Genomic DNA, 288,358 nt, shown 5'->3' on the forward strand with positions numbered 1-288,358 from the left:
TTATATGTGTGTGTGTGTGTTTCAGGGACGGGAATGGAGACGCGGTGTGAAGGGATGTGGAGAGGAGATTTGTTTACTTGAGAACAAACATTTAATAGCACTATTTTAACAGCTTGATGTTCAGATAAGGTCAGCATTGTTCTCTAGATAATGAGAATAAATGTGTAAAACTGTCAGATTTAAATGGTTGCTATGCTTCAAATTAAAAGATGTGTCAGCTAGATGCTTAACTGGGTTTAGTCGCACACACTACTGCAGATTAAATTTAGTTTAAAACAGGGAGTCTGCAGGTTTAGTTTAGTTTAGTAACAACAATTTGAACTTATAATAGTGGGAGAGTTTTTTGGTTTGGTTTAGTTTAATTCAGCTCAATTTAGTTTAGTTGTAACAATTCAGGCATAAATAAGTGGGTTAAAATATTTTTTAGTTTAGTTAAATTTAATTATTTTTAGTTTAGTTTAGTTAGGTTGAATCCTGTTTAGTTTGGTTTAATTATTTTTAGTTTAGTTTAGTTTAGTAGCAACAATTTTGACTCAATACACAGAGTTAAGTTTAATCCAGTTTAGTTTAGTTTAACTCTTTTTAGTGTAGTTTAGTTAAGTTTAATCCTGTTTAGTTTAATTTAATTATTTTTAGTTTAGTTTAGTTAAGTTCAGTTCAGTTCAGTTTAGTTCAGTTTAGTTTAGTTCTCTTAGTTTAGTTAAGTTTAATAGCAACAATTTGGGCTGATAATATGTTAATGGATTAGTTTGGTCTTACAGAAGTGAGTAAAGTGAATTTTGTTTTGTTTCTTTCAGTTTAGTTTAGTAGCAGACAATGTTTCAAGCTTACTGTGGGGGTTTAATGATTTTAGTTTTGATTATATATATTTTTTTTGTTTAATAGCATGCAATTAGTTAGTTATTTGAATGTATAATACATGGTAAAAGGGGCTGACTTGATTTGTGTTGAGTTGGGTTTTAGTTTAATACCACACACATTTATAATAATACCTTTAATTATAATTATAATAAAAAATGATAATATATGCAACTCTCTGGAACAGACATTAGAAAAACAATCCTATCATTAAATGTGCGTGAAATAAAATGAAATGTAGAAGAAAAGCAACACCCCCCACCCACCCACCCACCCATTACATGTTGGGGGTAATGGGAGCAAGCAATGGGAGAGCTCATTATCTGGCAGACCATCTGCTATTGGGAGGGAGGAACTGTCTGTCTGTCCCAGACACAGACACCCTGAATAGGCCCGGAGTTAGTGAGTGAACATGTTCCTCTAACTTACATCTGGTAGATTTGGTCACCTGTGATCTATAAGCACATGAGAATGTGTGTGTGTATATTAGCGTTGGGTATAGATTAGGTTAGAGACTGAAAGAATAACAAAAAGAAGTATTACTGCACAGCTCAACATCTCTATAATATCCCATGTGGTCTGTGAGTTTATGGTGGACTTCTTGTGATATATTGTGTAGTATATTCTGCATCATAGGATACATCCTTTGCCATGGTTCTTTTTTTTATATACTTTATTTTTTCCCTTTTTTCAAGGCTGTTTTCATATATGCAATCCACTGTTTGTAATTACAACAGTCTATAAACCAACTTTTAAGTAGATGAGCTTACAGACAAACCCATCAAGTACACTATAGAGAAAACAACCTCAACATTCAAAACCAAAACAAAACCAGGGAAAGAAATAACAATAATAATAATGACAAAAAGAAAGAGTAGAGTTAAAAAAAACAACAACAAAGCAAACAAAAATTAAAATAAAAAAAAGGTTATTTTTGGAGTTTGTCTTCATATATATCATAATCAGGTTTTAGGTCAATGAGTCCAGATCCAGAAATAGTGCACATGATACATGAATAAGCTGTGTGTGAGATGGTGGACAGAGTTGTGGTGTTTCTATAGTTGAAATCAGATTGCTGGGGGGAGCTTAGTGTGAGAAGTTGCCGGACGCAGCAGATGCTCTTTGTTGCTGTTCACTTCTATTGTTGTTGAAAGCTGAGACTGGGGAGACTGGGATTGGGTCCAGGTCCCCGGCAGCAGGAGGGACAGAGTCTCTTCCTATTGGCTCCCAGGGAGGATCAGTCATGAGGCATTATGTCCCGCCCAGCAGCAGCCCTCCCATCCTCTAACCCGGGCTGGAAGTTGAGCTAAAGTTTGGGCAACTTTGTTCGGCACAATTAAACTTGCCAGCAGCACTTTGGCGTGTCGGTCGCTGCGAGGACTGAAAGACAAGACAGAAGAGGAAGAGGAGGAAGAAGACCGCAGACATGAAGCTGTGTCGCGCTTTTCTAGGTTCGTATCACTTTTGACTTTAACTTAAAGAATGAGCGTCTCTGTTTACAATCGTACTCTGCCTCCAAAGTCCGTGAATTAGACACAAACATTACGCAGAACTAAGAAACAAACGTGCGCTTTTGCAGGAGTCGGCAGCTCTGTTTATATTCTGTTTGTATAAATAAAAGACACTGTGTAGGATTAAAAGAGGCTTATATAGTTCTGTCTGATCACACCAGCTGTGACGTTTTACAACTTGTGCGTAGAGGACTCCACAACCACTATAGCTGCAAGGTTTAATTCATCAGACACCAACATATCCAAATAAAAGTTGTGAACTTCTCCAGATAGCTTGGACTAAACTTCGACCCCCAGCAGTAAAAACCTGGACAGACAAAGGACAGTTGGTCCCCTAGGGGCCCGTGTGGCCCCGGTACCTTGGGGACAATGCCAAGCTGCGGGCTTATTAAAAACTTTTTTTTGTTGTGTTAGTCTGTCGGCTTGTTCCATCTGTCGAGGGACTATAGGGGCCTCAGCTCGCTCAGTCAGCTGCTGCCCCCATCATCTAATATTTATACTGGCTGCTCTGCACAATATAGCCACCATACAACTGCTCCAGTCTGGACCGACTGAGCGTTAAAGCGCTGGAGGCCTCTTGTGCCATCTGCATCTGCAGACACACTTTGTTACACACAGAGGGGGGAAAGTTTCTCACAGCTGATGTCGCATCCCTTTAAAATGAAATTTATCAAAAAGTATTCAGATAGTTTTTTTTTAAGTTGAGTTTATTTAGTTCAGTAGTGACAACTCCAAATTAAAAGGAGATTTTTGTTCCATTTCTCTCAGTTTAGTTTAGTAGAAAACATTAAGTTATTCAAACTTATAGTTAAGTTTAATCCTGTTTAGTTTAATTTAATTATTTTTAGTTTAGTTAAGTTTAATAGCAACAGTTTGGGCTGATAATATGTTAATGGATTAGTTTGGTCTTACAGAAGTGAGAAGTTTAAAAGAGGATTTTGTTCTATTTCTTTCAGTTTAGTTTAGTAGCAAACATTAAGTTATTCAAACTTATAAGGATTTTTTTTAGTTTGGTTTCAATAAGTTTAGTTAAGTTCGTGGTAATAGTTGAACACTTAGTTATTAAAACTTAGAGCAAATAAGGCTCAAGGGAGAAGAGTTGGTTTGATTTGACTTTAGTTTAGTGCCACATAATACACACTTTGTGACAACAGAGGGGGGAAAGTTTTCACAGCTGATGTCTCATCCTTCAAAATGAAATATATCAAAAAGTGTTGTTTTTTAGTTTAGTTTATTTAGTTCAGTAGTGACAACTCCAAATTAAAAGATCTGTTCCATTTCTTTCAGTTTAGTTTAGTTTAGTAGCAAACTTTAAGTTGTTCAAACTTATAATGAGGATTAGTTTTTTTCAGTTTGGTTTCAATAAGTTTAGGTCATGGTAATAGTTGAACACTTAGTTATTAAAACCAAGGGAGAAGAGTTGGTTTTATTTGACTTTAGTGCCACATAAAATACACACTTTTGTTACAACAGAGGGGGGAAAGTTTTCACAGTTGATGTCTCATCCTACAAAATGAAACATATATCAAAAAGTATTCAGATTGTTTTTTTAAGTTGAGTTTATTCAGTTCAGTAGTGACAACTCCAAATTAAAAAGGGAATTTTGTTCCATTTCTTTCAGTTTAGTTTAGTTTAGTAGCAAACATTAAGTTATTCCAACTCGTAATAAGGATTAGTTTCGATTTTTTTTGTTTGGTTTCAATAAGTTTAGTTAAGTTCGTGGTAATAGTTGAACACTTAGTTATTAAAACTTAGAGCAAAGGCTCAAGGGAGAAAAGTTGGTTTGATTTGACTTTAGTTTAATACACACTTTGTGACAACAGAGGAAAAAGAAACTCACAGCTGATCTACCAGCTCAGTTTGAGTCCAATAATCAAGTATTCAATTTGTGACAATTCGGGCTTCTAAAAAAAAGTGAATGCTCATATGTTTATTTGTATATGTTAATTACTATATTATAGGCTATATGTTCTTTTTGAATCTTCAAAGAAAATAAACAACTTGACATACAGTAATATAATATTAAGATAAGTGGGGGGGATTATAGAAAAAAAAATACATGAAATAAAATAACTTTCAAAAAAAGTTCAGACAAAAGTCTTTGTTACCTCAACAACAGTGAGGTGTATTCTGCAGACTGAGAGCCTCTGGAGCTATCCAGAGTCCTGAACACACACACATACACACAGGCGCACTTTGGCACTTTGGAGCTGTCCATAGTCCTGAAATCTCACCACATGACAAATAATAGTAATTTTCAGTGTATATATTACGCTTTTTGTGTCCAAACAATTCCTTTTATATCTCCTCTATAATCAGAATATGTTCAGGCTCAGGCCTCCTCTGAGCTCCGACCTGTAGACCAACTCCCCTCATGGTCCTCTCTGCTGGATCAGGACCCACCAGGCTTTCTCTCATATTTTATCCCCTTTTGTTTATTCGATTGTTGATGCTGTTGTTGAGTGAATCCTCTCTCTCTCTCTCTCTCTCTCTCTCTCTCTCTCTCTCTCTCTCTCTCTCTCTCTCTCTCTCTCTCTCTCTCTCTCTCTCTCCGCGCCCACAGTCTGAAATCATACTGATGCGGCGTGCACGGCCCGGTGATTGATTTCAGCTCCAATGCATAACAATGGGATTGCACAAAAAGAGCCTGCTGCAAAGAGATAAGAATTTAATAGAATTTCTGAAAGCTGAAGGTTGGGCTTTTTGAATATTCCCTGCGTGCGCGGCGTGGAGACAGCAGATAAAGGATGGCATTTGTGGGGACTATTCTCAAATGGCTTGTAATGAATGGTTGTCATTTCCACTAATGGTTTCAAAACAGCAAAGCAAAAACCACGGTGTGAGCAACATTTGGGAGTGACTCCAAGTTGCACTATTAAGACGGACTGTTGTGTTGCTTATAGAGCTGCAGCTGACAGTTGGCATTACTCTCAATGAGAATAAAAAACAACAACATATCAACCAATCTGTAACTGACAGTGATCACTCTTCTTAAAACTCTTGCAGGCGTCAAAACAATTTCTCCATGGCATATTATTTCTCAGCGATAATCCAAATTGATATCGCACCTCACCTCCCCAGAGCATAAATACATTTTTCCTAAAGCTCCCTTTGGAGACTTGCCTCTCTCTGCCTATATATATATGTCGTTAAAACCCGGAGGAATGATCAGATGCTGTCAGTGCACCGAGCATATAACTCTGCATACAACTACTACATCAATTCCCAGTCCTCTAAAAGAAAAAAAAAATATCCCTTGAATGAATTATTGGACGGTACCATTCTCCAGGATGTGTGGGGGTGTGTTGGGTGAATGATTACAGTATAGCTATAAGCTCCATAATGCATTTATGAAACATCAAGAAGTGGAAGAAAATGTATAAAACATGAGCTGATTCTGGGAGATGCTGTCTCACTGACTGTGTTTATGATGTTAGACATGTTTGGAGGAGTGAGGCAGCATGCAAGGGAGCTTATTTCATATCTGGAAAATCATGCAAATGCAAAAATCTGGTGTCTATAGTTTTGAAGTTGTCAGTCTTTAGTGGTCCAGAAGATGTATGCGTTGGAGAGGAGAGAGAGGGATGAAGGGAGAAAGTGAGAGAAAAGGGGGAGTGTGTGTGTGTGTGCGCGTGCGTGTGCATCCATATGCCCATTGAGTTAGTGTATATAGTAAAGGGGGGACCTCAAGCCCTGCCCATCTGATGCTGGAGGTTTTACTACAGCCTCCGTGATGTCATGGCAAAGGGCGGAGGGAGGAGATGGGGGTGTGGAGAGGGGATGGATGGAGAGGGGGTGGAGGGGGGTGGGGGGGTGTACAATGGCTCATGAGGGAAAGGTAAGTCAATATTACGTTTTTTTCTCGCTGACAAAGGCAAATGAAGCCATGTTTTTTTGCTTACAAACAAGTAACATCTTAACGCCTTGATCCGGAGCCGTGCACCGGTGCGCTGAGTGAGGAGAGGCCGCTCTGCTCTGCTCTGCTCTGCTCTGATCTGATCTGCTCTGCTCTTATTATCTAGCAGATGTGGATGTTTGTATAACGGGATAGATGATCGTTTTTTTTTAGAAACCTTTTTACTCGGGATATCTTTTTTTTTTTTTAAGCAAACTACTTGACAGCGACCACTACAACTCTCAAAAAACACAGCAAGGACGCAGCGCCAAAAGCCCCAAAGGAAATATTGTTGAATTACAGGTAATCAGATGTTTATGTTTTGACGACACATATATATTTATATATATATATATAATTATAAAAATATCGGCACCTTTTTTCATAACTTTGATATTTCTCCTTTCATCCTTGTATAGTATTTTAAAGCAGCGTGATTTTATGGCGATTTTTTTTTTTTACATTCTCATTATTTTTACGATTCCTCGAATATGAATTGAAACTTAACTCACAGCTGCGGGCTCTTCACAGCTTTTTGTTGTTGTTGTTTATCTTTAAAGTGTATATTTGTTTGATTTATTTACATTTTTACAAAAAGCATCGCTGATGATTGGTAACGTGTGAGAAATAGAGAAGATGTTGTTTTTGTACCCTCAGATGTTGGCCGTTGCATTGATGCCTCATAATAATAATAATAATAATAATAAGTGGGAATAAACCAACTATGGCGCTTTCTCACAACCTCGGTGCGTGTTTTTACCCACTTCTCTGTCTTACTCTGGCTGTTTGGATATAGTTCATCAGTGTGTGTATTATATTCCTCTGAATGCTCTGAGTCATACCTGAAGTGTATTCTCTACTCTGTCCTCTAGTTTCACCTTCTATATCTCCAGGAATAAATTAGCTCGTTTACTGTACTCGTCACACCGCCTGCATGGTCTGACTATATCAGCTAATACTCTGTCGAGCTATATATAAATACGAGCTGTGTTTTCTCTGTTTCTGGGCTCTTCCAGTAGTAAAGTGTGATATCTATCTTTGAGTTCCAAAATTGTGTTATTGGGATATTACAGTGGGCGTTGAGCCGGACTGGTGTGTGTGTGGATGCACGGACAGATGGATGGATGGATGGATGGAAGGATGGAGAGAGTGTGTGTTTGAGAGAGAGAGAGAGAGAGAGAGAGAGAGAGGGAGGGGTTTGCCATTTGATCCTCTGCAGCAAAAAACAGAGATGCTCTCTTCAAATGTCAGCCGCCTTCAGTGGTGCGCAGATAAAACAAAGTGGTCAAGAAGAAGCGCGCTAGAAATAAAACCCACCGTGCGTCAGGGAGGCAGAGCTGCACATTTTTACGCCGGATTTTTGAAGTGCTCATCTCGTCGGATTCACCTCCGAGACTGTGCTGCGGTGCAATATGAATATGTGAGCTTGTGTGTGTTGTGTTTTTTTCATTACTACCCCCCCCCTCTTCTTGCTTTGCTTAGATGGCCACGTAATGTGCTGTGTGTGCGCCTCACGGTCTGTCAAAGCACCTGCGTCCTAAGATGGAGGAAAGAGATGAGGGATGATGATACAGAGAGTGTGTTATGTCACCCGGCTCTTTAAGTTGCTCTCCATCCCTGTAGCTGTAGTATAGTAGCCTATATAAGCCTGATCACTGAGCAGAGCTGCTCAGTGAACTTCTTCAGCTGCTTTAGTTTAGATGTTAGAAAAGATTTCAGGGTTTGGAAGCAGGGAGAAGGTTTTAAAGGTAAACTTTACTTCCCCATGTGTTACTCTTTGAAAAGATCTTTAGAGACCAATGTGAGTTTTTGTTTGAAGTAAAAATGTCTTTTAATTGATAAATAGTTTTCTGGAATGATATTTTGGCTTTTGATCATGATAGAATATAGGATGATGTTTCACTCTCTGTTTTTAGCTGTGGAGCTTCAAATAGAGTTTTTTGTTTTTTTTAATCTGCAGTTGTGGTTGTGTTTAAAGCTTATAGGCTATGAAAATACACATAAGGAATCTTTAAGTCTATTTCTAGGCTGAATGTATAGGATGAACTTCTTCAGCTGCTATAGTTTAAAGATGTTAGAAAAGATTTCAGGGTTGGAAGCAGGGAGAAGGTTTTAAAGGTAAAAACCGTCTAAACTTTACTTCCCCATGTGTTACTCTTTGAAAAGGTCTTTAGAGACCAATGTGAGTTTTTGTTTGAAGTAAAAATGTCTTTTAATTGATAAATAGTTTTCTGGAATGATATTTGGCTTTTGATCATGATAGAATATAGGATGATGTTTCACTCTCTGTTGTAGGCTGTGGAGCTTCAAATAGAGGTTTTGTTTTTTAAAAATCTGCAGTTGAAGTTGTTTGTAAAGCTTATAGGCTATGAAAATGCACATAAGGAATCTTTAAGTCTATTGTTAGGCTGAATGTATAGGATGAACACGATTTAACGCATCATAGGCAGAACTGATGAAACACCTATTGTTTTTCTTCTGTTTACTTTTCCTGTACAAAAAATGTAGCCTAGTTTCAGGGGATTACAGAATTAGGTTATTGGTGCCTTATGCTGTCAGAGAAGGCTATTACAGCAGAGTATACGGAGCTGCATGCAGCAGCACATGCAGGCCCTGCTAGGAAGTTGCTTCTGTGTTTTGTTAGTTACCGTGATAGGAGAGAACCTCTCTATTTATGAAGGGTTGAATAGCCCGTGGTGAGGACAGCAGGTGCCGGAGGAGGGAGCGCAATAAACATGTTGGAGGAGCAGCTGGGGCCAAATTGCACCCTCGTCATTCAAAGCCTATCAGAAATCTAAGCAATACAAGCAAAGGTCAGGGTTGGCCAGGCTTTCAATGGAGAGGAGGCATTTAAAATGAAAGCCTGGAAATAATGAATTTCATGCCACGCGTTAAAAGGGAAATAAATAAATAAGAATGAGAATTAATTAAAAAGTATAAGCCAAATGTGCACAAATTCTCAGATGGGCAGAGAGAGAGAAAAAACAGCATACGACATGCAAAAACTGTTTAGAACATCACAAACTGCTGCCTTAGGCTGCATGGAGGACTTTCAGGTGCACAGATCCCTACAGTTAGCGTTCTGTTTTATACATTCCTGTTGTTTCTCAGATGCTGAGGTCAGGGTGGCCCTCAGGGGAGCTCCTCCAAAAGCTGGTTACCATGGCGCTGCCTTTCCCTTCCACACCCCCGCCCCTAAACTCCCATCCCATCACTGATAAAACCACCTCACACACACACACTCTGACAAAACACTGGCCTTATAGTTCACTCTGTTTTATTTCACCCTCAGGCTGGGAAATTCAAATGAGGATCTTGACAGAATTTTCCTGGTTACCTTTACATCACCCCCCAAAAAAGATAATCTGGTTACTCAGTTTCTTTTTTCGTCCTGTGACACAAAGAAAGCAGCGAGTAATATGAGACCATCCCATCCCACAACTTTTGATTTCTCTGTCTCTTCTGGCCGGCTCACTGTAATCACACTAAGTTGTCTCTAAATCCTGCTTAACAGGACCAGGGGTGTACAGCTGGCCCCGGCCCTGTATGTACACTAATACTGTTACAGACAGTTCACCCTGGTATTTAATCTAACTATGGATTTAGGCCTCTTTGCTCCATTGTCCCAGTACAGTAAGCCGCCTTCATATAATGGTATTACTCAAGCCTATAAACTTTGTTTGCTTGTCAAAGGTTTTTTTTTGTACCAATTTATAGACTACATGTGTTGATTTATTGTTTTATTTTTTTTTTCTCGATGAAAACAGGAACAATTTCCTAAACTTTGCCTCCCAGAAAAAGCTTTGATAAAAGCACGCAATCCTGGCAGTGAAATAGGATATTTTAATCCATTCATTCTGTATTCATCTTTCTCCCCCTGGCTCCCCCCTCACTTCTGATTAACCAAACCTCCCCGGTGAACGGCTAATTGTCTCGTACTCCTCCAATTTTCGCTGCGAAATAACGAGCTGCGAGTCTTTTAGGTGGGAATGAGCAGAATCTGATCAAAGAATAAGAGAGTACACATCCTGAGCAGACAAGTCAAATTAGTTTTTATGTTTTTTTCATCATGCCAAAGATCCAGATGTTCAGGTTTTCACATGAAAGTAAAGAAAGGTCTACTTAGCCACCTTTTTTCTGTGATTAATTGCCTGATTCTATAAACCTCAGATATCTCAACGCATGCAGGTTCAAAATATCCAGATGTATTTTTCTCTGTCTGTAGCAAGAAACAGTGGCTCAGGACTGAACGAAGTGAGCAGGGATGTTAACACATGGCCTGAGGCGATGTGTCCTAATAGAGCGCTGTTATATATTTGGCATTTAGGAAGGGCTCTCAGCTCCTTGGCCTCCAAACTAACAATACAGGACGGATGCTCACTTCCCTTCACTTTAAAAAGAAGGAGAGAAAAGAGAGAGGAGAAAAAAAAGAAAGAAGAAGTGAGTTTTGGGTGCTTGTGTGCTTGGAGACAGAGACAAGCTGAGACAGAGATAGAGATGCAGACGAACAGTATTGCTGTTGCAATCACTTTTTTCCTGAGGGCGGAGTGAAAGTTGATAAACAAGCATTTTGCAAAGAGTGCTGGCTGGGCTTTGCCAAGGTTTGCATGTAATGGGCAAAGTAGGGATGGGCGTGGAGAGGTGGGGGGGGGGAGTGGGGAGAGTGATGGAAGGGTGTGTGTGTGTGTGTGTGTGTGGGTGGGGGGGGGCTGGTCTGCGTGGGGACCCCTCGGATACGGACATGCAGCCTTTTGTTGTCTCACTGACTGTTTGCTTTCAGTGTGCACTCTGCATGCACTGTGGGTTCACATACAGGACAGTATGAAAATAACTCACTGTATCTTTGAAAGCGAACAAGAAGACAGATGAAAAGGCAGAGATAATAGAAAAATGAGATGGACAGATCTCATCTTGCACTCTACAAAGGCCAAGGATTTACACCCAAGAGGTTTATGTTTTGTTGCCTCTCTCAAGACCGCTGCAGGTTATTTGAAAGAGCTATATGAATGCAATCATTTTAAATTTGAAACACACTCGCATTCAGTTTTAAAATCAAATTAGTAATAGTTTTGCCATGAATTTCCACTGTATTAATGGTGATTTGTGTTGTGATTACTCTTCCACAATATTGCTGCTTCAATTCACATGTTCAATGGAGAGGATTCAGAGTGTGCTGACCCCAAAACCTTGGTCTGTTTGAGTGTTATTTGCTCTAAGATGTTGTTGAGGACAGACAGTTGGATAGTTTGGCCCCCCACACAAAAGAGAAGTTGCTACAAACTCAAGGACACTTCCTCTTTCACAACGTTGCCGCCTGCTGCAAAGACGCACAATCCATACAAAGGTGAAAGCTAAAGGGTATGTGTATGTACATCTGAAAAAGAATCGGATTTCACTGCACCAGCTCCGGCGGTGCATAAAAACAGAGAGCCAGAGAGAGGAAGCGACATCCGCTTGTTTGGGAGTCTCGCAGCTAAAGAGTCTTACAGCTACACTAGTTTAAAAGTTCAGCCTTGGGCATTCATAGAAAAAAATACCGTGCACTCTTCCTGAACTTGAAACTGGGGGGTGGTGGAGGGGGTGAAACAACCACCCCGACTGTTAGGACAACTCTCTGTTTTGTATCGAACACCTCCAGCATCAGCACCAGCACCAGCCTTCTCTGAGAGGAGGAAGAATGGAAAATAGATTTGTGATAGATTTAGTATGTTTTTCCTGGAAGATGAAGTGAAGAGCTATTACCTTGATGAAAAAAAAGGGGCGAGAGGGGGAGAGAAAAGAGTGCTTGATTTATGTATGATTCATTATTTACTGACCATTCTTCACCCCCCTCTCATCTCGCATTGCCCATCCCCCTGTTCGCTTATATATGCACCCCTGAAAAGCTCGATAAAAATGCGCAAATTTGATTGATTCTAATAGCAGACTGACAGGGACCCCAGCTGGGGCACTTAACCATGCCTATGTGTGTGTGTGTGTGTGTGTGTGTGTGTGTGTGTGTGTGTGTGTGTAAAGCATGCACACTGTTCCTTTAGTTAATAAAGGAGTGTCTGCAGCATGCTCGAGTGCCCTGACCTTCCCTCAAAGTAGCGCCCCCCTTCTCCTTCCTTTATCCAAACTGCTGCCCCATCCATTGGTGCTGATGCTGTTTTCTGATTTCATATGACAACTCTCTTTTTTTTCTCTCTTCTCCCTTTCCTTTCCCCTCCCGTCCCACCTCCGTGTTCGTTCTCTTTCTAGAAAATGAGTTCCGGGGCGAGCTGGTGAACCAGCGGTGGACACGAGGCGAGAGGACCAGCAGCCGCTACCAGGCCTCCCAGAGACTGCAGAGCCGTCGACCAATCATGGTGAGTGACAAGGCCCTGCAGCCCCTCCCCCTCACCATCACCACTCACCGACCCCCCAGCCCCCACCCCTTCCAACCTGATTCTGCTTCCTGGGCATTTCCCCAATCCCTAACTCAGCGGGGAAAGTAAAAAGGGTGGAGGCAGAGGGAGGGGAGGATGGAGAAAAGAGGCAGACTGTGGGGGGGTGGGGGTTTGATGGCCGCACTGGACAGAAAAACATGAATCAAACAGCACATCAAATGTCCCGCTTGGCCCTGCCCATCCTTTGCCTCAGCCCCGCTCAGCTTAGTTCAGTTTAGTTAAGCTCAGCATGGCACAGCTCAGCGTTTTCCCGCTGCTGAGTTCACTTCACAGGATTTTTCTTTTTTTTGTATTGAAACACAATCACAAAAAGAAACTCAAAAGGATGTCCTTGAGCTGCTCATACTTTTTTTGTCCATGATATTCCTCCTTATCAGCAGAGTAGAGAAATACTCTCTCCTCTCTTTAACCCTCTCTGTCATCCTGAATCTGCATCGTACTTCTAAAACTTCTTCTGCCACCATTTCGAGGTTATTTCTCCATTCTGAAAACATCTGGTCCCTTTTTTTTACCCTGTGCATCACAACTGTGTGGAGTGTGACACTCAACAAAGAGATGTAGGGATTGAGGGAGAGATTGAAAGAGAGAGGAGTGGGGGTGGGGGTTGTTTTCCCCTGGGCCCAGTAAAAGTAGTTTTGCTTCCCCGTGATGGCTCGGGTTCATCTGAAGAGATGACTTTTATTGATTTGGTTTGATTTCTGCTGCTGAGGGAGCCGAGGAGAGAGAGAGAGAGAGAGAGAGAGAGAGGCGTTGGTTTCAAACTCTACATCGTATGAAGCGACCCCCGTCTGTTTGGCCTGACGCTTATGATACCCGGCTGTCACGCAACCTTCTTATTATCTTTTTTAAGACTTGTAGCAAACTGAGATGAATGAATTTAGGATTAGAGATGAAAAGATGTTTAGTCTTGAACACTGAAATCACATCAGGATGAGTCACACTGTAAATGGCAAACCTCTGACATCTGACCCATTATGCAGTCACACATGCTCAGTCTTTTCCGCATATGAAGTGAGAAACACGCCGTCTTCCCTCCTCCCTCCTCGCTGCTCCGCCCTGCCTCATGTGAATTATTAAAGTGAAACTGTGGAAGGGCTCGCCGCGCGGTGATCCAACATGGAGGCTGCGCAGCGTGGTCCGCCTGTCGAGGGAGCCGGGTAGCGTGCCTCTAATTGGCAGCTGCTGTCCGCAGGTAATTTTTGGAGATGTCAGTCTCCGTCGGCAGTTGTGAACGCTCCTCTCTCAGTGCCTCCACCCCACCTTAACCCCCTCCTTTCCTCATCTACTCTTGTAAACCTGAAAATGAATAAAAGAGTCATTTATGTGCACCAGGGGACGAAGGGTGACCTTCTCTCTGAAGTCATTGCCCCCAGCCAGCCATTTACATAGAGCTGTCAGAATGCAGAGCAGAGCCGGGGCCCTCCTGCACCGGCCGTCGCACACAAAGAAGTACATAATTGATAATGTACAACACAGCCTGTAGGGATGAGCCACGTCTTCCTCCTCCTCTTCCTCTTCCTCCTCCCCCTTCTATTCCTTCTTCTTCTGCTGCTGCTCCACACCACATTTCACACTAGTTAAACCAAGAGACACACACACATATATGCACATGCTGCTGTGCACACAGCGGGCCTACACAGGCACACACACCTGGACCTCCTTCTCTCATCTCTCTCTCTTTCTCTCTCTCTCTCTTTCTGTCTTTCTCTGTTCTGCATAAGACATTGCTGGTTCTGTGTAGGCCCACCGACATTCACTGTTCAAGGAGTCTAATTAAAAGACAACAAGGTAAAGGACAAGTTTTGAACATACATTAAAAAGGGCCCTTTGAAAGAGATTATGAAAATGGGGTGAATGGCTGCCTGGCTGCATCTAGATTCACTCGCCGTGACTTTGTGTTCATACAAATTTAATGAGCTGGAATTGAGAAAAGGGACAGGAAAAATAGGAGAAACTCAGATGTGCTTACCTATTTAAATGTGCGTAACTATGGTTACGCAAACATGAAAGCAATAGGGGCCCTCCTTTTCAGTCCAGGTTTTGATTCATCTGATGACTATCAATATAAGGAGGAGGCAAAGGAAGGAATGAAAGAGGGATGAAAAAGTACAAGAGTAACAGAATAGTATATGATCTTTTCATGAAGGAATCTAATGCACACACACACACACACACACACAGAAACACACACACACCCCTCTCTCACACACTTACATTCATAACCCCCCCCTTGCTCTTCTTCCCTATCTAGATACGTTCAGTCATGTATATATATATATATTGTATATCCACAAATCTACTTATATTAGCATTTGATTCATCAGCCTTCACTACCTCTCTTAATCACATTTACAAATCAGTGTGCAATTCATGAGCGTTCAGAATTGTGACTGCAGTTTGTCACCGCTGTGTTTTGTGCTTTTACAGAAGGAAGGATGCAGATGAAAACCCCTTTCTAGTCATAGCATAGCGATTTAAATCCTCTGCACTGCTTGTCCACACTCCTCACTAGTGGTGGAAGAAGTAAGCAGATCATTTTACTAAAGTAAAAGTATCAATTAGAGTTTTAAATAATGAATTGTTTAATCAATTGATTGACTATTGGCTATTTTGATGATCTATTCATCAGTCAGTCAATTTTTTAAGCTACAATTCCAAACATCCCCTGGTGGTAGCTTCTCACAAGGGACTATTTGCTTTTCTTTGTCATATGATAGTAAACTGGGTTTTAAACTATAAAAAAAAAGAAAAAGAAGCTATTTGAATATGTCAACATTTCATAAAAAAAAAATTCATGGACAAAACATTAATCCAGCAAATAGTCGGCAGATTCATCAGTAATGAAAATAATTGTTAGTTGCAGCTCAAGTAACAAAACCTGAATGTAAAAATGCTCCATTAGAAGTAAAACGCCTGCTCTCAAAATGTTACTTAAAGTTATGAGGAACTTTTGAGTGGTTATAATCGGTCAGTGACCAGCCCGCGGCGGTCAGACCCAGATCTGGCTTCGCTGCTGCCTTCGACCTTCAGTCGGAGCTCCGGCGGGAGGTGTAGAGCTCTGCTCCCAGCAGCAGCGGCTCCTCCTCCTCCGGCCAGGAGCAGCAGAGCTTCGCCTCGCTGCTCCGCCGGTCCCCGCTGGGAGCCACCACCGGCACCACGCTGCTGGAGGCCATGGCCGTATTGCTGGGCCCGCTGGAGGGGAAGGGAGGCACAGGAGAACCAGAACCAGTGCTGTGCGGGACAGACTGTCAGACCCTGCTGCAGTAAAATGAAAGCTTTTCTAAAGGGACTCTGGTGCTCGGAAACACTACCACTTTTGTCCACGTGGACCGTCAAATATCAACACAAAATGAAAGTTCCTGGTAGAAGCTATGCAGCAAAACGTGGTTCCCAACCCTTTTTCGTCAGATGTACCCCCACCGCCCTATCAGATGAACTCAATCCGCTTCATCAACACCCCCCTCAATTTATTTCAACCAATCACTTCCAGCCAACTGTTTGAACGCCAACTGCTTGTTAATTAGTTTTCACGCATTCTCAACACGTGGTGTTCAGATATTACAGCTGACTCAATATGTGGATTTTTTTTTTCTATTCAAATCATAATTTCTCCTTTTATTTTTTCAAATTACATTAGCTACTCTACAATCTTTCCACATACCCCCAAGCAACTGCTGAATTAACCCCCGGGGTACTTGAGTACTTGTTAAGCAGAACCACTGTCCTTTTTTTTTTCTCATGTATCATATTATTTGATCATTACTGCGCTTACCATAATGTCTGAGCAGCATTTTAATGGAGCTGAAGCAAATTGGGGGGTTTAATCTCCAAAATAATGCATAATAATCTATAAAGTGTTTGTAAAGTTGTAATCTGTAATGTAACAAGAAGGTATAGTTATAAAAAAATACAATATTTCCCTCTGAAATGTAGTGGAGTAGAAGTATAAATTAGCATTAAATGGAAACATGTACGCAAGTTAAGTACAGGCACCTCAAAATTGTACTGAATCGCAATACTTACTGTATTTTCCACCACGGCATCTTTCGTACATGAATACAAACAAGTGCAGACAGTCGAGTGTAGGGAAATGGACTTTGAACTATACACAGGCACTTGTGTAAAGGGGAGCGCACACACACTGACAGAAAAAACCCTTCACTGTGCACTCATCTGCTCCTCTTCCCACATAGCACTGTGAGTGGAGCACAGAAGGAGTCAACTACTCCCTTCAGGCGGGGCACAACGCTGCTGCTTGTTGCACCGACTTCTACATTAACAGCGCTTGATCAAAAGAGTTGAGGCGGGAGTGGCGAGAGAGAGAGAGGAGCAGGCAAAGGCGGTGGAGACCCACACAGGAAGGGAGGGGCTTGTCCCTGCACCTGTACCTCCGGCCAAACACCAGACACTAATGAATGAAGCGCACCCTCCTCGGGGGGGGAAAAAAAGCCCTTAACAACAACAACAACAGCGTGCTTCATCTTCCTCTCATCCCTCTTTCCCTCCTTCTTTTCATAAGTAGTCTATTAGCAGGAAAGGGGCATTGCCAAATAGAGAGAGGGAGAGGAAAAAGAAGAAGAAGAGAAACAGGGCCCCCGTGTTTGAATCCCACTGTGGCGGTGCCAACTTGACTATAGAGAGGCAACAAAGCAGCTAAGTGCCTGGGCAAGGAGAGGGGAGGTGTAGGCAACTGGGGGGGTTGGATGGAGGGGGAGTTTGGGGGGAAGGTGGGGAGTGTACAGGAGGGAGGAAGTGTGAGACAGAAAGAGAGAAAGAGGGGAAACCTGAAATATTAAAAAAAACAGTCCAGTAATCAAAGCTAATGGCTCCATTGTGTCTAAAAAGCATCTGATAGCTTTAGAGTGCACTGAGAGCAGCGCCGAGCGTGGAGAGGTAGTGCTGAGGAGGTGTGGCCGAGGGTCAATATGTGTGTGCGTATGTGTGTGTGTGTGTTCGAGGCAGGGTTAACACCTGCTCCTTTGTGGCTTAAAAGCCGAGCCAGGAGTAAGCAGCGGGCACGACACACACACACAAACACACACACACACACACACACACACACACACACACTCCTCTTCTTAAAAGGGTTATTACGGTGGCTTTTTAGCAGCCCGTGTGTTTTTGCTTTATTATTATATTCAGCGTAGTTAGGATTGTCAGGGCCGTGGCCCCTGTAAGCAGAGGCACTGCCTGTTGCCTCTGCACAGTGTACAATCATGTGTACCATTCAGGTGCAGGAAATTACAGGGAGAGTGATGGGAGGCGTGTGTGGGGTTAGGGGTGGGGAGGGGATTTTAAAAGTAGCTCGAACAACAGGGTTTGTTTTCCTTTCCATACCGCGTATAGCGTTTATTTCTGCCTCTCTTTTGATGAAGCGAGCAGGACGGAAGCCTCAGTATGTTTCCTTTTTCTTTTGGTGGTGAGAGATTACGACGGGTGAGGGAGCAATGTTTTGGCGAGAATTAAAGATATGATCGTCTCTTTGTGTCAGCGTTACCTTTGGTGTGTTTCAATGGGAACGTTCAGAGTGAGGGTTATTATAGCAGCTCTTGTGAAACAGAGGAAGGACAATTACCTGTGGATGTGTGAGAAATTACCGCTGATGGTCTCTTTTCTCTCTTCCCTTCTTTTCTCCTCCACACCGTCTTTTCTGTTTCCTCCTTTACTCTCATTGTTCTCTCTCTTCCTCTCTCGCTTTCTCTTTTTCCTCTTCCAGATGAGTGTAGAGGGTGACGACAAGCGGACTCGCACTCGGTCCAAGGGAATCAGAGGTGAGTGTTTGTCATACCTCTCCGTCATGTCTGCTAAAGGTGCTTCCTTGCAACTGTTGAAACACGCACGCACACACACACACACACACACACACACACACACACACACACACACACACACGCACACACACACACACACACACACACACACACACTCTAACTTTGTGAGGACACTCATTGACATAATGCATTTCCTAGCCCTTACTGTAACCTTAACTGTCACAAATGCCTAACCTTAACCTAAACCTAATTCTATCCTGAACCTTAAAACCAAGTCTAAAGCCTCAAGCAGGCCTTTGAAGAAGTGAGGACCGGCCAAAGTGTCCTCACTCTGTTGGTTAAAAACTTGTTTCGGTCCTCACTATGTAGCAAGTACAAGAACACACATACACACACACACACACACACACACACACACACACACACACACACACACACACACATGAATGCAAACCTAAAGTCTAAAGTTTAATACACATTCACTCACACTTCTTCACACGCTAACATCAGTTCCCCTGTATGTGTATATGAGCAATAATGTGTGTGTCTGTGTACATGCTTATGTTTATGTATATATGGATGTGTGTGCATATACTGTAAATGAAGTGTCTGCCAGTGTGTTTGTGTGTATGTGCATGTGCGAATGTGAAGAGACAGGATGTAAACGAATACATTATTTGAATATGAACATCAACTTAAAACATGCAAAGTGCATGAAAAAAGGCCAAGACAGCAGTACAGATTTTTATTAATAATGTTCTCTCAACTTTATTTACATATGGACCTCCTACCATTTATTTTAGATTATGGCAAAATGACATATTATTATTGTTATTAATATTATTATGAGTTCTCAATCATATACACTTCAGACCAACTTTATTTTAATCTTGGCCTCCTTGCATTACATACACAACCTTCAGTTTTTAAAGAAAAATCATGCAGTATGGACCAACGAGCTGCTCTGACTTGTATTATTATCTCGTTCTATTTCTACCTGAATCTTATTAAAGGGAAGATTAGCCATCTTTTATGTGGATGTCCAATCCGAGTTGATGGTAAATGTAGTTGATTGAAGCAATAAATTCCTCAGTGCTGCTATATTGACAGAGAAAGCTGAGTTCTCCTGCTAGCTGAGGCGTGCCAGCAGTGAACTACATGTACCAGGATGCATTACGTGCAAGCTTCTGACGCCCGGAGGGTCCCCACCGGCAATATCCTCTTGCACTGCTAATGTAGCCTCGGCCTCTCTCTGCTGCATTTCTGCAGCCGTATAATCTGGCTCCGATAAATATAGCTGAACATCTGAGTCAGCTAAAACACTGTAAAATGTTTCCTCATCCATAACATCCTCTGCACTCATACGTTTCTCTGTTGGAAACATAGCTAGTTTGCAATACAAGTGAAGAGAACAAGGAAGTTCTGTTGTTGTTGTTTTTTTTACTTTATTTACACAATGGACCTACAACAGGTTTAGGAATTCTGTTTTTGAGCGACATCTGGAGCACGGCGCCTCCAGGCTACCCAGAGGCAGAGACTAGAAATCTAAGCTGAAATAGCAGCCTGTAGTTCTTCCTGCCTCTGACTACGTCATCGTCACGTCAAATGGTTGGATGCAGGAAGAACTTTTTTGCAGCAGGAGAAAAAGCTTTCTTGGTCAATATAGGATCAACTGAGGAATTTATTGCTTCAATCAACGACATTTACCATCAACACTAATTAGACATCCACATAAAAGGTGGCGGATTTTCCCCTTTTTTCCCCCACAGATTTTAGACTTAGTACAAATTATGCTTTATTATTTGAATAGTTTAGGTACATAGTTTAAAGCTGAAGTAGGCGAGATTGGAGCAAGATCTGAGGTCTGCTGTCTATGAGAGCCGGCTGTCAATCACTCGCGAACTACGACCAAACATTCAAACTAGGCAGCGCTGATCAAATATGAATCAAAATTATGTTACGTTAATGCCTATTTCTCTCTTCAAATGTTTTCAGAATCATCTTGTAATGCACGGTTTAGCTATAAAATGAGAAAGTTGGTGACCCGGGAGCCATGTTGAGATCAGGTTGAGATGGCTTGAAGGAACGCCAAATACCGGTCACATGACCGGAGCACAGCCAATAGGAACGTTCTCTCTCTGAAATGACCTGTGATTGGTCAAAGTCTCCCATCACGGGCTAGATTTTCTAAAGCCTGAAAACAGAGCCATGAGGAGGTGCAGAAGTCTAGTTTTCTCTCAGAGCACTTGAATTATAATATGCTGAAAGGTTATTATGGAATTTTTGCCCAATGATGCCAAAAATATACTGCCTACTGCCACTTTAAGTATTACTTACTATTACACTTATACTATACACATAAAGAGAAAAAAATGGTAGTAGAAAGCAATAATTTAATACAGAAAATGAAGAAGTCTAGAAGATTTTCTAACCATTTCAGACACCACCAACGTCTGGTATAATCCAAATACACATCTTTTTGTGGAATAAACATAGAATGCCTGTTTGCGTCTGTGTGTATGCTTATGCTTGTGTACATGCATGTGTGAATGTTAATAGCCTACATATGCATTTTAATGTGTTTTCCTTGATAACATGTGTTTGTGTATATATACATATTGACACATGTGCCTTTATAAATGTGTTTGTTCGTGTACGAGTGTGTGTTTGTGTGTTTAGAAGCGAGACAGCTGAGAAACAGTTCGCAGGGCGTTCAGAGCGCAGGAAGGCGTCCAGTCTTTCCAACTGCATGATGAAAGATGGAGAAACTGAGACGCTGCACACACACACGTATCAACATTGCGTTTTTTAGTATGTGTATTTTTCCTACACTCTTGGTGTATCTCGACACCCGCGGTCTTACTGACATGTGATTAATGCACGTGATATCGGAGCCCAAACTGAATTCTCTAGGATCATATTGTTTTCCCGTTTGCTCCAAATGAAAATAGGATATATTTCTCCAAACTCATTCTATCGCTCAACTCCCGATCGATGCCTATAAGCCAGCTGAGAGAGCGATGTGTGTGTGTTGTTTGTGAGCGGAGCTTGATTTATGTTTTCAAGGCAATTACTGTAAGTTGTGCCTGAAAGAAGTGCTGTTTTCTACTGATGAAGGCAGTTTTCTTTTTAATTTCATTTTGCCAATTATGATAACTAAAGTGCAACAATTAATCTTGTTTTATTGCTGAAGTCTGCATATAATTGTCACTTTTTTTCTGAATAGCGCCATGCAATTTGGCTGATCGAGCTTTTCTCCTCTGTGTGCTGGCCTGTTGTGTTGGCCTGTGTGTGTTATTCATACAGTGTGCGTTTGCGCAGGCCAGCGCTTACACTCCTGTTTGTTTTCTGCTCACCTTTGTGAACATGTGTTTGTATGTGTGTATGCTTGCATGTAGATATGTGTGTGTGAGTGAGCTCATAAGTGTGTGGGTGTTTTTTTCTCCTGATCATGCAGTCAGCAGTGTGTAAGCCTCTATGAGGAAGCCTCGTGGGATTCGTATGCATTTGTGATTTATTGATCTGAGTTTCTTTTAGCAGCGCAGCTTTCTGAGCAGTCGTTCACCTTTGTTCCCCCTCCCTGTGTCTTTCTTCTCCTCCCCCCCTCTTTCTCTCCCCTCTTTCCCTCAGTTCCTATTGAGCTCGTAGGACAAGAGCTGAGGTAAGGAAACACCTTCATCTTTGAGCAAATCCCTTTCATAAAGTTCTTTTATGTGCACCGTTGAGCACCCCCCGGCACTTGTAGACTCACTATCAGTGCTTCTTTAGATGATGTAGTACATATATATATATATATATATATTTTTTTTTTTTATTTCTCATCATCAGCACTTCTCAGCTCGTGGTCAGTGCCTCCAACAGGCTGCTATTGATTTCTCACAGCCTTTTGCTATTTCCTGCTACGAACACATACAGTATAGATGCAATGAAAGGGGCGTAAGATCTTTTTGCAATCCGATTGAAGGATGGTGAAGGGCGATGATTTCGTTTTTCTGTTGCCCTACCTTCCTAGTTCTTCTCTTCCCCTTTTCCTGCCCAGGCGGCGGCTTTCAGGGCCTCACCGGTCATGAAACCCATTGTCCTCCTTCCTCTCCCCCTTCTAAATGATTTTTTCATCCTCTCTCATTTTGTCACACTTCACCTCCGAGCATCGATCTGAGCTCAGCACTCCAAAAGAAAAGCCTTTTGATTTCTGGATTAAGAAAAAAAAAAAAGCGGTAGGGAGGCCAGAGAGTGCCTCATTTAAAATGCAAATGCAGCATTTTTTAATAAGTGAAATTAATAATAAGGATAATTGGAGTAATAAAGGGCAATTGCTGGGGGAAGTTAATGAGAATTGAAATGAGCCGTCCTGAGGGGTCATAGCAACCTGAATCAGAGGAGAGAGAGAGAGAGACCTGATGATGATGGCTTGGTGAGGAGAGCAGAGCAGGGGAAATTACAGCAGGTCTCGGCTGATCCTTATCGCTCATAGTAACAGGATATAGGCCAAGGTTGATGTACGACATACAATATTATGTTCTCCCCGGCTTGTTGCCACCTGCATTCATGCATTATGTGGACGGATGGTGGGAGGGGGATACATATCTTTGTGCATGTGCATTTGTGTGACATGTGTGCTCAGTTTGCATGTCTTTGCTTGGCTTTGTTTTGTTTATCTTAATTTACTTTGTTTATTGCCTGTGGTTATCATTGCTTCTTGCATAGGGACTAAAATGCACCGTGTCTTAAACATATCTCTAACCTCCATCCATCCCATCCAGCTGCCCCACCCCTGGATGCAATGGCACTGGCCATATCAGTGGGAGATACTCACGACACAGAAGGTAGGGCGGATTAAAAACCCACCCTCTGTCTGTCCTTCTTCTCTGTCTGTCTGTCCTCCTCGTCCTCTCTGCCCCACAGCATCCACTTTGTGGAAAATACCACACGATGCCTTGATTTTCTTTTTTAAAGGAATACTTCGACATTATGGGAAACACACTTTTTTGCTTTTGTGCCGAGCGTTAGGTGATAAAAATCAATACCGCTCTCATGTCTATACGCTAATTATGAAGCTACAGTTAGCATAGCTTAGCATAAAGATTGACTCTCTGGCTCTGTCCAAAGGTAACGCCTACCAGCACCTCTAAACCTCACTTTATATCTCAATTGTTTAATCCAACCAAAAACAAAAGTGTAAAAATTTTTACAGGGAGTTTTGTTGAGGACTATTTCTTGTCCAGGCTCAGAGGCTTTAACCTGACCCTGTCATGGAATAAATCTGAGAAGCCGTCATTGGAAACTGTTTGGAAAAGGGCAGGCACTTTCAAAAAATACTTGGCAGGTGATTGGAGGAACCATCTGTCAATCAAACTAATGAAAGCGAAACTAACTGAAGGAAAATCCTAAGAAATACATTGCGAGAATCCAGTTCGTCACGTCACTCACAGTTACAACAAGACTCCAGGAAGTCACTGCCATGGCTAGCTGTTTCACTCGGTTTCTAGTCTTGATGCTAAGATAAGCAAAGCTGCTGCTGGCTGTAGCTTCATATTTACCATACAAACATGAGAGCGGTACTACTCATATCTTTTCTCCTTATTCTTAGCTTGATTAAATATGAAAATATCACTGCCGTCATGTAAATAAAAACCTTTTAACATCAAGGATGTAGTAGAGCGCAAGTTAGTTGAATACAAGTAAAGACTTAGAACAAAGTAAAGCAGAGTCTGAGTCAGAAAACAAATGTTAAGATTCCTTTGTTTAGCTATCAAATTCCCAAATAAGAAAAAAAAAATCTGTAATTTACAAGAAACAGGGCAAAAATGTTGGGAAATCTAAAATAAATAAGCATATCTTTGTGTAGCAGAAATAGTTTTTTCTGCTTATATTCTAAAGATTATCTTGTGGCCGGACCCCAGAATGGGGACTACTGATTTAGATGAGCATTACAATACCTTAATTTAAATTCCGTCGTTTCTTGAGCAGGAAATAAACCAGACATAAAGTTAAATCAACACTTTTAAAGCTTGAGATTAGTCTATTAGAGAATAGCTGTTTTTGAGATTACACAAAAACTCCCAGAGCCTCTAAATCTAAACCTAAGTAATACAGTTTGCAGCGGACAGCAGTGAGATGTGATTTCTTCAAGTTTTATTCAAGCTTAATTCCCTCTCCCTCCTCGTCTGTGTCGCTCGCCCTCAGAGACCTTGCGCGACTCGGGGCGGCTCACTGGCTTGTGACTGCTCTTTATTGAGGGGCAGATATTAGCTATCTGTTTACATGTGTATTCGTTCAGCGGGCAATTTCAGATGCACTTTGTTTATAGATCGGCCCTCAATCTCCCTCGGCATCTCCCAGGTGAGAGTAAGAGGGAGTTTATTGGATTTCACCCTCCGCTGCCTCGCCCGCCCGCCTCTCCATAGAAGTTGTTCATTAAACGTTCCAGTCAATTGGTTGAGATTGGTTGTGATTTCTGAGTGAGCCAGCATGGCGCCCCCCCCAGGCCACATGTGTTGACTCATACTCTCTGCCGTAAGAACCGCTCCATCCTTCCTCATGTCAAAACACACAAACGCCCTCCATCGTGCTGCTTAAAGTCACTCATGGACATGATGAGGTGCATGAAGTTTTATTAGAGTGTTTGTGATTTCCGATTACAACCCTGCTTGTTATTCATGTTCCTTGTCTCTCTTCTTTCTCCCTCTCTGTCTTTCTTTCCCTCCATTAGCATTCTGGGTTGCCCCATAGCCAGAAAGCGCCGTCTAGAGGAAGCAGGCGCCGAGCAGGACACAGAGCAGGACACAGAGCAGCCTGCCTCCAAGAAGAAGCCCCACCCCCTGAAAATGGCCCTGGACGAGGGCTTCAGCGCAGAAAGCGACGCCAGCAGCGAGGCTGAGGGCGAAGCAGAGAAGGATGGAGAGAAAGCTGTAGAGACCAAGGAGGTGGAGGAGGAGGAGGAGGAGGAGGAAGAGGAAGAGAGGGAGGCAGCTGTAGAGGAGGAGAGAGAGGAGATGACAGAAGACCTGACACAGGATGGACAGACAAATGGACAGGAGGAGGAGGAGACACCGATAGAGGAGGAAGAGGAGAGGGAAGAAGAAGAAGAGACATATCAGAAGGAGGAGAACACGTTTGCAGCTGAAGAAGGTGAGCTTTTTTCTCTCCTTGAGGCAAACCAGCTGATATTAACCACAGTCATCTTTGCCTCTTCTTCACTGGAGAGGAAAAGTCTACTACAACTACACTCAGGAGTATTTGAAGCAATACTCTAAATGTCTCTGAATCATGCAACTTTATTCAACAAGCAAAAAATGGCAAACATACACACACTGGTTCCAGCTTCTCACATGTGAATATTTGCTGTTTTTCTCCATTCTATATCAATATCTTTGGGTTCTGGACTGTTAATCGGACAAAACAAGACATTCAAAGTCATCACCTTGGGCTCCTGGTAACAATGGTGTTTTCTGACATTTCATAGATTAAATGATTAAATGATTGATCAAACAATTAATCGAGAGATTAAAGGTGTGCTCAAGTGATTTAGTATTGTACTTCCATAAAGTTGAGACACACATGAGACAGATACAAAAATAGATTAGGTCCAAAATCGAAGCAGCAGAGGCTGAGATATCCTGGTTTTAAGTCCCTTGTATGGTTCAAGCTCCAAACATGCTGGATAACTACACTTCCCATAATGCAACTCGATACCGTCTCTCATTAGATCCTCCCTGCTTCTGAAATGCCCACTTCTTTCAAACTCCTCAGACTTCCTGTTTAAACATTCTCAAGCCGAAGCCAAGATAACCCCGGTAGCATCACTATGACATCATCAGGGTGCAGTTAGCATCTAGCGAGTGTGCAGTAAAATAGCAAAGTGCTTGCTAGATGTGGGGGCAAAAAAATATATTAACTCATGGAGAAGTGCAGCTGTCTGTTAATCCACCTGACAGATAGACGACAAAACAGAAAAGTTACAAAAAGTCCCTCTACTAATACACTATATTCAGTTTCAAATATATTTATTAGGAAGCATGTGCATATCAGTAGTACAGATTTCTGCCAAGAGTGTATCATGCCTCATTTCTGTTATGTAGCAACAAAAACAGACAATACTAGGAACTAAAGGCAAAACAAGCAAACATAAATATTAATAAAAAAAACATAAAATGCCCTAAGGCACACAAATCAGGAAAACATTAGCAACATATATTCCAAACCTTCCTATCCCTGAGCAGTGCTACCTCAGGTGATAAAGACCATGTGTGCATTGCGTCTTAATTGTCCGTCCCTTCTATAGAGGAGATCATCAGTCTCCAAATCTTTTCAAATACTGTACCTCCAGTCTGTCATTGAGGATATGTCGGATTCTTTCTAGGTGGAGGGGATCAGTCAGTGTTGCTATCCAGGATTTAAATGTCGGCACTTCTTTCTTTTTCCAGAACGAGAGAATCAGTTTCTTTGCACAAAGGAGAGCTATAGGACAGGAGATGATACCGTGTGCTCTGTAGGTTTTCAGAGCTTTCGGTGACTCCCAGTATAACCAAGAGTGGATCTGGTCTTATTTGGACTTTAAAAATCTTTCTATTGGTGACATTTCTGGGAAGATTTTATGTAGCTTTACTTTAGAGTAATGTAACCCGTGTAGAATTTTAAACTCTATCAAACAGTGTCTGGCATTCAAAGAGCAGATATGAATGTAATTCAAGACCTTGTCCCAGATGTCCTCAGCTATTTCCCTCCCTAGGTCTTTATCCCAGTCCTTTTTTATACAGCTCGTATCTACTTGCTCATGGTCTCTTGCAATGTATTGTATATAAATGAAATTGGATGTTTTTCTACAATGTAGTCTCTCAGACACTGGTCCATCTTGTCAGGTGTTGCACTCTCAAAATTGTTTTCACAAAGTGTCTAATCTGGAGATATCGAAAAAAAGTCTGTCTTTGACAGCCCATATTTCTCCTGAAGCTGCCGAAAGGATGCAAACATACCCTGAATGTACAAATCCCCAACACTACTCAGTCCTGATTCTTTCCATTGATCGAAGACTCCACCCATAGTTGAAGGAGTAAAAGACGGGTTGTCCGTTTGTTTAGTAAATATGAAGGCTCTTGAGACAGAAAGTATTTGATTGAGCTTGTATTTGAGGGCAGCAGTGGACGGTTGAGCGGCGTTTTCTGCATCTAATTTTCGTATTTTATCTTCTCCTCTACTACTATACTACTAATGTTACTAATATTACAGGAAGTGAGTTGCCATTCCTCCTAATGACCACTAGGGGACTTCTGCAAGCTGCTTTACATATACACACTCTGTCACAGCAGGTGTTCTTATTTCACAGTGACTTAGCAGGCAGGAAGCTGATGCCAGTGATGATACAGATATTGCTGACAATAGCTTTAGCTCACTATATGACTCACTTTTTCCTCTGTGTCACAGCTCTGACCTCTTCATCTGTTTCCACAGAGGAGGAGTGTGTGATCATCGAGCATGAGCTTGGAGCAGCGCCACCTGCAACCGAGGAGTGTCAGTCTCCCTCTCAGAGCGCAGAAGAGGTGGCCAACTCTCTCCTCCACCTCGGCCGAGTCTCCGACAACAATGCTCTGACCGTGGCCATTCAGCAGCCCGTTGCTGTGGAGACTGAGGAGGATGTCACCGCGGCAGCCGAACGGGGTGAACAAGTAAAGGACGAGCAGAAGGGGGACATGAATGAGCGGGAAGAGGAAGAGGAGGAGGTGGCACACAGAGTTCAAGTATTGGAAGAGTCATCTGTTCTGCAGAAGGAGGCAGCTGAAGTGGAGGAAGAGGAGTTGGAGGAGGAGGCAGAGGATGAGAAAGGAGAGTGCCCAGACGGGAGCAACCACGTGAGCCAGGACAACCACCAATATCTAACCGAAGACGTCCACCATGAACGTCTCCTCCAAAATGAAGAGGAGGAGGAGGAGGAGGAGGAGGAAGAGATGGCAGCGCCAGCACAGCAAAGGCAGGGCACTCCAGCAGAAGAGGAGGAGGATGAGGAGAAAGATGAAGAGGACCACAGGGAGGTGAACCACATTCTGCCCATTTCTGATGTGCCAACTGCCATCCGCACCATCACCAGCACCTCAGCAGCTCAGGGAACGCACATCACGACTGAAGACCACAGGGCCAGTCCTCTACAGGACTACAACTCACACAGGGCGAGTCCCCTTGAAAACTACAACGCCAACAGAGCCAGTCCACTCGACAAATATGACTCTCATAAACCTAGCCCGCTTCAGAACTACAAGGCCAGCCCTCCTTTAGGCTACAGCTCTCACAGGGCCAGTCCAATGGAGGACTACTTCCCCAACCTTAGAGGTGAAAACTATAAAATCCACAAAGCCACGTCCTCTGCCTCTCCAGACGTCATCGAGGTGCGTTCAGATAGGTCAGAGGAGAGAGACTTTGACGACGCGGACGGGGACGACGAGCGCGACGACGAAGACAGCCTGTCGCAGCGTTCCACGGTGACGGACGAGTCGGAGATGTTCGACATAACCCGAGGGAACCTGGGCCTGCTGGAGCAAGCCATCGCCCTGAAGGCGGAGCAGGTGAAGCCGGTCGGGCCCAGAGAGCTGCTCCGCGCCCCAGATATCCACCACCAGCGATACTTCACCATGGATGACAGGCCAAAGCACCTGGACGTCCTCCGCAAGAGCTACTTCAGCAAAGGTAGGGCAGAGTGAAGAAGCTAAGAGGGGAGGGCAGAGCTACAATATGTACTGAGACATGAAAGTTGCTTGAGGTAGGCAATACATCAGGAACATTTAGTCTTAGTCACTTTATTTATGTCTTTATGTTAGCATCATATGGTACTGCTGCGACAAGCAGGGTCGTGACCTTTGACGATGATTTCAAGGACTCTCCAACATCTGGCACTTGATATTCCCCTCCTGATAGTAGGAAGAAAGTAGCCAAAACATACAAAACCACAACCTGTATGGTTCACAGAAGTGATTGGGCCATACATTTGGTCACACATACCTGTAGATAGGGTCCAGATTTATGAGCAGTTGTCCCGAATCCTGTCCTGTTTGTTTCCAAAAATTGGACGAAACCTGAGTTTTGATTAGTTATAGCCTAATAAAACATTAAATGCTGATCGTTATTTTGGTGTTGCCCAAAGACGGTGCACTGTTATGTGAAGTAAATCAAACCATCCATCACTGACATGGAGCCCGGTGTCCCTAGTCCTGGTGAACATCCAGCCAAAAAGCAAAAACTTTACTGCGGGTACCGGCAGGTCTGGGGGAGGAAATACCCATAGATCATTTCTGCAAAGTCTGCAGGAAATAATATGACTATTATTACCTCCGCCAAGGCTGAAGGCCTAGGAAGGAGGTTATGTTTTCACCGACATTGGTTTGTTGGTTTGTTTGTCTGTCTGTTAGCAGGATTACTCCAAAAGTTCATTATGGATTTGAATGCAATCTTTTTGAGCGGTGGGGTGTGGCACATTGAACAATCCATTAGATTTTGGTGATGATCCGGATCATGATCCGGATTCAGGAATTTTTTTAAGAATTCCGATCAGCCTGAGCATTATGACCAAAGGGTATAACACATGCGCAGTGTAACTGATGACGCGTTGATGACGCATGACCCCGCCTTCTTCCTTCTTCGAGCAGAGAGATACGTGTGTGGACTGTCCGAGGTGAGAAAGAAAAAAGCGGTAGATGACGGGATGACAGACAACGTAGTGTAACGTTATACAGACATAACAAGGTTGCTGAATGAGAGAGGCATCCGCTGATATGTTACACGGAAACACACCGTATTAATAATAAGCCGACCACCTCACGGTACCGCCAGCTGTGAGGTGTGATCTGTTTTTAAAGTCACGCACCTTGGCGAAGGTCTGCGCTCTCCGAGTGCCATTCTAGTTATTACTGCTGTTAGCTGACACTGAATGTAATGTACTGGAGGCCACGCCCATCTTGGTCACGTGACCACGCTCACCCCCAACTCCTCTTCCCCGAAATTCACTCATTCTTCACGTGGGGATGAGTGTTCCGAAAATTAGTTTCTAAACCAGCACAAGGTGTCATCATGTGCTGAACTTAATGTCGGGAGCAGAGCATACAAATAAACACGGTGTACCGAATAAACAGCGCTGATGAGTCACAGAGCTCTGCTTAGATCCTCCCTTCTCCATTGTGACACGGATGAAGTGGTTCCAGCTGAATAGACTTCCATGAAGAGCGGAGAGGAAGTGCTTGAAGAGAGGGTGAGAACTGACAACAGCGAGAGAGAGAGATGACAACATGTTAGAGAGGACGAGAAGGAAGAGAGGAAAAGGTTGTTCCACAGTCAGTGTTTGTTTACATGCTGCATGTGTTCGGGCCTTGTATTTCACAGTTGGCACGGTGCCCACTTGTCATGCTCCTCACAGTATAGCGGTAGTGTGATTACATGCCTGCTAGTGCTGCCCTCTCCTTGGCCTCAACTCCCTCCTGTGGTGACGTTCCTGTTCTGCTCAACGCTAATTAGGAGATGCATGTCTCGTTAACATTCAATTTGAAGGCCAATAGAGCATCGCACCATCCTCTTGCTCCTTTTTTCCTCTCTCCGGTGCCACCGATACTGGCTTCGCTACCTCCAGTAGCAGCAGGGAGGAGTAGGCATCTTTAGTTATGCAAAAATCACAGTGGCATGATTTCAGGTGTTGTTGTGTCCGACATTCCAAATGTCAGACACAGACACAATGTCAGACAAATGTAGCGAGGGGTGGGAAATCATCAAAGCGTACGGGGATAAGTAGGTCGACTTTATTCGGGTTAAAAAAAGCTGTTATATTTCATTCATTTGATAGTATTTCATCCTTGAAAGCATTTGGAAAAACACACAGATGACATTTAGACAAATGCACAAAACACCCTTTGCACTCACAGAGATACATACGACACGAGGAGAAGATACAGATGGTGTCGCTTTTCTACAGTTGTCTGAAATATGTCTAGATTTCATGCTCAGCCAAGCAGACTGTCTGATGACATTAACCACTTGCTTTTGTCCTCCTTATTCATCCTCCCCTTCCTCTCTCCTCTTATCTCTCCTTCCTCTCGTCACCCCGTTCCTCTCCTCTCCTCTCCTCTCCTCCTATCTTCCTCTATCCAGAGAGCAGTAGGCCAGAGAAGAGGGAGATCAAGTGTCCCACCCCGGGGTGTGATGGGACGGGTCACGTGACCGGTCTTTACCCCCACCACCGCAGCCTGTCAGGCTGTCCGCACAAGGACAGGATCCCCCCGGAGAGTGAGTGTTTTTCAGCTTCTTGGAAAGATGAAAATAAGCACGGAGAGAAGAAAAGTGACAACAAAGGGCAGAGTGACAGTGATAGAAACATGCCACCTCTCCTCCTTACTGTGGAGTTAGACATCAAGTAACTGTAATACCAGTTTAATCATGATTTCAGGAGGTTTTTCCAGGGTTCATGTTTCCTGATCTGATCAGCTGCTAAATATCTCACTTTGAGGCTTTTTAGTTTTACCAAGCTATTCACTCTTCACCGCTTTACATACTGCTGCTAGAGGAAACAGACAACCATGTAAAAGTTGACAGGTAATAAAGGTTAACAGGCTTCAACAGAATTCAAAATAGGTGTTTGGATTTCACTGACTTGGTTGTGTGAACTTATGCAGATAGGAATCTGCAGTGGTACTGTGTTTTTTTCCTCATCTCTACATGTGATTGTAAAGATGCATCTTACATACATGTCAGAGGCCATATTACTGTAGCCATGACTACAGGTCCATTAGATGCCCAGTTCCCTGCTATTCTCTGACTAAGGTTCACATAATTTTCCTGCTGGTATTATATATATATATATTATATATATACAGTATGTACACGCTATACACACTTATTTTATATAGTTTTCATACAACACTTACGAGGGGCACGGGAGGTCAGAAAAGGTCAGAATGGTCTTGATATATATTTTATAGTATTTAATTTTTTTTGGGTGTGGCACTAACAACTGTTTTTTAGCAGCTCTTCATTCAAAAATAGACAGGCGCTGGAATATTCAACATTTTGCCATCGTCGAGAGGAGGGGGAAATATTTATAATGCTGGGGTGTGTCTTAATAATTAGATTCAACCCTTCTCCCAACCCAGATGCTTTTCATACAGTCCCTTACGTGAAAAGAGTGTTTTAAATAGTTTGGATTAGATTGTGGATTTTCTCTGACCCTGTGATTGTGTGTGTGAACGTTGTCTTCTCCTCAGTTCTGGCCATGCATGAGAATGTGCTGAAGTGTCCAACACCCGGCTGCACCGGTCAGGGCCACGTTAACAGCAACCGTAACACACATCGCAGGTATTCATGCATACATTACAGTGCAGTATCTGTATTTGTGTTTGTTTATTTCTGCACATGAGAGTTATATGCACGGGGCCTGCATTTTCCCTTTTTGTATTTGCAAGCTCATATATTCATATTTATGCAGGACAGCAAATGTGTCAGTCCACATCAGTGTGATGCAGATTTACACGGTCAGCAACATGCTCTCCTTTTGATATTCATCTTTTGTCTTCTCCTCCTCCGTCCCTCCAGTCTCTCTGGATGCCCCATCGCTGCTGCAGACAAGCTGACCAAAGGCCACGATAAGCCGCATCTCTCTCACCCAGGCAGCGAGCACCTCAAAGGAAGTCCCAACGACAGAGTGCTAAGGTGGGTGATCGAAAAAAAAAAAAAGTATCCAGTCATCTACTTTGAGCATTTTAAATAGTTCTCTTTTTACATAATACATTATGTATGGAGTAAGTATGGAGCCCCGATGCTAACAAAAGGTAGCAAAAGGTTATCGGACGAGTCAAAAACAGAATACATTAAATAATATTACTGCTAATAGATAATTAAAATGGAGTGTAAAAAGAAATATAAAGCTTTCTACTTGACCTTTAACCTTTACCTCCAATCAGTAGATAAAAAAAGAGAAAGGCTTTTAAAATGATCTCAACTGTACCTCCTCCTATGCTTATTAGCCATTTTATCAATTTCAGGGCTAAAACAGTTATAATGAAACTTTGATTGGAACCATTGGTACAATAGAAGGTGTTTCCTTTTCAGGGCATGGATGGAAATACGTCCTGGACTACAGTGAGTTGTCCTTCAACCCTGTGTCCTACAAAATTACGTTCCTATACAACTAAACTGCATTTTCAATCCCCTTTCGAGGGAAATTTATTTTCTCCCCGGATTACGGTCACAGTTTTTAAACTTGTGGTTAACATTGTAAATGGAAACAAAACAAAAATGCAACAAAGCTGCTTTGTTAGGTTTATCAAAAACATCATGGTTTGGCTTAAAATATGTATGTCTGCTACATTATTTTAAGTTACGGACATAAATAAATTGAAATAAATGAAAGTTGACTTTTAGTTTCACACAGGACACAAACAGCGGCCTCCTGGGTGAAAGTCCTGTGTTGACCATCCATCCACCCGACCTCCTCCCCACGCAGACTTCCACAGACTATGATTAGAAACTTCATAAAACAAACGTAATCCGGGGGAAAAACATTTCCCTCAAAACGTAATTGTTAATGCAGTTCCGTTGTATGGGAACGTGATGGGACCAGACTGTGTCCATAAACTAACAACTTCTAATTAGTCTTTTGTCAGTTTTCGGGACTCCATAGATAAATACGGTGAAAGAACCGTCGTATCTTTACCCAGACCGGGAATAGTGAACCTTTCGCCTAAATAAAAGCTGTCTCCTTCAGTCGAGTCCCTCTCAAGGTTACTAACGAGCCACAGAGAAAGCACAGAGACAACCCTGACCTTGGTTAGCGTGCCCCTCACGACGAGAGGAAAAGCCGGCCTTTGAACGGCTCAATACGGCGAGGAAGTCTTGAAGCATTCAGTGCGACGGTCCGATCATTACTGTCACCTCAAAACACTGAGATCTCTTTATCTCCATTCATCTCCCCAACTGGTCAGGCACCGTGATCACGGCTAGAAGAATGATAATTAACACAAACCAGACACTGGTATTATGCTAAATCCACGCTCTTCCTCGTTGGTATTTTAATTAATAATGCTGCCGATAAGCTAATTATGCAAGTTACAGGGGCATTGCGAGGGGGATAGGAAAAATAATTGCTTTCCTTGAGGAAAACCTCATCAGTGGTCAGACAAAGCATAGAGGATTAAAATATAATAAGGCCTGCTTTGTTTTTCCTCCTCAGATTGTTATTAAAATGAGCTCGGTTGTCTGTTATGTATGGGGCTGAAGAATTCCTCATGCGATCCATGTTCTAATGGAATCCATGTTGAATAAATAAAAATGAAAAATCATCCTCTGTGATCAGTGTTTTTCTACTGTCATGAAAATCCTCCTTTGGACCGCCTCAGATGTGAGCATGTACTGTATAATTGGTGTGCCCCAGTAGAGGCCAGGTCATGTCCTGTAGCTTATTAAGTGGCATATGGTTGGAAGCCGGTGATTGTGATATGGGCTTCAGTGATACCGGATGCAGAGGAGGGGGAAAAAAAGGGCTGGGCCAAAAAAGGGTGGAGGGCTTGGAGCCTCCCCTCTGTCACCACTCCTCCTTTCTTTCCCACTTTCCTCTCTTCTGTCTCTCTTCCCCCGCCCGTCTGCCTCTCCCTGGTCTATCAGTGGATTTACGCCAACAGGTCTGACAAAAGCCCAGGCTCTACAGGAAAACGAGAGGGCTTAAAGCTCATAAATTCCATGCTGTACAACATGCAAATGTGCCCTCTGCTGATAAGAGAGCTTTTAATCCTGCAGCACTCCTGCTAAGTACACCGTTGCCCCTATCTTTACTCTCTCTATGTCTCTCTGCCTCCCCCCCTCTCATTCTCCCCTTCTCTTATTCTTTTTTCTCCTCTCTTCATTTGTTTTTTGTTCCCATCTCTCTTTGTGTATTCTTTTCTATTCTACTTTCTGCTTTATTTCGTGTTAATCCCCCCCTCTTAACACCCAAACCAGCCCCACCCTGACATCCTCTCGCTCTCCCTTTCCCCCCCACAGGCCCATGTGCTTTGTGAAGCAGCTGGAGGTGCCCCAATACGGCAACTACAGGCCCAACATGGCACCGGCCACGCCTCGCGCTAACCTGGCCAGGGAGCTGGAGAAGTACTCCAAGGTGTCCTTCGATTATGCAAGCTTCGACGCGCAAGTGTTTGGGAAGCGCATGCTTGCTCCAAAGATGCTCACCAGCGAAATGTCACCCAAAGCCTTCAAAAGTAGGAGACGACCACCGGTTGTTTTTCACTTCCACTTTTTAGTCTTTTATCTGGTATTATTATTACTTTACCACACCGAGCGTTTAAGGTTGTAGTCCCATCAAGAAAATATATGTACACCTTTTGTCTGTTTTGTCCTACTTTTATGATCCCCTGATCTAAAGTTAACCTCTTGTCCTCCTGCAGCTAAGCCCTCATTCGCCAAGTCGCCGTCACCCAGCCTCAGTCTCCACGGCTACGGGAAGAGCTGCTCCTCCTTGGCCTACGACTACTCCCAAGATGCCGAAGCCGCTCACATGGCTGCCACTGCCATCCTGAACCTGTCTACACGCTGCTGGGAGAAACCTGAGAACCTCAGCACCAAACCCCCAAATAAGGTAAAAAGACCGAAATAATTCATAGATATTTTCTATGTTAATTATCACTTATTAAGGATTGTAATTAAAGACTGACAGTATGGGAAATAAATCCTTCATCTCCGACTTCTTTGGTGATCCTGGAATAACTTACAAATATGAGATGAAGCACACCAGTGGGTCTCTCCTCTCCTCTCCTCTCCTCTCCTCTCCTCTCCTCTCCTCTCCTCTCCTCTCCTCTCCTCTCCTCTCCTCTCCTCTCCTCTGCTCTCCTCTCCTCTCCTCTGCTCTCCTCTCCTCTCCTCTCCTCTCCTCTCCTCTCCTCTCCTCTCCTCTCCTCTCCTCTCCTCTCCTCTGCTCTCCTCTCCTCTCCTCTCCTCTCCTCTCCTCTCCTCTCCTCTCCTCTCCTCTCCTCTCTTTTGCTCATTTCTTTTCTCTCCCCATCAACTCTGCATGAATATATCATCAGGAGGCATTGGCTTACAGGATGGTGTTGAGATGCAGTTGCATCACCTCTTCTATCCTTTCATCCCTCCATCCCACACACTTTTCATGTTGTTATTGAATTTGGCTGACTGCCAGTTCCCTGGATTACTTTGCCACCAGGTAGCCTTTTTTCATTATCTGCCGGACGGATCTTCCACTCTCTTTCTCCACCCCCGCCACTCTTTCTCCCATTTTCTTTTCACATCTCTTTTTTACTCTCTTTTATCTCCCTCTCTTCCTCTCCGTCTCTCTGTGTTTCTCTCTCTTCTGGTCTCTGTCTATACCGCTCTGTCTCTCACTCACTCCCTCTTTCCCCTCTCTGTGCACAGGAGGTGTAATTGGAGCACCACTTCCCCCATATTGTGATTTTTAAAAGCCTTTTTGCCTCACAGAGGAGAGAAAGTGACTGCTTCATCATTTTTCGATTTCCTGACGTATTTTAGAAAGATAAAAAGTGAAGATTAATGTCTCTGGCAGCACAGCAGAGCAAGGTGGTGTTCAGCACAAGGCACCGATCCAAGAGCGGGCCTTAGCTGCGCAGTATTACAGCGCAGAGCAACCAGGGACTGATCTGGAATCAGAGTCAGAGCCAGTTGAAATCCAATATTGAAACATTGGAACACTGAGCTCATCAACCAGGGACATTTCTGGGAACTGTTCCCGTTTTCTCTCTTCTCCTAACCCTTTGATTTTTCTGGCCCTTGACCAGCCCATATGAGCGCCATTTTAGATGAATACTGAAAACATGGCTCCTCTCACCCGTCTGTTTCTGTTCACCTGCCAGCACTATAATAGAGCACGGAGAGATGAACTGCGGTGTTGGTGCTGTTGGCACACAAGTATTACCGGAGTGCATTAGATGTCATTACTAGCATGCTTAGGCGATGAAGGCGGTGTTCTGAACTCCATCATGTAGCACTCACACTGCTGCGTGGCTGTATGGATGGAACGGGAAACAGGAAAACAATCATTTCACCATGAAAGTTTAATCTGAATCTAAATCCCTCCCTGAATGCAACTGCGGATTATATGAAGTTATGATTCAGGAGATTGTAGATATGTTAATGTATGTGTAGCGCTGCAAACTGAATCTGCTCAAGAGGGTAATTAAATTAATCACATTCATCATCATGCAGGACTACCTCTCACACTGAAGAGCACCAGAGGAGACTGCATTAGTCATTTATATATGAGAATACTTAATTAGTGTATTAGTTAGCTAAATTTCTCTATTGATTTTCTCCAAGTTACCAACTATGTATGTATGGACGGAGCCCCAAAGTTTTCAGTATTAAATAAAAGAAAAGTAAATACAATGTATAGACACAACGACTTCCCTCCGCTTTTATTTAGCTTAAACAAGGCGGGCGGCATTAAAGTGTTAACGGCAGCAGTAATTCAGAGTCACTTTGGCAGTGTTGTGGTTCTAAAGGAGTTCTTTCACTGAAAGACACACAAAGAGAGACAGACTTTATCTTTGGTTCTCAACCTTTTGTAACTTTAGGCCCTCTTCTGATTGTTAATAAATGTTTTGAGGACCACCTTCTCAAATAAATGAGAAAGAAGAAAAAAATAAACTGGGCTGTAAATATGAGTTAAGCCACTATTTTTTGTTTCAAAAAACAATCCATATTGTGTCACTGCATCCGAGGGAACATCAGCTATAGCTAACAGAGGCAAAACACATCTGTCTCTACCTGATGATGACGTGTCGTGATTGGCGTGGTGGTGATATTCAAACTTCACTGGTCAATTATTATGCTTTGTTTGAATTAATATGTGAATTCTTGACTTCATTTAGATATAAAAAATGACTAGCTTTGTAAATTCCCTTATAAATATTTTTTTGATTTAATCTTACCATTTGGCAGTGCACCTGCGTGGCCCACTAGATGGTGCTCTGAGGCCCACCAGTGGGCCCCGGCCAATAAAAGCGAGCTTCCTAGCTAGCTGTTGTTGAGTCTGCTAAGAGAGGGGTTAAGGATGCCATTATGAAACAAAACTGATTTAATTTCCAAAATGAAATTAAAAAGGAAGTTTCATAATAATGTGTTGTCATATTTTATGGAATGATTTCATAATTTATTGTTTCGTTTATATATTTAATTGTATATATTCATACAGTTATTTATTTCATTGTGTCTTATTTATTTGTTTACTGTTGAACACTTTGGTACTCCATAACTGTGGAGTTCAAAAAAGCATTTAGAAGTAACTTGTAAGTAACTAGTAAGCTGATGATGTTTGCGATACGGCCTCAGTCCTGAGCATCTTGTGTGTTCTCCAGGAAACGGACATAGAGGTGGATGAGAACGGCACCCTGGACCTGAGTATGAAGAAGCCCATTAAACGAGAGGGCAGTCTGTCCGGCACCAGCCCCGGCGTTCGGTCCCCAGACCCTTCCTCCTCCTCCTCCTCCTCCTCGCTCCATCACAGTGGAAGCAGCGGGATGACATCGCCGAACCTGCACGCCTACAAGCAGGAGGAATGGGAGGGACCTCTGGATTACACCAAACCCAACCGCCAGAGGGAGGAGGATATGGACGAGGTCAGTACAATTAGACTGAGCAAAAAGTACAAGCTCCGAACACGCAGTAGTTCCTGTGATATTAGCCACAGAGGAAGTATTGCAACATAAATAACAACAGACAAAATTCCCCCCTAAGCTTTTTGAATAAGAAACTCATGCTTGTTTACATCACTTTGTCTTTCTCTAATCCCTCTGCCTTATTTCCTGTCCCCTTTTCCTCTTTCTATTATTAATTTATTTCACTGAAATGTGAGAGTTACTGTACAGTTAAAACATTGCACTGGGTAACAGAGGTGGTGTGTCAGGTGCATTGCACCATCCTGACTGTGGCATATGCTAATTTTTACTCCTTTGAACTTTTTCAAAAGAAATATAAAGGGCTTTGAGTGTAAATTTTTTATGAGGACACTGCATTTGGAAACATCATTTGTCTACAAAAAAAAAAATGGGATCAGAGTAGAGACTTGTGTGCACATGGTGGTTTGCAAAGTTTCTTTGCTTGTATACAAATAAATGTAAATTATTGCAAGAAAGCCATCACTCAAAAATGGTCTTAAAAAAGTCAATACAATCCACACAACAACACATTAGTACAATTTCAATGATGAAAGGATCACATAGGAATTTCTTTTTTTACTAATTTTTCAGATGGAGCACACGGGCCAGTCGTTTGTCTCGTCTGACGGAGAGGACTGTGACATGCAGGACTGTATGGAGGAGAGGAAGTACCCAGGAGAGGTTACGACCCCAAGCTTCAAGGTCAAGTTCCAGCCCAAGGATAGCAAGAAAGAGCTGCTCGCGTAAGTAACAGGCCAAAAGGAGTCCTCAGCCACACTAGTGACTCTAGTGTGTTAGTGTGCAATTATAATGTTTAGCTTGTTCATCATCTTAATTTAGCATGTTAGCATACTAGCATTCTTTCACTAATTGACTAATGAAATGTGTTTATCCACCGTTTTAGAGCCGCTTCTTTGACCATGAAATATATCCAATCACTATCCTATCGGGCAGGTCGCATTTAAATATTAAGTGTGGACACACATGCGGACACAGCTGAGTTCCAATCTGGCGCATCCGATCACAAAAGTCACACGTTAAAGATGAGTGTAACCACGGCCAAAGTCATTTCGAATTCATCCTCTGGGGACCGAGAACATCTCTACACAATTTCACGGCAATCCATTTAATAGTTGAGATATTATAGTCTGGAGCAAACGCTCGACATTTCCATCCACACAGCCGCACCGCTAGCATGTAGGGCTGACCCGAATGCTTCAAAGCTTCATCTGTTGCCATGGTAATAATCATCCTCCAAGTCTGTATTCGAATGCTTGGTTTTTTTGTTTTATTTTTAAATATAAGTATGTAAAGTATAAATCCTAAAATAGCCCAGGAAATAAGGAATAATCCAACAGCATTATTCATATTCAACATGAATTATTATTCGTTACTCTCAGATGGATATCGCTGTTTGTTGTGTGTAGAGTTGTGTGTGCGCAGTCGTGCTGCAGCGGCACTGAAACGGGGGAGATGGAGACAGTCCGAAGAACATTGTCAGCCTGCTGCGCTGCGCTGCGCCGCGAAGCTTCGAATACCTTCGAATATTTCTGATCGAAGCTTCGAAGCCCAAAAAAACGTTTTCGGGAGTCAGGACAGCCCTACTAAGCACGTCTGAAAACAGTCCCTCTGTTCTTTCTAACATCTCTGTTTCTCTTCCCCTCTCTCCAGGTGCCCTACACCCGGTTGTGACGGCAGCGGTCACATCACTGGAAACTATGCGTCCCATCGCAGGTATGCACCATTGCAGACTTATTTGGGTGATACAGCATGCTAGTGCTCTCTATATATAAAGTCTTATACATGAAATGTTAGCTCTGCTGAGGCTCTTCTGCCGCCCACTCTGCACCTGAGTCCAAAGTGGGCGCACCGCGACTAATTCAAATATTGTATTTGATCCTGACATGCCAGAGGCAATAATGTAGCGTGAGCCCGGGAAGCAAAGACGGTCATTGACTTTGATATGCATCAGTAATTTACTTCTTGCCGTCTGTCCTCTTCTTCCTAAATGACCTTGGTATGCCTTGCATTCTTGATTTCCCTTTTGCTCACGTCTTTCTCCTCTCTCCTTTCAATCCCCTCACACCCGCTTTCCTCGTCCCCCTTTTTTTTCGTCCTTCTCTCCTTCTGCCTGTCCTTCGCTCTCCTTTCTCTCTCAGTCTGTCTGGGTGTCCTCTCGCTGATAAGAGCCTTCGGTCCCTCATGGCGGCCCACACCCCTGAACTCAAGTATGTCTGCTCTACACCTTCACTGCCTTTTTCACTGCCACTTCAATGCACTGCTACTGACACCGTCCAACGCCACCGTGCTTTATTCTGCTGACGTTAACTTATCTTTTGTTGCCTGCCGCTGCCTCTTCTGCTGCCGCTGCTGCTGCTGCTGCATCAGTCATGGCGTTTTTTTTTCTGGCTTGGACTACGCTTGTTTTCACTTCAATCAGTTCATGTAAATGGGAAATGTAATAGTAATACCGTAGTCTACATAGCTCTTTTAGGCTTTTCACAACCCGCTATAGACAGATACAAGACGTGTTTGAATGGCACAAAGCCTGAAAAGACTGAATTTAAAACAGACATTGCTCACAAGAGCGAATAAGAAAAAGAGCAAAATGAATAAGCAGACCATTTCTCTCATCTGCATAATGCCATTTTCACTCTGAAACATCTACACTGTTGTTGTTTTTTCTGCTAACCTTGTATTAAATTTGAAACATTGCTCTTCCCTCCCCCAGATGCCCCACCCCAGGATGTGACGGCTCAGGTCACATCACAGGAAACTACGCCTCCCACAGAAGGTAACAAACAAAAAACACAAATGCACACACAAAAAACGCATACACACACATGGACACACCTACACAAACACACACACACACACACACACACACACACACACACATACAGTCAGTCAGAGAGGCCTAGTGACAGTTCATGGTAGAATTAGACAGGGATCACATACTCACACATTTCCACACCTATTTTCGGCCATATTGGGCGTTTTGAGTTGATTTGGTTTGTAATTTGGTTGATCAACCTCTGTAAAATTATTCTTCCGTATAATGTGCTCTCCCTTTAACAAGCAATCACTTCACCAGACCTTTTTTCAACCCTATGTTATCAACTCCATACTTTCTGTTTTCAGTATCTCTGGGTGCCCGCGTGCCAAGAAAAGTGGAATTAAAACTCCTACCAAGGACAACCAGGAGGACTCCGAGCTTTTAAAGTTCGTACCGCTCAGAAAGCCATAATGTCTGCTTTTAGTGAGACTGACGGTAAAAGTAAAATGCAATAAAAAGAGAGAGAGAGAGAGAGAAAGAGAGAGAGAAAGAGAGAGAGAGAGAGAGAGGAAAGTCACTGTGAATCATATGCAGAGGTAGTGACCTGCCCCCAAAATTGAATCAAACAATCAGGCCCTTACTGATGGGAAAATACACTTACTGCAGATACTGACTCTGAATGTAGTTCATGGTAGAGTATCGTAGAGTAGATTGTCAATACATAAGAAATACATCGGCTTCATATTGCATTTGCACACAAAACAGTTAATTTAACAGCATGTTGACTGAACCTTAATAGCTTTTGCATCAATATTATTATTCATTGCATAAATAATATGTCAAACCCAGATGTAAGAATGAATGAATTTGGCCCAGTAGAGAAAGTATATGACTGAAATCTTTATTGTAATATTCTCAACTTTCTCTACAGTTTATATGTTTGCATTCTCCTCGTCTAACCCTTGTGCCTTCTCGCTCTCTTTATCTCTTTCCCTGCTGCCTCGCTTCTTCTTCTTCTTCTTCTTCTTCCTCTCCTGCTGCACAACTCTCCTCGTTTTTTCCTTCTTCTTGTTTCCGTCCTTTCCTCTGCTCCCTGCAGATGCCCAGTGCCGGGCTGCGACAGTTTGGGTCACATCAGTGGGAAGTACGCCACACACCGTAGCGCCTACGGGTGTCCGCTGGCGGCCCGCAGACAGAAGGAGGGTCTCCTGAATGGCACGCCCTTCAACTGGAAGGCCTTCAAGACAGAGGGGCCTACTTGTCCCACCCAAGGTTGTGACGGCTCCGGACATGCCAACGGAAGCTTCCTCACACACCGCAGGTGAGCTGCAGGCAGACTAACTATAAGTGTCTGTTGTTGGCCTTTGTTTTTGGTTCTCCAGATGAGATGGTAGTAGTGTGAATTTAGACTTGGTTTGACAGGGAGACAAGTTGATGCAAAGAAAGTAATGTTCTGGTTTTAAACATGTTTACTTAAAGGAACAGTGTGTAGCATTTAGGGGGGGATCTATTGGCGGAAATGGAATATAATATTAATAAGTATGTTTTCTTTGGTGTATAATCACCTGAAAATAAGAATTGTTGTGTTTTCGTTAGCTTAGAATGAGCCGTTTATATCTCCATAGGGAGCGGGTCCTCTTGACAGAGCCAGCCTCCATGTTTCTACAGTAGCCCAGAACGGGAAAACTAAACACTGGCTCTAGAGAGGGACAATCACGTTTTGGTATTTTCGGGTTTTCGAGTCGGCACACCGAAGTTCTCCTACACACTTGGCACACTGGAGAAGCTTCAGTTGGTTGCAATCTGCAACCTCACAGCTAAATCCTACACACTGCGCCTTTTAAAGAAGTACTTCAACATTTTGGGAATTCACTTTGTTGCAGAGTGTTCGATGAGATATCAATACCAACCTAAAGCTCAATAATAAACATGTTGTATCTAGTTTCTCCCTTTTCATTTGGCAGAAACAGAAAATAAAAATAACAACCCAGGGTTTTACGTTACAACGAGACTCCAGGAAGTCACTGCATCCATCCAAGAACATGTTAATGACTGAGCTTTAGAGGTGTCTTTAAGTGTATTTTTGAACTATGGATAGAGCCAGGCTAGCTGTTTCCAGTCATTATGCTAAGCTAAGCTAACTGCCTACTGGCTCTAGTGTCATAGTCAATGTACAAATATGACAGTGTTATCAATCAATTCTAAGTGTATTTCCCAACAACATTCTTTCTGTTTCCTTAATTTGACATATTTCTGGTTGAAAGTGGATGTTGAGCTTGAACATATATCTCTCTGTCACTTGTGTCTCCAGCCTCTCAGGATGCCCCAGAGCCTTGTTTGCCAAGAAGAAGGGCCAAGTTCCCGACTACCTGAGCACCAAGTTCAGAGCCAGTGATGGTAAGATGAAAAAAAAAATATATATCTATGAATTAATTTGTATGCGGGCCTGTGTCTATACATGTGTGTGTGTGTAAGGGTATATCTGTGTGTGCAAAAACCATACCCATTGTTTTCTAGAGTTCCTAACTACACAGTGAGTGCATGTGTCTTGACAAAAAAAGGAAAATTATGTCAAAAGTAAAACTAAAAATGTGTCTTACATGTGGCCAGTCAATACAGGAACACATTCTTTAGTTATAGCATGAAAATGTTTAGTTGGCTATGGAAGTCCAGGCACATGTTAGGAAACTCACAACATCATTTTAAACTGATATACTCTTTATCCCAAAATAGCAAAGATAGATATATAACATGGCAAAAATGCATAGGGTAACTGAAACATATACAGACCAGACATTATTCTTCATATTCTAACACATCTGGCTTCTCCTTTAGTTTTGGACAACGATGAGGACATCCAGCAGCTTAACAAAGAGATTAACGACCTCAACGAATCCAACAATGAAATGGAGGCTGACATGGTCAACCTGCAGACTCAGGTGTGTGTTTCTATTTTGGTTTCATTTTAACCTATAAATCACTGAACCGGTGATGAGTTCTTACAGGACAGAAGTGCTCATGTGTTTTGACAAATAGGGAGTTTGGAGAAACAGACAGCAGGAGTAGCAGCACAGGAGCAAAGCAATGTACTGCTGTGGACGGGGGCAGCAGCTAAATGCATTTTAGCCACCTAAAATAATCAATATCAGTTTAAGCTATATTTAGAATATTTTCACCACTTTACCTCGCTGTCAGACAGCCCTTTCCCGACAGGGAACTGAAGCTGTTATGTATTTCTCTGTACAAAAAGCTAACAGACTCCTTTGAGAAAAACAGTAATTTCACCTCACAGAACACAGGAGTTGTTGGTCTACCGCTGCCTCCATCGGTTAGGTTGTTTGAGTTATAGTGTGACTTTGGTGAATCTGAATTATCCAAAGTCACACAGTACCACATTTGTGCTTTTGCCAGGGACTATTTTCGGTGGCGGATTAATCCACACTTGTTGCTCTTGTAAGTATTTACAGCAGCAGGACTGTGTATGTGATTTAGTCAAAACAAACAAGAGTGGGACATGTCAGCCAGAGTAACAGTAGTATGATCAATTCATTGTTGGTTTTGGGGATTTTCATAGAAGTAGTTGACAATAGGAATCATATAGAATATCACCAGACTCCCTCTTTAAATTCCTTCAAATATTATTATAGATAGATAAAAGACATATTATGACTTTATGCCTAAAGTAATAGTGTTGTAAATCCCGCTGCTGTTTATTGCAGATCTCCTCCATGGAGATGAACCTGAAGAGCATCGAGCACGAGAACAAGATGATCGAGGAGCAGAACGAGGCTCTGTTCATGGAGCTGTCTGGTCTCAGCCGCGCCCTCATCCGCAGCCTGGCTAATATACGCCTGCCACACATGGTGAGTTGTTGTCCAGGGTTGTTGACCCGTTCTCACACACACACATTTAGATTGATTCAATGTTTTTTTTGTTTCGAGGTGAATCTCGTGTGTGTATAGCCGTCCGTTTCCCTGCTCTTCTCAGTTGCGATTGGTTGTTGTTTGTACCACAGCAGGAGCCAATCACCGAGCAGAACTTCGACAGCTACGTGAGCACCCTGACCGACATGTACACCAACAAGGACTGCTTCCAGAGCCCCGAGAACAAAGCTCTGCTGGAGAGCATCAACAAAGCTGTGAAAGGCATCAAAGTCTGAGGCTCGACACACATACACACACACACACACACACACGCGCAGAATGCAAACTGTCCTGAAGCGCAGGAGCGTGACGGAGGTGGAGATGAAGGAGAGATGTTGAAATACTCTACAATATATTGAAATATGATTCAAAAACAAAAAGGGAATTCAGGTTATTTAAATAAACGGCAACTTAAAAAAAAAAATCAACCCAGGGAGCACTCTGTTAGAAGTGAAGTGACGCGGACCAAAATCCACACCATGCTGCTGCTGGGATTAGGAGGAAACGGATCCTTCAGTCAGAATGGATGGAAAAGAAGACTACTGTTACTAGAAACTGTATCTGGGGGTTTAATACGCTGTATGTTTACCTGTTGTCTCTTTTGTGTCCTTAACTGTTTTTGGAGAGGGGTTTCACTGTTGATCAGTTTTTCCACGTTTATCAACTGAAACATGGAGGAACACGGGATTGCTTTTGGCGACATGAAGAGGAGGACACAAATGATTTGAACGTGAAGCCCCTCAGTGGCGTCCCGTATACACACACGCTGCGGCGAGTGTGTGCGTTGGCCGGCTCCAGATGCCGTCTGATTCATGACCACGCAGACCCCGGCAATATGAAGCATGCACTACACTGAATTTGTGTTTGCTCTGTGGTATTACTGCGGCAAAGATGTCAACAGTGCAATGTTGACTCAGTTTAGCGGAGGAAAAGAAATCTTCAAGCAAAGGTCATGAGACAGATCCAGGAACAGTGTAGGTTGTTTTTTCATGGGACAGCTGATATCATGATTTTAAAAAGCAGCAGATAAATCCTTTTATTCCTTTTTTTTTTTTTTTTTAACTGAAATGATAATAGTAATAGTGTGCACACATCTCAAATTCAGTTAGTCATATCAATAGTATTTATCAACATAGGAATTGCACTTCATTTCAATGAATAGTTTTGTGGTACAATAATTATTGTTATATATGAATTATTTAAACTTGTGAACTTTTAAATTGTAACTTATTGCCATTTATGTTATTGAGGTTTATTTATTTGAAGCAATCTATTTATTAACTTTGTTTTGTAACACACAACAAAAGCATCCTTACTGATTATCATGGTCAAAGCGATTTGCAGATGTCTCACGTCAATATTTTAAGAATCTATATAGATAACTGACGAGGCATATTTTGTTTTGAGTACTTTTTAAAAAAAATCTTTTTAAGTGCAGATGTTTTATAACTGACAAAATCTTTTGATAATTTTACAAAAAAAAAAAGTTATCTTTTGGGATTGTTGTTGTTTTTCTCCTTTTTTGTTTTATGTTCTTTCTGTTACTGCTACATTCAGAAACCCACTGCTGAGAAAAGAAAGAAAGTATGTATTTATTATTTATTTAATATGAAAGAAATTGACTGATATGGCTGTATATTTATTTTGTTATTTATTTGCGTGATGTGACCGTTGAGTCTGAGTAGTCTTAAAGATCCACTGCTAATATTTAAATAAAGAAACAACATCAATACAAATACTGTTTGATTACTTAGGCTTATACCTAGACATACCAGCAGCTGATTGTAAAGACAAAAAAAGAACCCAACAAAAGCGACCGCTGTTCTGTTGCTATCTGGTGTCTGTGTGTTTGCGTTTGTCAGGTTAAAGAAAACCAGGAAAAGTTATTTTTAAAAATGTTACCTCTCCCAAGCGCTTTGTAGCGGCCAGCACTGGCTCACCCAAAACCTCTCTGTAATGTACCATAGATGCTTAAGTAATGCTTTTGATTATTTTTTCTTATGTATTATTTTCATCAGCACAATGGTACATGTATAGAGCTCTATTCCAGCAGTGGTTCAGGCTGGATGTATGGGTCTAAAACACACACACACATACACACACACACACAGCAACATATCCAACCGTCGAGGATACTGTAGGATGGCCTCCTTTGACAAACTTCTATCAGATAAACATACACACCCTTGTAGCCTTACTCTAGATTTTAATTTTTTGATGCACAAAGTGCCACTAAAAAAAAAAAAAAAAAAGAACTCACTTTCTTTCCTGATTCTTCGCATTTCTGCAATGTAACGTAATGTCTGGTCCCGGGAAGACCACGGCATCAAGAGAGTGGTGATTGTTTCAGATGCCTTTATTTCTCTGCCAAGATGGCCATTAGTACACTATATATACATTCTGTATAAATAGATTTTAAAGATGCTATATATATGAATATAAACATACATATATTTTTCCAGTGTAATTGTTGACTTGCTCTTCTTCTTCTCTTGTATTACCTTAACAAAGGATCACTCGCTGTCTAGAGGAGAATGTGAGGGGGGCGTTATCAATAGGAGGCAGTTACACCTTATTTAATATCACTAAGACCTGCTCAACTGTGGCTTTAAACATACCATTCGCTCAAACTGAAGGCAAAGTAGGCATTGTTGATGATACAGTACAATGAAGTGTTTTCATAGGTTTCCTTTTTTTCTCCCCATTTCCTGTATTTGTCTGTCCTTGATCCAGAAATGTCTGAAACATCTACTGTATGTTGTACTACTGAATCTGAGAAATAACTGTCAATTTGAAACTAGATGGTTGGCTCTTTGTTCCTAAGTGTCATGTGAGTTCATGTATAGTTAAAAAAAAAAAAAAAGAAGAAGATGATGCCTCTGAATAATGTTCTGCACATAGTGTTTGGCAACATTGTGCAGTTATTGTATTGTTACTAGTAAGGCCTGCTTGCTATGAGCCCATTCTCTCTGATGTTGAAACAAGCAAGTAGGAGACTTTAGTGTAACCTGCCTTTGAGTGACCTGTTGCAGCTACTGTGGTGTAACAGTATGATACCCTTGTGTAACTCTGATGTCAAAGGCATGTTGTAAATGTGCTCTTAGCCAATGTAGAATGAAAACTCCTTTGTGCACTTTCTGAATAACCGTTGAAAATGCCAGCATTTGAGTCTCGACTTGTAAGAACCCCAATAGGTCACGAGCAATAGCAAGTATTCACCCCTACTGGGGGACGCATTGCAAAGCATTGTCACACCCGTTTGTTGCTGTTTCCCATAGAAAACGACCTGTACGATATGTCGGATAGACACGTGACTTTGATTCCAGTGGGGGGGGGGGTTCAGCCCGTGCCGTCAAAGCTCGGAAATGTATAAAAAAGGAAGCTGTGCTTTCTTTTCCAAACAAAAAAACCAAAAGAGATTGACAGGAAGCAGAGTTTGGTTCTCAGGTGACCCGGGAAAGAGCTGCTAAAGCAGAACAGAGCAATGCCATAGGTCAGCCAGTCAGCTGAGGCTAGAGGCGATGGCAGCGGCTGGATCAAGGCCTCCTGTGAAATGAGATGAGTGTGTGGGAGTGGGAAATTGATTTGCCAGGCTACACAATCTCCCCCTTGTTTTAGGAGGAGGCGTTTGTTGCATAAATATGTGTCCATCACTCAAAAGAATGTCGAAGCGTTTTATGACTTTTAAACTCCCCCCCGCCCCACCCGACCCCCCCTCTCCTCATGTCTTGCGTAACCTTTCCTCAGGAAAGATCATTTTGATGCATTTGGTTAACAAAGTAGTATATTCTTCCTCTCTTGAAATGCACGAGAATACTACCCAAGAGTGTTAAAGACTGTGAATATTCTCCTAACTTATTTGATATGGCATGACCCCTTTTAAACTGCTTGATGAAATTGTCTGCAGAGGTATGTAAATGAATAACACTGAGGCCATGAAAGCATTGCATTTTTTCAACAAAAAAAATTGAAGCAAATGCAGCCTTCGGATGGTTCTGCGCCCACGCACTGTATGTTTTCTTATTTACAGAAGAGTACTGAGTGATGGAGTTTTATTATTCTAAATAGCAGATAAATAATACAAAAAAACAAAAACTGGTCAGGGTCCAATTTCCCTAAAGCACCTGGAATGAAAACGAATTTAACATGATGACACTTTCAGGAAAACCAGCCCAGACCAAAATCCAGCTGTGTTTAAGAGGGGGAGGGATAGGTGAGGAGGGGGGCACACCTTTGCATCCTGGTTTCGTGTTAGGTACAGATAGACGTGAGCTTGTCGAGAGCAAAGTGGTCACACTTTGACGCACACGCTACGTAGAAAATGACTCATAAGATAGAGATGTCTAGTTGAGTGGCACTTTTCATCAAGCTGAGCAAAACCAAAAGCCCCCCCCCCTCCATCCCCTCCCGTTCCCCATCCCCCCATCCCTCCCCTGCTGTAGTTACAAGCCGTGCGGTCTTATCATGTGTGCCTTTCTCACTCCACTCATTTCAAGATATGGTATGTTTACACTTGGCAAACCTGGTTCAAATAGTGCTGAAAACATTCTGTCTGGATCTAGATCTCTTACCCAATGCTGTCGGGGAACTGGGGAACTGGGGCGGGGGGGTTACTATGTATAGGGAAATAAAATAAATGTGTCTTTTACATGCAGGTAGAGGCCATTTCGTGACAGAGATTCAAAAGAACAAGCTTCTGTTAGGCTAAAGAAACTGTGATCTCATTCTGTCGATTCAGGTACCAAACTGCATGGACAGTTTCTGTGAAGGAATCTGAAGATCATCATCATCATCATCATCATCATCGTCATCATCATCCCTAGATAATGCATCAGTGTGCAGGGCGTTATTTTGAAACAAGTGGAAGTCTCTGTACATATTTGTATTAAGAAGAAACAGTGTTATTGTTGTTGTATTGAAGACGAAGTTTAAAAATGGCAAAAAAAAAAAAAAAAAGTTTGTGACAAAGAAGAAAAAAAACACCACAGCCAAGGGTTGTCCTGCTAGCACATTTTTACAGAGATGAGCTATTTTTACTGGTGATTTTCTAGGCATTGATATTGATATCCTTTTAAAAAAGTACAAAACTTCCAAAATTACAAGCACTTCCACAACGATAGATTGTATGGTCATTTTTGTTACTTTTGTAGATGTGGTCGTTCCTTTACTACTGGACCATTTTGTAAAGTGGGACAGGCCTTGGCTGTGTGTCCTCGGGGTCTCATGATGTTTTTTGTTTTTTGTTTTTTTTGTTTTTGGGAAGTAAAACACTGTAGATGGGCCGAATTTGTGACTGTGTGTTTGTGTACTTGTGTACATGTTCCCCTGTTCCTGTGTCAGTGTTATAAACCAGAGAAGTGATGTCAGTTATTGTGGGGGTATGAACCATTTTAAATGTTCTCTATGAAAAACACAAATAAAGAATCATAGACAAGTATGACTCTTGTCGTCTTTCTTTGTGACGACCAATTTGACCTTGGGAGTGTGAGGACGTTTTGGCCAGTCAGTCCTTACTTTGAGAAGGGCTGTTTGAGGATTAAGACTTGGTTTTAAAGTTAGAATTAGGCATAGGTTAAAGGACCAGTGTGTAGGATTTAGCGGGATTTATTGACAGAAATGGAATATAGTATTCATAACTGTGTTTTCATTAGTGTATAATCACCTGAAACTAAGAATTGTTGTGTCTTCGTTAGCTTCATATCTACACGGGGAGCGGGTCCCCTTCAGGGAGTCCTCCATGCATGGATGTATAAATTCATATGAACGGAGGAAGGGAAATAACTCTGGATTTGGCTGTTAGTGCATTTTACAACTTTGAGGACCTAATGATTTAAATCATTAGGGAAGTTGATTTACCTAAAAATAAAAAATATCCATTGATTTACAGACGTTTCTTTCCCAATGTAAGTCTATGGGAAAACATATTTTCTGGCCCAATGGCATCACTTGACGGACACTGAAGTTGTTACAGCGTTTGTCCACTACAAAAATTTGCTTCAAAGCCCGGCGCTCTTCCTGGGGGCTTGCCGCCATGTTGCACCGCCATGTTTCTACAGTAGCCCAGAACAGACAAACCAAAGGCCCAATCCCAATGTCCCCACTCACAGACTTTAAGGCGCGTTTCGGGCTGTCCCACTGTCAAATCATCAAGGTCTGAGGGCTCTCTCGAAGACATTTCAAGCCCCTTTTTGAACACTTTCCGTAAGTCCCCATATCTGCAGACTTTGCCTGAGGGAATTACTCACAATTGTGACAGTAAACACAGGGTTACCGCGGTTACCAGGGGAAGCCTGGAGGCGTAAAAAAAGAAACAATAAACAAGAAGGATGGCACATGAGTGTTCAGCCAGGCATATTTAAATCTGAGGAATGCATGCATTAGACTATATTACTCTCCTGGTTTATTCATCAATCAGTTCTTTTAATTTTGTAAATAAAATAGAGTAAATAGATTTTTTGACGGTTACCTCTCGTGTCAAGAGCCTGGAAGACGTTCAAATAGGCAGTGAAATACAGTAAAATAAAAACGGTAATGTGATATGTTGCCGCAAAGTGCTGTCCCATTCATATTTATATCATTTGAAGACCTTGCAGCCTCTCCCTCTCAACCATCTACCAGGTGACATCATTCAAGTCCTTGAGGGTTCAGGGCTTGAGGCCTTAGGGGGGGACATTGGGATTGGGCAAAACACTAGCTCTAGAGAGAGAGCCATTCACGCTTTTACTTTGAAGTGGCAGCTTGAATTTAGTGGCGCGAATGCACCTGAAGGCCACCGTATAGGTTCTTCTACACGCTTGGAAAGGGAAGGGTGAGCAGAGGGGTATTTAGCTGTTTTAATCTGCAACCTCGCAGCTATGATGCCACGGAATCCTACACGCTGGTCCTTTAAGGGGCTGTGAAATGCACTTGTCATTATTATCCATTATGACGGTCCTCACAAATATAACAAAACGTGTGTATATTTTTTGTATAAGACAGAAACTATTCATCTTGCATTGCAATAACATAAGGGCTTGTGAATAAGTAACTGAAGTATGCTGTATGTTTTATGTATTGACACACAGTGTACGTGGCCAGGCACTCACATAACACACACTACCTTCCTGACTGGTGAACAAAATGGGGGACTTCAGTGTGCTGTTAATATGCAGTTACATGTAGTTTGTATGTTGAACAGCACTGACATCTGCTGGACCATTTAGTGAATCAGCATGTTGTGCAGACTCACTAACAATGAGTGTTTATCAAAGAACTTTGTGACTCTCTGCAGCTCTTTATATTTTTGCCGCTTGTTACTTTGGCACAATCCTTGCATGATAATCTCAAAACACTGTGTGAAATGATCAAATACGTAGTTCTTTTTCTCACAGCAGTACATACATTTCTTGTTGCTTTCACATAAAATCCAAATGTTTCAGTACATATATCTTCCACTGATCCACTGATGCATCCTTTACACCAATCTTCTATTGAATTGTACATCTCAGACATGTTCATCAACATAAACATGTAGCACAATCATTGTGTAGCTGACTTTTTGAAGGCGGGGTACACCCTGGACAGGTCTCCAGACTATCACAGGGCTGACACACAGAGTCAGACAACCATTCACGCTTACATTCACACCTACGGGCAGTTTAGAGTCAACAATTAACCTAACCTGCATGTCTTTGGACTGTGGGAGGAAACCGGAGAAAACCCACGCTAACAAGGGGAGAACATGGAAAGTCCACACAGATTGTCCTTCAAACCTGCGACCCTCTTCCTGTGAAGCAACAGTGCTAACCACTGCACCACCGTGCAGCCCATTTCATAACCATTCAAACAGAAATGTTACATAGGTGTTATTTAATTAGGTGTTAAGGTGTTATTAACTAACTGAGCATGTGCAGTATGAGTGTCATCACTGTAGTATGATTCTGTTTGGAGGAATAAGACTTGTTGCAACCGTCCCCAGTCTACCCTACTTAGTTACTTTTTTTTAATATTAAATTATTTTTTTATTAACAAAATATAAGTACAATAACAATATGTACATTCAAAACTGTTCATGCCTGGGGTACAATAAAAAAAGTAGAAACAAATAAAATACATAAGTAAATAAAAAAGATATAATAAACAGTAGAGAGATATACATCTATATAGAGACAAAAAATACAAAATCAAAATAAATTCTCATCTGTCCATAAGAAATTTATCAAACACATAGCTGGTTCTGGTTGCCTTCTTATTCTTAATGTTATTAATTGTGGTGCCATAATGCCTCAGATCTTGATAAAAATGTTCAAAATTGGGTTTGGAGTCCGACCATCACCAGCCGGAGCAAAGCCAATAGGAACGCTCTCTCTCTTAAATGACCTGTGATTGGCCAAAGTCTCCTGAACAGGGCTAGATTTTCTAAAGCCTGCAAAACAGAGCCATGTGGAGGTGCGGAAGTCTAGTTTTCTCTCAGAACACTTGAATTACAATATGCTGAAAGGTTATTATGGAATTTTTGCCCAATGATGCCAAAAATATACTGACTACTGAAGCTTTAAAACATCCATGGTATATGTGTCTCCTGTCTTCTTGGTGGGGGGGAGGGTCTAACTGAGCATGTGCAGTATGAGTGTCATCACTGTAGCATGGTTCTGATTGGAGGAATAAGACTTGTTGCAACCGTCCCCAGTCTCCCCTACTTAATTATACTTTCCACAATTGACAGAAGGCCATTGACGTAACATTAGTGCAGGTAACAGGCCTACTCACCTAGTGAAGGCCCATTTGAACAATACACAGTGACAACCAAAGCTTATTCAATTCAATTAATTAATTTAAAGGTCCCATATCATGCTCATTTTCAGGTTCATACTTGTATTTTGTGTTTCTAATAGAACATGTTTACATGCTTTAATGTTAAAAAAAAACCTTTATTTTCCTCATACTGTCGGCATGAATATGCCTGTATTTATCATCTGTCCGAAACGCTCCGTTTTAGCGCATTTTGACAGAATTGCAACAGAATTGCAACAGAATTGCGTTGCTAGGCAACAGCTTGGGTCCATGTTTACTTCCTGTCAGCTGATGACATTCACATACACTGCAACCTGGAAATAAACTGGGACACATTTAGAATGTTTACGTTTAAAACTGTGTCAAGGGTCTAAATATTGTATATTCGTGACATCACGAATGGGCAGAAATCCTGACAGCTTGTTTCAAATGCAGAGTTTCTGAATACGGGCTGTGTGTATTTCCCTGTGGATTGAGTGTTTAGATACTTTCACAATATTTATATAGGACTTAAGCCTGCTTTATAATAAGAAAAAAACATGAAAATCTCACTTTTTTATAATATGGGACCTTTAATAGAGACAAATCCATGCAGATTGTTGAAAGTTTGATTAAACTGTAAATTAATATCTCCACTGTTTGGTAGAGACTTATATTTGAAAACAGTATTTCCTCTGTTTATAAACCAAGATGTAAGACATTATTTCTAAGGCACTAATACTGTGAAAGGCACCCGCTGTCTTAGCTAATCAAATTATTTAACAGTTTCTGAATACAGGCTGTGTGTAATTCCCTGTGGATTGAGTGTTTCGATACTTTCACAGTATTTATATAGGACTTAAGCCTGCTTTATAAGAAAAAAATGTGAAAATCTCACTTTTTTATAATATGGGACCTTTAAGACCAAATGACACTTAGTTTCTCAAGCTAATTAGAGCTCAGGACAGACATACAGAGACAGGGGCTGAGTCACACAAACCTGCCGTTGTGATATAGATAGATAGATAGATAGATAGATAGTAACTTTATTGATCCCGAGGGGAAATTCAAGTTTCCAGCATCACAGTTCCATAGTGCAAAACATGTTAGTAAAAAGGCAGTAAAAAAGTTAGTAGTACAAAGTACAAAGAAATATACCAGATATAAAAATACAAGGAGATGAAGAAAACTGTTAAAACCGAATATAGTGCAGGGTAACAGCTGTGAAACAGGACTATTAAAAAAGTGAATATAGTGCAGAAGAGACTGTTAAAAATGAGTATAGTGCAGGGTAACTCCAGTGGCTTAGTCTAAAGTGCACTGTGTGCATTAGTATCTGTCCTGCAGACCGTCCTCCTCTGTCCCCCCAACTCCCTAGAGAGGTGTTGTTGTTGTAAACAGGCCTACCGTTGCTCAGTAGTTAATAGTTTTAAATATGTGTGCTCCTCTGAGCCTCTCTGAGAGCAGTAGGCCTTACTCCTCCTCCTCCTCTTTCTTCTCCGGCCGTTATGTTGCGTAGGCTGTATTACGTCTGACGTCAGAGCGTCAGCTGGCCGAATGTTTACATCCAACAGTGGTGTGTTTCTGGCTGGATCCTCAACAACAACAAAAGGCTGAACACAAGGAGCTCCAGCTAAAGACAGAGAATAACCAGGCGGCATTCCCACGAGGTATTGCGTTAGACAGAGCTACCAGAGGTCCAACAACATGGAGGCTCAGAGAGAGAGAGAGAGAGAGAGAGAGAGGCAGCGGTCTGTTTCTACCACCAAGCAGCAGTTAGCATTCCTGTCTGGAGCTTTTCTTCTTCTCCTCCAGCAGCGAGGACAATGAATGCGGTTATTTCTGTCTGTGTTGACCTTGCCGCTGCTTGACAGTGCTACAGCTGTAATATCTAGTCTGTGTGGTCTGCACCACACGGTTTTTAGACTAACAGCGCTTGAATTCGGGGTGTTTAGTCGTGTTTTTGTGGGATCACCTGAGTAGCGCAAATGTAGCAACCCGCAACAACGTGTGCAGGAGGCTGGATGTGGATGTCTGCGGTGAAATGAGACCTACTGGAGTTACAGGTCGTGGCGTGACTTATGAACGATGTAAATGAAAGAATGGACGCGATAGCTAGTTTATTGAATCAGCTAAATGAATTGCGAAGCTTAAATGTCAGTGTTTTTTTTTGCAGGAAGTGTGTACTCTACTAGCCTACTAAACCACTTAGTTTGGTACAGAATGGGTTACAGCGCCCACTTGTGCTCATGTGTGCTGACGTCCACAAAAAAGAAGCAGTTTATAAGATAAGATAAGATATTCCTTTATTAGTCTAATGTGCCGTGTACAGCAGCAAAGGGGATAGTACAAAAAACAAGATGCATCAGCTAACACAGTAAAAAAAAAAAAGCGCTAAACAAAGTGTAACAAAATATAAACCATTTAAATAGAAGGAAGTATAAAAATAGGAGCAGTATATTGACAATAAACAGACTATTAACAAAATTGCACAAGTGGATAAATGATATTGCACAGTGAGAATGAATGAAATTCCACCTGAAAATATGTCAGTTTTTGGTGTGTACTAGTCCTAGTCCTAGTATTATGATCATACTCACAGGACCAAACATCTCATCCTGTATTCACTTCCCTGTATTCATTTTGATGCAACAACTGCTGTTTTGTTCCTTTTATTGATTCTGTGCCTGAAAAACATCCTCTTCATCTCAACTTATCAAAGCCAGGGGGTCCAGTAATATGGAAATGCACACGGCCCCTTTGTTCTTTTATAGCCTCATGACTATGGGCACCATTTGGCAGCCAGCGCATCCCTGTGATCTCTTGTCCTTTGGCATTGCCCTCCGGTGTTGTTTTGAACACCGGCCGCAGCATTCACACCTACAGCTGTATTCTGCTGCCAAAAGCTTCCTTTATAGGCCTCTAAATTTGGTGGGGTCAGGCCTATTTGTTTCAAGTATCAGAGCTTATTGGTGGATGTATTTTGAATCAATAACCACTACTTTTTCCTGTCAAATTAGACACGTGTTGACAAGTTGTGATTGTCTAGGAGTTTATAACTTTATACTGAAGTTAGCGCTAAAAGGACAAACTTAAAGAAAATGATTTATGAATATGATGGTTGAAGGAGTTGTGTAGAAATGTTAGGGCAGCAGCTAACAATTGTTTCTTTCTCAATTTATCATTTAGTCTTTGAAATGACAAAGAAATAGTAAAAAAAAACCTGCAGATTACTATTTCTCAGAGTCCAAGGCGATGTCTTTATAGTGTTTTTTTTGTAAAGCCAAAAGTGCAAAACCTAAAGGTATTTAATTTACTAAGTAAAACAGCACATCCTCTACATTTGAGAAGCTTGGACCAGCGAATGTTTGGCATATTATATTTCCACGAATCGATGAATTGATTAATTAAGTGGCGTAAACAGCAAGTTTGAGAGTGCACAAGTATAGAAGTGTGAAGAGAATGGGATTGTTTCCCTCACTAATCCAGATGACAGGGTTTGATAACTAGTGCGCAGCCATGCTTACTTGTCATATGGTCATTTTGGATAGTAAACCACCAGCTGTTTCTTTTTGTCCTCAGTCAACATGGGTGGAGCTGTAAGTGCCGGTGAGGACAATGACGACTTGATTGACAACCTGAAGGAGGCTTACTACATCCGCTCAGACCTGGTGGAGCGGGCTTTTCGAGCTATCGACCGGGCTGACTATTACCTGGATGAATACCGGGATAATGCTTACAAGGTGAGCAAAATGAAAGTCTATGAAATCACCCAAATAGGGTCCAGAGAAATTCACAGCATACATGATGACAGTGTTTGGATGAAAAGATTTGTTGTTGTTGTTGTTGTTGTTATTAGTCACTGGATATTTATCATGTTTTTAAGGGCACATTTGTAGAGTTTGATAGGCTGAACGATATAAGAAAAGCTGGTTAAGGTATACTATTGCTGTTGTTATAGGACTTGGCATGGCGGCATGGAAAGATCCACCTGTCTGCTCCGTGTATCTACTCTGAGGTGATGGAGGCTCTGGATCTCCACCCTGGCCTCTCCTTCCTCAACCTCGGCAGTGGGACGGGCTACCTCAGCACCATGGTCGGCCTCATATTGGGTATGTGGTTAACTGCAGCGATTCAGCATGGTGTGTCTTTATTATTGTTCTGGTAAACATGTGTACGTGTGAACTGAAAGATACTGGTTCACATTCTTCATGCTTTGTCAACTTATACAATCTATACTTTCCTTTAAGAGACATAAAAGGAAGAAATTTGAACTTTCTTACACATGGTTTGGGAATGTGACAGTTTTGGGATAAAATAACCGTAGCAATGTGTGACATGATTGGACATCAAATCCCTATTTACCCAATTGTTCTGTTACTTAGTGATGACTGTAAATTAAACTTGTTTGAAAAACAGGAAAATCTGGCTTGCTGGCTTAACCACAACCAAGAAAATGATAGTCCAACGCTGGTAATATGCCTGTATCGAATGATTTTTATTAGAAAAAAGTTAAAACAACACAAGATTTGCCAGTATTTATATGACTATTGCCAATAATAAAGCAGAGCCTGCAAGCTAGTTCAGATCGTCAACTCAAGTTCGCCGGCGCCGCTGCTGCTGTCCACTTGGCATTTCTTAAGCTCCGCCTCCACCCTGGTATCCACCTGTAGGCTTTGATTTTACGTGGAGCTCTGGGAACATCCAGTAGACCTGAAAGACTTTAAAGGTACAATTGATAACATCAATAACTTCCAGACACTAGATGTCACACTCTCCCTCCCCGTTCCATTGCATTCACTTCAAAACAAATGGTTGCCGGCTCGCTGCCCAACCTGCATATTTTATGGTCGAGTGGAGTGAGACTCTGACAGACAGTCGTGTCAAGTGATGAATTATTTGTGGTAGAGTAATGAATTATAATATTCTAGTCGTGAAGGGACAAAAGCACAAGTTAATTTCTCAGCATTTTCAAAAAGTAAAATGTGTGAAATATAAAATTTCTCAAGTGGGAAAACCATAACTGCACAAGTTTCTTAATATAAACACAGTTTATAACTACGCAGGTCACATTTAAAGAAATGTGATTAACATTGTGTAGCATTTCCAGGGATTTATTAGCAGAAATGGAATATATCACTTAAAATATGTTTTCATTCTTAGTGTGTAATCACCTGAAACTAAGAATCATCTTTCGTTAGCTTAGAATGAGTCCTTCATATCTACATAGGGAGCTGGTCCTCTTCACAGAGTCCACCATGTTGCTCCGCCATGTTCCTACATTAGCCCAGAACGGACAAACCAAACTTTGGCTCTAGAGAGAGACTTTCATGTTTTTACGTCACCTGAAGGCCACCGTAGTTCTCCAGCACGCTTTTGAAACTGCGTTAACGTGAGCCGCAGAGTGCAAAACCATGGTACCACCAGCCGCCGTGTTGCTCCTAAACTTGTGTTATTATGGTATGGATGGCCTCTGAGTGAGGACAACGGCATTACTATGTTTATTTCACTCTGCAGCTCATGTTACCACAGTCTTGGAAAGGGAGGAGTGAGCGGAGGGGTACTCAGTTGGTTGCAATTTGCAACCACACCACTAGATGCCGCCAAATCCTAGACACGGTCCCTTTAAGGTGTATTGATGTTCTGACTGGCCTATAGGAATGCAGGTTAAGTCACAGCATGTCACATTTTCTGAAAGACTAAGAGCATAATCACGCACAACATACTCTTGAGTTTGTTGTTGAGCCTAACGTCCTAATGGTATTAAAAACACAACTTTGTGTCCATGTAAATGTGAATAATTTCAAACTGTGAACTGTGGTGTGCTAACTGTTCCAGGACCATTTGGAGTGAATCATGGAATAGAGTTGCATCCAGATGTGATTGATTATGCCTACCAGAAGCTCGAGTCCTTCATCAAAACCAGCGACAGCTTTGACAAGTAGGTGTCCAAATGTGCCACGTCATTTTATTGTTTTTCAATCTATTTTTTTTTACTCTTGTGTATATTGTTTTCCATTACGCCTGTGTCTCTCTTTAGATTTGAATTCTGTGAGCCGTCCTTTGTCGTGGGTAACTGCCTGGAGATTCCTCCAGAGAGCCGTCAGTATGACAGGGTGTACTGTGGGGCGGGGGTGCAGAAGGAGCACGAGGACTACATGAAGAACCTGCTCAAGGTGGGGGGCATCCTGGTGATGCCTCTTGAGGAAAAGGTTGGTGTTATGACAGAGAAACTCAGGATAATATCTGCATATTAGGCAACTCATCCCCCTATTTAGCATTTATAAGCTGTATATATATACATTGAATACATTATTTATTACACACAGTAATGTATTTGTAAGCAGATATATATGTTTATTATTTGACAGCAACTATAACTCCTGAGTGGAGGCTGCTCTGTAAACACAAAGTATTCAAGTTTCAAGTTCTTTATTATCAGAAGCAGTCATTGACCATGAAAATCTTGGATCTCAGGCTCCCTCAATCAAGAATGTTCAATCAATATATCAATTAATCCCTCCAACAATGCTCATTAAATATGTATAATAAACAAATGAAATCACACAAGTAAATGCAAAATGAGAATCTAAGACATAAAATAGTGCAAATTCAAATATATACATAAATAAAATATGAAATAAATTAATATAAATTTGTGGTAGACAGTATTGCAAATGAATAAACTGAATGTAAACATGAATGTATACGTATATGCATAATGAGAAGTATTAAATATAAATTAGTATGTATGTATTGTTTGAATAATAATATACATATATAGGAGAAGTTATAATTGTTGAAAAATACTGTGATCCCCTCCACAAAAATGTGTTTCTTATGTTTATGTCCACTAAAATGTCCGACCTTGACTATACTGACTTGTATCTGTGCAAAGTTTGTCACTAGAGAGGTGTTTTCACATTGTTTTTCACTCCTGAAGGGGGAGATGTCTATGCACGTCCCTAAAATCTGAGATTCAAACGTACCCTGTGCGAGCTAGATTTGGTACATCACAAATTTGAAACAGCCAATCGCTGTCTAATACGCAAATTGCTACACGTAGACAGGGAAACAGTTTTGGACACAACACCGGCAAAGAAACTGAAACCTCCAGCGCAGAGCGGACTTGTCGGTACAGTGAGTGAGAGTTGGCGTTAGCGCTAGGAAAGTTTTTTTACAGAAAACATAGTAGAGTGTGCAGTTTCTGGATGTAAACCAGAGCTTCCTTCCAATATATACCAAAAAATCTCACTAGATATTATTGTATGCTTCACAACCACTAACAAAGAGTGTGATTACATCCTGTTGTATTTTCTGCAGTTGACCAAGATCACCCGCACAGGAACGAACAGCTGGGAGACCAAAAAGATCATTTCTGTGTCCTTCGCTCCTCTGATGCTGCCTAAACACAGCACAACTCGCAAACCCAAGACTGTCCCACTACGTGAGTCACACTTTGACCGTTATTTAAATTTAAAAATTGCAACTAAATATGAATATTGATACAAATAGTATGCGTCTAATTCTTCACTTTTATCTTTTCCCTCCCCGATTTTCCTTTCCACCCTGTTTTCTCATGGTTCTCAATTTTGCAGCCAAGTATGAGGTACGGACGTTACAGGAGCTGGCTCGTATCTGCATCCGCCACACCCTCAGAGTGACCACAGACGGAGGAGACAGCCAATCACGCGGCCGAGGTTCCTCGTTCAGCGTAGGCAGGGGTCTGGCAGTGGCCGGGCTCCATAAGTACGGCCCTCGCTTCAAACGCAGACGCGTCCACCGGCGTCACTGCAACGCCCTCGTCCTGGCCACGCGTCAGGTGGTGGCCAGCAGCGGTATCGGCCCCGCTCCTCTGGACAGCAACGACAACCAGGGAGGAATACCGGAGGACGAGGAGGAGGCCGGAGAGAGGGAGGCGAGGCGGCAGATAAGAGCGAGCAGGAGGGCGGGGAGAGGACCAGGAGGGGTGGTGGAAGAGGAGGAGACGGTGGAAGAGGAAGACGAAGAGGAGGAGCAGGAGGAGGAGGAGGAAAAGGAGACCGGGGAGCTGCTCCGACCCCAGCCGGCCGTGAACGTCCTTAGAGAGAGGATACTGGGCCTGCCGCTGCCCGAGCCTCTGAAGATGTACCTGCTGTACTACAGAGAGAAATGAGCGCGCTGAAGCCACAGCCAGGTCCTGAGTCAGAGCCCAGAGCTGAAAGCAACGGCCCAGCAGAGGCCGAATATCTTGTTACAACCCCACCACCACCCGTACAAGGCAGGACAACATGCCACCTACCTTACTGACCCCCAGCTCCACCGTGGATCTTTCTCGCTCACCTTGCTCTCATTTTCTCCATCATCCATTCTCTTTCCCACTCCCTCTTTTTGGCCTTCCCCCACTGTTCTTTACTTGATTAATTTCCTGACACTGTAAAGAGTCAATTCAATTTGTCCAGTGGAGGGGGATGGCGGGGGGGCAATGTTTCAGACAACAAGTCACTGATGTAAACTTTGTGTCTCCATTGAGGTGCAAAAAATAGATACAGGTACATAACACATACACAGTTGGATCAATTTGCTCTGCCGCTCTGTATATCTGACATGCCGATCAAGCCTTGCCCAACAACAGCTTAACAGTTGCCTGAGAATTCACAGCTTGTAAAAAGGCAACCTAGTGGTGCTGAGAAAGAGAACCATCATTGTTTAGTGGCAGATCAGACATCACCAGAGTTCAGACACTAGCAGCAAGCAGAGAGAAGCTTACCCATACATAGACCAGAAGGTAATAGGAGTGCCCCAGCTTTTTCTATCCACTAATTACAGATGTGCCCCAAGTTAGAGATCATACATTGATTGTAAAAAGTCGTGTGGAAGCTAGTTTGTCCGCATATGGTGGTGTGTATTCTAAACTAATGGGGAAGGTGCAGTTTTAGAAAGGAAGACACAAAAGCTCAACTGTTTATTTGATGATTCAATGAGTTACAGTTTCTCTTTCACTATATCATATTCAGTGATATTGTAGCTACAGCTAGTGACCAAGACGGTGTGGCGGTTGTGATTATTTCCACTGATTTCCCAATAAAAGTGGAGCTTTGTTTTGAGCCCTCAGTCCAAGTTAAGTAATTTAACTTAAATGATCTGCGTTTCCAAGGCCAATGGTTGCTCATCATTTCTAGGAGACTATTTGATTTAATAGAAGGTTGAGTTTCCCCCTTTTCTATGCATATATTTCATTATATGAATTAAAGTCTATCTTTGTCTCCTGACTTTGTCATATGGAGATGAAACTGACCTAAATCCATACGTGTGTATCCAAAGGGCAGTCTCAGTGTTTCTCTCTACATCCCATTATATATTCTCTTAACCAAAAGAGAATGACCATAAAAAGATCACATACTTACTAATATTCCAATTTGCATAAATAAACCAGCATGATAAAAACACATTAACTAATGTTTTTGATGATTGACAGTGTGCAAGTTTTCTTTCACCGTGCTGTCATGTTTTGTTTCTTTTTATGGTCTTGTAATATTTTGATTTTTGAATTGTATGAGACTTGAAGTGGTGTGTACATATTAAATTGTATGTTTTGTGAATCATAAAAAAAACCATGAAGATACTTTGATAAGTAGAAGAAGTGTCTTTTATCACACTTTTCGGTTGTAGTTAGTTAGGTGGAGCATTTTTTCCTTTGTACTTTTGGCTTTTGTACCAAACTTTCTGCTCCCCTCTGTGCCAAACTTGCGTTGCATGGACTAAATTGTTGAGAGGAAACAGTAGATCATCAGCAAGTCACGTATCTGAAGAAAAACAATTTGTTGATTTTTTTTTTTCATTTAAAAAAAAATGCTCCACTACCACTGAAATGGCATTCGTGGTTGTTTATGTATTAGTTAGCGTGTAAAGTTTTAGATTTCTCCCATTGGAAAGTTTGTATCTGAAGAATGTCTGTGATGAATAGCAAAGTGATCTTTGCACAAGGCAATACATACACACCCTTCATCAGTAAATACACTTAATTAGATACAATATGGATGTGATCACAATAATAGGAGGAATTTGAATATGTGCAGCTCATATTGGTAATCTATTCAACACTGGATGGGAGGATTGCGTCCAAAAAGCAGGTCCTTATCAGGCCAGGTGACTCCCATCCCTTCTGAGTGTAATGTCATGCATCACTGTCAGGCCAATCTACCATTTCTACTGCTGCTGGATCTGCCTTTGAGTACTGTATGTACACCATTCCTTTACTCAACATGAGCTCCATTCATGTTTGGTTGTCGTGCATTTGTGATTCTCTGCTGAATGTATATGATCATGATGGGTTTTTTGGGGGAGGGGAGGGGAGGGTTTCTTTTGCACTTAATATTAAGTTTTAGTGAGAATGAATTTGCTTGTTTTTAAAATTGAGCTGTATTATTAACTGCTGTTAATAAAGTCCATTAAACAAGAGTCCAGTTGCAAATGAAATAATTTGATTAGCTAAGACAGCGGCTGCCTTTCACAGTATTAGTGCCTTAGAAATAATGTCTTACATCTTGGTTTATAAACAGAGGAAATACTGTTTTCAAATATAAGTCTCTACCAAACAGTGGAGATATTAATTTACAGTTTAATTAAACTTTCAACAATCTGCATGGCTTTGTCTCTATTAAAGGTCCCATATTATAAAAAAGTGAGATTTTCATGTTTTCTTATTATAAAGCAGGCTTAAGTCCTATATAAATACTGTGAAAGTATCGAAACACTCAATCCACAGGGAAATACACACAGCCCGTATTCAGAAACTCTGCATTTGAAACAAGCCGTCAGGATTTCTGCTCATTCGTGATGTCACGAATATACAATATTTAGACCCTTGACACAATTTTAAACATAAACATTCTAAATGTGTCCCAGTTTATTTCCAGGTTGCAGTGTATGTGAATGTCATCAGCTGACCAGAAGTACACATGGACCCAAGCTGTTGCCTAGCAACGCAATTCTGTTGCAATTCCGTCAAAATGCACTAAAACGGAGCGTTTCACACAGGGTAAATACAGGCATATTCAGGCCGACAGAATGAGGAAAATATATATATTTTTTTAACATTACTGTATGTAAACATGTTCTAGTAGAAACACAAAATACAAGTATGAACCTGAAAATGAGCATGATATGGCACCTTTAAAGCTTCAGTAGGCACATTTTTTTGGCATCATTGGGCAAAAATTCCATAATAACCTCTCAGTATATTGTAAAAACTAGACTTTTGCACCTCCTCATGGCTCTGTTTTCAGGCTTTACTATACTATAGAACACAGTCCAGCAGTTAGTCGCAGTATATTTGTTTTTTTGTTGTTTTTTACATTTTTCCTTTGATATTGCAATATATTGTTATTAATTGATTTGTATTTGTTTGTTACTTTTATTGACACAACAAACATTAATTATTTCTTTATTGTTTTCTTCCATTTACATGCATGTTCTTTTTAAATATCTATATATTGTAATTTGCTTAATGAATTGTATATATGTATATATATGGTTTTGTTTTTATTTAGTTATTTTAAAAAAAAATAATTTATTATTGAATTGACGCTTTGGCAATATTGTTCACCTGACAGTCATGATCAATAAATCAAATTGAATTGCATTGATTGAGTGTAGCATGAGGGGTGCTGGCGTGGTGAGATGGGTGTGTCGTGTTGTGTAGTGATGAGGGCAGTCTGACAGACTGTAGCTACACCAGCTAACGTTAAACCCTCTCATTTCATTCTGACAGTAAAACCACAAGAAGGCGTTTCTTTGTTGGGCGGGTCAGTGTGTGCCTGAAGTCCCCCTGGACCTAACGTGTACTTTAAGACACGTAAGTACTCCTATACTGCTTCTCAATTACCACGTTTTAATAATAACACCGCCGGCTGAGCTACATGCTAGTCCGACCTGCAGACTCAGCTAGGTAGCTTAGCTAGCTAACAATTAATTAATTAATTAATATCTCCATAATGTCGGTTAACAGAGAGTTACACCACTTGGTTGATGAATTATTGTAATTTACAGAAGGCAAATGTGTGCATTTTTAATACTGTACAAATACGATGTAGTGTGTAAAAGTTGTGATGCTAATTTCGACAACAACATTAGCATGCTAACAACATTAGCGCAGCCCTCAGGCTGATCATATTACTGTTAGCTTGTTAGCATGCTAACAACATTAGCATAGCGCTGCGGGTGGTGATATTACTGTGTGTGGGTAAAGGTTTGTGTGTTTGGTGTTATTAGCTAAATCATCATAAAGCTTTTTATGATAAAGTATTTTATGAGCTTTTGGTTGATTAAAGTGACTGAAGACAGTAACGTTACTAAAGAGTACAAACAGACGTGTGTGTTTTATTTAGGTAACGTTAGCTTGCGTCCAAGTCAGGACTCATTAGCTGCTTTTACACTCACGTGCAGCTGCGAGCTATATGTCTAAATCTCCGAGTCAGCCGGTACAGCCCCACAACCCGCCCAGACTATACCACCTCGGTGTAAACGTCCCCCATCAAACAGTGAAGCTAACATAAACAGACTCCTGTAGCTTGAAATAACCATACTGGTATTTTAATCTTGCCTTAATTTGATTTGCACCTTGACTGACAGCCTGCCAACCCACCCTTCTCCAGCGCACACACTGTACACAGTCACATGATATTGATCTTGCCCAGTTATGTTGGCTTTTTTAAAGTTTTCTTTTTTTGTTTGTTTGTTTATTTATTTATTTTTCTTTCTTTCTTTTTTTCTTTCTTTAATTTATTTTTCTCTCCATTTAGTTTTATCCATATTTCATTTTATTGTATTTTGTTATGAAGAAAAGGAAGGGGAAGAAAAAAGAAAAAAGGGAAATATATATATATATATATATATATATATATATGAAAAAAGAAAAGAAAAAAAACAAACAAAAAAACTCAACTGGCCCGGCATGGGCTCCTCCTCCATCTCCTCTCTCCTCCCTCCAACGATTTCCTATGGATAGAAAAAAGGGCATAAGCCCTGAGCTATCAAACCAGGCTCACAAATTTACGATACGATACTGGAATTATAGTCGGCTCCATCGAGCAATCCTAAATGCGTTGTCCCGGGAACTACTGACCGGCCTTACTACCCTCCAGACTCCGTTAACATATTGCTCAATTTAACAGATATGGGTCCTCCGTTATACGGATGATACTCAATCATCAACTAAATCTTAACGTATGACTCCTAAAGAAACGCTTTTCATTTTGGCTGATATTAACTTTTACGTTAACCGCTCTTCTGTGAACTCTGGTGAATAGAGTAAGACGTCTAACGTGATTGTTTGACATCCCAAAACACCGACAGTTAGCACGTCCACACGTTTTTATAATATAACGTGATTTCATTAAGAATGCTCTTAAGTGCCAATTTATGAGTTGAAAAAATGAGTAAAAAAACCCAAATTGTAAACCAACAGGTAGCAGCAGTGGCAACAACATACTAGTATTAATTATAATTTTGTTAAAATAGTTTATTGTCCTGAGGGCTGTGTCTTAAGTACTCTGCACTTGCACATGGACAACTTTTGTTTTATTTTTTACATTTCAATTGTTGTTTTCTTTCTCACTTAGATACTGTGACTAAAAGCAGCCAGAAATGGGATCAGAAGTGGAAGCGCCAATGAAAAATGTCATGTTGCTTGCTATGAAAATGGAGGACAATAGCGAGCAAAGCCGTCCCGAGCGGACAATCATGACACCGAAGCATCTGAGAAGCAGCGTGTGGAAGCATTTTGGGTTCTACTCCATAGATGGCAAAGTAGCTAACAAAGATAAGGCTGTTTGTCGACTTTGTGCGAAGCAGCTGTCTTACTCTACAACGACAACAAATCTGCGGACTCACCTGCTGGCTTGCCACCCAAGTGAAGCAGCGCAGGCACCACAGACGAGCGGAGCTAAGTCAAGTGTACAAGCTCGTCTGACTGCCTACGATTCGGCATCGGCACTGTCGGCTTCAGCAGGTCCCATGTCAGAAGCTCGTAAAAATGCCATCACGGATAAGATAGCAAGATTTATATGCAAAGATATGCGGCCCATTGATATTGTTTCGGGAGAGGGGTTTCAGGATCTCATTATGGAACTGGAGCCACAATATAAAATTCCAAGTCACACCACAATCTCAAAACACATAGTACAACTGTATGACACCACACGGGAAAACATAAAGACTAAACTAAAGGATAAGACGCTGGCTCTTACCACAGACGGATGGACATCGTTGGCCACACATGCTTATGTCACAGTCACAGCTCACTGTATTTCAGACTCATGGGAACTTGACAATTACGTTCTGTGTACTAAGGAGTTGAGAGGAAGCCATACAGCCGTCCATGTTGCAGAAAGCATCAGCAGCACGCTGGAGGAATTTGACATCTCTCGTGAAGCGGTTGTGGCGGTCGCCACGGACAATGCTCTGAACTATGTGAACGCCATACGCAATTTAGGGCTTATTAATGTACCCTGTTTCGCCCACATGCTAAACCTGGCAGTGCGCAAGGGGCTTGAGGTCAAAGCCGTTGATTCGGCCCTTTCCAGACTAAAGCAAACTGCAGCTCATTTTGGAAAGTCTCCATCAGACAGCTGCCTGCTAGAAGAAAAGCAGGAGCTCCTTGGATTAAAAAAAGAGAGACTAATAAATGACTGTATCACCAGATGGAATACCACCTATGACATGATATGTCGTGCGTCTCAGCAACAGGCAGCAGTGGCAGCTGTCATTTGGGAAAAGAAGCTGTCCAATTTGGAACTTAGCACTTCCGAGTGGTCCATGGTTGAGCAACTAAAAGACACACTGAAACCTTTCAAAGTGGCAACTCAGGCCCTCTCCACCGATGCCTACCCCACGGCATCGGCCGTCCTACCTCTGCAGCATGTCATGATATTCCAGCTGAGCACTCCTGATGCATCGCATACGTCAGCTATGAAAGAAGTGAGAGGTATTTGACTTTTCCATCCATCCATTAACTGTTACTGTTTATCCTATTCAGGGGCTGAAGCCGATCCCAGCTGACATTGGGCGAAGGCGGGGTACACCATGGACAGGTCGCCAGACTATCACGGGGCTTATTTGACTTTGCGTTTCTATTAAATATTAAGTCCAAGCCTATACCTTACAACAATATATATTCTCCAAGATGCCTATATTAATGCAAGAGCAATATTGGTGATTTTGAAAAGCCAAATCATATTTGATATAGGGCTAATGTCTTTTATTATTTTCACAGGCAGGATGGTGGCAAATTTGAAAATGCGCTACAGGGAAGAGAGCAGCGAATGGATGCTTCTCAATAAGGCGGCCTTCATGGACCCCCGGTTCTCTCGCTTAGTCCATCTTTCACCTGAACAGAGACATCTAGTCACTGATAGCTTATCACAAGAGATGGAGGAAAATAAGGGAGACGATGATTATACACAAGCACGAGAAGAAGAAGAAAAGACAGCTGCCCTGGGTGCGATGGGAAGCCTGTTTGGGGACTTGTACAGCGACAAATCGAGTGGCAACGGGGACAAATGCAACAGGGACGCAATTCAGGAGATGCAAGCTTACACGAAGGAGACTCCTCTCTCTGCAGACAGTAACCCACTGCTTTGGTGGAGAGACACAGGGTGCAATAGATACCCGCTACTCTCAAAGCTGGCTCGTAAGTACCTGTGTGTACCAGGAACCTCTTTACGCTCTGAACGGGTGTTCTCGTCAGCAGGTAATATTGTAAATACAAAGAGAGCTGCACTTGATCCCGATCAAGTTGATAGACTTGTGTTTCTGACCAATATTAGAAATTAAGTCGGGCCGTTCGGCTTGACTATCCGTTCTGTTTTCCCTTGTTTGCTACATTTTTTAATTCAAAGCTATCAGGATTCTCTCCTGTTGTCTTTTCTATTCAGGGAGGCTTTTTTCATCTTAACTCATATTACTATTTTCTTGATGTTGTGTGTTCTAAGTTGGGAAAATAGAACAAGAGTTAAAAACCAGGATCTGTGAACATAAGTGTTCTACAGTATTCATAATCATGATGTTAAATCCTCAGTGGCTAGACACTTCCAATAGTCAGAACCACAGCTTGAGTGAACTACACTACGGAGAGGAGGTAATAGGGACCAAATCCTTCTCCAAAGGGAGGCATATTGGATACACTTGGTTGATAACCCTCATTTCCCAATGGGAATGAGGAGATTTCATTTTCTTGTTATTTATAAAGTGAATATAATTAGTTTTTTCTTGTTTGTTTTTTTCACATGAGAATACTACATCATTCCCCTGTTGGGATGTACTTGTTGTGCTGGTTGTGGTCACCTATAATTAACCCCACCTGTGTATATTGATTTTGAAATTGCCAGAATACACACTGAAGAAGGGCGTCTTGCCTGAAACGTCTGTGTTGCAATATTAAAAAATCAAGCTGGAGTCCTGTCCTTGTCTTTCCTTTTTTATCATCTGCATTAAGGATCCAGCAACCAGTCTTAAAGGTCTAATCGTGAGTTCAGCGCGTTGTTAATTTTAATGTAAAGTTAATAAAATAGGCTAATGAAAATCAAATTGACAACCCTAGAAGGAGGAAACAAAATCTGTTTTCTAAAACAGACATCCACTGGCGCCCCTGACAGGATTGTTTTTCAGTGTTTATTGTGTTTCAATATGTGGTCATTGTTCTGTCTTTTATAAAGACACTTTTCCGACTTCTGATTTTTTTTCCAACCTACCATACTATGACTTTTTTATGACTTTCTTCAACATACTATACTGTGACTTTGTTCGACATACTATACTATGACTTTATCAGTTTTTTTCAACATACTATACTATAACTTTTCGACATACTGTGACTTGTTTTCCACATACTATACTATGGCGTTTTTCCAACATGCTACAGTACGACTTTTTTTCTGACAAACTATACTATGACTTGATTTTGACATACTATACTGACTTTTTTCGACGTACTACATTTTTTACTTGCTATACTGTGATTTATTTCTACTCTTTTTTCGACATACTATACTGATGTTTTTTACTTACTATATTTTTCTATTTTTTTCGACATACTATACTATGACTTTTTTTCAACACACTATTGTTTTTTTAAATACTATGACTTTTTTCGACATACTATACTATGACATTTTTTAAATACTATACTGACTTTTTTTTCGAAATACTATACTATGTTTTTCGAAATACTATACTATGACATACTTGTGGTACACCAGTCTCAAATGCAATTAGCTGAAATGTAACTAGATGTTGTAGTCTAAAGAGACGGGATCTCGAGATCTCTTGCAGACAGTGAAAGAAATGTTCTGTGACCTAGTGATACATTTTTATATTAAATTTGATTCACCGTGTCACATTACATGGAAGTTATTGAATACACAATCATATCAAATCATGAATTTTCCATAATTGTTTTTTTAGTATAAAACATTTTCTGAAATCTGCAGTGCACCCTGGGAGTTTTTCTGGGCCTAACAGAGTGCAAAAGATGGCTCAATCCATTGTAAAGTAAGTTAAGCTAACTAATTTCTCATCAAAATGTCATGACTCAAAACATGCTCTACCGAACGGATGAGGAGTAAAGGGCGAAACATTACACATCATACTTGAATACCCCCAAAGAGACAGCACATACTACCATGTTTCTCTCAGTGAATTGTCTTTAATCATCAAAAAGAAACTAAACAAGCTAAAGACCTGGCCAGCCACATACAGAAGTGCATCAACGTAATCGTCATTTGGCTATAAAAACCACCAGCACATAAAGGTTGGTCACAGAACTCTAAGATATGGAGTTTGGATCCAGTGATGCAGCTATGCGATACAGATGCAAAGGTATTCACATTTTGCTTACCAAATTCCTATGAATGATGAATACTCACACAACCAAAGGTATTACTCAAGCTTTCTAAAATCATGCGGCAGACATACAGCGTTGCAATTAGGCCTTATTCTAAAGATTATGTTTATGACGTTTAATGTACAGTGAACATGTAAATACTCCACTGTGACGTGTATCAGTCTACTCTCTCTTCTCTTTCTATAAACAGTCTGCACCAAATCGACAATGTGCAACAGATATATCGCTTTTATCTTTCGTATGGAGAACTTATTGACTAAAGCATGTTTGTGTGTAAGTGTATACACAAACAAACAAAAAAAAGCCTGTACCTTGCTGAATACAAAAGAAGACACATAGATGTATGACGCATACAATAAAATCTCAACATTAAATTACAAAGCTCAAAAAATAAAACGATAATCTATTTTAAAGAAAAAAAAACTGAATAGAAAATTATATCTAAATCTGTATATAAAAATGAAAGATTATAAGTTAGATTTTTTTTTTTTTTTTTTAAATACGGATACCCATTTTTGTACTTTTTTTTTTATATATCTGTAAAAGTGACTGAGGATTGCCTATCAACAAGTCTATATTAATTATTACATATGTAAATACATAAGGTATGCAGACACGGGTCAAACAGCAAGAGAGATTCTTTAGTTTTCACAACGTTACATTTTTAACAATTGACTGACTGACAACTTGACGGTTGTTGGCTCTTAAACAGACACAATCAACTGCACACATCACTGTATTTGAGAGGATTTCAGTTGCTGTTTGACCCAGGCCTGTTGAAATGTCACAGTGGGTTGTAAAACCCTACACAGTAGCAGCGAGAGGACAGCACGCCCCTTACAGTTTTGAGTATGGGGAACAGAGCGCAGCAGAGACAGGCTGAACCATGGAGGTTTAAAAACTGCATATTATTCATCTGTAGGCAAACAGTTGGAATGACTTGTGTATTCGAATGAAGTCCATAGTGTGTCGACTGAGTTTTGTGGCGGCACCGCGGTGCTGTGAAGAGCTCATCACTCCCTAACAGGTTTTAGTCTTCTGTTAGAACCAATCAGTTCTTTCCGAGGACCACTCAGACCCATACAGAGGTAAATGAGGTAAAACAAACAAACAGAGGGGGAATACATCACCCTCTGCGTGCCTTGACTTCCTGTGGCACCTTACCTCGAAACCTGGGGGGGTGGTTGAATGCCGTGTCCAAATGCTCTGCCTCTCCATATAATGAGTGCACCCCATTCTGACGGGAATGTCAGGACTACGCCAACAATCCCCTGATGCTGGAATGAATGAGTAGATGAAGTGATGGAAAAAGACACAGGCCGTGAAGAATATGTGTGCACACTTCAAATAAAGGAGCAGAGATTAAGGACACGGGTTAAGGCACCTTGGAACCCTGATGAATCCGAGGCACATTCCAGGACAGTAATTCAGAAGTGACTCGGGGGTGTGGTCGGCATTGATCTGCTTAGGATGTCTGGCGGCCAACTGCAATGTCCTGCGGCCAACTGCAATGTCCTGCGGCCAACTGCAATGTCCTGCGGCCTAGGATGTGTCCACAGCGGGTGTGTAAATGTGTTGAGCTCTCTCTCTCTCTCCCAGCGTTCCCCACCTCCATCTCGTATGCCCCAGGAAGAACAGCATCTACTGATTACAGCAACTTATGACAGAGGCCATGCCTGTAAGTGTGCTTCACTTTCTGGCCCGTGCATTTACAATCATACAGAGTTAAAGGAATAAGTCGACATTTTTAGGAAATACACTTATTTATGATTAGCTAAGCTTAGCATAAAAACTGGAAGCAGGGGGCTAGCAGTTAGCTCGGTCCATCCACCTACCAATATTTTTTTTTTTTGGGGATGTGTTATCGATCTTCTGGTCTAATTCTCTGCAAAAAAGCAAATAAGCTTATTTCCCAAAATGTTGTAGTATTCCCTTAAGACACAAAAAAACACACACCAAAGACTTAAAGCTCCATTCTAACATTACCAGAGCTTCTACAATGGAAACAACAGCGCAGTTTCACATAAACCGGAAGAGTTTGACGTAAAGACGCTCAGATATGAGGCCAGACATACCGTATAACAACAAATTGACGAACACGCACACACAGCCTGTTGGTGACAAGCGCAGCAGAGCTGCCTATTCCATATGTCTTTAGGTCAACCCCACCAGCCCTCCCACCAATGTCCACACTTACAGTAAGAGTGGACTACAACACCCAACACAGATCTGGGAAGATAGGAAGAAGAAGTGCATTGAGGATACTGCAGTCTATTTTCTCTATACATTAAGAACATTGTGATATACTGTGTGTGTATATGACATGAGTGGCATCAAGCCAAATGTACGTAAAGGTAACAGCAGTGTAGAGTGACGTGAGGCTTCATGCGTAGCTGCTGTCCCGGTGTTGTACTGACTCACTCTCAGGATGAGGGTCTTCAAATCTCCCAAGATGAAATGTTTATGACAGTAACAGTTAATAGTGGTGTGGTTACAGTTAAAACCTCAAAGCAGCATTAGTCTTAAGTTTTCTCTTTGCAGAATCCAGAATATTCTGTCATCTTGACAAAAAAACGACTCAGGCAAAAACAAAACCCGTTCTCTCAAAGTTGAATCCCAAAGTGGAAAGGTGCACGAGAGAGAGGTTGGTGGTAGTAAAAGCTGTCACTTGGGCACCAGGCCGCGGGATTGTGGGTAAAGCGGGGATCCTGGACTTGAGGGACTGAATGGAGAGGTCGGGGTGCTCGACTTCTTGCCTGTTCTTGGTCGACTGAGTGACAGAGAGCAATGACAGAGGGTTTAACACATTGTGGGAATAACAGTAAAAGGTTATTAGCCTATATATTTTGAGGTTTTATTTACATTTTATCTGCTCAAACTGGCCTGGTATATGCCTCTTCAAAATGAATTTAACTTGTGGTCTTGACAGCTAAAAGATGACAGTTTGACTTACCCAGACTTTGGTTTTCTGAGGCTGCCGCTGGCGGGCGGGGTTGATCCCAAGCTGCTGTGAAAGCCAGAAGCATCTACTTGGATCTCGTCCTCATCCCGAAGAGCGTTCTCCAGAGCTGCCGCCACCTTTGGGGCGATAACCGGCTCCTGGTACTCTTTAGTGGTCCGAGCGGGCAGATCCATATCCAGCAGCATGATGTTTTCAGCCTGGGAGGAACAGAGCAGAGGCACACTTTTCAAAACCGAGGTTGCCCACTGGTGCATATAGATTTCATTTAACTTTTTGAAAATATTGCATGCTAATGTAGAATTGGGGAAATGTATAACTTGATGAACTACAGTACATTCTGGATTCATGTATTAAAATCCTTGTTGATTAATATCCATTTGCTGCAATTTTGTATTTGATTCCCTTATATCTTAACTGTTAATGCTGCATTGCATTGTTTGGTTTTGTATAAAGTGTCGTCAGTACATCTAAGCTTTACCCATCTGGCGTCATCAGTTGTGTGTGTGTGGTGTTTTATGTGCAGGGACTATTCACCAGGAGGTATACAGTATGTGTGAATACATGTACATTCATCGATGCAAAAGGTGAGGAGGACGTGCGGCTTACTTTGTATCTCATGTCAGGCCTCATCATCATGGCCATGTGGGCGTGGTGACTGAGAGGCCTCCTGTAGCCAACCGCAGACAAAGGCCTGGACATCATCTGATGGTCACTGAAGCAGACACACACACACACACACAGAATGAGTGTATGCAGCATTGAGGGAAAATGAAGTCTTAATTGGGGATGCACCCATCTGACTTTTTCAGTCCCGATACCTGGGCATTGGGTATCGGCCGATACCGAGTACTGATCCAATGCCAGTCTTGCCAGTCAAGCCAGACCGCTTCAGGGCTTAATGCTCAAGTCAGATGCATTCTTGTCGTTTGGAAATGATACGGCTGCTACAAAATTGAGGCCACTCAGACAAAATAACAAAGATTTCAAGGTAATTTGACCAGAGAGGGAAATACTACTCTTAGACTGTGAATAATCTGATTTGGAACCGAATACATCAACATCCATGTACAGGCATGATTACGGCTCAAAAATTAGGGCTGCGCCAACCTCACTTTTTGTCCCGATACACTAAATCTAAAATATTTTCGCGTGGTACTGATTAAGATAATTTTCTATGTATAAGGTAACGTGGCTGTAATTACACCTCAATTTATAACTACTGGTAGGGATGGTCATTAGGGCTGGGTATCGTTACTCAATACCTTTAAGGCATCGACCGAAATAACCCAGAACCAAGTAGTATCGAATCTTCTCCAGTCAAACGACACCTGCAATCGATACTTTTTGTACCCAGATCTAGAAATAAAAGGCTATCAGCTCATTAATAGCTCATTTTCTGAGCTGTCATCAACGATTAAATTACATTTTTTTTGTCCAATTCAAAACAATCTCCTGAGAAAAACTGAATCTTGTGTTAACAATAAGTTAATGAATCAAAATAAGCAAATAACCACAGCAAAAAATGAAAACTGACAGCTGAGCCATGTAAGAGGGTCAATATCTGGATCAATGCTGCATCTCTGCAAAAAATGTAATGTAATGTGCAATGTCCCCCACCGCCACACCTACACACAGCTTTGCCTTCCACCAAGCCTGCTGGCACGGAGTGGCCTTGCAGAAATTAGGATAGTACATATTCCTGTACTCTTTAAACGGGTGAAGCATAGGACAAACAGTACAGGTTTGACTCCCCTGGTGGCCCTCATCTATTCATCATAACATTACAGGATACAATATACGTTTAACAATACTGCTACAAATCATATTACACTTCAACTATAAACATTTGATTTAAAATCATAAATATTTCATTGATCATTTTTTCTTTTTAAAAGCTCCTACACAACACGTGTGCACAAGTTGGAGCATTTCTAACCAGATGAAGAATGTACAAAAACAAAGCATGTTCTGATTGTTCTGTAACTTACTCCTCTATACGTGTGATGGGCTTCATTTTCCAGTATTCATCCTCCTCATCAAAGTAAGCCCTGTTGACTATTTTGTTCTTCTCCTCTAAGGGAATGAAGTTCTCGATTATCAGATGCCTGAAAGACAAACGATGAGCAATTAGACAGAGGCAGTTACAGACGGATAGACAAGCAAGCAACACTGTGATGCTCAGATGAGAATAATTACATTTACACAGACAAACATAGCCGTTCTGTCTTGTGACTCCTGCCTTGCTGTTTGTTAATTATGTATTACACTTAGTAGGAAGTCTACTGGTTCACGACTGTGATTCATTTTACATTCATTATTAATTATTACACAAACATATTTAATAGGTATCTGGCTGAACAGAACTAAGGTCCGATTAAATTCTACGAATGCAACAGCACAACTTGAAAAACATTTTCTCCTTCGTATGCTTTATTAAGAATTATGTTAGCATGTCAAATCTGAGAGTGTAAAGCACATAGATACTTAGGTAGGCAAAAAACTTATTATACTTATTATATGAGGTACTTATCCATAGTCAGTGTATTACCTACAGTAGACAGAGTTTGGAGAAACAGACAGGAGTACACACGTTTGTGTTATTGTGTGACTTTGGTGAACTAACCCCTTAAAACACACACAAAAAACACACACACTAATCAATCGAGGCAGCGGTAGACCAGCAACTCCCGTCTTCTGCAAGGTGAAATTACTGTTTTTGTCAAAGGAATCTGGTGGCTTTGAGGAGAGCATACATAACGGCTTCAGTTCCCTGTCAGAAAGGGCTGTCTGACAGCAACGTAAAGCGGTGAAAATACTCTAAATATACCGTACACATAAACTGATATTGACTTTTAGGTAGCTAAAATCTGTTTTGCTGCTGCCCCCCATCCACAGCAGTACATTGCTTTGCTCCCCCGCTGGTACTCCTGTCTGTTTCTCCAAACTGAGGGCGGGCCGACCGCCATCTACTGTACAGTAGGTAATACACTGACCACAACCCCACTTCAAAAAATCTGAACTACCCCTTTAAGTCTGACAGCACATAATAGATATAATATTGATCAGTGTCTTCACTGCCAGGCCAACAGTAAGATGTGCAGTTTCCATACTTGAGTTTAAGGTCCCTGGTGAGCTCGTTCTGGGTCTGTTCCAGCTCCTGGCGCTCGTTGATGTGTGCCTCCTGGATGTCATGGATTTCTGCCTTCACAGCCTGCAGCTTGGCAAACAGCTAGACGACGGAGCAGGAGAGAGAAAAACCAGGGTTAACTTACCGTGATGAAAAGGACTTTAAGAATACTCAGCCTTAGAATTTGGCCTAGACACCTGACTGTCATCATGAGGAATAAAGGACTGTCCAAACAGACAAACAAAGCCAATAGTGTATTCTTACCTGATTTGAAATAGTACCTGACCTACTTAACTGGCAAGGCATTTTATCACCTGATACATAAAGCCTCAGATGTACTGAACATCAAGCTTTCTAAGAAACTCATGCTGTACCGATGCTTTCACAAATGATCAAATGCACATCTATGCTAGCAGTGTATTTTTATGTACTCAGAATCTATTAATTGATTACAGCGGCCAGTACTGGAGACCCATGCAGAAGAGTGTCTTGTGTCAGTGTAGATGGAGGACAGGAGAGACAGCCATTAAAGGGACTATTTGTAACTTTGTACGCGCATAAATGTAGCGGGTCGTCACACATGCGCGCTCGCATATGCGTGTTCGCGTGTAGCCGCTTACCCTCCTCCTCTGCCTGCTCGCCTTCACTCAGACAGCTCAGCTCGCTCCACCTCTAGACGTGAACGCGCGCTCAGTCCACACTGCAGAAGAGTTAGTTTAGCTCTGAGAATATCTAGTGAATGTACAGGGGACGTTTGTGCAGAAATAACTGCTGCAGCTCCTCCAGACCAACAGAGGTTTCCCGCGTCTTGTGAAGTGACAGAGCTCTACAGACATTTAAGTTGTCTTCTCGTTACCGACCGGGTACCGGTGTCTCCTCTGCTCTCTCCGGCTGCGGGCGGAGAGAGCAGAGGAGACACGCTGCAGTGTCCCGCTGCTTCAGCCTGCACTTAGGCAGGAAAAGCCAACACTAGGATCAGATCTAAATCATGTTCATGGAGAGACCTTGGTCTGGTCAGCTAACATTACTGCCAAGCAGCTGAAATATAGAGTGATATTGTGCTTTTAGCTGACGTGTGTCGCCTCACTGTTTTGAGTGATGCTCGTTCAGGTATATTGAGAGTGAGCAAGCGCGAGCCCGACGCTGACTTTCGTTGATTTCACGGCCACAGGTGTCGCTGTTAAGAAGCATTTCTGAACGTTACAAATAGTCCCTTTAATTGTACACTTTTCCCACTAAAATTAGCGTGTATATGCACGTTTTTTAAACATGAGAAAACCCGCTAAAAATAGGCGATAGACTCCTTTCCAACTGTCAGTATACCATGCCGTATCACTGATCTTTCTGAGCTTTTTTTCCCTGGTGTGTCACGTTCGATGTCACGGACATTCCGGCTGGCAGTGGAAGCAGGGCTAGTAAACAGTGAATACTAGATTGTTACTTATTCAGTCTCTCTTTCCAACTGTCAAACCAGAGTTGGTGATTGTTAGAACAGTGGAAAGACTAACAAAGACGGTTTTGATGAGTTTATTTTGTCTGTTGAGTGTGAATGAAGTGTGTTTTATGATGATCAGCGAGTTAAATGTGTGGTGACTCTGAGGAGAGCATATTAATTGTATGTTTTGTACGTTAATAAATTTGAATTATTGTTAAAATCCCTGTTAATTTTATTCATTATATATTCACTTCGACGTGCGTCACATTACATTGCACCGGAAAAGGGGTGATAATTAGCGTGTCCAGCCGAGGGTCATGTTTCTATCACTGTCGATCGGAGCTGGAGCCGATAAATAACCGTGACTACTGCAGAGTCATTTGTCCCGGGAATGAATGCCGGTTGTAACTTTTCCCAGTGAAGACAACAGCCAGATGTTAGTGTTTTTTGGGGGCTTTAGACCACCCAAGGTTGCAGCCGCTACCTTTTTCAGCTTCTTGGTTTTGATGTCGACCTCCTGCTGCAGAGAACTGTAGGTCTCCTTCAGCTCCAGAGTTTCTTCGTCCCGACACTCCATCTGCTGCTGCATCTCTCGCTCTCGCCGTTTCTGGAAACACACACACACACACACACACACAGACGCGCACATTCATAAATTTAAACCATAGTGCTCTGTGTGCGAAGAGGCTAAAAAAAGTCATGTGGTACAGAGTCAATTAAGTAAGGGATAGTGTAAAGCAAAATGGTCATCATTAAAAAAGAACGCCCTACAGGGAGACAACAAGGACCACAACGTAACACCCCTTTCACACCGAGGGCTCAACCGGGGTCGAGCCAGTGTTGATAGTGTGTCTGAAAGGGTTAAATTGCGTTGAATGACTCGACTTCGCGATCCAGGTCGAGAGGTGAGTCAGACCAGGGTCGATTTCAATGTGAACGGCATGCACCAGGGTCGCTAACAACCGGGGCGGGACAAATCTATTTGGTTGCAAATGGAGACGCACAGTCGTGACGCAACTGTCACAAGTAGCTCAAACAAACAGTGGGACGGCAGCAGGAATGATTTCAGACAGATTGGAGGTGAACGATGGACGATTTGAACAACGTAAATATGTGGCTAGACTTCAAGGTGCAAGAGCTCCTGGCCGTCCGCGGTGAGGACACTCAGTCTCACTACATTCAAAACTAGGGCTGTAAAGTTTTGTGCATTTGTTCCAAACCGTCACAGTCCTCTGCACGCAGCCGCATATAGGCTACACAGTATGTAGATTTCGCCACGTAATGCGAACCAAAGTTAACAAGCGTAAGTTTCGCCCAGAAAACTTTTATCCATATGCCGTTAGCGATATGTGCTGAGGTAAGGACAACAAGCGGATTGCCCTGCGAGTCAGTCACACTATGGTGAGTGCAAATGTGTTAACGCACATTTGACGGCATCACCCAGATGTGCCAAAAGTGTTTGTTCAGTATTCGTACAGTGTAATACGGAAATGTTTGTAATGTTCCTTATTTTTTAGAATGAAAACTGTATTAGAATGAACTCTCTGTTCAAAATAAATAAGAAAAAGATCCTTATGCATTTGTTTTTCCCCCTGCTGTACCAAACTCACTGTCACTCCTAAACCGGGGTATGAACCGAACCGTGTCTTCTGTGTACCGATACACTCCTATCCAACACAGCTATCCTGTAACTAGTGATCACATATTTGTTGACTGATTTGTGACCTTCAAACAAATTGCTCTAATTAAGAGTAGCAATTTCATTTCCAGATGTTTGGTATACCTGTTCAGCGATTTCCTGCCTCTTCAGCTCCAGCATTTTCTGTTGCTCATTGGTGTGATCCACAATGTTCTTCCCACCTACTAGGAGCTTACTCTCCATCTCCTGGATTGAGAGGGGGAAAAAAAGAAGAAGGATGGAATGACTTCAAGTGACATTGGGGAGAAAAGCATTTGCACTGACTCCAATATATTGGGTTGCAAGAAAAGACTATGACCAGAACAACATGGTTTATTGATTTATGAGAAGATCCACTGGCTTGTGTGTGCATTTGTTTAACCCAATGAAACTAAATCTGAAGTGTGCCCGCACTACACCTTCTCTTCAAATCAAAACAGACACATACTGGATGTACAGAAACCAGCCAGTCAAGCAAAATCAGCTTACCTTCACTTTGGCCGCAAGCATCTCTCCGGCGTCCCTCTCCCTCTTCAGAGCTTCCATTTTCTTCTCTTTCTCTTTAAGCAGCAGAACTTTCTCCTCAGCCACTAGACTGTGATCCTCCATGATAGCCTTTCTTTCTCTCTCCAGCTTCTCCTGCTGCTCCCGCCAGTAATCCCCTTTGTCGTCCCTTTCTTCATCGTCGTCTTCTGTCTCTCCGTCCTCCAGATCCTCACCATCGCTCCCTTCCCCGGCCCGCCTCCTCTGCCTCCTCTTTTTCTTCTTACCTGAGCGATTTTCCAGCTGTGCTTTCAGCCTCGCGATCTCCTCCTGAAACTTCCTGAGCAGGGCATCCTTGGGGTCCTCGTTGATACGTGGTTTATTCTTGATGTTCTTGGCCCTGTTGGAATAGCGCAGCGTTGTCAAGGTCTCCTCCACATTGTAGGAAGCTGGGCCGATGTTGGCAACCATGACCGTGCGGGCATTGCCCCCCAGAGAGTCCTGCAGCAGACGGGTGAGTTTTGAGTCTCGGTAGGGGATGTGGCTGCTCCTGCCATCCACCAGAGCTGATATGACGTTCCCCAGAGCCGAAAGCGACAGATTGATCTTTGTGGCTTCTTTAAGCCTCTCCCCCTGAGCACCAGTCTTGGTCTGCCTTTCACTACCGGCTAAATCTACCAGGTTCAGTTTGCCAACTCTGATATGGTTCTCCCCGTCAACACCCAACTCGCTGCACTCAACAGTGATGACAAAGATGGCGTGAGAACGGGAGCTGTGTTCATTCATGTTAGTGGAACCCACCGAACGATTCTGGTTGCCCACATTCATGACATGTTCGATCTCCGGCGCACTCTTGGTGATAAATGATGAAAGGTCTTTAACATACACTCCGGTGTCGGGCCTCTCCCTGAGCTCGAGACGACGTGTCTGGTCTTTGGCGAGCAAGTCTTTGATCTCCTCTTGGTAAATTTCTAGATATGATGCTCTCACCAGGTACTGCTGATTCTGGGAGCGTGAAATGTGAGTGAAAACATGATCAAAGGAGTTAGGGATCACCCCTCTCCTCTCTAGATCATTTCTGACCCCCTCCATAGTGTATGTTTTCCCCGTACCGGTCTGCCCATAGGCAAAAATGGTCCCGTTGAACCCAAATAGAACTGAATCCACCAGGGGCCTGAAGGTTTCATCATACAAATCTATTTGTTTAGAGTTCCAGTCGTAGACTGAATCAAAAGTGAAGACTTTGGGGTGTTCATTGGCTGAGGCCTCCCTGGGGTTCCTGACCATAATTTGGCCCAATTTCACATCGACGGTGACCACCCTTTCAAACTTGGCTGCCTGCTCCTTTTCATTCATAGGGCGACAACGGACCACCACCTTGACCGACTCTGGGCTCTTGTTCTTGGACATGTTGCAGAGCGGCTGGCCAACCCACACGGCTTGGCACTTGGTATGCTCTGTCTTCCAAGTGCAGCTTCAGGAACAGTTCACCAATACAAGTGCCCACATCAGAAACTGTTGGGAGAAGACACACATTCAATGATTAGTACAAACCTGCAATGGCAATTGTCATGGTGACTCACAACCTTGAAGGTTGATGCATCACACACATTGTAACAGGCTGCTGCTCCCCAAGTGATTCACAGACAGACTCAGGAAATGCTTTGTCCCCCGAGGCATCAAACTGTACAACACCTCTCTAGGAAGGGGGGGACAAAGGAGGACGGTCTGCAGGACAGATAATAATACAATATACTCACTTTTAACAGTCTCTTCTGCACTATACTCACTTTGTAATAGTCCTGTATCACAGCTGTTACCCTGCACTATATTCAGTTTTAACAGTTTTCTTCATCTCCTTGTATTTTTATATCTGGTATATTTTTTTTGTACTTTGCACTACTAACTTTGTATCTATCCATCCATCTATCTTTCTATCTATACAAACTGGAAGTCTCATTCAAGCTCAATGTAATACAAAGCTATTGACACACTTTGGTGAGGATCTAGCTAGCTGTCTAGCCTGACACTGACACAGTTATATGTTCTTTGGTCTTGACAACTTCTTGAACGTGGAAACACAAACGTTAGATTTCTCCAGATGTAAAAACACTCTAACCATCGTTATCTTGTGCTAAATGCAGCCCCATAACGAGACCACAGGACCGGCCTAGCAACGACCAAACACACCCTGGTAACCTAAGCTACAAGTCTGGTAACGTTAGCATTACCTGGCTAACGTTAGCATGGAGGGGCATAAACCAATGTAACATGTCGCCATTAAAAGAATACACATGGTATTAGATACATAAAACACATGCAGTACAAACACAGCTTTCCAACGCGCACACAGACATGTCGTTAAAGGTTTAGTTAGCTACCAGAGGCGTGAACAGTTAGCTAATCCAGAGCTCCCAGTCAGCCATTAGCCGCTGCTCATCCACACTACGGTCCGGTTAGTGATGTGTCGGTGAAGAACGAGCCGGTTCAAAGAGCCGGCTCTTTTTAGTGACCGATAAGAGCCGGTTCCAATCCGAGAGCCGTTTTCTTTTTTTTGTTCTTTACTTAATTCAAGGCAGAATGATAGGACGATCTTCTCCACACCACGGGCACTCTATGCACTGACTGTCACTGAATGATAGTGATGTTACGCGCTGTGCCGAGGTTTCGGAGCGCGTGTCGAGTAATCCAGGAAGTTTTTCCGCGATGCGCGTATCAAGGCTTGTATCGTTTTAGACCAATGACGTCATTGATGATGTCCAAAGCCTCGCTGCCTGGCCATACCGCTGACTGGTTCATGAAGTAGTTCAGAATTCACTGATTAAACCAAAGCCACTTTCCAGAAGTGACACAGAACACTAATATTACCCCTCCTGCCATTATTATATTATATTACACTACACTACAATACAATTATTGACCATTAAGGATTGGTTTACACACATAAGATGCATTACTCATAAAACAATTACAGTTTATTATACATGTATTTTATATACTCATAATATACTTACTAGAAAATAGACATTATATTATATATTATATAGATATAAATGGATTACATGGTAATACATATATATTTTTTTCATTGTTTATAGTCATTCCCAACAGCCTTTACTGGCGCAACATACAGTATATCACAGATCACATGGTTGAGATCATATCTGCCTGTTTTACACTCTTTGACCAACAGGTGGTTTCGTGTGCACGTGAAGCCTCGAGAAATGAACCCTTATCCGAACCAATTTGCTGGAAAGCTTCATGAAGCTTCAGCTTGCCATCACTAGTGTTAATGACGTTAGGTGATGACAGACCATCAAGCAGGGAGGGGCGGGGATGCACGGCACGCTGACGGTCTACAGGTACAGAGCAGGAGGAAGAGGAAGAGAGAGAGAGAGAGGAATGCGGTGCGCGAATAGCAGACAAGATGAGTGACAGTCGGAAATGAAGCAGCATGTAAAGTTATGATATTCTGGAAATTATAAGGTTGAGTATACTTATATTGAATAATTTAAGTGATATATGTGCACACATACTAATCATAGGTCAAAACAGCGCTAAATTTGGCTGAATCATAAAAGGCAGAAGTGGTAAAACGAAGAGCCGTTTGGGAGCCGAAAGAGCCGGCTCTTCTTGGTGAACTGAGCCAAATGATCTGGCTCACTAAAAAGAGCCAGAATTCCCATCACTAGTCCCGGTTACAGAGTTGCCAGATTCACGCCCTGTATCCCCCCCAAAGAGGTACGTGTGGAAACCCGTTAACTCATATAATTAGTGTGATTCTGGGTGAGCATATATGTTACAGTTAAGCAAGCAATCGCAAACAGACTTCAGCTGTGAATAACAAGGTGGCAAACCTAAATACATGCATTATGAAGAAACACAAATGCAAGGTATCATGGCTTATCTGGCAACCAAGTCTCAACAAGCTAGTCCCAACATAGTTTAGTATATCAGCTGATCCAACTGCACTCACAGCTAAGCTGCCAGTGAGGGAGGTAAACACACTGAGGCTGCTGGTTCTTTAAAAAAAAATAGTGTGCATCACTTTATTGGTGAAAAACATTATAGAAAACTTCAAAATTATTGCATTCACTGCTTTCACACAATTAGCTTGCTACACATCCCCCACTTGCATTTATTCAATTCAACCTGTGCAAATCAACTCATTTGTCTCCCCCCAAAACATTTGTTCACATTCTCTGAATAACAATATTGTCTCCACAACATTCAGTACATTTCATCAGTTTTTTGGTCCTGGGTAAATTGAGAGGTGGAAAGACTTGTCTCCTTTTTCCTCCCTATAATTAGTATGTACAGGAGGATCAGTTACTGTGCTCTCCTTGGAATGGAGGGCAGAGAGGAAAGTAAAAGAGCAAGCTGGAAAAGACATGGAGGGATGGAAAGGCGGGGAGAGAAAGAGGTAGAGGGAGAACAGGATCGCTGGCACTGTAGTCTTTTACGGGGTTCATTGAGGTCACCAGAGGTCCTGCTAACATGTCTGAATTGCAAAACATGGTTGCAGCTACATACTATGGCAGTAGTTAAAGGAAATGTTAGGGAGTTTTTCCCTGGTGCAAAGGAAAACTGGCTTCAGTATAGTGAACACATACAGGTAGAAGCCAAATCTTGAGCGGGAATATACAAATACTGGATTTTCAAGCAGGGAACAGACAAAAATAAAGTGTTGGTAGCAGCAGTGTCCATGTCATAGCATTTCTCTGACATTACACTACTGACCTGCTGCATCATATTTTATAAGCCCTTTCTCACAGATTAAAACCCATTCTAAAATAGGACCGGCCTTCATGAACCGTCACGTCACATACAAATATGTGTCTGCCTTCCACATGCTTCCATTGTCTCCTCATGACAGTCCTCCAGCATTAGCATATCCAGGGGACGACCACGTGACCCCTTGTGCTCAGAATTCGTCTTTGTCATTTAATTTCCCAGGCTTGTCCATGCCAAAAAAGGAGGATGGAAGGCCACGGACGTCTCGCTCTCTCTTCACAAAGGCGGAAAAGGAGGAGACGCAGTTGCCGATGAAGTGGTCGGCTCGGCCTAAGATGTACAGGTCCGTTTGGGCCGAGTCCGGCTGAAGACTCACCACTTTCACCTGAAAGGCCAGAATAAAATACACATATAAACAACTAGGTGGAGGGAATACAAAACTGGAACAGTAACCAAGTGAGAGTATTTCTCAATTCTTGACAATTCTAAAAATGCTTGGTGTGAAAAACACTTTCAAGTAAAATTTTCATTTAAGGCAAATTACATATAGGTTACATGAACGGCTAGATTGTGATTTATGGATTAAGGCATGTTTACCATTAAGGGCTGGATTGCAGCAAATGTGCTACAGGCAAGCCAGTGAAAATGTAGCTCAGCCCATGTCAGTTCAGGTTGCATTTAAGGTCACACATGACAGAAACAAATCGTGCCGAATGTAGAGCAGAAGTTATTTATGACGCACTCCTGAATGCATCACAGAGGCTTTACAAACCCACCTTGCCCTTGAAGAGCTTTTCAATTTCCTTGCTGTGGGATTCTGAGTCAGTGGCGATGTAGACAGAGCGGGCAGAGGTCTTCTTCACCCACAGCTTGACAGCCCTGCGGATCTCTGCCAGGTCAGGAAGGCACATGTCCATGGTGAGAGGCAAGGAGGTCTGGCGGTTGTAGCCAACACACTGAGGAGAGGCCATGAAGTGAGGTCCTGTTTCGCCACTCTGCAGCATTTTGCAGGCATTTTGCTGTGAGGGTGGATAAACAGAAAGACTTAAATGTGACTTGATCAGTGCTTCCCAAACCTCTTCTGTACACTGCAAATTTGCAGTGTACAGCAGCAAAGGGGATAGAGCAAAAAACAAGAAGCATCAGTAAAAACAAAAAGCAAGATACAACACGGTAAAAAAAAAATAAGCAAAACAAAAGTGAAACAAAATATGAACAATTTAGATAGAAGGAAATATAAAAATAGGAACAATATAAACAGTATTGATTATTAACAAAATTGCACAAGTGTGAAATTAAATTCCACCTGAATATATTTCACAGTTGGTGTACAGTAAAGTGCAGCTATTGTCAGTTTTTGGTGTGTATGTGGTCTACTGGGAGCAGTGCTGGTTGTGAAGTCTGACAGCTGCAGGAAGGAAGGACCTGCGATAGCGCTCCTTCACACGCTTCGGGTGGAGCAGCCTGTCGCTGAAGGAGCTCTCTAACGGAGCTACCATGGCTCTGAATTGTGACTTAAAGGATAAATGGTGATCATTTTCTTATTGTCAACAAATCCCATGAAAGAATAAAAATACATTATCCTACTAACAAATATGGTTTGTGTATCAGAAACTGATATCTCTTCTTCCTCTGAGCCATAGAGCTCCATTAAAACCCATCATGAGCCTCACGGTTACACTGGGTGATATGCTCCTCATCACCATGAACACACACACTGTAGTTTATTTTGACTCAATCCTACATACACCGTCCTGCTGCCACTAATACTCACTAGAGCATCAAATGTGGATTAATCCGCCACTGAAAATAGTCCCAAACAAATGGACCATTTCCTCCTGTTTGAGTAACATTAGATAAAAACTACAGTGACCAGCTGTTTCAGGAAATGACTTTCCTAAAAATGAAACTGTATAAATATTTGTGTGAGGTGCTTTTAAAGATTTACGTCTTCAGTAGGAACCATTGAGCTCGGAGCTGAGAGCTACAGACAAAGGTAGGGAAGTCATATCAAGGATTGAGACATGGACTAACACATTGTTGGTTTCGATTTCTTCATTGGATTTGTTGACAATAAAAAGACATAGACCTTTAAAAGATCTTCTTTTAAGTAGGCATTGACCACAAATTTTCAACCGCAAGCATAAAGATTGATAAGGAAAGATAAAGATTTGATAAAGGTACATTTTCACAATTACCATAATGCATGCTTCACTTTATGAAGTACATATTACTAAACAAGTGGTAAGCGCCTTTATAGGTAGAATTTTGTGATCTACGATATCTATGTGTGAACAGGTATGTGATTGTCTGTATGTGAGCATATGAGTGAATGTGAAACTGAAAAACAGAGAGAAGACAACCCTTATGTGGTCCAAACCCTAGCTCATAAGTTGTGACGAATATCTCACCCAGTCAATGCCAATCCTCAAGTGAATGCCAACGTATGGCCTGGGCAGCAGGGCAGCGATGTGGTTTTCTCCCTCCTTTACCATCTTGTCCGACCACACCACGTAGCGCTGCAGGCCAACGTGCTCCTCTGTCACTGGGAACTGGGCAGGAGCTCCGGGCAGTGCCAGGACAGGGTGCTCAGAGGGAGGGAACCTATTCAAACATGGGAGACATGAGGAGAATCTGCCTGTTAAAAGGGATGGTTCAGATGTTTTTGAAGTGGGGTTGAAGGAGGTACTTCTCCATAGTCAGTGTAATACCTACAGTAGATGGAGAAACAGACAGGAGTTCCAGCACGGGAGCAAAGCAATGTACTGCTGTGGACGGGGGCGGCAGCAAAACACATTTTAGACACCTAAAAAAATCAATATCAGTTCAAGTGTACCCTATGCTTCGAATATTTTCACCGCTTTACCTTGCCGTCAGATAGCCCTTTCTGACAAACCAGCAGCTCCCGTGTTCTTTGAGGTAAAATTACTGTTTTTGTCAAAGGAGTCTGGTGGCTCTGAAGAGAGCATAGATAACTGCCTCATTTCCCCGTCAGAAAGGGCTGTCTGACGGCGAGGTAAAGCGGTGAAAATATTCTAAATACAGCGTACACTTAAACTGATATAGATTTTTCTAGGTGGCTAAAATGCGTTTAGCTGCTGCCCCCCATCCACAGCAGTACATAGCTTTGCTCCTGTGCTGGTACTCCTGTCTGTTTCTCCAAACTCCATCTACTGTAGGTAATACAATATAGTATATATAATATGGATACACTATATAATATGGATAAATACCTTACTCAACCCCACTGAAAAAAAATCAAAACTATCCCTTTAACAACTTCAGAGGAGGCACCAACTGTCATTAATAAATCGATGGAAATTGAAAACCTCAGAAACTTCATCAATCATTTAGTTTAAGGCCAGCAATACTCCTTATGAAGACGTATTCTTTTATGTTTTATGTCACCTTTGATAATCCTAAATGTCTCTACAGTACAGTGGGGGGTGCTCAAACATGTACTCACTTCTTCATCCACTGATGTTGGTGGTGGGCACTAAAAGAAATACCACCAAACAAGACAGACGTGTCAAATTCCACACCGACGTAGTCCCAGAATGGACCAAATGGGTTCCCATCCTGAAAATAAATCAGAACCATCCGTCCATAATCAGAGCAATGAACACTGTTAACAGTAGCATCACAGTTAAGCGCTTGGGTCTACGGCCACCAGAGGGCAGCATTTCACCGTCACCAATGTGTCTCTATTGCATCTGCTTTCAAATAAAGCTCATTTTATGCTTCTTTACTTTCACTTACTATTTAAAATCTGTCAGGAAAGAGAAATGATACATTAAGTATACAATCTGAAAAGCAGCAACCAATATAGTCAGATAATCATAGTTCATTGTGGCTGCCTGACACTCATCCATCAAATACTCTACTCCACGGGGCTCTCACCTTCATTGGGCAGGATTTCTTGTCTGCACTCCGCTGCGCAGCAGTCTCAAAGCAGTAGGCTTTCCTTTCTTTTGAGGGCCAGTATTTGGGAGCAAGCTTCTCCATGAAGTCCTCCAAACTGACCACACGGTGGTACGCAGACAAGGCGTCCAGCTGGAAGAACTCACTGTAGGGAACATGGACCTGAATATAACAGAAAATAAAAGAATAAAACATCACGGTCCAATTCAGCTTCAAAGGTATAAGGCTGGTGATATTCAAATTATTTGTAATGGTGAACATATCCCATGATAGGAGTCAAGACCAGACCCAAATTGCTCCCACCATCGGCGTGTGAATGAGTATTTAGATTAGATCCAGATGAGTAGTGGGCAACCTTGTATAGCAGCCTCTGCCGTCAGTGTATGAATGTGTGGGTGAATGCTGATATGTAGTGTAAAGCGCTATAAAGACGCTATATAGATGAATTACCATTTACCATGTTATGTTCCTACCTTTAGTCTCTGAGGGGTCCAGAAGGACTTGGCTTGGGAACCGGAGGGTCGCCAATTCAAGTCCCCACATGGACCAAGTACTGAGTGTGAACTGGTAGCTGGAGAGAGACCAGTTTGCCTCTTGGGCACTGTCGAGGTGCCCTTGAGCAAGGGACCAAACCCCCAACGGGGCGCCTGTCAGGGGCAGCCCCCTCGCTCTGACATCTCTCCATTAATGCATGTATATAGGTCCTGTTTGTGCATGTATGTGTGTGTGTATTTCGGGCCTGTGTGTAACTGTGTAAAGAGAGAAACAATTGAATTTCCCCTCGGGGATCAATTCTTATTTTCAATTTTTAGTTTTATTCAATATGAGTATTTTGATGTTTATATTCTTCTTTCTCATTTGTTTCTGATTTACGTGACTTGGCTGCTGCAACACTGATGACTCACTACATTATAAATAATCACATTAGTGTGGTTGCAATCAGTGACAGGTTGCTCACAGCTCCCTGACTGTACTCACATTGGTGTAAGGGGCTGTGTGGTGTCGGTACACTATCCAGGGAGGGACTGCCAGGGTTCGGTTCAACATCTTTGCAAAGGCCAGAGATCCAAGGAAGTGATCTGCCTGGTTCCCGAAGCGACCTGAACAATAACAACATTGGGCACTTAACAGCAGCTGTAGTTATTATTACACCAAGTTAACATGACTCAAGCCCACAGTTTGTCCTGAGCTCCACTCAGTTAGCTGCTAGCAGAGTTCAACATGGTCTGTGTTCATATTTAGACCGATAAAAACAACTCTACTCTCATGAGTGAATGAGTGAAGTTTCTCTGTCTTCATACAGCAGACTGCAGCAGCCTCAGTTATCAGCTACGTTAACGCATTCATTACCCATGCACGGGCAGTACAACACGTAGCCATTCTGGTCCCACTGCAGTTCTTCGGCAAAAGTCCGACAGGTTTGGAGCAGAAGTGATAAAAGTAAACACGTCAGAGCCACAACATGACATGCTTGTTGTTTAACCGCCATTGTGGTTCATTTCATATCCCAGCATGCCCCGGTGCACCGTTCAGTCGGCTTCTTCTTTGGGATTTCAGTTTCAAACCCAACAAACGCGTCTACTGCCCCCTAGCGGACCGGAGGTGGTAGAGTCGCGTCAAAATATTATTATTATTATTATTATTATTATTATTATTATTATTATTATTATTATTATCATTATTTTGTATTATTATTATTGTTATTATTATCATCACCATCATTATTGTCATTGTTATTATTACTACTATTATTATCAGTTTTACTATTTTTATTGTTATTATTATTATTATTGTTGTTATTATCATCAGCTGCATTATTGTCATTGTTATTATTATTACTATTATTATCATTATTACTATTATTATTATTATTGTTATTATTGTTATTATTATCATCACCATCATTATTATTATTATTGTTATTGTAATAACTACTATTATTATTATCAATGTTATTGTTATTATTATCATCACCATCATTATTATTATTATTGTTATTGTAATAACTACTATTATTATTATTATCAATGTTATTGTTATTATTATCATCACCATCATTATTGTTATTGTTATTATTACTATTATTATCATTATTACTGTTATTGTTGTTATTATTAATAACTATAATAATAATAATAATAATTTTACATTATTTAGCACAAGGAAAATATACAAAACAAGGCAGATAAAATCAAGTGAGAAAAAAGATTATCTAAAAACTAAACTAAACTAAACTAAAAAAACAACACAAAAGTAAACAAAACATGCAACAACTAAAGAAGAGAAACAATCAGGTAAACAGACGTACAGCACAAAAGAGCAAGGTAAGATACATTAAAAAAGCAGGGACTGAGACATACTGTAGTTGTATAACATTTTTTTTTGCCTTTCTATTATTTTTTACCATATAATTCAGCAACTTAACATAGTTGCAAAATTATAAATGAACCCCGTGAGAGAGGGAGTAGGCCGACTGACTTTGCACTGGCAAGTATGAATATATTTACACCAAATAATCACAATATCAACAGTGTCTGAAATGTTTGCATCCAAGTAGTCCATAAAATAAATTACAGCCTATCATTGTAAGTAAATTATGTTATCCATTTTAAAATAGGAATATCAGACTAAAACAAATTAGTGTATGGACATTTTAAATGGTCAATGGATGCAGCTCCTGAGGAACAAAAGATTCAAGGATCCACTTCAAATTTAAAGAGTGCGGTATGCAGCATGCAGGTGGGCAACACTGCATCCCTTAAAACATTAAATATTGTATCAATAAACCCTGAGCACTAAAAAGTAGCTATTATTATTATTATTATTATTGTTGTGACTTGTTTGTTCAGCTTTCTGCTTTCCACTCGCTCTTCATGTTCTACAGTGTTATTCATTCAGCATATAGAAACAGTGCAACTACATTTATTATAGGAATGTTGTTGTATATTAGTATATAGGCTCTAATAGAAACAGAATGATCTTTAAAGCCCTGAAAACCTGTTGTCAAGTCTTTACATTAAATATTAGTCACTAAAATAGCAAAACGATTTGATTGACAGTGGTCTGGCAACATACATATCATGCATAGTCTGATGATCAGACGGAATTGCCGTTTTGTTTGTCTTTATTCATTTAGCCTGACATTGTGTCCACGTTATTAACTTGTTGTTGATCCTCTGAACCACTGAACAAATCTGAGATGTGTCTGGAACCAGGCTAATAAAAGCAAACAACCCCACTGCTGTCATCACATTGTGATTGGTGCAAATAGATGTGTGACATCACCTTTTTTCTTACTGAGTCCCGCCCACTTTAAACCAGTGAGAGCACAGACAAAAACACAATACAGAAATCTCAAAATTGAAGTAACCAAAACTGTTGTGACTTTCGCAGAAAAAAAAATGTGTTCATGTAGGTCTCCATTGCTCATAGTAAGAAACTGATTGAAGCTGTAAATAACCATAAATAAAATGGGCAAACTGTAGGCTAATAATCTTACAGTATAGGGATACAATGCAAATATTGCAGCAACGTTCTGAATAATACTATGTAGAAAATTAAAAATACAAAATTATAAGGTCACTAGAAGGACGCTACCGATTAATAATGACAATCATTTACAATCCTAAGAGCATCATGTGAGTCATTTTGTGGATAAAGTGTAATGTTTCAATCCAAACTGACACAGGAACCATCGTAAACTTGACACTCTTTTTGCTCTTACAAATGAGGATGTGAGAACACGAAACGTTTTTTTCACCCCTGACATAATTGTTAGTGTTCCTGACATCTGAAAGCATTTCATTAAAGCACTGAAAGCATTGTATATACATTAATACTCACTCAGTGGACTTGACAGTACAAAGCCTAACGAATGTGCCAAACGAATAGTTGACTCTAATGTTGCAGGAACAACACTGACTTGAAGCACTTTAGAAATGAATAATGATGGGTGTCAGCACAAAGACTGGAAGAAAATCACAGCTTTATAGCAAACAAAACACAAACACTGATTCAGCAAAATATCTTATAGTGTGCTTATTGCAGACTGACAAACAAAGTGGCCACACAAAGTTCACATTGCAAAGAAAAATAATTGCAATGTGGACCTTTCCTGCTTTGCCTCGGGATTCTCTGGTGGAGATCAGATGGAGCCAATCAGTGCTATATGTCCAGTGATAAAGGAATGAGGAGCAGCCTTTTCCCAGAGCTCTGTCGTTATACAGGCTCTTCATTATAGATGCTCACATGTGTGCTCAACATGCCCAAACCCAGTGTGCCGCATGGCAACATGTGGCCTGGGTGCGGTCTCAAACTTTTGTTACTTTCATTTAAATCTGTGGACTCTGTGCCAGCCTTCCTTGTTCGACTGAATGGATTGATAATTGCTTAAATATGTCACATTAAAGAGATCATTATCGAGAGGTTGGCTGATACAGCTGATATGATCTGCATACAATTTGTTTTTCGTTATTCCTCCAAGATCAACTGAATGTATGCAGCTCAATAGTGATAATAGACTATCACGATCTAACAAAAAGTAAAAGTAAAAGTAAACAGGGTACTTAATAAGGGCTGTAGAGGTTTTAATTTTGTTTTTGTATTTAAACCAAAATCCATGACTTTTTTTTGCCAGTTCTTCACAATGAGCAGTTTGAGATGTTTTCTACTTGGGCCTTTGCTTTGAAGGATACTTAATCCGTCCACATCCTCCAGTTCAGCCAACCCAGTCTAACGTATTCTCTCTTTGTATTCAATCACTCTCGTTTTTCTTTTCTCTGATGCTCGACAGCTGGCTGTTCTTTCCCTCTTTTCCTGTGTCGTTCTCTGTGTCTGCTCCTCCCCCATCCCCTGAACACACACTGTTTTTCATTGTTGGAGATGACAGCAATGATAACAATGCAAAGAACCACAACTCACCGCCTGGGGTATGAGAAAAAGACAGAGAGAGAGAGAGAGAGAAAGAGAGAGAGACTTCCTTCAGGTGAACAAATGACATGGATAACAACAACTATCATGAAAATGTACACCATATACGTTACTGCATTATTCCCAGTGTTATCGGATATCTATAAAGAGTCTGATCTGGTAATGGTAGTAAATTATCTTATTAATCAATGCACATTTGTTAATATACAGGATGAGATTGTACATCTAGTTTTCAGTGTAGCTTTGACTCACTGTTCTGTGTTCTAACAATTTCATTTCCCTTTTTGAACCTATAAGTTCCTCTGACACAAAAACACGTTACTTTAAGAAGCTGCAGAGGAAGTAGGTGACGTCTGCATGTCATTATAACATCTACAGATGCATAGATGTCACTCACGTTTCCCCCCTTTTCTCCCTCTCGGTCTTAACCTTTGCCTCCTCCTTACTCGCTGCTGGTGCAGAATAACAGGCCTAACACTCTGCCTGTGGCCTTTCACAAGAGGGAAATAAGGTAGTCAACCTCAAACAACCCGCCTCCTGTTGACCTTTCTGTGTTGTTACTGACAACCTGGCTTTCAATTCAGCTTGAAGGCTGTGACTACTAGCGTGTGTGGTGTAATCTCCCAGATTCAGTGTGCAAAGACCAAATATATTTAATGTTAAAAACACCCAAACTGCAGTATCTCCAAATAGGCCTTTAAAAACAAATAAAGGGCAGTAAAGACATTTTTCTTGAAAGTAAAGCTCAATATCACATAAAGCTAACGAAAAAAGTCACTCACTCTAAAGTTAAAATGTATTTGAGATGTTGAGAAATCTACCCAAAAAGTTAACAGTATAATAAAATGCATTTAATATAAGTTTTTCTGTCTTGACATAAAGCTAACAGAAAAGTAACAAAACTCATTTCGGCTGGAAAGTTTTATTTTATTTAGAGGTGTTAGGAAAGCTAGTCAAAAGTAACAAAACTCTGTCGACAAAATGCCTGTTTTTAGTTTCCTCTCAGCTCGGTTCCCCTGTTTGGTTTCAAGGTTTCTTTTAGTGACAACAAAAAAGATAATCTAACATAAAAGTAACAAAACTCATTTGGGCTCTAAAGATTTATTTAGATTCAGAGGTGTTGAAAACCAGTCAAAATGAACAAAATGCCTATTTTTAGTTTTAGTTTAGTTATTCCACTGTGGAAGCTTAGTGTCCCTTAGTCCCCTTAGTGGATACAAATGGAATCAAACACAAATCTAACAAAATAGGTAACAAAATGTAGCTGTGAAGACTGATTCTGATTACTTTGTTGACAAAATGCTTGGTTTTATTCTTTGGTTTCCTCTCAGCAAGGATCCCCTCTGGCAGCGATGTGCCTCAGTGACGTAGATAAAAACCTGAATGTAACGTAAAAGCAACAAAAAGTGATTAAGCCTAAATTGGCTCTAAATATTTATTCACAATTAGGTGTTCTGAAAACAGCCCAAACTAACAAAAGTTGTATTTATTTATTTTATTTTTCCTTCCAGCAAAGAGCCCCTATTTGGGTTTGGGTAAACTGGACCTGAAATAAAAGTCACAAAAAAGCAACACAACTCATTTTGGTTCTATAGATGTATTAAGATTCAGGGGTGATGAAAACTAGCCCAAACTAACAAAACTCTGTTGACAAAATGTCCGTTTTGAACTCTAGTTTTGGTTTCAGCCAGGATCCCCCTTTGGCAGCAGTGTGCCGTGACGTGGAAGTGTAGCTTGACTGTCTCTATGTTCCACCCATCTACCTTATCAACCTGCTGCAGACCACTGGTGCCAGCTGTCTGCGACGTGATACCCCAGAAAAGTTGGTCTCAGCTGAGATAGACTTCCAAACCTTCTACTCTGGGCTACACACCAGATGCTCAAAGGTTACATCATAACGTACAGGAGGCGAGGCGTGATCATAAGCTATATCTTTCAGTGCAACACCACTGTGTCATCAACCAACATCATCATCTTAGCAAATGTTGTGTAACATTTGTGTTTTGAACATATTGATTTTTATGGTGTGAGATGGTGTGGATTTTAATCAAACCTCATGTACTTGGATGTTGGCTGTGCTGTGCCACTGGACATTTATGGCTGAATTATGCCTAAATATGACCAAAAATCCCAATAACAAGAGTAATTACACCCACAAATCCTGGTGGCAAAAGCCACGATTCTCGAGCCTTTTCAGCCCATGAACCAAACAGGATCAAATGCGTCCCACCCGCACATACTAGAATAACATAACCTATTCTTACACAACTATAATTAAAGAAATACTAACTGAGCGAGAAAATCGTGGATGTCCACAGCGGGCGTCAGCGCTGTGTCTGTGCCACTGGATTAAGGGGACGGCTGTGTCTCTCTGTTTGTGTCCCAGAGGTTTCCCTCCATCCTTTCTAAGCTGTTTATCACTCATCTCTGCTAATGTAAACCGCCCATCTGTTTTAAACAAAACACATAAAACACACACACAGTCATTTCCCACCACGCCAGACCCTGAAATAAGGGATTGCTGGGTATTTCTGGTGGCAAGGAAATACACTCCAGATGTGAACAAATTGTCCCTCTCTCTAATTTGCTATTGTGTTCACTGATGCTGATTTTGGATCTCTTAGGTTTTTCGTAGATGGAGGGGCTCACCAGAATTTGATATGTGTGTGTGTATTTGTATGGAAGCTTGAGTGTGTGTGATTATGAAGCTGATGGCGTTAAGATGTGTGAAGCAAAAGGGTGTTAAAGGAAAGAGAGGTGAATTGGGATGACACCAGAGGAACAGTCGGAGATCTGACTACTGTTATACAGCCACCATAAACAGACACAGATGTTTCTGCTCAGTTGCCTGATGAAGGCTTTATTTAAGGGAGCCCGTCGCTTTCTTCTGTCCTGTCATCATAACTTCTGAAAGGCTGGCTCGCTCATCCCTTACAGTGCATCTAATCAGGACTGATTAGGTGTGTGGTATAGCAGAGACATGCAGGGGAGTGGTTGCTCATGGAGGTTGCCCCTGCTGTTGTGTTTACACAGCGTGCACATTCTGCACGTGAGAGGTTTTCTAGACCGTCTGGAGAGATGAGACGGAGAGGGAAATCCACGGCATTATGTGGCGTTTCACAAGATAGTTAAAAATCACTCCACAACTCTAAATAACAGACCACCAACGCAAACTGCAATCAACCTGACTGCGGTTGCACCAACCACACTGTAATCCAAATAAACAAACAATGGCATAATGAAAGAAGTCTTCCTCTTTTTGCTGGGAAAATTGCTTCATCTCATCCATCTCTATCATCTAGAGCCTTGTCCAGTTTGTTCCACAGCATCCTCACAAGAAAAGCTGCAGGAAAAACAACAAAAACAACTGCATTAGATGACAGACAAACTAAAGAGTGAGGATTTCCTAAAACTTAATTTTTACATTCTTCACATAGCATTAAAAAAACATGATATGCACAGGTCACATGTATGTCTATCAATATAAATCTATCAATGCCACTGTAATAATGCAGACAAAGCATTCTATGCAAACAGACTGGACTGAACACAGAAGAAGCTGTTTTGCACTCACAGGAATTGTATTATTAGGCTGATATAAAGTTTTATTCTGTGTGATTTTCCCTCCTCTACCATATCACCATTACTGTAAAAACTTAACCAAAGTGTGTCAGACAACTGCTTTCATCTCTTTCTTTTAACATAATTTATTACAGTTTATTTAGCCTACTTGCCTTTATAAGTAGTTTATAATGTCAGAGCTGTAGGAGTGTAAATGTATTTGGTTTTCAGAGATTATTGGATTTGCAATTATTATGTGTAATGTGTGCATAAAAGACTGATAACAATTCTATTACAAAATGTAATGAAATAATTGCATCAGTTTAATCAAATATCTGAGAATCTTTCCTGTTTAGTGTATTTTCAAGTAATGCATAAAGTCTCATATTTGGATGTAATTTATTTAAATGTGTAATGATGGATTCTTTTTTTGAAAGCATCATTTTAACATTTTAACCTATAAGCCCATTAATTAATAGGAACGTTTTCAGTTTGAAGATTTCATTCTTATCGATTCTTTACTTGTCTTATAATAATAATAAATAATGAATGAGCCATAAGAATTTGCCTTTAACTATACATGAATAAACCATCACTTATTATTAATTACAATTTTATTAAAAGGTATTTGTAACCAAACAATTAATCTTTTGGAAGGAAAAAACTGCCTATTTTCTCCTTATAAGTTCAATGTGTTGCTCAATTATTACCATTTTCACTTCGGCTGCTTTCAATAAATAAATGTTTGTTGCTTGAAGACAAAAAAACTTTCTTGACTTTTTAAAATGTAATCGAAAGCTAAAAACAACATCCTGGTCTTTTAACATGGACCTATGTGATTTTATAAACATATCCAGCAGCACTCGACTAAATTAAGTTTCAAAGTAGTTCATGGATCCAGTTTTTCCTCCCAGTTATTTTCATTTAAACGGAACTAAGACTTAAAAACAGATAAAAACAAAAGCCCGACCAGATGCAGATCAGAATAATACCTGTTGGGATGTTGATGACTGTCCTCAAACTCTCATTTGTATTTTCACACTCAACTCTTGTGAAAATAAAACCTCTCCATCTTGTCCACATAATATGTGGACAAGATAGAGAGGTTTTTTGTTTTATATGCATGTTCACCACACTGCAGCAACAGGTAAGCTTTGTGGTTTAGGAGGCATTTCCTCTGAACAACTGGCATTTTCTACCCGCTCCTCTGTTATTGAACACGCCAAAAAAAAGCCCTTTTTGATGCTTTCATGTTCGGTCGGAAATGTCGCAATTATGAGGGAGCGATTGATTACAAAACAAAAATATGAATAAATAGAACTGAAAGTTATCCATGATTTTTTTTCTTTCAATTTAGTGGTCAGAAAGCAGCTAAAGTAGTCATTTTGTTTATTTAATAAGCAAAACATCAACATATAAGCAGCCTATATAGACTGTCATGGTTCAGTTAGAATAAATCAACAGGCAGACAAATATGTGTCTTTTGTTAATCTTCATTAAACTGTCATCTCCAATGGTGCGTAAATACACAGACAAAAGTATTTTTTTTCCCTATAGATTTAAAATTTGAGCAGACGGGCAGCACTTGAAAGCAGCATTATTGAAGACTCCCCCACCCCCCATCCCCTCTCTCTCTCTCTCTCTCTCTCTCTCTCTCTGCACAAACACATTCAGCCTGCGGGCTCTTGGTGCTTGGTGCTTGGTGGTGTGGCTGCTGGCAGCCTGTGGAGGGCTGCATGTGGATAAGAGGTGCTGGGGGGTTAGGGTGATGAGGAAACGAGTTGATGTGCCCTGGAAGTAATTCTTTCACCCCCCCACCCACAAAAAAAAAACACAAGGTGGGAGAACCGGGACCACCACTGGCACTAGCCTTTAACACGTGGGGGGACACATCCACATTTCTCCTGATGATGGGATGGATGTAAACCAATGCCCGTGTTTCTTCCTCCGTGTTGTCACTTGTTGCCGCTTTTTAGCAGAACAAAACAACATAATAATATGTGCAGAATGAATTATTAAAATACATGTTTTGTGTTGTGTGGTAAAGACGTGTTCTTGTTATGATTAAACGATTGACATTGTGTTTATTTTAGTTTCTCGTTTGTGAAACATTTGTGTGTTTAATGTGGTCAAGGAAAATGTTCACGTCATATATATATATATATATATATATATATATATATGAATAAATATAACTGAAGTTATCCATGATTTTCTTTTTAATTTAGTGGTCAGGAAGCAGTTAAAATCATAATTTTGTTTATTTAATAATCAAAACATCATGCCTTCCAACATATAAGTAGCCTATATACTGTCATGGTTCAGTTAAAATAAATCGACAGGCATACAAATATGTGTCTTTTGTTAATCTTCATTAAACTGTCATATATATATATATATATATATATATATGTGTGTGTGTGTGTGTGTGTGTGTGTGATGGGGGTGTTTTTTCTCACACTTTTCCGTTTTTAAAAAAGTCTAAATGAGCTATCCGAAACTATTCAAATAAATAAATAAACGTATAATTTATGGCGAGAAAATTAGTAGCTGATATGGGATCATAATGCCTGAAAAGAATAATTGTTTTCTCATTCCTATTTGGTTTCAGAGGCAGGGGTGACGACACAAATATACAAACTAAACAAACAAAGATATATAATCACACACAACAACAACTATATATATATATATATATATATATATATATATATAGTTGTTTTTTCCCGAATATATCAATATCTCAAAAGTATTTACATTTAAATATATACTATTTAATATAATAATAATAATAATAATTAATAATATTACATACATTTAAATATGATGAAATAGTAGTCCGAGATAATTTTGTAAGCTGTTAAATTTTGACTATAGTCAACAACCCGAAATTCATTCAAATATTAGATGATAATAGATGATACAAAACTGTGGCTCCATTATAGGCAAATATGAATTTAAATAATTTAAAAACTATATTGCCGAATCTTAAGAGCGTATAAAGTGGCCTGCAGGTGTATGAACTGGGAGGACTGGAGGACTGTGAGGACTGGAGGACTGGCTGTAAACCAGTAAACCAGTAATCTGTCCCTGCTTGAAAAAAAAAGAAAAAAAAGAAAAAAAGAAAAAAGTTTGTGAAAGTGTCCTGACGTCACACTCCCACAATGCTTACCGCCCCATAACTCCGCTGCAGCAGCCTGAGGGGAGCCAGACACACTCTCAGGCCCAGAATATACAGAAACATTATTGGGGAAAAAATCGGAAAAAATACTAAAAAGCATCAGATCGAGGAGTGAGACCAGATCGTGGATCTGGTGTCGGTGTCTCTCTCTGTCCCACGGCGGCGGCTGTCTGCTCCGGTACCGACATGGAAGCTTACCGGGGCTCCATGTGAAACTCACTAATGCGGTGCTGGAAACTTTTTGGTGGGTAAAAACTGCTCGTTTTTTTCTCTCATAATGTGGGCTGCACGTCCTGCTGTGTGTGCATGTGTTAAACAACTTTCACCAACTTTATAATCAACTCTCAACTGTGCGCGACACTTTGAATTGTTATGTTGTCGCGTAATCGGACTTTGCGTAAAATGTTGCTTATTTTTTAAATTTTTTTTTTACGGCAGCATGCATGGGAATAAGGAAGGATATCTGGCTATTTAATTTTTAATTATACTGCGATCATCGCCTCCTCTTGCCCCTCGAGGCTGCTGTGTTTTTTTTAAATTTTTGGTCGATAAATATGTTGCAAATGCTCATGTGTGAAGTTGTTTAACACGGTGCACTTTGTCCAGCGGCCCAGAGCTGTTGACGGCTGATGTTCTCTGCATGTTTGCGTCGATCTGGTGAGTTTTAAGCAATTTCCAGAATATTTATCAAGTGTGGCATGCCACAGCAGAGCAGAGCAGAGGAGAGGAGAGATATAGGGTGAACGTCCCTCTGGTGTGTGTGCTCACAAAACTCTGACAAAAAGTTGCTATAATGTGCTGTTTTTCTGTGTGCAAACATCTCTGAATTACTACACTTTTAGAGTCTGATATTCATCTAAACACCTTGAAGCTGTTGTTGTTGCTGACTTGATGTGTGTTTGTACATGGCTTGTGTCATGTTTGTCGCTGATCGGATGTTTTGTGCCTCATGTGAGAGAGAGAGCGAGAGAGAGAGAGACACAGAGAGAGAGAGAGAGAGAGATCTTTTCCTTGGAAGCGGGTAAATAACAACCAAGACCCCTATAACCCAAAAGGGGGGGTTGGTTGGGGTCAGAATGTGGGGGTTCCGTTTATGCACTTGTTATTGATAGCAGACTTGGCTGCAGGCTTCTACTGTTTTACACGTTTATTGTCAGTCAGGAGTGTTGAAATAAGCAAAAAGTTGAAGTAACATAAAGTATTCTTCATATTCTGCAGCAGACACTGAAAAAGAAGATACTGCTCCAAGTTTCAAGTTCCAAGTTTATTTGTCATATGCATTTAAAAGTACAGTGAAATGCAATGAAATGCATTTTACCCTGGCTCTCTCTCAGCCATTAAAATCTATAAATAATACACTAGATAATACTACAAGAAATAAGACAATAGCAGACTTGGCCTCAGGCTTCTACTTTTTTTTTTTTACATGTTTATTGTCAGTCAGGAGTGTTGAAATAAGCAAAAAGTTGAAGTAGCAAAAAGTAAGTCATATTCTGCAGCAGACAATGAAAAAAGAAGATTATTGCTCCAAGTTCCAAGTTTATTTGTCATATGCATTTAAAAGCACAGTGTACAGTGAAATGCAATGAAATGCATTTTACCCTGGCTCTCTCTCAGCCCTTAAAATCTATAAATAGTACACTAGATAAATACTGCAATAAATAAGACAATACCTGAGAATAAAATTATAAAACAACCTAAAAACATCCATAAAACAATCCACAGCTCTGCATTCATTTAGTGCTACTGTTCAGTAGTCTGAGTAGCCGTCTCAATAAGAGAGTAATAATGAGTTTACAGTTAGCTCATATTGTCATTTTTTTATTTATCCCTGTGGTATTTAGGTGTTATTGTCACTGTAGTAACATATACTTTATGACAAGAATACTGTTGTTTCTTTTTCCTGTTGAACATGGAGCTTGCACTCAAATTGCACGTTGTGATATTTAGATGTTTTTCCTTACGTCAGCTTTAAAGCTATATGCGGACATCCTGTGCTACTATATACAGGAGTTACACATGTATGAAGCTCTCCACAGCCAAACAGAGGAGAGACTCTACCATGGTCGGTTAATCTGCCAATTATTCTCTTGATTTATCGATTACTCTTCTATAAAATGTCAAGAAAAGTGAAAAATACCTGTTTCAGTTTGCTTAAATCCCAAGCTGAGGTCTTCAGAGAACTTGTTTTGTCCGTCCGATAGATAAAAACCCAACATTATTGATTTACTATCTCATAAGAACAGCAAGTTGCCAAAACTGACAAGCTAGAACTATAGGGATCGTTTGGTATTTTTGCTTGAAAAAAATGACAATTAATTGCTTTTCAAAATAGTATTCAATTAATTTTCTGTGGATTGACTAATTGATTAATTGACTAATTGCCTCTAGATTCCACCTGCACTGGTCTCATATAGGTTTTGTCATGGTCTTCTGCAAGAGGACATCCAACATCAACATGACTTGTCACTCCATTAACAGCAATTAAAGATAATAATTTAAGATTTTAAGTACAGGATGTAAAGAAAATCAAGTTCTTGTTCTATGAATGACTCATTCTATAAAGACAAAATTATGTACTGTAATTACTCTAGAAAAGTTATTTAATGTTAAATAAAAAGTCAGTTATGACCTCAAGGCTGCACTTATTATATGGCTGCAAAATAATGAAATACACGAGCGCTAAAAGCCTTAAAAGTGCCCCTCTACCTCAAAAAGATTCATGTCAAAGTTGCAGATCGATAAAGTCTGATGAAGTGAGTTTAGGTGGGTTTTTTCCCTCCACTTAGACAGCATGCTCCATCAAGGCCTCCAGCTACATAATAAGGAAATGGAAGTGAGTTTGTCACGAGACAATGCCTTTGTTGCTGCCAGTCGCCGTGCAAGTTGAGACCCATGTGTTGATGTTTGCTACTCTCTCACTATAACAACCTGCTAGCGATGGATCCTCTCCACCACCGGCTTTAACTTTTCCTCCAGAGATTTCTCAAACATTTGAAACATTAAGCGAGGTTGTCGGTGTGGCGGTGCACCTGTTTTTAGATGCAGTGACACACGGACATACAGTAGCTTGTAGTAATTGGTATTTATAGTTCCATCAATCTTCAGAGATGAATTTGTGAACGGTTGGAAATTAAATCCATATACCCGCGTGTTTATCCTAAAAGTGGTGAAAAATACAGTTAAAGAACATTAATAAATGAATACAAGTTATTTGATTTGATCACTAAACAGTTCAGGAATTAACTTGCAGGCTTCATGTTTTAGTGATTATGTGCAGAAGAGTTCCTCTTTTATCTAGATATGTTTTTTTGCAGACTCCTGGGTGATTGGTTCTGTTCTCGTACACACATGCATTCTTAAGGTGCTCTGCTCTGCCGGGTCCGCTCAGCCAGCTTCTTCTCATTAACTTCCATGCATTGCTTTACATTACTTCCATGCCCCTGTGGTTGGAAGGCAGCACGTTTCATGTTTGCCTTTGTGATTGAGTGAATGTGTTTGCCTGCGAGAGCTCGCGCGCATGCCTGTGAGATGGTAGATGTGCGCGTGCACATGTGCCCTGAACTCATGGTGTTAGCTGATGTGTTTGTGAGAGAGCGAGAGAGAGAGAGAGAGAGAGAGTGAAAGAGAAAGAGAAAGAGAGAGAGAGATGTTTTCGAGCTGGAAGGGAGGTCTTCCTCCTGAAAATCCCCCACAATTCCTTGTGCCTCTGCGGGCAGCGGTGGTAGTGGTAGCAGAGACGGTGGTGGTGGCGGCAGCAACAGCAGGCTGATTTCCATGAGAAAAGAGCATCAGTTGGGTTAATGGGAGGGACAGCCCTCTGAGGGGACAAATGGTAGTTAATAACCAGGGAAGAATCGGAAAAGCTCTGATCCCTTTCTTTGTACTTCTTCACCTTCTAGAGGCAAGGATGGGATGGGTGGGTGGGGGGTGCAGAGGAGATGGGTGAGGGGACAAGGGACACCGGGTTCATGCTAGAATGGATGTTGTTCACTGAGGGGCTGCAATAAGATTGCACTATTTATTATTTTCTCAGGGAAGCGGGAGAAAAAAAAACCGGGGAGCCTGAGAAGTGGAACACAGATTGGGGCATCGCAGAAGGAGTGTGTGTGTGTGTGTGTGTGAGGGGTGCCACTTTTTGTGTACTCACGTGCACATGTGTTTACGTGCATCTGTGTTCCGTGTGGTTGGACGAGCAGAGAACGATTTATTTATGCGTGTGATATGTGATGTTTTTTGTGTCTGGAGAGGAGGACAGAGATCCTGTATGTCGGGTATATGGAAAGAATGGAAGAGTAAGTCATCGTCTTGTTTACTTCTTCTTTACTGATTGTAATTATCGTTTTACCAGGTTTCAGACTGTATTTTATTCAAACAAAGTTCTCGTACGGCTGCTTGTTTAACATGTGAAGAATTAGGATTCTTTTGTTAAAAGAAAAAAATGGGTTTTGTAGAAAAAAGAAAAAAAAAGTTTATATTCCTCAGGAAAGTATTCAAAAAAGTATTGTTTTTGTAACTCAGGTGTTTTGATACCCAGCCCGGTTCCCTCTATAGCTGCTGGGTGTGTTGAATGGTGTTTTCTCCCTCGGGAGGAGTTTCCTTAGTTTTCTGTGGATGTTCATCATCAGCGACTTAACAGTTTCAAAGTTAAAGGTTGTATATAAGTGCTAGAAAATAGATTGATGGTTTGTAATTGAAGTGGTGTCAGTCTTTTTTACTCTGTGCTGCCAACAAGTTTGTTAGATTGAAAGCGAGACGATGTAAACGATGAAAAGCAGAATAACACGTTCGTCCTCTACAAATGAAAAGTCAAATTCATCAGCAATGAAAAACACACCGTTGCTCAATTCAGTAACACTCTGGGTTTGCTGTTACAGACTTACTTGTTCTGGTATGACCGGTAGCCCACGGTGGCTCATGTTAGCTCACATTAGCAAGCTTTACATAGATATAGCTGTGTGATTCTTCTTGTGCTAGTGTTACTCTAATGCAACACTCTGAATTCTCTACTTGTGCTACTCATTTATTTTGAAATTAATCGTCGGCCTGTAATTGCTGCTTACAGCCAGTTACTTTTCTTAAAGGACCCAAATATACAGAGGAGGATGGAAATTAAAGGCAACAGTTTTTTAAATTTTTTTTAAATTTAATTATTAACAAAAACATGACATAAAGTCACCAAAAAACACTAAACACGGAACAAACACAACACCACGGGTCACAGTGAAACAGACCAAAATACAAAATCAAACCGATACATCCTAATAAACACAAACAACATATGTCATCACAACATATATCAGCAGGTCTAAATAACAAACATTAAAGGATATAATAATACAAAGAATAAATAAAAGGAAATGCTCGATCGTTCTTCATATATACAAATTAATTTCATTATTGGAGAATATTGATCCATCGATGGAAAACTTCTTAGCAGCCTTCAGCTTCAATAAACATTTCCAAATGTTTTTTTTATGTCATCATTTCTATTTTCCTACCACAATAAAGGGACATTTCATAAACATTTAAAGTGATTGATATCCACACCAGCGGCTTTAAAAAATAAATCTTTTCCCTAAACAAAATAATCAGATTGATAATATAACTGTAATATCACAGAGGAAAAACTCTGGTTGAGAGCACAGTTTCTTTGCATTACACATCTGTTGAGCCTCCCTCCAAAAGGCAGAAACAACATGACAATACCAGACAACATTTAAATAGATAGATAGATAGATGTACTCTATTTTCATATCACTCTTTCGCATTACAAATGAACAGGGTTTTTATTTGGGAGAAAGTCTGCGGGGGTGGGGCAAAAACATGCACAAAACATCCCTCTTTACATTCTTTATAGTAAATACAGCACCAAATACATTTACTACATTTAGTTGGCAGCCGTGACAGAGAGAAGAATGACGCTTTGCTGTGTAATAGGCTGATTGGAAACAGAAGACGAATGTGCAGTGCAGCATGCACACACACACACACACACACACACACACACACACACACACACACACACACACACACACACACACACACACACACACACACACACACACACACACACACACAGATATTTACAAGGCTAATTAAAGTAAAAAAAGAAACCTTCACATTTTCATTTTTTATTATGCATAGGCACAAAAGTTAATAATACACGCGCACACATGCTCTCATTTACTCACAGTCTCGCGGAGGCCTTTTAGACCGGCGTGCATTCTGACGGGTCCTGCAGTATGCCGGTCAGAAATAGTAAGAGGATGCTAGATGCTTGAACCACATACTGCCACTTTTCCTTGTGGATCTTTTTCTAGGAAGAGCGGGGCAGCTGTGGCTTTTCAGAACCTAGATCCATCCATCAACCAGTACCCATGGTTTACACCACACAACACACACACACACACACACACACAAACGCACACGCACACACTCTTTCCTCTCCCTCTTTTCCCTCCCTCCCCTCCCTCTTCCCACCCGGCTCCATTTCCATGTATCTTAATTTCTTTCTGTCCTCTCTTTTCTTCTCTCTTTCTTCATCCCGTTCTTCTCTCTCACACTCTGTCCATCCATCCCTCTCTGTTTTTGCCCTTCATCCATCCTCCTCTCCCAGACTGAGTTTACAGCCCCCAGGCCACTTCCGCCAGGCTGTCTGCAACAGATTTATTAATAGGCTTTTCTCTCTCTGCAGTAAACACAGCGTTGGTTAAGGGGTCGTCTCTCAGACACTGATAGACTTGTACTTAACCTTAGGCACTGAGTGACTTGGGAATAGAGGAAAGTCTGTTTCAAAAGATGATCCACTGCAGATGAAGTCATCGAGGGGCCGCTGGAAATAAACACAAGTAGGAAACAGAGATGACTTACAGTAAAAAAGAGCCGAAAAGATGAACACGTTTGGTGATATTTTACAGCATTTTGAGGTTGGTGAGGTGAGAGGACAGGGTGGCAGAAGTGATGTCATGTCACAAAGGTCATTTGATGGATTTAATTACATGTGTTGCAAACATGCAGTGTACACCTCAGCCTGCTGATCCACTGTAATATACCTCAGCAAATGACCAAAACAATCCCACGGTAAGGTCCATTAGCTGTTTTGGAGCTTATCATCATCTCACACGATCCTCATCAACAGATAGAGTTGGATCAGTTGTCGTGAATGTTTTCTTTGAGCAAGACTTCTGGTCCATGTTGGTTTAAAAAGTTAAGATTGAAAGTTAATTTTTATGACCAAGGAAACAGCAGTTGACAGGATAGGAGGAGGGTAACCAGTGTGTCTGACAAACCTAACACCATCTTGGGGTTGCTGAGTGAAAAATTCCCCAAATCTAATAAAGAGCAGGACGGAGCCGGTAACTTTACCCTAAACTCTGATACAGTGGCATCCTTGACACGGTGGGGAAATACTAGCTATTACACGGTAGCTACGCTAGTCCTGAAGAATGCAACCTGTAACCCCACAAAATAATTTAGTATAAAAATGCTCCTCGGTCTGGGAAGTAACTGGTTCATGCTGACATTTACAGCTCATGTTACAGCAGGTAAATACACGGTTTGATCCAAACAACAACAACCACCCTCCAAACTTGTTATATATGGAGTATCTCTCTTACAGCCCTATACGCACACATCGCTTCTACATGTGGGAAATCCCTCAGCTCATAGACCTGTGGTGCCTAGTTACGGTTGCTAAACAATGATTGGACAATCACTATTCGGGGGAGGGGTTTAATTCCATGACAAGAGGACAAACTCCATTTGTTAACTATTGATAAATAATGAAAACTCTATTTCTTTCCGATGCAACCGTCCGACGCGAATCGCAGCCTTTCGAAACTCCCGAGAATCTTTTAAAATAAACGTTGTCGATCCAAAATAAAGACAGATTCAGCAACTGCAAGGCTTATTTCTCGCCTCAAATGTTTTCTGAAGCACGTTTCGGTGAACTATTTTCATGAAATAAGAGAAGAAAGTTTCCAAACGAGCCGCCATATTGCTTCCGGTTTGAAAGCTGGGAGCAGCTGCCCATGGAGGGACAGCGTTCGTCCAATCAGGTGCCGAGGTTGTTGTGTCTAGTGGCAGCCCACCAACCGTCCAATGCTGGGAAGCGAGGCGTCCCCTCGTGATGAAAAACACCCCGGTGGACACGTACCATGGGTATGAGCAATACAGAATGCCTGAGAGCCTTACTACATTATATTTCATTATATTCTGAATTTAGTTTTTCCTTTACATAAATAAAAGCATTGTTCTAGCGCCGACACTGTATTTAAACTGAGGAGGAGGAGAGCTTCTGCGTCCCTGTGTGTGTAACAATCAGAGTGTAAGTGTGTTAACCTGACCACACCTCACTTTAAGACCAACACGCCCATAGGTGCACAGATGGGCGCAAGTACACAAAATGACAACGCCGTCGGTCTATGACGCTGTGTGCAGCTTTGCGCCGGGTGTAAGATGGGGCCCCTAGCGTGTTTTTGTGGTGTTTCGATATTTATTAGGGCTGTGTATTGGAAAGAATCTGGCAATACGATACATATCATCATATGAGGGTTATACCATTCAATATATTTGATGTATTGTGATTTTTCGGAAATCTAATTTAAGGAAACTGTCATAGTATAACGAACACACCGCCATAGGTGTAAATTATAGGTAAAAAAAGGTGTCAGCGGGATCTGCATTTGCATTTACACCCAACATCGTAGCACTATTTAAGAGGGCACACTGAGAGGATGCATCTCTTTGTGAATGAAATAATGTATTGACTTGAGTTAATCTTTGCAAGCATGCCTATTAATTAAAATATGACGTGTTTTTGAGAATCGATTATTACCAAGCATAATTTTGCGATACCCGATAATTATCTTTTTAATATTTATACCCCTAATATTGAAAATGTATGTAAGTATTTATCACTAATTCAACATGTAGTTTTTAATCTTTAGCTTTTAATATTATTAGCTTTGGTGTGCATTTTTTGTCTTCTATTTATTGTGTGTGTATTTATTGATCTGGGTGGCGAGCTGCTGCATACAATTGCATGCCCTGACATTAAAGTATAGAATTTCTTATGATAAAACTGTAACATACATACAGTATATAACAGTTATAAAAAACTAAGAAAGTCATCAATCAAGAAGCTGCAATCAGTGAGTGTTAACATTTTTCCTTAGAGGATTGATTAAGGCTGATTAATTTTCCGATTATGGACGAATAGATCAATCATTTTAGCGCTAATGGTGGCCAGCAAGGGCAACATTATATATCACCAAAGAGTGTTTGTAACTGAGATATCAAATTATTTAGGGCTGAAAAACCAACAGAAAAAACAGCAAATTATTTGCTGAAAAAATCAATTATTTGTTGAATTCATTCATCAAATCACCAGATGTGTTGGTTAGCCTCTCAAATATGAGGATTTTCTTTTCCATCATTTCAGACATTGCTATATGAATACTTCAAAAATGTTTTCGCTGTTGAAAATAAAGCATTGAAAACAAGACGTGTCATTATTTTTGACATTCGATATACTAAGCAATTGAGCAATTCATTTAAAAAAGAAAAACACCAATAGATGAATTATCCTTAGGTACTTTCAGTAAAAATGGTTGCCTGACAGGATGGTAGATGATTTTGTTTTTCAACACATGAATCTTTCTGGCATTTGGAGCTTAGCAAGTGATAATTTTAGACTTTTCTTCCAATGATGGAGAATCTTTATTGAGAACAAGAACTAAGTTGCTTGTACTTAAAGCTGAAGTAGTCGAAATTGGAGAAAAAATGATTAAAACAAGTTATTATTATAACGGTCGCTATATCCTGACAGTAGTGCATGAGACAGGTAAAAAAATCATGTGCCTCTGTGTCCTCCGGTGCTCCTAACGGCATCTGCAAGATTTCCCAGTCCGGAGGAAAACAAGCAGTAAGAGCTGATCTGGGATCTGCTGTCCATCTGCTGTCTATGAGAGCCGGCTGTCAATCACTCGCAAACTCCGACCAAACGGTCAAACTAGGCAGCTACTGCCACTTTAACAGTGAATAGAACCTCGACTAGAGATCACCTGTTGCTTTAATTCAAATTTGTTTCTTTTCCTTACCTTCTGTCAAAGTGTATCCAGTTTTAGTCTATTTCAGTATTTTTTTGGCCAAAACTGGGCAGGAAAAGAGCTAAACGCAGACCCAATCTGAAAAATAGAACTGTATTCTTGATCATCGGCATTCCTGTTATTATCTCTTGACATGGTAAGCTGCCATTGGAGCCAAAGTGGAAGTATTGTGGTGCGCTGGTATCATGCGCCGTAACCGAGGAATGCACCAGTAGTAGACAGTCTAGTACGCACATGCAGAGAAAGGACTGATGCATGCCAAAGTGTTGTTGAGAATCATCACGTGACTCAGTACACAGTTATGTGTGTGTGTGTGTGTGTGTTAGCAGCACAGTAATATCTGGAATATGGACCCGGTCGGTCCAGCCCAGCCTAGAGATGCCCATTAGTGAGTCAGCGAATGGGACGAAACCTGATCAGTGCAGAGAGAGAGAGGGAGAGAGAGAGAGACAACCTCCTGACTCACACAGCCATACAGCTACAGTCGTAGTGAAAGATGATTGCTGCTCCTGATTCATACTCAGGAGCCAGTAAGAAGGGAGCAGGAAAAAAGTGGGAGAAAGCAGAGTGTTGCCACAGTGTCTGATGACACATCCCCTCTTCCTTCCTCTGAAGTGATTTTTAATAACGCCTCCACCACCACCCCGCCCTGCTCAACAATCCCCTACTTACTAAATAATGCCAAGCAAAACCTCCAACTCCCTCGGTAGACAAAAGACATTTCTCTCACAGCTCAAGCGAGGGTTCGCTGACTTGAGTCGCATCAGTTACATGAAAGGTCTGCTTCAGATGCTTTAATTGATTAAAATTAGCTATACCACAGTGTACAAATATTCCATTACAAGTAAAAGCCCTGCATTCAAAGTAAAAGTACATAAGTAATCAGCAAAATGCGCTTAAAGATTTAAAGTACTCATAAAGTATGATCTCTGTCATTTATGTGTTAGCATTTTAATGTCGGTGCTTGCCAATGTGGAGCTAATTTTAACAACTGTGTTGGTAGTTTAATCAATGATAATGCATCACATTTTGTAAAGTGATCACACGTTTTGTATGTAAACTCTTAGTTTGCAAAGTACGTAGTAACTATAGCTCTCAAGTAATGTAGTGGAGTAACGAGGGCAATATTTCCCTTTGAAATGTAGAGAAGTAGCAGAAAATGGAAATGCGCAAGTACCTTACCTTAAAGTTACTGGGAGGAACTTTTAACTGGTTATAAAACAGTCTCAATGTAATACTGGTGCCTCATATAGAAGCATATATGGAATAACTATACAGACTTATGTAGGTCTACATAAGTAAACAAGACCATCAGCTATTTCTATATAGTGTAGTTATTCTTAATGCTTGTCATTGGTGCCACGGCAAAATCAGACAAAATAATGCAGGACCAGCCCACTGCGGACAGACCCGGGCCTGGCTCCGCTGCCGCCTTCGATCTGCAGTCGAAGCACCGGTGGGAGGTGGAGAGCAGCTGTGCGTCTGGCAGCAGCAGCAGCGGCTCCTCCTCCGGTCAGGAGCAGAGCTCGGCCTCGCTGCTCCGCCGGTCCCCCTTGGGAACCAACACGACACCACGCTGCTGGAGGCCCAGGCCGTATTGCTGGGACCGCTGGAGGGAAGGGACGCACGGGAGAACCAGAACCAGGACTGAGCGAGGCAGCCTGTCAGACCCTGCTGCAGTAAAACGAGAGGTTTTCTAAAGGGACTCTGGTGCTCGGAAACACGACCGCTTTTGTCCACAGGGACCGCTAAAATAGACCGAAGTGAAAGTTCCTCATAGTAACTTTAAGTACAGTACTTGAGTAAATGTACTTATGTTACATTCCGCCACTGCATGGATGTAAGATGTACGAGGAAAAGGCTCATTAAGTTACGTTAGTCTTGCGGTGAACACTTTGTGGCCTACGGAGGGTCCAAAGTGATGACATTACATTTTGGTTCTGTTCAACCTCAGCAGTTATTGTTTGGTGAAGTATGGACTATAATTCTTAAGAGACTAACTTTGACAAGAGACACTTCAGCCTGTCTAGATACCTCCTGCTTATTACAACAGACCGTATCAATATCACTCACAATCACTATTAACAATCATGACTTTAACTCTTAATGCCTAATTCTGAGCGTTTCTGTGTAGCAAACATTATTCATGTCTTTCGGCCAGTGGCCCTCCATATTGCATTTTAACCTTTAGAGATTGATAGAGCCCTTGCTAAATTACAGTAAAGCTGTGTTTAAACATCCAATGTGCATTTTTAAGTGAAGGTATCTCAAATTGAGTTATTAGAATTGAAATGTCTTAACTTAAAAATGTCATAAATATGCCAAAAAGGCCTTTCTCCACACAGGTTTTGATGGCGACATCTTCTCATTTACCTTTATTTTTATTACCTTTACCCAGTGTCTTTTAGATACATGCAATTGTCATTCTGACAAGTACAACAGCAGTTGTAGATATCAAAAAGAGGTAGGTATTAAGTGTTGCATACTAAGACAACAATACTGTCAACAAAACAAATCAGATTGTTGTTGTCTCAGACTATAATGAATGTGTAATTCCTTTTACATACAGATATGGCTTCGATTGGACGAATCAGAATTTTAGTTCAGATGGCTGAAAATAACAAATGATGAAGAGAGAAATAAAAAATACAATCTCTTCAATTATCTAGTATGTTTGATGAGTTGATTTTATAATACTGTTGATGTCTCGAAAGTTTTTTTTTTTACAAACTCCTCCTGTAAAGCATCTGTAACCGGTGCATATGCTGAATGATTGACAGCGCAGTATAGCTGGTGATAACACAAATGAACAAATGCTCACAGTGTGTTATAAAACATTCATTAACTGTTTATACCCGTGAACAAATCATTCACAAGTGAGTTTAAAACCATATGTAAATGTATTTCAACTTTTGCTGAGAGTGCATGAGAGTGAAGAAGTATTTATACATGAATAAATATTCACTAATAATTATAATTCATATACCGGTAATTATCTCCGCCAGGCATAAGCCTGCAATCGGTCGTGCGTGTGTCTGTCTGTTTGTCCACGGCTATTCTCTCATACTACTGGACCCATCAGCCTGATATTTGTTGTGCTCATTTATGACTGTATGCTCAAGGACCTGTCGTGATTCACACTTTTTTAAAAACCTTTTTTATTGACTGTTTTACACCGTAAATGACTGCTGACTCCTCGCTCATCTTAACCGGCCGGTGGGGGTCGCAAGTGATCAACAACTGTTTCAGTAGCTAAAAGCATTTACAGCAATCTGCTAGCCTAAAAACTAGCCTCACCTTGTCTGTTGTGGGCCACATTTTGATCTTTGTCGTGGCTCAAATACTGACATCCGTAGAAAAGTTTGGTCTCATTTTGAGCATCTGCAGATTAAATCCACACCCGGTATGTTATGATAAACCAAAGTTAAGCGCGATAAGAGATTAATAATATATCTGTTTTTGTTATCTTCACCACCATCTTGACTGTAAGGGAGGAGGGAGACACACCTGGTGGAGATCTGCACTTTATTGATTAGTAGTTATTAGTTATTTAGTTATTTGCTTTTAAAAATATTTAACAATGGAAAAAAAAAAAAAAAAAAAAAAAAATATATATATATATATATAAATCAACATGGTAAATACATACTGTATATTTCATAATCATATATACTTTGTAGACATGTTTTACATGATTACAACTCTGTTATATTCATTATCTGTTTACCAGTTAGATCCTTCACAGGAGGAGTTATAGTTGTTGTTAAACCTTCAGTAGGCAGTATATTTTTGGCATCATTGGGCAAAAATTCCATAATAACCTTTCAGCATATTGTCAGTCAAGTGTTCTGAGAGATAACTAGACTTCTTCACCTCCTCATGGCTCTGTTTCAGGCTTTAAAAAAAATCTAGCACGTGAAAGAAGACTTTAGCCAATAATAGGTCATTTCAGAGAGAGAGAGAGCGTTCCTATTGGCTGTGCTCCGGCTGGTGGGCGGTGCTTGGTATTTCCTCAACTGATCTCAACATGGCTGGTGGGTCACACACTTTCTCATTTAACAGCTAAACAGTACACTACAAGATGTTTCTGAAAACATTTGAGGAGAGAAATAGGCATTACAATAACAGAATATTGATTCATATTTGATCAGCGCTGCCTAGTTTGACTGATTGGTCGGAGTTCGCGAGTGATTGACAGCTGCTCAGAGACGGCAGCTGGACGGCAGACTCCAGATCAGCTCTGATTGGTTGTTTTCCTCCGGTCTGTGAAATCCTGCAGATGCCGTTAGGAGCACCGGAAGACACATGATTTTTTTTTTTTTACCTGTCTCATGCACTGCTGTCAGGATATAGCGATCGTTTTATAAAAATAACTTCTCTTAATCATATTTGCTCCATTTCTACCCACTGCAGCTTTAACAAGACCATTAAATTGATCTTATATGGTGGTTTACTTTCTTTTTGGGATTCCAGGAAGGTTTTGCATGCATTACTTCAGTAACAACCTGATAACCACCAGGATGCTCACACTCTTCTTCTCTACTTCATCACCTGCGTCTCTGGTTTTCTTCCTCCTCTATGTGTTGATCAGTTGCTGAGCTCCCTCTCTTCTCCCCCTCACAGTGCATTTCCCCGTCTCCCCTCTTTCCTCAAGCATACTTCTCCTTCTCATTATTTCCTTCAAGTATACTCCTCTGTGCCATTCTCTTCTCAGAGCTTTGAATTTTCCCCCCTTCTCCTCCTCACTCACTCTCTCTCTTTTCCTTTCCCCCGCGACCACTTACCAAATTAAACCCCTCACCCACTCAAATGCATTCCATCAGCTTCATAAACACACGTTGCACCAAACATGTAATGGTACTCAGAGGGACTTCCTCCTCTCTCCTCACATCTCTCTATCTGTCTCTCCCTCTCTTTCCGCTCAAAGTCTCGGAGAACAACAACAAGTTGGAAAAATGAAAGTGGGGTGACAACTGCGAGTCCCCTTTCTGCGTCCCCTCCAGGGCCAGTGTGAAGTTTTCAGTTTGATTGAAGGCCTCTTTTCTGTGGTGTGCGGTGTGAAAGCTGTCCTAATTGAATGATAAAGTGCCCCGAGATGGAGTCCAGTGAATAGCCAACAATGGCCAGCCTGTGTGTGGTAGAGGGATTTTGGTTCACATCCAGCCTCTGCCTCTCTACTCCGAGAGGGGGCCTATTATAACACTCTCTGCTGGACTCGGTCACGTGATGCTGCCTCGCTCCCTGCTACCCCCCCCTCTCTCTCCTACCCTATACCCTCCCTAGTCGTCCCCCCTCTCCCCTCTCCCATCGCCACTGCCCCAGTGTGGCCTGGCCAATCCGGTCACATCATCGGCCTCCTCTTCACTCTGCCGCTTTGGTTGGACGCTTTCATTTTGCCAGCGAGTGACTTTCAGTAGCAGCTATCTCTCTCTGTGTGTGTGTCTGTGTGTGTGTGTGTGTGTCTCTACATATCTATTAAGTCAAAGTGCCCTCAGCTCTGTGAGTCCATCTACCGCTCCCAGGACAGCAGGGTGACACAAGAAGACACCAAAAAAACTGAAATAAAATGAAGTTTTCTGAAGTTTCAAAAATGAATTTGTAATCGTCAAATTCCAAATTTCTGTTAACCTCTTTTGGCTTGTGTGACCTGTTAAAACGAAACAATATCTACTTACAACCCATAGTGCAGACTTATGGCCTCTGTGTGAAGCAGTTCACCCGAAGAGTGTTTTTATTTCTCAGATTGTTTGAACAGTTTTTTGGGGTCTGAAGAAGGCAATGTATCCCAAATTTCACAAAAAAAAAAAGCAAAAATGAGAGAAAATTTCTGAATGTAAATCATTAGGGGATATTTACTAAGGACGTGCGTCCCTTTTATAGGCGTTAAACGCTCAGATTGCGTTTGTCCTTATTTACTAAAAGGACTACACAGAGGTTTCTTGCAGGAAAAAAGCAGCACCGCTGAACATTGTGAGTTTGGTCTAATGCAATGTGTATGTTAAAGCATTACTGTTTAGAAGTGCAAAATGTGGCAGGAGGGAATATAAATTCTTTATAAAATACCCTCTGCACCTGTTTTATCAGAACAGACTGACCACTGCAGCAGGAAACTGTGTCTGAGATTTAACTCCTGGGAAAAGCAGCTTAAAGCTGTTTTATCAGACACACACAGAGGGAGAGACGACAGCAGAGAGAGAGAGAAACACACATTAAACGATGCGTTATAAAGTTGCTTTACAATCGCTCTCAGTTCAGCACCATAAGACATATGAGCAGGTCTGTCTCTCTGTCCGGCTCCCAGCAGCTCCAGTCCAGTGTCAGATGATAGAAAGAGCCAGTAATATTTACAGTAAGTAGGCCGTTATATATTTATTTTTGTTATTCAAGCTTTACCAGAAATCTCCCAAACTGCCTTTTTCCTAACTCATTCAATCCTCAATCTTTTTGTTGAGTTGATGACATCAGGCTATTTAATATTTCCTCACATACAGCCTTTCTCTTACTTTCCGTACACGAGCAACACGTGTCAAAACAGCCGGCGTCAGATCTTATCCAGCAGCACTTTATGCAAATTAAGGTGAACTGTGGCTGGGCTCATTTACATCTGTGCTCTTATAGTAAATACCCCACCAAAATAGAAAAACGCAGTGATGCAAAAGTTTGCACCGCTGATGGTAATTTGGCTTATTAAATATCCATGGTAATAACAGAAATATACAGTGTATTTTTTCTTTCTTATTCCTGTAGCTCCACAGCTATGATAACTTCATATAAAATGATTCAAATGGGCTCAATGTTTGAGTGATGCCTTTTTTTTCTCACTTGTCCCGATGCTGCATATTAAGAAATTAATCCACAAAGTTTAATGTAAAACTTGGACCAGTTTCTTAAAATCATATCAGGCAACTCCACTGCACAGATTAGTAAAGCAAGCACTGTCAGATTTAGCACAGTAGATTATTATCTTTAGTTATAAGTCAGGCCTGCTGCTTGGTTGTTGTTGTTGTTGTTGTGAGACTGCGAAGATGGCCGGTTGATCACCCTTCATTCTTAGTTAGATCGCCACCAAGAACCCAATCAATACTTTCACTGATAATGGTTAATCTGATATTTAGTACTACAGTGGGGAGCACTCCCTGCATGTGGAGCGGCTGAGCGGGTGGGTTTTGTCCTGACAGGGAGCGGTAGCGGTGTCGGTGGGCACAGAGGGGCCGAGGATGGGTGTGCACTACAGAGCTGTGTTACGGATGCTGGGCAATCTGTTAACTATTTCACCCTCCAACTGAAACCTAAACCTTTCTCAGAGAAAGACAGAGCTCCTTACATTCCCGCACCCACCCACACCTACACACACACACACACACACCTACACACACACACACACACACACACACACACACACACACACACACACACACACACACACACTCTGTCTCTCACTACATACATCCATTTAAAGTGTTGGAGAGGTAGTGAGGTGGAAGACCACCCTCTGGTATCCCAGTCATTCAAATGAGTGTGTGTTTTTATCTCTGGTGGCTGTAAGAAAGGAGACGGAAAGTGCTGCGTTAAAACGTGTTAATGAATAACTCCTGAGCTCAACGCTCTCTCTGCACAGACTCCCTGTCAATTCTTCCTCACTCCCTCCCAACAAATCCCTCTTTCTTTACTTTGTTCTTTCTCTCTTCAGTAGATGTGTAACACCTTTCTCCTATAGCTTGCATTGTATTCAATCCATATTGAACAGAAGAAAAGTGTAGGTCAGATTTATAATATTGGAGAATATAAAGTGTTTCCTGAGAATTTGTGAGTATGATGGTGTTATCAGTTTAAAAAAAAATGTTTTTACCAACTTATAACTGCATAACAATGTGGATACTCGAGTTTGAAAGTACTATCATGGTTCTGAAAAACGTTATATTACTGATTAGCAGTCAAAAAGTCTTCAAACTAGTTGTAAAAACTCCACTGCAGTTTGACCTGCTGAGACTTTTTCCATAATAATTACATTGGAAAATGGGAGATAACTCCATTATAGCATCACGGTAATGCTGGCCTGTTGGAACTGACGGCACCACCATGCAAACAGTTCTGGGAAAATTCTAGAGCATTTGTACAAATTCCCAGTAAAATGGATCCTTAAATCTGCAACAAAATCAGGTGAATCCTAGGGGTGTAACAAAATATCGACACTGTATTGGTTCTCCAAATCGCTGTATCGATTTTTTATTTACTTCTTAAAAATCAGACGGCCCGCTGGTGGACCCAGCTGCAGGCTCAGTTTTAAAGCTAGAGTGAAGATACTGGCATGATATGAAACTAGACCTATGAAACCTAAGGAATCCACTGATACCAACCATGTCATACTTGCACTTCCACAAGTCTCCCCTTTACATACATATCCGCTTTATGATAATCACATGCAATTTTTTTGCATGCAGTACAAATGTGTTATTTTCTCCTATTCTAAAATGGTGTGTCTGAATATTCCTGCATACTGGGGTCCCTAAACAGTCTTGAAATTACATCAATTGGGTATCTCTGTAAAGCTGAGACTCTTGTGGATCCAATGATGATGTTAGTCCCCATAGGAGCTATTACATATAGTGACTTTTTTTTTTTAACAATCAACGTGTGCAAAAAACGTAAAATGTCACAGAATGATGTATGTTTTTGGGATACAGTGTAAATATAGTACACACAGAATTTTTAGCTTTATAAAATGTTTAACTATGTTGTATGTATGGAGCTGTAATGTATGCAAAAAACATACAGATTTACAGTATCTATCAATCAACATGAACCGTTTATCCTGTCTATCTACAGTACTCATTTATCATATTAGACCACATTGTGCTATCTAATATGATAATATTGGCTACATTTACAAAAGGATTACAGAAACTTCTGAAGACTGAAATGTATATTTCATTCACTCCACCATCCCAGCAAAGATTTGCTTCATATAGTAGACCTAATAAAGTTGTTCAGCTGGTCATGTGGCAACTGTTGGATAATAAGAGCTTATCCAAATGTAATAAAATGAGTTTATATTTCATGTAGTTTGCTAACTGCTCGATAATGTAATGAAGGGTTTTGGGACTTTATAACAGATGAAACAGGCGACAGATGGATCTTTTAGCAGGTTTTATTTTTAAAACTAAAAAAGTTATATAAGGTTACGTTACAAATAAAAAACAGATGCACTCACAGCTGGCGGTACCGTGAAGTGGTCGGCTTGCTCGGTGTGTTTCTGTGTAACGTAACGTCGGATGTCTCTGTCATTCAGCAGCCTTGTTATGTTTGTTTAACGTTACACTACGTTGTCCCTCACCGTTCCGACATCTACCGTTTTTTTTCTTCTTCACCGCGGACGGCCGGGAGCTCCCGCACCTCAAAGTCTCGCCACATATCCATGTTGTTCAAATCGTCGCTCGTTCACCTCCGATCTATCTGAAATCATTCCTGCTGCCGTCCCACTGTTTGTTTGAGCTATACACTGACCTGGGACAGTTGCGTCACGACTGTGCATCTCCATTTGCGAATAGGGTTGTACCGCCCCGTTTGTTAGCGACCCTGGTCTGACCCACCTCTCGACCTGGGTCGCGATGCAGAGTCAGTCAGTCAGTCAACGCGTGTTAACCCTTTCAATCACACAATCAACCCTCGTTCAACCCTGGTTGAGTCCTCGGTGTGAAAGGGGTTTGAGACAGTTCGAGTCCGCCACGTTGGTCTTTGGTGCATCCCGAGCTGAAACAATTAGTTGATTAATCTATGAGTTGATTGAAAATTATTCAGCAAGTTGCAGCACTAATAGACTGGCCTGTACAAAGTTGCTTCACCACCTACTTACTGTAGGCCATCGTTTTGTAGCTTCCCTTAACTTCTCTTGTGTCCCAGACTGAGCAGCCCACCTCTGATCTGTTACCCAATAGGTACTGTTCTGCTTCAGTACAAAGACTCATCTGTGAGCTCTGACACTGGAGAGAGTGAGACTCGCTCCATGCGATTGCAATAAGCTGGTAGAGGTGGTACGGGTGTTTTAATATGATCGAGTCAGGCCTGTGAATCTGGGGCCTCGTGTGTAAAGTCATTTTTTCAGTACTGTGGTTGATTTTACTCTCTGATGCACAAACGGTCACACTGCTGTTTTGAACTCAAATACCCCCACATGCACATCAGCGGCTGCTGTTTTGAACATCTGCGTTATCTGCCTTTCTCAGTCTTTTTTCTCTTTTCACTCTGTTCCTGTCAGCTGGTTGCTTTCTCTTCTCTTTTCATCTCTTTGTTGTTATGTTGTTATGTCCCCTCTCTCTCTCTCTCTCTCTCTCTCTCTCTCTCTCTCTCTCTCTCTCTCTCTCTCTCTCTCTCTCTCTCTCTCTATCTCTCTCCTTCCCTCCTGCTTGCTTGTCACACGGCTGTCATCTGCCTGACGGCGCCTGCAGCCTCTGATTCTCAGAACGTGATCAAGTTTCAAAAAAATTCCTGGAATGCGAGCTGCCCACTGCCCATTTTTCAAGGCCCTGTTTATGCAAGAATGTTATTTTTACAAGTCTCTACCTTTAACCCCCCCCCCCACCACCCTCTTTCCTGCAACCCCCCACCCAGAACATAGTTTAAAAATACACATGGAGAACGGATAATAGGCAGGGGGGGCATTCGGTAAACAAGGAACAAAACAGAGGAAAATTAGCCGTGGAATGAGAGGGGTAAGGAAAGAGAAAACGTGGAAAAGGCTGTGGGATCTATTGAAAACCTGTAGATTTCTGTAAACAAAAGCCTGTTTAACAATGCCTGTTGTTTTAAGCTGAGCTGACGTTGCCAAACTTAGAGATTGTTTGTTGCTGACCCCATCTGAATCAGAGAGAGCCAGTGGCAGCCTGGGGGAAACAAAAGTGTCAGAGTCCCAGCGGCTGGATGGACTGGCTCAGACCGCGGGCTGCATGTGTTTCAATCAGAGCAACTAAATAATCACTCTGTGTGTGTTTGTCTTTCACAGATACAAATGAGACTACTTTACACTGTTGTTGTCTCAGATCAGAGCCATGTGTATTTTTGATTTCCATCCAATCAGGTACATGGATCAAATTATGAATATTGAGCAAAACATAACAACATATGATGTGAATTGTGAACGAGAGTCCCAACTTAACGTTTTGCATGTGCACTGTCGGATATTATGAAATACACACTCTCGTATATCAGATGAGAAATCTTAGGTATAATATAGCATAAATGTAATCAACTGATTTATGGCATTAAATTGAGCCTCAACAGAATGTGGACTGATTTTAATCATAGCTTCCCTGCTATTTATTTATTTTTATATATTATTATTTCACTTAATTATCTTCATCATATATACCTTTATTGTCTATTTTACAGTTATTGCTGACAAAATCTGAGATGTGGGTGAGCAATTAGGCATCTGGAACCAGGCTACAGATGTATGTAGAGTCCAATAGCACCGAAAAAGGTGCAGTTATAGTACAATTACGATAAACTGTGGTTCAATGCTGCGTAACCTGAACTGACCCACTTATGATGGCACCACTAGGAATCTTTAAAAAAATACCCCGATATTACTGAGTACTTGTCAAAAAGACTTCAAACTAGATGAAAAACTGCCAGTGGAGTGAGTTAGTTTTGCTCGACAGTTTGACCTGCAGGTCTTTTAAATCCATAGACTGTGTATAAGAAGTGGATGAGGTCACCGTGTCGTCACCCATAAGTTTGTTGACTGCTGTTTTGAAGCATCAAGTTCGGCATTTTGGCTGTTGCCAATGTTAAAATTAACTTTCATGTGAAAACACACTGTGAAAGGGTTAAAGTTGTAAGACAAAAACACGGACAACTCCCAGACCGGACAACGCCGTGGTAGCGACCTGTCAATGATAGGGTAACCCCACCCCACCCATAAAGCATCCCCTGCTTTATGGTCTATTTGACTCTAAATGGGACCATCATTTACTAAATGAACATCATGCTGTATGGAAGAAGACTTGAAACTAGTGATTGAGATCATAAACTCATGTTTACAATGTTTACTGAGGTAATAAATCAAGTGAGAAGTAGGCTCATTTTCTCATAGACTTCTATACAATCAGACTTCTTTAAAACCAGAGGAGTCGCCCCCTGCTGGCTATAAGAAAGAATGCAGGTTTAAGGCACTTCAGCATTGGCTTCACTTCTCAGAACCGGAGGTTGCTGCGTGGTTGAATCTAAATGGACCATCATGCACACAAATTCTGGGGAAATCTGTGAATATTAAAGTAATATTTCTATATACAGTAAACAATGGATCAAATGACTGTGATCATAGTGATGAACCATAGACTGTATATAAAGATGGACGACATGACAGCTCCCCAAAAGTGAAGCCAAAACATCTCGATCCCCCCCTGGTGGCTGGCTGCAGTATAGCTCATAAATCCAACCCCCCTCCATGTTAGCGGATGGGACACGGGCCAAACAAGAAAAGTCAAAGTTAACATCAAATAATTTTTTTCCAAAGATGGATTCCGTTATTTTAGGTAGGTTAATTTTTCTGATAAGTTTGGTTTTAATTAGTTATTTGATGCTATAAAAAGGGGGTGAGATGTAATGATTGGCAGCTGTGAGTCTCTCTCGCTGACGAGCTGCGGCCGTGCTCGGCTTGCTATTGGTTTGGGTGGGTGTGTGGGCGGGACCTCGACTCCACCGCCCAATCACTACTGCACAGACTCTGGCTCCAAGTGACGTCAAAATCTCAAGATGGCAGCTCTGTATCCGGGATATTTTGGCTTCACTTCTGTACAGTGGGAGGAAGTGGAGACACGTCGTCCATCTTTATATATACAGTCTATTGTAGAGACCAAACCAGAGCAAAAAGAGGGTGAATGTTGGTCTTCCATTCATCAGGTGGAATCAAACACGACTCAAAATGAATGCTAATGTTGCTCCGTGTCTGCTTCCTATGCCAGTGTTTGCTAACATGTTAGCTGTATCAACTCAGGTGATAATATCATTTATATCACCTAATTAAGTTGATATACTTACATATACACACGCATATATAATACATATATATACTTAACTATTGTATAATAGTATTTAGGTGTCACATTTGATTATGTTGCTGCTGCTAATTTCAGTTTTCTGGTGAATAATGCATATTGAATACAATAATATTGGATGGTTATGTATGTATGTATGTAAGTGAGGAGGCCAGTGGTTGTGAAAGTGTGCATGTTTGTTGTGTCCACAAAGGCTTTAAACATGTCGGAAAGAGAGAGAGACAGAGAGAGAGAGAGAGCGAGAGAGAGAGGGCGATTGGCGTGACGCCCACTGGCACTGTGCCCACATCTCCGGCTGCTGTGGAGCTCCGTGTCACAGCCAGGACTCCCTGCCAGAAGGGCTTTCCCCAGAATCACCTCTGCACACATGCACACATGCACACACACACACACACACACACACACACACACACACACACACACACACACACACACACACACACACAGTCATGCTGTCCATGTGTTTAGTGTCAACATTTCGATAAAGCTCTGCCAAGCAAACAGTATATCCTGGCTAATGGTCGGACTTGGCAGTTTTTTTTTTTTTTTTTACTGCTTACCAATAAAGAGAATGAAGTGTGTTTCTGTAAACATCATAAATATAATCTATTGTGTACATAGAAATGCTGAAGGCCTATACATCTTTCTATTTAATACTTCTACTACACAACACTACTTTCTACTCTACATTTATCTGACAGGTATACTAATTACTTACTTTTTAAATTTTTTTTACATAGTAAACGTATGATCAGTTCATAAAATGGACTTTATAAAGCACCTTTCTAGTCTCCCAACCACTGAAAGCACTTTACACTACAAGTCAACATTCACCCATTCACACACACATTCATAGACTGATTGCAGAGGCTGCCATGCAAGGTGTCTAAATATCATCTAAATACTCAGCTGGAGGAGGCTGTGGCTCAGAGGTAGAGCGGTTATAGAGGTAACTATAACAATACTATGCATTGTTATACAATAAGTTCAGATTCATTTATTTAAATAAGATCAAAATGAGCTCCACCTTCACCAGTTACAACATCAAAATGTTACTGATTAGGGATGCTAATTTTGAAACATTTTCTTAACCGATAACCGACCCTCGTTAACCAATTATTAACCGTTAACAGACAAGATTTGTGCCTCGCATGCAGCGGTGTGCCAGCTGCAGTGTATGAGCACAACAGACAACTGAGTCGCCAGTTCACCATCCGGGAATGTGAGGAATGTAATCAAGTTCTCAAAACAAACATGTTTATTTTTCACATGTGAAAACTGTCCGAAACCTATAAGCCTTGTTTAAATTTGTGTATAATAATAAATGCATACTGTATGTGATTGGACAGAAAATCAAGAGAATGCATTTTTTTAATTTGGCCCATAAAAAGTAGTATATGGTTATACAAGATTTAGAGTGATATTGAATTAACTCATATTGAGTGTAAATATGTTGCTTTGACACACACCTACACATGCATCCATCTTCCTATCATGTTTCAGAGAACGCCCATGAAGCCAACGTGTTGATTATGATAGGTGGCCGGTGAGAGAGAACAACCACCCACAACTGTTTTCTTGAGAGAGATGCCCTGATGGTATTTATTTGTAGAGCCAGTTAATTTTCTAATTAGTCTCCACCAAACCCCGGTCATCGTTAAAGGAAGGATGTGTGTTACACAGATGTCTCTCTCAATCAAGAGAGGCTGACAGACAGAAATAGAGAGAGAGAAGTGATTATGATATCGATGATAATAAAGACCGTCGTGGCTGTGATGATAATGCTGACACTATTTAGCGTCTCTACTAACGTGACATTTTTAATTGGGGTTTATGTTTGTGGGTGATGTCTTACAGTGTTACATGCACATGTACACACTGGAAGAGTTGAAACTAGACTGCTTGTTTTGATAGGTGCCTCCTAAACGCGTGCCGTCTGTTGTGACCACAGCAGGAGGCGGAGGAAGGGAAACGACTAGAGAAAGAGGAGAAGATGAGGATCCTAATGAGCGCAGGCTGATTTGTGGGTGTTTGAGTTGGCATGTGGAGAAAGAGAGAAGAGAAGGAGTGAGGGATGGAGGGTTGAAGAGATGGAGGAGAGGAAGAAACGGAGGAGGAGGAGGAGGTCAAAAGCAGACTGTTCGCACGAAAAAGGCGTATCAATGCCACGATAATGAGCAAGCCATTTAGCGTGCAATAAGAAAGCCTTTCTCGCTCTTGCTGTGTCATTGGTACACCACATGTAGTCTGTACTGAGTCCAACGTAAACGCATCCACGTAAATATGCCACGCTCAGAACTAGTGATGTAGTGAAGCGAGAAAGATGGGTGGGATGGGATGAGGATGGGTCCAACAAACACACAACTTTTTACCAGTAAGTAAGTTAAGTGACGTTTGTCATGTGTTGTTTTGTGACGTGTTTTCCCGTAGTTATGTTACGTCGTTTCCGTATGTATTTTACTTAGTTTACGTACTTCTTTTAAGCCCAACCATGCCGTTTTTCCTAAAGTGGTTTTGTTGCCTCAATCTAGCTGCGGTTTTGTTTGCGTGGCGTGCAAATGACACGAAAATCAGCGTGCAAATGACAAATTAACAAATGGGTGCTCATGACACGTGGAATGTCCATGTTATGTCGTTCTATTTATATGCCTTGCCGTGAGACCGGGTTGTCAAAACAAAAGGGGGAGAATGAGTCGCTAAAGCAAAAGGAAGTTGGTGTGTGTACTTTCAGGTAGTTGTCCCTCCTTATTATTTCTTTTATGTATTTTGGGCTAATTAATGTGGCTAGGGGCAGTGTTAATTTTAGCAGCTATTTTAGTCTTAAGGCCTTTGCACACCAAGTTTGTATAATTCGACCAAAATTGTCACTCACATTTTCACATTGACTCTGAAACTTTCGTCCATCATAAGGTTTTCGGAACAGGTTGAATTTTCTGCCTTTTTTTCATCCTTCAAAAGCCAAAAGAGGGCTGTTTGACCACTCGGATCATAATAAATAATACTAATTAAAAAGAATACAGAGATGTGGAAAGATAGACTGTGGCAGGTGATTGCGGAACAGCTTGGGATCGGGGATGGCCTCAAAACAAAGGATGTAGGAAAGATTAGACAGTAGTGATTGTCTCTCTGCAGCTAAAGAAAGCTTCTTGCCAATGTCACTCATTCATTTCCCCCCGTTTGGGACTAGCGCGGTATGTTACGAGTTGGGATGAGAACGTGAATGTGAGTTTACTGATATTTAAGAGATGAATGTCATACTAGCAATTGAGAAATTCTCAATTCAGTCTCTCATTGAGAATTTCTTCCATCTGCCTTTTTGGAAAAAATGAATTGTTACATATTCTAAGACAAATTGGCATCCACAAGAGCATTTACTATTGGAAGTTTTAATCTTTTTAATTTTAAGTTAAACAAATAAAAAACTACAGCTCCCATGAATATTTGCCGTTAAGTATGCTGTTTCCCTGTGTGCATTAGTTTTTAAATGTTTGGTTAGATTGAGATTTGCCATCTTGTGCATTAATGAGGGAAGTATATAGGCAATCACTTGTTGCGTGTATGTGTGTGTTTGCATGTTTGAGAGTGTGTGGCCTGCGGTCTCACTAACAAACACATTCCCAGTATCAAATAGGCAGTGTGGATTCAGTGTCACCCCCCAACAACCTGGCTGACCCCTGCATCCTCCTCACACACACACACACACACACACACACACACACACACACACACACACACACTGGATGGATATATTAACAACCTGAAGTGTTACTTTTTCTGCTACCATCGTTTTTTTGAATTTGTCCTCTGTTCATGTTTTTGTGTCTCACAGTACAAACATCTGTGTGTCGAGACAGTTTCACAAGATTAACTACTGATATATTGGCCGATGACTTTGGCTACACCATCAATGGGCTCCTCTGTTGTGCCAAAGATGGATGACTGATGCTTATTGGCTGTGATTGTACAATCTTAGATCATGTTGTTTTGGAGATATGAAGCATATTCCGGAAGTTTGTCTCCTTCATTTTTTTAAAGGGGACATATCATGCTCATTTGCAGGTTCATACTTATATTTTGGGTTTCTACTAGAACATGTTTACATATTTTAATGTTAAAAAAACACATTATTTTTCTCATCCTGTCCGTCTGAATATACCTGTATTCACCCTCTGTATGAAACGCTCCGTTTTAGCGCCTGTCTCTTTAAGACAACTTCCTGAAAAAAACCCAGTCTGCTCTGATTGGCAAGAGCGAAAAATATGGTGCACCTTTGCAAAGGTAGCTCTCAAGCTGTGGGCGATATATTCTAATGAGCCTGCATATGACATAGGAAGGGGAGCCAAATCTGATTGGCTTGTTGAATCACATGTTTTCTGATCTAGACAGCCCACAAACAAACTGACTCTTATTTCACAGTTTGTGGGTTGGTAGGAACTCCAGATACCCAGATGTTCACGAGCACTGAGAAAGGGAGTTTTTCATTATATATGTCCTCTTCTATGATGATGTATTTGTATGACGTCTTTGGTTAAGCGCTCATTGAGTTTTGTTTTTTTGCTGAGCACTCGCCATTATGGAGTATCACTATTTGTTTTAATATGTTCAGCTGCTATTTCTGCCAACTACCCAGTTATTGTTTAGTATGTATGTATTGTGTCATGCACATACAGATGTCCAACCCACATGGATTTGTCAGTAGTGAAACATTTGTACAATGCAAACTTTGCCTACGCTTCCAGGCTCTCCAAATAAATTCTGCCACGAAAAAGTTTACTTCCTGAAAAAAGGACTCTAGCAATGTGGCTCAAGGAATGGCGATGTTGGTCAGTCGGTTTGGTCCTTTGGTCCCGACTGAAACATCTGAACAACTATTGAATTTTATCCATAGAATTTTGTACAGACATTGTGTTGGTCCCCTGCTGACTTTGGTGATTCCCTGACTTTTCATCCAGTACCATCGTGGTCAAAATTTTTATTTGTCCAAATACCTTCAAAACTAATGACATTCCTTTCAGCCTCAGCTGTACTTTGTGTTTAGTGCTAATTAACAAATGTTAGTAAACCCAATGGGCAATGTCTGGTTCTGAAAAGTGAAGTCAATGCGGAAGTGCCTTAAACTCTTGTTTTGTCCTCTGGTTGCAAAAAGAAGTCTGATTGTATAGAAGTCTGTGAGATAATGAGCCTACTTCTCACTTGATTTATTACCTCAGTAAACATTGTAAACATGAGTTTATGGTCTCAATCACTAGTTTCAAGTCTTCTTCACTACAGCATGATGTTCATTTAGTAAATGATGGTCCCATTTAGAGTCAAATAGACCATAAAGCAGGGGATGCTTTAGGGCATAGCTACCTTGTAATTGACAGGCCGCTACCACGGCGTTGTCCGGTCTGGGAGTTGTCCGTGTTGTCATCTTACAACTTTAACCCTTTCACAGTGTGTTTTCAGGTTATGAAAGTTTATTGTAACATTTTGGTCCCCTAAAAAATGTCTTATTCAGCATTCGGTTGTACTTAGCTCCGACCTCTCTGATCACTTACGTTTGCAAAAAAACAAGATGGCGACGACCAGAAACTAAGACGGTGATGGCCAAAAACCAAGATAGTGACGGCCAAAATGCCGAACTCAAAGCTTCAAAACCGTAGTCCACAAACCAACAGGACTTCAGAATAGCTCTTCAATGAACTGTGTTACAATTTACATGTTAACAGAACCCCCAAATTCCAGAAGCACGACTTATTCTTTTATTTATTCTGAACAAAACACAGTTTCTGCTTCTAGAAATGTCGATGACTGTTGATCACTATTGTGTTTATTTAGCAGAAAATATACCTTTAAATGGACATGAAAACGTCAGATGGTTAAAGATCAGCCTTTAAATGAGTGCAAAACCAGTAACAGTTAAGGGAAATTTACGTCTTTTTTACTGTCACCCAACAGCCGGATGAAGTCAGGAGAAGTAGGCAGTGCAGTAGTGAAGGTGTTCCTTGGTGACAGTTAGATGAGCCCTGCCTTCTTCCCCACAACCAGACCACAGCCTGGGCTATCTTTAGCCAGGACACCAGGGCAGCGGTGCTGGTTTTATGGCCACATCCCGGCTCAATGTGGCTGGGACTAACTGTCGGGATGGGTGAGGGTTTGGCATGGCAGAGCGGAGCTTTAGTTGGGGGGGGACTCTTCCTCTCACCATCCACCCCTCTATTCCTCCTTCCTCCATGTGTAGAGCTTCACCCTGGTCACAAGCAGGAGAGGAACTGAAACCTGGGGGAGGACGGAGGGAGGGAGGGAGAGGGAGAGAGAGAGAGGGAGAGGGAGAGAGTGAAATAGATGAGGGTTTGAGCTGCTACAGACCTCGCACTCTCATTCTTATTGGTTACAAATGCTTACATCCAAAAGACAAATCAGTTGCTCATTGTTCGTCATTTTTTTTTAGCCGTCTCTGGGAACAAATTAATTTTATTGCACTTGAATATTTGTTGCAATGCATTCAACCTGTAAAGAAAAGCTGCTTTAAGTACACACAAACATTCATCAGGGAAACATGTTTAACACTCACTGGTTCCTGCTTCTAAATATGAGAGGATGTGCTGCTTTTCTCGGTTTTGTGTCATAGAAATAGGAAATATATTTAATATCTTGGTTGAACAAAACCAGCAATATAAAGATGACTCCTTAGGCTCTGGGAAGTTTATTTTCTATTTTTTGACTTTTTATAGACTAAGCGAGTAATCAACATTTTTTGCAGGACCCAAATGCCCGTGTTCCCATTGGTTCATGTACAGTATTTGATGCAGCAGAGCTGCTCTCTAAATTATGGCTGCAATTAACAATAATGTATCGATTTATTTTGTAGATGAATCCATGTATCCATTAATCATTCAGTCTATAAAACTAAACTAAGCTGTGATATAAAAGAGAGAAAAGCAGCAAATCCTCACATTTGAAAAACATGTTTGACATGTTTGGTTGATAATTGAACTTCATGATAAATCATTTTCTTTTGTTTTAGCTCTTTTCTAACAACCAAAGTTCCCCTGACTCCACCGTTGCAAGTGACTCCAGTTTTTTCCCTCCATTTTTTGTCATCCTTTATCCCTCTGTCCTTCACCTCGCTTCTGCCGTGCACTAACCCCCACCCTCCCACCCCCCATCTCCTCTCTTCGTCTCTCTCAGCCCAACTCTGCTGCTTCTTTATCTTTGACTTGGTTTGCTGAAGCTTTCTCCCACACTCTCTCAATCTTTATCTAGCTGCTTCTATCACTCTGTATTTCCTTTTGAAAACTCCCTCCCTCTCCATGTCCATCTGGGATTTTCATGTTTCATACTGACAATTGATTTAATCTTTATTATTTTTTTTATCATTCATGCTTTATTTAACAAAATCCAAATCAGATGTGTTATTATAAATTCCTGAATAACATTTCTAATTAAAGGTTTCATCCTAAAAACAAATGAATAAAACCTTATGATCTAAAATTCAAAAAAAATATCAATACATTACCTCTGAAGAAGAAGATTTAATTGATATAAAAGTTTTAAAACAAAACAAAATAATCACCATGCTTGGAAGCACAATGTGTAACATGGTAACAGGCATTTAGTGTAATTCACTAATGAAACACCTTGTACAACTTGCCTGTTTTTCATACATGACATTCCTTGTGTCATCAATTATAATTTTTTAGACCAAATGTTTGAGCAACATGCTCACCACCACAAACCACCCCCCCCCACAGACACACACACACTTCTCCACCCCCCGCTCCCCTCGAGTGCGGCTGTTGTCACCTAAGCTCCGGACGGTGAACTCACTTTCTATATTTAGTGTGTTTGTACTGTATAGTTTAGTCAAGCAGCCTCTGTAGCCGCAGCGTCCTGCTATGTGGATCGTGGTTCTGCAGAGACTATTAGCCTGCTTTGGTCCGGCCTGGTTTGGCACGGTTTTGGCCCTGCATTGTGCCATCAACACCACAAAGAATCTTGACAAACCCCGAAAACCTTTTTTCTCACATGTTACTCATGGCTGCGGCAGGCAGCGAAGGGGTTAATACCAGTCACTCAGCATGCGGGAGCCGTGGCGGGCGGGCGGGCAGGCAGTGCAGAGGCTGACCTCTGACCCCTCAGGAAAGGAATGTGGAAGCTCTTTCATCCAGGACAGAAACCAAAGACACCCGGGCGGTTGGAAAGTGGCGGTTCAATTCTGCCTTCAACGTTTTTGATTAGGAGCAGTAAGCAGAGGTTCCATGTGAATGTGCTGCGGAGTGTTTTCGTCGCAGCGGCATCTGCCATTTTGGAATGAAGTTCCATCCTGTAGCAGCGTGTTTCTTCTCTGTGATCACAGTCAGTGACGGCGGAGAGTGATAAGTGGTTGGAAATGGCTGCAGTTGCGCTGGCGGAAAACCCAGGTTATGAAGCGCTGTGTGCTCTGACCTATAACCTACTACCTGTGTAGTACTTTTGAAGTTATGTAACAAACACGCTGGTCATTACCTATTCCTGACATGTAAGGCTCTTTTCATTATCAATTAATCTGTTCAATTATCAAAATGTTTGCCGATCATTTTTTTTGTCAATTGATCGACTGACAGCTCTACTGACATTACCTTTCCCATTATCAGATAGTTGATTGTTTAACAACTTTTCAAGCACCTTTAAGGCCCTCAAAAATGTGATGCATTTTGAGAATATTAATAATTCCTACAGTTTCAGTAGGGCCTTTGCTGCCCAACGTTGTTGGTGCTCGGGCCCTAATGAACAGTAAACATATAGCAAACTGTCAATAAACAAATAATAAAAAAAAAACAATTAAGAAATCAATACATGTAAAATAGTATGTCATGTAATTTTGTTATCTCCACTTAAATGTTACATGTTTTTCATGTATAGACACGAGTGCTGAGTGTATGAGAGCAGTGCATCTGGAGCTCGTACTCTAGCCTACATCACAGTTGATTGTAGCTGCAGACGGATGGTGATGGATTTACTGTACAAACACAACAGTGAGTGAACTGAGGGGTTTTTATACATATGGAGTGGGAACACACGAGACATTAGTTGATTGATCCATAATGAGGAACATTTGTGAGGGTGAAGTGCTGCAGAGAGACATGCCAGAAACCTCCTAATGCACACGCTGGTCGCTCCTTTGACAGTAAGACCTTGTTGTAGAGACATGAGAAAGGTTGTTGATTAATTGGCTGATAGAAAATCAAAAATGACACTGATTATTAACTCACTAATCATACTTATGTATTCTTCCAATATTCTTCCAATATGCCCTAACATATGGAATAGAGACAACATCTCTTTTACCCCTTTCACACCAATGACCAGGGTTGGATCAGGGTTATCTGTTCTATTTTTTTTTAAATCTATTTTTCATGAACTAATTCTTCCTACTGGGGAGTCAGCTGGGTTGAGGTTATCTCTACTTTCTTATGTTCAACCTTGTGTGTGCATAATGTGTCACTAGAAGCCTGTCAGTCCTATGAGAGATGACACAGCACCTAGTGCGTTACAGTGGGAACATCCTCCATGCCGTGCAGCCCGTGCAGTCGCCCGTCGCTCATACTGGGATCCAGTCCCGGGTGAGTGGAGTGCTGCCGCCTGCCACCGTAATCCGGCCTTGGGTCAGCCCTGTCTGCTGAGGCAGCGAGGCCCAAGGCTGTTTTCTGATCTAGACAGCCCACAAAAACTGACTGGGTTGTCTTATTTCACAGTTTGTGGGTTGGTGGGCGCTCCAGATACCAAACTTTATATGCAAAAAATCTGTAATCATGACTCTTTTATCATGATTTGTCCCTCTTTAAATGGGAAAAAGGGTTCAAGTTTTCAGGCTGCTTAGCAAACTGCAGGTTGGCAATAGAAAGTTTAAATGACACTGCTTTGGTGTGTGTCTATCAGCTATTAAAATTTCTACTAAAATCAATACAGAAATTAATCTGCTATTTAAGATTCAAGATTCAAGAGTTTTATTTGCCATTTGCACCTAAGTACATTGGAATTCTGAGCAGTTTACACTGAGTCAGCTTTAAGAAAAGAAAAGGTAGAAAAGGCACAAGGTAATTACAGTACAAAATAAATAGCACATTCAACTCAACACAATAAATAAATAAATTATTAAAACATAAAACGCCCTCAGTGTTGTCAATAAATAAACTAAACTACCCTCTGCATAGGAACGATACCCCCAGAATACAAATATACATTATATATGCTCCATGACCATGTTAGAAGAACTTGTAGCTCTCATAAAAATATTTTTTTAAAAAAGAATTCATATATTTCAGAGAATTCCACAGTGGAAGGCAGCATATTGCACATCATTTCAGTCCATTCAGTTCAGGTGTACTGTGTGTCAATAATGGTATGGAGGTGAGGTGTGAATACATTGTAATATGTGATTTAAAAGTGATTTAACCACACCAAATTGTGACTTCATATCACCACCACTAAGTTTCCAATTTGTAATTTGTACCCTATCGTTGAATGCACCTGATTGGTCCCTGGTTTTCTGCTTGCTGTTTCAAACAGGAAACAACATGGCGGCCTGCTTGTAAACTTTCTGTTATTCTGTCTAAACAATCCACCAAAATCTACTTCTGAAAACATTTGAAGTGGGTGGGGGGAATAGGTGATGCAACTCCTGAGTCTGGTTTCATTTTAGAACTAGATCGCCTAGTTTGACAGCTTTTGTCCAAGTTTCGTGAGCTGGACGCATCGCGCTGGATGGGCTCATTTGCATAACGGACTGTTCCCCACCTTTCCATTTAGCCAATGAGGAAAATCTTAACACTCCAATCTCAGTCAGTCAGTCACTTCGTGTTTGTAGGGCTGGCCCTCTGTGGTCCAGGCGAAAAGTGTAAAAAGTTTATAGGCACTTTCCTCAGAAGACATTTTGACACGTCACAGTAGGATGAGTACAGGTGTAAATAAGAAAATCAATGATGGCAGAATTTCATTTAGCTGCTTCAGTTTCAGGGTCCTGGTATTGTTTATGCTGGCTCTCTGTCGTGACTTACTGGGACACTTGAATAGAACGAAGCCATCGTGTTATTAGTAATACTAGTAATACTGTGCTGTTCTTACTGTGACATGTCAAAATATCTGCTTTAGAAAGGCTCAAGTTGTTAAATAAAACCTTTTTAGTAACATTCCCTCTTTATTTAACAAATAATTATTACCATTGGTCTGTGATTCTCATCTCTTTATGTAAGAGATTATTTAATTTTTTTCTTTTTTTATGATCAAATTAAGCACAGATAATGAAATATCAGCATTTCACCCCAATGAACTGAAGTGAAAAGACAATAGATGATATTGTCCCGGTACAAAACTTGCTTTGGACTTGCGTGGAGTATTTCAGTAATCAACGTTCCTCTCAAACATGCAACATAAGACTGTGTATCAAGCAGAGCATCCCTGCTTGAGGAGGTACTGGTGGTCAAATTGAATGATTAGTAGTGTGGTAACAAACAGTGAGATATATATATATAGGTTTCTAAAATATTTTAATTGAAAATAGAGTTTTTTATGTTACATAATGCACAAGCATAATACTATTGCATAGGTCAGTCATTTGGGCTTGTTCGGGCCCTGAGGGCATCCATGTGTGAAGTTACCGCTCCACATGGTCTGTCATGGTGTGCCCTTTGTGTTCAAGCTCGATTTGGTTTATTTCTATAACTTGATGGTGTGGATTCTCTTCATTGTACTGTATCTGCCTGTCTGTGTGCGCGCCTTTGTGAGTGCGTTTGAGCATGCCGGCTTGGGGTTGGGGGTGGGGGTGGGGGGTGGTGGGGGAGGGTGTGTACATGATGTTGCATTCGGCGTGACCAGAACTTTGTGTGTTGTATGTGCTGTTGTGTGCGGAGGAGAGAGGCAGGGAGACACGGCATGGTTCAGGCCAGGAATGTGCGATGTGGGTAGGCTGTACAATAGAGCTGGGCTCCCTGAGGGTGGTCAATGGGACGGGTGTCACCCCCCTGCACCCTCCCCGCTGGGTGATGACCACCACACAACGCTACAGCTGTCAGGTCCTCTTAACCACCGCTGTAAACACACATACGTTACGGGAGCAAACACACACGTATGCACATGTACGCATCGAGACATGCGTGAGCACGCAGGCACGCATGTGCTGAAGCGTCGTGTGTAGAAGAAATGACATGAACACACACACACACACACACACACACACACACAACTCTCATATGTTCATGTTTCAGCCACCAACCTGTGGACACATGCTTGTGCATTTCTATGCAAACATGTAAATATATGCATCTGCAAAAGCACTCAAAGCAGATTCCAGCATATTTGCTACGTCTTTCTTAACTCATTGACCTCTGACGCAGAAAGGATGCCATTACCTTGTAGACCTTGTGCGTGCGTGCGTGCGTGTGTGTGTGCCTTCTGTCACATATGCCCACATGTGTTTACAGTACTTATAAATGCATACTGGGTTCACGTGACCGGTGCTCGGAGCACGGCTAACATTGTGATCAGCATTGTGTCCGCTCAACCTTGGACTTAACTGGTTGTGTTAGCAAGCAGGGGTCACAGAGGTCACTGAGGGTAAATAAGGGAATGCAGAGATGACAGGAAGAGAGAGTTAAGCGGTCTCTCGGAAACATGAGGTAATGTAGTTTGTGGTGTATTTCAATAAACAACTGCAGGACAGTAGCTGCTTCGGTGCAGTTTGCGGTCCCGCTGTAACCTTTTTTCACCTCAAAGTTTGCAACCGTCTTCGCTGTTGTGAAGAATTTGTTGAATTCAGGTAAACAGGTAGTGCTGATTCTAGGGAGAAGGAGGAGTTTGTGGCATAAACACTAGACTGTCCACCCCATCCATCCCCCAACCGCCACAACTCCTCTCTCTACCCTGGGGGTAGTGTGTGTTTCTCCCAAGGATTACTGGAGCCTTATCCAGTTTCATAACATGTACACACATAAACACACACGAAGCTGGCTCTGTGTGCACTATTCTGCAATCTGAAGACGTTCACATTTGGTTGTACAAATACAGGTATTATGCTCTGACTGTGATTGAGAGTCATCATTCACAATTTTTGCTAAAACCTTTGCAGTTCGTTGTCATGTCAGTCAGACTTATCGTTCAGCTCCCCCTAGTGAGCTCAGAGGAAAACTAGCTTCTGAAGTGGAACTTGCAAATGACATATTATGATTCAAGTCAAGCCTGTTGAGTTACAGGCTTGAGAGGTTTCATTTTCAACTTTGTTGTGGGTTGTCGTCCACATCAGTACATTGTGTTACAATTTTGCCAAAGCTTTAAAATAAAAAGGACGCTGGAGTCACTTTTTGTCAACTTACCTTTATGTTTGCTCTCTCCTTGCAGGACAATAAAAATGCAGAGCAGTGTTTCCCACTCACCGCCAACCATAGCTGTTGGGACTGGGTGAGGAGGAGAGGACAAGAGAGTGAAGGAGAGGAGCGACTGTAGCAGAGAGAGAGAGAGAGTGAGAGAGAGAAAGAAAGAAAGAAAGAGAGAGAGAGAAGGAAAGTGCAGAAACAAAAGAAGGACAAGTAGTATTTCAGGTAAACAGTTAGCTTTTTTTATAAAAACATGCTTAATGATGCCACAAACGTAGAAACAGTTGGCTTCAAAGCTTGTACTTTCTATCTCACCGCAGATTTTGGCTAACTTCGATGTTCCTGCTGAATCATTGGTCCTTCCTGTGAGCAGTTGAGCACCTTCTTTTTCGACACCCCCCCCCGTCCCACATTGAGCCTGCAAGGCAGGGGAGCCGCAAGTGAATTTTCATGGCAGCGGCACTCTAGGGCTGCCATGGCAGCTGCTGCCGCCGATGCCTCACACCGTATTACCGCACTGACGCCGGAGGAAGAAGGACGACGGACTGCCGCCAAGCTGTTTGGGAGCGCTGCCCCGCTGCCACGGATAGAGAGAGAGAGAGAAAGAGAGGGGGGGAAAGAGAGAGAGAGAGAGAGAGGGAGGGAAGAAGAAGGAGAAGAGGTAGGGAAAGCGTTTGGGAACGAGTGTTTGGTGTGCGGGGCCCTGTTCGCCTCACAGGAGAAGCTCCGACTTCACACCTCGAGTCACACGGGGGAGAAACCCTTCCACTGCTCACAGCCACACTGTCCCAAGGCCTTCAGCTCCAAATACAAACTCTTCAGGTACTGAGAATTAATCATATCGCTCAATTCACATCACATTCACATCATACAGTACGATGCATGGCTTCTTTAGCTTTCTCAGAATCCCGGATGAGCAACTTGAGAAAGGCTATCATTTTTTTAAACTTTTATTCAATATGTGTGAACCTGAAAAAGTTTGATCTTCAGAAAGCAGTAACTGATTTTCAATTTTAGTGTCTTTCAGCTCGTTGTTTTGGCTTCACTGCCCGCAACTAAACTGTTTTGGTTCAGTCTCACAGCTCGCATTAGGCTGGCAGCTGTTTTCAGGGAGCTCTGACCCATTGTACATTACTTTCCCTGCTCCAAACAGCAGACAAAGTTAGTGAGTGGCTGATGAACATAGTGGAGCATTTAGCAGCTAAATAGCCAGATATTTCCCTCAGTTGGTGGAGACCAAAGTCAGAACTAAAAGGAGAAGGATTATTGGACTTACATTCATCAGCTGAGCAAGAACTCAACTCCAAATGAATGATAATGTCAAAAAAACAATCATTGCAGATTTAAGAGACTAATGCCTCATTTCCACTGCGTGGTTCGACTTGACTCAACTCGACTCAACTCACTTTTGGTACCAGGTCCTTTTCTCTGTTTTGTTTTACACTGCAGATAGTACCCCATTAGTGTATAGGTGGGATTAGTGTTTAGGTGGTATAGCGGTACCATGTGAAACTGCTGTGACATCATCTTCAATGCCACACTTGCTGAATCCTTCCATCTGCAACCAAACAGTGGAACCTCTGCACTTTGTTACGCCGTATTGTGCAGCGTAGTTTTGCGGGTCGAGTGAATACAATATTTTCGGTCCCTATTGACGGTAGCTTGGCTATTTCAAAATGGAGGGTTTATGCAGGACGTCTTGTGTCTCGCTAGTGATGATTCTCTCTGGCCCTGTTCACACCTGGTATTAACATGCATCCTCAGTTATCGGATCACAAGTGGACAGCTTTGAGGGTGTCTGTTCACACCTGGCATCGGAATGCGTCTCCCCATGCGTCTTCAGTGGCCACTTGTGATCCGATCTCACTTCCCCGCCACATATGCAAATAAACACGTAGTAAACACACGGCTAATAGCAGCCGTTGTGACGTAATATTACATGAATGTCAGTAGTAATATCCTACATATTCGTTAATTCTCAAAACAACAACAGCGGGGTACAGCGCTCCAGAGAGCCGGGGAGGACAGAGAACAGTTGGGCGGGCGGTCGGGTGTCAGCTCCGACCGCCGACACATCTCCGACAGTATGATAATAATGCACTTTGCGTGCCTAGTCTACGTACGGTGGAGCACAGAGGTCGTTTCCTGGCGGACAAGCGCCCGTGTCTGCTTGTTTATTCACCTGAGGGGCGCGGTGATCCCGTGGATCCCAACTGGACATCAGATGAGTAGGCGGTCCTTAATGTGGCCCAGGACGCATTCGAGTACACACTGCTAAAAGAATGTGGTCATATGTGGCCCAGACCACCTCTGAATGTGGTCTGACAGATCCGATCTCAGTGCGTCCTCAATGCGTCTTGAGTGCGTTCACACCTGTACTTAAAGCTGTCCACTTGTGATCGGATCACTGAGGACGCATCCTAATACCAGGTCTGAACAGGGCCTCTGACCAATCAGCGGTCTGCAGTGTTTTTACTCCACCTTCTAGTATCGCTTGGAACCTCGACTGAGGTGGTTCCAAAAAAGTACCAGGTACCAGGTATCCACAACTTCTGCTTATGGAAAACCAAAAGGGAGCGAGTCGAGTTGAGTAGAGCCGTGCCGTACCATGCAGGGGAAATTTGGCATAAGTCCCAAATTCATCAACATACCAGGATGTTTGGAATCCCGTGAATCACAGGAAGTGGTTCCAAAACCCATTTTGGGTCCTGGCTGCAAACCACTGTGACTCATTTATGTATATATGGACACAAGGGGTTTGACTGAGAGGAATTCATGCCTCACTTTAGCATGCACACTACTGACAGACTGCATAACAAATGTGACAATAAGACAAGGATTGTGTGACTTCTCCTAAAACAATCTCTCTTTTTCATGTGTTCCTTTTGCAGGCACATGGCCACACACTCTCCGCAGAAGACCCATCAGTGTTCGTTCTGTGAGAAAATGTTCCACCGCAAAGACCACCTGAAGAACCACCTGCAGACCCATGACCCCAACAAGGAGGCCTTCAAGTGTGAGGAGTGTGGGAAGCACTACAACACCAAGCTGGGATATAAGCGCCATGTGGCCATGCACTCTGCCACAGCAGGGGATCTCACCTGCAAAGTGTGCATGCAGAGCTATGAGAGCACCCCCGTGCTCTTGGAGCACCTCAAGAGCCACTCCGGGAAGTCTTCGGGTGGCGCCAAGGAGAAAAAACACCCGTGCGACCACTGTGACCGTCGATTCTACACACGGAAGGATGTGAGACGGCACATGGTGGTCCACACAGGCCGAAAGGACTTCCTATGCCAGTACTGTGCCCAGCGCTTTGGCAGGAAGGACCATCTGACACGCCACGTGAAGAAGAGCCACTCGCAGGAGCTGCTGAGGATCAAGACGGAGCCTCCTGATATGTTAGGTCTTTTAGCTTCTGGGTCACCACCTTGCTCTGTGAAGGAGGAGCTCAGCCCCATGATGTGCGGCATGGGTCCCAACAAAGACCCCATGATGGGCAAACCGTTCCCAAGTGGGGCCCCTTTTCCGATGGGCATGTACAACCCCCACCATCTCCAGGCCATGTCTAATTCTGGGGTGGGTCACCCACACCCGTCCCTGATGCCTAGTCCCTTGTCTGCTGCTATCGGCATGGGCTGTCACATGGAATCCCCTGGACCTATTCACCCACGCTCCCATCACCACCACCATCATCACCACCATCACCACCACCACCATTCCCCTCCGCTGCCCACACACCACCAGCCTCCGGCTCCCCAGCAGCAGCACCAGCCCCAGCAAGCCCCCAAATACCAGCTGGGATCTACCTCATACCTGCTGGACAAGCCCTTGAAAGTGGAGATGGAGAGCTTCCTCATGGATCTGCAGAGTGGCTCGCCAGGCCCGGTTCACTCTGTAGAGCCACATGCTGCTGCCTCACCCCCCAAGGACGGACTGGAGCCCACCTCGGGCCTGGTGGACGAGCTTTGCGGGGATCACCTCCTGTCCAAGAGCCCTGCGATGATCGCTGAGTCTCTGTGTGCTGCTAACATGGACTTCTCCCACCTGCTGGGCTTCCTGCCCCTCAACCTGCCTCCCTACAGTGCCCCCATGAGCACGGGAGGGCTGGTGATGGGATACACCTCATCCGCGACCCCCTCCTCTTCTTCTTCCTCCTCTTCCTCATCTCTGCACGCTGTCGAGCCCCACGCCGCAGCAGCTGCCACGGCACCTCTTACCTCTTTGCAACCGCAACCTCAGGAGCAGCAGAGCTCCAACGGGGGTCTGGGCCTCGGACCCCTGCACCCCCTTCCACCAGTGTTCAGCTCCAGCCTTAGTACCACCACGCTGCCTCGCTTCCACCAGGCCTTCCAGTGAGAGAGCCAGCTCTCGGCCCAGCCCTGCCCAGCCAGGATAGGCCTCCATACCAGCCTCAGCTCAGCTCAGTATGGATATTTTGGGCTGTGGTTCTTTACAGGGCCTGTTGAAGAAGTTGGAGAATTAGAATAATTAAATACACAAATGAACACTTAGAAGCCTTAAATGAAAGTGCACAAAAAGCTTTTGATTGAGCCTGAAATGGAAGTTAAACCCCTTTGAGCAAAAAGGAAAAGGTGAGAAAAGAAGTTGAAGCAGCTTTTATTTGGGCTCCCCCCCTGCCCCCCCCCCATCCTATAGTTATAACAATGTATTAACCCATCCTTTTATATTTCCATTTATTTCCCCTTTTATCCCTCTTCCATCCCATATTTAGTAGTATAGAGGGCAGGATCAGTAGGCCAAAAGGCGTGGTACTGCATACTTTAAGTAATAATATAAAAAAAAAAAATCAAAGATAATTTCTAGTGAAGATTATCTGTCTTGTTGTGACCCAGAAAAAAATAGTTTGAAGTGGATATTTTGTTTTACTTTATTTTTTCTTTTCCAAATGTAAGAACATAGTAGAATGTTTCTCATCTTGAGTTTTGAACCACCCAATCTAATAACATAAACGTCATGATCAGTACAGAGAGCCTCTCCTCTCTCGCTCTCCCAGTGAAGGAATGAAGAGATATAGACATTGTGTCAACGATTGAACCTTAACTCTAGAATCCTCCTCTAGATGGCTAGACTAGAGCCACAAAAGCTCCCTCTGCCTCTGAAAAAAAGTGCTCTTTAAACAAGGAAAAAAAATTAGATGTATGTCCCTATTGTTTAATTAACTGTAAACTGTGCTCCGAGAGTCAGTTTGGATGAAAATAGCTCACTGAATGAAAAACTCTTATTATATGATTGATAAGAGACCTGTTTGCTGCCAAAGGCTGCGTTCACATCAAATCAGGCGTTGCAGCGATATAGGGCAGGGTTGTGTGGTGGTGTGTGAAGTGTCATTAACACCAAGCGACTGCACAACGATTCACGTCTTTCGTTCCCTCGTGGTTGGGTTGGACAGCTCGGGATCGGCACTTATGTGATTGGCCACCGCAGCCTGACGTCGGGTTGTGTTTCTTCAGAAGTTAATTCTGTTTTAACTTTTAACTGCAGGACCAGGCGGCAATCTCCAGTTCTGAAAAGTGAAGCCAATGCTGAAGTGCCTTAAACTTGCATTCTTCCTAACAGCCAGCAGGGGGCGACTCCTCTATTTGCTAAAAGTAGTCTGATTGTATAGAAGTCTATGAGAAAATGAGCCTACTTCTCACTTGATTAATTACCTCAGTAAACATTGTAAACATGAGTTTATGGTCTCAATCACTAGTTTCAAGTCTTCTTCAATACAGCATAATGTTCATTTAGTAAATTATGGTCCCATTTAAAGTCAGATAGACCATAAAGCAGGGGATAATTTAGGGCGCGGCTACCCTTTGATTGACAGGTCGCTACCACGGCGTTGTCCAGCCTGGGAGTGTGCTTTCAGTTCATGAAACTTAATTACCGGTATAACCCCTTTTAGTCGCCTAAAATGTCTTATTCAATTTCCGGTTGTACTTAGCTCCACCACAAGATGTTGATGGCCAAAATTCCAACCTCGAGGTTTCAAAACCGTAGTCCACAAACCAATGGGTGACGTCACGGTGATTACGTCCACTTCTTATATTCATGTCTATATGCGCAGGATGCTGTGTTTTTTGTCCGGCACCCTCCTGCCCGCTGCCGCAGGTTAAACGCACGACATTCAAATGAATGGGAGACGCCTGATTTGGTGTGAATGCAGCCAAACCCAGAGACCAGTCACACACATGGCCACACATTTTTAAAGAAAAGGAGAAAAAAAAGAAAAGAAAGAAACTCGAGTGAAAGTGTGTGAGTTGGTTGAAAATGATGTAATATCATGCTGGCTTTTTTTTACTGTTCCTGAAGAGAAGCACTTTTTTTATTTTTATTTTTAGCAGAAGGCACTTGACCTTGTCTCCTTTCCTCGTGACTTCTAGAGGTTCTCAGAGACTTTCTCCTCACTCTCCTCCCTTCACCTGTCTCCTCCTCTAACAGTTATCTTTAAAAGTTCCCATGAGAATTGCATAATGATAATTGCAGCCGTTACTTGGCTGCCCAACATACCTAAAAAAATATATATTTTTGGAACAAACACATCTTTAGGCAGTCTTTTTAAAAAGAGAAAAAAAAGATGCATCATCATGGTAATGATGAACCCTGACATATGTGAATGGTAAAAAGAAAACAACAAAAGATTTCAGTGACAGATGAGTAAAAATGTGTTAAAGAATGTTATTGCAGTGTACGAAATATCTCAAAAATGAATATTATTATTGCTTTTATCTCAGTAAGGTGTATTTTAGGTAGACGTATTAAAACTAAGCGATGATGTTTTTGATGTCTGGCAGGTTTACATTTGTGTGTATCTTGCTTTTTTTTTTTTTTATCAAACAAATGGATGAAGTATTAGCTTTTTCCCTCAAGCTTTCTCTGTCATATCCAATCTTTACCTTTACATGTACTTGAGTTAGTATAGCGGAATCAGAACTGTGGATGGGAAATATCCATAGAAGGCTGTTAGTGGCTTAATAATCAATTAGGATTTGAACTATAGATAGATTGTTGGGATGCTGACATTGAAGGCCTACGAGTCTATGACTGTAGGTCTTTATCAGTGGATTATGTAACCCTCTGTGCTGCGGTGAAATCCCAGCTGATTTCACTACGAGTTCAGTGGTATCGGATGTCTTGGAGTTTAGATCCTTTCTAACCATTCACCACCAGCCTATAAAAACCTGAGCCCAAAGTTAACCTAAGTGTCAAGTGAAATAGGTGCTCTTTATCTGATGTTCTGTCTGTGGCGTGATCAACACCAACTGGCGTATCCATAACTTCAGCTCATCTGCATCATCTGTGATTTGTTGCGGAAATATGGATCCAGTCACAGAAGAAGAAGGCCGGTTCACTTTGCCGATAGCAGTCGTCATGCCACAGGCGAGCCCCTATCACCATTAAAAGTTGAGTAAAAGCAAAGAAAGAAAAAACAGGAAAAAACATAGCACATAAAAAAAAAAAGAAGAAAAATAAAATACATGTTGCTGCTTTTAGCTACGGTTGCTGATGGACAACAACTGTAGACCACTAGAACATTTAAATTTTTTGCAAGATGGACAGCGAGCTGAAAAACATGCACAAAACCGAACCGACAAAGTGTTCATCATACCCGGGCCCCATCCCCTCTGTACTCCTCCTCCTCCTCCTCCTCCTCCTCCTCCTTCTCCTCCTCCTCTCTCAGCTGCTTTGTAGAGTCAAAGGTAAAGGGTCTGAAAATACAGCGATATCCAGAAGAACGCAGTCACCGAAGTCCCAGGCTTTGACATTCAAAGCACAGGGGGGACACATGACTGGCTGCACAACTTGGGGTATTGCTCATAGTCATATATTTGTTTTGTTTGTTGTCATATGATATATTATTTTCTGTTTGTATAAAACAGGACCTCGAAAAACAACACAACACATCACCTCATTTTTATTTGTTTTATTTTTCTTACCAAAACCTGGGGAGAAGAAACTACATTTTTGCACAATTGCTTGTTACAAAAAAAAATACTACGTGTGTTATCTGATTTTTTTGATACTGTAGGACGTGAAACCCCGACGGTGAGCAGCTGACGGCCCCTGCGTGGTTGAATATTCCCCATGGGCTGAAAACTCAGAATCAGCAAGCACTGATGTAGGAGAAGCTTCCCCACAGTCTAAGACTGTTTTATCACAACTTCATTGCTAATATCGTAGATTTTATTATCGAAGTTCTGAACTAATTTGAGACTTATTTTACACATATTAGTCTGCCCCCTGGAAAGTCATTATTTTGATAATGGCTCTTGTTAAATGATCAAACTTTTTATTGATCCTAAATGAATTAGCTGTCGGCACCTTTCTGAAGATTCAAAATTGATCTTTATTATGAGCTTAAAAAAAGGTTTTTAAGAAAAACCCTCTTGGCTTATGCCAAATTTGTAGCAATCAAATTGAGCATTTATACTTTTGTAACAAATAAGTCCTAAAAAAAAAGTTAAAGAAAAGCTTTTGGCATGTTTTAAGTTTGTCCTCCCTGGGTTTCTGTGAGCTAATCTGAATTCTAGCACTTTCAACCTTTAAAAAAAAAAGAGTATTTTTCTTTTAAAATTTCAGCTTATATGTTCATATGTTTTTAATTTTGTATTGATCCTGTATATGTATGTGCCATTAGTTTGATGTGTAGACTTTATCAACCTTTGTGTATTTCTCTTCTCCAAATGAATAACAGTATTTTTTGATAGACTTTTCACTAATATCGTTCTAAATAAGAGCCCCTTCTCCTTTGAAACCTTTTTGTTTTTGTTTTTGGGTAACCAGCTTTGCCTTCTCTCTCTCATAAATGTATCTAATCAAACTCTATAGCTAAGTGCTTGAAGAGAACAGCAACAACATGTCTGTTATTCTGAGGCTGTGAGACCGTTGTCAGGAGAGTGTCAAAGCCACAACCTGACCACAACCTGCCATTGAAACGCTATTGCAACAGAGACCCATCTGCACGCCACTTTTAGCCCGTGTAACTGAAAAAGAAAAGTCAGGAGTGACCCCAAAACATAGCACTTAAAGCTTTCAGGTCACTGAACTGCTTGTCCCTGCCAAAAGGAACAACTTAATGCTGATAATGACTCATATGTATTCAGTTTCATATGTTACAAGAATTACAGTTTCTGTTCTCCATTGTGAAGTGGGTCATTGACGTGGCTTTCGATTAATGTTAGAAAACAGAAACTCTTCAAGTGATTGAGTATAACTTTTAGATGTTTTAAGGCAGAAGTGAAAAACGTGGCAGTGCGGTCAGGTCGTACTCGCTCTGAAACCCTGACAACAACAACGGATCTCACACCTATTGTACCACCTGAGCTCATATTGGTGTCATGTTTCAGAGGAGTGATTCACCCAGGACTGGGTCAGTCATTCTTCATAGTGGAATCATTCTGGGGAAATGGGCCCTGTCTCTGGACTCATACCCAGATTGTATGGAAGCTCATTTCCGCAAAGAAAAGAAAGGAGAAAAAAAAAACACGAAAAGTTAGGCAAGATAAAAAATAAAGATACCCATGGTTAATCAAGCATTTGACTTATCAAGTCAAAATGATGAGGTACTAAATCAAAAATTATGAGGTACTATGTTAAAATTGTTACTTATAAGTCAACATTATCAGATTCAATGTCAAAATTATGACTTATAAGTAGGGCCGGGTATCGTTTAAAAAATGATGTCAGTACCAATACCAGTACCCTTAGTGATACCGATACCAGTAGAATACTTCTTTTGATACCCATCATGTGTATGGAAGCTGTGTATGTACGTTCCCTCCGCACACCAGCTCAAAGCCGCTCCACTCAAATCGCTTCAAAAAGAAACAAGCTGCGTTGTATTTTAATCAGGGCTGTAGGCTACCGAATGTCTTTTTTTAAATATTTTTTTATTTTAAGCTTCTATTGAGGTTTTTGGATGAAGCTTCAAATGTCTGTCATCATATTTTTAGTATTAATTTTTATTAAATCAACTTTCTTTATTGAATATAACTCGTCAGTTTCGTTTAATGCTAGACCGCCCCGTTAATGCGTCCTTTGTCTGCTATGTTCAAATGTTGTTTTTGAAAGGCTAAATACCAACAAATATGGATTGAAGCAGAATATTTCGTTAGATAAAAACCATGTTGTGAATTTTGGAAATGATTACAACGAAGCAAAGATTGACTCTTGGGCTTTGCAAAGCTCTGGAGTTATTGGAAATATTTGGATCACGCGAGTCTGAAACAGCTGCCGTGCACAATAACACTGATACATCCTGGGTTGGGTTCGCTCGGGCATGCCTCGAACTCATAGCGTGAGCGGTACCAGAACGGAATTGGAGCGGGATGGAGCGGGAGGTAAAGCGATGCTCCATCCAAAAATCCTTGCGCACACATGCTCTGACAAATAGTCATGTTTTTCTAGATCTGGGCACTAAAAGGTTTTGAACTGGGGTTATTTTGGTTAGTACCTTGAAAATATCGAGTAACGATACCAAGCCCTACTTATAAGTCAGTATTAGATTCTAAGTCAATACTAAAAACTCAAATTTTGACTTACCATCTAATCATTTTTATGTCTGACGAAGAAAACAAATGAAGCCTTTAAATTTTGAATTAGTATCATAATTTAAATTTAGTAAGTGAACATTGTTAGTATCGTCATAATTTTGAGTTAAGAAGTCAAAATCTTGACTTCTACTTCTGTCGTAGGCTACTACACACCGGGCATACATACAAAATGATTAGTTGTTACTACAAATTTATCACTAAATTTGACTTGGTATCTCATCATTTTAACTTACCGTCAGTATCAGTTCATCAATTTTTTCTTTTCCTGGCAAAAATGGGCTTCCATAGTGTTAGATGACACAAAAAGTTGAATCCAAGTCAGCACGACTCTGAAACACTTACTGCTATAGTACAGAACCTCCCGTGACCTCTGACAGTGACCTCTGACAGTGATGTTATTCTGTTTCTTGGCTTGGCTGTAGCTCCATTACCTCGACCTGCACCTACTAGGGATGCACTTATCCTCACCTTCTCCTCTTTACTACTAGGTGCAGAACACAAACATTTTAAGGGAATTTGTTCATCAGTTTAACTGATTTGATTTTAATAATGCTCTCTCTTTCTTTCCCTCTCTTTTTTTTTGCTTTTAGTAAGATACTGGGTACTGTCTGATGCAGGCAACATCCACATGTAGTTTTATATATTTCTAGCTTAATGTAAGTCTTGCATTCCAACCTCTTTGTGTATCTCGTTTAGTGACATAGCCCATTTTATTTTTTATCACTTGCTATTACAGCCACCTCTGGAATAAAAAGGGTGAAAAAAGGTGAATGAAAATAGAATATTTGCATTCACTTACACTATTTTATATAGCATGGAGTTTATCAACTACAGGGAGAATTATATAAATGATGTGCTTCGGAGAAAGAAAGAAAATGAGAATACTTGCTTTTTTGTTACATATCTCACATGCAATCAGTTGCTGCAATGTAGAAGTGACAGATTTGTATATTGGTTGATCCAAAGAGATGATGAACACAACACCAGAACTATTGACTTATTGTACAGTACAGTGTATCTTTGAGTTGTCATGTGTTATGTTGAAATGATTAAAAGACAAACCAGCGGTTTCATACCCTCTTTGCATTCTATTTGTTCGTTTTTTTATTATTATTTTAAAGAGTTCTTCATTTTCTTTTGTGAAATGTAAAAGCCCAGTACAAAAGAAGAGTATCAAAAGTCATAATTCAAAGTTATTTAACTCGTTAGATGGCCTGAGTACCATGGCGGACACTGTGGTCATGTCTATAATGTATTCTTTTCTTTAGAAATGTGGGAGACATTTTCTATTGTTAAAAACTTACATTTTTTAGGTTGATTCTAGAAATCCATTGGAATTTTATTTTTTGGCCGAATCAAGAGCGGTTTGAAACAATTTAGACCTTTGACCTCCATTGACCTTAAAGACCGGGGGTCTCCAACAAGTAGCTCGTGAGCTACCAGTAGCTTGCTACCAGTAGCTTGCTACCAGTGTCTGAGTGGCTCACTAAAGGTTACAAGAATATGGACATAAATTTGATAACACAAAGTCACATTGTAAACCAGTTTAAATGTCTATCCAATCAAATTCACAGACATTGCGCCCCCTTCTGACACAAAAGGATTATTTGCCAATCGGCCGGCAATTAAACAAGTTGCGCTGCTTTCGAATTTCATGACATCGGCGACACAGTAACATTAGACGATGTTAGCAGACCTAATCTCTGAAGTCTCTCCTGTTACAAGATTGTCCTATTCTGAGAGCACCAGACAGGCCTATAGGCGGTTGAAGCGCGTGAAACCTCTTCCTTCACTCTGGTAATATTAGTCATTTGTGTTTTTAAAACAATTAACCTTTTTTTTTTTAACTTATATAGGCCTACTGTACAGAGACTATTTTGGGGAGTGATATCTGAGCTGGTAGGACAGCCTGTGTGTGTTCTTCCATCACATTCACTTTAGGACATTTCTATTTTACTGGGGACTCTGCAGACTCTACAGCTGAAGTATTATTCTCATACTCCCTCTATAGGCAGTCAACACATGACAGTGTGGCGGTACCGATTCCCCCAGACATCAGTTGATCAGGCAGAAGACTGAGAACCAGTTCCCATCCACATAATAATATAAAATAAAATGCCTCCTTAATAATAATAATAATAATGAACAAATGCCTCTACAATAAACAATTGAGGAAACTGAAATATTGTTTTTATTTTCCCTTTTACCCTCCTTTAAAGTTTCCCCAAATGAAATAGACTAAAAGAAATGGGTGTAAAGGGTTTCAGTGAAAATCAACAAATTAATAGAATAACAAAATAAAGCCTGCAGGCGCTATAGGCTATCGTGAGGCTAAGCCAGATCCTTGCACAAATAGCACCTAAACGTCCTAGTGCAGGTAACCTAATTGAAGGGTATTTATTTTGTTTCCCCAACTAGGATGGACAACCGTCTCAATAAGCAAAACACAAAAGAGCACAGAATCTCAAAAGGGCATAAAAAAAGACCAGAGTTTCTGTCTTGGCTGTTGACAGATGTTGCATTTAGTGAAGGAGAGATCAGAATGACACTGGATGGGTGTGCAGTTTTCCACCTCTTTTAACCCTACAGAAAGGGCGTCGTTACACCCTGATTGGCCAAGAGGGGAATGCACCAAGCTGCTCTCAACTATCATTTAAGAGCCGGTCCCCACACCCTGCGCAACAGGTGAACTGAATAACCCTCAGCAATCCAACCAAAAAAAAAAAACACCCGGGAAAAGGGAAATGACAGCAAGCACCAGAGAATAATAAAATGTCTACTATGACCAAATCTCTATGATTCACATACTATTTAGATTTTAAATGAAGAGGTTATACAATTTATTTTTAAAAAGTTTCAAATGCCATCCCAGAATATCTCAGGATTATCTGTCTCTGTTGGCTTGTGTCCCACAGTGTGTCTAACTCTCATATTGGACCAGGGTCTGGATTATGTCTCAGAGAGCTGCACCAGTGAGCCTGCATGCATAGCTGAGTGTCAAGACTACCCTAATTATAGTACTATGGAGCTAACCTATACTTACATCAACTGAGCTGACTCTCACACATACACTTATCGGGATGCCAACTGGGCCATAACTCAAGAATAGAAACTCTTTTGGTTTCGTAGAATTTTCTTATAGAAGGAACCTGGAGAGCTCGTAAAAAAAGGATTTGAGAGGACCGCGACACCACAACACAGACTTTGTCACTTCATCATAGCCTCCTACACACTGAACGTCTCGGAGACACGGAGGGACGAACCTGGAATTAACACCTTCACAAGTACACAGAATAGACATCTCATTTAAAGGGCTACTCCAGCGGTTTAGTACTGCACATCCATAAAGATGGGGGGGGCAAGAGACATTGAAGGTGCTCTATACAATATATATAATGTATACACTGCATATATTTATTACATGGCTGTGTTGAATACTTAATTCTGATTGGTTAATCATGGCGTTCTGCGGTCTGTAATTTCTTTATAGCAGACCGTTGCTATGTATAACAGACCGTTGCTATGGGCGTAGTTCTGATGTCGGACTCTGGCGGATCGTTTTTGTGTCAAATTATTGATTTCTGAAGTAAGTAGCTGTGTAATATATAATATCCAGAGCATTAATATAGCAGAAAACAATATTGTAAAGGAGAGTGAAGTCGCTCTCCCCCTGTGTGTTGTAATCAGAGCTTCTCTGTGCTTTGTTGACATCGCCGGGCCGGCTGCACATGCCTTTTAGTGAATGTGAGCGTGCCCCACTAACTAGCTCATGGCTGCCGCTCTGCACTGCTCTCATACAGCGGTTACTGCTGATAACCGTCCCCACCAACATTGGAAACGTAGCAACCACCCTCCGGTTAACACTGTTAGCTCTGTCAGCAATGTTGCCGCCGCCAGCTCATCCGTCGCCATGTTGAGAGCTGTGAGGAGGCAATAGAAATGCTCCCAATCTCGCAATTAGCACCTTTAACAAAAGACTGGTCAAAATGCCGTCTTCTAAACTCTACGCCCCAGTTTGTAATACAAGACCGAAGGTGCTTTCAGACAGTGATTAACAGTGTGTCAGTACTCCAGCCTGAGACTGACCTGCATGTGTAAAGGTGTGTTCAGACCAAACACGGAGCGAATTTTTCAAACGCCGTGATTACACACAAAGTCAATGCAAAGGTGTAAATAATGACTGCGAAGTTTAAGTGTTTCAACTTGAGCTTCAGATTAGCATGACGCTGTGTCACGAAAGCCTATCAGCGTTGATTCTCCTGACGTCATCGAGAATCAGAAATGGAGAACAAACTGAAGCCGTGAGTGGGAACCCGGAGCTCTATGACTCAACGTTAGTGCTGTACAGAGACAGAACAACAAAGGAGTGAGCTAAGCCATACGATTAGCCTACATGGTAAGTTCTGAAAATATGTATTACATGATTCATGGTTGATGACAGAAATAACCTTTGCTAAGGTATGTGGTATGTATGGAGGTATAAGGAAGGAGTTGACGCTGTTAAGGGCGAATATTTGTGAGTTGCGAAATACTCCAGTAGCCGTATTCGTGCGAGTGACTCGAGATGAAAACTTGCTTTGTGTTATTGGTTTGAACACACCTTAAAAATGAAGTATATTTTGTTAACACAGCGGAAGCTGATTTTCATATTCAACTTGTCATCATTTTATTGTTTTGTCATTGTACATTTTTGTAATTGGACATTCTGTAAAAGAAACAAAGAGAAAAGTAACAGAAACAATTTCCTTTTGAGTCATCATGAGCTTCATGCTTTTGGCTAAAACGATGACAGGATCATTACAGAGAGCGCCACAAACAGCGAAACGCAACAAATACAAAGCTGTTTTCTTTTATTTACATTGTAAACCCCTTGATCATACCAACGCAACGCATGACCCGGCCTTTTTAAAAGTCTATGTGTAAAAAAATCTCCCCAGGCGTGTGCACTTCAACAGCAGGAGAGGAGTGTCAGTCTGCCTTTACATAAGACAGCAGCCAAGTGTCAGCGATCAGTAACTCTTTGACGTAATACAGAGGGTGCAGGGCGGCACAGTAAATAGGAGATGGTATCCGAGCGTCTGATGGGAGTGGAAATAAATGAAAGAATAAATGGTCAATACATGAGTACACTCATTTGAATTGAGGACACCTCCGAGGCTTTACTGAGCGGTCATGTCCCCGTAGCAAGTGGCGGGCGGTAACTTAATTTTGTCCCGTCTTGCTCTCTTCAAGCAGCTCATCTAACAAGTGTTGGGTTGGCTACATTATAATGAAGGCAGACGAGGGCACAGGAGAATGGGTCATTCGTTCATTCAACCGTTTTGCCCCTGGAGAATCAGGGTTGATCTCTGCACCTATCCCACTTCAATTCTTCACTACAACCAGTTTGATGGTAACTACGAAGACTGTGATGGACTCAGAGTTCCTTGCATGCTGTATGAGTTTAGTTTCCTTTAATCTTTTATTTTTAGGGGCTTGTGATGCTTGATGAAAATTATTTCCTCTGCTTGTTGGAATTCAGTCTTTAGAATGATCTATTAGGATTAGCATCTGGCCTCAAGCGTCCACCGTTAACTACATTATAATAACATACCAATGTTCTGTTGGACTTGTGTTATCTGTCAGAGGGCACCAGAGAATGAGAACCGTTCTGTGATTGAGATCTATATAAGAGGGTTAGAGCGTTGTTGTTGTTCTGCCTGTTGTCTTTAAAGGAATAATTCATCATTTTAGGAAATACGCTCGTTTGTTTTCTTCCAGTTAGATATACGTTAAATATGAAGCTATACCTGCAGCAGCCGGTCAGTTTAGCTTAGCATCAAGACAGGAAACCGAGGAAGAAACAGCTAGCCTGGATAGATTTTGCTGCCAATGGACAGGCTAGCTGTATCCCTGTTTCCAGTCAATGTGTTAAGCTAAGCTGCTGGTCGTATAGCTTCATATTTAACGCACGTTTTGAGTATCAATCTGGTTATCTAACTCTTGGAAAGAAAGTCTTTGCCAGTGACTCCCAAAATGACATATATGACCGTTCTATTTAAAGTTGTGAAACGGTCGCAGTTTTAAACACGTAAAATTTAACTATTTACTTGGGTTTAAGAAAAGGTCGTAGTTTGGTTAAAATAAGTACGCAACATAGTTTCTGTTACGTATGTGACATGGTTACGTACTAACATAGTTACATATGCAACTTAAAACAACTTTTGGTTTTACACAGGACACGGACAGCTGCCTCTTTTTTGAAAGTCCCGTGTTTGTTTGACCCATCTATCCACCCGGCCTCCTCCCTACGCAGACTTTGTCCCGCTTTATAATAGACGTGTTAGACGTCGACCTCTTGTGGTCCTAGTAAGTCAGACTTCCTCCTTTACTCCCACCATAATCGCCACTTGAGGTCTCCATCTAACGACAAACGTAACATAACAAGGTAAATAATAAATAATAAGGTAATAAGCTGCTTTGCACAGACAGCTGTTATTTTGGCGTATTTCACAAAATGTCAAACTATTCCTTTAATGTCACGATTATGATGCAATGTGATTAATATATACCGTGTAGTTCAGCTACAGTAAAATACATTGGTCGTCTCTGGGAAGCCCTTAGCTCGAGTTGCTTGTCAAACAACACTTTTAATCAGGTTCCAGCCATGCCCTCAATGCAATTTTAAGGTTTTAGCTGAAAAAAATCTGATGAAACACAGATAAAATATAACCATATTTTGTGGTCACATGTGAAAAAGGAGGGGGAAAAAAATAACATGAGCTGTAATTCAAGAATACATTATTACTATACAGATCTATTAGGACCACTGGATTACATTTCAATGCTCTGCAACCCATCCAAGCACTGTCCAAATTATACCTACCACTATCGGTAGAAACACGCAGATGTGATCTTGCTGGCTATGGTTTTTCTCATATTATACACAAAATGTATCATACATTAGATTCAAACTTAAAGAAATGAGGCGTCATTTCTCAACAAAAATGGTCCTTTGAATTAACCTTCACAAAACAGCAATTTTGCACTCGCTTTGCATTACTGCATAGTTCAGCAGGCATCCAGCACTGCTAAGGCTACACTGACGGCATGGTTAATGAGCGGAAACGTTTCTACTTCTTTGTAAGTTTCTACTGGAAAAAGCTTCAAACGCACACATTTGTGTTGTAGACCAAATATAAAAGGATACTCCTCCTTGTCATTTTTGTGTTGACTGTAGCTTTTCCTTTAATCCAAACTCCAGTGGCTTCACCCAACAGTCCACTGCTTTAGGGCATCGGGTTCATAGTCCCATTCGGAGCTGTTCTGCATCATTTAGAGCAAATTGTCCAATATTTTGACGTTTATAAGAGACCCATTGTTTTGGAAGGAGAAAGGAGTATCTTGATTACAGTCGTGGTTAACATGGTCACACCAGGACATGGAAACTGGAGTAAAAATAATAGAACATTTAATTTACCCTATCTTATGTTACAATGTAGAACTTCCCAGCATTATTTCCACCCATATCAGTTCAACACAACAAAGTCAACACCATAACCACAGTTAAGACTCCCCAATCCTTCCCTGATCTCCAAAGTCTCTGAAATGAAACCCACGTAACGTTTTGAAAACAGAGACAATGGAAAGAGTAAAAACAGAATTTATGGAAGGAAATCAGAATGAAATAGCTTTGCAGAGGATGATTGAAAGACATTAGGTCAGCGATAAATCCTGTGACGACACAAATAAAAACCTGGATAAGTTAGACTCAAATAACAAATGAGAACAAAAAATGTGCAGAAACCGTTTGTTTGACAAGCTTTGGCCCACTGTGCTGTGTGCAAGGTGAAAGAGCAAGAGACATTAACTGTCCCATCAGAGGAGAATTGCCTCTGAGTCTCGGTCCTGGAAAGAAGAGGGGGGGGATAGAAGAGAGAGAGGGAGAGGGAGAGAGAGGGAGAAAGAGAGAGAGAGAGAGACAGCTGGTTTAGCTCTGCCACCTTGCTGTTCTTCCCCATGAGGCCAGTGGGCGGGGCTGTTGTGCCATAAAAAGCACCCCTCTCGTTCCCTCTACACACAAGTCAGTGCTTGTTGGACATGAGGAATAAAAAATATATACATTAAAAAAACAGAATGTGACGGGAAAAAAAGAAAAAAGAAAAAACCCAAAACAACGACAACAGCAGCGAGAGCAACCGCTCAGTCGATCTTGACTGCAGCATAGATTTTCCTGATGAACATGTAGGCTGCGTAGAAGCCAATCGTGCCCGTTAGCAGCCAGAACGACAGGACCATCAGGGTCGTGTAGCCGAAGTACAAGAGGGAGGGGATGAACTCCACAATGTCCAGCTGGGGAGAAGTCAAGAGAGGAGGAATCAAATTCAATATGCTGTTCATTTCAAATCTTTTTTTGCTAATCATTTTCGAAAGACATTTTAAAAATGGTAAAAAAATCAAATCAGCAGATGCTGAGATATTCTGCTTTTAGTTCTCTAGTAGAGCCCTTTTCAGTCATGGAATACATTACGCTGCAGGTTTCATCAAGTTATCAATATATACCTGTACATATACAGTATATATATTAATCTTTTTGTCATTCAGACAGAGGTCTCTATTACGTTAATGTGCAGCTTTAATCAGACATAGCAGAACAATTGTGCAAAATGCGCCACAATGCTCAGGTGATATTTGACTTATGGTGCACGAGTTGGAGCGGCGTCACAGCGATGGAGAGGCGTGACATCATTTGGAGCCAGAGTCTGCGTGTGATTGGGCGGTGGACAATCACAGCTGTCAACCATGATATCGCACTCCTTTTTTATATCATCAAATAACTAATTAACCTCTTCCTCTCCTTGAGAGGCCTTGAAAGACTTTTTCAGAGGCTGTAGCGGCCTCAGTTTTAGAGCTAGAGTGAAGTTGCACTTTTCAGGGAGCTGTCATGTCGTCCATCCTGATGACATCGTCAGAGATACTAATTATTTCATTCAATGAGACAACATGTGTCATCATTCCAATGACTGCTGCAAATGATAATAGTATGTCCGAATAAAAACAAAATACTGATTTCTTCAGCTGCAATCTTCTTGGCTGCAATAGAATCAAAGAAGATCTGGTTATCCGAGATGTCTGAAGCAGCCTCTGGCTTTTACCTTGTTGACGAAGTAGAAGACGGCATAAATGAGGACGTAGAACGCTGAGCCTCCTGACACCAGGAAAGTTCTCCACCACCACCGGTAGTCCTGGTAGTGAGGAGAAACGGAGAAACAGATGATGCAGATAAGGTTCAGTCAGAAGCAGCAACTGTGTTTACTGCTGGATAATGTTGGCAACACACATTTTTGGTTCCACAACCACTAACTTCACTATACTTGAAGAAACACCATCCTATACTTAAGAGAATTTTTTATAAAACACTTCGTCCACGCAGCAAATTCTACTTTCTTATAAGATATTGTTATTAAGTTGTAACTAATGGCTTTATTTGTTTGTTATTACGCGGCTTTGTTGGATACTCGATTCTGATTGGTCAGACAGTCCAGGTCGTGCTGATTCCAACAATTTGATGTCTGCGAGTACCAGAATCCCTCCAATGCTAAGTTCGACCACCTACCCTCCTACCCCCCCGCCTAAAGAGCTGCAGAGCATTGGCAATCTTTTTAGTCAAACACTTGCCATGCAACCAAAAGAGAAAATGACCATCTACTGCACTTATGTGCATTCACACCTAGCCCAAATGAACTCACCTCTGCACAGAGCTGGAAATAAACCATTACAATGCTGATCTGAGAGCAGGAGACCACCAAGATGATGAAGACCAGAAACAGGAAGCCAAAGAGGTAATAGAACTGATTCTCCCAGATGGCCTGTAGGTGGTGACACAGACACACACACACACACACACACATTGATCTTGACATTAGTGCATGTGAGGACAAAGCCACTGACTTCACATCAGTTACGTATCTCTTAATGTAATAATAAACTTTTAGACAATGTAACTACATTTCTAACTGTATTAAGTTACAGAAACACAAACACTTGTACAGCATTGAAAGAGGATGTGATCTGGCTTTGAACTGATCACAACACATTTAGAGCAGAGCAGTTGTACTCACGCTGAAGATGAAGAAGAGCTCAATGAACATGGCACCAAAGGGCAGGATCCCGGCCATCAGGATTCTAGTGGAAACAAATAGAAAACATTTCGGTCGCAAGAAAGCAACTCAAACTCAAAAGTTCAAACCTTTACATTAAGAGAACATCCGCCATCCTCAGTAAAAGTTTAAAAGCAGATTGGTTAAACACTCACCCTACAAACTTGTTCATGTACCAACGCTGCTCTGGGACCTGCCGAGGGATCTGGTTGGTGCGTACGGGGTTATCGTAGGGCTGTTTGCGGAAGCCAAAGTAGTAGCCCAGGTAGACCAAGGGCATGGAGATACCAAACCACATGCACAGCAGGGCCAGCATTGTTGTGAAGGGAACCTGAGGTGGTGAGAGAAGAAAGCGGGGACACAGAGATAAAGGATGATGTTTAACAATTCATGTGATTGTACTGATAATCTTAAAATTATATGTTAAACCACTCAGCTAAATGCTCTGAATTTAAGGCTGTCCCCAATACCACTTTTGGGGCTTTGACGCTTCAGTGAGAAATATTCAAACGGGGGTGGGGTGTGAACAATAAGCTTTAGGTTACAGAGATTGCATCATCAAAAGGTACAGGGCGGTTCACTGTAGGCCAAGGGTATCTCCTTTTCTTTACGAGCATCCGTCTCCTCTCACACTTCACCCACTCATTCAAGTCAGTAAGAGAAACAGATCTCAGTCAGATATACATCTGCTAGAAAACGTTTTTTCTCTTTCATGGCAGGTTGTGTCGGAGTAAAAACCGAAACTGATTTGAAGTTACATAGCCTCACTTGAATATGTTAAAAGTGAATCTTTCCTTTAAACAAAAGTATTACAAGTGATCTGTTACGACTCTTATGTCAACGTAGGAATTACAATAAAGTTATTAGATCTAGCAAGCTTGAATGTTGAACATTTTAAATTCTGTGTATCTGAGTCGTGATACTCACTGCGCCGGAGGAGTGTTCTCCCCAGATGAAACAGTTGAGGATGAAGCAGATTCCAAAAACCACGGCAGGATACAAAGTTGCTGTCTACAGGGGAGACGAAACAAACACAGTTAAGCCTCTCCGTTCACAGCAGCACCAATTTACAGGAACACTTCTTCATTAAACACATAACAAGGGGGTTGCCTTGTTCGCTGATCTCCAAACAATCTTTGCGTATGCAGTATTGAAAAATAAGCAGATACACTAACTCCGGAGTGATGAGAGATTTAGGTTATTATTGACTTACACAAAACGCTCCTTTCCTCCACCGATGGCCCTTCAGTGTACGGTACAGTCTGCCAGCAAAGTAGCCACCAAATACACTGGAGGAGAAACGTCCACAGGAAAAAGCAATGTTAAATCAAAGAAATGCACTGTTTGAAAATAGACCACCCATTTAAATTCCTGTCTCTTTGGGATTTTCTTAATGAGGATTAGAGAGATGGATATGGCTCTTACCCCATGAACATGAAGAGGAAGCAAGAAGTGGTCATCAAGGCTCCTCTGCTGGATGGAGACAGCATGCCCAGCATGGCAACAACTATGACGTACACACAGGAACACGTGGTGGTTAGAACATTTCATAGATTACAATGACATTGTAGGGCTGGGCGATATGGCTTATAAATAATATCTTGATATTTTTAGGCTATGCCGCGATATACGATATCTCGCTATTTTCACATTTTCTCTAAAATAACATAACTGTTTGATTCAACCCTTTGATGCGTATGATCATACCAGACTGATCACTGTAGTCAAGATCTACAGGGAATTGATTAAAGAGAAAACAAACTCACAGATGACAATGAGGATCATGCAAAAGAGCTGGATCCCTGAGCCCAGCAGAGAGCTGAGGATCATGGGATACTGAGGCGGCCTGAAGACATCACCGTGGACATTCTTCCATCCTGACTCTTCCATGGTGTCCTCCTGGTTAGATAGGAGAAACATCGGGTCAAATGCCAGGAATAAACCGATTTAATAAATGTCAAGAGCCCCAAATCTGATTTCAGTAACACTAAAATCAGCTACCCTGAAATCAAATCATTCTGATCTACCGGTATACAATTTATCAAGACATTAAATGCATTCTTCCCCCAAAAGACCTGGAACCAAGCAATCTGTCTTTTGTCAGGTGTGTGTTTTCTTACTATGTCATCCTCTCTGTTGTAGTTAGCAATGTCCTTCCTCAAGGTCCTGATAATGATCATACTCAGAATACCTGAAAAAAAGCAGGGAACGAGAAGCATGTCAGTCAGCTAGAAAGACAAGACACCTCAACACTTCCTATGCTGTAATCAAATTATGGATATGACATAATACAGTATAGATTTTACATCACATTCCAAAGCTTTAAATGTTTCCAGAGTCCAAAGAAATGTAAACAAATCACAAGGTCAATGCTATGTGTTGCAATTTCACCAATTGAAGGCAATATTAGACATAAAATGTGTATTTACTCTGTGTGATTTCTGCCATGGGCCTAATGACTTGTGCGTAATTTACACTACGCAACTTTAGCCCCCGATTGTCCAGTCGCCAAAAGTTTTTGGAGCTCCCCAACAAAAGCCCAAGATCAGAGCAAATCAGCGTTGGCTTGGCGCTCGAGCGCCGACACATCGCAGATATCTATCAGGGTAAATATCTGGACCTGTTTGGCAGCTACAGCCAATCAGAGCGCAAGACACAGGTTGAGGGGAAACCTGGTTAACAGTTAGGAACTACTACTGTATGTGTCACATTTGCAACACGGACAAAGTTGTTGTTGCACCTAGAGGAAACAGGCAATAAACAGTGAAGACGTGCAGAAACAGGCTATGACTATAAGGAAAGTTACACGGACTGCTTGAACAAAAAAAATCCCGTCTAGCGCATGGCATTTACCGTGTCCCTTCTCCCATGTTTTCATGACAAAACATAGTTTAGAGACCAGACATACACATCGGGGATTCCTCCTGGTGAAAGATGTCGTAGTATGTGACCCAGTCTCCGGTCAGTCATGTAGTGGGAATACCACGACTTTAAGAATCCCGTTTACAAGACAGCAAGTTGTGTAGTGTGAGCAGTGCTGTGACCTGACCACTTTGAAAGTCATGTAGTGTGAACTTGACTCTGCAGTACTTTAGTTGTGTTGATATGGACATTTAAGAGATGACAGTTGCACTGAGCAGAAATTGGACATACCAGACAGGAAGAAGACGACCACCACAGAGTTGACTATGGAGAACCAGTGGATCTGGACATCGCTCATGGTCAAATACGTGTCCCATCGAGACGCCCACTTCACCTCGCTCTCCTGCATGGAGGAGATAAGACATTTATCTAGCTTTATTTAACCCCTCAGCCTAGAAAACTGAAACAGCTGGGGAAAAAATACAGGAATTTTATAATCTGATATTGTTGCTTTGCAATTAATAAACCAGAAAATGTCCAACTGGAATCTGTATTTGGACAGTTACACATTTTCTATTGTTTTGACTTTGTAACACTGGATTTTAAATGAAGAAGGGTCTAAAGAGAATCAAAGAGAGCCAGCAATGATCACATGGATAAAAACTAATGAACACGTTTTAATTTCAAACTAATCCCTAGTTAAATACAGCAATTTGGGTGGTTTTACGAATTTATTCAGGGTTACAGACTGGCCTGACTTCTGGTTACAAGACGTTTCAAGTCACTGAGAATCCATGCAGCAGTCACTGACCTCCCAGCGGACAGAGTAGGTGAAGAGAACCTCGTTCTCCTTGGTCGGGTCAATCTCCTGTGGGGCAGAGCCACTGGCCTCAGGCAAGGTGCAAGTCTTGTCCTTTTCCACAGCCTTCAGATCTGAGAATACATACATACAAGTATTACAAGAAGCGAGGGATGACAATTTTTACTTAACTGGCCACGTTGGAGGCAACACTTGTGTTTTCCTCCTTCTACTTTTTAAATCACCATAGGTCAGAAAACATTACACAATCTCAAGCTATTCAAAATCAGTGTGTTGACACCTACCCTCTACTTTTACACTTTGGGGTATGACCTCAAATCGCACCACCCTGTAGTTGTGAACTTCTCCTTGCTCCAGCTTCTCCTTGTGGAAGTACAGGATGAATGACAGGTGGTTGTGCAGATAAAACTGTAAGGGAGAAAAGAAGGGGCAAGACAAAAATTAGTATCTTTCAAAAAATATATATATATGACATTCTGTACATAAATATATTAGGGCTGTTTGTTTTTTTTACAGTGTTTGAAGCTTCGTATTTCATGACGTCATCACCCTTAAACATTAAAAAATCCTCAAACACCCTTAACTTGAATGAAGTGATTCATCAGATTGAATGAGTGAGTCTTTTCTTATTAAATCAACTTTTTTTAATGAATATAACCCCTCAGTGTGTGTTTGTGTGCAGCAAGCAGTTTTTTGACCGCAGTGAAAATGTGGTTTTTCAAAGGCTAAACGCCAACAAATATGTATCGAAGCAAAATATTTTGTTCAATAAATATACATGCTGTGAATTCTGGAAATGATTTCATCTATCGTTTTTCAATAAATGTCGACTTTTGGACTGTACAACGCTCTGGAGTTACTCTGGAGTTAATTTCAATGTCAACGTTATGCATGAAGCTTTGAAGCTTCAAACTAATCAGGGAGATACCATCTACCTTGTTGCTGTCGACAAAGCCCAGTCTGTAGCCATGTTCAAACTGGATATCTTTCACCAGGTCCTTCTTCTGCTCCTCCTCCCCGGCTGTCTCTCTGTTGGGGTAAAACTCTAACCTGGTGGCAACTGGTAGGTTATCTGCAATACTGAAAGGCACAGGGGGATGTTCAATTAGTTTTGGTTTGCATATTGAACATTTAAAAAAATCCAAATGCTAGAAAACCAGGCTATCTTAGAGATATGAATGAGAACAGAAAAAAAAAAAAAAAACATGATCTTCCAACTACATTATACTGCAAGTACTAAAAGAATTGCCTCAACTTTACAAATCAGTTCTGTGGTCACTGAACAAAAAGGTATTAATTAAAATAAAGCAATGCACGGTATTCCTTGTGGCAATTAGGGATGCACCAATTTCAAAATTCTGGGCCGATACTGATGTTAAAAATAACAATTTAGCCGATACCAATGTTTTCGCTGTTATTTATTCCCCTGTTGTGCCAGGGAAACAAAGACCTCTTCATTATAATAAAAAAATAACTGAGCTGTTTTGAAGCCATTCGGCTTTTCATTACTGTTTTTGAATGAGCACAAATTCAATCGTACAAATTTATGAAACAACCTTTAATATAACCTTCTTTCTCATGAAAAATATTCTTTTTTTAAAATAACTGCTTAAAAAGCTTTTTCAGCTGCTATAGCCTTCAACTACCTACTCAATGAGAAGAACGTTTCAGTACTTACACCACCCAACAAAAATATTTGTTTTGTGAAACAAAAATTCAATGTAAATGTAAAAGCGATTTGAAACATGAGCAATATTGCTCACACATAGACTTTCTCATTTTTTTATCTGTCCGAGAGAACGACGCGTTCCGTGATCGATCAACTAGTGGACTGGTAGCGGCAGAACAGAGGGGATGAAGAGCTCCGCCCTGCTGGTGCAGCTTCAGGCCTCGCTGCCTCAGCTGTCCGGGCTGGACGCCTATATGGACGCGCCGGCCCTGGCTATAACATACAGGCGTAGAGGCAGCTCTGCGTAGGAGTGTGCGTTCAGTCACACGCCATTGCCTATTTCTAGAAACAAAAATGTTTTTCCATACTCTCGTTTCTTTTTTCTATACTTATCCAGACCTGGAAATGACTAAAATCAAATTCCTTACTTTTCCATACTGCGTAGAAACCCTGACTGATTGACATGTCATTGACCATAACAACGTTTTTGTTGCAGATCTTTCTCTGAGGAACGTGTAATAATCCCACATGGCCGCTTTTTCTCTCACTTTTATTTGTAAACAAACCACGCGGCGCATGGCACCCGCCGTCATGCCACAGTCGTGTGGTATCCAGTCAGTGGCTTCTTCTCCGAATCAGCAGCTGGTTACTGTTGTCCGAGACCGACAGTAAATAACCAACACAGCATTTAGCCGGCGCAAAATTGATGCAACACAAGAGATAAACATCGGCCACTGACTGCCATCGGCGAATGTCATTTTATTTGCAGATAGGCCGATGGCAGTCAGCAAGGTGAATATCGTCCGTTATCGATGTTCGGCCAATAAATCGGTGCATCCCTAGTGGCGATAGGTCAATATTAGCAGCATTCTGGGTGATTCCCTTGGTAACAATATTGAGGAAGGGATGCTCACAGGTGCACATAATACTCCTCCTGGATTCGCTCAGCAAACAGCTTGCTCTCTTCTATGCTGAGCTTTTTCTTGTTGCATACCATCTCACATTTCCGATCCTTGTTCATCTCAACATTGTAGAGGGTATTCACAATACGGTCCCCACGTAATACCTCACCTACAAAAAAAAACATTTTTTTTTAAAATAGCAAAATGTAAGATAACATTGCTTTTCCTGAACAGGATGAAGTCAAATTAAGTGAGAAGTTTAGGGAAACTTCACAGACTACACTCCACACGTCAGCAGCAGTCCACTTACCCAGGTTCTCTCCCTTGTAGACAATAGATTCTGGCTTACAGAAAGGCAGGGAGTAGTATTCATAAGGAAGCTGGGTGCGGGAGCTGGTAAGCTTCACTGCCTGAAAAACAAATGATCTGACTGACTGACTGGGTCACAGATATAGTTATATGCAAAACTACACTCACAACATCTTGGTCTGAATGACACTGAAGCTCTACTTTGGGTGTGAGCTTTCTAACCATGACCAGTAAGACCAGTGTTCATAAAAAAGTAACTTCCTGCCAGTCAAACATCTTAAACAAACATTAGTAACTTCTCAATGACAGTGTTGACTGTTGGACACCTGGGGGCTGTTTCACAAAACCTGGATAGTGGCTTAAACTGGGATTTTGGGAATTCTATAAAACACATATCAATTAGCACAGCAGGAATTCTGCATGGGATGGATGTCCTACAGGTAACACTCACTATGTTGCCAGACTGCCTCTCAGGCTGTACAGCGTCTGGGACCTGTTATAAATTATTTTGTTCTACGAGCACCACATCACTGACTTCTTATCCATTATGGACTAAAAGCCCAAGACTGACATGTACATCCAGCCTTCCTTCCATCTTTCTTTAATGGTCATAATACAACACACCCTGCATAATTCCTGCTGTGCTAATTGATATGTGTTTTACAGAATTCACAAACTGTCAGATGTCTGTACAGCACACACTCATATGTGAATGTCTCTGTGTACATATATCTATTATTATAATTGTATTCTTTTATGGACAAACAAATAAAGAAAAAAAATGACCCCTTACACCCCTAAAAAGTCCAAGGATTAACCCATGGCTGGCATTTATTAGCAGCAGTGTGCAGCCAAAGGCAATAATAAGGTGTAAGTCTCTAAGGTGCTGTCCCTGCTAAACTGTTTGGTCAAACGAACTCTGGTGCATTTGACCATCTGGTTTGGTTTGTTTAGGTTGGTATGAAAGCTGTCGTCGAACTCAGGTCTGGAACAAGATCCACCTCTTCAGGTCGTCCCAGTCCGGACCAGAGTTTCACCAATCAGGTGGTTGTTTTTGGTGTGAAAACAAAGTAAGCCAACCAAAGGATTTGGTGATAATAGATATTTGATGTTAGCATGAATTCAAACTCTAAACCATCATTAAATTCATCAACTGATCATGGGAACTGTGAAGCGATCTGTATAAGCTATCAATCATTTGGTAATCATGGTAAAACGCTATGCTTGTCAGCAAACAAGTGCAAGGATTTTTCCTGCTCAATTAGAGCAAATAAAGTTTAAAACAGAGGTGATATGCATGTGTGTGCTACACCGTGTATTATTTCAGAATTTGACTTCCCCACATGGGTCTATGTAGCACTGCTGATGATGCAAGATGAAAGTCACCAAAACTGTCCGATGATTGAGTTACCAATCAGTCTGTACATTTTCCAGCATACAGCTCTTGGTTCGTTCAACATGAAACGGACCAGAACTAAAAGGCTGCGATGCGTCATTTTATCCCTTGGTCTGGACCAAATGAACTAAACTACAAATGTGAAAGCAACCTAATATCCATGTTTTTGGTGTGGGAGGTGGACAGTGCACTTGCATGAATATGGAAAGATCAGAAAAAATCCACAAATAAACACCACAGTTGGGTTAAAACCCAGGACCTTCATAATGTAAGGCAATGGTGCTAAAAAAGTGAACAAACATATCACAATGTTTCTGCTAATCTGTGAAATGTTGATCAAATGAATTTTAGTCTTACCTTAAGATCTACTGTGCCACCCTCATGGAAGTCCCGGGGAGCGACTCCCGGAACATAGAAGGGCCGGACAACGGGCAACGAGGACAGCAGCAGTAAGGCCCACCACGTCTCCTGCAAAACAGACATCACCAAATGTTTCACCACACAGACACAAACACTACATACTATGTGTATACTGTGTACTGACATTTGACAGATAAAATTGTGTGTGTATGCAAGACAAAAACATTCTAAACATGAAATTTTGTATTTCATCATGCCATATAAAGATACAAAAGATTTTAGACCAACTACAAATAATGTAAATTTGTTATAGAGGTGCAGAGACCATGCTGAGCTTCAAGTTATATGAGAAAGAGAGGAAGGACAGTTGCTGTGCACTGATAGCAGAGTGAGCTTCAAATCTCTTTCAAGAGATGCCTTCAGGCAGAGCAAACCTAAAACTACTTTGTAACATTTCCTTTTCATGATGTAACTTTATACACAGCTCATCTTTGGGAGGTTAACACCTCACCTGCAAAAGTGTTGTTTCTTTTTTGTGTGTGGAGGACAATGTCACATCAAAATGCATCCTCTAACATTAAACCAAAAATAACATTTCAGTGACTCTCCAAGTTTACCCTGAGGCTTTTACATATTGGAATGCACTTTTCCTGACAAAATGGATAAAGTTGTAGTACAATATTAGTATAGTAATGGTGGAGGATCCCTTCAAGCCATTAGCTATCTTGTAAAATGCCTATAAAAAGTAACTACATCATCAAGTCAAAGCAACATTTCAAACAAATCCAAGACTTGAAAAGTGACAATCAGGGGAAGGTTATATTAATATTTCCAAGTCTCTTTCTAGTCCCCAGAACTAAGTATGGTAGTTTGCTTTTATGGAAAAACTACAGCACAGCTGTAAATCTGAATGGAGACCATCGTGAGAAGTTTCTCAGTCATACAGGTCATACAGGCTTGTGGTCACTCAGGGAGCTACAGGGCTCCAAAGCTGAGATGAGAGACATTGTGCAGCATACAACTGTTGCCCAGGTGGTTCACCAGTGGCAGCTTTACAACACAGAGCTGAAGAGAAAAACCTCACATTACATCCAAGCTATTGTTTCTCACAGGGTGTGTGGAAACAGAGTCATGCCTTCTGAACTGGCTGTGTGGAGCATGAGAACTGATACTAGGGAGAGAAAGATTTATTTTTCAACACAACATTGATCCCAAACAGAAAGCCACAGAAACAGAACAATGGCTAGACAACAACAATCTTAATGTGGGGTGGGGGAGTCCATTAATTTGGACTGCTTCTATATAGCACTTTGATCCAAATCAATTTAATCAATCAACTCAAATCTCACTCACACACATAAATGGCAGCAAACTGCCATGCAAGGCCTAACCAGAGAGAGCAACTTGGGGTTCACTGTTTAACTCAATGACACTTCGACATGTGGACTGGAGGAGCCGGGTACAGAACTTAGTGGAAGACCCTTTTCTATCTGCAGAGCCACAGCCAACCCCAATCTGTGGCAGAAACTCATGCAACTTCACAGAACTTAAAACAGTCGTGCAAAGACACATACATGTTGGGGAGTAGACTACAGTGTCCTGATGTGCAAAGCTGCAGATCTGCCTATCCAAACAGAATCAAGGCTGTGGTTGCCTTGTAGGTGCCTCTACTACTACATGTTTAACTCGAGAGAGAGAGAGAGAGAGAGAGAGAGAGAGAGAGAGAGAGAGAGAGAGAGAGAGAGAGAGAGAGAGAGAGAGAGAGAGAGAGGAGGGGTACTTCTCGATTTACTGTAATTATCTTGTCCTTAAGATACCTTACATGGTTTCCTTTGACATTACAGAGTCATCATCTATTGTTCAGTGTCAGAAAGCCTACTAGTGATGATGTGATTCAATGCTGGAGAACAATAAATGGAGAACAAGTCCACGAGGAGCACATGCATTGTTACAGTCATTGTGAGTTATGACATGCTAAGGAAAGGAAGTTAGCAAGCTCCTGACATACAATGTGTTATCAGACAGTAGCAGCACAGTTCAATAACACAGGCACAGTCTTCATCCACGTGTTTGTTTGTCGCTGATCTGCTGCTGTCATGTTGACATTAATCAACACTATTAACTACAACCAGCTCGAGCTGACGCTGCTAGCAGAGATGCTAACAGCTAATGCTGAGCCCAAGTTCGGCTGGCTGGTTTATCCAGCCTGTGACGCAAATGACAGTCCAACAAGCGAGTGCGTGGCCATTTGTTCTCTGTCAGCCCAGTTTAAAACACCAGACACGTGGTATAAATCAGAGTTTAGAGCCGACAGCTCTCTGACAAGTCAAGCTAGGTGATGCTAGCATGCTAACTCCAGCAGCAGTTAGCACAAATCCCCAACAGTCAAACCTCACAAACTACAGTCAGTCTGCACGCGATACACGTTACAGGGTTGTTTATCGACCACGGGAGAAGTCTACTCTGTCGTAGTTACAGCAGTGAGTCTGGGTTAGTGTGTAAAGACGTTAAAGAGAGACGAGCAGTTTCATGAAGAAGAGCTCGCTCTGCACTCACCATAGCCGCGGCCGCCATTTTGAATACGTGTCATTAGTGACGTCGCGGAAGTGCTGAGGGTCATCAACTCTGATCATCTCTTCAATGTGACACACCCACATGCAGATGTGGTGCTGCTGAACAGCTGGATAGACTCTCACCTCACTGACATGATTATAATATATAATATAACATATAATGAACAACTAGCCTACTAATATAAATAAATATACTAAGTATATATATATAATATATAATATATAATATATAATATATAATATATATAACAGCTGAATGGTCTCTTGCCTAACTGAAATGATTATAATATATAATATAACATACAATTAACGACTAGCCTACTAATATAAATCAATATACTTAGTATATTGATTTATATTAGAAGGCTAGTCGTTCATTATATGTTATATTATAATATATATATAACATATAATGAACGACTAGCCTATATATATATACTTATATATATATACTTAGTATATTAGTATACTTAGTATAGCCTATATATATATACTTAGTATATATAATAATATATATAATGAACGACTAGCCTATATATATATACTTATATATATATATACTTAGTATATATACTTAGTATATATATACTTAGTATATTAGTATACTTAGTATAGCCTATATATATATACTTAGTATATTGATTTTATATATATATTACATTATAATATATATATATATATATATATTATAATATAACATATAATGAACGACTAGCCTACTAATATAAATAAATATACTAAGTATATATATATATATAAAATACTGTCTAATAATGCTTTATATATATAAAGCATTATTAGACAGTATTTTTCCCATCTTCCTTTGATATAATGTGAAATACCGATAAGTAGTATGATTTTAAATAATTATGATTTGGCTCCACCTTCATTAATACAATGCCTACAAACAAGCACATTAATTGTGTATAATAGAATGTAAAAATAACATATGAAATTGCTTGCTGTTATATGAATGCACATTTACTGTCTTTTCTGTACTGTTTTTTGTATTTATTTCATTGTTTTTATTGGATTTTTTTTGCACTGTTTGGTTAGGTTTTTCTGCACATTTTGTGTACTTCTTGTTGTTGTTTAACTTTTGTTTTATTTTTAAAATTATGTTAGTTTAGATCTTTCTTCCTTTTTTGTTATTGTTTTTTTTCTTCTCCTGGGGTTGGGGGGAGGTCCTTTGTATAAGCCTGTGGCTTCTTGACCTCTCCTGACACATTTCTTGTTTTTTTTTCATTGACTGGATTTCGTGCAGTTTTATATATGTGCAAATAAATAAATAAATAAATAAATGAAAAATAACATTTGCGAAGGGAAATGTTTCCAAAAGAATTTATTTGAACATTTTCACAACAGTTGCATTGATCCACGCATCTAACAAAATCTGCAAAGACGTTTATACTTAAAACATCAGTAACCCTATGAACACACTGTATGCAGTACTGAGCATTGATTCAATAGGCCTATCGTCACACATCTCTCAGTATATATGCGTTCCATAGAAAACTTCTCTCAGATATTGGTTCTCATAGTTCTCTCTAACTGCTGATCTTAAATATTTGAAAAATATTCCCTTTGAAATTTTGTAGAGTAAAGTAGCAGAGTAATGAGTCCTTCACTAAGAAAGTGCGTTCAAGTTATATTAATATTCAGTACCATTTGCACAAATAAATTATTTCACACACAAAAAAGAAGGCCAAAAGATGTGTAACTATGCATGCACTGCCTTTTCATTTAGTTCCCAAATACAGAACAACAGTTTATTGGGCCAAAAGGATCAACAAGCACTATCAGTTAATGCGACTTCACATTAAACTGTATTCCTGAATAATTGTATTTATTTGTGTACTATATTTACAGAGTGATTGGAATATATTATAAATGTCAAGACTGAAAGAAAAGACACAACCACTGAAAAAGGCACAATGAAGGAGTAATGCTAATTAAGCAACAGCATTATAGAAAATATCTATGGAATATAAATAGGAGACTTAAGCATACATCAGTCATACAGTATCTCGCACTTTGTAAAGCCCACAGTACTCAACCTCCTTTCACACCGTGCATTTGACAGGAGGGGAGTGGACAATGGCAGTTTTGCTTGCTGAATTGTTGACATCAACACAGTATTATCAGAGCCGAACACTGCACATAGTTCACTATATTAACATCTGTGCTTTGTGGTTATATAGCCTACCTTCCTTTGATGGATGCATAATGTGTGCTGGGGCATAACAACTAAATCCAGTCTTTTCTACGCGACTGCTTTCAGGTGGCCTTGTTTGTCTGCCGATATGGCCATATCTTTGTGCTGTGTAAAATAATATTTTGTGTGAGACATGTCATTATTATTCCATAGCATGTACTGTACAGTACGGCCTCCTGTATACTCACGTTATGTAAAACACCTTTAAAGCTGTTCCAATGTTAGGGACTGTACAAACATTATAAGAGGGGTGAGGGCTGAAAGTAGGATGGCTATTTATCTTTTCTTTTTGTTTAAGAAAAAGTGTTGTCAGAATTCTTTTTACAGCACAGTGGAGGGCCTGTTTTCCCCTCCTGAAATCTGTTTTATTTCAGCCTTCCCTTGCAAATTTGTTACCTGTCTGGCTGTTGTTCCTGTGCACCAGCAGGGCTTATACAAGAACATTTGCTATTTTCACTTAGGCTATATATGTAGAGAAGAGTCCTGCATAGGTCAAGTTTTGCAACCCACCCCTCACCTACAAAGCTCAGTAATGAAACTGACCCGTTACCTGCAATTATCTCTTGATAGATATTGATATGAATGAAATGTCAGGTCACGTGTTTGTTGTGCATAATGATTTGCAGGTTTATCTTGCAATATAGTGATCCGCTGCAAATCTGTCAGCACGTATTATGCACTGGTCACTACTATATATTTCAAGTGATTTACAAGACTGCTGCTGGTGTGCATCTAGATGATTTATGGTCACTTTTATGAAGAAATATCCAGTACAGCTGTGGTCATATTAGCTATAGCCAAGTCTGCAGAATATCATCAGACAGCGTCTCTCGTGCTGTGGCCCTGACCTAAGTATGAGGTAGGATTGTGTAGTCATAATATTGTTATAATAATAATAATTACTGTATATATTGTTCATATATTTTGTGTTCCTTAATCTCTCTTTTGTGGTTATATTACGTTAAAATGTTCTCATTCAAAGGTAGGAGGGCCCAATGAAAATATAGAAAATGTTAGAAACAGTGATGCATAGCTTCCTAAAAATATAGTATATGTATAGTGTACAGTTTCAACCCTCCTCAATAATTTTTGTACAGTCCCTTGTTACGATATTTGTGTGTGTGAATGAGAAAGAGAAAGGGAGACAGACGGAGGGAGAATGGTAAAGAGAGAGCATGTGTGTGTGTCTGCTCTGAATTGCAGAAACTGGCCTTGCTGATGAGAATGAATGAAACAAGAGAAAACATGTCTGTGGATGTTAAGTCTCATGGCTGCTGCTGATACTGGCTCTCTGTGGCTGTGTAGAAATCCTCCAGGACACTCTGCAGGTAATCAAAGGTGGGCCGTTCCTCAGGCTTGTTCTTCCAGCACTCCAGCATGATTTCATAGAGTTCGGTGGGACAGCTGTCCTGGCGCTGCATTCGGTTGCCCTTCTCCAGGTAACGGATCACTTCTGGGTTGGTCATCCCTGAAAACAAGAACACATGATTGGGTTAAGAGACTGCAGAGCCACAACCTCTTCAAAATAAATAAGAAATAGCTCACGGGGCTGGCATTCGGGGACTTTGGCTGGCATGCTCTATAGCTTTGTGGCTCTATGTATGGCAATGTTGGTCGTTTGGTCAATTGAATGAAATATCTCAACAACTGCTGGATGGATAGCCATGAGACTTTGTGCATACATTCATGGTCCTCAGAGGATGAACCCCGTCTGACTTCGGTGATCCTCTGACTTTTTCTCTAGCGCTACAATAACATTGACATTTTGTGGTTTTGAGTTAAATATCCAGACAAGTATTGGATGAATTGCCATGTAATTTGGTGATTCTCTCACTTTTCCTCTAGCGCCATCATTTAATTTGTCCAATACTTTGGTTTGGGACCAAATAGGCCTACCTGCAAAACTAATGACATCCCCATCACCATGTGTTTACTGCTAATTAGCAGATGTTAGCATGCTAAAATGCTAAATTAAGATGGTAAATATGGTGAAAATTATACCTGCTAAACATCAGCATGTTAGCATAGACATTGTGAGCATGTTAACATGTTGATGTTGACAGCATTTAGCTCACTGTGCATGCAGCTTCACAGAGCTCTGTGGTCCCCTTGCCATAATAACACTACTTTAACAGCAACGGAAGTCAGATGGTGGCTGGCGGTTTTTCACTCTGCGGCTCACGTTGCTACCACAGTTTCACAAGCGTGAAGGAGAACTACGGTGGCCTTCAGGTAACGTTAAAACGCAAAAGGCTCTCTCTAGAGCCAGTGTTTGGTTTGAATATGGCGGACTCCGTGAAGAGGACCCATCTTAAGGCTCATCTTATGGTCCTTTAGGTCATTATACATGAATGAAAACATATATAAAGTCAAAGTAAAGTATTTACGAATATTATATTCCATTTCTGCAAATAGATCCCCTGAAATGTTACACAGTTGGTCCTTTAAATGGCACAATAAGAAAACCAAAATTGGCCCTCGAAACTCACAAAGTGAGTCTTTGTGAAGTGCCCATTCTGCCTCTATCTTCAATAAAATCCAAATTCACAATCATCATCCCATTCCAACATGGCATCATCTTCCCACTTGACTACCCATCATTTTTGGAAGGCCACTTTAAACCAAGGCCAAGACAATAAATGGGCTGAGCGTAGAAATAGACAACACATTTTTGTATTAAGTGCAAGTGCGAAGTCCTTGCTCTACAGAGGCATTCTGGCAAATACTATATCAAAGTTGAAATCAGTGATCCACTTACCTGGGTAGGGTGTGCGTCCATAGCTGATAATCTCAGTCAGCAAAACGCCAAAGGACCAGACGTCAGATTTGATGGTGAAAGAGCCGTAGTTGATGGCCTCAGGGGCCGTCCATTTGATGGGGAATTTGGCTCCTGGTTACAGGGCAAAATTAAAAACCAGTCAAATTCTGAAGCAATGTTGATGACATTGTACATTAGCTGGGCCCTAATGACACTGCTGAGAAGTTTCATGCTAGTAACACATCCTCTCAAACTCTTACATTCTCTGGCTCATTCAGTATACAGAGAGTCACTCTCGTCTGCACCCCCTGCTATTTTAGTCACTTGTGTTGTAATCCGCCATCTCTCAGCTCAGCTGACACAAAGTAATTTCCCCTGTACTGATGAAACCGTGACTGCTCCCATTTCATCAGTTCTGGGGGGAATCAGTTCCCCAGTTTCTTAATCACTTCTGCTGACGACACGTATAGCTACACAACATGTGACAGTAAATATTGCGTCGTACCTTCCCGGGCCGTGTACTCGTTGTCTTCAATGATACGAGCGAGGCCAAAGTCAGCGATTTTGCACACCAAAGCCTTATTGACTAGGATGTTGGCAGCTCTCAGGTCTCTGTGGATGTAGTTCTTCTGCTCAATGTAGGCCATACCTTCTGCGGTCTAGAGACAAATAAGTCAGTTTGAAAGAATCAAAACATAGTTCCCCACAGCAACTGTCACTGGCAATGAAATTGTACAAAACATACTGAAACTTCCTTATTAAAAGCAAACACTTCCATGCTCTCAGACATACTTTACTTATAACAGACTTTTCTTTCAGTAAATAGCACTGCTGGTAATAACAGAAACAGACATTTACTATGTGTGAGGATTTATTCACATGGTTACTCTCCCTTTAGCTTCTTTGTGTCAGCACTAGATAAGATCCAATCTCTCTTACAATCTGATGAATAATTTAATATGACAAATTGTTCATGGTAGGATTTTAATCAAAACAGGCAGATCCTTCTTCCTCCTCCTTTAGTATTGTCATCATAAGCATGTTATCATGCTGACGTTAGCATTTAGCTCAATGCATCCCTGTACAGCCTCATAGAGGCTGTCGACATAGGCATGGCTGTGGACTAATTTTTTTGCCATTTTACTTTACAACTTGTATCCCCAGTTCATTAAAATAAAGTGATTAATAAAAATGGAACATCATCTTGTCACACTAACCTCCAGTAGAAACTAAATGCTCCAAAGGAGATGTGGACATTTATTTTTTATTTCCCTTTCTATAGCTATATCTATGACCCAACAAGCTTATAGTACAAACATTCAGCACCAAAGACAGAATGTAATCTATATTGCTACTTTTCTTGTTTTTATTTTAGCCTTTGCATCCCACTTTTCATCTTACTTTGTATAAATAAAATGTGGTTAAGACCCCCTCCTTCCCTCTCAACATAACAAGGAGGACATGTCGTTGGAGGACACACTCTGAGGTGTTTTGACTCTTTTACTTTTCCAAGTTCTAAAGGTCCAGTGTGTAGGATCTAGGGGGATCTATTAGCAGAAATGGAATATGATATTTAAAACTATGTTTTCATTAGTGTATTATCACCTGAAAGTAGCCTAGAATGGACTAACCAAACACTGGCGGGCCCTTCGCGTTTTCACGTTGAAGTGGCAACTTGAATTTGGTGGCGTGAATGCACCTGAAGGCCACCGTCGGTTCTACTTATTCGCCAACATGGCATACATTTTCACTGTTATACTGATGACACGTAACTCTACATACACACCAAGCCCTCGGACACTCTAACACCGTCCAACCTGACAGACTGTTTAATTTATATTAATGCTTGGAGGACCTGTAATTACCTCAGACTTAATCAGGATAAATCAGAGGCTATCCTCATTGCCTCCCTAGCCATACTTTGCAAAGTGTCCCATCTAAATTGGTCCATCCCTGGTTTTATTACATCCTCTGTTGCTGTGGTCAAAAACCTTGGCGTGACTTTAGACTCCAACCTCTTGACACACATATCAAAAACATCACCAAAGCGGTCTTCTTCCACCTTAAGAACATCTCCAGACTACACACGTCTCTCTCCCACTCTGTTGCAGAGACTCTGATTCACATCTTTATTACATCCCGACTAGATTATTGTAATGCCCTTCTCCTTGGTGTATCCACTCGGGGGTTAAAGAGACTACAATATGTCCACAATTCAGCTGCAAGAGTTCTCCGCCACATGCGGTCTTGGGAGCACATCACCCAGACCCTTCAGCAACTACACTGGTTCCAAGTTAAAGACCACATTTGTATTAAAGTATTTCTCCTTGTCTATAAATCTCTCCATGCCTATCCAATCTTCTCCATCCATACAAACTCACTCGCTCAGTACGTTCCTCTGATGCCCATCTACTCTCCACTTCCCCCTCCAGGTGCTTCATAATGTTGCTCATTATTAATGTATTAATTTATCTGTTTATATATTTCATTACTATTGTTGTTGTTGTTTGTTATTTTATTTTATTTATTCATTTATTTTTGTACATTTTCTTTCCACTGTCATCTTTTATTATGCATTTGATAGTCTATTTGTAAAGTGTCCTTGGGTGACATGAAAGGCACTTATAAATGAAATGTATTATAATTATAATAATTACTACTATTATTATTATTATTATTATTATTATTATTATTATTATTATTATTATTATTATTATTATACATGCTTGGAAAGGGATGGGTGAAGGGGGGAAGGCGGTTAGTCAGTTGGCTGCAATCTGCAATCTCACTGCTAGATGCCACTAAATCCCACACACTAGTCCTTTAAGATAAACCTCTTCTTATCAGGACTATTACATTTATAGGTTTAAAACACGCACGAACAGTAGGCACATATGGGCGTGTCTACATCTGCAGCTCTAAACTGCTGCTGTTACTTTCAGGCTGGACCAGAAAGTCTGAAAGCCCAGGTGTGCTATGGCTCTGCAGCTGGATCATATTGGCTGGGTGTAGTTTGAAGTGCTTCACATCACCGTGTTTCCTTATTCAGTGTTCCATCTATTTTTCCGCATTATTTCACCCTGGATAAAGTGTCAGTATTTTTCTTCTCCAGTCAGGTGTACAGTAACAAAGATATTGTTTCACCAATAGCCCCCCACTGTCAAAAAACTGTATATTATGTTGCATAATTACACAATTCTTATTCTAAATGTTCCAAAGTAGATATTGAATAATATAATTCACTTTAAAGTTACACAATCCCTGAAAAGAGCAATAGACTACCGAACTCAAGAAACAGCCTGTCTACTATGTATCGCAGACAAACAAAGCATTCGTTGATATAAAACACAAAACAACAAAAAAAATAACAGAGGATCTAGTCTGGCAAGCTGCTGTGTGTAGAATGGAGGATGGATACTAAATGTGACTGAATGACTCTCACCTGGGCAGAGAAGTCGATGAGCTTCGGGAGCTGTACACGGTTTCCCTCATCACTCTTTATGAAGTCCAATAAACTACCTGTGGGCACACACACAAACACATGCATGCAAACAAACGCATTTGCTACATGTAAAGCTCAATTTGCCAGACACATCCTCACCATAAGCAAATGGTGTGCGACGTGGTAGTGCAATAAAAAACTATATGTATCCTTTACAATCATATACTGACAAAGGTTCAACCAATATTTGATGTTGTAAATTAATATAAATTCCATGTCCACTGCTAATATTAGGGAGCTCTAAGTCATGCAACTGTTTATCCATTACTTTTAATGAACAATTTGAAGAGTTTATTCATAACATGCACACACACACACCTTTCTCCATGAACTCTGTGATGATATAGATCGGCTCCTCCTTAGTGACTACAGCATTGAGTCGGACCAGTTTGTCGTGCTGCAGAGTCTTCATCAGGTTGGCTTCGCCCATGAATGCTTCCACTGACATGGTGCCAGGCTTCATGGTCTTCACTGCTACTTTGGTGTGCTTATTGTATGTAGCTTAAAGCAAAAACAAGAATTAGAATTAGAAAAATCAATTGCTAGCTTCCCATCTCCATCAACAACTGGATTGTAAAAATGATTCAGATCTAACTCACCCAGCCAGACTTCTCCAAACTGGCCGGCACCGAGCTTCTTTTCCAGTTTGAGTGATGATCTGGGGATTTCCCAGGCGTCTTTCTCCCATGGTTTGTCAGGTTTTGGGCTCAAGCACGGGCTGGTCAGGACTTGGCAGAGGCCATCTCCCTGCTCTGGAATAAACAGAAAAAAATATTTCATGATTTAATTTTTTTTAAATGTATTTATGTCTCGTAGATTTGTATGAAATGTTTTTACACAATGAAAATCAGTAATATGTTATGGTCTTATTTTCAGTGAAAATTATCTAAATTATAAAAAAATATATATATAATTTCACATAAAACTAAAAACACTTTCGTGCTGATGCTAATACTAATTGAAGATCAATACAATCTATCACTTTAATACAGTAATAACCCTGATGTTTCACATAGATTGAGGTATTAAGTCGGCCAGTAGAGTGTGCTGTGTGCATCACTATAAGCATCACGTTTAGTGGTGACACACAGACTGAACTGAAGTTTCTCTTTTCTGAGGCCATTAAATGAGAAACATTATCAGAAAAGTAACCCCTGAGGATTTCTGAGGATTTCTCATTTGCTCCTTACATCGTCATTTTAACGGCAACAGCGACTACTCAACTGACTACTAAAACACACAGCTGTGAGGAGGTCAAATCATTCAGTGACAAAACCGCCTGGATACAAGTGTGAACTCTGACAGTGGTGAACTCACTTTTGTAATGGATGACCAGCTCCTGCAGGGTGGTGAAGGTGTTGCGTGGGGAGATGTAGAATCCTCCGTTGTCCAGCGTGCGGATCTTATAATGTTTCACTGTGTCACCGGATGGATCACCGTCCCTGACAGACAGGGAGTAGCTGCCTGTGGTAAAAGAGAAAGACAACAGTATAGTTACCATGTGACCCAGAGGGGATTTTGATACCAATATTTTTTTCCGCTGATACTAGCTTATATTTTGGGATAATTCCGCATTTTAAAATTTTTTATTATTTTTGCATGTCAGTACATCCTGAAGATGTACTGACATGCAAAAAAAGAAGATATTATTCTTGTGAGGGTAGAAAAGCCACCATGCGACACTTAAAGGGGCGCTCCAGTGATTAGTATTAGCACTTCCATAAATTTAGGGAACTCACAAAAGACAGATTAAAAAAAGAATAATCAAAATCAAAGCAACAGAGGCTAAGATATCCTGACTTTTAGTCTCTATTATGGGTCAAGCTCCAAAAACATACTGCAACTCAATAGCATCTTTCATCCCTTTTAAATGCCCACTTCTTTTGAACCTCACACCTCCAGTTTGTCATGCAGACTTTCTGTTAAAAGTTGGGTAGTGCTCCTCATGACGAGTAAGCTGAACTTTTGTGTAAATTTGGTGTCTTTTTAACTACTCATTCAGTTTATAGAATTCTGCATGTATTCATTATTAAGGAAATAATAAAAAACCTTGGGGCAGTGGAAACACGCTGTGAACGCAACATTGACAACCTAATATCACTGTTTTAAGTTGATATGGCTGACATGTTTGCCAACAACTGCCTATTTACACATCCGCTGAGCAACATTAGCATTCATTCAGTCGTGTGTCTCGCAAACTGACAGATGTAAGTCCAATATTAACTCTAATTCTTGCTCTGGTTTGGTTTCCAACAACCCCTGAAGGGGTTTATCAGACTTTTCTTTTTCTTTTTTTTTTGCTGAAAATAGCTGAGTCTGGGAAATACACATAAGAGCAGTGAAAGCGAACCAAAACAAGATGTGGGCCAAAAAACACAAAACAGTGAGTTAATAGATGCTAAAAAGCTCTGACAGCTGAAGAGAACTGCAGAGTCGGGATTTAGTTTCTGTGGATTCGTCGCTACGAGCGGCCCTATTCCCATTACACATAGTCATCTCTTCAGTGGTTACTATAAAAATATGAATAATAGCAGCTTTAATGGCCATTTTTTAACATTAAAGTCATTAATATGTTAACCTATGTATGTTGTAGGCTGCCTGCTCTTTGTAACAAAGATGTGCTACAGGACTTTACTTGTTTGTATTGTACTGTGCACTTCATGCATTTACAGTGGCTTAAAATGTGCAAGGTACAAGAAATACAATTAAGTTAATTTATACTTATTTGTTAAAAACACATTTTTCTGCAGTAACTGCCAAGATCAAATTGCTTGATTTGTCTTTTTTTTTTTTTTTTCGTCAATAATTTCTCATTAAGACTTCTTCAGACTGCTCCACTAAAGGACAAATAAGACTCACCCTTGGTGGTCTCACTGTCTCGGATCATGTAGGATCCCGTTTTGTTCCCGGGGGCCAGCAGCTGCCTCTCAGCATCTTTCCTGCTCACGCCCTTAAAGAACCACCTCAACAACAGGAAACAGATCAGTTAGTACAGAAACCTCTTAACGGCTCTTCCTGTGCAAGCCTTCATTTTAACATTCATGCTGTGTACTTTGATAATAATAATAATAATAATAATAATACTATTACAATTATGTCAAAGTCATATTCATAGACAAACAGTTCTCATCAGTGAGATACTGATGCATAATATGAATGTGTTTTCAATGTGAGTACTCTCACTTACTCCTCTGCCTCCAGAGTATCTTTGGCCACATAATTACTGGGGATGAAGCCTTCCTGACCTGTACTGATTAACTTAGCTCTCCACCACTCCCCCGATCTGCAGAGACAGAGAGAAACACAAAGACACACAACAAGTGTGACTATTATCTTGTCAACAAAGATATGACAAACCACACGCTTCACAAGTCCAAAAAACTACATTTTGAACACACAATTATTCATTGTCATTCTTATATCTGTAACAACAAAGAATAAATTATGTTACTGTTGTATACTTACTCCGCTAAGATTCTGAGCTTATCCCCCTTCTTGAAGCCGAGGTCACCATCATGAATGGCCTCATAGTCGTAGAGTGCCATGGCAATACTATCTCCTATACAGCAGCATGGCCAGAAAAAGAAGGAAAAACAGGAGTTGGTACATTGTGGTGTTGATATGCAATGTAAAATATGTCCCTTTTGCATTGTCATGTGAAAGCTGCAAGCATGTTTACTCTCTGAAGAATGATGGCCTGAGGACACATCTTTGTGCTTGTAAAACAACAAAAAACACTGGATGAAATTTATGGAGCTTGAAACCAAGCCTGTGTTTTCCTGGCTCGTGAAGAGTTGACATTTCGAAGGAATTTTTTCGTGAGGTTTTCACCCAACATCGCTGATATGTGAGAGTGTGTATGAGAGAGGAAGACAGTGCACATGACTGAGTATGTGTGCATGTTGTTTTTTTTAGTGGACACACTGCATTTAGGTCTGAACCACATCTATCTTGGGTTCCCCGTACTTTGAGTATGTAACTGACTTCCTGGTAGGCGTGTTAATAATAGCAGTAGGGCTGCTCTTCAGTGCACTGGAGGCCTGTGCGGTGACGCAGTGAGAGGGGCTATCGCTCTGAGCCAACACACTCTCTCCTTCCTCTCGCTTATATGTTGTGTTGAGCTTCGGACAGAGTTGTTTTTTTTGCATCTAGATGACGCTGTTTAAAGCCTTGTTGGCAGGTTCTTTGGTGGTGTTGACAGTACAAGTTGGGAGGTTAGAAATAAACCTGCAATTGACTGAGCTCAGTGGTTCATCAGTGGTTGACTTTAATATAAGATACAAAATCAAGTACAGGTGCTTAAGGGTTGCAATACATACTGTGTAAAGATTGTGACTCACCGTCTGAAGAGTTTCCATTGGATGGCACCTTGCTCTGTAGAGAGAAAGACAGAGACATACTGTATGGTGGTATAGGGCAAAGAGAAGATCTGTCAAATATTCATTCCACCCACGCCATAACGCCGAGCTTCACCACGGGTCTTCAGAAACCTACGGGTGACGTCATGGAGACTACGTCCATATTTTATACAGTCTGTGCTGAGCAGGTAGCGTGCAGTGGATTTTTTTAAAGCTTTTTCACTTCAGACAACCTGACTGATGCTGCTGGAAATGACACCGATGAGAGCCGTGAGAGTGAACCAAAACATTAAAGTTGCAGGCCATGAAAACAAAACAATTAGCTGAAAGACGCTAAATAAAACATTGTAAAGATGCAGTGTTGGGTGACAATTTTCTGCTGGTTTGTCCTACTGCGAGCAATTCCTTTCACATTACAGGTATTATTTCCTTTACATTGTTAATATAGAAATATTGATAAATAATCTTAACTGAGTATCTGACATGTGTATCAGTTGATTCAACACTTTGTATATGACGTGCAGTAGAAAAAAATAAAGTGCAGAATCGTGAGAAAGCAGGACTGTCCTTCACTGTCTCGAAATATTACTTACCACATTAAAGCAAATCAGGATTATAATCAATTTATCCCTCAAGTTATGACCATAATTCTGCTAGAATAAAACCATTGCGCAGAAAACAAACATTTGTAAGGGATTCTTTGTCTTATCAACTTCAAAAATCAGGATGTTCAGGGTGCAGTTATCTTTTCCACATTGTGCAACGTTAGTACAAAAGTATAATGAGCTGAGCTGTGCAGAGACCAGACAGTCAGACAGACCATCTGTAAATTTAGACATCTGAGAGATAATACAATACAGTATGTGTGGATTGGTAGAAGTTTCAGGTGTCCTTTATTACTCAAGTTTTGATCGTACATCTCCTGTCTGAGCGCTCTGGTTCTGCTTCTGTCACTTCCTCTTTCTTCATTGAGGGTGAAAGAGATGTTACAGTCAGCACACAGGAAGCAGTAGCCAGAGGAACCACACTTAACACGCAGCAGCTCATGTCACAGATCAAAGTCTGACCAGTATGCAAACAAGTCACGGAAACATGTTCCGAGTATCAATCTTCTCTGATAGGCACAAGAAAACTGTCTACTCTCACTGCTGGAAGTAACCAATGAAACAGTGTTTTCTTTTCTCTTTTTTAGTTTTTGTTGACCTCGTCATATTTTCACTGCTTCTGCAACTGACACCATTAATCTTCCTCATTCTTTTTTTAAAGCAGGGGCACTTCTGCAGGTGTGTGTGCCCATTTTTATTTGCAAAAAAGTTCATAAACATGTTTTGGTCGGATTTTAAGTGGCTAAAGATCTAAAGTACATTTACTCAAATACTGTACCTAAATACAATATTTCCATTTGATGCAATTTTACTCCACTACATTTATTTGCCAGCTATAGTTACTAGGTACTTTTCAGATCAACCTTTTTAGCTTGTGACCCCACAAAAAATGCAGTGTCTTGTGTCATTTGCAACCCACTCGCCAGAATTTTTTTTTGGCATTGTACGTTTCTGCAAACCACAGATATGTTGGATGTCAACGTTTCTGAACCAAAACATTTTATGAATTTGTTTCATACCAGCCTCATATCACGCTTGCAGAAACGCACAATGACACCTAACGTTAACGTTTTAAAGCGATTGGTGAGGTTTAGGCAACAAAACTACTTGGTTAACGTAAGAAACAATATCATGGTTTGTGTTAAAATAATAACGAATCAATGAAGCGTAACAACATCACGTAACAACTGTAACAACGTAACTACTGTGTAAGTGATAATGTACAGCGGGCCTGGCACTGCCGCTTATTTCACATATTGTATTTGTATTGTTTTGTATTTGTATTTGTATATGTTTTTATGTATTTTTTATTACTTAATTTAAGGATTTTTACTTGTAATAGAGTATTTTTACAATGTTGTATTGGTACTTTAAGGTATCTGAATATGTCCACCAACATGACATGTCACAGTCAGTTGTAGAAGTTGTATTAGAATAGGACATTTTTGAGGAAATGATTACTTCTCTATGCAACCTTTTATATATGTTACGTTGTTACTTGCATGTGATGAACACCGACTGGTTACTTTTCTCAGATTCACAACATTACTGCTTACAGCTTTGCTCCCGGAGTTTCCTATGGTGGGGTCTTTGACATAATGGGCCGCCTGTGCCCGGCTCTGCGAGTCGTCGCTCGTCCCTTTGCCGAGAGGCTCCTGCTCCTTCTTTGAGCCCACACAGCCCATGGTGCTTTCTGCAAGAGGACAACAGAGGAGAAACAGCAGGACATGAAGGATGTGGATACCAGCAGAAAAACGCAATGGGGATGAAAAATGTAATAGCCAGGCCCAGTTCTCCCTAACCTATATTGACTTGATATGTATCTGTATTATTCAGAAAACAGTGGCAGTCACACCCATTTAGGACTGAACATATGCTGAGTATGCAGTATAAGATATGGGATTTTATGTAAAACAAATAGATTTTATGAAATATATTTTTGTCTCATAAATCATTTGTCATTTTCACGTGTTTGTCACACAAACATTGATGTAATTCTGGCGCACATCCTGAACTTAAGGCTGGGGTGGTAAGGTGCACAAAAAAACAACATCCAAGATAAAAGCATAAACAGGTTAATACATGAACAATTAAACTATTAAATGACCTTTGAATACGACAAGGGGAACTACAGTAAGCTGGTCAATTATTATGTGACAAACAATGCTAGGAGTGAATATAAAACTAGTCCCTTCCTTACTGTAGATATTATGAATCATTCATGCACTGTATGTGGCATCTGCTGTTGGCAATACTTAATTCTGGTGATATTGCAAAACCCATCACAGATCAATAATGAGGTATTGAAGTCATTGTCTTACCAAATAGCTTTGCTTGAGAGATAGAATAATTTGTATTTTTAACAAAACTGACGAATACAGTACTGCACAAAGTAAGATATTGTGGACTGTGTTTAACTTGCTACAAAAACTGTATGTCAAAGGTAAATATCAGTCAAAATGTGTTTCCAAGGTTAAAGGTTATGATATCAGCATTAATATATCATCATCAACTATTGTCTATGTAAAGATAAAGAGGAGTAATGTCTACCTGAGCAGAGAATGAAGTATCTCTCCCTCTGTGTGTGTGTTGTAATCAGAGCCCGGCCAGCTGTGCGTGCATGTGGTGGTTCAGCCCGGTCTCACCAAATGACGTATGAACGGCCAAATATTTTGTAAGTAATTTTGTGTGCAATCACAAAGCCTTTGTTGCTTTTGCTGTGTCATGTGTACACTAAGTAGTCGGTACTGACTGTAATGTATACACACATGCCAGTGAATATGTTACGCTCAGAGATAGTGACGTAGAATTAAAAGTGAGAAAGTCAGTTTATGGCGGGCGGAGAGGGAGGTGGATGGGTCCAACAAACACAGAACTTTCAACAAGGAGACCACTGTTTGTGTCCCAGTGTTGTTGAGTTATTTTGAAGTTACGTTAATGATGTTTGTGACGTGTTTTCCGTACTTATGTCATGTTGTTTACATACGTTTGTACCTTGCCTTGTCTGACACTACTTTTTTTGTCTTGCAAAGTCATGTTTTAAATTGACAAACATATGTGTGATTCATGGCACAATTCAAACGGAATAAAAAAAAAAAAAAAAAAAAAAAAAAAATATATATATATATATATATATATATATATATACAGTATATATAAATGTATATACAGTATATGTCTCTCGCTGTTGACTACCGTTCATATTTTTTCCAAAATAAGGACCAATAATATTTCTTTAGCCCATAAATTTAATAATCCACATTATATTTACTCATATTAATATATGAGACACATTAATATCATGTATTACATGATATTAATGTGTTTTTTTCTGTTTCTGAAATTTAAAACTTATGTTTGCTTGCATTGGACAAACAATTTAAGGACTGTGAAAACAAGATGTTTTTTTCTCATCTTGGATATGCAACCACTCGTAAAATGTTCTCTTTACTAAGAGAAGAGCAAAAATAAAAAGACATTGGTGAATCCCAGAAATCAATGGGTACTAACAAAATAAGAACAAATCGTAGATACAAATAGAAATAAGAGGAACTTTGTTCTTATATTGCTTTCTTCGTAAATGGGTGGTGAATGTGTGAAAATGGATTATCACATGACGTTGTTAGATATTCTTCACTACAGTACAGGGGGAAGACTCAGAAGACTTAGAGTCAGCTTACTGGATGACTTTTTACTGATGTTGGCCACCTGCAATACTGTTTTGCTTCTTATTTTTTTATTAAGATCTTATGAACACTGCAAGGTCTTTCTATCTACGGTGGCAACACAAATATTTCCACACAAGCCCCTTTACTCATCAGTAACATCTAGGGAATGCTTTGTTTTCTCCTTGTATCACACTGTATCTGATGTATGTATCTACATGCAAATGTTAATGCAGTTATCTGGAACAAGGTTTAACAGGAGCGAGAACAAAGAGGGAGTCTGTGATGGCAGATAGAAGCTGTGTTTTATAACACATGTTGGCTCACATACACAGATGGAGAGAGTTACTCTGTGTAGCTCGTCTCTCTTCGGCTCATAGGAGCATGATTATTGCACTGAGGGAAGGAAGTAATATTTATCATAAACAGCAGAGCCCTTTAACATGCAAACAGATCTCCTATGATTGTAAAGGTCACATGTCACCACAGAATGACCAAAATCACCACAAGAGAAGACACTGATGTCCTCAGTATAGCTACATTTAGAATTACAAGCGACAGGAAATACACCAACACTAACAAAAGTTAAAATGTTTCTGCATGTCTCTCTTGACCTGTTCTGTAATCATTACCATACTGGCCTGCTGCCACTCATACTGTGGTAAGCAATGGAAAATGTTTCATTTGAACATTCAGGAAGTTCCGGTGTTCTTGAGGTCAGAATTAGTGGCGTTAACGCATTTGCTTCCTTTTTTTTTCTCTCTCTGTTCCAACTCTTGTTCCTCTTTAGATGTCTAATTGCAGGCGGGTCGGGCTTACGAGTATCGAACAGACGCAGCTCCCCGTCATGTTTTTACTGATACAAAATGGAGGTCTGCATTAGGCTGGTGGTAACACACTGCCCTAGTTTAGCTGTGTAACAAATGCAGCTGTCATTGATTCATCTCAGTCCGTGAGTAAAGCAGCTACAATTAAGGAAACCAACACTTTGACATACTGTATGCCTGAATGAAAATCTGAATCGACTCAACTGGCAGCTCTTAGGGGATGCGAACTGGACAAAAAATGTTTCATCAAACTTTCAGGTGTCAGTGAGATCCATTGGGAGACCAGCAAAGCATGAAGGAAGATGAAAACTTACTGCGGACTGGGATGTTCGGCATTGCTGTGGGTGTGGGTGTTTATCCTTCACATAACTCAAGAACCGTTCATCCGATTTACTTCACACTTGGTGGGGACCGAAGGACGTGCAATGTCAAAGTTGGTGCAATTTGGAGGCCCACTACGTTCTATATTATTAGTCCCAAATATTAATATCAGTATTTACATGAAACAATCCAGTATCGCAGGCTATAAGATGTGCTCAAACACTGAGATTGGGCTAATGTAACGGTAGACCTTGACACTATAAAAGGACATTATTAACTCTACTCCTCATCCATCATAATGGATTGCAGAGGATGATTCACTAGATGACACCTCCTCTCATCAAAGATCCAACTGTGTCACTGACTGGAAAAACACAATATTAAAGGAATCGTTTGTCATTTTGAGAAATGCATTTATTTGCTTTCCTTAGAGTTAGATGAGAATATTTACACCATTGTCATGTTGGTATGTATGCAAAGTATGAAGCTAGAGCCAGCAGATACTGTATGCAAAAACTTAGGGGGAAACAGCTAGCTTAGCTCTGTTCAAAGGTAAGAAAATCCAACTACCAGAATTCCTAAAGCTCACTAACAAACATATCACATTTTGTCAATACTACAGGAAATCACTGCTCCCAGAAAGAAAGACTTTCCGCCCGCAACTCCCAGAAACACAACAAGTGATAATTTCTACAGGCTAGGCTAGGCTGTTTCCCCCTGCTTAAAAAAAATCATGATAAAATGACTCTAGCTTCATATTTAGCGTACAGACATGAGAGTGGCATCAATCTTGTCATCTCAACTCGCGGGAGGAAAGGGAATTAGTGTTTCCCCAAAATGTCAAATGTCACAGTTCAGTCGAGAGCGAACAACTTCCTTAACGACAAATATGCCGATCATGTCTGTATGATTTTGCTGAACATTATGTCACAGTGAAGTTGAACTTTGAGCTTTTGGATATAAAAATGCCATCTAGGGATATTAATTTTCCGATAACCGACCCTCGTTAACCGATTATTAACCATTAACCGACAAGATTAGTGCGTCTCATGCAGCGGTGCGCCAGCTGCAGTGTATGAGCACAACAGACAACTGAGTCCCTAGTTCACCCGTCCACTCGGGAAGAAAGCAAATAAGCTTATGTCCCAAAATGCTGAACTATTGCTTTAATGGTCCAGTGTGAAGGATTTAGTGGCATCTAGTGGTGAGGTTGCAGATCGGAGAACTACGGTGGCCTTTAGGTAACGTAAAAAACGTGAAAGTCTCTCTCTAGAGCCAGTGTTTGGTTTGTTCGTTCTGGGCTACTGTAGGAACATGGAGGAGCAACATGAAGAGGACCCGTTCCCTATGTAGATATGAAGGGCTCATTCTAAGCTAACGAAAACACAACGATTCTTAGATTCAGGTGATTATACACTACTGAAAACATAGTTATGAATATTATATTCCATTTCTGCTAATAGATCCCCTGAAATACTATACACTATTCAGTTCAATTAAGTAGCATTCAATAATCTGATTGCAGAGGGGATAAACGATTTAGAATAGCGGTTAGTTTTACAAACCGGTAAACCATGACGACATCCTGACGGCAACAGAAAAAAAATTCACTTGAAAGCACATGACCAGAAGATGATAAATATACATTCCGCCTTACGGAGGATCTGCTGCTTACAAAGGGAATTCAAATCTCTCTGTTTCACACCAATAATCTTAGAACAGATTTTAACAATACTGTTGAGACTGTTTCTGTCTTTAACTGAGAAGCTGTGAAACCAACAGATAAAAGAAAAACAAAGGAGACTCTCAATGGAAGACTTTCAGGAATTCAGTTTCCGTAAGAGATGAATTCTCTCTTGCCCCCTCTTTACTACACCTGTAAAGTGAGACTTTGCAACTTTTTCTCACGGAACTTGTGTAGGCCACAAATTGTAATGTTGCCTTAAATTCCAAAGATTCTCTTGTGTGAGCTGCTTTAAAGACACCTTTTTGTTTATCAGTCACATGCCAGATTGTATATAACAGGAACAAGTTGAAAAAGAGTAATAAAGTCAGCAAACGTAATGCCAGTTACACAGAATCCATCTAAAGTTGGCTAACATTATGGCTGCCATAAGCCAACTTTTCATTTGAAAGAGGAAGAATGTTTTCTTTTATGCTTCACAAGTTACATCGATTTAAAATGGGCGCAGTACTATTCAAGAGAACTGGTAATGTACAGCACTTCTAGTCAACAGCATTGAAAACAGGGCATATCACCACAGCACCTTTTTTTAGAACAGCAGTGCAGCCTTGGCCTCTATATTATCAAAGTGATAGGTAACCCATATAACTAATTTATTTTGATAATATAGAATTTTGAGAAGGTATAACAGGAAGAGTGATTCTGTGCTGTGGTGGAAAGTCCCGCGATCAACTTCTTGATCACAAGCTCAAATTGCAACCAATCATATTATAAAAAAATATGCGGACTATACAGAATTTACATGTCATGACTGTTAGCCCAAACAGTACATCTCCAAAGCACTAATAAAAATATAATGTCGCTGAGCTGTCCCTTCTATCATACTGTAACTCTATGGTTAGCGTTGGTATAAAGGCCCAGTTCATAATTATCAAATGATATCATACCATGCAAATAAGTACCACTGCAAAGCCATAAATCTAACAAGTGTGCATTGATACGTTGTTAATTTGAGCACAACACACAAACACACACTTCAACATTATAAATATCCTGGTTATAAAAGGTGCACACACCCTGTCCATCTGCAGGACCCTGTACCTGTCCGAGCAGTGAGCAGGTACCCGGCCAGTTCCACTCAACGCCACGGTTACACTATTAAAGGAGTATTATCCTATCACCAAACTCGTTTGAAACATAAGAGCCAAGAATCTCTCAACGGACAGAAGACAGGAATAATTCATGTGTATTCTGTTATGAGGAGTGATTTTTTTATTTTATTTTTTTTACACAGATGTAAATTGTGTGGGCTGTGAAAGGCTGCCAGGCTGTTTGGGACTGCCTCAGGCCATAACAACATCACCTGGCAGCCTGGCACGCAACCAGCAGGACATTAGACTGATATAAGGAAAGAAAGAAAGAAAGAAAGAAAGAAAGAAAGAAAGAAAGAAAGAAAGAAAGCAGAGCTCCTCTCAGCCCCAAGGCTCTACTTGTCACAATGTTATTAAGTAACTTATCAACGGGAAAGGACAGACGACTCTGGACGGCAGGGTGTCTCCTTCTCAGCATGCTCAAATGTTTTCCTTACATGTACTGCATGACATGATTGCATTAGACTTCATGGACAGTCCTGTTGGACCGAATCTGAGCTACTGCACCATTTGTGTATCTAAATGCTTCTGTATGTTGCTGTTGCCACCACCAACAAGATCCAGCTTACTTGACAGATAGCCGATATATAAAAGCTGAGACTGATATATTGTACAATCTATATACTTTGTGACATGAGTATAACTATTTCATACATTTTATATAAGAGCACAGTATATGTTCTACTTACCTGACCATGATCAGGTAAGATCAGAGCTGAAACAATGAATTTGGTCGACAGAAAATTAATCTGCAACTACTTTGATAATTGATTTGTCATTGATATCAATCATCAAGCAAAATTGACCCAAATTCTCCGGTTCCAGCTTCTCAAAGTGTTAGGATTTACTCTGCGGGCCACCATGGGCCCTCGGAAATTTTGATGGGCGCATTTGATAGACCAAACAATTAACTTACAGTATGTTCATATTCTTTTTGTTGTACATATTGGACCATACGCTATATTATTTTTAGAGTTCTGTTTTTCATAAAGGAAGTTGGTTTTGTCGCTAAACCCCCCACCCAAAAAAACGAATTCTGCTTCTCTGTCAAAGCAAGACACATTCAAGCAACCAACCATGGAAGTTGTGTCATATTTGAAAAAATTGGGGTTACGATAACCCTTTTACTTTTCCGGTTATAACATTGGGGGAAAAACAGACTAATGTGGGTGCTGGATGGGGAATTTAACAGTGGTCACCAGTATGATGTAATACTGGCATTTCTGCATAACACTAATGTTTCACGCACAAAGAGGGTCTCTGTAAGATTCCCCTGGGGTTAAAGCAATTCTCTTTAAGGGGATGCACAAACACAAACACATTGATGTATATTTGCAGTATATATGTTGTATACATTTTAGGGGCTGTCTATAATTATAACATTGAACATCTAAAATGAAAGTTAATGTATACTGGAAGTAACACAGAACTGAAACTACATGGTTTCTGGTTAGGTCGAGATGGACAGTCTAAAAATAACTCTCTCTCTCTGTCTCTCTCTCTCTCACACACACACACACACACACACACACACACACACAAACACAGTTGCACAAAGCCCTAAATTAAGTTGTGGGAAATACTTCTTGAGACTCCTCACTTCATAGAATGCATAATAAAGTGGTGACAACACTGTAATCAACTTTAAATCCAAATTCTTCTACATATATTATCTGTGTACAGTGACTTCTGTTAGCTGGTGGTTGTTTCAACTCAAAGACAATGAAGTTCCTCTTTTTTTGGAAACTGTCTGAGCATCCTTGTGGTAAAAGTGCATGTCTTCATTTTGTCGATCATAAACGCACAACTTTCTCATTTTTGTCTAACTATCATTTTGCTCTTCTAGTCATCCCTCAGACAGCAGCTACTCCCTTTCTACACAAACAAGCAAACACAGATCAAGAGGGCACTTACCGGGCGCTTCAACCAATCACTTCGACTCTTATTTCTGCGGATGTATGTATATTTGCTCTTCTAGATTCGGATAACCGTGTGGAGAATATTCCTCATTTCATTCTGGTAGGTTCCATCTCCTTTTACAGTTGTTTTCTTTGTGTTAGTCTGAGGATGCGGACGGTCGACAGAGCGCAGCGGACTGGGTTTGTTGTACAAGGAAGTTTGAGCTGTGAACTGAGTTGATGGAAAGAGGAACAAGCTCACACTGTCGGTTTCACTGACTGGCTGAAATAGCCGGCTGTTTTTTTTTTGTTTTTTTTTACAGCCTCTTATAGTACTGATGGAATGGAGAGAAGAAAGCTGCCTTGTGCGTAAAAACGCAGAACAAAAGAATAACTTTGGTAACCTAAAGTTACTGAGCTTTCTTTTCTAAACATCTTTTACTGTTTATTGTCAATTTCTTTTTTAATAGATGAAGATCGCAGTCTAGAGGTCATAGATCATCCACTACTGTATATTTATGTACAGGACATATTTTGCCTAATCCAAAACATGTTTGCCAACCAAAAAAATTTAACCGATTCAGCTGCTATATCATGTTGGATGTTGTATAGTGGATGGATGGATGGAGGGAAGAATGGATTAAATGGATGAGGACAGATGTGAGGGACATATTTTGCATGGTGTGCAGGACAGCTGTAACATTCAAATGAGTTTGACAGCTATCATGCTCAGTGCATCCTCTGGGCAGCAGAGGGAAGGCGTGGGCGGATCAGCCTCCAGGGCCACAACAGCAGCTTGGCAATAACACAGCATCAGAGAAAGCTCCAGGCTCTTCAGCTATATACTGTAATCCTTAATCAACAGTCAGGATTAGAAACCCAGTTCCCTCTGAAACCCAGACTGCAGTGATGGAGAGGAGAGAGGGAGGGAGGTCCGTAGGAAGATGAGGATAAGAATGAAATGAATGAGATCAGAAAAAAAGGAAAAAGCTTGATTGTAAGAGTTTAAAAATTGGTAAAGGACAATAGAGGATGAAAAAAATGAGGGATAAAGAGAAATAATTTGTGTTTACCAGCTGCTCACAGCTGCAGATGGACAGGTGTTGTCTGGTTTGAGCTGTTACTGACATACAGATTTCAGTTTGCGGTTCTTTATAGTCAAACTTTAGGGGGAACTGAGTTCCTCATTTTCCAGGTTAAAGATCCACAGATAGCTTAATTATTAAAGGGAATTACTTGGCTGACAGACTATTGACAGGCGTATTTTTCCTTTACAACATTTGCATATGTTCTCTGACCTGTGATGGTTTGTGGAAAATAAACAGTAACAGACAAAGAGACCGGAGAGGCTGAGACTGATCTGAGACCAGGTTTCTCTGGATGGAGCGTTGCTTACTGCTGTCTGGGACACTGTGTTACATTCCACTTTAAACACAAGCACAATTTATTTATTTTGCTCATTTCCTGCATTTTATTATTATTTTACATAATTATAGATCAGATCCTCTTTGATTTTCTTATAGTTTCTCCTTATATGATTTTTTTTGTGTGTTTTGAAACTAATGTAAGTAGTGTAGTAGTAGTAGTAGTAATGTCAAGTAGACAAGTGGTCAATTTCTCAGTAAAGTCAAGATTTTACACAAGATTTCCCATCTCTGTTTTCTTTTTCTAAACCTAAAGATGTGGTCGCTGGTAGCAGAGGCGTGGTTTATACTTGAGTCAGACTCAAGTTCCACTCATACTACAATTGAGGGCATTCCACGCATGCACATTTCCCGATCCAAGATTCAAGAACTTTATTGTCATTATGCAAGCATAACGACATGCGTTTGCCCTCATGTTGCATTGTATTTAAAAAACAAACAAAAAATTACACACATATATACAAGGAATAAATAAAGCATGAATGAGATCAAATATTGGTAATAAATATCAGTGATGAAAAGTGCAGAATCATTAGCAAAATAGAGCAATATCAGTATAATAAATAAAATAACGCAAAAATATAACTTAGTGTACAAACCTCAGCAGCAGCAGCAGCTGGGGACTCTTTCCTCAGCCTCTGTGTTGATGTGGATAGGACAGTGTGGTCATCTTAGTAGTCTTAAAATCCACGATGATCTCCTTGGTCTTTTTGGTGTTTAGGACCAGGTTGTTGTTGTTGCATCACGTTGTCAGGTTCTGAACCTCCTCCCCTGTATGCAGCTTAGTTGTCTGTAGTGAGTGTAGTGTTTGAGTTGTGGATGGGTTGGCAGTTATTTGTTAAGACTGCATAGAGGAGGGGGCTCAGCACACAGCCCTGTGACCTGCTCTGCCTCTGAGCCACAGCCACACATGGCTGTTTTCAGGCTTTAAAAAATCTAGCCTGTGACTGGAGACTTTGGCCAATCACAGGTCATTTCAGAGAGAGAGCGTTCCTATTGGCTGTGCTCCGGCTGGTGGGCGGTGCTTGGTAATTCCTCAACTGATCTCAACATGGCTGCTGGGTCACAAACTTTCTCATTTTACAGCTACAGTAAACAGTACACTACAAGATGTTTTCGAAAACTTTTGAGGAGAGAAATGGGAATTACAGTGACAGAATATTGATTCATATTCGATCAGCGCTGCCTATTTTGACCGTTTGATCGGACTTTGAAAGTGATTGACAGCTGGTCAGAGATGGCAGCTGGACGGCAGACTCCAGATCAGCTCTGACTGGTTGTTTCCTTCGGTCTGGGAAATCTTTCCAGATGCCGTTAGGAGCACCGGAGGACACCAAAGGCACATGATTTTTTTCCAGATTACCTGTCTCATGCACTACTGTCAGGATATAGTGACCGTCTTCTTTTTTTATTCATATTTGCTCCATTTCTACAGCTTTAATGTTTCACAAAAGATGATCGGCAGAACTGATTCAAAAAATATCTTTAATTTTAGTCCACACAGATAAAAATCAGCAAACATCAGTTTACACTGAAGCAGTTTAAATTTCCATCTGTCACTTCCTGCGGGGCAGAGACGTGTCGATACAACTAAATTTCATCTGAACAAACAGAACCAACTTACGACATCTCGAATAGAGTTGAGGAAATGCTCTGCCGTATTGCAAAACATTCATTGCTGGATTGTAGCTTTACCTAAAAGTCTTTCGTAATGTAAATTGAATCTGTGAATAGATTATAATGGTTTTACAGGATGCTGACCACTGAGCTGATTTCCTGTAACAGTTAAGTTGTATCACATCACACTACCCATGGTGGTTTCCACTGGTCACCACATTCCTGATCATCAAACCACAACGGTTTTGCTTAACGTCCTGAACAAAATGTCCGACATGATGTTACTTCTATTTCCCAGAACAGTCGTCATTATTCGCTGAAGGTTATTCAACTTACATTAGTGTACTAGAGACGTGTGGTAAACTTGTTATAGTACGAAATATAAGAGCTGAATCATTTACAGTGGGAGCTACAGAAGCAAGATGCAAAAATGGAAATTTATTTCAGCATTAGAAGTGCATTCAGACAACAGTTTGTACATTGTGTCATTCTAAAAATAAAACACCTACATATCTGTTTAGACCACACAACAACACAGCATTTAGCTTGATAGATTAGCATACTGTAAAAGTCAAAGCATACTTACAGTAGCACAGTCAATCGCATTTGAATTAACAGAGAGATACGGATGGCAAGGGGAAGGCTACTTTGTCCACTGACCATTGACCAAGTATTGGACTTAATGGACTCTAATGGCATTAGAGAGACATGATAGAAGCAATAGAAATCAATGGAACAGCATTAGGGCTGTACAGGTTTTCACACACAGGATACTAAAAAATGCACACTTTTGAAAAGAGAAAAGAGGGTTCAAATAATCTCATTTTTATTATTAGTAAATATTGGCTGATTCTGCTTATTGATTAGGGCATCTCCATTAAAAATATTTTTCTATATTTACACAAAAAGGACGCATTGACTTTACAGCGCTGTATCACAAAGTATAGGTTATTGAACTGACTCTGTCACTGTGCTTTTTATCGCTTCCATCCACCCGGCTTACCACAAGCTGTCACAGCTGTGAACGGAAAGTTAATACTTGCAAAATATGTGCATTCTGAAAACGAAAAAGAGGAAGAGAAACATGTTTTTGTCTTCTCTTTTTTCTTTGTTGGTCACTGAAGACAGGGCGGGAGGAGGGGAAGCTCTGTGGCAAAAATAGCAAGGCAGCGACAGCGATGCCAGGAAAGTAACATAATTATAAATGCGGTAGTGTCTGGTGAGTATTGGAGAGGAGGACTAAAGTATTAGGCATTAGCAGGTGACACTCAAACACAGTTTGGTTTGCTTTGTCTGGCTGTAAGACAAGAACATTTTGCAAATGGTTAAATTTATGGGATAGTTATTTTTGACAACACAGTGCATTTTAATTAGAAATGTAAGATCAAAGGTCAAAACTTGGTTATTGATCTTGACATTTTTCAGCGTTTCAGAGAGAGGGGACGGCAATGATAGTGCTGTTTGCTGCCGAGGGATGACACTAGTTATGGTGTTACTGCATTGGCAGTATTTGTGATGATCAACAGCAGACGAAACTGAACAGAGATCACAATACAATTTAAACCTGTCCATTTCTTCCTTACGTTTCTACAAGAAACTTTTCAATTATTGCACTCGTCTTCAGTTGTCTGTTTAGGTTGTACCTTGCGAAAATGGGCTGGTACGTGTTGCAAAATGTGTGACTTTCTCAGCCGGACTGCGTCTCAGTTCTCCACCGAATAAATACATGTACTGTATAAGCTGCTAAACAGAATGCTATTTATGCACATTAATATGTACCATTAAATGTTTTATTCAGATGGAGACAGTCTAATGTCAGATTTTCTCCATATACTAATTTTATTATTGTTATTTTGGATTTAATGACTTCATGGAAATGGAATTTGTGTTGTTTACAAATTAAAATAATCAATAGAATATGATGTTGACATAAACCATGGGTCAATATTGGAATATTCCAGTTAGCCTATTCAGATTTATGTTGGCGGGACATGGACATATACCAGTTAGTGCGAACACTATATGGAGTAATACGTCACATTTTCCAGCTCATAAAATGCCCATTTGAATATCCTGAAACTAAATAGAATACTAGAGTCCATGTAAAAGCACTCAGTGAGAAGTTGTAGAGGTTATATTACATAGCAATAGATCAAATGACTATACATGCAATATGAAATGAGTTGCTCATAATAATAAACTCTGTAGAGAGTTTTTTAGCCTCTTTCAACTCATTGTTCTGCTTACAACTTGTTTCTGCTGCCTCCAAGTGGACAAAACAAAGTTAATGCAGGTTTAGGGCTATTTTTGAAAAGTTTTCTAAAACGCTGGGGTTGTAGCTTTTATTCACACCTTATATAAAAGACTTGTCTTGAGGCCAGTTAGGGCAGTCGTATTGATTGTTAGCCCTATCAACTTTATAAGGTATATTTAAGTGATGCGTTAACAGCTCGTTGCGCTGCCACCCCCAGGTGGCCAAAACAATCAGTTGATGCAAGTTTAAGTGAGATCACCAAGTCATGCTCTTTAGCAAGGGCTCGTCTCCTCAGTTCTCACTGTGATCTTGATCTTCCTCTCCTGGTGGACGTCTGTGAGGGGAAAAAAAAGGAAATTGTTCCAAACAGTTCCTTTTAGTGAGGGAGAAACAGTGGTTAGCAAAATTTGTGATTTTTTTATGATGGTTACATTTGAATGTGTATAAATAAAGACTGAACACAAGAAAGTAGTTAAGACAGACAATAATTGAGAACACATCGGTTGAGCGGAAGTCAAAGAGTTGAGATTAAGTAATTATACCCTTCAAATTCATCTGATTTACACACAGGATTTAGGCTTATCAGTGGATAGACGGTTAAAGCTGAAGTAGGCGAGATTGGAGCAAATAAGATTAAAAAAAGTTATTTTTATAAAACGGTTGCTATATCCTGACAGTAGTGCATGAAACAGGTAACCTGAAAAAAATCATGTTCTTGTGTGTCCTCCGGTGCTCTTAAAGGCATCTGCAAGATTTCACAGACCGGAGGAAAACAAGCAGTAAGAGCTGATCTAATATGAATCAATACTGTGTTACTTTAATGCCTATTTCTTGCCTCAAATGTTTTCAAAATCATCTTATAGTGTACTGTTTAGCTGTAAAATGAGAAAGTTTGTCACCCGGCAGCCATTGCGAAATCGCCGGGAAATCTCTTGAAGCAACGCCAAGTTTTGGTCACATGACTGGAGCACAGCCAATAGGAACGCTCTCTCAATGAAATGACCTGTGATTGGTCAAAGTCTCCTGTCACGGGCTAGATTTTCTTAAGCCTGAAAACAGAATTTTTTAATTTTTGCCCGATGATGCCAAACACATTCTGCCTACTGCCACTTTAAGCCATCTGAAAAAAATTTACTTCTTTGCTTTCTTGACAACAGTTAGATGAGAAGATCGATAGCAATAAATACAAATGCTGCATTCAAGTCTTGTGGAATTTTAGAGATGTGACTAGCAAGCGTTCACATCATCAAGACGGTTGTATGATTACAGAATTGGTCATGAGGTTTAATATACTGTGCATTCACAATATAACCTTATCCAATAGATTCATTCATATGTGGTTTTCAGACACCTCCATATCATTAAGTGGATGACGTTCATATGATATTTAAGGGATGTTGAACTACCCCTTAAATATCAGACGTGTGTCCACAGAACCGGTAGTGAAATACATATGGACCACGTGTGGAAAAAAAAAGTTTCGATTCATAAAGCTTTAGAAATGTGACTGGACTTGAAGACCACACCCAAGAAGTAAATAAAGCTATAGGAAGCAGGGAAGAAAGACACAGGACTTGAAATGTGAACTGATGCCTACGGTCTGAGTCTCTGTCTGTTTCAGTCTCCACAGATGCCCTCTTCCTCTTGCAGCCCGGGTTGCTTTCTTGTCCTGACACGCTCCCCTCCTCGTCGTGATCGGAGCTGCTTCCTGGCGCAGCTGCTGATGACGATGACTGTGATGAGGCAGAGCAAAAAGCACAAGGGCTCTTAATAGATTGAAACCTTTGTTTCAAGTGAAAAGAAACAGCTAATACTTTCACATAGGAATCATGATATTGAGTGAGCATCTAAACAGTATCTGCTTCGTTGGCTTGAATGACCTTACCTTGCCATTTGATGATAAGGATTCTTGCAGAGCAGAATTCAGAGTCTCCAGCACCACCACTGTTACAGACACATGACACCAGCAAGTATTACTCACCTGTGTACAGTACATATACGGATGAACACACACACAGACACGTATGAATCTAAGCTCCTCACCTGGACGTAGTGATATAGTGAGGACGGGCACCTTCTTCCCGTTGCTTTGGTCTGTATTTCCATTCACCTCCTCTTTCTGCTCTTGCTCTTTGATTACCTGCTGGGATGACACCATCATACCATGAATCCTATTAGACCCGTCTTTACCATCACCCCTCATGACTTTTGATCTAATTGCCAAAAAAAATCACCTTGTGGCCACTGGTAGACTCTTCCTCTTGTTTGACTGGTGGGGTAGAGGTCCAGGAGCACGAGGGAGGGCCAACGGGAGAAGGTGACGATACTGGTCTGTGTGCAGACGGATTCGCCTTCACATCTTTATCAGGGCTCGTCTGTACTCTCTCTCCACCTTGAAAGGCTAAGGGCAAGTCATCTCTTGGCGTTTGGCTGGATTTGGGCTTTCCTCGATCCGATAGGTCCAGAGGCATCTCGTACGCCTCTCTAAGCCCTTCCCCAGAGACCCTCTCAGTATTGGGTGGCAGGATTTCCTTTTTCTCCTGATGTTGCTTAATTTGACTCTCCACGTGCTCTGCCAGACTTCTCAACCTGAACACCACGGTTGGCTCTTTGGCAAGGGGCTGATGCCCGCTCTGCTTGACCCAGGGAGACCCAAAAACCTGCCTCCTAGGGCTGGCGTGTTGGCTCGTCGGGATCAGGTTGGGAAAGCGTGGCAGGTTTGATTTGGGTGAAGGTTGCACCGTCAGGCTTGACCCTGCAGCAGCAGCCGCAGCAACCCAGTCAGAGGATTCAGATAAGGGCCAGGGGAGAGTAGCAGGGCCGCTCTTCATTGGTTGAGGACGGCAGGGAACGGGAGCATGGAGCACGTGTCTGCTGGGGTGCACTTCTCCGCCGGTTGAGGAAGAAGAGTTCTTAAGAAGGAGACCTTGAGGAAGGATGCAGGGTCGCTGGTCCAGTCCTTCAACACTCTGAGATCTGTTATTAGAAACAGAGGGAGCGGTTATTAGTCAGTTATGCATTACTTAGTAACAGTAATATGATTATACCTTTTTACAGTAACAATTAGTGTAAGGGAATACATCTAGGAATATGATTTAAATCATTACTATGAGTGATTGAAGCTGACGTTTGATCATTCTTCTTTGGCTCCCAAAACAATTTATTTATTTTTTTTTTTAAATCTTTGTTTAAATTTGGGCACACCCTATCACTGATTCACCGTTCCATGCTCATATAATGGCATGGCAGCCTGTATTGCGTTTTCCTATGCCCCTCCGTCTCACCTCCTCTCGCCAACACGAGTTACACCACGTTCTGTCCTCCAGGAAAGAGGCTTGTATGACTCCTGTCAGAGTGGAGAAGGGCAGAAAGAAAAAGAAATGTAAACATATTTGTGGCTATTCATTATCGCATAAACTAAAGTAATAGTTTGACATTTTGGAAACAACAACAACAAAAAAGATTCTTTCTTTCTGAGAGTGTTTGATGAGAAGGTTTGATTCCACTCATCTGTGTACGCTAAATATGAATATAGATATGCAGATATAGAATGCATAAAGACCAGAAACAACAGACACAGCAAGCATTGCTCTGTCCAAAGGGAATTTAATTGTCTTTACACTTCTTGAGGATCAAACAAAAATTAAATATAACATGTTAATTAGTAAGCTCACAAGATGTGCTGGTGAGATGGATGTTTTTTTTAATTTTTATTTTGACCTTTGGACAGAGCCAGGCTCGCTCTTTCCTACTGTTTCCACTCTTTACGCTTTGCGAAGCTAACTGTCTCCTGGCTACAGCTTCATATTTTGTAGGGGCAGAGGTAGAGCGGGTTGTCCACCAATCGAAAGGTCGATGGTTCGATCCCCGACTCCTTCAGTCCACATGTCAAAGTAAGATACTGAACCCCAAATTGCTACCGAAGGCTGTGCCATCGGTGTGTGAATGTGTGTGTGAATATGTGTGTGAATGCTGACATGTAGTGTAAGGCGCTTTGAGTGGTCAGAAGACTAGAAAGGCGCTATGTAAATGTAAGCCCATTTACCATTTACCATATTTAACGTAGGTATGAAGGTGCTAACTCTCAGCAAGAAAGCAAATATTAGTATTTTCAATATGTTTGCAACAGAGAAAATGTTAAAAACTGCGTTTAAATGTTTATGCTTATGAGAGTGAGCTGATTTAGAAACTTACAAAGTGACCTCTGTTCATCCCTCTCAGCTGTCTGTGATCACTTTCTGATTGAAAATCAAAAAACATGACCTTATGTAAGAATGAGAGCAGGATAATCAACAAGCAAACATGTACTTTATCCTCCTCCCAGCTCTTCCTCATCCTCACCTTCAGTTCTTTGGTCTGCCTCAGTTTTCACTGCAATATTGCCATCTGCTGGCTGGTTACCGGCCCTGATGGTTGCCGTAGAGACGAGGGCCATCGGTCCAGAAGGGGGTGAAAGGTCAGGGGAGCTGTTTGGTTTGGCCTCTGTGGTGGTGGTGGTGGTGCTGCTGCTGCTATTGGAGGAGTGGTCACTGTGACCTCTGCTATACACACACACACACACACACACATACAGCATTACAGTCGCTGTGTGAGAGACTGCTTTCAGGCAGACCATAGTCAACTCATGGGAGTTGACAGAGAGATTCTTTTTGAATGGTAATTGTTGCGATATTGGTCATACGAGCAAAATGTGTTGATAAGCTGTGCAAATAGTCTGTGCAATAGTGGTCACACGTTTGCTGCATTGACTACTATTGAGAAGTACTTTGAGTAATGACAGAATAAATGATTAAAATGAGAAAATAAGTTGTTTAGAGCCTCCTCTAGATAGAAGATTGTTGACTCACACTCATAGAAATAGAGCGAGTAGAACCGACATTCAAATCAACATAGCAGGATGGTCAGAGTAGCGGCTATTTTTTGTACATTCGATAACATTATCGAATGTATAAAGAGAAGTGGATGCAGCGTTGGAGGCGGGGCCCCGTTCATTGCTATGAAAGTTGCTCAATAGCGCATGAAGCCAAAAAAAGTTTGACTTCCGAGTAGCCTATAAAATTACCCGAATCTTCCAGCGATCTTCCTCATCCATTGGGCCCATGGAGCAAGCACATTTCCTTTAACCCCGCCTCCCAACAACTCGGTCGGAGTCTCATTCACATAAACGGAGGAAGGGAAATAACTCTGGATTCATCTGTTTTACAACTTTTAGGATCTAATCATTTAAATAAGGGCTAGTACAGTGTTGGTACTGGGAAGTTGATTTACCTCAAATGGCATCACGTGACGGACACGAAAGTTGTATTTCCACCGTTTGGCAACTACAAAAGTTCGTTTCAAAACCCGGTGCTCTTCCTGGGGGTTTGATTTTCAACCGTTGTAGCGGGCTAACTTCCGTATTTTAACTGGGCAAACGGACTAGCGGACTAGTGACGTGTAAGGCTGGAGATATGCTTTCTGCGTGTTTGTGTGTGCATGACGCTGTCTTGCATATCCTGCATCCGTTTGGAGTGTTGGTTGTGCACATCTGCAGAAATGAACGCAACGCTTATGCGGGACCAGCGCTTGGGTAGAAGCAAGTACTGTATATCTCCAGCAACAGCATCAGCGTCTAGTGTCCTTTTACACAGATGTCGATTTTTGGCTCTGTTACTGCTTAGCGGCTGAGTAACAATGTGTGTCACACTGACAGCTGACAACAATCTGCATTTTCTTTTGAACTAGTCAAATGACCACAGCAAACAGTTTAATGTGCGTTCTACTTTCATTCTATTTCTATGCGTACACCGTATGTATACTCACTCAAGTGCTGCTCTGAAATTCCTGAGCTCATCTCGAAGTCTCTTGTTGTCCTTTTTCAGGTTGTTCATCTCTCCCGCTACAACACAGACCACAGGTCATGATCAGAGCACTGAACAACAATGTTGTCTTTAAAATGTATTTTTAGTGGAAAGGAAAAAAAAAAACATGGATAAAAGGTTGAAAGAAAGTTGTTCCAAAGGCCAGATGGCAAAGAAGAGACAGGAAATGAATGGAAACAGTAAACGTTTTAGTAGTGATGCAAGACTGATGTGATGAAATGTGACATGAGAGAGAAGGGAGGGATGACGAATGGATGGAAGGTTGGATCACTGATTTTGAAAGAAGGACATAAACAGAATATACCCATTAGAGAGATGTGCTGGAGGCTCTGTATCTGTGAGGATTCAAATTCCTGCTGTCTTCTCTTGGCTACCTCCTGAGTTACTGTGCATCGGTCACACAGCCCCGCCCTCAGCCTACACAAGAAGCAGAAAACATCAGAAACACAATATTCAGTTACTAAATGCATCACCCAGTGAAGTTAAAATCAGTTAAATATTCAGCCATGACATTGAAAATCTTTTAGATAACACTAAGCTACGCTTTCTGTACTCCGACACAACAAACTCTGACAACACCGGCACTCCTCTCTCCAAACTCTCACTCATGTCGCCACCGTCGTCTTCAGGCAACAAGTCACATGAAATGCTATAATTTTTCAAGTTCATTGTTGCACACATTATTACATTTTATATACTATATTATAAGTATTTGTTTCCCAAATTATTTGTAAACCTTTAAGAAATTGTCTTATCTATAAACATTATTTGGATGGCTATTATAAAGTTGCAACTGATGATTATACCTTGTTAAATGGTTAATAAATACTTTGCAAATCATCTATATATACATTATTTAGATCAACACTTTGTCAATGGTTAATAATTGGTTGCTGGTCCATCTATCTATATTATGTGTATAGATGTTTTACAAAACATTTGGTAATCACTAACAAATACCTAATATAGTATATCAAATGTTATAACGCGTCTCACACGTCTCAGTTCAATACACACATTCACACTTGCAGCTACTAAGATCACTAGCTTATGGTACTGTATACTATATACTGTATATATATATACAACAACATCAGAACCTAACATCAGTACCTGTTTTCCAGTGTCTTGATGTTCTCGGTGAGTAACCTCTGCTGTTCTTTCATCTGCTGGTTTTTGGTGAACAGTTCCTCCATTCGCTTTGTATCACTGTTTACATGCACACACAGACACACACGCACAAAACAAGAATTAGTGTACTGTACTGTTAAAACCCAATGTCGATCAGATGGCATGTCACTCTTACTACGATCAGTGAGATACAGAATAATACGTCTTCTCAGGAACATTCATAATGAACAGGCTGAAGAATCAGACACATATGAGTTCTAATACTATATTTGATTTCCTTTTAGTTTCAAGACTGCTGCTGCTGCTTTACCATGTCCGCTACTATCAGCTTCTGCTATTACACTCCTCTTTTCCAGCAGGTGGAAGACGTAATCAGATCATTTATATGAGTAAAAGTATCAAGAACGCACTATAAAAAGTCTGACTGCATTCGAAATAAAAAAAGTTGAAGTAAAAGTACAGACGTATTATCAACAAAATGTACTTCAAGTTCATGCTTAAAAGTGTGGGAGATGACCATGGACTTCAGGAGGAGCCCCTACACCATGCTCAACAGCACTGTGTCTGCTATGGAAGCCTTCAGGTTTCTGGAATCTATAATCTGCCAGTACAGGACCTTAGTGGGAGTCCAACATGATCCAGTGCTACACTGCAATCATCCAGTCTGTTCTCTGCACACCCATCTCGGTGTGGTTTGGATCAGCCACCAAACCGGACAGGAACAGATGACAACAGATGACACGACACTGAGGCAGAAGAACTAGTCGATCGCATTTTAACCGACAGGTATGACAACCTAGTAGGCCTACATATTACTTGACCCACAGTTTGCACACGTTGACAAGGACTGTCCATCTGATCAGGCATTGAGCCAGATTAAGTGGCACAATGTTTAGATATCTACAGCATTTGAAATGGACTCAAAGACTTTCTTGACTTAACTCCCAGTTGAGGCTTAATGCCAAAAGTAATGCACTGTAGTTTGTGTATATCCCACAAAATCAATTTGTGTGTAATTCATGTACAGTACTGTAGGTCGTAGGAGGTCTGGGTGGATGGGTGGGTCACAAAATACTGGACTTTTGCTCGGGAGACTGGTGTTTGTGTCCTGTGTGAAACTAGAAGTCAACATTGATGTTTTTGTCACACAATTTACGAACTTAAGTAACGTCACTTCCAGAGTTATTTAAGCCAAAACACAAATAAACCTAACTATTGCCCAAACCTAAGGAAGTTGTTTCCTTAGGAAATCAACACATGTTGAAGGACATTCGTAGGAAAACACATGTACACAATTTTCCCGTAAAATATCGTATGAGAATATGTTGCCTGGTTGCAAGGGGGTAGGTTTCGGGTCTTGGGGTCCTTCCCCCGAGGAAATTTTGAGCATCAAATGCTTAATTTCCTGCTTTCTGGTGAATCTGTCTGCACCACTCTATGGTCTAAATGTCTTTATTTATGTAAAGGAAAACAAACAATTCAGGCGCCAGGTGACAATTTTATATATAAAACTGTAATGTAATATGATGCAGTAATAAGGCTCTCAGGCATTCTGTATTGCTTTCAAATAATTATTCTCCTGTAGATCAACTTTCCTCATTTAATGTTATCTCTGCTGAGTCAGTACACATTGTTGGCATGATTGACTCTTTCCTCGTCTTTTGTGTCTTCAGTTTGGGGAAGTAACCTTATAGGGGAAGTAACCGCTCTGTGGCACACATGCAGACCGGTGCCCGTCTCCCTCCACGTCGCGGCAAAGTGGCGCCGTACTGCGTGCACACTCGCGCTGCAGAGCCGGCCAAAAACAGCAACATCTCACGCAGGAGAAAACGCAATTTGACCCCAACAAACGTGATCACTTTAAACGGATTCCACTGTAATTGAATATTGGTGGGGGATGTGCCCCTCCCCAAAACCCATTAAAATTACGGCCTTGTCCAGTTGTATCAAGAATCTAAAATAATCTCACTCCTTTACCATTTTTTTTTTTTTTCAAGTGGAAATGAAACCAAGCATTTGTGACTCGGTACCAGACTGAATGACTTGTTGCAACATGAGCTTCCTCTCAAGCTAAACATGACATGGACAAACACGGCACGTATGCCTGCATGGTCCACAAAGACTTCAGGCCTGAGCACGGCTCCCACAGTGGCTGATCTAACTTGAATATCTTGTTAGCGTTGTCTAAACATGATCATGTAGAGACCTCGGGGAGGTGAAGAAGCCACTCACCAGCCCTTCTTGTTGGACAGCTCTTGGATCTTCCCCTGCCAGCCTGGAAGCCAAAAACACATCTGGTTATAATTCTTGCAAATGATATGAGCTGCATACGTGTCTCTCTCTTTGGCTGCTGTTTCCATTCTGAGTTCCACTTACCCTCCACTTCTCGCTCGTGGACCTCCCGCAGTTTGAGGAGTAGGCTGTTGAAGCACTCCATTGCAACGGTAATCTCCTTAGACCTTGAGTCTGACTGTACAACAACAGAGAGACAGAAAATGTTTGTCATATGTTTGATGGAGTGAATGAAATTGTACTGAATGCTTTAAAAACTGGAATTGGACATGACATTACAACCCTTCACACACCCTAAATCCAGCGCTTTTTACTACGTATTAAAACTTCAAACTCCTAATAGAGTGGGAACATTGTAAATCAGTCAGAGTCATCAAGGGCTTGGGCGTTACAGCCCGAGGACTGTGTTGCGTTGAGGACGTACAGTACCACACACTTCTCTGGTGCTGCTCTTTCATAAGCCGTCCCAGTTACACAAATGTTGGAGCAAATTCCGTTGTTATATCAAGGTTGATTGAAACTAGCTAGACTGGTCCTGCAAGGTCTGGGACTTAACTCAGCAGTTTGTGTGCCAAGTACACAGCTTTTCAACAGTTTGCGCATGTGCATGCATTTATGTGCATCACATGGTGTCAATTTAAAACTGTAATAAGGTAATTTGTTGATCGAAAGTCTCAATGCAAACCGATAGCTTTTTGTGTGTGTCACTTCTGCTTTCTGTTTCACTCACTCACACAATCACCAATAAGCACAAATAGATGCATTGAATACTATTTAGCATGTTGATCAGTGTGGATCAGGCTCTCTCGACATGTCGGGATATGTCAGGCAAGTGGCTGTTCAGATCACCTCAGCAGAGCAAGAAAAGACCTGTCTGCCTTTATGTGCCTAGCCTGCAGTCTTTAGATCATTATTCACACACACACACACACACAAATGCACGCACCCACGCACGCATAAGTTGTCACTGTCTAACTATTGTTGCTGTGTAGTTATTGTATTTCCAGTAAATTCATCCTTAAAGGTGCAATGTGTAACATGTAGCCACATGCTCCAAACAAATAGAGGGCAGCATTTCACCTCTACTAATGGCTCCATACAATCACATTTTACAGTCATCAGTTATAACATTTTAAAAAGCCAACTACTAACTAACAGCTGGCCAAGAATACGCAAAATTCAACCAAACTGCTGAAACTCTGAGAGCCGGACAAATAACACAGCTATCTTATAATCTTCACGTGCGGCGTCAGCCTGTAGTTTACGTTAGCCATCTGTGTGTTCACTGTGACACTAACCGGGGGCTCTACGGTCCGTGGAAATCCAAAGTGGCAGACATGAGAAAATGACCTGTACATTCGTCTCGCCCTCCCTGCGTCCAGGAGACCACCCCGCCGGGAGGACAGCGGTCGGCTCTCGGCAGCTCCGGAGAGGGACGGACGCCCAGTCAGCGACCGCAGCAACTTCAGCCGGCACAAATCCCGGCGGGCTGCATGGGTCTAACCTGCAGCAACGGAAAGTTTGCTGGGGGCCCGTCTCCCAAAAGCTGCTGCACACTCTACATCTGGCGAAGCAGCCTCCAGGCGGCGGGTAGGACGAGGCGAGGGTGAGAGTCTTTTTCTCATTTCTGCCACTTTGGATTTAATCCAATAAACAAACTATCAAAACGTACACGGATCATGGATGTATTATATGACAAGCTCCTCGGGGCAGCTCTACTTCTTGGTCCTTTTAATGTTGGACTGAGGGTTGGTCAGTAACTCTCTATCACCTCACGAGGAACAAGTGGTATTACAAGACAGGACGGGCCGGCGGTAGTTGGTTAGCGTGCTAATTTCACGAGCTACTGTATGTCTGCAACACAATACATAGTACGTCTTTGACACTGTAACCTCTTCACATTCTCTTGATAATTATTTTTGGGATGTTTTAAACTAAAAATGCTGCCCGGATCTTACACATTGCACCTTTAAAACTCTATACTATACTGCCACTACTGTATGACACTTCTCCCACTATTAACAGAAGCATTACTGCGATGTGGAAATATGCAGTCCTGATGCTACACAGCTATAGAGAGATATACTGTAGATAACAACCTGGCTGCCTATCTCACTGTAAGCCTTTCTCAAACACCTCCCATCCGCTTTGTTGAGCTTTGTTGAGCTTTGTTGTTTGATCGAAACCAAACTTGACTTGTGAGAGGAAGTTTTGGTCTTCAGACTTCATACCACTGCTGTGGGCTGTGTGGCTGATGCTGTTTCTAAACAAATGTCATTGGAAGCTAATTGTCGGAGCTGCTTTGCTTTCAAAACACCCATGGCTTCTCTTTGTCTGCTTCTCTGACTAATAATGTCACTGGAATGACCAGGAGTGACACTGAGTAAACATGTCACTCATTTATTTGAACTGTGACACCACTGAAAAATGTGTTTCGAGACAATAATGGCTTTTATGTAAATGACAATAAATGAGGAATGTCTGTTACACCAACCTACACACACACACACACACACACACACACACACACACGCACACGCACACACACACACACACACACACACACACACACACACACACACACACACACACACACACACACACAATATGATCCCTGAGCATATGTAAAAGCGGTTTGTGATTGTTCTATCGCACATTGCTTAATTAAATGCCTTATCTTATTATTGACAAACAGCTTTATATCTACTTCATGCTGTACTGTAAATGTATGAGCACATTTTTATAACAACATTGTGTGAAGAGAGTGTGGTAACAGTCCTTTAAAACTCACACACAAACCCCACACACTCATACACTCCATTATGAGCATGAAAGGCCTGATAAGACTATGATCATTTCCTGTATGCCAGCTCAGTCATTGCCCTCACTCCCAGACACACATAGCTGCACCGACTCTACCCACCTGTCAGCCGATATCTATTCTGGCCCTCAGGCAACAACTCAGAGCTTAATCAATGGTTACTCACCTCATGCAGCTGTGGAGACCTCAGAGATGGACCGAGTTGTACAGAGACAGAGAAAGAGAGCCCGATAATGAAGAGAAAGAGAGGAGAATGAGGTGAGGGAGAACGCCCCACACCCTGCCCTCTCTCATCTCTCCACCCCAGAAAACCGGTCGGAGCTGTTGTCCCCTTAAGGAACACAAACACCGAGGCCTGGGCAAGTTCTCCCTTGATTTTCCAGTTCTGTTGAAATCCCACATAACCGGCTAAACCGGCTCCATAAAGCCCTGTGGGGATAGAGGGACAAAACCGAAGCCTGCCGTGCAGAAGCCTGCAATGGCATATTGAAATCAGAAGTTAGAGAGACAGAGTTAACATTATGATTTCTTTTTAATTCAGAAATACATTTAAAATATTAGCTTGATTCATAATGAATGAATCACATAATGATTAATGTGACATTGTTTTAAACTTTTTGTTGTTTTGTTTTATGTGCTTTTATGTGAAGCTTTTATGCTGCCAACTTGGCCAGGACTCCCTTGGAAAAATACATTTTAAATCTAAATAGGAATATCCTGGAAAAATAAAATAAAATAAAATAACCCAGCGTGGAAATGTAATAAATAGTATAAAAGACTTACTATGTCCCAAACTCTAACCTACCCACTTAACAACTCAGAGGTTGTGATCACACAATTGGAGTGTGATACTAATAAAAAAATCATATCTTGAATTCTGTCTTTGTATATAGTACATAAAGGCAGCTGTGTGTGTGAAACGAGCCATAAAGCGGCGACAGGGTGCGGTGGACAGTGGTACTGGTGTGTAAATTCAATGGGAAACAACTAACAAAAGCAATGGCACGCATGTTGTCACCGAAGCTAGACATGATGGATGCTTGATGTGAAAAACGCCATTTCCTGATTCCTGAACCAGATTCCTGATAACCGGCCTGACGAGGCCGAGGCAGCATCTTCATCGTCATCCTCTTTCTCCTCCTCCAAACTGCCACTCCCTGCTTTCACAGGTATCAAAAATATCTATGAGAGGATTACCAGTATGAACATATGATTACAGGTTTTATTGTCAGTTTTCACTGATGCACACGAGAAAAAAAAAAACTCAGGAGGAGGCAAAGACAGAGGCAGAGGAGGGATTCCTCTTCCGGGACAGACAGACATGCAATAGATGTCATGTGGACAGAACAGACCAAAATAATGATAGTAAAATTACAATATAGCAATTCAGAATGACACTAAAGATTCATATAAAGTATATGGATACGGGAAGAAGTCGAGAATCTTCTAGGTGCTGCCAAACAGATTGGACCTGAGCCACGTGACTTCCACTCCGACAGGAAGACATGGAAAGTGGACAGACTACACAAAGACATATCGCTCAAGCACACCAGTCACACCGAGGAGGAAGAAGAGACGAGAGATTAGGCTGAATCTCCTGGAGGACGGAGATCCAGATCCAAGACTTCTCTAGAGGGAAGCCAAAGGGAGAGAGAGAGAGAGAGAGAGAGAGAGAAAGGTCATAGGTCATCAATGGTACTGAAAAGAGAGAACGAAGGATTGGAAAACAGGGAAGAGAGGGAGAAGAGAAATAAAGACAGATAGGCACTCAGGACTCATTTGCTTGTGGATGTTGGACGACAAACAAACAGGGTTAGAATTAGTATAGAAAAATGAAATAATTGAATTATTAATAAAATTACCAATATTCTCGTTGGCAGGACAGGCCCCGAACTTCTGTCTGAATTGACATTTATTGTTGGAAAGTTAATAAAATGACTATTAAGAGACACAAAACAGCCATAAAGACACAGAAAACGGCCACAAGAAGACACAAAACTACCACTAATAGAAGCATAACAACCACAAAGAGAAGCAGAATGACCACAAAGAGACCCTGCAGCCAGCTGACTTTTCTTTTTAACTCTGAGGACAGACAGGAGGCCTGTATTCTGAGAGCAGAGAACAGAAGGAGGTCAGACAAGTATAAAGGAGCATGCCCATTTATAATTTTAGAAGTCATTAGTGGTACCTCAAAGTCTGACCTAACGTTGATAGGGAGCCAATGAAGGGAAGCTAAGATTGGTATAATATGGTAAAGTTATTGACACTAGTTTTAGTCAAAATTCTAGCAGCTCTTCCACTGATGCCAATAAAGTTGGCTTAAATTGAATGCCTCACATAGTGTAATGCTTATTTGCATCCAGAAGAGGGCCCAGTTGAACCTTGAAGCAGAGGGAGGATCAACATGGCTCTGGGTGACAGCAGAATATTTTTGAGGCCTTTCAGTTAAATGTCGACCCAGAACTTTTCCCATCCTCCACTAAAGCAGTGGTTGTAATGAATGACTCTGGGGTTTAAGCAGTTTGGGTGGTTTGGGAAGTTGAGCGGGCGATCATGAGTGGGGTGTGTACAGGGTGATCCAGGGGTGAAAGGTCAAGCCTGCAATTTATCGCTGTCCTTTTTTTTCTCTTCTGCAGAGACTCGTCACTTCCCTAGCTTACCTCTCAGTGGTCAAGCTGAACACATTTAAAACCTGATCTAATTATTTAATTTCAAAATTTATTTCGAACATGTAGAATACAAAAAAAATAAAATAAAAAAATAAAGAAAAGAGAATGATCATACCAACAAGTGGACAGTCAGAAACAAGTAGTATTTACATACAATGAAAAGCATAAGAAGAACAAATTGTCAAACAGTTGATGCCTTGATTTACATCCTATGTGTTTGTACAAATATGTCTCTGTCATGTCCTGTTGTTTTTATATTGTTTTTTATCTGTCTATGTTTTAACAGATTTTTGTAAGGTGTCCTTGGGTGTCCAGAAAGGCGCCACTAAATAAAATGTATTATTATTATTATTATTACATATTTGAAAACGAGTGAGAAGAAGTATAAACTTATTTAATCCCACCGCTTCTCCATAAGTCAATTATTAACCAGCTTCCTTATTGAGCCATACATATACTCTAATTAAGTTTTCCTAAATTTGTCTAACTATAATTATTATTATTTATAATTATTCTAACTATAATTATTATCTTTAATCTGTGTCATACAGGAATATAAATTAATTACTGATATAATTATCCTTATCAAAAATATAAATTTGTTATCAATCAAGAATACCAATTCACTACTTATAATATAACTTAATCACAATACAAATTCATTACTTACATATTTAACTTAATCATATTGACTATTTGTTATCTTTTTTATTATGAAAAACGATATGAACAATTTTCCCAATGTCTCCGAAATTACAGGAATTTTAAGGACACCTAGCAGTTGATTGCGTTACTGTTTGTGCACAGTTCAGCCTCCAAGTAAATAGAAAGTGCAATGTTTATTTTCCATCCAGTTTTAGGTTGTGCAGCCATAAACTTCTGAACTGAGGTGCAGTGCAGTTCATATATAGCTGGTCTTCTGTTCAACACAGCCAATCCAGAAGGAACATGAGTAACACGAACAAACAGAAAGCTAGAACTACACAATCCTATCAGAATATGTGTGTATTTTACAGGGTGAGTCTGTCTCAAGCGCTTTCGGGTACAATAACACAGACCATAGCTAAGTCTGTGATCGTATGAATGTGGGTGTGAGAGTGTGTAAGTGTGTTTGCCTGTCTGGGTTGACGCATTCAGTTAAATCTGTTCATGGAATAACTTTACTGTTACTGTTTACTTTTGCTTGAAACTAGCACATTTGGATGCCAGAGCAGTAAGGGGGTTTCAGAATCTTTTTTAATAAATGAGGATGTCCAGCTACCAGAAGTCTTACAATAAGATAAATTGCTTAAAATAAGATAAGTGCTATTTTTGTTTCTAGATAACAAAAACAACACCTGTATAGAGCCTCGCCCAGCCAGGTTTTTAACCTACAATCCTGAAGTTGGGAGACACGTTTCCTATTACCATTGAACTACCATGCCAACTGATTACTGGTGCTGTGGCTCTCGCCAGGGCAATGTCCATCAGTGGGTCCACCACTGTCATTCTCAGACAATCATGTTGCCCAAATAATGTCTCCGAATGACTTTGGTGATCACCTGGCTTTCCACTAGCGCCCCCATGAGGTAGACCTTTTTGGTTTTGTGTGAAATATTTTGCCAGCTATACAATGGATTGGTACAGTTATTTATGGTCCACAGAGGATGAATATCAATGATTTTGGGGACCCACTGACCCACTGACCCACTCTACCGCCCCCAGCAGGTCAAAGTTTTCACTTATTCACTGAAATATCTCGACATCTACTAAATGGATTGGGACAGTGTTTGGTACAGACATTCGTGATCTCCCATGGATGTATCATAAGACCTGGATACGACCCAGCCATTCAGCCGTGCTTTAAATTTTTTTCCGTTAGCCACTCGCAGCAAAAAAGCTTAAAAGGCATTTTCCCCCATAGACAGCCATTGTAAAAGAGGCGTCTTTAATACTGTTGACAGGACACCTCGAACAAGGTCAATTATGACTCTTTCTGTTGTGAATTTTTGATCCATGGAGGTTTTATATTTGTAAAACTTTCCTGGATCCCAATCATCCAAATGTAAAGTCTACGGCCGAGTGAGAGCTCGTGGGCGGGGCCAGCGGGAGAAACACCACTGTGCATATTCAGTGAGCCACATACCCCGGAAGTAAACCAGGAAAGTAGAAAACTCTTTCTTTTTATTGGAATGAATAGTTACCATCTTGGGTCCAGTATTCGGTTCATAATACATTCGTGTGATCTCCAGAGGATGAATCTCAATGACTTTTCCTCTAGCACCATCATCAGGTCAAAGTGTCAGTTTGTCCAATACTCAGTTTTTTTTTTTTTTTACCAAATACCTGCAAAAAGAATGACATTCCCATCCGTGTTCGTTGTATTTTGTGTTTAGTACTAATTCACAAATGTTAGCATGCTAACATGCTGACATCAGCATGTAGCTCAAGGCCTCACACGTCCGCTATAGCATGGCTGCAGACTTCTTAGTCTTGTTTATACTTTGATGAAACTTTTAACGATGGATTTTGGCTGATTCAAATTTAGTCCTTTTTCATTAAGTGTGTACTATAGTTTTGTCTTTGTCTGTCACATGTGTAATCAGTGCTGTAGATGTATATTTGCTGTTCTGGTTTAGATTATTTTCCTCATCAGAGCAGGTAGTTGGTCTAATGATGATTCTGAGACTGTAGGTTGGTATTGTATTGAATGGGACGTAAACCATCTGAAGTACTGTTATGAATGGAATGTGACGGATTGGAATAAATTAATGCAAACAACAGTCTAAACCTTGAAATTAGATATTTTGTTCCAAGATAATGATAATTTATTAAAACAAAAAAAAGCTACTTAAAGGTCACATATTATGCTCATTTCCAGGTTCATAGATGTATTTTAATGTTGCACTAGAACATGTTTACATGCTGCAATGTTCAAAAAAAACTTTATTCGTCTCATACTGCAGCCTGAGTCTGCCTGCCTCAGAGCCTAATTCAGCCTCTGTCTGAAAACCCCTGATTCACAGCCTGTCTCCTCCCACTCTGCTCTGATTGGTCAGCGTTTTCTGTCAATCAAACGTCCTCAACAACACAGCGTCACACTCTCCCCCTCCCTCCCGGAGAAGCTCTGGAGAGAGAGGAGCTAGAATAAAGTTTATAAACCACTTTAAAGTTTATAAACCAGAAACTTCACACAGCGCACGTTACCGGAGGAATCTGATCAGAAATCGGCGACAAATGATGAACATCTGCGGTCCAGATTCCAGGTTCTCCTGACGGTTTCTCTCAGGTAAATAATGCTATTTATAGCTCTGTTGGTTAGCTCAGTGTTTACCTTATGCATCAACTCTGTAAACCGTAAACATACACTCTGTTTTACGTCTGTCTTTACAGATCCATCTGTGAGAAATGACCGACAGAATCATCCCAGAGGAGAGCAGACAGCTGAGAGCAGACAGCTGAGAGCAGATAGCTGTGAGCAGACAGCTGAGAGCAGACAGCTGAGAGCAGATAGCTGAGAGCAGACAGCTGAGAGCAGACAGCTGTGAGCAGACAGCTGAGAGCAGATAGCTGTGAGCAGACAGCTGAGAGCAGACAGCTGAGAGCAGACATCTGAGAGCAGACAGCTGAGAGCAGACAGCTGAGAGCAGATAGCTGTGAGCAGACAGCTGAGAGCAGACGGCTGAGAGCAGACGGCTGAGAGCAGACAGCTGAGAGCAGACAGCTGAGAGCAGATAGCTGAGAGCAGACAGCTGAGAGCAGACATCTGAGAGCAGACAGCTGAGAGCAGACAGCTGAGAGCAGATAGCTGTGAGCAGACAGCTGAGAGCAGACGGCTGAGAGCAGACAGCTGAGAGCAGACAGCTGAGAGCAGATGGCTCTGTTTACATGGAGATACAGAGCTAACCCGTTAGCATGTAGCTAACCCGTTAGCATGTAGCTACATGCTAACGGGTTAGCTACATGCTACCGCTATGAGACGGTGTGTAAACACAGCGACCATCAGGGTGGAAAATAGAAGATGTGAAACAGTAGTCAGTTCATTATTTCTGCTAAAAGATAAATGTATGGAAGATCAGAGTAATGGTATATTATTTACAGTAGTAGCTGTCTCTGTGTTACCATGACTACAGACCACCGGAGCTTAGCTTACTGTAGTTTACCAGAGCTGAAGACTTTCTCCTGTACCATGTTAACTTAACTAACTAACAGGTGGGATGATTACAAATGCTGTGAATAATTAATATTGTCATCTGTCAACTCAAATAAAGTTTGACTGTGAAACAGAAATGTGTTGTGTTGCTTACAGTCACTACTACCTGTACTCTGCTACATGCATGACATCAAATATATATAATATATAAATATCATCTGTTTAAACAGTGTAATTACATAAAGCCTTTGTGAAAGAACATGTTATATTTAGATGATGGGAGTACATGAAGCCTGTTCTGCTGGTTCTTGCAGACTTGTAGACACACTGGGGACAGATATTGATGTTTAAAAGACATGGAAAAGTGCATTTTGCATAATAGGTGACCTTTAAGATTGTTGGTAGGAAACATCTGTAGCACTGTCCAATCATAATTTCCAAAAGTTGTAGGAGGCCACATATATCAAGGGGCTATAATAAACATTTTAATACTAAAAATGGATCACATGACCACTTGTATCTAAATAATCCACAGATAATTATCATCTGACCCTTATTCTCCTAAACTCTATAGAACATTATTGTGTTTTTCAGCTCATTTAATTTGAGGTACACTGTTTTATTTATGTAATTTTAAATCTTCCCTATTCACATCATTATTAAACAGCATTAAGTGTTAGTACAGATATGTTGCCCATATCCCATTACCTCTTTTACTCTTCAATCTAAATGTCTCGTTGATTTAGTAAACATGTTACAACCAGGCTACATTGGAACTTACTGGCTCCAACAAAACAAGCACTTCAGATTCAGTAATAATTTATGTTGCTACAGATTATTCCATAAAAAATGTCACTAAAAGAGATGGTGCTATGTGAGTATTTGCAGATGTCTCTAACACAGCGTGAACAATTTCCAAGTTGCCATTGAGCCCACCAACCACTTTCACAGCTCTCTATTTGGGTCAACACAGGGTGCTGTAAGTTACGACACTGCGAGCTGTAGGAATTTGAACCCGTCCTTAGACTTGTTATGATGTTCATCCACCCTCTCTCACTTGTTCTTCCCCACCCCTCCCCTCCCATCCCCACCCTCCTTCTCCTCCTCTTTATTTATGATCATTACCTTGACCTGCACCAACCATCACTAAAACACTCACAGGCCTGTATATCACTGGAGTCTCTCTCTCCGTTACATAAACAGCATTTAACAAATCTGTTGAGGAGAAGATAGGCCTAAGGGGCACTAATCAGACAGACACTGCGGTTTCTCTGGGAATATTAAGAAAATGATTGTTTTGTTTTCACTACTTCAATTTACTAACTCAATTATTCTATTTCCCATCCAATAGGAAAGGGACTATAAAAGCAATGCATCAATTATATGTGGTTTTCCGGGGAACCATTCCCAAAGGGAGAATGTGTCTCAGTAAAATCTTCAGTTAGTGCATTGCTGGCTTGTTTTTACTCTGTTGGCCAGTGCTGAAATCAGTTAGTCCAGAGTGACATGCAGGGCAGCAGCGTAAATAACTGTTAGCATGTAGGAGCTTCAGTTTCTTGCTCAAAGGCACTCCAACAGGATGTATTACTTTTGATGGATACATCGACTACCTAACTATGATTTAACCTGAATTTTGTTAATGCTCTGTCAAAACCACAAATCACCAAAATGTCAACTTTCTATGGGCTAAGAAAAAGTTTTCAGCTTTGTATTAATACATTTATAAATCCAATGGGATTTAAACAGTTTATTTAGGATTTGTTTTATTGTTTTTTTGGCATTCTTTCCTTATTCCATAGAAAACACATTTTCACTCCCAACTTGTTTAATACCGAAGCTTGGTCAGTGGCTCTACGCTTCAAACAAAGACGCTGTAGGTACTCTCTATAGTGTCAGTTTATGACGTGTCAGGGAAGGCATGTCAATATATACTTGTTGCATGCATCGTGTCTTCGCAAAAAATTAGGTTTAGGCAACAAAACGACTATTACACTACACAACTTTAGCCCTGATTTTCTTCTCCCCGACAGTTTTTGGAGATCTCTGTTAAAAGCCCCATCAGAGGCAAGTCAGCGTTGGCTCACCGCTCGCACATTGGCATTTGAGCGCCATGTGTGAACTGCTCAAAGACGCGAGACGAGAGACTCGCCGATGCCTCGCAGACACATTCCAGATATCTAGCATGCTAAATATCTGGACCTGTCGGGGACTCTGGCCACTAGCTACAGCCAATGAGAGCGCGAGACACGGATTGAGGATAAACCTGGGGGGAGGAGGGGTCGCCTGTAACAACAGGAACTTACTGTATGTGTTGCACTTGCAACACGGAGCAAAGCTGTTGTTGCACCTACAGGAATAAATACTAAAAAAGACGTGTGGAAACCGATGGTTAAACACGTGCCAACGACAGTATTAACAATGTGTCTCGCGCATGGTTTCACATCATTTACCGTGTTTTCATGACATAACTTAGTTTGCAGACATCATCGGGGTTTCCTCCTGGTGAAAGGTCTTATAGTGTGTGACCCCGTGTCAGTCATGTAGTGAGAAAACCACAACGACTTAAAGCCTCCAGATTACAAGACAGCAAGTTGTGTAATGTGAACAGTACAGAGATCTGACCACTTTAAGAAAAGACCGTGGTTGATGTTAACTTGACTGAATAACGACTCACGTGACCAGCGATTGACGTGACAAAATAAGTCAACGTCACCTTTTAGTGTTACACGGGAGACGAACAGGGGTCTCCTGTGTGAAAGTCCTGTGTAGTTTTATAAAATTCTAAAGTGATTAGATGGATTATGAGCAGCAAGAAATGCACATGGAAAGTGTCCATGCATGCCTAAACAATAGTTAGACGCACACACACAACCACACACACACACACACACACACACACACACACACACACACACACACACACACAGATAAGACATCAAAGCAGCGGGCAGATTTACAAGACACTGCGGAGGGCCTTTAAAAAATACTGCTGCATAAATGTTTATGCAGCTCTCTCCATGTCAGGCACTAGGGGGAGGAGAGCATGGCAGAGCAGCGCAAGACCAGACACTTTGGAAAATTAATGGCTGCCTATGAATCTGACGAACCGTTTGCATTTCTGTGTGGGAGACATTGTAATAGCTGTAAATGGTTGACGGGGTAAATCTGGCCTGCTTAGTGAGGCCCAGCGGCTTTCACAGGTGCACTCTGGTAGTCTCTGACCGTGAATACAGAGACGACGGTGAGTGGGCAAGTGAGCCATACTGTAAAAAAAAAAGATATGCACTGCTCCTAGACGCACGGCTGAGAGGCAAGGCAGGTGGCTTTTGCAGGAGTGTCCGTCAAATAGCTTAATATGATTACACAGTGGCTCTTAAGAGGCTTTGTTTCTGTTATATTGTACTATATATACTGTTATGGTATATATACTGACACCTGTGCATTTAGCCTATTACAGCAGAAGTACAGTTAACACCACAGCCCACAAATCAGCTAAACACGTTATCCTTGAATATAAATGACCGACCCTCCCAGCTCCAACATGAGCCGGCTCCATCTCTGGCTGACCTCATCAAATAAGGGTGCGAAGAGTTACTATGCCAACCAGACAGCCAGTCCTGTTGCTGATCTCCAGATAAGGTTGTGTGTGTGTGTGTATGTGTATGTGTCAGTGTGTGCACTGGAAATTCTTGCAGCATTGAAACCACCACCGTTCCACCACCCTCATACTTCCCACCCCCATGTGTTGCATGTGTCTGAGCGGGTGTGCACGTGTAACTAAACCTCGGTCATTGGACTCAGACATGGCATGGGCGTGGGACACTATAAGGCAGAACTTTGGTGAGAGGGTGGAGCATTGGTGCTGCGTGGCTACTCCAGTATGTGTGCGTGTGCTGGACCCATGCCCATGTTTAGATACACAATGTAGGGTAGCCCAGGAGACACACACACACACACACACGTACAAGAGCCACATTTAAATACAAAGGTGCAATATTTCACCTTTGAACACTGAAAAGGAACGATTATTGTAGTCCAAAACAGGTGCAGTAATAAGTGATTTTATTTGAAGTGTGATTTCCTTCTTATTGCTCTTTTTGTCAATTACTGTCTTCTGAATTACCTTAAGTTTAACTTAAAAATATGAGATGTGAAGGATGACTATATAACAAAAATAACATTGACATATTATCACCTCATAAAGTTCTTATGGGTAATGTGTTAGCGGACAAGACAAAATGGCAAACAACCAACATAAATGTGTGACTGATGAACATTTTCAAATATTCAAATTTTCTTTTTTGCAGGAGTTTGCAACAGCACCAGGGATAAAAGCCATGTGAGTTTTTGGATGGTGAGGAAAAAAAGACATCAAGAGAGTGTACAACTTCTTGTTGCTTTGTGTCTTCAAGCAATGGTTTGGAATCAAGCTGGCCATAAAAACTTCATCACCTCACAGTATATCAAACACTGCTGCTGTGGCTTTGAGTAATTACTGCTTTATGAAAAAATGATATCATCAGGATAGGGGGCGACTTACAAATGTAAAACCAAAGTCTTACATCTCATTTCCACTGCGTGGCTCGATTTGATTCCACTCAACTCACTTTTGGCACCAGGTCCTTTTCTCTATTTTGTTTTCCACTGCAGATAGTACCCCCTCAGTGTAGGCGGGATTCTCAGCTGATTGCCGTGGCGCCATCACGTGAAACAACGTGACATCTTCTTCAATGTGACACTTGCTGAATCCATTCATCAGCAACCAAACAGAGGAACATCTGCAGTTTTTAAAATCTGGGTCAAGTGAATACAAAATTTGTTGTCGCTATTGACGGTATAGCTTTGCTATTTGATAATGTCGGGTTTTTGCAGACTGTCCCATGTCGTGCTAGTGACGATTCTCTCTGACCAATCAGTGGTCTGCAGTGTTTTTACTCCACCTTCTAGTATCGGTTCAGCTCGCTTGGAACCTCGCCCGAGGTGGTACCAAGAAAATGTACCAGGTACCGGGTACCATCCACAATTTCTACTAATGGAAAAGCGAAAAAGAGTGATTTGAGTTGAGTAGAGCCGTGTGGCCTTAGGAATGGCTTTGTCTTCCTCCATTTGAGGAATAGTTATAACCACCTTGCTGACGAATGCAGTGTTATTACTTGACCGAAAAAACCCCACAAATGTCTCAAGCAACTTCATTCCTGTTGTATTGCATGCTGAATTGTAAAAAGCACTGATGTAGGTGTACATATTAGTGTGACTGAGATTAAACGTAGTGTCCTCTCTATAGCCGAGCCAGAGAGCATCAGGAGCTGGCAGCGCGGTCCAGGCCACCCAGAGCGATGAATAAACCCGGGACGTCAAACAAGCAGAGAGGTAGGATAAATATTTCAAACCCCAGCGAGACAGAAGAGAAGAGAGAGCGAACAGGCTGAGGTGAGAGGGACAGTGTGCAATAATAAGAAGGAAGAATAAAGTGAAAAAGGGGAAAGAAAGTGCCAATGGTGAATGTGTATCTGTGTGTACATAGTGTGTGTATTTATAGGGTGGTTCTGTCTCAACGGTTTAATGGTACAAAACCACAGATCTTGAGTGTGTGTGTGTGAGGCTGACTTTTTTTTTATCATATGTGGCTATCAAATTAGAGTCAGTGTATACAGTAACAATACAGGAAAGAACCGGAGAGTTTGAGGACTTCCCAAGGTCTCTCCTTGTGAGCCCTCTATCTATTGCTATTGAACACACACACAAACATGCACACACACTCTTGTGTCAGCAGTCTGAGACATATACAATGTTAAGCAATGTCACAAACCCTGTCCTATGTCATCTGTATGTCTCTCTTTCCTTCTCCTCATTTAACAATCCAACACACACACACACACACATACACACACACACACACACACACACACACACACACACACACACACACACACACACACACACACACACACACACACACAAACACACGCACACACACACACACACACACACACACACACACACACACACACACACACACACACACATAAAGCAATTTGTGTGGCGATTTGGTTGTTGTACCTGTTAAAGGGAGTCTATGTAAGAATCAGATATTGCTTGTTAACAGCGACCCCTGTGGCCGTTAAGTCAATGCAAGTCAGTGTCCTGTTGCTCGCGCTCACGCTTGTGCTCGCTCTACATAGACATGAACGAGCATCGGTCAAACCAGTGAGGCGACACACGTCACTTAAAACCACATTATCACTCTATATTTCACCTGCTTGGCAGTAATGTTAGCTGACCAGGCGAAGGTCTGTCCATGAATTGATGTTGATCCTATAGTGTTATCTTTTCCTGCTTCAGCCTCCCGACCGCGGCCGGAGGGAACAGGGGAGACATCAGAGCCCCATCACTTCACAAGACACAGGAAACCTCTGTTGGTCTGGAGGAGCTGCAGCATTTATTTCTGCACAAACTTCCACTGTACATTCACTAGATATTCTCAGAGCCGAACTAACTCTTCTGCAGCGTGTAGTGTGCGTGCATGTCAAACATGTATTTCTGCAGGTGGAAATACGCTGAAATCAAGGTCCGTCCAAATATTTGGTTCGAAGGCGTGTGCCATCCTTCATAAGAACCTGTCATTTTTTATAGATTTCCATGCAAATTTTTCAGATGAAAATCCATGCTTGATGTGAAAAGGCTTTAAGTATTCAGGTCCCACTCTCACAACCTACTCCACTTATCTAGTGTTACCTCACTCTGCGCCAGTCACCAGACCTACTACCGCTGTACTGGACATATATACACACTTACACGCAGATAAAGAGGCAGACAGAGAGACAGACGCACGGCTGTCTTTGAGTTGATTTGTTTGTTTGTGTATCAGTAGTTTACAATAAGCAGCCGTTGTTGCGGGACTGTGTGAGCCTTGTTGTTGTGTTGCCGCTGGCTTCCTGTCTGTACCGGCCTGTTTCCTGTGTGCGTTTGCCTCCATGACAGGACGCCTCCAGGCTTCCTCCCTCAGATTAGTGTGTGTGCTCTGCTGATAAAAAGCCTAGTGCTACTGTGTTCTCTCTCTCTCTCTCTCTCTCAATCTATTCCTGTTTTACATATTCTCTTCTTCGTCACTACCTGACTCCATTTTTAGCTCCGCGCACTTGCACACCATCAACAATGGAAAGGATTGAAATTGATGGCCATGTGAACATACACAATGTTCACATCTATCTTCATTCAAGCTAATAGAGATGGACAGAGGGTCTGAGAGAGACAGAATATCTATCACACGGGGGGTTTCCAGACAGAAAAATGGACTGAGAGAGGACGGTAAAGGATGGTTTTGAGATGACCAACATTAGGGCATTCTTCTCCTCTTCACACGGCGAGCTCTTCTCTCACTCACTCAGCCCTCTCTGCCTCGGCGAACAGATTGCTTGGCCTTGGATGGAGTGAGTGTGCTCGAGTAGAGGGAGCATTGGAGGAGGGAGAGCAGCAGAGACTTTGCCCTGATTTATGCCCTGTTTCTAGGCCACAGCCATCCTGTAACACCCTACAACTTCAAATCGCCCTGTCTTCTGTTAAGTTTAAGGAGTCAGTGTTACTTAAAACATTTAACTCTTGTGCACGAGTGAACCAGCCTCAGATGCTTTAAACTTGTGTGCACGTAAACAGTTAAAATCTTGCTGTTGTCACCAGTAATGGATACCTATCATATTTTTGCGTTACAATTCTGAACGCCTTTATGTCTCCTGGGAACCAAAACTGGAAACATTGCTTGGAATTCCCAACAAAGAGAGCCCTGCACGTCCCTGACTCCAGAAAAATGCTGTTTACTCTCTCGCTCACCCTTCTCACCCTGCCGTGGCCTCATTGGCTGTCAGCGGGGCCATTCATCCTGGGAGGAGCCAATGAGCGATAGGCCCTGGCTCTGAGTTAAGCCAATCAAACTGCACTAAACGGTGACATTGAGGGAGATGCTGGGAATAGCCGGCCAGTGTTTATGGGCTCCTGCCTGCCTGACAGAAAGCAGAACCCCCTAACAGGAGAAAAAAAGCAATTAGGCAATTACACCATCTAGTCCTATAAGGATCCCACATCACACTGTTTTCTTAGCCTCTTCGTGGGCCCGATAAGGGACAGCCGCCGCCGCCGCCGCCGCCGCCGCCGCCGCCGCCGCCGCCGCCGCCGCCGCCGCCGCCGCCACGGCTGAGGCAGAGCTGAAAAATGATCAGTGGAAGGACCTGTGGAGGATGGCAGAGAAGAGGAATGGGAAGGAAACAGGGATGGGGAAAGGCTGGACGGTGGAGAGGGATAAGAAGGGGAACAAGAAGAAGAGAAGGGCAGAGAGGGAAGGGGTATAAAGAAGAGGTGAAAGTGAGGGATAGAGTTCAGAGAGGGGATGAAAGGAGAAAGTCGAGAAAGAAGGATGTCCAGGGAAAAGTGAAATAAGAGGTTACATGCTGAAGACCTGGTGGAGATTTGTTTTCTTGATTTGAATCTTGACTGTTTGAATGGGGGGAACAAAGGTGATTGGCTCATGGGACATTAGTAACTTACTGTAGTAACTTTACTGTAGTAACTTAACGTAGTCACTATATACATTATATTTAGGTATACTTTAATTTTTGAAACAGCCTGAACAGCCACGGTCCACCCACACGGGTGTCACTTATTTTGACCGATTATTCATCCGCTCATGGCTGTGTGGGCGTGTACAGACTGTGCTTGATTGACATCTCCCTTACACTGTTAGCTTTATTGCACCTGTAAGGGTGGGACACTTTGATCATTCTTACATGTAGTACAGTTTAGCTCCAGAGCTCTAATCAGCCTGAATAAGTGAAAACACCTGTGTGGGTGTCCCGGGCCCTTACGTTTACCTTACTCATTCATGACTGCTACTCCACAGCACATATTTGTAGTTGGAATATTATCATAGACTGTTTCAGAATTAATACTATTATTACTATTACTATTACTATTAATACTATTACTCTAATAAATATTATTTCATTTTCACTTACAGCACTTTCATTAATGTTTATGCGAAACATTTAAGTTGCTGTGGGCTGCACGGTGTTTCAATGTTGACTCTAAATGTCCCGTAGGTGTGAATGTGTCTGTCTCTATGTGTCAGCCCTGTGATAGTCTGGCGACCTGTCCAGGGGTGTACCCCACATTCGCCCAATGTCAGCTGGGATCGACTCCCTGAATAGGATAAGTGGTTAGCAATAATGGAAGGATTTAAGTTGCTAATTCATGTCCTCCTACTTGCTGTCAGGGCCGGCTTAAGACATAGGCCATATAGGTGGTCGCCTAGGGCGCCACCTTCTGGGGGGCAGTGCTCGCCCTCTAAAAAAGAACAAAACAAAATGCTAATAATTTTTTTTTTTAAATGCCGGTGAGTTTTTTTGCATTGAGGTAACAAACAAATAAAAAAAGAAAGAAATACACTTTTCACCTGCGTAACTCTCTTTCTCACACTTTTTCATCTGCCCGGCCGCACTTACTGTATGTGTTAATAAAAGTGTAAATTGTATGGAAACTGACTAAATACTTTTAAGCCAACATTATCAGGGACCAATTGTTAATTTATATTATAATAACTACAGTTATTCATGAGAATAAAAAAATTGGATTTGTGTCTTAAAACCATTGTGATGTCTGATGTGTGTTGCGGTCTACGGGGATTAGGGTTGGAGTGTCTGCTGTTAATGAAGTTTTGTGTGTTTACTGTCTTGCCGTGATGGTGATGATTACTGGAAAAAAAAGATTTATCCAAAGAGAAACTGGAGCCCACTTATTACTGACCAATTAGAGAGCAGTTTCTTTGCTCACCAAACTTTTGGTCCGCTTGTAAATGCTGCCGGGTGAACACAAACCAAAGTCGAGGCATCATGCAACATTGTAACAATTTGGTCCCTGATTCAGACCAGCGAAAACGAACTACAGCTGGGAAATGCACTTACTTTCCACCTTGCAACACGTGGGGCACACTAATTCTTTCAAATGCACAGTTCGCTGGCATTGGATGGAAACCATGAGGCGCAGAATCGTCTAGGCCCTTATCCCGGCGGCCTTTTTGACATGTCATAGCAGGGTAAACACAGGTGTGACTGATCAAATTAATTATGGTTCCTTTCTATTTAGTGTGTCACAGTCATTCCAGTGAGCCAGCATGCACAATACCAGGGCCCTGGCCCACCTGAATGGAACAGGGCCATAATTCATGTTATTAATTACACCAGTGTTCACCCTGCAATGACATGGCAAAATAGATGCTGTGAAAATGGTCTATTGGACATAATTCCTGGGCTGAGATACTGGGCTAGTGTTGCACTTTTTGAAGCTTGACTGCTCTGCTGTGCTGATTGATTTGCTCCCATACTCACAGAATCAGGCAGGTAAAACAAATGCAACACAAATGTATCAGGTAAAAAGGGAGACATTCAAATTAAAGCGGATATTTTATACTAATTCCTGCTCCATGTTTACCTAAGCAGGAGAGGAAGAAAAGATAAAACTGCAAATCAGCAACTGGGTTCCCTCCTTTCTCTAATGTTGAATAAAGTAACTTAAGATGGAGCTCGGTCCAGCAGCACTTCTTAAACATCTTTCCGCAGCATGTTTCTGTACGAGGCTCTGCATATTTGAGAGTATAAGAACAATGAATAGAAGAGATGCAGGTGCTGGATTTAATCATAAGGACACAATGTACATGTTAACCATGTGGAGTCATGGTGCTGTGGATGCTGAGTCACAGGATCAAACCTGAAGCTGGCAATGGACCAACCAGAAACCAATCCATCTTACTGCCGTGAGGAGCAGGACACCTGGGTGGTCTGGCATTCTCTCCTTGTATGTCTTTCTTTTCCTCCTCTGCTGTTCATTGTTCCTTCACTCTTTCACACTCTTACATAGCTTTCTATTCATTCTCTCTTCTCTTGCTCTGCTTGCCTCTTTTTAGCCATTCCTTTGTCGAGCATGCCTGTCCAATGAGCACCATAATAACCTCGATAAAAGTCATAAACAGTTTTCTGCAATGCTCCTTCATTTTTTTTTTGCCTCTCCTCCACTTCCTATCGTTTGACTCTCTCTTTGTTTCAAAGCCAGTTATTCTCTCTTTAAGTATGCCATTGAGAGACACATAAGGTCCTCTAAGACCATTTCAAAACTAATAAACAATTGTCAAGTGAGAGGGAAAGCAGAGAGAGCACAGGCCACTTTAAAAGCACATCAAAGGCCAGAGGAAGGAGCGGCATGAGGATGGGAAACGTAGATGGATGAGAAAACACACACACAAGCACGCACACAGATATGAGAAACGATGTTCAGAAATAATTTCAAAGCCTGTGATTGTTTATCACCCTTTGTAAGCCTGTAAAAAAATAGCGTGAGTGTAGAAATGATTTGCGAGTTACAATCCTAAAGGTTTTCATGAAATAAAACCCCATTTTTGATGCTGTTCTTGGTTGGCATTATTTCTGCAATAACCATATTTTATGTATTTACATTCAGAAATGACCTCGCCATACGGTAGTTTTTAATTGTGGAGGTGGATTCAGCCATTCAGCTGGGTTCAGATTGTCTACCTAAGCCTGAGGGATATAATCCAGCTCGATTTGATCAGCCTCACTCTTCTACAGCTGTAGTGGCAGTAACTTAATGAAACTCTGATATAGTTTCATTAAGTTACTGCCAACATATTCTGCTACTATGCTTCACGTTAAAATTGCTCAACTGGCGAAACATGGCTTTTATCGTCCATCTGCCACATAATCGTAATGTATTTATCACAGAGGTTAGCGCTGACTGAGACTGTTCATCAAAAATGCTTCCAGAAAACAAGACGGGCGACAGGCTGCACACCTCCGACTCCTCAGCAAGGCAACAACAAACTTTACAGTACCCTGCTGTCGTGTTGCATTTCTCACATAGTAGCTGCTCAAGGAGTGTGTGCTGTGATATTAAACTTCACTTGATGTTACCGTGGTAACCATGGCTGTCGCCCAATCAACCTGGACTGAAATTTTAAAAGCACTCCACCCGATTTAGCACATCCCTCCTTTAACATTGACCAACTCACGATGGACGGTTTAAAAAAAAAAAAATCAATGCAGCTGAACCACAGATGTTATCTTTTTTATTCCATGCTTCCTTGTCAAAACCTGGCACCTACATTATCCACGATGCAACTCAATTGCCGAAAGTCCACTCAGAGATTCGGGTGCAAGCCCCCCAGGAAGTGCACCAGGCTTTCAAGCAAATTTTTTGTAGTGGCCAAACGGTGGAATTACAACCTGTGTCCGTCATGCGATGCCATTGGGCCCAAAAAGATTATTTCCCATTGACTTATAATACTATACAAGAGACATCTGTAACTCAGTATATCATTTTTTTGAGGTATAAATCAACTTCCCAGTACGAACACTTGAATAGTCCTTATTTAAATCATTAGGAATTAAAAGTTCAGAATCCAGAGCTATTTCCCTTCCACCGTTCATGTGAATAAGCCAGCCTCGAACACTGCATCCATGTTCTCTTTGTACATCCTTATTCGGGTGTGTTATGCAAACAAAAAGTAATCTTCAGCCGCAACCAACACTGACTCAAGTGACATCACTTGAGGTACTTTGTGAGATTTCACACCACTGAAGGTTTATACAACTTATTTCACACATGCAGTAGTACTCCCCAATACCTATAAACTAAATTTGATAATGGCCATAATTTACAGGACAGGTGGATGCCTGAAACACAAATGTCTCCTCCGTGTTCCGGCTGGAGGAGCCAGGCTGGCTGAGACAGAGGGAGCCGACCCTCGGCCGGGCGGTGGATGAGGTGGGGAAGGTGGAAGAAGGGAGGAGGGGGAGAGAACTGGGAGAGGAGGGAGATAAGTCGACTTCACAGCCTGTGACATAAATCACCTCAAGACATGACAGTGGGACATTGACCAGGACCACTGATAAAGCCCAGCAGGGAGGGAGAGAGAGGGACAGACAGACAGAGAGAGAGAGAGAGCAAAGTAAAAGAGAGAGGAGGAGGAGGAGGAGGAGGAGGAGGAGAGGCCCCGCAGGTTATATTATTACCCCTACAAACTCCCAATCTTCAGCGATCAGTGGTCACTAATGAGTGAGTCTGCAGAGGTTCCACAGTGAGTGGGTGGCATTGTTTAATACAGCTGTCTGCTTCTGCTGCCCTCCATTGTTACAAGGAGGCTGCTTATTATTGGGATGTGGGAAACCTCATGAGCTCATAGTGTATGATGAAGAAAGATTATCTGTGAGGTGATTACATGGTCTGGGGAAATTGGTGTCGATTGATGCAGATGCTTGTGTTATTGGCTAGTAAGCCTACGACTACCTCAGCAATGTTTTGACAATAATTTCTGGGACATCTTCTGTCATTAATCAATGACCATCATCAAGTACTAGTAAATCAATTGGAACCCATCCTCACGTCTTCATGAAATATATGAAGCTTGGTGATGTAGTGACAGGACTAGTTGACTAGCAGGCCGGGAACATGCTAGCGGCTTCTTTCGATTTTTTTCGTTCCATTTACTCCCTGAACATAATTTTATTCAATAAACAGTTTAATTGAAAAGGGAATTAAACCTTGCTAATTGCTTGATAAATGACAGTTAGCAAGCTCACGCTTACAGGACAAAAAGTTCACACAGTTCTTTCAAAAGACGTAAATACCATCGACTGCTGTCTGTCTGCAAACCGTTCCTCTTTTGTGGAGCGGAGGGGGTTGAATAAAAGTAAATGGTGCAACACAGCTAAGCTACGATAGTGTTTTCCATTTTTACTCTCTCTCTGGCTCTCTGCTTCTTCAAAGGTCAACATTGTCAAGATGGCTTGCTATTGGTCAACACCACAAATTCACAGGTCAGAGTTCATGAACTCAAATTAAATAACAAAATACTTTTTTGTCCTTTAGAACAACACACGTTTTCTGATTTAATGCCTCTATGCAACAGGATGATATAACTTGTCTGTGCCTTCCAAAACTGTTACAAATCACTGTTGAAAAATAAATCTGTTCCATGATGTGACAAAGTGACGGTTGGTTTGATTAGGTTCAGGCACAAAGTTTAGTTTTAGGGAAAGATCATGTTTGGGTTAAAATAAGCACTTAGGTACAGTTATGGAAACACTGTGATTTGGGTTAAAATTACAACTTCAAAAGGGTAGAGGACCTTCTGTCATCAACTTATTTAACTCCGGCTAAATTATCTGATAACTCGAGCAAGTTTAAACAAATCTTAAGAGGCTCAGGTGTGTGAAGGCACATTCAAACTGACGAACAGCTCCTTTTTCAGTGCTGTGAGGATTTTCTCCCTCAGCTTCTGTTCTCTCTCTGTGGGCACAGCAAAAGAATGGGGATTCGTAAACTGTTTGACGGCTCTACATTTCTACCGCATTACTGTTTACTCGAACGGCTAATTTGTTACAAAAACGAAACGTCTCTCTGTATACTGAAATGCCCTCCTTGGTTGCAGAAGGCCTGTACATCACTGCAACAGCCATTTAAAAGCCAAGCAAAGAGTGGCGATGATACATGGACAGTCCATCATTCTGAGGCCTTGTAGGTCATACATGCAGGCAATGATTTCATAGTTTTGGTTTCCAATTCTTTGGAAGCCCATTTCCTCGGAGTAAAGAAAAGTTAGAGGAGTTAGGCCTGAAAAAACTCATAGAATTTCAGGACTTAGAATCTCATGACTTTAACTTACCATGATTATTTTAATTTTTTTGTGCGTAACGTTTGACATTTTTTCTTGAAGAAGAAAGAAGAAGAAATGGGCTTATTCAGTGACCAGCGAGCCATTGTACTCAGTTATAAGTCATCAAGACTGTAGCAAATGGCAATAAAAACATGACTTTGTGTCTCACCTGAAAGTATCTTGAAAAATCGTGATTCTAGCAAATGCTTTGTAAATCCCTCTGAATGTTTACTCCAATTCAACGAGGCTGATCGGGACATTCAGGGCTAGATCAACCTGCTACAGGACCCTGGGGGTAAAAACAAACTCCCTGTTCCGTGCACTCTCCGTGCACTGTGTATATATCCTGTTCCCTTTAAGTAGGCTACCCATCAGGTACAATGCACCCTGCAGACAGCAAATAGCAAGATATTTTACCCAGAGCCTAAATTAACTGACCATGCACGGCAGCTGGATTCTCGCGATATCTCAAGATCATGCGAGAATCGCGGGATCACAGACACGACTGGCTATCTGCAAGACTTTGACTGACAGATGGTTCATCCAATCACCTGCCATATATTTTTGAAAGTGCATGCCCTTTTCCAAACAGTTTCCAATGACTGCTTCTCAGATGGTTCTGTGTAACAAACCATCTGAGATGTGATCATTTGATTTAACACAAATGTATTCAGGAATTTACACACTATGAGTATAATTTCAACTGAAATAATAAAGGTATTAAAAACAATTGTCAGTGACGACGCGAAATGATGACGATTGACTTGTTTCCAAAATCTCAATTCACAGCTGACTGCAATGTAAACTACTGAGTGTGTATTATATAGAAGAAATAGTCAACAAGTGAACGAGGGGAAGGATTACAATTACAGGAATCACAATTTGGTAAAAATGCACAAGCCTTAAAGGGGACATATCCTTTTCCATTTTCAGGTTCAGGTTCATACTTGTATTTTGGGTTTCTACAAGAACATGTTTTACTTGCTTTAATGTTCAAAAACACATTATTGTTCTCCTCCTGTCTGTCTGAATATACCTGTATTCATTGTCTGTCTGAAACACTACGTTTTAGCTCCTGTCTCTTTAAGCCCCCCCACCCCTCCTGAAAAAGCCCAGTCTGCTCTGATTGGCTTGTGAGAAAAACATGGTGCACCTTTGTGAAGGTAGATCTCAAGCTGTGGGCAGTATATGCAAATGAGCCTGCATGTGATATAGGTGTGGGTTGGTAGGCACTACCCAGATGGATGTGCACGAGCACAGAAAAAGTGAGTTTTTCATGATACGTCCCCTTTAAGGTGCTCATCATTTGTATATAAACTGTGCTTTAGAGGATGCATTTTCCAATAAAACCTGCACCAGCTGAGAAGGAATAACGTTAACTGAATTGAAATGAATAAAGTTACCACAAACCCTGCTTTGCCCAGCTGGTAATTCAGCCTTACAGCAAAAAAGAAGTTACAGTGGGATAACATCTGGAACCCCACACTCTCCGACTAAATTATCCTCTGAAAAAAAAGAAAAAGACAGAAAATCTAGAAGAGAGACACAGAAGACATACCGCAACTTTGTCATTGTAAATGGATTTATACTGTCTGCTTGGGACAATCCTAAGCCACACAAAGACTATGTAGACATTTCTCAAACTGGCTCCGGACATCAAGAATTCACAGTCCCCCACTACACTGTATAAGCCCACAACCCCCTCGTAGACCTTATCAGAGAGCTGTGATGTAAGGCCGAGCTCTCTCTCTCTCTCTCTCTCTACCAGTGGGACAAACAGGAATGAGTGTGATGTGTTTGCCAGGCTCGCTGCTGGAGACGGAAACTAACTTACCTACCCAACACTTTCACTAAGTTCAAACCTGGAGCTGCTGGCTCGTATACAGCGCTGCACACTCACTGGGTGATTTACTGGGTGAAGAGACAATGGTAACTCCAAGAGTCAAATATAAATGAGTGTGTCTTAAAGAGAGAGAGAGAGAGAGAGAAGGAGTGTAAGATGATTGTAACCGAGGCTATATGTCTTTATGTGAATGTACATACAGTGTGTGTGTGTGTGTGTGTGTGTGTGTGTGTGTTTGTGTGATGTATTTGGGTCTGGGTCCCCCTAGGCAGTGGGGCCTGCTGCCTGTCAGGGTGAGTGGCCTTATCTTCCCCAAACATTTACTTAACCCTTTGTCTTACAGGGCCCAGGACAATGAGACAGGCATGAGGAATCCCAGCACACACACACACACACACGCACACACACACACACACACACACACACACACACACACACACACACACACACACACACACACACACACACACACACACACACACACACACACACGCGCTGCTTGTTTTTTGATAGCCGACCTCCCTGATTACACAGAGTTGTCTCCACCCTGCCCTGCACACGTTCTGGTCATACTTCTCCCCATATAGACATTAATGCTAATCCATCATCACACGCTGTGCTGTATATTACAGGATATGTATGACTGCTGAACTTCAGTCATACTTACACACGAAAACAATGATCTCTTATGACAGTGCAGGTTCCCTTAACAGTTGCTTTTTTTTGAGGATGAACTAAACTTACGGGTTTGATTTCAAACATGATGTTTTTTATTATTAAGTGAAAAATTATATAAATCAGGTGTGATAATTAGACTTTCGAGAGACAAAATGAAAGGGAAAAACCTAAATAAACAAGTGGGGAGACATAATAAATGAAAAAGGAAATGGGGGTTCACTGAATGGTTTGATTGGTATGAGCATGAAAATGAATCACAGGCACAACTGAACCCCCTCGGGGTGGTTTTGGAGTGAGATTTTCCACAGCGCTCTCCACCACATCATCAACACACTAAATATCTTTTGCTTCGAATGCTGTTCTTGTGCTGCAGCTGTTCTGACGGATTATGGGGCCCAACATCTTACTAAGATGAGCAAAATTATTTTTATTAAGAGGTATTTCTAATATATAGTAGACACAGAAATGTGCTGAGCTCAATAAAACACAAAATCCACTGAAACATAACCATTTACAAAGCAGAAATTTAAAGATACTACAAGGAACTTTCATTTTGTGTTGATTATGGCGGTCCCTGTGGACAAACAGCGGTAGTGTTTCCGAGCACTAGAGTCCCTTTAGAAAACCTCTCATTTTACAGCAGGATATGAGGAGGGTGACGGCTACAAAGTAAACGTTAGACTTTTAGACGTTTTATTTAGCGGAGGCATCTGTAAATTCAGTAAAGTTACCTCTATAGTCTAGCATAACCAGATTTATGCTATTCATAATGTTACCACTAATAGTAACTGCACATATTGCCATACAAGACTGTTTTATACAAGCAGCTTATTATGAGCCATGTTTACGTTTATTGTTAGGCGGCGACCTCTAGTGGCCGTAGTAATTATGAAAGAGGACAAAGTACTTAAATCCCGTAACAAACGTACTTATTTGAACCCAAACCATGATCTTTGCCTAAACGTAACCATGTCGTTTTGTTGCCTAAACCTAACCAAACTGTGACCGTTTCACAACGTTACCCACGTGTTTAAAACTGCAACCGTTACGTTAGGGTGTGAGGAAGTGTTGATTGATAAAATCCGGCAACACTAATGTGCCAAATGATTCGAAACAACATTTTTATAGCTGGAGGGCAGAACTGTACTGTGAGATTTCCCCCTTTTCTGCTTTACATACTAAACAGTTTTTTTTTCCTTTTCTCTTGTCTTTATTTGCATATTCAGTATTGAGATGATCCAAAAGTAACGGAAAGTAATCTGATTACATTACTTTTATATTGTGATACTTGGATTAGGTTACTGATTGCATTTTTAACAGGTAATAAGTTGTATCGGATTACATTGTTAAAGTGACCCTCCCCACCCTGCTTCTTGCACCTCATTCATTCGTTTCCCCAGGCTCAGCAGAATCATTAAAAAACAATTCACACATTTAGAAATAAATACCATCAATGCCATCAGGAGAAGAAGTACACGCAAGAGAGGAAGAGGAAGATCTTTTCATACAAAGTGTCTAATTTGCATGTATTGAAAGGAGTGTGGGAGTGTGGCCAAGTTGGAGTTGAATTTGTGATGAGCTATTACCCAACAAGCCGCCGATACTTTTCATCAAAGTTAGAAGCCCGACTCAGGCACTATAGTGACAAATCTCCTTGTTTCCTTTCTTGTTTTCATGTTGCCGGTGAAGTCCAAGCTGTTTCAGCCATGTAACCAACCTAATGATTATAAGAGACTGTTTTCACATAATTGGGCCATTGGTTTGATTGCCCCGTCTCTTGTTCTGGCTGAGCTGGCTGGAACTTTTTATATCTTCTTTGCATTTGAGCCACTTTTCTGAGCCGCTGTAAAGACAGTTATCTGTATACGTTTAGCTGATGTATGAGAAGAATGCAGCAATCAGCCTTGTTTCTGTGTCAGCTGAGAGGAGGTGGGATGCCAGCATTAAGTAAGTGTGTGTGTGTGTGTGTGTGTGTGTGTGTGTGTGTGTGTGTGTGCGTGTGCTTGTCCTTCACTGGCTTACCTGAGGCATTGCAGTGAAGCCAAGTGTTTCACAGCAGCCCACTGCTCCTAAATGCTTACGGCCGGGCCACACAGGCCGCTTGAGCAGTGTGTGACGGCTGCCTCATTCTCACACATTGTGGTGTCCACACCAGCGTTTCTGCAACTTTTTTAAAATAACAAACCATTTGGACCCAATTCACAATGCTTATCTATAAATTGTGAGAAGAGCGAATTTGTGCATAAATGTTCCTGACCATTTTTATTGCCATTTCCGCATCACCTTATATTGTCGTGGATAGGTTAACCAGCCATTTCAAAGAGATGCATATTTGATAAATCACAACTACGTTTTATGCATGTGTTATTGAAAACATATACACATGTTAAATACTTTATAAATGAAACCAAATAAATGCATTCAGGTGGAGATAACAGTTTTATTCCCTCTCATCAGTAAAACAATCAGAATGTACGCTAGCTTTTCATATTAGATTCAATGTTATAAGTAGGCTACAATTATCAGAACAATGCGAACATTCAGGCTCCTTCCTGTGGCTCAAAGGTGAACTGCAGATAGAAATGTTAAATAAAAGACGATGGAAGAAATTCTACAAATTTATTTGGCGACCCTAATAAAATCTCCCGCGACCCACCTGTGGGTCCCGATCCAGTCTTTGGGAACGACTGATCTAGATGATAGTGTTTTATACTTAGCACATCACTGTGCAGTTGGCATGTGGAAAGAGCTATTTATCTGGTGTTTGTGTGTAAAGTTGCGAGTAAAAAATAAATTTTTTAGAAGAGTTTATGTAGCTTTGAATGTGAAAGTGTTTACTTTCGCAATAAATGTCAGATATTTTGTATTTTGTGTAAATGTTTTGATATTTGTGTGTAGTGTTTCGACAAAGAGGGTCCTCGTTTCAGAAATTGTGTTTTAGCAATTGCAAAAAACATTTTTTTCAGATTTCTGTGAACTCTTGATCCCAAATGAAGGATGAGCGCACTGACGAAAGGAGTAAAGACAAAAAGAAAAGAGGGGAAAAAAGCAAGATAAAATACTTCCCACTCTGTGCTCACTCCTCCATCTAATCAAACAAATCAGGATTAAAAATACGTCACAAAAAAGAACATCCTGGGTCAGATCTAAGCCAACCCTCCTTTCGTTCTTTCTTTCTTTTTAAACAAATAAGGACTTCAGGTATTGCCAAAAACATTTACAACATGCAAATGCTCAACAGCTTCAGTTCAAATCCAAACGGTCTGTCTCTCCCTCCCTGGGTAACCCAGCGGCTCGTCTTGGCTAAACCCACTGCAGCCAGTCAGTCTTTGGTCTGTGCATTCTTTCCCTCATGAAAATCAATGAAATAAATAGGGTGCATCTCAGCGCAGGAAACAGAGGGGAGGCTCCTCCGCGGGTTATCCAGAGTGCACATTCAGAAGCTCAGACAGAAACAGATGAGTCAGAAAGACGGATGGAGGTAGGGACCGAGAAGTTAGAGAGAGGGAAAGATGTCAGCTGACAAAGGCGGGGGAGAGAGAGAAACAGATGAAGGTTTAAGGAATGGAGAAGTAGAGACCAGGGGATGAACTTAAAACAACAAGAGGGAGGCTTACTTAGTCCAAAGTGTGCAATGGAGAATTGGGGAAAAGTGAAGATCAAAACAAGAGGAAGTCACTAAATACGGGCAGACAGAGGCGTGTGGACAATGAGATACATAGTAAGCAAATCAGAAGATGCAACCATTAAATTGATGTATTTTTACTACAGAGAATCACATATACTCTGAGTCTACTCTGACAGCAGACAGTACAGATAGAGGGAGGAGGGGAGGGGACAGACGGAGAGAAAGAAAAGAAACAGGGGGGGCTGAAAGGAGAGATAATGGAGAAGGATGAGAGAGAACTCCACATGCAGCGCTTTACGATGGCTATAATGATCATTATTTAGTGCAGTGCTTAGGTGCAGGGGCGGCGGCAGCGGGGATGACTTCACCAACTGGAGCTTCATCAGAAGATCAAACACGGTGCCTGTCGGGGCCGCTGGCAACGCACTGCACGCAGCTTAACTCCACCGATGGATCTTCAAAGTGTAAGAGGAGCAGAGAATACACACAAGGTAATACCACAGCCCTGTGTATTCTGGAGCAGACAAAAGAAAAGAGCAACCCTGACAAAAAGTGCTGAACAACCACATAGCAATTACAGCTTCGCAATATGTTGCAAAAATGATTAAGAAGGGAAACATGATGGAACTTGAAGGGCACTCGGAGAGCCCAGACCTACTGTACGCCAAGGCCGTTTCCATAAATACAAAATAATTCATGTATCCGCCCTGTGATTTGGATCCACTCTAAAATGTAATGGGTTCTTCCTTGGCTTACGTTACATCCTTCCACCAAGTTTCATGACTATCAGGCGAGTAGTTGTTCTGCAATCCTGCTGACAAACAGACAAACCGAGCCGAAATCATAACCTCCTTGGCGGAGGTAATGAGAGTCTCCCGCCAGCATTGTGAGGCTTTGAGCTAAATGCTAACATCAGCATGTGAATGTTTAGCAGTCACATAACGATTACCATGCTCATCATTTTAGGCCCTGTTCAGACCTGGTATTAACATGTGTCCTCAGTGATCAGATCACAAGTGGACAGCTTTAAATACAGGTGTGAACGCACTCAAGACGCATTGAGATTGGATCACTCAGACCACATTCAGTGTGCTGATGTAAAGCGCCCGGGGAGCAACTTGGAGTTCAGTGTCTCGCACAAGGACACTTCAACATGCAGACAGCAAGAGCCGGGGATCGAACCGCCAACCTTGTGGTTAAAGGACGGCCCACTACCCGCCACAGCCGCCCAAGTCACTGACGTATAGTCAAAGCAAAAGTCGTTTAATCAATCATTTAATCATTTAAACAATATATATTTTCTCTTTTCATGTGAAGATTGCCTCTTAAAATACACTCAGAATCAAAATGTGTGCCCTATTTCATTTTAATAAAATGTATAAAGGGTTATACATGAACTATATGTATGTATATGTAACATAATTATATATATATATAATAGCTTTCCTTTAATGCCAGGAAAAGATGATGGTTTTGGTTAAATGGTGAGAGACTGAGAGAAAGTGAAGTGGTCTGAGTGCTGAAACAGAATCATAATAATCATGAACCACATGCAGGTCTCAGGATGCGAACGCCTCGTCTCTTAATAAAATAAATAAATTAAATAAAATGTTGCTGTAGCCATGCAACAAACTTGCTTTTTTTGGGTGACCTATTCCTTTAGGATTATGTGCTGTCAGACACACAGCCTGGACTATGTCACATTTAAATTCAAAGTTTTCACATGACAGAAGCATTTTTTAGATCAGCCTTTACTTGTAATCACTCCTCCCAGCTGAGAACTAATGGCAGACACAGGAGGATAATTCTAATTTCACGCTAGGTCAAATGGCTTGTCGATATGACAAGCCAAGATAGGGAGGACTAAAAGTTCAATTCTGGCATGTTGTCAAAATGGAGAAGCTTTGAGTTGCCAAGAACTCTTTATGTCAGTAAAACTTTCTTCTGTAATTATCAGTCTCACACTTCCATTTGCTCACACAAGCACATTTTTTCTCTCCTTCTGGGTGTCACATGAGGTTAATCTGGGTTTATCACCCTTTCCAGCCCAGGAGACCGCATCCATATATTGCAGGTGAAGAGTTTTATTCCTATATGTTGGATTCTGTGCACGGTTTTAAACAGCTGAAAATTACATAATGTCAGTTTTTTTATGAGAACATTTCATAGCTTGTTTCAAAATATTGAGAAATAAACATCAGGCAACAGTCTTTTTTTAAATTTAAAGCATTTTTGAATGAAATTGTTAGAGTATTTTTCTAATGTTGATAGCTTTTTGGTATGAAAACATTTTAATACTGTGGGGGAATCCAGGAGAAATGGGCCTGTAAGCCTTACTGGACCCTGCTGTCAGTAAAAAAACAAAACAGACTTGTTGGCCTTTCTGAGGAAGATCAGGCAGTAGTCATCTCTGATGAGTCAGTGACCTGCAGGCCAAACAGGAGGTGATAGTGTGTGTGTCTGCATCCATGAGTGTGAGTGTGTGTGTATATTTGTTAAAAATACCAGCAGACCCTTGGAGCCTCTGTGCCGGCCATCGCCGACGCCACCCTGACATCGACTCCGAGGTGGTGCTCTGAGAACCGCGATGACGCCCCCTCTGGAGGGCTGTACCTGGCACACATCACTCTGCACCTCTCTCTCTCTCTCTCTCTCTCTCTCTCTCTCTCTCTCTCATACACACACACATACACACACACACACACACATTATCTGCCCTTTACCATTCTCTGTATAATCCTCTGTATCTTCCCCATCTTCCCCTTTTATACACCCTTTTTTCTGTCTTTCACCCTCTTTTGCCTGGTAGTGCAACATCCTCCATGAGATTCAGCCTGAATTTGGAGAGGAAGCTTAAATGAACTATTTCACGTCCATGTATTTGGCAATAAAAATGGGTTCAAACCTTTTTCAAATATGTTACTGGTACTTAAATTTGCTAATTTGGCACCACATAATAATAATCAGTTGCTGGCCAAAACACAAAACACTCGGATTCAGATGATTAGAATATATTTATATTCTAATCATCTAAAATTTAAAAGCAACTTTAAAGGAATAGTGTCTAATATTTTGTCAGAAATGGAATATAATATTCATAACGTTTTGTTACGTGTATTATCACCTGAAACAAAAAATCATTGTGTTTTCGTTAGCTAAGAATGAGTCCTGCATATCTACATAGGGAGCGGGTCCTGTTCACAGAGTCCTCCATGTTGCTCCTCCATGTTTCTACAGTAGCCCAGAACGGACAAACCAAACTCTGGCTCTAGTGAGGGCCTTTCACATTTTTACGTTACCTGAAGGCCACCATAGTTCTCAGCGTGCCAAAACGTGGTACCGCCAGCCAACGGCTGTTTAGCACTCTGCAGCTCACGCTACCGAAGTTTCACAAGCGTGTCGGAGTACTACACAGACGCAGGGGTGTTTGAGGCAGACAGGGAGGATGCCCTTGTTGATTTGGTGGAATTCCACCAGCTGCAGGAGGTTGATGAAGAGAGTCACACCGTCATCCATGGTGAAGTACTTCCTGCCTCCGTCCTCACAAGGGATCCCCAGGTAATGTTTGGTCTTCAGCTTGTAACACAGCGAGAGGACGAAGCGCTGGGCATGCTGCTGGCTGTCACCTCTCCGCAGTCTTGGAAAAGGGAGGAGTGAGCAGAAGAGTATTCCGTTGGTTGCAATGTGCAACCACAACACTAGATGCTCGGCTCAGCCCGGGTTTCACCAAATGGCGTATGAATGACAAGATAGTTTGCAAGTTATTTCACATGCAATAACAACACATTTGTTGCTTTTGGCGTGTCACGTATATGCCATGGTCTGACTGACTGCAATGAAAACGCTCTGTTACGCTCTGAGCTAGTGATGTAGAATAAAAAGTGAGAAAGACTGCTTATGGTGGCTGGGAGGGAAAGGAGGTGGATGGGTCCAACAAACAGGACTTTCAACCAGGAGACCGCTGTTCATGTCCTAAAGTGTTGTTGAGTTATTTTGAAGTTACATTAGTGAGGTTTATGATATGTTTTCCATACTTATCTATGGAATGTACGTTACGGTGAGCCTAAAATTAAGGAATTTCCTTAAAATGTTGTATGCCTTCCCATGAGATCAATTTGACTTATTACCCCCCACACTATGAAAATGTCTCCAACATACAACTCTTAGTAACTCAGTAAAGTAACGGGGCTAAACATGTACACGTTTGTGCTGAAGTTGGTCCAATAGGCCGTCTTCATTAAACTAGTGGGGGTTATTTTCTCGGAAAGCACGAATGCACTCAGTAAGTTTGATAAATATCCATATCAAATTTCCAACCCATTAGCTAGAATAAAATGTTGACATTGTATGTTTCTGCAAACCACGGATACATTGAATCTCAACGTCTCGAACCAAAAACACATTTCATATCAACATTTCTACATATGTGTATATCAACGTTAAATTAAATGTTTTAACCACTCGTGGCACTTTTGCTGTTTTGAAACTGCATTCTCAATTACGTTTGTGTTTCGGCAACACAACTCCTTGTTTAGGTTTAGTAAAAGATCATGTTTGGGGTTAAAATAAGTACCGAACTTTTGGATTCACACGAGACACGAACACCAGTCTCCTGGGTAGAAGTCCCATGTCTGACCAATTTTGAATTTTTGAATTGACAATACAGTTTTGTTGTAAGGGAACGTAATCTTTCGGAGACCAGGCTGCAAACTTCATGTCAAGCTGAAGAGTAGTTGTGGAGATATTTTAAGACAGCCTACGGCAGGGCACACTCTTGTTCTTCTCTTGGACCCCGTTGCAAGGTGGAGCTATTGAAGTGGATCAGCATGCATTGTTACTCTGTGTGTGGAGGCGTGTCAGCAAACATGTTCTACTATGACCCAGCTACAGAGGGTAAACCAACTACTAGTTACCTGCTTTTCTTTCCTATTTCCTGCTAACACCTTGATTCTCAGAGTGTGATATCACTGCACCATTCACCATGATGAGATTCAATAATCAGTGTCAGTTCTTGAGGTTCTCAGGCCTAAAACTGAGTCAGTTCTAAAGGATAGATCTGGTGATGCACTGGGTGACATGTTCCTTCATCACCATGAACACACACATTGTGGTTTATTTTGACTCAATCCCACATGCACCGTCCTGCTGCCACTAATACTCACCAGAGCACCAAATGTGCATTAATCCGCCTCTGAAAATAGTCCCCAACAAATGCACTACTCCCTCCTGTTTGTGTACAGTTTGATAACTACACTGACCAACTGTTTTAGGAAATTATTGAACCCTATTAAAGATGAAACTTTATATTTGTGAGCTGATTTTAAAGATCCACGTCTTCGGTAGTAACCGGACTCCAAAAAAGCTTTTAGATCAACTTCCTGTAGCTTCCAACTATAATTTAAAGAACCCCTTTCCCATTACATCCCATCATCACATTTAAATCATACCAGTAAATGTTCTGAATTTGTCTTCGTGAATATTATTCTTGATTCCTATAACAGTTGTCTGTGGTTACCTGATTCTAAAAAGAAGCCGCTGACACTTCGCTCTCTCTTTCTCAAGATCCCTCATCAATCCTCCATTCTTCACATCTCTCTGCCTTTCTCTCCATTTATCTGCTCCTTTCACCAAGAATAATCCTCAGACCTTCCATTTCTCAATCCTCCCCTCTTGCTCCTTTTTTATTGCTCCCTCACTGTTCATAGATCTCCTACTCCTCTCATCAACTCTTCCTTTCAGCCAGTCCATTCAACACCACCTCCCCCTCCTCCATAAACTCAACTAGCCCCCCACCCCCCACCCCCCACACACCCTTCCTCAGCCCTTCACCCCTCATCTGAGGGTGATGGAGAGAGGAGAGAGGAGGAGGGGGTGTGGGGGTGGTGAAGGGAAGGGGAGGGCCTGCGGGGGTTGAGTAAGCCTGGACTTGACCCCTGCTTTCTGGGCTCCGAGTAGTCTCCTCTCCACCCTGGGCCAATGACGGATGTAGAGACAGCTCGGCACACACACACACACGCACACACACGCACACAAGCACACACACACACACACACACACACACACACACACACACACACACACACACACACACACACACACACACACACACACACACACACACATGCATGCACAGGCACCCTCCATGACACATTGGTACACACACACAAGCAGGGAGAGTGATCTCTTTTTATACACTCCCACGTGTAAAATCCTGTACAGATAGTACCCATCCTTGTATTAAGTCTTAAACACACATACACACACGCACACACACACACACACACAGAATTTGAGTCTTGGAAATGGGAGACATGAAATCATGTGATGGATGTCCATTTGGGCGCCTACTAACAAATCCATCTGTCTTTACATCACTTTGCATCTACATGTGCGTGTGCACAGTGTGACTAATGCCTACTACAGTACAGCATTTACTGTACACTAGTTTGTATAGAAGTGCACATAGAGCACATGTAAAAACACCATAAATTCTATATGTCATAAATAAGGATTACACGTTGTTAGGACCTGGATATAAATGGACTTGCATTTATACAGCGCCTTTCTAGTCTTCCGACCACTCAAAGCTCTTTACGCTACATTTCAGCATTCACCCATTCACACACACATTCATACACTGATGGCAGAGGATGCCATGCAAGGTGCCAACTTTGCCCATCAGGATCTAATCTAAATACTCATTCACACACTGATGGCTCGGCCTTCGGGAGCAATTTGGGGTTAAGTGTCTTGCTCAAGGACACATCGACATGCGATCCGGGGATTGAACCACCGACCTTCTGATTGGTGGACGATCTGCTCTACCCTCTGAGCCACAGCTGCTATATCCCTTTTAAGTTTAGAATCTTAAGAATGAAATCATGCAAATCATGCTTGGTGTAGGCTGTGATGTTGATGAACGTGATTCACGAGCACTGCTGCTCAAGTTATGGATTTAATTAGCTTAGCTTATGGCCTTATTTGTTTTCATGCAGAATATGAACAAAATTGTCAGGCAGATGGACTGATGGACACGTACGTCTCCTTCCACACATCACAGTTAAGTCTCTGTCTAACTAAGAACAATGTAGGTAGATTTGTTGGCATGTCAAAAAGTTGTTTAAATATGTGTTTTGTAAAATTCCACGTGTGTAGTTGTTCTCGTGGTTATGATGCGTACGATCATTTTCCTCAAAATACAATCATTTTAAGACTCTTGTACGATAGTTTAACATTTCTCAGAAATCACAGCGTAGAATACAAATCAGGCACTTTCACGCCGTATCCCACAGAGCAGCTTGTGCCAACTGACAATAAATATTACAGCAGTGTGTATAGTATACACAGAGTCTTAGGCTGGCAATGGATGTCGGTGCCAAATGCTTTTGTTATTACTGTTAGGGGCTTGCTTGTGCTATGGAGTGCTTTGGGATGGTTCAGAGCTACGTGGCTAGTTGTGAGGCAGATGTTTCTGAGGGAGGATAAATCAGCTATGGGGGATTGAGAGAGTAAATACATGACCATTCATGTGGAGAGCATACAGTCAGAGAGCACGTATGTAACTGTACAAATAAAGGAAGGTTTCTCTACTGATTTCCCCTTCAAGGGTACTTTTGCGCTCCCCCTCCCCTCTCTTCCTGTAACCTTTTCTTCTCAAGGAAACAATCAAACTCACGGCCACGGAAGTCATCGTTCTCGGGTGTCTCCGAGTAATCCATCACCCCGTTGTTTTCTGTCTTATTTTAGGCCTCACTCTGCCTCTCTGTTGTTGTCTTGTGTGTTTTTCTTCCTAAAAATGGAAGAATAAGTCTACGAATAAACCCAGCCTGGGCTAAGAGCTAATAATATCAGCAGATTGTGTGATTCATGGTCTTTGCTGAAGGAGAATAAATACACGTGCATGCCTGCCTGCACAGTAAGACCCTTTCTTTCTCTTTGCCACAAAAAATATGATAACACTTTATAATAACCATCATTTATTTAAAATGTTATAATGTGTGCAACAATAAAACTGTTAATAGTTTACTAACGTAATCAGAATGTAATTATCGTCTCCTATCAGCTATGATAGAATATATTATTTATAAACTAATTAGTTTATATTAAATAAACTAGTGATAAAATAAATAACAGAAACTATAGTGATACTAATAATTAGTAAACATTATTCATTATCATTTCATTGTTTAAGAGTAAAATAACTATTAACTAAGGTTAATTAACTATCAATTTACCATTTATGAATGATGGTTATTATAAAGTGTTACCAAAAATATTCAAGGAACAAGGTCATCAGACTCGTGATGAAACATTTACCAGGTTCTCCTTTGCCGGGTCTCTGGGTGTATTGCTGTTGTGCAGGGTGAGTATTATTGACTCTAGATAAAAGTATGAAAGAAGCATGTATAGCTGAAGTGGGTTCACTGTGCCCCTCAAATAACCTCTTGTGTTGGCTTGTCTGGGTTGGGCTATTGAGTTATATACTGTAGGTTGGGCCAGACTGTATGGTTAGTGTTTGTCTTTCCATTCAATTGGTCAGAACAGTTTATAGTTCTGGTCTATGTTGTTCTTTCGAGGAACTTGTCCTTACATCCAGTTAGAATGTGATTTATACGCTGGACATGCATTTAGGTAACCAGATTACTCAGAGACACCCGGAGCCTGTGCTACAAAGGGGAGATCAGTGTGTTAGCTATCCCTCTTTGGGCTTAACTCACTATCACGAAACTGGCTCCCTTTTAACCAAGGTAAATCACCATGGTAACCTATTCAGCATGGCTAACCTAGACTTGTCCAATTAGCAACTTGGCACTCAAGAGTGGAGTTTTTTTTCTTTCTATGCCCTACCTGGCGTTTCGGAGCATACTGCAATGAACAACGCGCTGAGCATAAACGCCTTTGTGCATCTTCATAGTACGCGCTCCATCTATGGAGGCCCGCAAACGGTGTTGCACGAAAGTATAAACAAAGCTTTAAGCCTCAGACATACTTCCCGCGGATAGCTGTACTTGTATCAGTTGGATGGACATCCACGCGGTTCCATTCATACTACAATTTAGGGTCCTCCCTGGCATTCCATGTCTGGCATTCCACACATGTACATTTTTTGATCCACACTCCATTCCAGTCGGTGGTGGTAATGCACAAAAAACTTGTTTGCTAGGAATTCTTGGCGATTTGTAACGACAGATCTCCTCGCACAACCTTTTTCTTCAAAACAAGAATCCATTTTGTTTTGTTGTTGTTCTTCTTGGCAAACCAGCAAGAGGTGCATACACCGCCAACTGGACTGGAGAGTGGAACAAAACTGGAGCATGCACTGTCGGCGAACTTATGCGTAAAGTCCGTGCGGTCAGAAATTTTGGGCTGACACGTTGCGGACATGGGCGGATGACGCCATGTACATATCAGAAGCGGACCCTCGCGGAAAGTATGAATTGGCCTTCATGCAGGTAATCGGAGAATGCGCTTACATGCACTGTAGTTATCAGGTTACTGGGAATCAGAAAATGGCCACGTTAAAGTGGCAGTAGGCAGTATATCTTTGGCATCATTGGGCAAAAATGCCATAATAATCTTTCAGCATATTGTAATTCAAGTGTTCTGAGAGAAAACTAGATTTCTGCACCTCCTCATGGCTCTGTTTTCAGGCTTTAGGAAATCTAGCCCGTGACGGGAGACTTTGACCAATCACAGGTCATTTCATTGAGAGAGCGTTCCTATTGGCTGTGCTCCGGTCATGTGACTGGAACTTGGCGTTCCTTCATCAGATTTCACAATGGATTTCTCATTTTACAGTTAAACCGTAGACTACAAGATGATTCTGAAAACATTTGAGGTGAGAAATAGGCATTAACGTAACATAATATTGATTCATATTTGATCAGCGCTGCCTAGTTTGACCGTTTGGTCGGAGTTCGCGAGTGATTGACAGCCGGCTCTCATAGACGGCAGCTGGACAGCGGACCTCAGATCAGCTCTTACTGGTTGTTTTCCTCCGGTATGTGAAATCTTGCAGATGCCGTTATGAGCAACGGAGGACACAGAGGAACAGGATTTTTTTCAGGTTACCTGTTTCATGTACTACTGTCACGATATTGCGACCGTTTTATAAAAATAACTTTCTTTAATCATATTTGCTCCAATCTCGCCTACTTCAGCTTTAAGGAACTGTGGAATTATTTTAAATATGAGTATGCAGCACTACTTGAAACGATCTCTCCTTTCATCCAGCTGCTCTGCTGTCCCTTTCCCCGAAGTGTTTGTAATACGGTTAAGTGCATGTAAACGCAGTGAGTGTGCAGCTCAGATCACTTTGCTGGAGTATAGTCAAGTTAGGTTAGTGAAAGGCTAATGAGTGGGAGGGAGAGACGGAGAAGTGAGGAATGAGGAGCATGCTGAAGAACAATGCTCATTTCACCTCAGAGAGGAGCAGAACAATGGTGACAATTCACACACCTTCATGACCCCAAAGCAGAGGTCAGACAGGGCTACAGTACATGATGATAGCCAGAGCTGCACACCAAAGGATCCTCAAAAGATAATTACATTACTTGAAATTAAATATTTCCATTCATCCAAACTGTATTGTTTCTAAACCAGCAAATGAGGGTACATGACATTCACTGTATAGAAGTGAGCTTTTAATGCTTTTAATTTGCATTTTTATTCTAATGAACAACATCTCAATTATGATGTAACTTCATTCAGCATGCATAGATTGATGTTTGGCACCTGCTAAATGAGGAAACCAATGTGTGTGTGTGTGTGTGTGTGTGTGTGTGTGTTCTTACTCCCCCCCAGGTAAGATGTACTTTGGTTTATGGAGCCCTTGTTGTATTACAACCTTTGCCCTGCTTGTTCTGTGAACTTCAGACTGCTGAGGACGTGTTCTGTTGTGCACAATAGTCGTTATTCAACCTCTTACATAGTCGTTGCAGTTATTCATTAATTACGTTATTAAACGTCATCTAACGACTTCCCGTTTTAAAATGAATAAAACAAACATTCTTACCACTGACAACAGCTTTGCAAAGGAGCTCATCAGTGAACACAATCGTAAATCATGATAGAATGGGGCTCCTGGGGTGAAAATAATCAGTGACTTGGGCAATGTATCTGTAATAATGATGCTCAACAAATCAGCCTATGTAAAATACAGGAAAGACTTACAGTAAATATTTCAGTTCAGTTTTTTACTTAATTTCAGACAACAGTTTAACAATAATAAAAAAGATAAACTATACAGCAGCATACATACTCAACAAGTAGTACACAACAAGATCATGGTTCATAAAAATGCAAACATAAAATGCGACTCCTGCATGAAAATCTGACGTGCTACACAACCCCAACAAAAGTTGTTGAGCTTGTTGAGAGACGTTACGTTACATAATGCTAGGTACTGTATGTAACATATGTGCATAATATTTACTTTATGTTACTGAGCAACAGTAACCTTTCAAAATTTGATCTATTCATCATATACTGTAATATCATGTCATTTGCAGTATACTCTATAACTCTACTGCAGGATTACCATGTCTTTTTTGCAATTGTAAGAGCTCTGGATTTGAGTGACAGGCCTCCTGAGACTGTTGGTGCTCTTATCTCTGTTGTCCTGAGGAAACGGTGGACTGGAGCCCAGAGACACCACAACACACAGTCAGTGATTAGAGCTGTAAGAAACAACACATCCCACAAGAACAACGTCAGGCTTTGGCAAAGACAAAATACTCAAATATACAGTACATCATACACACCCACACACCCACACACCCACACAACACACGCACACACATACACCGTTTTGTTCCTGTCACACAGAGTGAAGAATAGGACCTCGGGGCGAATCACTGAGCAGACAGCTGGCGGAAGTTTTGATTTAAAGGCTGAAAATTAGTTGAATAAATGTGTGTGCTACTTTCCAACATCCCACTATACACACACTCTCAGGCTCTCTCTCACACACACACACACACACACACACACACACACACACACACACACACACACACACACACACACACACACACACAAAAGGCAGTTACCCTACAAGGACCACAGTACAGATGAGAATATCCTGTTTGCTTGCAGGCAGTAATTGAATGGAACAGTCTAGGAGCTGAGCCCTGGGAAAGACTGTCTGCAGCTGTAGACAAAGAAGAAAAAAGCCATTTCTCATTATCGGTCGCTCATATTATTGCTGGATTGTGGCCCTTTCCCGCATGTCTGTCCAGAAATTGAGTTGTAACACTGCACACATACACACACACATACACACACAGACACATTTAGCTGTCGCAAAGCCGTCCAGGAAGACAGAATGCTGCGAACATGAAGGAAGGAGAACTGTAGGGCCCTCGGAGGCTGAATTTCTCTGACACACACAGAGTGAAAGAGAAACCTCTCCTGAAGGATGCGTCAGGGTATGGGGAGGGCTGACACACCAAAATCCAAAATTGTTACAGAGACACAGCAGTCATCATGGCCTTGACATCGGTCTGACCGCAGCCTCGAGGCTTCAGTGTCTAAATCAAATCCAAGGTTTCTTTGTCACCCCTGACTGTCAGTTGAAATGAGCCTACTTAACCTAATAATAGTAAATTACATGTTAATAGCAGGAAAAGCAAAAGTCAGACAAATTATATTGCAGAGGGAAAGGGTGTAAATTCATGGCTGCATATTTATTCATTTTATGGTTGTCTTGTACAAAAACTACTGGAGTGGTGAGGGGGAGCGGAATTTCATTGTTTTTAAAAAGCAAATCCCTGCTCATCATTATTAGTTTTAACAGTATTTGCAATAAGTTATCTTTGATATTTACAAAGTTAAAAGAGGTATTGTTACTTGTTCCTCTACTTGTTGAATACACATGGTACCTGAAGGACTGAGGAAGTTTTTCAAAGCCTGTTTTCGGGATCTATGGGAAGATTAGAATTGGTACCCCGAAAATATTTAAAAAATATTGGAAAGTTTTACAATTTAGTGAGACCTCTGTTTACCTTCTGCTAGAGGTATTCATAAAAGAAAAAAACCCAGAGTGGGGGCAGGCTGATATTGACATAACACGGGAGGACTTCATCATCCCCACCCCTCATCCTCCTGTCACACTCTAGAGGTTTTACTGTGACATGGCTGTAATGAAGCCACTCAGTTCACTAACAATTGAGTGTAACTGCGGCCGTAAGAATTGTTTGAGTGGAGGAGCAGTCTCTTTAGCACTTATAGGCTTGAATTCACACCAGGCAGCGGGGAAGTGCGGCTCGCTGCAATAATTATTTTTTTCTGCGGCAAGGAGGCGTGTTAATGTTTCGTGTGGGAAGAAATTCTTTGTAACATAGGTCTATATGTCACAGGTGTCACAGAATCTGTTTACTGATCTGCTGTGGGTCCTCTCTGTCCGCTCTTCGTTGCTAAGAGTTCAACTTTTCCCAACTTTTGCCGCAGAATCAAACGGCCGCTGCAGATTTTCATTCGCCGCAAGCCACACTTCGCCGTTGCTCTGGTGTGAATTTGGCGTTAGCCCTCATTGAAAGAAAAGAGCTAGGGCTGGTAGCTCACTCTGTGTGTTTGTTTAGGGATGGAATGGGTTGGGGGTGCATGTATTGTCGTTGAGGTTACAACAGTTGAGAATCTTCATTCCACTGATACTGAAGCTTGGTAAAAAGTTTGATATTAGGACATTTTTAAGCACTTATTAATGTATTTGTCAACAATAACTTGAGTGATCATATACTGTTTTCCTTTTTATAGGGTTTCATTTGTTTCAAATATTTACCACGTCATCATAAAGTAGACTACTAGTACTGACAATTCTCAGCTTCACAGTAATGAAAACATTTTATTCAGCCTCTTGTAGGTCCCATCTCATCCTCTAAACCTCCTGCTGTTCATTCCAAGCATCCGCCTTACTCTGCCCTCTCCCTGTCAGACTAAAAATGAATGCGTCTGCATCTTCACGTGACACTGCAACAGGCCTCTCCCAGCAACAGATAAGACGGCAACATCTTGGCCAACAATCATAAAGCTGGGCAGTGTTGGTGGTGCACTGGTGCCTGGATGTCGCCATGGCGGCAGTAAAGCAGCAGCCTTGTTGCTGACAGGCCTGTATTTTCCTCGATGGTCAATTCGAAGCCGGCCGCCATAAAGCCGAGTTGGAACACAACCTTTGGTCGACAATGCCGGCTTAAGCAACCAGCAGGAGAACACTCCCTCCTTGTACACACACACACACACACATATGAATTCACACACACACACACACACATATAACTGAATGTGTGCACTGGAGTAAATAGCCTATATCTTTGCATCAGCAAATATATCTTTGCTAAATAAACATGCAAATGCACAAACACTTTGCAGAAATGCCCAACAAAGAATGCAGTGCAGGGATCTGAATCAGAAAACACACAATATAACGATAGGAAATGTTAGATTGATATGGCCATCAGCTCGAGGAATTATACTGTAAATAGAGCACATGATGCGTAAAGAAAAAAAATCACCCAATAGTTTGAATTTTATAACTTTTTGTTCCATCATTTATGAGCAGTTGCCGGTGGGTATAGCCCAGCCTACATGGAAAGCTCTATTGACAGTCTCAACTAAAGTAAATAAAGTAATAAACCAAAAAAATTGAAATTACGATTTGATTAAAATAATATATTCACATCTTTGTGTTAAAGGCAGGGTGGGTAATCTTGAGAGACTAGAAAGAGATACACTAGATTTTTAAAAATCAACCAGTGTTGCCAACTCTTTTCCAATGAAAGCAGCTATAGCAGCATTAGCTGCTGACTAGCTCCAAAAGTCCCTAAATCAAGAGAGAAAATCGTAAAGTCGGCAACGCTGACAATCTGTTGCTTCAGGCATCCCTCCAAAGTCACTCCCCCACTATTATCATTATGAATATAAACATATAATGAACGAGAACTACGAACATGGCTGTTGTTGAAGTGTGTGAAAGAGAGGAAGGAAGTTCAAATAGTTAGCTGAAAGTAATCGAGTAATGGTTGAAATAGAGAAGTACTTGGTTGAAATAGAAAGCTAAAAGTAATGGATAATTGGATGAAACAGCCAAAAATAATGTATAAAGTCAGAAGAGTTAGCTAAAACTGTATAATATTATAATGTATGAACAGATGAAATAGCTAAAAGTAATGGATAAACAGCTACAGATAATGTTTAAACAGATGAACTAGTCAGCTAAAAGTAATGTATAAAGAGTTGAAACAGCTAAAATATAACATATTGAACAGTTGAAAAGAGTTAGCTAAAATAATGTATAAAGAGTTGAAATAGCTAAAAGCAGGCTAATGGATAACGAGTTGAAAGATTTAGCTAAAATAATGTAAAAACAGTTCTAACAGTTAAAAGCTAAAAGTAATGGATGAATGGTCTAGCGTCAGCCACTCCAAGAGGTATTAGTGGCCTATAAATGCAAACCTGACCACACCAACCTAAACATCGTATGAAAAAATACTGTAACAATATCCACTTTTGTCTAATCAACAGTATTAAACCACATCCATAATCCATTGATAAGAACATATTTGGGCGGTGCTGATGAGGGCTTGCTGTGCGGGTCGGGTTGGGAAACCACTGATTTATGACGTGACATGAAAGTCCATCTGCGAGCACACAGAATGAGATCATCATCTCAAGTACACTGAAGATATTTGTGAGATTCACTCGATCTGACCAATCAAATTTTCATAAATAAAATGAATAAAATGTCAATCAGTTTATTAACCTGAACAGATTCCAAAGAACATTGAAAAAAAAGAAAAGGGAACAAGAGAGAGTTCTTTAGAACATTAGAATAAAATTTCCTTACATATTGACAAAATACAGACAATAAAATTAGATTATTATGTTTAGAATTATTTCAAACTCGTTTTGTTTTTACCTTCAATTGCTTAAATGAAAAATTCAGTCATTGCACTTTCAATAATGTCAAATATTAAAGCAGTAAAATGATCGACTCCTGATATGTAGTAATGATGTCAGAATCAAAACGATTGGTTCTGGTTTTCAAATAAATCATACTGTTTATATCTTATTAAATCTTATTAAACACCAGTTGTTGTTCACCAGACCAGCCATTCTACAACAGTGAGCAGAGGGCTATAACTGGCTGCTTTTAGTGTCCACCATGACTTTTAACTGTCCTTATCGCAACATAAATAATGTGCCTATAAAAGTTAATCATCTACACGTTTGTAATGAAGCATGTTCAACAGCCATAAAAAACGGTATTTTCTGTCCATTTTCCGCTTTTCTTTCTGCGATGACAATAACATGCTGGACGTGCTCTCATTATGTTTCTTGAAAATGCCACAGAAAGCGGTGAAGGTAATATGGACAAACACCAGCGACAGCAACACAATCTTAATGAAACTAAAATCAGTTATCGGCTATAAAAAGGGCTTTCCATTTCGTTTTACATTCCACTTGATTTTCTTTGGTGTATTTGGTGTAGTTTCTCCAAAAAAATGGAGATTTCTTTTAGAAATAGGTAGTTATCGTTGTCCTGTTGAAGAAATGTGGCTTTGTTGGGTGTGAGTTCAGGAGAGCCAGGGTCACTGATTAAGTCCTATTCAACTGTATTCTTTGCCCTGGCTGAGCTGTCCAGTTGGTGTGCTTTGGATAACACCCACACACATCGTTTTCCCAGGGTACCCTGTGTCCTTGTGAAGCTAAAGTACGGTCCAGGTGAGCTGTGTTGAGACCTGCCAGTGTATTACAGTATGTAGTACGGCAAGCGGATTAGGTCAAGGTTGCTCAGGTCAAGAGCGCCACATATATATAGCCATCAGCATGAACCCCATTTTAATGTTTATACAACACAGTTACTCCACAGCTCCAGGGTGGAGAGGAAGAGTTGCAGGATGGAGAGCTGCTGTGTGATGTCAGTACGGCGGTCACGTCGGTCGCGGTTGCTCACGCTTGAGACAGAGCGCACCAGGAGTTCTGTGGGGCCATGGAGGACGGGGTAAAGGGATAATCCTCATATTTAATGTCCACATGTCCGGATCCTGTGCTGTCTAAATGAGAAGCCACCTGCAGGGAGGAAAGAGATCATTTAAAGCAAAAACAATCATTGGCACTGTGTTAAATAATAATTAAAAAAAGTGACTTTAAAAGGGCACAGGGCACTTTACTGATTTTATTTTTTGAAAGTCAAACTACTCATCATGAGGGTAACTACTGTCTGTAAAATGACTTCTGTGGCTCTGGAGGGAGCGTTCTAAAGTGAATGTGGGCCATTTGCAATGTGATCTCATCCCTACTCGTCATATTTTGCCGCTTGGGCAGAAGCCACCTTTTGCGTAGTATCTTGACACAGAAGGTCTGTCCGTGGTTAACGTTGTGTTAGGTTTAGGCAACAAAGCTATACTTGGTTAGGGTTAGAACAAACATCATGGTTTGGCTTAAAATATGTGCGCTTGTTATGTAACTCAAGCTACAGACGTAACGTCATGTGACTCAGTGACGTTGTGTCAATGAACGCTGGTCCCCTGAGGGAAAGCCCTGTGTTTGTTTGATCCGTCCACCACCCCGCCTTCCCACCCGTAGCGGGATTTCTCTCTCTTTATTACGTCAGTTACTCTGAGCGTCTAATAATGATGCGGATGGGTTTACATTGGAGTTAGCTGAAAGCCCGGTGCGTCTCATACAGACGCTATAGGATGCCTTGTGCATCGGTATGAAGACGCCGAGGGCCACTGCCCCAACTTCAATAACTACTTTTTTGAAAGCAATGGTATTCAATCCTGAGTGTCCAAAATGCCCATTGCATACTATACACAGTACATTTGTGTGGTATTTGTATGGCAAGGTGCTTTACCTGAGTGGCAACTGTGACCGTCTGGCCAGCGTAGGGTGAAGGGGTCATGTTGGGTTCGCTCTTAATGGTTGAGGCATGTTCTGAGACTGACAGGGAGGTTGGGGAGCTGGTGTCAGAGGTGGTGGATCCTAAAAGAAAAAAATAGTGAGCTCTCAGATTGAAAAATAACTACTGTTAAGACTCTTTTCAGGGGGTTAGGGTTCTACACTTCCTTCTCCCCTTTCTCTGTATCTCTTGGTCCTACCTGTGGACGATTTATTCTTGGGCATCTTGGGTTTGCGCTTCCTGGTCTGAATGCTCTCTTTCTTCATGGCCAGAGGTCTTGCCACCTATAGGGAGTACAGCAACACACATTAGTTGAGTGAACCTCCCAGTCCCTGATACACCATGAGGCCACAGTGTCATGACAACCCACACAAGCTCTCCCTCCCACACACTGCCGCTCTGATAACAATGACCTCAATGCCCTTGGAGAGGTTTTACACTGCGCAAATAATGAACTGCTCCCTATACTGTAGAGGAGCTGTTTGACACACAGGTTCCTGGGGAGGTACATGAGAAGCCTGGGCTTTACATAGGACATATTATAGAGCAACAGAGCGGATTTGAAAGAACTGGACCTGATGTGACCTACCCCGTGCAGCTTCATGTAGAGGCCACAGGCGTTACACACAGGCTCTCCCTCAGCGTTGCGTCTCCACAGCGTGGTGGTGCTGGTGTGGCAGTTAGTGCAGCAAAGGCCGGCCCGGCGAGATGTGGTCTGCTGTAGGTATAGAAGAGAGAGAAAAGACATTTGAATGAAAAAAAGTTTGACTTTTGTTTTCTGAGAAATGTCGGTGCAGTCAGAAATAAGCTGACAGCTCACACCTTTGTATCCCTGAACTATAGTTTGAGAAACTTGAGTTGAACTGTTCCTATAACTAACAATGAATCGCAGGATGTCTGTATGTGATTTGGTACAACAATGAGGAATTATCCCTCCATGTATCCCATGCAAAATCCCAATAAATCATTAGTTGGACAACTTTTAAAGGCAACATAAATAATGACTTTTGTCTCACACCATGGTGTGACTATCAGCTTGGTTTTGCACAAGTGTGGAGCAAAAAGCATCACACAACAGCAGGGAGAGAGTCACGTTGCTTCACAAGAGCCTCGTCTAAAAACAGGCCTGTCCAAGGGCAAGGTCGCTGCAGGACAAATAAAAACAGCCCAGTGGTGGAAGGAGATGTTGGGCAACTCACAGCTGCTCTAGAGAGGCAAGTTCCTGGGAAATACACAGCCGGGAAGCCTTGACACCCCCGGCCTCCCTCCCTGCACCACAACAGAGCTTTGTCCATTTTCTAAATGCTCTCTAAGAGGATTTTGCATTACAAATTCTCATAATAATGTTAATGTTTTGCTATTTGACTAACTTGTAGTGTTATCAACATGCAAATGTGGAAGAATTCAGATATTTTACTTAAGTCTAAATATACCACAATGTAAACATTGGCACCCTTCAGAGTGTGATGTTATTAAATGTATTATAAGATTGTCATTACAAGCATCTTAATGCTGTACACTCCCTTAGAATCAGGAGGATATGGGATATATGTATATACAGTATATATATATATATATATATATATATATGTATATTACATTCACCCCATTCTCCCCTTGGTTGATTTTATGATACACAAATAACAAGATTGACAGTATTGTAATGCTTAATTTTATTCCAATATAAAACTTACAATATTGACTTAAAATATACAGATTAGAGTGTAGCCTATAGGTATTCTGATGGGGCCCTGGACAAAGAAACAAAGAGACAAAGCAGCTATAGCTGTTGGAATGGAGCTATAATTATAATATTGTTGGGTTGTTTAAATTATAACAACACATCATATTTAATTCACTGATCAGATGTTTTGAATGAAAAATCCTAATCTGCGAAGTAACTTTATCTGACAGATAAATGTGCAATTTTTTATTATTTATTATTTGAATTCAAGCATATAGGCCTATAGACGATCATAAATTGTAAGCCTACTTCAGAATTGTAAATGTACCGCTATACTTCTAGCCCACATCTTATAAATAACATATCAATGAATATCCAGTGTGAGTGTGTTGTTGTTGTGGTTTGGTCTTTTCTCTGCGTGTCTTACCAGTCGTTTCTGTGGTTTGATGAGCGGCCTGTTGATGCCGTTCATCTTGTGGTAGAGGCCGCAGGCGTTGCACAGGTAGTGTCCGGTTCCGTCTCTGCGCCACAGCGGCGTGGACACCGAGCCGCAGTTTACACACTCTCTGCCCTCCATGGCCATGTCCTCTATCAGGTCTGAACACAGGACAAAAGACACGTTATTAAGACTGAACCTTTCAATTACAACATCACCAGCGACACTGTTATGTAGTCATATTATTTATGTATATTAATCTTGTCTCCAGGTGGAGGCTTCAGATAAGCCCAGTGTTTTTTTTTTGCCTCTTCCTGCACTGTATATCTTTTTTTTTTTTATGTTGTATAGTCTTAAATTGTGCAAAACAAATAAACAAAAAACAAACAAATAAACTGTAACACTCCAGAGATCTTCATGTGCCATATACTATATTTATTTTTTCTATTCCTCTAAATATCCTGTGAGAGATTTTAATGGTACTCAGTTATGTTCTGCTGTATTTGGTATCACCACAGCCCAATCAGTGAACTATCAACCTTTTATTGATGTTTGGGTATCGGTATATAGGCCTAATATTCCTCTGATATTTCTAAAGGTATATGATCAAACTCCTCTTTCCATCTCCCTTCCCTTTGTGACGTCACTGTTTCTCCTGTGACAGCATTCTTCCTTCTAAAAGAGAACAACATTCTATTCTGGAATAAACAACATTCCTATTTACGAGAACTTTTAAAACCTATGATGGGGGTTCTGGTTATACGGGCCGATGATGAATAGACGGAGGAGGAATTTAAAGCCCTCTATTCCCTGTGATGATGATCAACCCCCCCCCCCATGAATCAGAGACAGACTGATGGAGGACTCTGTCTGCAGAGGGGTGGGGTGGGGTGTTATCAGCCTGAAGGATCCAGGGGTCCCCTCCATCCATCACAGCTCTGACACACGACGGACTCCTGGCATTAATTGCCCAAATTCCTAATCCCTCAATTTAGAGAGAGAGAGAGAGAGAGAGAGAGAGACCTGAGGAAGACCCCACAGGTCAGGATACAGCTGTCCTGAGGCTGCCTGGATTTCTTTGAACTTGTGATTGTGGTTCTTATCATTCCAGCAGAAGAAAATACATCACAAAAAAAAATAAAAGCTGAGCTGGTGGAATAAAAAAAACAACCCAAAACCTAAATTAACCATTAAGATCATGTTTGAATTCTATAAAAGCTTATATTCATTAACACACGCACTTCTATTTTGTATAGACACGTCATAATGATATTATAATGACCATAAAATATTGAGCGATATTCAGGAACATTTTGGTGTGAAATTCATCCATAATTCAACAAAATTTAGATTTAATCAATTTGTCACCGTCTAAAGGCCAAATCATCAAACCAACCATGGCAGTAATTATTATAACACACACCCCGGTATATTGATAAAAAAAAACATGGCAACCATGCACCACCGTCCGAATTAATCATTAGCAAATTTAATCATAATCATACATACATTTAACGAATTGCCATTATTATTATACTACCGGTTCTATAGTACTATACAGTTCTGTGAGTGGTTTGTCTTTCTGTTTCATTACTTTCAAATGTAATGTAATATGAACGGTTGATTTATATGATTGCTTATGGTTGTACTTTATTCATATTCATTAATTAATTAATAATTAAATATGAATCTCTGCCATTCGAGACAATGAAATAAGAAAAGGTTAAAAAAAAAATAGAGCAACGTAAAACAATAATACAAAAAAACACATTATAGTTCGTCCTATGTGTCAGTGCATTTTTTTAATTATTTTAGAAGGGCGGGAAATTATGATTTTTTTTTTCCTGGTGGGGGGGCTGTAATCATCATCAACTTCAAACGCTCGTGCTCTTCACCTTCTGAAGAGACTCTGAGTGTTTCAGGTGGAGATGTTTCAGACCTGTCGTGTCGTCTGATGGAGGTGAGAACTGCTCTGATTGTTGTGCCAGCGGCTCTTTTCAGTGCGTTTTTGTCTCCGTGTGTATTGAATGAACTCTGTCACTGTGGGATTAAATTAACATTCTAATTGATTGTCTTTAGACCCTCTTCTTGTGAAGAATGCGTATTGTCTGAATGTAATATAGGATTGTTTAGCTCGACTTTGATTGAATCTCAATCCTCCCGACCCCATGACATGACACATCAGCCATTATACTGTTGTTGTAGACCTCTCTATCGCCTCCTATAATAAATAACAACCACAGCCTCATATAACTGCCTTTTACAACCCTTGATAAACGAACCAGCCACTGACATGTTGGAGGGAGGGTGTCGAAATAACGAAAACAATAAAAAGTAATAAATATGATTGCTTATTTGCAGATATTTTGAGACTTAAACAGCAATAATTTGCAGTATTTAGAGGAGGAGGCCTACATGGGAGGGTATATGGGAATATTCAGTGGTCCAAATGTGATTTAGCACTTTTTAAATGGTTGAAAATGGTTCCTATGAGAGCGCAAATCAAACAAAAAAAAGTCCCACAGTTTGATTTAAATATGAAACCATTGAGCAGGCCTGTTCATGAATCAGCTGCTGGTGATATATAAATATATTTGGCACTCTGGCCCTGACTAAAATAATATTTTCAGTGATATAAAAAAAAGCTCCACTTTTCCTCATATGTTTGATCTACTAATACTTTACATTTATTTATTGCACATACTACATTTATTTATTGACGGACTGCACACACTATGCTCACCCATTCACTCTGTTTTTCTGTCTTTTATATCTCTATTATTGTTTTTATAATTTTTGAATACCTTTACCTCTCCTGTGTTTCACTCTGTTTGCTGATGTTGCTGCTTTGACACCTGAATATCCCTCCGGGGATTAATAAAGGTTCATCTTATCTTATTTTATCTTACTGATATTTGGTGCATTTTTTTTTTAAATGATGATAATAAATCTCAGGGTTTGATCTCAAGAATCAAAATCCACTTCATGGTCTGGATGTGGAAACTGTTTGAGGCCTATATCTCTTACCCAGACTGGACCTTCTCCCAGACAGTCCTCCATGTCGTCCCTGCAGGCTGATCACTCCGCTCTCGAAGGGTCCCGGCGTCCAGGAGGACGTCGCCATCTCCGGGCTCATGTAGGCGTAAGGGCTGGAATAGGATCCTCCGACTCCGACGGAGCGCACCAGCGCGCCTCCGTACTGATCCACCCGAGAGCCGCCGTTTCCGAGCACCAGCGGGCTCTGGTAGGTCGCCTCCCGGCCAGTGTTGCTGCTGACCGGCGGGCTGTGCGAGTACGAGAAGCCGTGGTGAGGGTGAGGGCTGCTGGGCGTGAAGGAGGAGCCGTCAGTGCCGCTCTGAGGCCAGCCGTGGTGCCCGCCGAGGCCGTGAGACTGGTGGGTCGAGTCGCAGGTCTGCAGGTAGGGCAGAGTGGGCAGCATGGATGGGACTCTGGTGGTCGGGACGTAGACCGGAGAGCTGGCCGAGGAGGGGTGCATGTAATTCCCGGTGTCATGCGCGTAATGAGACTGTTGGAGGTTGGAGGACAAGGCGAGGCTCTGATACATCTTCACAACTGTTGTGGAGGATATAGGAAATATATAATATATAGGGATGATTTCTCAGGCTGGTCCCAGTCCTGTGGAGGAGAGACTTTCCACCCTTCCTCAGAAGAATCTGTACGTGCCTTTATGAACTTAATAACTTCATGGAACTCTTGTGGAGATTCTTGTCCACCTGAAAGAAATCATTTGAGAGATTTTTATAAACGTGAGAACAGAAGAAAGTAATTCATGTCTGGCAAAGTTTCAAGGAATATGATTATATTTGACTTCATTACTGTTATTCAATTGATTGATTGATCGATTGTCTATTAAACAGAGATGAGAGAGTGACAAACAGGAACAAAGAATCTCAATGCCATGTCAATGTGTATGTGATCAATAAACTAAACTTAATGAAACTGAACTTAATGAAGGGATCTGATTTGTAACATGTTTGAGTCATTTTTTTAAGTTTGTGTTGTAAAACTGAGTTAAACTGATGTTGGCTTATACAATTACGCATGGAAATAGAGCTCAGATAGAGATCATTCAGTATCATCAGTCATATTTCACCTGCATGATTGTGATTGACATGAAATGGATTAAAATAAACACACATTGTAGTAAAATGTATTATTGGAAAGAGAGAGTTCTTTTTGTGGTGAGATAAATGTGACTTGTGACTTCTCTTAAAAAACTGCAGCCCGATTAGAAAAATAACTTACAAAAACTTCATGATGTCAAAGTAGAAAAAAAAATTCAGCACCAACAGAGATATGAAATGATAATATAGCTTGAATAATGGACGCTGACGCTAAAATAAAGCAGGCCTATATAGCTATAAGGCAAAGTTTCAAAGGCATCTGATTTGTAACATGTTTGAGTCATTTTCAAGTTTGTGTTGTAGAAATCCAAAACAATTTGTATGAGTTAAACTTATGTTGGCTTACAATTACGCATGGAAATAGAGCTCAGATAGAGATCATTCAGTATCATCAGTCATATTTCACCTGCATGCATGATTGTGATTGACATGAAATGGATTAAAATGACATTAACGACCTCTGGTATCTGTCCGTGCAGATATCAGCAGACTATCAGCGACCCCAGATATCCTCATTAAATCATAACCATAACGGAAACCAAATCAAACAGCACAAACAGATAGCGAGCTCCAGTTCCATATCTACCATATTTTCTATCAATAGTAACTCAAATCACATAAAGCTGATAATAGCTCATTGAATGCTGCGTATATGAGGAACACCATTTCTTTCCAAGGGCTCTCAGTGTATTATCTCACCAGATAAGGACGGTCGGGTGATAAAGCAGTCCGGTTCCTTTAGACGTCCAAAACTCAGTAGTAGAGTGCAAACTGTGTCACTCCAAAACAGATAGAGACGAGCGACGGAGCTCAGAGGAGCGTCTCCAAATATCTCTTGTTTTGATGCGTAAAAGTTGCGCGCACTGATTGGAGATGAGTGAAACCAAAGTTGTTTTTTGGGGTCCAGGAGGACTGCGGTGTTTTCTCTTCCTGCCTGGTATATCTGGAGATAGTTACTGTCGCTGATAATCGCTGATATGAGTGTGCTCCTATTCGCTCCCCTACTGGAAGATTTGTACGGGAGAAAAACACGTGACGCAATCCGCCGCTCCGAGGTAGGCCTAGGTAGGAAGGAGGGAGGTAGGGAGGGAGGAAGGGAGGGAACGAGGACCCCTGGGTGTCGGAGGAGAGGAGAGGGCCCACATCTGAGGGTTGACTGGGTGCCTTTTTTTTTTTTAGGGGGTTTCATTAGAAACACGGACGCCATATTTGGATCCACTTCAATCCAGGCACGATATGAAGGATGAACCCAACAACCATCAGGAGGCTCATTTTTATTATATGTGGTTTTTAATATGTTTTATGCATGAAATGAGTGTGATTGCCTCCAGGCTACACAAATCATTGTATCAAAGGCTGTCCGGAGAAATATTTACAATTTAAAAGGAGATATTTTCCTAAAGGATACATCTTTTTATTGTTTTTCATGATGTCACTTTCACACATTTTAACTTTTTATTGTATATTCGCTCTTGTTAAAGACAGTCTTCAACATTTAAGACAGTTTAAATTTCTTATGATTGTATTGTATTGTATATGATTGTGTTTAGGGGGATTTTAAAGGTCCACGAATTTACACTTTCCTGGTGGTTGTTTGCCTTATGATGATGATGATGATGATGATGATGATGATGATCCAGGTTTCAATTCACAACATTATTAAATAACTTTAGATATTATACTTACCACACCGGCTCTTTCCGTTACTTGAAAATTATATTTACTTGAATATTATATGTTCTCCAAATTCGATGCGGAAAATCAAACTGGGCCTATAATCAATGTCATGCACAATTGACTATAAAACAATAACTCCACTTAACGCCTTCATCTGATATTGATTCAATCAGCGGCGTTCAGAATAAATAAACACACATTGTAATAAAATGTATTATTGGAAAAGAGAGAGTTTCTTTATGGTGATATAAATGTGAGCGACTTCTCTGTAAAACGATGCAGCCCGATAAAAAAAAATAACTAACAGTAACTTCATGATGTCAAAGTAGAAAAGAAAATTCATCACCAACAGAGATATGAAATGATAATATAGCTTGAATAATTTGACGCTGACGCTAAAATAAAACAGGCCTATAGCTATAAGGTCATAATCGTTCACAGGAAAAAGATACAACACGATCACTTTGTGCTAATAAATCAGAACCGTATAGCATGAAATAAAATGAAATATTGTTTTTATTTAAAATGAAAAAAAGAAAGTAAACATATTTTTTCGCTGATTCCAGTATTTTTGTGAATTTAAATGTGACTACGTTTTGTCCAACAAAAAGGATAATTTGGTATTGTGTGGAATATATTACCAAAAACATAAGTGAACTGATGATTTAATAACGAAATAAAAATGAAAAAAAAAATGATTTCAAATAATTAAGACATTCCTAAGATTATTTATATATTGCATTTATTCTTAACATTTGTCAGAAATTTTAAAGACGAACATTTAAGACCGTCTTAAATGTTGAAGCCTGTCTTTAACATTAGCGAATATACAATAAAAAGTTAAAAGTTAAAAAAACAATAAAAAGATGCCTCTTTAGGAAAATGTCCTCCTTTAAATTGTATTCAGAGCAGACATGTAAATATTTCTCCTGACAGCCTTTGATATAATCTGCTATTTAGAAACGCTTTCAACCGACTAATATGATTAAGGTCTGACACCGTCTCTTGTCTGGAGTCCATTCATTAATCCTTCCCTTCGTTTTCTACATCCGTCCATCTCCTCCAGGAAGAGAGGAGTCTGTCTGTCTGCTTCCTTCAGTCTTCTCCTGATGGCCGGACACTTGATGCCGATCTGCGAAACGGCTTCTAGTGCCGCCTGCAGATATTTAGATAGATTATTGAACTAATATGTCACTGTTGGATATCATTACGTGGCCCATTCGAGGAAGCAGACCTTGTGATATTACAATATGACACTGAAACTGAAAGAGAAATGTAACATTTTCTATTATAGATCTATTCTCGTTTTATTTATTTTTTTAATATTGTTATTTATTTATTTATTAATTGCGTGAGTATAGGTTATATACCGTCCATGCAAGTGAATATAAACTTCCAGATCCAACATGGCTTTAGAATCGATATTTTCTAATTTCAATATATCTTATAAATAAAAAAAAGAGAAAAAGAAAAATGTTGTTGAGATATTTATGGGCCTATATAGAACTGCACAGGCTGCAGCAGCCAAACAAACATCTTCTCAAATAACAAGAAGATTTATTATCACTGCTCAGGTATAACTGCTAGATCACATTAGCCTCCTTATCTTGGGGCCTCCATTCTAATCATAGATAATCAGAACTTCATCACCCTCACGCACATTTATAACCTCTGCCAGATAGAGTTTACTTAACTGATTCAAGTGTAATAATATATTATCGCCTTTAACACTTTACTTATATATCATGGGAAGTGAAACAGTAATGTCAGTGGTCGTTGATGAGGTGGGTGTGCTACTACAGATGGGTAGGAATACTCTCCTATACATTCCAATGACAGGTGGGTAAACTGTAAACTGCAAGAAAAAGAGGTACTTATGCCAGTATACCTGTGAATACCCTCCACTACACCACTGAACGATGTCATTTATTTATAGATTATATTTTTCCAAATTCTTATAGATGGATACATGTATGGAAAACATTTGCACAATGCAAGGTACACCACCAAACTTATCACAGTGTTTATATATATATAATCCTCCTGACTATATGAGCTCTCTTTTATACACAAAGAACACACTGTATGTGACTCTCCCTTCCATTCGTAGGTTAGCTTGGTAATATGGGAGCAGCTCGATGGTTACCTCTGATTAGTGTCTGTAAAATGTGTGAAGTTTGCAAATACTTGGCTTGGTGCTCTCTCATGAGCCTTTTGTGGTTTTTACCACTGTAGTATAGGGTCTGGGAAGTTTGTGACTGGATAAACCTGCATCACACAAGACAGTTAACATGTCATTACAGTTGCTCTTGTATATATAAGCATAAGAAATATGACAAAAATAGAAATAAAAAGAGTATGTTAAATTATGTGGACAATGCTACAATATATGTAGGGTAATATTAAAAAATATATACAATATATGCATAAAACATATACTATATAAAAACACAGTGTAAATAAGTACAAATGCTGAGAAGTGTGATTAAGTGTGTTAAATATAAATGCTAGAATAGTATACATTTCTTGAAATGTACAGTGTTAATGCCAGAGTATTCCACAGTTGAATTATTGCAGAAATTATTGTACAGTTAAGTCAATATTGTACATAAGAAATGATGTTGTAGTAGCTGCTGACAGGTAAAACAAATCCAAGCCGTTACGCCTGCAGAGGAATGCAAAATGATTTAGTGTAACAAGGCACGTTTATTTGTATGGCACCTTAATACAACAAGGCAGTTCAAAGAGCTTTACATAAAACATAAAAATAGTCATCAAAGGAACAGTTGGACATTTTGGGAAATAAGCTTAATCACTTTCTTGCCATAAAGAGTTAAAAGGCAATCTGGATACCACTCATATCTGTCTGTATGAAGCCATGGAGACGGTAGGTTCAGCTTAGCATAAAGACAGGTAACAACATCTGCCTACAGTACAGTACCAGCAACTCTAAAGCTCACAATTAACATGTTATATTATGTAGACACCAGGAAACAGTCCAGCACACAACCTCCCATAAAAAACGCAATTTGTTGTTACACTTCAGTTAGATCAAACAAATAAAATATCACCTGTTATTTAGTCAAATTTAGAGGAGCTGTAAGCTGATTTTGTCACCTCTTGGCCCAGGTAGGCTGTCACTAAGCAGTGCAATGCCAAAGCCTGCCCATGGTGCATTGTGTGCCCCATTGTATGTGAGGGTGCTGCAGCAACGCCCACCTCCAGGTGGCTAAGGAATATTCATTATTTCTTTTTTTTGTGTATTATTTTTTGTCTTTTATCTGTGACATCTTTTGATTTAATTATTGCAAGCAGTGTACGCTTTCCAGATGGTTTCCTATGATGCTTTGTGTCCAGTAGTAATTTGTCCATATTGATCTGTTGTGGCAGGAAGCTTCTCTCCAGCAGGAACTAAGTTCAAACACAGCTTTCAACCAACAGCAGCCCTAAACACAGTGCTGTCATGAGAGTGCAGGGTTTGAAAGAAGTGGGGATTTAGGAGGAAGGGATGGTCAAACAAAAGACGCTGCAGAGTGAATGCAGAAAACACGATGAAGTGCATTCTATGGTGCCCTTCCAGTAGAGAACATGTGATGAAGTGCCCTCTATAGGGTGGCCTTAAAATTGAGATGATACAGGGCCATATAGGCTTCCCTACATGCTACAAAAACGTTTTGTATGCAGCGCGTTGGTGCCCCACCATGTGCAGCTGGTGCCCTTTTTTTTTTTTTGCCCCTGCCTCTCAGACAACCCGATTCCGCCACTGCACAAATGTGATGGGAAATTGTTTTAGACTTTGTGTAATTGATGTGATGTGCAAAATCTATTTGGAGCTTTACTCCCAGTTTGAACATGAAGATGGAGTTTCAGGTTGTGGGTGTTGGTCAGGCAACATGGGAGGGTGTGGGAATTCACCTGAAACAGGTTTAGTGATGCTTTACATGAAGTGACTAAATGTCAAATACATCAAGCGATCATTCATGGAATCATCGTTCATGTTTTTACAGCACAACTATCAGTCTTAGCAGCTGTATGGGCAGCCTGTCCTGATGATTCAAGCTGTTTACTGTACCTTCCCCCTCTGTTAGCATTGTCTCATAGCCAGGTACACTGTCTCATACTGAGGGTGGACGAGCACCGGGTACATCACGAAACAGCAGTGTGTGCATACTCAGTTCATCACTCAGTTCATCACTCAGTTCATATTAGTAGGTTCATTTAGATTTAGATGAGGTGATCTCAAACCTGCACCCCAAAGTGTTCAATATAACCTACATAAATAAGACATGAAATAAATAGAATAAATAGTGTAAAATAAATTTATATAAATGAAACATTAAATTGTCATAGAATTAAAAAAAAAATTGAACTCATTTTATTGTAATTGAAATGTAATTTCACCATTTTCATGGAGTTCATATTTATTTCGTCATAGTTATTTTTGTTCCAAAATGCCCAAATTCCCAAAAAGTTTGTTTTTATTTCATAATGACATTCTCCCCAGTGACTCTTTCATTACATGACTTTTTATTTTGTAAGGTCACCAGTCACGCTCCTTCACCTTTCAGCCAATCACATGCCCTTCATGATGTGTTTGCTGCCATTTTCAAAAATGGCGGAGGCCATGGAAATTCATGTTTCATTGGACAGTAATTGTTTTCATAATTTTATAATATGTCTGAGGAAAATGTTCATTCTGTCATTATGCCTTTGCATTTCCTGCATTATTACCATTAGGTATTGTTTTCACCAGTGGTGGTTTGTTGGTTTGTCTGTCTGTCTGTCTGTCTGTTAGCAGGATTACTCCAAAAGTTTGTGATGGATTTGAATTAAATTTTTTGGAGGGGTGGGGTGTGGCATAATGAATAATCCTTTCGATTTTGGTGGCGATCCGGATCATTATCTGGATTCAGGAATCTTTTTAAGAATTCCGATCAGCCTGAGCATTAACGGGATGAGTGACAACGTAGTGTAAAGTTATACAGACATAACAAGGCTGCTGAATGAGAGAGGCATTCGCCGATACCTTACACGGAAACACACCGTGTTAATAATAAGCCGATCACCTCACAGGTGAGCTATGATCTGCTTTTAAAGTCACGCACCTTGGCGGAGGAACGCGCTCTCCGAGTGCCATACTAGTTGTTGTATGTTACCTGCTCACTAGCATGCTAAATTATTAGCCTTTTTAACAGAAACTATTCCGTCCATGTTGCTGTTGCCTAGCAGTAGTGTTCCTCACAACTTAACCACTTGAACGCCAATGAAAAAAAGAAGAAATGAAATAGGTAGGTGTGAAGTGGAATAAAAGCAAATGTTTGTTACTGTGTCTGTCTTTATTTATAGCAGCAGATACTTGATTGATTCAGAATTACTTAGACTCTGTTGTTGCTTTAGTTAACAGGAGCTAACTGGCTAAATGTGGTAGCAGTTGTTGAGCCACACTAAGAGAGGCTGCCTGACAGGGGCTGGGGACAACTCCACTGTCATTGAAAGTGACATTATGGAATAAAAAATGACAGTATGAAAAATTGTTGAATAAAAGGGTGCATTATAAAATGAACATGTCATTGGGAAAAATGGAAAAAAACAAGCATTTTGAAATAAGAATGATAACAATAACATGAAAATACTGTAGGAATAATGAAATATCATTAATGAGTTGAGTTTTATTTGTCTACTTATATATTTTACACAATCTGTTTCATAATTTATTTCATAATTTATTTATTTAACATTTTTGGGGCTTGATGCAAACCTGCCTCAGTTGTATTCGCTATGAAAAATGTAATTATGTATGAACAAAAAAAAAAGGTATTTTTTATGGCCAATAAATGGTAAAGGTAAATGAAAGAATAGGCTACTTTACTTTGAATGTATCAGTGACGTAAACCTTTCTGCAATGTTCTCTCAACCTCCAGCATAACCATCAATACAAACAATAATATCATAACCATCAATATTACAAACACAGCTAGGTAACACACTCACTTATCTTGTGATGGAGAAAATCAAATAAAAGTGCACTTTCCAAACAGCTACAATTATGTCAGTTTCTTTATAGAAGAAGAATCCACACTTCTCTTTTTAACCTTCCTCTTTCTCTTCTCTCATTACGTACTGTAGCTGATTGTTGATACTGTTTTGAAGAAGAAGATAATTGCTTCTAATACATTGTATTGGTTTCTGCCCTCCATTGAAAAAGGGGTAATAATATTAAGTAGCATACAGAGCATACGCAATAAAGATCTGGAAGAAAGCTAGTAAGTGGACCTTAAATTAATCAAGTCAAAATTAAATTAAATTAAACTTTGTTATACAGTGCGAAATTAATTTGGTCAGAGGTGCCAAAAAGCACACAGAGGCACGACAAAAATACATTGATTAAGAAAACATTGACTAAGGGTCGACAATGTACAGCTTATAAATGCTAAGTAGGGGGATTGAAATCTAAATTTATACAGTAAGATACTTTAATAGTTAGTCTTTGGTGTAAGTAAGTTTTTTATATTGTTAACCAGAATACAGATGCAACCATAACAACACAATATATAATGACATGACAAATTGATTTTTACGAAAAACACAAATACAAAGGAATAAAACCATACATAATCAAAATGTTATTGGTTTGACCTCATCCTCAATAATAATACAAAGGATTTCAATTGATTTTTGGACATTTTGCATATTTACTCCACATGCCGTAACCCCAATCCTTCACCCTTGAGAAAAAGCCAACAAGATGGTTTAGCACTGGAGTAATTCTCATCTCTCAGTACGGGAGTCAGATAGCGACCTTATGAATGAGGTGACTGGTGAAGGTCCGCTCCACCACAGCCTCATTTACACAGTCCATCATGGCGCTCCACACGGCCGTGTGTCGGGGGGCCCGTGGCACTGTTACAGCTCCCTCCGGTCAGTCTGTGGTTATGTCAATAAAAACTGGGACCCGCAAATGCGCCGCATTCCCGTGGCAGGCCGCATATCTGCTGTTTATGTCAGTTTTTGGTAATGTTGCTGTGGACCGACTGATAGGCCTATCCACCAGGGAGACATTGTCTCTGGACAGAAATGCCTTTTAACTTTGATCACCACTCTAATGCAACGCCACTGTCCTTTACGGCTGCATTCTGGAATGGAATTCCAGCCTCTATCTTCATCTCACATACACATGCCTGCAAGATAAGTTAGGAATTTTCCAAAGGTATTTATTGAGAGAACAGACTAAAGTTGTGTGTGTGTGCTCCGAGTCTTGTTTTAGAGTTGTTGTTTTTTCTAATTTCTTGTCAGTGGTGCAAATTGACGCTATGATCACTCCAGATAAGCTCTTCCCATTCTTCATTCATCAAGTGTTATCAACTCAAAGAAACCACAAAAACCACAATGAGCAGTTAGCAAAGACATGTTGAAATAGCTCTGATAGGACTGACGATGGTGTGTAGAAGAAAGTTAACAGAGGAGTAGACACTTGGACAGGAGTGAAGCTCAGATACCGGCTATGGTTGTGGCTGATTTCAACTCAACGGGAGGCAGATCTCGGCTGCATTTCTCCTCTTAGCTTGATGGCAGATGACTGTGTTCCCATATGTGGGGAATACGTTCAAATCTTGAGTGATGTGTGGAGGTTGTCTCTGATGTCTGGAGAGACAGCAGAATATGTTGTGTGATTACAGTCAGTCTGCTGTATGTGTGTGTGCTCTGGTCCCCATTGTTTCTGTGTGGGAAATACAGTAGTGACACCATTATGGGAAATAAATATTTCACCCCAGTTATTTAAAAGATCGGGGTCGTCTGATACAACCACTGTGACAGAGGTATTTCTCTATAGCAATAATTAGATGGAAACTAGTACAGCCCAGGAAAAATGACGGCATTGTATGTTTCTTTTGTATGATACGTTGCAAGAGCAAGTGAGAAAGTTACGCGGTATAATAATTAGTCTAACAAGCAGGGCGGGAGGGCCGCCGTTCGTGTCCCTCGTGAAGCCAGAAGTAAATGTTGACTTCAAGCTTGTAACGTAACGTTACGCTTGTTTCTGTTACTGTAATGCTAGCGCGTTTGCACGAAAAGACTGTTTGATCGCTTAGCGTGCAATACGATCGCATTTCTTGCTTTTGACGTGTCATTTTGTATACCATGTAGTCTGTACTGAGACAATGTCCGTAGAGCTAGTGATGTAGAATAGAAGGTGGGAAAGGCCGCTTATGGCAGGTGGAAGGGGAGGTGGATGGGTCCAACAAACATACGACTTTTAAGCAGGAGTTTTGTTTTGCAAGTTACGTTAGTGACGTTTGTCACGTGTTGTTTAGTGATATTTGTGACTTCCGTACTTATTAGGAGTGTGCATCATTACCTCTCAAGACCATTGAATACGCATCTCGATACATGGTCTGCGATACGATACAAAAACGATACAGTTAACCATGTAATGACTCATGATGGATGTCTTCTTTTCAGACTAATCAGCATTTTCTGCCACAAGCCTTTCCCAGACCTCCCTCCGGCAGACTTCTGCGGCCTCGTGGAGCCATGCAGGGTGGGCCGGGGCCTCATCTCTTGCCTGTACGTTGCGTATCTGGTCTATTGCTTTGGTCAGATCATCCCGAAAATGTGAACTTTCTCCTCGTCTCTTACAACTCACCCTCAGTAGACTTCTCCCAGAAACATGCCAGTGTACACAGGGAGCAGATAGAGGGGAAGAAAGGATTTGGAGGCCTGGAACACGCCCCTGGTGCTCTGCTTGCTGGGGAATGTGGAGTAGGAGTCAGGCTAATCTCTAGCGCCCATGAGAGACTGGCTCCTGTCTGCCTGGCTGCCACTTCCCTATCTGTGTGTTTCATTTCATCCTGTCAGGCCCTATCTGGGCCGCTACTGCTTGGATCAGGCCCAGGGACAGCAGGGCCAGCAGAATATATACTCACACATAGGACTGGGGATGCTTAAACATTACATCTTTATCGTCTTTCAGTGGAATAGAATTGGGTTTATGATCACATCGTATAATCATTTCATAAAATTCTGTGAATGATTCTGAGTCAATTAATGAAACAAGAAAATTAGTTAATGTTTGGTGTAATGCATAAAAGAGAACACAGTTCATTGCTTGAAACATCAGTTTGATTACTTTAAATTCAAACATTTGCCATATCTTGATGTATATTGTCATCTGTAGACTAAAGCTGAAATTGTACTTTACACATACGTTCGGGTCTGCCAGACGTATATTTCATGTACGTCACGTACATGTACGCATAGCTGTACGGACATCCACACACTGCCAATTTGTTGTGACTGTGCGGACTTGAATTCTTGCTTACATGAGAAAATAATAATGTTTTTATAGTTCTTGTATTATTTATCATTAAATTCAGTATTTTAGTCAGTGCGTTTGGATATTAACATTTAACACCAACATGAAAAGTAGTACTAAACACAAAATATGGCTGAGGCTGATGGGAATTTGATTCACTTTGCCAATATTTGGTCATAAACCAAAGAATTGCACAAAGATAAAATATTAACCATATAGGCACGTATGTGTGTGTGTGTGTGTGCGTGTGCGTGTGCGTGTGTGTGTGTGTGTGTGTGTGTGTGTGTGTGATAAGGCAGTGCCTTCTCTTGTTTATCGGCAGTATAATGAATATAATGGAGCAAATTCCTGGTAAAAGCAATAAAAGTGAAGCATTATGCTGGTGTGAGCCCTGTTTTTGCTCCGTGCTGAAGTGGACACACCTCTTGTTCATGTGGGAATAAAGTTCACTGTGTCAGAACACGTTAATCCATGAGTTCATAGCAAATCTGCTTTTGACACGTCGTAAACGTAGAGTAAACATATATCGATGGAAAAAATGCAATATATGGAATATTAGTGAATTATACTTTATGGAGATGTATAAAATACATTTTGTGTTCTCACTCAGAAAGCATCAGCATCTGATGTGTCCAAGATTATAAAAAAAATGTCTCAGAGATTCTGCCTATTTGTTTTTTACCTTGGTCTCATGTTACATATTTTTAAAAGCAATTTAGAGATATTTTTTATATATAAAAAAGGAAAATAGAGAGAAAAAAAATAGAGAAGAAACACAAACACGAGGTCGGGGACAAGTATGTTTGTGGGGGAAGGACAAATAAAAGGTACTGTTCCTTTCACAAGAATTTAGGTGCGTCCATCACTAAGAAGTTCAAATTAAATGGGAAGAACATTTCATTTTGAAGAGCTGTATCAGCAGGTAACAGGGTGCTCTGTGTATATATATATATATATATATATATATATATATATATATATATATATATAATGGAATAGATGTGCAGTTCTGTGCAGGAATGTACAAAAGTTCACAGTATGAAGTATAAAGAATATGTGCAATATAAAGTCTGTTCTCACAAGTAGTAGTAGTTTTGTTGTCTAAACCTAACCAAGACCTAAAAACGAAGTAAACCTATGTTGGAAGTTTATTTTAAAAAGACACTGTATGCATGTAACGAGCGATGTTAAATGGAGGTTTATTTTGAAAACTGATACGCCGTCTCAGATGCATCCAAAACTGACACCAGAGGGGTACCTACATTGTCATAGTTTGAAGCGTAGATGGCCGCTGACCAAGCGTCGGTATTTGACCAGTTGGAAGTGAGAATGTGTTGGTGAGGGCGACAGAGTTTTTGATGAGACCAGCAGCAGACGGGAAGTAACCACAGCCTCCTGCCAGAGGTCCTGGAGGGACAGCAGAGTGCAGCCAATCACCTTCTCAGCAGAGCGAATGATATGCTGCAGTCTGCAGCGGCGATGGAGGAGGTGAGGATGGACTGATGGCGATGGAGTGGCACCATCATATGTTCAGGTCCTGGGTGATGATGGTGCACAGGAAACGGAAGGACTCCACGGTGTCGACTGGGGTGCAGTTCGTAACGCTTCAGTCACTCAAAGAAATGTCTTTTACCACATTGTAATTGGGAAAACAATTAAGTTCTATATAAACTTACTTGTCTAGGGGGACAGGGTTGGGATGCTGCACCAGATTATTAAAGGTCATTAGTACAGTTACGTATGTGTAACATCAGTGGGACACAGAAGGATGCAAAGATCTGCCCTCCACAGCCGAGCACAGCATCACACAGTAGAGGAGAACCTTCTGTCGGAAATGCCTCATGTCAATTAGTTGTCATGTCCTTTAACTTCTGCTCCTGTAGCATTTGAGATTGGCAATTATATTTTACATTCAAATTATTTGGTGAAAGCAGTTAACAAAGTACACCTACAGGAAAATACAGAAGTTCCCTGGTGAGATAACATGTCGTTTCACAACAATAGTCTGTTTGATTCAGGTTTTGCATACTGTTTGCTAGACCTGTTAGTTGATAAGTGGATTTAATCCTTTTGTGAAGGTGCAAGATTTTATTAGCCCCCGCTGAGTGCGTTAGGAGTCCAGTTATGCCAGTTGATAAGACGTAGCATTGTTGATGTTTGTCTGTATTACATTGTTTGCTAAGATACTTGCAGATAACAAGCCTAGCACTTGTGCAACTTGTGGCTCTCCGGATGGCAGTGTCAGTCGGTCAGCAAGCTGAAGTCAGCAGAGTTGCTATGCGTGCTTGTAGACTCTGTCGATATGCCGCCAGACTGTAAGACAACGATTGTGTATGTTTATTGCTTGTTAGTGGGTCTAATAAAATGTTGGTTTTAATCTGAGTCAGACTCTACGTTATCAGTTTGAGACATGTCAGATTGTGCGATGAATGCGTGATGAATGGTAACACTTTGATGGAAACAAGTATATGAGAGTAGAGACGTGTCATCAGCATGTGTCATTCATCTGCACCGCTACAGCTCAGCAAGGTTTTCTTCTTAGAGTCCCCCAACATCTTTTTTGTTTCCCCTCCATTGTTTTGGTTTGAATGCATGTTTTTTCTCCTAAACTTCTTTAAAAAATGCTTCTTACGAAATGTCGCACCAGTCAACGTATTCAACATAATTTCATGTCATACTCTGACTGGTTGGTTTTGTAGACTTTGGGCACGGCCGCAGTGAGATTGTGAGAACTTGGTCCTAAATTTCTGTCCGAATTTTGGTTTCCAAAGCTCCAAATCTGGCACCACCGCTTTGTATTGGCGACTAAAGAAGTTTCTCTCACGAATGTCAACTTTCGTTGTCCGAAATCCAAAATTGCACAGTGTGAAGGGGCGTTTAGTCTTGTTTGGAGGTGAGCTGGAGAAAGAATAGAAAAAAGAACTTTCCGCTGAATACATACATGTCTTTGATCTGGTACTCAGACACATTTCTTGTCTCTTCCTCTGTGAGCGATGTCCTTGAGTTGCCTTCTGTCTCCTCTTCGCTTACAAAATGCACGTCTGTCGTGGTAGAGTTTATTCGCCTTGTTAAACGGAACATTTTGTGGACTTCTCCCCTTATCTGAATTGAGGGTTTAATGAAGGTGTCATATGTTGTACGATTGTAAAACCTTCTAAAACAAAATAGCCTCAAATTAAACTTCAATATCCTTACAGCTAAATGTTGCTGAAATCGGCCCTGTGCTTTCAAAATACATCACTTGATCAACGTTGTGTAATTCCAACAGCCTTCCTGCTCAGAGTCTCTCTCCATGCTCTCCGAGTCTCACGGTACCTTGTAATGTTGAATCACTGTTTCTTATCATTACTCTACATAATCTCCTGCAGATTGAGCCTTTTTTGACCAAACAATGATGAAGAGTTAAATAGGGTGTGAAACATCTTCCCCCATAGTCCCATAAAAGGCCAATTTACACAGATCATTTACCTGTGGTTCAATCGCACCACACGGAGCCTCGCGACCAGCTGTCACACAGGCTGCTGGCAAATATGCAGCGCTGGCAGTGGGAGGAGATTGCCTGTATGTGCATGTGTGTGTATGCGTAAGAGAGAGAGAGAGAGAGACCCAAGGGTGCTTTTCAGGGTTTGTTTGCATATGTGTTTGTGTTTTGCTGCTAATGCTGCTATCTGCATGTATCTGTGATGACTTTTATGTTCAGTGTTGGCGTCGGTTGTCTCCAGAATGACTCATTCACAGCGGGATTGATCCATGCAGGTTGTCTTCTCTCTCAAAGGTCAAACAGCACAAACAGGAGATGAGCCAAAGACACAGGGAATGTGTGTGTGTGTGTGCTGAAGGGCAGGATTATTGACTTATGTTTATGTACAGATGAGCATGTGATCACCAGAAAATGCTGTCATAATATGTGTTTAATTATAAACGATTAAGCAAATCAAATTAGTTTCGAAGAAACTGTGAGATACTCTAGAGGCTAAGAAGAGCACATTTTTGTGAGCCAAAGGGAAATTTCAACACCTTTTATGTGGATGTGCAGTCAGCGCTGATGGTAAATGTAGTCCACTGAAGAAATAAATTCAACAGTTCTGCTATATTGACAGAGAAAGCTGATTCTCCTGCTGCGGAGCTGCGCTGGCTGTGCCTACATGTACCAGGATGCATTGCGCGCGAGCTGCGATTTTACATTGCTACATGTACGTCTGATAAATAGACAAAATAAACTCACAAAATGTCAATGAAGGAAATATTCTTATACGCAAACACAAAAAAAATATCACCGTACACCTTCAATTCAAGTTTCTGTCTTACACCGAACTAAGACGGGCTTAATTATCTGGTTAACCCATCGTAAAACACACTTTATTCAGACAGAAATAAAATAAAACTCAACAAATACATTAGGCCGTTAGCCTTTCCATTGCTCCAACAATCAGCAATTCTGGTTTGGTCGAAATAAATCCTTAATTCACAGAGTTAGATGTGAAAATATGCCGGCTGTACGGAGCATTTTTCCCTGCTGTTTCTCTGGCGTGCTGGCGTTGGCGGCTCACTCCTTTTTCTTCGGAGGCAGACCATTAAATTAGCAGAATCCAAGGACAGAAATCAGCCCAGAATCGCCCTTCTGATCTTGGTTGTCTTTGTCTCCAGCACACCTCTGTCCCAGTGAGGAGGAAAAACATCCTGGCTCGCTCTCTCTGGGTTGTCGTCGGCGACAGCATCCAACAAAACTGCCCATGCTGACATTCATCTCTTCTCATGAACACGGTAGGAAGCATATGATGATGAGTGCTGTGTAACTGACATTACTCATTCAGTTTGCTGACGTTATGACTCTTCTTTACTGGTGCTGCTGTTTAGCATTTACTGTTATCCATATATAGACTGTATATAAAGATGGACGACATGACAGCTCCCCTAAAGTGAAGCCAAAACATCTCGGTTGCCCCCCTGGTGGCTGGCTGCAGTCTAGGTCCTAAACCCTGCCCCCTCCATATTAGCAGGTCTAGTGGGTTTTGCTGCTTCTTGGTCTGGTTTGACCAGTAGCTTGTCGTGGCTAATGTTAGCTAAGTTGATTTAGATGTTGCTCTGTAACTGACATTAATGAGTGAGTTGTCTGGCTTTATATGACTCTTCAGTGTGAGTGAGTGTGACAGTTCACTCTTGACCTCGCAAATGGTAACTTGACCAAATTACTTCAACTCAAGAACCACTTACTAGTTTTTTCAATAAGCTCACCTTTAGATAAAGGATGAATGTTAACAATATTGTGCTGTACAGATAGAGATCCATTGAAAAGAGCCAACCGTGTATAATGCTAGAATGTTGTAAAATAGAAATAAAAATATACAGTGACAGAATTCAAAAACTACTTCTGATCACAACTGTACAGCTTTTTCTTCACATTGATCCAGTTAACAGCATTCAGTCACTGAGGGTGTGAACTAGTGATGCCTCTCACCTATAGGAAACAGAAGAGCTGTGTTGGATGGACTTCACGTCAGAGTCCACTAGTCCACCATCCACAGTGTTTAGACACTGACCTCGTTAGGCAACAAGACAGGACTTACCCTCTGTCTAATGATGGAAACCATAAACATGTATTCTGCACTTCACCAGAAAGAAAGGGCTCATCTAACAGAGTATTAAAAGCTCACTCCATTCCTTTATTTGTAACATATTAACCACATACAACTCTTTTTTAAACACCAAAATAATTGGCAGGTATAATCACCAAAAAAACTCATTATTGTTCAAAGGTCAAAGGTCAACTTTATTATCCCACGAGGGGAAATAATGTTAGTTTTAGAGCTTTGCAAAATCCAGACCACATTTCCCCAAAAATCACAATCAGGCTGTTGCTGTTTCCACCTGATGAATGGAAGTCCAACATTCAGTCTGGGTTTAGCTCTGGCCTCTGCACCAGGGCACCAAGGTTCTCTAGCAGCTATATGTTTATTAGCCAGTCACTAACTTGACTAATATAAATATAATAAACAAATTTGATTTCAAATTGATTAGAGCAGCTTTAAAGCTGAAGTAGGCAGATTGGAGCAAATATGATTAAAAAAAGTTATTTTTATAAAACGGTCGCTATATCCTGACAGTAGTACATGAAATAGGTAACCTGACAAAAAATCATGTGCATCTGTGTCCTCCGGTGGTCCTAACGGCATCTGCAAGATTTCACAGACCGGAGGAAAAAACAAGCAGTCAGAGCTGATCTGAGGTCTGCTGTCCATCTGCCGTCTATGAGAGCCGGCTGTCAATCACTCGCGAACTCCGACCAAATGGTCAAACTAGGCCACGCTGATCAAATATGAATCAATATTATGTTACGTTAATGCTTATTTCTCTCCTCAAAGGTTTTCAGAATCATCTTGTAGTTCACGGTTTAGGTGTAAAATTTGAAAATTTGAGACGCCGCCGCCCTTGTGAAATCTGGTGAAGGAACACCGAGTTCCGGTCACCTGACCGGAGCACAGCCAATAGGAACGCTCTCTCAATGAAATGACCTGTGATTGGTCAAAGTCTCCCGTCACGGGCTAGATTTTCTAAAGCCTGAAAACAGAGCCATGATGAGGTGCAGAAGTCTAGTTTTCTCTCAGAACACTTGAATTACAATATGCTGAAAGGTTATTATAGGGTTTTTGCTCAATGATGCCCAAAATATACTGCCTACTGCCACTTTAAATATTTCATTGATAATGATTTTTCATCCTCAAGGTACACTCATTATAAACATTTTATAACATTTTAAAATAACTTCCTCGGCAGACTTATGTTGCGCCATCCTCAGTTAGGAAATAACTGACAGAACCTGTTTGATAGAATACCTCCAGCAGTACCAGCATGTGTCTCACACAGGCTACTGTGATAGAAGAACAAGCTCACACCTGAAGTGCCTGGCAGACAAACAGAGAGGCAGGGCCTCATGTACGGGGGTGTCGTATCAGACCTGCTCTTATCTTGAGTAAATGCCACTCCACACATTTGTCTGTCTCCCCGCCTGCTGGAGAGCTGTTGGAATGCTCAGGTAAGCACTTTACCTGACTCACCTCGCTATAGCTCCTACTCCTTTTCTCTTCCAGCCCCAACTAAGCCTTGTGTTACATCAGAGCCTGCCCTGAACAATTTGGTGCCCGAGGCAAGACTTTAGCTGGTGGCCCTTTCATCGCATCACTGTGTTCATACATCCACACAGACACTGCATAACTCTATGTCTTTGAGATAGTTTTTTTTTTTTTTAGAAACAAAACCCCCCCCAGAATAAAACACTAATCTAATAACTACTATGCAGCACACATAAAAGAAAAAAGTGTAATTCTCAAAATGATATTGTAGGTTATTCCCCAAACACTTGCAGATTCTTTCCTACTTTACCTAATGAATTTAATTGTGAGACGTTAAATCTCTTTATCAAATTAGCAAATTGGCCAAAGTAAGCTAGTAGCACTCTGCTATTCATTCATCACATTACATCTGTCATTTCCCGTTTTACCGCCTCTTCTTTTCTTCTTCTCTGGGCCCCTTTGGACAATCTTTTTGACATGATACAGTATATTTGAGGCTACTGATGTTAACCGTATCACTCAGCTGTCTAACTAAGAGTGGCTATGTAGTTATGTTGTTGTGGGCTTTTTTTTCCTAATATTTCGAAATAATAGTATAGTAATAGTAAACAATAGTACAAGTTATAAACTAAATGTTTTTTCCTCCCTCATTTGGGGATTTTCCTCCCTTCATGGATGGATGGCGCTATATAGCATTCGCCCATACCACCTATGCCACGGGCTGGCTCTGTTACATGCCCTCCTCACCTCCTACTTTTATTCATTCTTCCTCTCCTCCTCTGCTATCTATTCTAAATGTCTGCCTTCTCTGTCTGCTGTCGGATGTATATCGTATGTCTCCTAAAACCTGTTGTCTCAAGCAGCTTCCTACGATGTGCATTATCCTACATGAACAACAACATTACCTGCCAACGTTGGAACAATTTTGGTTGATTCAATTGAGAGATTTCTGTATTTTTGTTTTTGTCTCTGCTCTTCTGGGCTGAAAAAAGGTGATGTCACGTATTTCGGTGCACCAATTGGAATTGATTTTAATCAAAATCTGATGACAGTTATATTGTTTTTTTTCACATTACAGATTTGAGATTGAAATAAGTCCTGTTTCCCCCAGTTAGAGAAACAATTGACCAATCAGAGTCTTCCTAGCTACCTAGCCCATCTTTGACCTCAACAATCCTTACAGGAAAAGCCTTTTTTTCCCTTTTATCTAGCAGTGGGTTGTTTCTCAAGAGTTATTTTTGTGAGGTGTCTACTTTTTGCCCACTCTGCGCTGCTTTCCCTTTTTGCTGGAACATACGTGAAGTCGCTGTGCAGGCAGGAAACATTCGATTTAAACGCTGGTTTTTCACCTGTCAAAAATGTTATCTCTCCGTGCAGACAAATGGAAATCTGGGCATCAAAAAATGCCTTTGAACACACAACCCCCGGCTGGATACAACAGATAAAAAAGGATCGGATTTTCTCTCTTAAATTGACATTTAACACTATGTGACCAAATCACAGAGTAACGTACTGTGATGCTGAGGTCACAAACACGGCTACATTAGCTACATCCATGAAAGTTGACTGACAGAAAAATATTAAACTGAAAAATGTATTTCTCCCAGCAACCACTACTTCACGATCACAACCACTACAAACAACATCCACACAGTTTTTGAGTGTTAAACTCCTAATGTGACCGGATCACAGCCAATAGGAACGCTCTCTCTCTGAAATGACCTGTGATTGGTCAAAGGGGCTAGATTTTCTAAAGCCTGAAAACAGAGCCATGAGGAGGTGCAGAAGTCTAGTTATCTCTCAGAACACTTGAATTACAATATGCTGAAAGGTTATTATGGAATTTTTGCCCAACGATGCCAAAAATATACTGCCTACTGCCACTTTAATATGTAATGTTGTAAAGAAATACTCGATTAGAACCAAGTTTTCAGAGGATCTAATAATTCCACATTCTTTTTTCTGATTCTGCAGTATTTCTCCCTCCTTACCCAATTTGGTCTTTTTTTACTTCTTTTTTTTCTCTTACACAATACTCCATTACTTTCCAGACAAGAGAAGGGCTGTAGTCAGCAAACAACACAGTGAACTTACCCGATGCATTTAGTCATAAGTATGCTTCTACATATACAGTAGTACACACACAGTACACTTGCGATTGCAAGTGCATGCACTTATGCAAAGCCTGCATAACAGGCCACACACACACACACACACACACACACATACACAGATAAACATACTAAGCTGATAGCGAACTAGGAAATACTTGCCTGACTGACCTTGAGATAGAAACGAGCACGCTCTGCACACACACATGCACACAAAAACACGTACAAACCATTTGGCGTCTGTTCAAACAGCAACACCGTTGTCACATAGGTTCTACTCTCACACAAAATAAAAGTGTGATGCTGCAAAGTGACCCATAATGAGGTCCTCACAGTAACACCGCACTCAGTGGAACTGATTCATTTAATTATTCATTTCATTCATTATCATCACATATAAGAAAAAAAACAAGATGATTATGACAGATTTTTACAACAACAAAGAGAAAACAAAACAAAAAATAAAACGTAAAAGAGACCTTATGACCAAAGCATATGTGTTCACAAATGGTTAAATACTGTGAGTGTTGAGAATTTGGGCCTGTTTAGAGCCACCCTCTAATCATTAGCTGAGGTTATGCAAGAGCTATCACCTGCATCAGCTTTACCTGGGTAATTATGCTGACCGTTGGCTTCTTTTATCTACAGCACACACAAACACAAATATGGACCGAGACAATTCAATCTGAAGGCAACGTTGAAAATGTGCAGCTTTTGTGGACAAACTTCATGTAAAAAAAAACAAAGCTGGTCCCCTTGCCCTCATGATGAAACCCCCTTAAACCTGAAATACATTTTGCTTAAAGAAACAACCAGCCACTCAACAGGTTGCTGTGCACTGAATGTCTCTCTGCACTGTGAAGTAGGAAAAAACAGTTACTCCCTAATCGCTTTTACTACAAAACATAGGATAAAAGAGTGTTTTGCTGTGTAATGTAACTTCTTTATCCCTTAAAAAAGTTGCTCTGATGTCCTTAGAGAACAAAAAATGTCCACATCAAAAAACCGACATAAAAATTACATATTAATATTATTTTCCACTTTCACTGAGTTAAATTTTTAACAAACTTCAGTCCTGATCATAACTGAACATTCATTAATTTTCAGAATTTTAACCTTTAAATGCCAGTTTATTTGCATAATTACAGCATCAGTGGAATCGTTATATTATGTCAGTTAGAAGTTGATGGAACTAGATGGATCTAGATATCATTGTTAAAATTGTACCTTAGTGGTGCAAATTCCCCAACAAATTTGCAAGTAATCAAATAACTATAAAAGCAGCTGACACACAGGAAACCGGAGGCTTTTGGGGCCTCTGAGTTGGGCGTGAGGTATAGAGACAATGCTGCATGTGTGTTCTTTAAAATGCTTTATAGTTGTTTATTTTATAAAATAATTGATTGATACTTAATTTAAACTGTAAAAGATTGTATTCAAGGTGTTTTTTATGTTATTAACAGACCATTTCTGACCCCAAAGACAACTGCAGGGTTAATGGTGAGCTTTCATTGCACTCACTGTGTGCAGGAGGTGCTATGCAGAGAGTCCCCAGGAGGGGGCAGTATGCACATTCTCATCGATGGCTGTGACAGGTCTCTGCACTGCGTCTACAGGCTGAGAGACTGCAGTCAAGTCACAGTAGCTTCCTTGGACTCAGTGTTCTGATCCAACACCGTCCTGTATATTTACTGCTACGGCAAGGCCAACAGTTTCTGCTGCTCACTTTTAAGCAACGCCTGCTAAAGTGTTGTTGCCTTACAGTTTTCCTCCAGAGTATATGCTGCTGTGTTAGAGCAACATCTGGGGGAGAAAAATCATTAAGAAGCCATTCACAATAAATATAAAAAAATGAGCTCCTGCAAACAAGGAGCTGTAATGAAAAGGTGAAGTCGGTATTGAATTGTTCTAAACCCACAGTTGAAAGGGATTGTCAGCCTGTGAAGTGGAAATCAATGGACAAGATGTGACGATGTTTTATCCAACTTTACAGGCAAGCAGTGAGATGACATTTAAATACTGCTGGTGGTTAAAACAAATTGACTCATTGTTTTACAAAAGCTTTACATACTTTTTTATTTATTTCCATTTGAGTGAATCTCTCGAGACGTTGGCTTCTGTCATGTTTCGGTCTCTGTTGTGCAGATATTAGTATCATGCTCTCCTCTAAGTGATTAAAATAACTGGTGCTTTTGTGGAGCAATCCTTGCTGTCTGACATCCCTCAGAATGAATTGTGTTTTTGCTTACATGTGCCGCTACGTACTCCTGGTAAATGACGACTGTTTGAGCAGATGCTATGTGTGCGATCCAACTTCTATCAGACCTGGGAGGGCTTTGATAAGCCTTGTAAAACCATCCTGTGTGATTTGTTTGTCTCTATGTAATATGTATAGTGTGTGCGGTGTGACATACTATACCGGAGAGCTTTGTTTTAATGCTTAACGCTCTTTCCTCATTGGCTGTGGACATCACGCCTGCTGACTGCCAGTATCCTATTAAATGTGACCTCTGCGGGACAATGACAGATGATCAGTTATGCCCGAATGCAGACTGGATTATTTGTTATGCCTGAAGAGGTCAGGTGTGTCTACTTAAAGATGTTTAGCACATTGTCTACAAATGTCTGCAAATGTCGGATTTTCCGCTGCAGATATTGGAGTTAACTGTCATGTTTTAAGGTGTCTTGTTGTCTCGTCCTGTCTCTCTCTCTCTCTCTCTCTCTCTCTCCAGGAAGGGGTCGGTCATCGGGGACTTGGGTAATAGCTCCCAGTGTGTTCTCCAATGTGATAGCGAATAGGAGGCACGCTGACCATAATCATATTAGGCAGCACTTCACTAAATAAAGCAAAAGGCCCTTCTCATCAAATCCACACAGCCACTAAGTGGGCCTCGGAGGCACTACGGCACCCCACTCAGGTGTGTATGTGTGTGTGTGTATGAGCGATGTGTGTGGGAGGTGGAAAGACAGAGGAAGAGAAATGCGTTTTTACCAGAGCTTGGCAACTACATACATACAAAAGTGAAATGTCATTTATTGTTTCGTGTAATCGTATCTTTGCGTTTTATCTACACTCCTCCAAGAATTGTAAGCAATTTATGTACAGGCACAGTATATAGTGCATACACAGACAAACTCACTGTCTATTAATAAATGCTTCATCGAATTTTGAGCAGCGTGTCCTTGCAGCCCTGGGCCGTTCAGGTTTGCTGTCCAAAGCTGTTTTTGACTACAGGGAGTTTCTGCATGAGGGAAATTTGAGCTTGTTATAAAGAGAGAGAGAGAGAGAGAGAGAGAGAGAGAGAGAGAGAGAGAGAGAGAGAGAGACAGACAGGAGGTTTGCATGCATGGTGTCCGAGAGATCCCCATGCTGTTTATTAGAATGTGGCTCTAGGGGTCCTACCCAGATAGCTATTCCCGGACAGCACTGAGGTCAGCATATCAACAACTACAAGACCTTTACAGACCTGGGACCAGACCGACAGTTGTAAAGTACACTGTACACTTGCAGACAGCGACTTCAGGTGCGTGATGTATATAAAGATGGACAACGCGTCTCCACACTTCCTCCCACTGTACAGAAGTGAAGTCAAAATGTCCCGGATACGGGAGCTGCCATCTTGAGATTTTGACGTCATTTGGAGCCAGAGTCTGCACAGCTGCGGTCTCGAGGTCTCGTCCAAACCAATCGTGAGCCGAGCACGGCCACAGCTTGTCTGCGAGAAAGACTCACAGCTGCCATTTATGACGTCTCACCCCTTTTTAATAGTTATATCAAATAACAAATTAAAACCAAACTTATCAGAAGGCAAGGCAGCTTTATTTGTATAGCACATTTCAGCAACAGGGCAATTCAAAGTGCTTTACATAAACATTCAAGAACATTGCGACAAAGTGCAAAAGAACATTAAGACATAATTAAAACATAAAAACATAAAAAACATAAAAACATTGAATATTAGAAATTAAAAACAAGCTAAAAATAAAAGCTAGGATAGAAGCACACTTCAGCGTGATTAGAACTACCTGAAATGACAGAAACCATCTTTGGGAAAATTGATTTGTTGTTTACTTTGACTTTTTAGTTTGGTCCATGTCCCATCCACTAACATGGAGGGGGGTGGGATTTATGACCTATACTGCAGCCAGCCACCAGGGGGCGATATAGTAGTTTGGCTTCTCTTTTGGGGACCTTTCATGTCGTCCATCTTTATAGTGTATGGTTCTTACAAATATCATTAAAATATCAAAGTCTCCAATTTACAAATTGGCAGTAAAAAAAATTAACAAATTTGCAATGTTAATGAATCTGTAATGACCGTTAATAGGACAAATCAGTTTGCATGCCTATTTTCATAGAAAGGTCAGAGGTCAGGATCAGCTGCAGAGCAGCATTTTGGTCACTTAAACCAACCATGTACATGCAGGATTTGTAAACACAGGAAAACCTACCAAAAATAGGTGACAGTCTCCTTTTCATTGCCAGTAGATGAGTATGCCTTTCTGTTTTTTTTTTTTTACCTTGCTGGAAAATAGGGCTAGTAAACAGTAAAAATGCTACGGTGGTTATTTCTTTTCTTTTTTTTATATCTGTTACTTATTCAATCTCTCTTTCAAACTCTCAAACCAGAGTTGGTGATTGTTAGAACAGTGGAAAGACTAACAAAGATGGTTTTGATGAGTTTTTATTTGTCTGTCGAGTTTGAATGACGTGTGTTTTATGACGATCAGTGAGGTAAAATGACTGTTGTCTGACTGGAGTCTGGTGGCTCTGAGGAGAGCATATTAATTGTATGTTAATAAATTATAATAATTGTCCAAATATATATTCACAACGAGCTGTAAACACAATACTGACACACTTTCTTGATGGAATTCAAGAGAGAAGTTGATTTTCTTTAGTGAGAAACAGAAGTACGTCAACCCACAAAAATGTATTCGAGGACTTGATTCTTTTTCTTACAGTGTAGAACAAATGCTCTTCTGTGTTGCATATGTGATGCGTTACAGCCCATCACTGAGCTTGGTTATCACAGACAGCTTGATGTGACAGAACCCACCACCCCCTCTCTGCCCTAACCCAGGCTTGTCTTGCCCCAGTGGTGGGTCAACAGCCCGTGACCGTGGATGAGCAGGGCTTGGGCTAGTGATAGCCTCAGTGTGTGACATTGATGAACAGATCCGCTGCTCTGTGTTTTACAAAGTGTCCCCAGTGAGCGGACAGCAGTAGACAACATCCCTCTCTCCTGTCCTGAGGGAGATGGCACAGAGGCCGGACCATACACACACACGCACACAACCCAACAAGCAAAACACCAGGCTTTTCCTTGTCCAAACTGCCCTGACTGTTTATTCTGTTTTCCAACCAGACTGTCAGTCTTGGTCCAACTCCTGTTGAAGAGATTTTTGAATGCGCATACTTACAAAGCAGTCGCACAC

The 288,358-nt window shown here is 41.0% G+C and overlaps 9 protein-coding genes and 1 long non-coding RNA gene across 23 annotated transcripts in view; 4 read left to right on the forward strand and 6 right to left on the reverse strand.

Moving 5' to 3' along the window:
- The window catches only part of myt1b (myelin transcription factor 1b), a 120,332-nt gene extending 73,456 nt beyond the window's left edge, over positions 1-46,876 (forward strand). Inside the window, exons 1-23 of one of the 9 annotated variants that reach the window (XM_074643205.1) lie at positions 2,176-2,309; positions 12,505-12,611; positions 18,409-18,463; positions 22,094-22,124; positions 23,227-23,289; positions 25,176-25,594; positions 27,914-29,140; positions 31,586-31,720; positions 32,695-32,785; positions 33,023-33,139; positions 35,465-35,679; positions 35,866-36,056; positions 38,809-39,069; positions 39,700-39,851; positions 40,780-40,842; positions 41,268-41,336; positions 41,840-41,902; positions 42,250-42,330; positions 42,984-43,205; positions 44,196-44,281; positions 44,720-44,823; positions 45,604-45,747; positions 45,900-46,876. In XM_074643205.1, coding sequence (XP_074499306.1) covers positions 2,285-2,309; positions 12,505-12,611; positions 18,409-18,463; positions 22,094-22,124; positions 23,227-23,289; positions 25,176-25,594; positions 27,914-29,140; positions 31,586-31,720; positions 32,695-32,785; positions 33,023-33,139; positions 35,465-35,679; positions 35,866-36,056; positions 38,809-39,069; positions 39,700-39,851; positions 40,780-40,842; positions 41,268-41,336; positions 41,840-41,902; positions 42,250-42,330; positions 42,984-43,205; positions 44,196-44,281; positions 44,720-44,823; positions 45,604-45,747; positions 45,900-46,043 — 4,065 coding nt within the window. In that variant the 5' untranslated portion in view covers positions 2,176-2,284 and the 3' untranslated portion in view covers positions 46,044-46,876. Of the gene's footprint in view, positions 1-2,175; positions 2,310-6,426; positions 6,568-7,546; positions 7,685-12,504; positions 12,612-18,408; positions 18,464-22,093; positions 22,125-23,226; positions 23,290-25,175; positions 25,595-27,913; positions 29,141-31,585; positions 31,721-32,694; positions 32,786-33,022; positions 33,140-35,464; positions 35,680-35,865; positions 36,057-38,808; positions 39,070-39,699; positions 39,852-40,779; positions 40,843-41,267; positions 41,337-41,839; positions 41,903-42,249; positions 42,331-42,983; positions 43,206-44,195; positions 44,282-44,719; positions 44,824-45,603; positions 45,748-45,899 lie in introns of those variants that run through there. The other 8 variants (XM_074643207.1, XM_074643208.1, XM_074643199.1 and 5 more) reach the window with 8 other exon arrangements.
- A 9,212-nt stretch (positions 46,877-56,088) lies between these two features.
- Positions 56,089-64,998, forward strand: pcmtd2b (protein-L-isoaspartate (D-aspartate) O-methyltransferase domain containing 2b). Its single transcript, XM_074643209.1, has 7 exons — positions 56,089-56,228; positions 58,141-58,301; positions 58,520-58,670; positions 60,397-60,499; positions 60,599-60,770; positions 61,882-62,005; positions 62,157-64,998. Exons 2-7 carry the CDS (start codon positions 58,146-58,148, stop codon positions 62,711-62,713), a joined length of 1,263 nt encoding a protein of 420 aa, XP_074499310.1. The 5' UTR covers positions 56,089-56,228; positions 58,141-58,145; the 3' UTR covers positions 62,714-64,998.
- Positions 64,999-66,242: 1,244 nt separating this feature from the next.
- Positions 66,243-70,992, forward strand: LOC141772335 (uncharacterized). The gene is made up of 3 exons (XR_012594888.1): positions 66,243-66,394; positions 68,160-69,523; positions 69,812-70,992. It is a non-coding gene; the product is annotated as an uncharacterized LOC141772335 (long non-coding RNA).
- Positions 70,993-72,221: 1,229 nt separating this feature from the next.
- kif3b (kinesin family member 3B) lies at positions 72,222-84,642 on the reverse strand. 2 transcript variants are annotated; one of them, XM_074643211.1, is made up of 9 exons: positions 84,506-84,642; positions 82,131-83,639; positions 81,747-81,848; positions 80,448-80,570; positions 78,512-78,630; positions 77,390-77,506; positions 76,008-76,113; positions 75,393-75,598; positions 72,222-75,209 (listed from the first exon to the last, which is right to left on the reverse strand). In XM_074643211.1, the coding sequence occupies exons 2-9, from the start codon at positions 83,532-83,534 to the stop codon at positions 75,104-75,106; spliced, it is 2,283 nt and encodes a 760-aa protein (XP_074499312.1). In that variant the 5' UTR covers positions 83,535-83,639; positions 84,506-84,642; the 3' UTR covers positions 72,222-75,103. The 2 variants fall into 2 exon arrangements, with proteins under 2 accessions (XP_074499312.1, XP_074499313.1); XM_074643212.1 differs by lacking the exon at positions 84,506-84,642 and adding an exon at positions 83,735-83,755.
- Positions 84,643-86,147: 1,505 nt separating this feature from the next.
- pofut1 (protein O-fucosyltransferase 1) lies at positions 86,148-92,303 on the reverse strand. The gene is made up of 7 exons (XM_074643213.1): positions 92,130-92,303; positions 91,758-91,879; positions 90,759-90,941; positions 90,325-90,437; positions 89,270-89,462; positions 87,635-87,877; positions 86,148-87,243 (listed from the first exon to the last, which is right to left on the reverse strand). The coding sequence occupies exons 1-7, from the start codon at positions 92,266-92,268 to the stop codon at positions 87,049-87,051; spliced, it is 1,188 nt and encodes a 395-aa protein (XP_074499314.1). The 5' UTR covers positions 92,269-92,303; the 3' UTR covers positions 86,148-87,048.
- A 10,072-nt stretch (positions 92,304-102,375) lies between these two features.
- Positions 102,376-170,567, reverse strand: tm9sf4 (transmembrane 9 superfamily protein member 4). Of its 2 annotated transcripts, XM_074643215.1 has the most exons (19): positions 170,518-170,567; positions 167,959-168,069; positions 166,207-166,306; positions 165,909-166,065; positions 164,261-164,405; positions 163,610-163,733; positions 163,317-163,438; positions 162,797-162,908; positions 161,764-161,834; positions 161,410-161,542; positions 161,069-161,150; positions 160,857-160,932; positions 160,571-160,654; positions 159,799-159,974; positions 159,605-159,668; positions 159,233-159,352; positions 158,639-158,728; positions 157,638-157,835; positions 102,376-102,386 (listed from the first exon to the last, which is right to left on the reverse strand). In XM_074643215.1, exons 1-18 carry the CDS (start codon positions 170,533-170,535, stop codon positions 157,686-157,688), a joined length of 1,935 nt encoding a protein of 644 aa, XP_074499316.1. In that variant the 5' UTR covers positions 170,536-170,567; the 3' UTR covers positions 102,376-102,386; positions 157,638-157,685. The 2 variants fall into 2 exon arrangements, with proteins under 2 accessions (XP_074499316.1, XP_074499315.1); XM_074643214.1 differs by lacking the exon at positions 102,376-102,386 and having other exon boundaries at positions 156,938-157,835; positions 170,518-170,566.
- Positions 102,433-145,781, forward strand: plagl2 (pleiomorphic adenoma gene-like 2). Of its 3 annotated transcripts, XM_074643217.1 has the most exons (5): positions 102,433-102,694; positions 103,057-103,107; positions 138,974-139,173; positions 139,269-139,770; positions 141,840-145,781. In XM_074643217.1, exons 4-5 carry the CDS (start codon positions 139,424-139,426, stop codon positions 143,302-143,304), a joined length of 1,812 nt encoding a protein of 603 aa, XP_074499318.1. In that variant the 5' UTR covers positions 102,433-102,694; positions 103,057-103,107; positions 138,974-139,173; positions 139,269-139,423; the 3' UTR covers positions 143,305-145,781. The 3 variants fall into 3 exon arrangements, with proteins under 3 accessions (XP_074499318.1, XP_074499317.1, XP_074499319.1); XM_074643216.1 differs by lacking the exon at positions 103,057-103,107 and having other exon boundaries at positions 102,440-102,694; XM_074643218.1 differs by lacking the exons at positions 103,057-103,107; positions 138,974-139,173; positions 139,269-139,770 and having other exon boundaries at positions 102,561-102,694.
- A 1,292-nt stretch (positions 170,568-171,859) lies between the features above and the next one.
- hck (HCK proto-oncogene, Src family tyrosine kinase) lies at positions 171,860-193,778 on the reverse strand. Its single transcript, XM_074643219.1, has 13 exons — positions 193,535-193,778; positions 185,529-185,665; positions 183,350-183,383; positions 182,475-182,568; positions 182,197-182,292; positions 181,869-181,972; positions 180,327-180,473; positions 179,609-179,761; positions 179,328-179,510; positions 178,950-179,026; positions 176,013-176,166; positions 175,508-175,639; positions 171,860-174,217 (listed from the first exon to the last, which is right to left on the reverse strand). Exons 2-13 carry the CDS (start codon positions 185,655-185,657, stop codon positions 174,015-174,017), a joined length of 1,506 nt encoding a protein of 501 aa, XP_074499320.1. The 5' UTR covers positions 185,658-185,665; positions 193,535-193,778; the 3' UTR covers positions 171,860-174,014.
- Positions 193,779-196,976: 3,198 nt separating this feature from the next.
- rbbp8l (retinoblastoma binding protein 8-like) lies at positions 196,977-211,214 on the reverse strand. Its single transcript, XM_074643220.1, has 14 exons — positions 211,085-211,214; positions 208,182-208,275; positions 208,038-208,080; positions 205,788-205,883; positions 204,979-205,091; positions 204,616-204,691; positions 203,155-203,354; positions 203,008-203,051; positions 202,098-202,159; positions 201,048-201,789; positions 200,857-200,953; positions 200,699-200,757; positions 200,411-200,546; positions 196,977-199,147 (listed from the first exon to the last, which is right to left on the reverse strand). The coding sequence occupies exons 2-14, from the start codon at positions 208,240-208,242 to the stop codon at positions 199,086-199,088; spliced, it is 1,791 nt and encodes a 596-aa protein (XP_074499321.1). The 5' UTR covers positions 208,243-208,275; positions 211,085-211,214; the 3' UTR covers positions 196,977-199,085.
- Positions 211,215-254,317: 43,103 nt separating this feature from the next.
- gata5 (GATA binding protein 5) lies at positions 254,318-263,739 on the reverse strand. 2 transcript variants are annotated; one of them, XR_012594889.1, is made up of 7 exons: positions 263,448-263,738; positions 261,631-262,337; positions 258,595-258,764; positions 257,073-257,201; positions 256,683-256,767; positions 255,856-256,566; positions 254,318-255,726 (listed from the first exon to the last, which is right to left on the reverse strand). XR_012594889.1 is itself a non-coding variant. In XM_074643221.1 (7 exons), exons 2-7 carry the CDS (start codon positions 262,166-262,168, stop codon positions 255,532-255,534), a joined length of 1,170 nt encoding a protein of 389 aa, XP_074499322.1. In that variant the 5' UTR covers positions 262,169-262,337; positions 263,448-263,739; the 3' UTR covers positions 254,318-255,531. The 2 variants fall into 2 exon arrangements, 1 of the variants encoding a protein (XP_074499322.1); XM_074643221.1 differs by having other exon boundaries at positions 254,318-255,651; positions 256,439-256,566; positions 263,448-263,739.
- Between the last annotated feature and the right edge of the window lie 24,619 nt (positions 263,740-288,358).

This window comes from Sebastes fasciatus, chromosome 8, assembly GCF_043250625.1.
Source record: "Sebastes fasciatus isolate fSebFas1 chromosome 8, fSebFas1.pri, whole genome shotgun sequence".
NCBI classification, from domain to species: domain Eukaryota; kingdom Metazoa; phylum Chordata; class Actinopteri; order Perciformes; family Sebastidae; genus Sebastes; species Sebastes fasciatus.

Coding starts and splice junctions, on each gene's coding strand:
- pofut1 (XM_074643213.1), bottom strand. CDS start 92,268: ATGGCGGTTAAACAACAAGCATGTCATGTTGTGGCTCTGACGTGTTTA. Junction 90,942..91,757: donor ACACAGCCCCTTACACCAAT/GTGAGTACAGTC, acceptor TGTTATATTCAG/GTCCATGTTCCCTACAGTGA. Junction 89,463..90,324: donor CAACATCAGTGGATGAAGAA/GTGAGTACATGT, acceptor ATGTTTGAATAG/GTTCCCTCCCTCTGAGCACC.
- hck (XM_074643219.1), bottom strand. CDS start 185,657: ATGGGCTGTGTGGGCTCAAAGAAGGAGCAGGAGCCTCTCGGCAAAGGG. Junction 183,384..185,528: donor GAAACTCCGGGAGCAAAGCT/GTAAGCAGTAAT, acceptor TTCTCTCTACAG/AGCAAGGTGCCATCCAATGG. Junction 182,293..182,474: donor AAGCTCAGAATCTTAGCGGA/GTAAGTATACAA, acceptor CTGTCTCTGCAG/ATCGGGGGAGTGGTGGAGAG.
- gata5 (XM_074643221.1), bottom strand. CDS start 262,168: ATGTATCAGAGCCTCGCCTTGTCCTCCAACCTCCAACAGTCTCATTAC. Junction 258,765..261,630: donor TGGGAGAAGGTCCAGTCTGG/GTAAGAGATATA, acceptor TCCTGTGTTCAG/ACCTGATAGAGGACATGGCC. Junction 256,768..257,072: donor TCTACATGAAGCTGCACGGG/GTAGGTCACATC, acceptor TACTCCCTATAG/GTGGCAAGACCTCTGGCCAT.
- tm9sf4 (XM_074643215.1), bottom strand. Junction 163,439..163,609: donor CCAAAGTGTAAAAGTAGAGG/GTAGGTGTCAAC, acceptor ATGTATTCTCAG/ATCTGAAGGCTGTGGAAAAG. Junction 161,543..161,763: donor ACAACAGAGAGGATGACATA/GTAAGAAAACAC, acceptor CTATCTAACCAG/GAGGACACCATGGAAGAGTC.
- rbbp8l (XM_074643220.1), bottom strand. CDS start 208,242: ATGGAGTGCTTCAACAGCCTACTCCTCAAACTGCGGGAGGTCCACGAG. Junction 201,790..202,097: donor ACTCGTGTTGGCGAGAGGAG/GTGAGACGGAGG, acceptor TTCTAATAACAG/ATCTCAGAGTGTTGAAGGAC. Junction 200,547..200,698: donor CCTTATCATCAAATGGCAAG/GTAAGGTCATTC, acceptor GCCTCATCACAG/TCATCGTCATCAGCAGCTGC.
- plagl2 (XM_074643217.1), top strand. CDS start 139,424: ATGGCAGCTGCTGCCGCCGATGCCTCACACCGTATTACCGCACTGACG. Junction 139,771..141,839: donor TCCAAATACAAACTCTTCAG/GTACTGAGAATT, acceptor TTCCTTTTGCAG/GCACATGGCCACACACTCTC.
- pcmtd2b (XM_074643209.1), top strand. CDS start 58,146: ATGGGTGGAGCTGTAAGTGCCGGTGAGGACAATGACGACTTGATTGAC. Junction 58,302..58,519: donor ACCGGGATAATGCTTACAAG/GTGAGCAAAATG, acceptor CTGTTGTTATAG/GACTTGGCATGGCGGCATGG. Junction 60,771..61,881: donor TGATGCCTCTTGAGGAAAAG/GTTGGTGTTATG, acceptor TATTTTCTGCAG/TTGACCAAGATCACCCGCAC.
- kif3b (XM_074643211.1), bottom strand. CDS start 83,534: ATGTCCAAGAACAAGAGCCCAGAGTCGGTCAAGGTGGTGGTCCGTTGT. Junction 76,114..77,389: donor CCCATCACACGTATAGAGGA/GTAAGTTACAGA, acceptor TGTCTGCTTCAG/TGACCATCAGATGATGTCCA. Junction 75,599..76,007: donor GGCCTGACATGAGATACAAA/GTAAGCCGCACG, acceptor TGTTCCTCCCAG/GCTGAAAACATCATGCTGCT.